The sequence below is a fragment of the Lissotriton vulgaris genome, chromosome 3_2, assembly GCF_964263255.1.
Source record: "Lissotriton vulgaris chromosome 3_2, aLisVul1.2, whole genome shotgun sequence".
Taxonomy (NCBI): Eukaryota; Metazoa; Chordata; class Amphibia; order Caudata; family Salamandridae; genus Lissotriton; species Lissotriton vulgaris.
This window is the reverse complement of record NC_141690.1, coordinates 232,338,963-232,627,320: the sequence shown is the minus strand read 5'-3', so window position 1 is coordinate 232,627,320 and position 288,358 is coordinate 232,338,963. Positions and strand designations below refer to the sequence as shown.

The window sequence follows — 288,358 nt, the reverse complement described above, 5'->3', positions numbered from 1 at the left end:
GTCCTGAGGGAGAATAGAAAAGGTGCATATTCCTGTGACGGAACAGGCTACTTTATTATTTTTTCCCTTCCCCTTTTTCCTGGAAGATTTCGCTACCCATAGTGCGCTACTACACTGTGGAGGGTGGAGTGTTTAGGGGACATTGGGAACTACTCTTCACGACATCGTTCCTGCTGGCTGTCCTGAAGGTTAGTGGCTACGTATTGTTGGCGTTACTGACACCTGACAGATCCACATTCGGTCCATCACCTGTTGTGTTTGCATATTCCGCCCTAAGTGCGCTGGGGATGCCCAGACGTGGGTCCCAGGCACTCCACACCACTGGAGTCAAGCTAGCCGGGCTGATGAGAGGTGTTACCTCGAAACCGGTCCGGTCCTCGGATGCTTGATTCCGTTCTGGGAAGGACATGGCTTTTGTAGTTCGGACTGGACTGTTCCCATGGGGCACAGGGTCAGAGCTGATTTGCATATCGCCATTGTCTAACCCAGGGTGGTGTGGAGTGCAAAAAAACGATGGATTTGGGCCCAGATCTTTGGACTGGGTTGAGTGTGTGACATTGATCCACATTCGGTCCATCACCTGTTGTGTTTGCATATTCCGCCCTAAGTGCGCTGGGGATGCCCAGACGTGGGTTCCAGGCACTCCACACCACTGGAGTCAAGCTAGCCGGGCTGATGAGAGGTGTTACCTTGAAACCGGTCCGGTCCTCGGATGCTTGATTCCGTTCTGGGAAGGACATGGCTTTTGTAGTTCGGACTGGACTGTTCCCATGGGGCACAGGGTCAGAGCTGATTTGCATATCGCCATTGTCTAACCCAGGGTGGTGTGGAGTGCATAAAAACAATGGATTTGGGCCCAGATCTTTGGACTGGGTTGAGTGTGTGACATTGATCCACATTCGGTCCATCACCTGTTGTGTTTGCATATTCCGCCCTAAGTGCGCTGGGGATGCCCAGACGTGGGTCCCAGGCACTCCACACCACTGGAGTCAAGCTAGCCGGGCTGATGAGAGGTGTTACCTCGAAACCGGTCCGGTCCTTGGATGCTTGATTCCGTTCTGGGAAGGACATGGCTTTTGTAGTTCGGACTGGACTGTTCCCATGGGGCACAGGGTCAGAGTTGATTTGCATATCGCCATTGTCTAACCCAGGGTGGTGTGGAGTGCAAAAAAACGATGGATTTGGGCCCAGATCTTTGGACTGGGTTGAGTGTGTGACATTGATCCACATTCGGTCCATCACATGTTGTGTTTGCATATTCCGCCCTAAGTGCGCTAGGGATGCCCAGACGTGGGTCCCAGGCACTCCACACCACTGGAGTCAAGCTAGCCGGGCTGATGAGAGGTGTTACCTCGAAACCGGTCCGGTCCTCGGATGCTTGATTCCGTTCTGGGAAGGACATGGCTTTTGTAGTTCGGACTGGACTGTTCCCATGGGGCACAGGGTCAGAGCTGATTTGCATATCGCCATTGCCAAATCCAGGGTGGTGTGGAGTGCAAAAAAACAATGGATTTGGGCCCAGATCTTTGGACTGGGTTGAGTGTGTGACATTGATCCACATTCGGTCCATCACATGTTGTGTTTGCATATTCCGCCCTAAGTGTGCTAGGGATGCCCAGACGTGGGTCCCAGGCACTCCACACCACTGGAGTCAAGCTAGCCGGGCTGATGAGAGGTGTTACCTCGAAACCGGTCCGGTCCTCGGATGCTTGATTCCGTTCTGGGAAGGACATGGCTTTTGTAGTTCGGACTGGACTGTTCCCATGGGGCACAGGGTCAGAGCTGATTTGCATATCGCCATTGCCTAACCCAGGGTGGTGTGGAGTGCAAAAAAACGATGGATTTGGGCCCAGATCTTTGGACTGGGTTGAGTGTGTGACATTGATCCACATTCGGTCCATCACCTGTTGTGTTTGCATATTCCGCACTAAGTGCGCTGGGGATGCCCAGACATGGGTCCCAGGCACTCCACACCACTGGAGTCAAGCTAGCCGGGCTGATGAGAGGTGTTACCTCGAAACCGGTCCGGTCCTTGGATGCTTGATTCCGTTCTGGGAAGGACATGGCTTTTGTAGTTCGGACTGGACTGTTCCCATGGGGCACAGGGTCAGAGCTGATTTGCATATCGCCATTGTCTAACCCAGGGTGGTGTGGAGTGCAAAAAAACGATGGATTTGGGCCCAGATCTTTGGACTGGGTTGAGTGTGTGACATTGATCCACATTCGGTCCATCACATGTTGTGTTTGCATATTCCGCCCTAAGTGCGCTAGGGATGCCCAGACGTGGGTCCCAGGCACTCCACACCACTGGAGTCAAGCTAGCCGGGCTGATGAGAGGTGTTACCTCGAAACCGGTCCGGTCCTCGGATGCTTGATTCCGTTCTGGGAAGGACATGGCTTTTGTAGTTCGGACTGGACTGTTCCCATGGGGCACAGGGTCAGAGCTGATTTGCATATCGCCATTGCCAAATCCAGGGTGGTGTGGAGTGCAAAAAAACAATGGATTTGGGCCCAGATCTTTGGACTGGGTTGAGTGTGTGACATTGATCCACATTCGGTCCATCACATGTTGTGTTTGCATATTCCGCCCTAAGTGCGCTAGGGATGCCCAGACGTGGGTCCCAGGCACTCCACACCACTGGAGTCAAGCTAGCCGGGCTGATGAGAGGTGTTACCTCGAAACCGGTCCGGTCCTCGGATGCTTGATTCCGTTCTGGGAAGGACATGGCTTTTGTAGTTCGGACTGGACTGTTCCCATGGGGCACAGGGTCAGAGCTGATTTGCATATCGCCATTGCCTAACCCAGGGTGGTGTGGAGTGCAAAAAAACGATGGATTTGGGCCCAGATCTTTGGACTGGGTTGAGTGTGTGACATTGATCCATGTTAGACCCGGGACCCTGGCCGGCCCAGACTCGCGTCGAGGTCAGTCAGGGATCGCCAGTTCTAAGTGTCAGGGCAAGGGAGTTACACACCAAGGCAACCCCCACTCGCCCTCTAGGTAACGTGGCGCGAGCAGTCAAGGCTAAACTTGGAGGCGATGTAAGTTAAGTATTTGCGCATGCACCCCAGCAACAACACCCAAGGCCCACCACAAAGAAACACTCCACACAAGGTTATGTAAAAATAGCCTTTGTATTATAAAAATATACATCAGATAAAACACACATCTTATTACACTGTGCCCATCAGGCACGGGCGGAATTTACAAGGGATATTTGTACAGGACAGGGTCACTTGAACCACTGTCAAGGGTATCAACACTTTTAGCAGCAATACTTTCAGCACTTTAGCAATACCTTCAGTAATAAAGCAATGCATTCAGTAATAGCCCTTTAGCCATACCTTCAGTAATAAAGCAATACTTTCAGTAATAGCACTTTAGCAATACCTTCAGTAATAAAGCAATACATTCAGTAATAGCACTTTAGCAATACCTTCAGTAATAAAGCAATACATTCAGTAATTACTGGTAACAGGGCCTCCCTAGCACCACCTGTACCTAGGGAGAAAACAACCACCTACACGTCACACTACCTGTAGGGGTGCAAAAGCAACACACATGATGTCGTAACATTCAGAGGTGTAAAAGGACAAAGAGAACACATGATGAATAATCTACCCATTCAGAGGTGTAAGCAAAACACATGATGCCGTAACATTCAGAGGTGTAAAAGTCACTAACTCTCTCCCCAAACTCACCAGTCACCACCTGTGACTTGTCCCGGTGTCCCAATGTCAGGGCCTAAACGTGGCAGTTGTCCACTAAGTGCTGGACAACTGGAGCAGGGAAAGTTAGCACAAAGTTGGAGCCTCTCTGGGCTCAAGGAACCACCACTGTGGCACTGGTGGGCCTCTCTTAGGCTCTCTCACCAGTAAGGGGGGCTGCTGAGCCTCTCAGGGCCTCAGCGCTGGACAGATGCAGCCTCGCTGGGCTGGGGGGTCCCCCTCTCTGGGGACCCAAAGCAATAATGCTGGCCAAGAGCCACGCTGGGCTCTAATTCAATCGGTGCCCCCGGGGCACGGACAAACTGCTCCTCGAGAGCCTCTCTTAGGCTCGGGACGCGGGGCTGGCAACCGAGCCTCACAAGGCTCGACAATGGAGAATGCCCCCAGAGCCTCTCTGGCTCTTCACTGCTACCGGCGCGAGGTCGCGCTACAGAGAGGGGGCGGGGCGGCAACCGAGCCTCGCAAGGCTCGACAATGGAGAATGCCCCCAGAGCCTCTCTGGCTCTTCACTGCTACCGGCGCGAGGTCGCGCTACAGAGAGGGGGCGGGGCGGACACCGGCAATGTGTCCCGACGCGCCCCCCCCCTCCCCTGCAGGCAGGCACTCACCGATCTCGCGCTGGTCTCTCCAGCGGCGGCGGGTCTCTCCCGCTGGTCTCGGGGCTCTCCTCTCCCCTCGGGGAGCCTCGGGGATCCGGCCGGCCGCTTCTCTCTTCCCGGCTCGGTGAAGAAGGCGGGACTTCCGGGTCGACTCTCCCGGGCCGCGCGGTGATTGGCCGGTAATTCCTTTGCTTCCGGGTCGCCGCGGGCAGCGCGGCGGCTCGCTTTAGTCAGGCAGGCGGCTTCCCAGGATCCGAGGAGTGGGCTCCCTCGCAGATCCCTCGAAAACCGGGCAAATAACGCGGCAATGAGCGGGGTGGCACCCGCGCCGCTAAATCCTCCCACGAAGCGGGCAAGATACAGCGCTCACCGCGCTCGAACAAAAGTACAGCGTTTTCCAGCGCTTAGGCAGGCGATCTCAGCGCTCCTAGCGCTGAAGGCAGAGAGCAGCGCTCTCAGGCTGTAGCCAACGAAGTCCTCAGTGCTCCCCAGCACTGGGGGACAGGACAGGGCTCCAGCAGGGCTGGAGGCAGGCAGGGGGGCAAGGCTGGGCCAGAGCCAGCACACTGGGTCTCCAGGCAGGGAGACTCCCCAAGTGGCGGTCCTTCTGGCCCCAGCAGCGGCACAAGCCCCCTCTGGCAGGATTCCAAAAGAAGAACAATTTCAGTGGGGACACAGCCCCTTCTTATACCAACAAATCCTTTGTCACAATGTGCAGGGTGGGGGGAAAACCAGTTGCAGCTGGTTCTGGAGCACTCTTGATGGCCCAACCACCCATTCCTTTCACTGGGGAGGCTAGGGTCATTAGACACACCACAGGGGGGCGGAGCCAGCATTGTGTGGGGAAAACCCAGCCCATCCAGGACCCAGGTGCACTCCTCCCACACATCACTCATGCTAATCTCCCACTCACCACCGGGCAGACCCATCCAGACTTCCTGGAGCCTGGCATGCCAGCCAGCTCCAGCCAATCACGCTCCAGCACCCTCACAGCACATGCACACATATCCCAATGTCCAGAAGTAGCACTTCCCAACTAGACACACACATGCCGCAGACACCATCTTGCAGCATTCACTCTCACGAGTTCAGGCATACCAAACTCGAGCCTGCACTCCCCACGCATCAGGAACTACCAGGGACACACACATTCCCCATGCATTCCTATGGGAGGGCAGGCCAGCCATACTACACGCACGCACTTTCACTCTGGGACCCAGGGAAAAGTGCGCAGAGACCCAAAAATCACTAACACAGGGTCACAAATAAGGCAAAAAGTCTAGGGGTGAACCTGCCCTGCGGGCCAAGTCCAACACAACCCCCTTCCAGCCAAAACGCAGGGGAGAACAATCACCACCGTGATGTACTTCCCTGCTTGGGGCGATAGAACACGGACGCAGGCCCGCCACTGCCGGGACACTCTCCTGTTCTATGCCACGGTGAACCCCTAGGGTTCTTTCTAAAACTACTGTAAGGACCAACTGGGCTACCCCACTGGTACTCCTCAGCTGTCCGCGGCCAGGACCCGGCCCTGGGCCACCCAGGGGCCACCGGTCCTTGCCAATTCGCAGAGCGGGGGGTCGTAACCCCTGGCACATAGTGTCCATTTTCCACTCTCCCTGTCTGCAAGACAGGACTAGACTGCCACTGGTTCACCAGCCTTTGGTCTACAACCTCAGGCGGACCAGGAGTCTCAGAGAAGGCTTTCCTCCCCTTACCTCTTCTTCCAGGGTTCCTCCTCCTCCTGCGAGGGGGACACCCCGAACGCCATTCCAACCTAGGGTTTAACCCCTCAGGTTGCACCGGGGTCAGAGGTGGGCTTTCCCACCCTCTGCACCCCCTTCCAGAGGTCTGCCCTCTCCCAACTGGAGAAGTTTCTCTGGAAGAACCGGTCAGGACACTGCTTACAGTCGTCCTACCCTTCAGGTCAGGCCGAACCTGCACCTGGCCTCCCAACCTCCGGTCTAAACCCTTTGGTGGAATAATTGCCTGGCACTCCAGGACTTCTGGGGACTCACACGCAATCCCCCTGAGGCTGACACATGACCCATGTGTCGTGTGACGGTCTGTCTGGTGCCGATCTCCCGCCTCCTGTCCACCTGACAGGGCGCAAAGATCCCCCAGACCAGAAGTGGCGCCACCCGGGTCCACCCAAGACCTAGCCCAACTGGCTAGTCTCTGGTCCACTGGTGCATCCACTGGGAAACTCGTCCCCCAATCACTCCTCGCTTCGGACTTCTGTGCCCTCCCAACTGGAGCGACACTGCCGGACACTGGAACCCCTGGAGTTCTGGTTACAGACACTCCAGGTTCCCTAGACACTAGGAGATCCTCCTCAAGTGTACTCACAGGACAGCCTAGGTCCCCAACCTGGTGTTCCCTCAAGAAACCACCCAAGTTCTGAGACAGGGCTTCGGGCCTCTGGGTGCTCTCAGCCACCCCCTGACTCCTGCTCCACTGAGCCAGGCAGTCAGCCCCTTCACCCTTCTCACTATACTGGGACCTAGCTGGGCTACACTGAGCCTCTTCCACCACGCTGGGCTGGAAGCTCCCTGTACCACTACTGTTGGACTCACTTTCTAGCGACTCTGCAGAACCTCTGGCACTCTCCCAGCGCTCTGCTTCCCTTGCAAGGGTCCAAGGACTAAAACTCTTCAACTTCAGCAGGTGCTGACGCAACTCTGGACAGACAACACTGAGCAACTGCTCCTTGAGGAACATATTTACCACATTGTCCACCTCATCATCCACCTCATCGGTCAAGCTATCCTTCAGCCAGTCCCACATTGCATCTGAACAGTCATCCACAAAATACTTCCATTCCTGGTGAGGTGGTTTTCTAAGGTTCCTAAACCTCAACCTATTCTCCTCCTCTGGAGAAACAGGAACCATACCCTGGGAACTGGGAGTGGGACTGTCACCACCAACATTTAAAAAGCTGCCACCACTGGACTCCACCCTCCCTGGGGGATCCAGAAAATTCGGACTGCGGTCAGGGGATAACCTACACTCTAGGGCTATCTTCTCCCTGGCCAAGGCCCTCTCAGCCTCTGCATTCCGCTCATTCACACCCAGCTGCGCCATCTTCCAGGCATACTCTAACCTGAGCTTCTCCATGGCCAGCTGGTGCTCCCTCTCTTCTCTCCTATCCACCCACTCCTCTGGGGACAGGGAAAGGGATGGGGTGCTACATCTGACATTGGACCCAGCAAGGGACTCCCTATCTAGGGGGTACTCGCTCTCTGCTGGCGCCCATCCACTGTCAAACTCACTCTCCACATCAGACTCTTCAGGGCTCCCCTCAGACCCACCACCCTCATGGTGTGCGGTCCGGGCCCTCTCCCTCTCACTGTGCTCACGCTCCCAGTCAATCTTCTGCCACAGGATCATGTTATCCCTAAGCTTGGACTGGGTGTCTGACTCACTCACTGGGATGTCTCTCTCCTTACATAACCGTACCAACTCATGCACACTGTACTTAAACAGGCTACACAGGTTAAAAGGAGATTCCATCTTGACAGGATGCTCACAGACACGTGCAACACAAGGGAACTAGCAATCTGAAGTAGAGTACACAATTCCAAAACTTCCACTCTCCTTAAAAAAAAGAACTCACTCATGCGTTCAGGAAAACACACCATTCATCCACACACACCCTCCCCTCGGATCGGTAAGGCAGTTTCTACCACCCCTGACTTCTCAACCTGACCACAAGTGACACAGGTACCAAACTCTGGAAGCAGGGCGGGGGACAAATGTTCTGAACACAATTATCAAATGACACTCTTCAGGAGAAGCAATAATGGAACTTCACCAAAAACACAATAATCCCCAAAATGTGGTTATCTAAAATGCAGAGCTTTGTAGTGGCCAGTTGCCACTGTGGTACAACGCAAACACAAATCCTTATCCCACCGCTTGCCGCCAATGTTAGACCCGGGACCCTGGCCGGCCCAGACTCGCGTCGAGGTCAGTCAGGGATCGCCAGTTCTAAGTGTCAGGGCAAGGGAGTTACACACCAAGGCAACCCCCACTCGCCCTCTAGGTAACGTGGCGCGAGCAGTCAAGGCTAAACTTGGAGGCGATGTAAGTTAAGTATTTGCGCATGCACCCCAGCAACAACACCCAAGGCCCACCACAAAGAAACACTCCACACAAGGTTATGTAAAAATAGCCTTTGTATTATAAAAATATACATCAGATAAAACACACATCTTATTACACTGTGCCCATCAGGCACGGGCGGAATTTACAAGGGATATTTGTACAGGACAGGGTCACTTGAACCACTGTCAAGGGTATCAACACTTTTAGCAGCAATACTTTCAGCACTTTAGCAATACCTTCAGTAATAAAGCAATGCATTCAGTAATAGCCCTTTAGCCATACCTTCAGTAATAAAGCAATACTTTCAGTAATAGCACTTTAGCAATACCTTCAGTAATAAAGCAATACATTCAGTAATAGCACTTTAGCAATACCTTCAGTAATAAAGCAATACATTCAGTAATTACTGGTAACAGGGCCTCCCTAGCACCACCTGTACCTAGGGAGAAAACAACCACCTACACGTCACACTACCTGTAGGGGTGCAAAAGCAACACACATGATGTCGTAACATTCAGAGGTGTAAAAGGACAAAGAGAACACATGATGAATAATCTACCCATTCAGAGGTGTAAGCAAAACACATGATGCCGTAACATTCAGAGGTGTAAAAGTCACTAACTCTCTCCCCAAACTCACCAGTCACCACCTGTGACTTGTCCCGGTGTCCCAATGTCAGGGCCTAAACGTGGCAGTTGTCCACTAAGTGCTGGACAACTGGAGCAGGGAAAGTTAGCACAAAGTTGGAGCCTCTCTGGGCTCAAGGAACCACCACTGTGGCACTGGTGGGCCTCTCTTAGGCTCTCTCACCAGTAAGGGGGGCTGCTGAGCCTCTCAGGGCCTCAGCGCTGGACAGATGCAGCCTCGCTGGGCTGGGGGGTCCCCCTCTCTGGGGACCCAAAGCAATAATGCTGGCCAAGAGCCACGCTGGGCTCTAATTCAATCGGTGCCCCCGGGGCACGGACAAACTGCTCCTCGAGAGCCTCTCTTAGGCTCGGGACGCGGGGCTGGCAACCGAGCCTCACAAGGCTCGACAATGGAGAATGCCCCCAGAGCCTCTCTGGCTCTTCACTGCTACCGGCGCGAGGTCGCGCTACAGAGAGGGGGCGGGGCGGCAACCGAGCCTCGCAAGGCTCGACAATGGAGAATGCCCCCAGAGCCTCTCTGGCTCTTCACTGCTACCGGCGCGAGGTCGCGCTACAGAGAGGGGGCGGGGCGGACACCGGCAATGTGTCCCGACGCGCCCCCCCCCTCCCCTGCAGGCAGGCACTCACCGATCTCGCGCTGGTCTCTCCAGCGGCGGCGGGTCTCTCCCGCTGGTCTCGGGGCTCTCCTCTCCCCTCGGGGAGCCTCGGGGATCCGGCCGGCCGCTTCTCTCTTCCCGGCTCGGTGAAGAAGGCGGGACTTCCGGGTCGACTCTCCCGGGCCGCGCGGTGATTGGCCGGTAATTCCTTTGCTTCCGGGTCGCCGCGGGCAGCGCGGCGGCTCGCTTTAGTCAGGCAGGCGGCTTCCCAGGATCCGAGGAGTGGGCTCCCTCGCAGATCCCTCGAAAACCGGGCAAATAACGCGGCAATGAGCGGGGTGGCACCCGCGCCGCTAAATCCTCCCACGAAGCGGGCAAGATACAGCGCTCACCGCGCTCGAACAAAAGTACAGCGTTTTCCAGCGCTTAGGCAGGCGATCTCAGCGCTCCTAGCGCTGAAGGCAGAGAGCAGCGCTCTCAGGCTGTAGCCAACGAAGTCCTCAGTGCTCCCCAGCACTGGGGGACAGGACAGGGCTCCAGCAGGGCTGGAGGCAGGCAGGGGGGCAAGGCTGGGCCAGAGCCAGCACACTGGGTCTCCAGGCAGGGAGACTCCCCAAGTGGCGGTCCTTCTGGCCCCAGCAGCGGCACAAGCCCCCTCTGGCAGGATTCCAAAAGAAGAACAATTTCAGTGGGGACACAGCCCCTTCTTATACCAACAAATCCTTTGTCACAATGTGCAGGGTGGGGGGAAAACCAGTTGCAGCTGGTTCTGGAGCACTCTTGATGGCCCAACCACCCATTCCTTTCACTGGGGAGGCTAGGGTCATTAGACACACCACAGGGGGGCGGAGCCAGCATTGTGTGGGGAAAACCCAGCCCATCCAGGACCCAGGTGCACTCCTCCCACACATCACTCATGCTAATCTCCCACTCACCACCGGGCAGACCCATCCAGACTTCCTGGAGCCTGGCATGCCAGCCAGCTCCAGCCAATCACGCTCCAGCACCCTCACAGCACATGCACACATATCCCAATGTCCAGAAGTAGCACTTCCCAACTAGACACACACATGCCGCAGACACCATCTTGCAGCATTCACTCTCACGAGTTCAGGCATACCAAACTCGAGCCTGCACTCCCCACGCATCAGGAACTACCAGGGACACACACATTCCCCATGCATTCCTATGGGAGGGCAGGCCAGCCATACTACACGCACGCACTTTCACTCTGGGACCCAGGGAAAAGTGCGCAGAGACCCAAAAATCACTAACACAGGGTCACAAATAAGGCAAAAAGTCTAGGGGTGAACCTGCCCTGCGGGCCAAGTCCAACAATCCACATTCGGTCCATCACCTGTTGTGTTTGCATATTCCGCACTAAGTGCGCTGGGGATGCCCAGACGTGGGTCCCAGGCACTCCACACCACTGGAGTCAAGCTAGCCGGGCTGATGAGAGGTGTTACCTCGAAACCGGTCCGGTCCTTGGATGCTTGATTCCGTTCTGGGAAGGACATGGCTTTTGTAGTTCGGACTGGACTGTTCCCATGGGGCACAGGGTCAGAGCTGATTTGCATATCGCCGTTGTCTAACCCAGGGTGGTGTGGAGTGCAAAAAAACGATGGATTTGGGCCCAGATCTTTGGACTGGGTTGAGTGTGTGACATTGATCCACATTCGGTCCATCACCTGTTGTGTTTGCATATTCCGCCCTAAGTGCGCTGGGGATGCCCAGACGTGGGTCCCAGGCAGTCCACACCACTGGAGTCAAGCTAGCCGGGCTGATGAGAGGTGTTACCTCGAAACCGGTCCGGTCCTCGGATGCTTGATTCCGTTCTGGGAAGGACATGGCTTTTGTAGTTCGGACTGGACTGTTCCCATGGGGCACAGGGTCAGAGCTGATTTGCATATTGCCGTTGTCTAACCCAGGGTGGTGTGGAGTGCAAAAAAACGATGGATTTGAGTCCAGATCTTTGGACTGGGTTGAGTGTGTGACATTGATCCTGTCATGATCACGGGTCAGCATACAGCCCCCAACCCTCACATTTCTCAGTGGCGAATGACACGTACGAATGTGATGGGGACTACAAATCCCATAAGGCCAAGGGGCGCAGAGCAAGCCGACAGGGAGGAGCATACTCCTATTTAAGCCCCGCCTCCAAGAGAGACGGCGCTTGACAAACTGCCTACGGAGCTGCTTGCAGATTGCCGTTATCGGATTGCTGCCGTTTCTGGAGTGTTTCCTCTCGCTCACCTGACGGAATCAGGAGGAACTTTTGTCCTGCAGAGCAATCGCGCTTGCCGAGTTGGCCTGCTTTGTTCGTGGAACTCCGCGGAAAAAAGAAAGAGCCGCGTCTCTGTTCCCAGGAGTGGAACGGGAGACGCCTATGCCTTCGCGCTTGTTGGGAGAGTGAAGTTTAACCTCCCAGCAAGCAGAACTGTGTTTCCACGGAAACGCCTCCTTCCTTAGTCCTGGTTCTGGAACCGAACCGAAGGACCTCCTTGCACTTTGTTTTAGGGTGATAATTATTTTAGACATTTCACGTCGGGTTGGCCTGTGACCCCCAAGGACAAGGTGAGCCCCCTGTCTGGTGATTCAGCTCCGGCTTGAGGAGCACAACTGGAGAGGCGGAGCCCACGCTGTTCATGTTTCTTGCTTGCCTCACGCAGGGACCAGCGCTCCACGGAACCTTCCTCACAAAGCTCTCTGCATTCCCACGAGCCTTCTTGGACGAGAGATCCTTGACCTATTCAAGTGAGTGGAACGGAGTGTGCTTTCCATAGCTAAGAGGGGGAGTGATTGCGGAATTCTCATTACTGTTCTTGTTGTCTTCTTTATGCAGGGAGTCCTGAGGGAGAATAGAAAAGGTGCATATTCCTGTGACGGAACAGGCTACTTTATTATTTTTTCCCTTCCCCTTTTTCCTGGAAGATTTCGCTACCCATAGTGCGCTACTACACTGTGGAGGGTGGAGTGTTTAGGGGACATTGGGAACTACTCTTCACGACATCGTTCCTGCTGGCTGTCCTGAAGGTTAGTGGCTACGTATTGTTGGCGTTACTGACACCTGACAGATCCACATTCGGTCCATCACCTGTTGTGTTTGCATATTCCGCCCTAAGTGCGCTGGGGATGCCCAGACGTGGGTCCCAGGCACTCCACACCACTGGAGTCAAGCTAGCCGGGCTGATGAGAGGTGTTACCTCGAAACCGGTCCGGTCCTCGGATGCTTGATTCCGTTCTGGGAAGGACATGGCTTTTGTAGTTCGGACTGGACTGTTCCCATGGGGCACAGGGTCAGAGCTGATTTGCATATCGCCATTGTCTAACCCAAGGTGGTGTGGAGTGCAAAAAAACAATGGATTTGGGCCCAGATCTTTGGACTGGGTTGAGTGTGTGACATTGATCCACATTCGGTCCATCACCTGTTGTGTTTGCATATTCCGCCCTAAGTGCGCTGGGGATGCCCAGACGTGGGTCCCAGGCACTCCACACCACTGGAGTCAAGCTAGCCGGGCTGATGAGAGGTGTTACCTTGAAACCGGTCCGGTCCTCGGATGCTTGATTCCGTTCTGGGAAGGACATGGCTTTTGTAGTTCGGACTGGACTGTTCCCATGGGGCACAGGGTCAGAGCTGATTTGCATATCGCCATTGTCTAACCCAGGGTGGTGTGGAGTGCAAAAAAACAATGGATTTGGGCCCAGATCTTTGGACTGAGTTGAGTGTGTGACATTGATCCACATTCGGTCCATCACCTGTTGTGTTTGCATATTCCGCCCTAAGTGCGCTGGGGATGCCCAGACGTGGGTCCCAGGCACTCCACACCACTGGAGTCAAGCTAGCCGGGCTGATGAGAGGTGTTACCTCGAAACCGGTCCGGTCCTCGGATGCTTGATTCCGTTCTGGGAAGGACATGGCTTTTGTAGTTCGGACTGGACTGTTCCCATGGGCCACAGGGTCAGAGCTGATTTGCATATCGCCATTGTCTAACCCAGGGTGGTGTGGAGTGCAAAAAAACGATGGATTTGGGCCCAGATCTTTGGACTGGGTTGAGTGTGTGACATTGATCCACATTCGGTCCATCACCTGTTGTGTTTGCATATTCCGCCCTAAGTGCGCTGGGGATGCCCAGACGTGGGTCCCAGGCACTCCACACCACTGGAGTCAAGCTAGCCGGGCTGATGAGAGGTGTTACCTTGAAACCGGTCCGGTCCTCGGATGCTTGATTCCGTTCTGGGAAGGACATGGCTTTTGTAGTTCGGACTGGACTGTTCTCATGGGGCACAGGGTCAGAGCTGATTTGCATATCGCCATTGTCTAACCCAGGGTGGTGTGGAGTGCAAAAAAACAATGGATTTGGGCCCAGATCTTTGGACTGGGTTGAGTGTGTGACATTGATCCACATTCGGTCCATCACCTGTTGTGTTTGCATATTCCGCCCTAAGTGCGCTGGGGATGCCCAGACGTGGGTCCCAGGCACTCCACACCACTGGAGTCAAGCTAGCCGGGCTGATGAGAGGTGTTACCTCGAAACCGGTCCGGTCCTCGGATGCTTGATTCCGTTCTGGGAAGGACATGGCTTTTGTAGTTCGGACTGGACTGTTCCCATGGGGCACAGGGTCAGAGTTGATTTGCATATCGCCATTGTCTAACCCAGGGTGGTGTGGAGTGCAAAAAAACGATGGATTTGGGCCCAGATCTTTGGACTGGGTTGAGTGTCTGACATTGATCCACATTCGGTCCATCACATGTTGTGTTTGCATATTCCGCCCTAAGTGCGCTAGGGATGCCCAGACGTGGGTCCCAGGCACTCCACACCACTAGAGTCAAGCTAGCCGGGCTGATGAGAGGTGTTACCTCGAAACCGGTCCGGTCCTCGGATGCTTGATTCCGTTCTGGGAAGGACATGGCTTTTGTAGTTCGGACTGGACTGTTCCCATGGGGCACAGGGTCAGAGCTGATTTGCATATCGCCATTGCCTAACCCAGGGTGGTGTGGAGTGCAAAAAAACGATGGATTTGGGCCCAGATCTTTGGACTGGGTTGAGTGTGTGACATTGATCCACATTCGGTCCATCACCTGTTGTGTTTGCATATTCCGCCCTAAGTGCGCTGGGGATGCCCAGACGTGGGTCCCAGGCACTCCACACCACTGGAGTCAAGCTAGCCGGGCTGATGAGAGGTGTTACCTCGAAACCGGTCCGGTCCTCGGATGCTTGATTCCGTTCTGGGAAGGACATGGCTTTTGTAGTTCGGACTGGACTGTTCCCATGGGGCACAGGGTCAGAGCTGATTTGCATATTGCCATTGTCTAACCCAGGGTGGTGTGGAGTGCAAAAAAACGATGGATTTGGGCCCAGATCTTTGGACTGGGTTGAGTGTGTGACATTGATCCACATTCGGTCTATCACCTGTTGTGTTTGCATATTCCGCCCTAAGTGCGCTGGGGATGCCCAGACGTGGGTCCCAGGCACTCCACACCACTGGAGTCAAGCTAGCCGGGCTGATGAGAGGTGTTACCTCGAAACCGGTCCGGTCCTCGGATGCTTGATTCCGTTCTGGGAAGGACATGGCTTTTGTAGTTCGGACTGGACTGTTCCCATGGGGCACAGGGTCAGAGCTGATTTGCATATCGCCATTGTCTAACCCAGGGTGGTGTGGAGTGCAAAAAAACGATGGATTTGGGCCCAGATCTTTGGACTGGGTTGAGTTTGTGACATTGATCCACATTCGGTCCATCACCTGTTGTGTTTGCATATTCCGCCCTAAGTGCGCTGGGGATGCCCAGACGTGGGTCCCAGGCACTCCACACCACTGGAGTCAAGCTAGCCGGAATGATGAGAGGTGTTACCTCGAAACCGGTCCGGTCCTCGGATGCTTGATTCCGTTCTGGGAAGGACATGGCTTTTGTAGTTCGGACTGGACTGTTCCCATGGGGCACAGGGTCAGAGCTGATTTGCATATCGCCATTGTCTAACCCAGGGTGGTGTGGAGTGCAAAAAAACGATGGATTTGGGCCCAGATCTTTGGACTGGGTTGAGTGTGTGACATTGATCCACATTCGGTCCATCACCTGTTGTGTTTGCATATTCCGCCCTAAGTGCGCTGGGGATGCCCAGACGTGGGTCCCAGGCACTCCACACCACTGGAGTCAAGCTAGCCGGGCTGATGAGAGGTGTTACCTCGAAACCGGTCCGGTCCTCGGATGCTTGATTCCGTTCTGGGAAGGACATGGCTTTTGTAGTTCGGACTGGACTGTTCCCATGGGGCACAGGGTCAGAGCTGATTTGCATATCGCCATTGTCTAACCCAGGGTGGTGTGGAGTGCAAAAAAACGATGGATTTGGGCCCAGATCTTTGGACTGGGTTGAGTGTGTGACATTGATCCACATTCGGTCCATCACCTGTTGTGTTTGCATATTCCGCCCTAAGTGCGCTGGGGATGCCCAGACGTGGGTCCCAGGCACTCCACACCACTGGAGTCAAGCTAGCCGGGCTGATGAGAGGTGTTACCTCGAAACCGGTCCGGTCCTCGGATGCTTGATTCCGTTCTGGGAAGGACATGGCTTTTGTAGTTCGGACTGGACTGTTCCCATGGGGCACAGGGTCAGAGCTGATTTGCATATCGCCATTGTCTAACCCAGGGTGGTGTGGAGTGCAAAAAAACGATGGATTTGGGCCCAGAGCTTTGGACTGGGTTGAGTGTGTGACATTGATCCACTTTCGGTCCATCACCTGTTGTGTTTCCATATTCCGCCCTAAGTGCGCTGGGGATGCCCAGACGTGGGTTCCAGGCACTCCACACCACTGGAGTCAAGCTAGCCGGAATGATGAGAGGTGTTACCTCGAAACCGGTCCGGTCCTCGGATGCTTGATTCCGTTCTGGGAAGGACATGGCTTTTGTAGTTCGGACTGGACTGTTCCCATGGGGCACAGGGTCAGAGCTGATTTGCATATTGCCGTTGTCTAACCCAGGGTGGTGTGGAGTGCAAAAAAACGATGGATTTGAGCCCAGATCTTTGGACTGGGTTGAGTGTGTGACATTGATCCTGTCATGATCACGGGTCAGCATACAGCCCCCAACCCTCACCTTTCTCAGTGGCGAATGCCACGTACAAATGTGATGGGGACTACAAATCCCATAAGGCCAAGGGGCGCAGAGCAAGCTGACAGGAAGGAGCATACTCCTATTTAAGCCCCGCCTCCAAGAGAGAAGGCGCTTGACAAACTGCCTACGGAGCTGCTTGCAGATTGCCGTTATCGGATTGCTGCCGTTTCTGGAGTGTTTCCTCTCGCTCACCTGACGGAATCAGGAGGAACTTTTGTCCTGCAGAGCAATCGCGCTTGCCGAGTTGGCCTGCTTTGTTCGCGGAACTCCGCGGAAAAAAGAAAGAGCCGCGTCTCTGTTCCCAGGAGTGGAACGGGAGCCGCCTATGCCTTCGCGCTTGTTGGGAGAGTGAAGTTTAACCTCCCAGCAAGCAGAACTGTGTTTCCACGGAAACGCCTCCTTCCTTAGTCCTGGTTCTGGAACCGAACCGAAGGACCTCCTTGCACTTTGTTTTAGGGTGATTATTATTTTAGACATTTCACGTCGGGTTGGCCTGTGACCCCCAAGGACAAGGTGAGCCCCCTGTCTGGTGATTCAGCTCCGGCTTGAGGAGCACAACTGGAGAGGCGGAGCCCACGCTGTTCATGTTTCTTGCTTGCCTCACGCAGGGACCAGCGCTCCACGGAACCTTCCTCACAAAGCTCTCTGCATTCCCACGAGCCTTCTTGGACGAGAGATCCTTGACCTATTCAAGTGAGTGGAACGGAGTGTGCTTTCCATAGCTAAGAGGGGGAGTGATTGCGGAATTCTCATTACTGTTCTTGTTGTCTTCTTTATGCAGGGAGTCCTGAGGGAGAATAGAAAAGGTGCATATTCCTGTGACGGAACAGGCTACTTTATTATTTTTTCCCTTCCCCTTTTTCCTGGAAGATTTCGCTACCCATAGTGCGCTACTACACTGTGGAGGGTGGAGTGTTTAGGGGACATTGGGAACTACTCTTCACGACATCGTTCCTGCTGGCTGTCCTGAAGGTTAGTGGCTACGTATTGTTGGCGCTACTGACACCTGACAGATCCACATTCGGTCCATCACCTGTTGTGTTTGCATATTCCGCCCTAAGTGCGCTGGGGATGCCCAGACGTGGGTCCCAGGCACTCCACACCACTGGAGTCAAGCTAGCCGGGCTGATGAGAGGTGTTACCACGAAACCGGTCCGGTCCTCGGATGCTTGATTCCGTTCTGGGAAGGACATGGCTTTTGTAGTTCAGACTGGACTGTTCCCATGGGGCACAGGGTCAGAGCTGATTTGCATATCGGCATTGTCTAACCCAGGGTGGTGTGGAGTGCAAAAAAACGATGGATTTGGGCCCAGATCTTTGGACTGGGTTGAGTGTGTGACATTGATCCACATTCGGTCCATCACCTGTTGTGTTTGCATATTCCGCCCTAAGTGCGCTGGGGATGCCCAGACGTGGGTCCCAGGCACTCCACACCACTGGAGTCAAGCTAGCCGGGCTGATGAGAGGTGTTACCTTGAAACCGGTCCGGTCCTCGGATGCTTGATTCCGTTCTGGGAAGGACATGGCTTTTGTAGTTCGGACTGGACTGTTCCCATGGGGCACAGGGTCAGAGCTGATTTGCATATCGCCATTGTCTAACCCAGGGTGGTGTGGAGTGCAAAAAAACAATGGATTTGGGCCCAGATCTTTGGACTGGGTTGAGTGTGTGACATTGATCCACATTCGGTCCATCACCTGTTGTGTTTGCATATTCCGCCCTAAGTGCGCTGGGGATGCCCAGACGTGGGTCCCAGGCACTCCACACCACTGGAGTCAAGCTAGCCGGGCTGATGAGAGGTGTTACCTCGAAACCGGTCCGGTCCTCGGATGCTTGATTCCGTTCTGGGAAGGACATGGCTTTTGTAGTTCGGACTGGACTGTTCCCATGGGGCACAGGGTCAGAGTTGATTTGCATATCGCCATTGTCTAACCCAGGGTGGTGTGGAGTGCAAAAAAACGATGGATTTGGGCCCAGATCTTTGGACTGGGTTGAGTGTGTGACATTGATCCACATTCGGTCTATCACCTGTTGTGTTTGCATATTCCGCCCTAAGTGCGCTAGGGATGCCCAGACGTGGGTCCCAGGCACTCCACACCACTGGAGTCAAGCTAGCCGGGCTGATGAGAGGTGTTACCTCGAAACCGGTCCGGTCCTCGGATGCTTGATTCCGTTCTGGGAAGGACATGGCTTTTGTAGTTCGGACTGGACTGTTCCCATGGGGCACAGGGTCAGAGCTGATTTGCATATCGCCATTGCCAAATCCAGGGTGGTGTGTAGTACAAAAAAACGATGGATTTGGGCCCAGATCTTTGGACTGGGTTGAGTGTGTGACATTGATCCACATTCGGTCCATCACCTGTTGTGTTTGCATATTCCGCCCTAAGTGCGCTGGGGATGCCCAGACGTGGGTCCCAGGCACTCCACACCACTGGAGTCAAGCTAGCCGGGCTGATGAGAGGTGTTACCTCGAAACCGGTCCGGTCCTTGGATGCTTGATTCCGTTCTGGGAAGGACATGGCTTTTGTAGTTCGGACTGGACTGTTCCCATGGGGCACAGGGTGAGAGCTGATTTGCATATCGCCATTGTCTAACCCAGGGTGGTGTGGAGTGCAAAAAAACGATGGATTTGGGCCCAGATCTTTGGACTGGGTTGAGTGTGTGACATTGATCCACATTCGGTCCATCACCTGTTGTGTTTGCATATTCCGCCCTAAGTGCGCTGGGGATGCCCAGACGTGGATCCCAGGCACTCCACACCACTGGAGTCAAGCTAGCCGGGCTGATGAGAGGTGTTACCTCGAAACCGGTCCGGTCCTCTGATGCTTGATTCCGTTCTGGGAAGAACATGGCTTTTGTAGTTCGGACTGGACTGTTCCCATGGGGCACAGGGTCAGAGCTGATTTGCATATCGCCATTGTCTAACCCAGGGTGGTGTGGAGTGCAAAAAAACGATGGATTTGGGCCCAGATCTTTGGACTGGGTTGAGTGTGTGACATTGATCCACATTCGGTCTATCACCTGTTGTGTTTGCATATTCCGCCCTAAGTGCGCTGGGGATGCCCAGACGTGGGTCCCAGGCACTCCACACCACTGGAGTCAAGCTAGCCGGGCTGATGAGAGGTGTTACCTCGAAACCGGTCCGGTCCTCGGATGCTTGATTCCGTTCTGGGAAGGACATGGCTTTTGTAGTTCGGACTGGACTGTTCCCATGGGGCACAGGGTCAGAGCTGATTTGCATATCGCCATTGTCTAACCCAGGGTGGTGTGGAGTGCAAAAAAACGATGGATTTGGGCCCAGATCTTTGGACTGGGTTGAGTGTGTGACATTGATCCACTTTCGGTCCATCACCTGTTGTGTTTGCATATTCCGCCCTAAGTGCGCTGGGGATGCCCAGACGTGGGTCCCAGGCACTCCACACCACTGGAGTCAAGCTAGCCGGGCTGATGAGAGGTGTTACCTCGAAACCGGTCCGGTCCTCGGATGCTTGATTCCGTTCTGGGAAGGACATGGCTTTTGTAGTTCGGACTGGACTGTTCCCATGGGGCACAGGGTCAGAGCTGATTTGCATATCGCCGTTGTCTAACCCAGGGTGGTGTGGAGTGCAAAAAAACGATGGATTTGGGCCCAGATCTTTGGACTGGGTTGAGTGTGTGACATTGATCCACATTCGGTCCATCACCTGTTGTGTTTGCATATTCCGCCCTAAGTGCGCTGGGGATGCCCAGACGTGGGTCCCAGGCAGTCCACACCACTGGAGTCAAGCTAGCCGGGCTGATGAGAGGTGTTACCTCGAAACCGGTCCGGTCCTCGGATGCTTGATTCCGTTCTGGGAAGGACATGGCTTTTGTAGTTCGGACTGGACTGTTCCCATGGGGCACAGGGTCAGAGCTGATTTGCATATTGCTGTTGTCTAACCCAGGGTGGTGTGGAGTGCAAAAAAACGATGGATTTGAGCCCAGATCTTTGGACTGGGTTGAGTGTCTGACATTGATCCTGTCATGATCACGGGTCAGCATACAGCCCCCAACCCTCACCTTTCTCAGTGGCGAATGACACGTACGAATGTGATGGGGACTACAAATCCCATAAGGCCAAGGGGCGCAGAGCAAGCCGACAGGAAGGAGCATACTCCTATTTAAGCCCCGCCTCCAAGAGAGACGGCGCTTGACAAACTGCCTACGGAGCTGCTTGCAGATTGCCGTTATCGGATTGCTGCCGTTTCTGGAGTGTTTCCTCTCGCTCACCTGACGGAATCAGGAGGAACTTTTGTCCTGCAGAGCAATCGCGCTTGCCGAGTTGGCCTGCTTTGTTCGCGGAACTCCGCGGAAAAAAGAAAGAGCCGCGTCTCTGTTCCCAGGAGTGGAACGGGAGACGCCTATGCCTTCGCGCTTGTTGGGAGAGTGAAGTTTAACCTCCCAGCAAGCAGAACTGTGTTTCCACGGAAACGCCTCCTTCCTTAGTCCTGGTTCTGGAACCGAACCGAAGGACCTCCTTGCACTTTGTTTTAGGGTGATAATTATTTTAGACATTTCACGTCGGGTTGGCCTGTGACCCCCAAGGACAAGGTGAGCCCCCTGTCTGGTGATTCAGCTCCGGCTTGAGGAGCACAACTGGAGAGGCGGAGCCCACGCTGTTCATGTTTCTTGCTTGCCTCACGCAGGGACCAGCGCTCCACGGAACCTTCCTCACAAAGCTCTCTGCATTCCCACGAGCCTTCTTGGACGAAAGATCCTTGACCTATTCAAGTGAGTGGAACGGAGTGTGCTTTCCATAGCTAAGAGGGGGAGTGATTGCGGAATTCTCATTACTGTTCTTGTTGTCTTCTTTATGCAGGGAGTCCTGAGGGAGATTAGAAAAGGTGCATATTCCTGTGACGGAACAGGCTACTTTATTATTTTTTCCCTTCCCCTTTTTCCTGGAAGATTTCGCTACCCATAGTGCGCTACTACACTGTGGAGGGTGGAGTGTTTAGGGGACATTGGGAACTACTCTTCACGACATCGTTCCTGCTGGCTGTCCTGAAGGTTAGTGGCTACGTATTGTTGGCGCTACTGACACCTGACAGATCCACATTCGGTCCATCACCTGTTGTGTTTGCATATTCCGCCCTAAGTGCGCTGGGGATGCCCAGACGTGGGTCCCAGGCACTCCACACCACTGGAGTCAAGCTAGCCGGACTGATGAGAGGTGTTACCTCGAAACCGGTCCGGTCCTCGGATGCTTGATTCCGTTCTGGGAAGGATATGGCTTTTGTAGTTCGGACTGGACTGTTCCCATGGGGCACAGGGTCAGAGCTGATTTGCATATCGCCATTGTCTAACCCAGGGTGGTGTGGAGTGCAAAAAAACAATGGATTTGGGCCCAGATCTTTGGACTGGGTTGAGTGTGTGACATTGATCCACATTCGGTCCATCACCTGTTGTGTTTGCATATTCCGCCCTAAGTGCGCTGGGGGGATGCCCAGACGTGGGTCCCAGGCACTCCACACCACTGGAGTCAAGCTAGCCGGGCTGATGAGAGGTGTTACCTCGAAACCGGTCCGGTCCTCGGATGCTTGATTCCGTTCTGGGAAGGACATGGCTTTTGTAGTTCGGACTGGACTGTTCCCATGGGGCACAGGGTCAGAGCTGATTTGCATATCGCCATTGTCTAACCCAGGGTGGTGTGGAGTGCAAAAAACGATGGATTTGGGCCCAGATCTTTGGACTGGGTTGAGTGTGTGACATTGATCCACATTCGGTCCATCACCTGTTGTGTTTGCATATTCCGCCCTAAGTGCGCTGGGGATGCCCAGACGTGGGTCCCAGCCCCAGGCACTCCACACCACTGGAGTCAAGCTAGCCGGGCTGATGAGAGGTGTTACCTCGAAACCGGTCCGGTCCTCGGATGCTTGATTCCGTTCTGGGAAGGACTTGGCTTTTATAGTTCGGACTGGACTGTTCCCATGGGGCACAGGGTCAGAGCTGATTTGCATATCGCCATTGTCTAACCCAGGGGGGTGTGGAGTGCAAAAAAACGATGGATTTGGGCCCAGATCTTTGGACTGGGTTGAGTGTGTGACATTGATCCACATTCGGTCCATCACCTGTTGTGTTTGCATATTCCGCCCTAAGTGCGCTGGGGATGCCCAGACGTGGGTCCCAGGCACTCCACACCACTGGAGTCAAGCTAGCCGGGCTGATGAGAGGTGTTACCTCGAAACCGGTCCGGTCCTCGGATGCTTGATTCCGTTCTGGGAAGGACATGGCTTTTGTAGTTCGGACTGGACTGTTCCCATGGGGCACAGGGTCAGAGCTGATTTGCATATCGCCATTGTCTAACCCAGGGTGGTGTGGAGTGCAAAAAAACGATGGATTTGGGCCCAGATCTTTGGACTGGGTTGAGTGTGTGACATTGATCCACATTCGGTCCATCACCTGTTGTGTTTGCATATTCCGCCCTAAGTGCGCTGGGGATGCCCAGACGTGGGTCCCAGGCACTCCACACCACTGGAGTCAAGCTAGCCGGGCTGATGAGAGGTGTTACCTCGAAACCGGTCCGGTCCTCGAATGCTTGATTCCGTTCTGGGAAGGACATGGCTTTTGTAGTTCGGACTGGACTGTTCCCATGGGGCACAGGGTCAGAGCTGATTTGCATATCGCCATTGTCTAACCCAGGGTGGTGTGGAGTGCAAAAAAACGATGGATTTGGGCCCAGATCTTTGGACTGGGTTGAGTGTGTGACATTGATCCACATTCGGTCCATCACCTGTTGTGTTTGCATATTCTGCCCTAAGTGCGCTGGGGATGCCCAGACGTGGGTCCCAGGCACTCCACCCCACTGGAGTCAAGCTAGCCGGGCTGATGAGAGGTGTTACCTCGAAACCGGTCCGGTCCTCGGATGCTTGATTCCGTTCTGGGAAGGACATGGCTTTTGTAGTTCGGACTGGACTGTTCCCATGGGGCACAGGGTCAGAGCTGATTTGCATATCGCCATTGTCTAACCCAGGGTGGTGTGGAGTGCAAAAAAACGATGGATTTGGGCCCAGATCTTTGGACTGGGTTGAGTGTGTGACATTGATCCACATTCGGTCCATCACCTGTTGTGTTTGCATATTCCGCCCTAAGTGCGCTGGGGATGCCCAGACGTGGATCCCAGGCACTCCACACCACTTGAGTCAAGCTAGCCGGGCTGATGAGAGGTGTTACCTCGAAACCGGTCCGGTCCTCGGATGCTTGATTCCGTTCTGGGAAGGACATGGCTTTTGTAGTTCGGACTGGACTGTTCCCATGGGGCACAGGGTCAGAGCTGATTTGCATATCGCCATTGTCTAACCCAGGGTGGTGTGGAGTGCAAAAAAACGATGGATTTGGGCCCAGATCTTTGGACTGGGTTGAGTGTGTGACATTGATCCACATTCGGTCCATCACCTGTTGTGTTTGCATATTCCGCCCTAAGTGCGCTGGGGATGCTCAGACGTGGGTCCCAGGCACTCCACACCACTGGAGTCAAGCTAGCCGGGCTGATGAGAGGTGTTACCTCGAAACCGGCCCGGTCCTCGGATGCTTGATTCCGTTCTGGGAAGGACATGGCTTTTGTAGTTCGGACTGGACTGTTCCCATGGGGCACAGGGTCAGAGCTGATTTGCATATCGCCATTGTCTAACCCAGGGTGGTGTGGAGTGCAAAAAAACGATGGATTTGGGCCCAGATCTTTGGACTGGGTTGAGTGTGTGACATTGATCCACATTCGGTAAATCACCTGTTGTGTTTGCATATTCCGCCCTAAGTGCGCTGGGGATGCCCAGACGTGGGTCCCAGGCACTCCACACCACTGGAGTCAAGCTAGCCGGGCTGATGAGAGGTGTTACCTCGAAACCGGTCCGGTCCTCGGATGCTTGATTCCGTTCTGGGAAGGACATGGCTTTTGTAGTTCGGACTGGACTGTTCCCATGGGGCACAGGGTCAGAGCTGATTTGCATATCGCCATTGTCTAACCCAGGGTGGTGTGGAGTGCAAAAAAACAATGGATTTGGGCCCAGATCTTTGGACTGGGTTGAGTGTGTGACATTGATCCACATTCGGTCCATCACCTGTTGTGTTTGCATATTCCGCCCTAAGTGCGCTGGGGATGCCCAGACGTGGGTCCCAGGCACTCCACACCACTGGAGTCAAGCTAGCCGGGCTGATGAGAGGTGTTACCTCGAAACCGGTCCGGTCCTCGGATGCTTGATTCCGTTCTGGGAAGGACATGGCTTTTGTAGTTCGGACTGGACTGTTCCCATGGGGCAAAGGGTCAGAGCTGATTTGCATATCGCCATTGTCTAACCCAGGGTGGTGTGGAGTGCAAAAAAACGATGGATTTGGGCCCAGATCTTTGGACTGGGTTGAGTGTGTGACATTGATCCACATTCGGTCCATCACCTGTTGTGTTTGCATATTTGGCCCTAAGTGCGCTGGGGATGCCCAGACGTGGGTCCCAGGCACTCCACACCACTGGAGTCAAGCTAGCCGGGCTGATGAGAGGTGTTACCTCGAAACCGGTCCGGTCCTCGGATGCTTGATTCCGTTCTGGGAAGGACATGGCTTTTGTAGTTCGGACTGGACTGTTCCCATGGGGCACAGGGTCAGAGCTGATTTGCATATCGCCATTGTCTAACCCAGGGTGGTGTGGAGTGCAAAAAAACGATGGATTTGGGCCCAGATCTTTGGACTGGGTTGAGTGTGTGACATTGATCCACATTCGGTCCATCACCTGTTGTGTTTGCATATTCCGCCCTAAGTGCGCTGGGGATGCCCAGACGTGGGTCCCAGGCACTCCACACCACTGGAGTCAAGCTAGCCGGGCTGATGAGAGGTGTTACCTCGAAACCGGTCCGGTCCTCGGATGCTTGATTCCGTTCTGGGAAGGACATGGCTTTTGTAGTTCGGACTGGACTGTTCCCATGGGGCACAGGGTCAGAGCTGATTTGCATATCGCCATAGTCTAACCCAGGGTGGTGTGGAGTGCAAAAAAACGATGGATTTGGGCCCAGATCTTTGGACTGGGTTGAGTGTGTGACATTGATCCACATTCGGTCCATCACCTGTTGTGCTTTCATATTCCGCCCTAAGTGCGCTGGGAATGCCCAGACGTGGGTCCCAGGCACTCCACACCACTGGAGTCAAGCTAGCCGGGCTGATGAGAGGTGTTACCTCGAAACCGGTCCGGTCCTCGGATGCTTGATTCCGTTCTGGGAAGGACATGGCTTTTGTAGTTCGGACTGGACTGTTCCCATGGGGCACAGGGTCAGAGCTGATTTGCATATCACCATTGTCTAACCCAGGGTGGTGTGGAGTGCAAAAAAACAATGGATTTGGGCCCAGATCTTTGGACTGGGTTGAGTGTGTGACATTAATCCACATTCGGTCCATCACCTGTTGTGTTTGCATATTCCGCCCTAAGTGCGCTGGGGATGCCCAGACGTTGGTCCCAGGCACTCCACACCACTGGAGTCAAGCTAGCCGGGCTGATGAGAGGTGTTACCTCGAAACCGGTCCGGTCCTCGGATGCTTGATTCCGTTCTGGGAAGGACATGGCTTTTGTAGTTCGGACTGGACTGTTCCCATGGGGCACAGGGTCAGAGCTGATTTGCATATCGCCATTGTCTAACCCAGGGTGGTGTGGAGTGCAAAAAAACGATGGATTTGGGCCCAGATCTTTGGACTGGGTTGAGTGTGTGACATTGATCCACATTCGGTCCATCACCTGTTGTGTTTGCATATTCCGCCCTAAGTGCGCTGGGGATGCCCAGACGTGGGTCCCAGGCACTCCACACCACTGGAGTCAAGCTAGCCGGGCTGATGAGAGGTGTTACCTCGAAACCGGTCCGGTCCTCGGATGCTTGATTCCGTTCTGGGAAGGACATGGCTTTTGTAGTTCGGACTGGACTGTTCCCATGGGGCACAGGGTCAGAGCTGATTTGCATATCGACATTGTCTAACCCAGGGTGGTGTGGAGTGCAAAGAAACGATGGATTTGGGCCCAGATCTTTGGACTGGGTTGAGTGCGTGACATTGATCCACATTCAGTCCATCACCTGTTGTGTTTGCATACCTGAACAGCAGACTCAGCTTCCACACCCCTCGCCGCCAGCTCCGCTCTGGCAGTCTCGCCCTCGCCGCCGTCCCCCGCATCCAACGAACAACCTCAGGCGGCAGATCCTTCTCCTACCTCGCCGCCAAGGCCTGGAACACCCTTCCTACCCACCTACGGCAGACCGAAGACCTACTAGCCTTCAGAAGACTTCTCAAGACCTGGCTCTTCGAACAGTAGCGAAGCTTCCACCCCCCACCCCACCTTCAGCGCCTTGGGACCCTCACGGGTGAATAGCGCGCTCTAGAAATAGATTGATTGATTGATTGAAACCTAGAGTCCCCTGAAGGTCAAGTGCGTTCATTTTTCTTTATTGTTAACTCTTCCAAGTTAGTTGCTTCTTCTGTAAGCTATACAAAATCTCCTACCCCCTACCTGTCCTGGCAGCTCTTGTTTGCTAAACTCCCACCTCTTTAGATCTCTCATACACCGGTTCCTCATACAAACACCTACTGTTGCAACTGTGAATAGCAAAAAGGCCCAACATTGACCCTTATTTACTTTACCTTCTGGAAAATATAAAACCTACTATTCCTGTGCAAGGCTTCAGAGAATGTGTACTGCTACACAGATATTTCCATCAGCTATTGATGGAGGTAATTGTATTTTAATGGGTGTAGCTTAACAAACAATAGCATGTTCAACAAATTAAAGGCTCTTTCGTTTATGCCTAGGCAAAGGGCCTTGAAAATTGCAACATACAGGAACATCTGGGACATGGTTTCCTCGAATGACCACACATTAACACATTTGTAAATACAGTAAACAACACCATGGACAAGGCTTCTATTTTGTTGACTTTCTAAATTGGAAAAGTACTCAGAGGAACACATACACGTGGAGAATGCTCGTTCAAATAAAATAAAAGTGCACTTTTTTTGGAAATGTGAAATGGTGTCACAGCAAACTGTTTGAGGCCAAGCTATTTCAGGTTCATTTAAAGCTATCTAAATAAGCATTATGCTCTAATTACTGAAAATGCTTTCACACCCCAATAATTCTCAGCAGCTTCGATCAGTCAGAATTCATCAGGGGAAAACTGCAAGGGTGTGATCATTTTCACACAACTCATAATTCAGATCTCAGTGCAAACACGTGTTTGCACGGGGATCAGAATTTAACCCTTAAAACGTATTCAGAGTCTCAAAGGTGTAAATATGCTGCATAATACACAATGTGCTATACCCTGGCCAATCATTTTAATTGAAAAGAATGACCATTGCCCTAGTATTCCATGTTATCATTAGCAAAGTCTACCACAATCTAAAAATTCTGAATTTTGCTAAAATTCTCAATTAAGTTTTCTCTTGTGCTAACTTAAGTAAATCGATCCAGCTCCTTAAGAATATGAACTTGGTCCACACTCAACCTCTCTGAGAGGTAGTTATGACCCATCAACTTCCCACTTGTTTCCCGGGTCCCTAAAGTGTACCCTCAGGACGAGCAGAAGCACTTTATCTCTCATTAATGTAATGTTGGTAATGCTGATCTCCTATAATTGTTCTGGGTTAACCACATGCATGCTCATGACGAGCTCAGCTCGTCATGAGGCACGGTAGCCGTGTGCTCATGACGAGCTAAGCTCGTCATAACGGCCGCAACGCTCGCACGCAGGGCTAATTCCCCCGCTGTGCTGAGCGTTCCACAGAAACGAGTGTGGCCTTGACGAGCTCAGCTCATCATGAGCCCAGCGCCACTGTGCTGGGTGATGAGCTGAGCTCGTCACGAGCACCGGGGCACTGTGCGCGCCCCACCTCCCCCAGCACAGCAGGGGAATTACCCACGCTGCGAAGGGGTTAAATACTATAGAATTGAAACAAATAAATAGACATCAACTCTTGTGCACCTTTGAACAGTGCTTGCATTGTTGTACTGTGCCAGTGTCAGATTCCTGGTGTGCTGACCCGCTGTCCCTAAACTACTGGGCGAACAAGCAGGGAGTGAAGTACTGGCTCAGAGTAGTGATACAGGGACGGATGGGAAAGGGAGGGCGAGAAACAAAGGACTGGAGTTAACTCTTGGATGGGACTCTTCATGGGTTTGGAGGGGTATCTAAGGCCTCTACTAGGACGTTTGGCAGTGCCGTATTAAACCCTGTGGAGGTCCATAGGTAGGCGATATTTCGGGCCCCCCCTCCCAAATTATCTCCTAATACCCAAATGCACCAGATTTGTTTACTAACTGACAGCTGCCTGAAGATGAGCTTTTAAGAGGCAAATTGTTATGTGAATCTGGTGTCTCTGGTTTACGTACTTTAAGACGTCAATGGGTACATTAAACAAATACAGTATTTTCTCTATAGAGTCATTAATGTGAAGTTTTCGTTTCTTTGAGTTGATTAATTTTTTATGATCTTTTGGAAACAATATTCAGGAAAGCGTGATTGTAATTTTCTTATCAATATTATTTTAATCCATTGTCGCACACCCCTAAAAGAAGTGGGGCCCATAGGCCTATTTGGTAATCGGGCAATGACTTTTGGCATCCACTGTACTGCCTGAAATGACACAGAAGACCATAGGTGGGTATGGAATAAAGAATTGTAGAATTTAGCAGTAGTACAATCAAAACTCAAGCTTATTGACTTCCTGGCTGATGTTGCTGTGATGAACCCTTTATGGGTTAGGACACCAGGAGAGAGCCCCTGGAGGCAATCGTAAACCAGACTGGACAGGAGCTGAGGAAGCAAGCATGAGAGAGAGGATACGGAAGAGTATTGCAGACAAACATACAGACAACAATAAGGAGGCAGGAAAGGGCTAAGAATTTGAGGGAACTGAAAAGGGAAGAAAATTACAAATGTGGGGGATGCAATAACCGGGGGCAAACAAGAAAGACACAGAATAGAAAGCCACAGCAACTAACGATGTAGCCTTTCTGAGCCTTTCTCTCATACTCAAAAGCTTCCCAACACATCGCTGGAGCCGACTCTCCCCAGGCTGAAACAACAGGGTATTTCTGCAGCTCTATAGTTACCAGGGCAAAAGATTTTAAAAACAAAGGACTATTCTCAGGCCACTGAATGAATGAATGAATGAATGAATGAAAAAGCTTTATTCGATTTTAAAAATACATAAAATCGGGGCGTGGCTTGCGCGCCGCTGTAGCATGGCGTGTCGCGCTTGAGCTCCGGGGAGAGTTGGTCCCGTAGAGCGTTTCTTTCCGCTTCCTCGTGCCCTTTCGACCTGCAACCTCACTCACCAGCGGCGGAACATGCAGTGACCTTCACGACACTGTTTTTACCGCGTTCGCAGCCACCGAAGAGATGTTTCCTGCATTATCCCTCACAGGCGCTCGCATTCCTGAAGTGCGACCGCCATTTTGTCGCGCATGACGTTCCTGTCATCGGACTTCTGAGGCGCCGCCGCGGATACAAACTTGCGGTATTCAGCGCTCGGCTGAGGGTTTCTACACGCGACGGCTGAAATGGTAACATTTATGCTTTTCCTTTAATGTTACTTTCTTGCTTCTTGGCTGGTTTTTTGAGCTGCTCGCTTCTATTTTTTCTCTCGCATTCTTCATGGAGGTGTCCGCTTTATTTTATTGAGGAGATTTCCTGCGCAACTTTGCCCATACTTTACAGCTACTCTTCCTTTGCGTGTTTTGAACGTAAACTGCCACTGTTTGACACTGAGTCTACATATTTTGCGCACCTGTGGTGTTCCAGCCTATTCCAGTGTTTTCTCTTAGGCTCTTACTACGTCACCTGTCAGTATGAATCGCTCATTGAACAGCAAAGACTCCAAGGACCTGGGCGCATCCTTAAAAAGACTTAAGTCAGTCTCTCCGACGCCTGAATCTCCTCAGGCAGACAATGCTTCCACATTGGACACCATTTTGGCGCGCCTGAATGAAGTTCATGACATTGCGCAGTCAACAAAAACTAACACTGACTTATTGCAAGTTGAAGTATCTGCTATCCGAAATGACTTTAAAGCCCTTTCTCTTCGTGTGTCAGCGACAGAAACACGAATAAGTTCTGCAGAGGATGGGATGCAAAAGCAATCTAGGTCCCTCTCTCAACTGGAGCGTTCTATGGTGGCGTTGCGCAGAGACCTCACGGAGCAGGAAGACCGTAACAGGAGATCCAATCTTCGTATTTTTGGCCTGCCGGAGGATTCAGAGAAATCTTCCTCCTCTATGATTGAGTTCCTGTCTCATTGGATTCCGGATACACTCCAGCTATCTTTTCACAGAGATTTTGAGATTGAAAGAGCACACCGTGTTCCAACGTTTCGTTCCAAGGCAGCCACCCAGCCAAGAGCAATCATTTTTAAGCCCTTACGACATCAACACACTGAGCTGATTCTGTCTCATATGCGCAAGATTAAACAACTCATCTGGGAGGGTCATCGCATTTCCATTTCTCAGGACTTTGCCAGAGACACAGTCATAAGACGGAAAGGCTTCTTGAACCTTCGGAAACGTCTCACCGAGTTGGGCATTCCTTTTTCCTTTTCAGGTCCATCCAAGTTTCGCATCACTTATAAAGGACGTCCCAGGATCTTCGATGAACCGGCAGACTTGACAACGTTCTTAGACAACCAAGAGGAGATAGAGATGGAGATTCAAAGAGCAACGACACAGGCTCCGGGGGCCTCAGGGACCTGATTTGTTTATCTCTCTACTTGTGGTTGTGCTGTTTTTCAAGATGAATTCCTCTTCTTTCTTTCTAGTGGTGTTTACACGCTAATTTACTCCTCTGCTATTGTATGTTCTTTCTTTTCTTTCTCTTCTTCATACTACTCTTGATTCTCTTCTTACTTCTCAATTTCGTCCTCTGAGCCTCTTTTTCTGGTCTATCCTTTACATGGTACTTGCCTTGTTGTAGTTCTTGGGTACAGATTTCTTGGTTGTAATTAATATACTATTTCTTTTTTCGCTGGCACTTTTCTTTTTCTCATCTTCACCTTATGCTTGATATCGTTCTAGTTTGGCGGTGTAGAATTCTCCTTACGGGTTCTGCTCCTTTTCCTCTTCCATCTCTGTCTCTGCCTTGTCTCTACATGCTCCTCTCTGACACTTATCTTTTTTCCTTCTACGATTCCACTTTATAGTATAGTTATGTAATTGTTGTTATTATTGATATGTGATTTCGCTGCATATTCGTTACTATATTTAGAAATGTTACATATTGTTTAGGCTCTTTATTGCATAATTAAGTTTCTTTTTGCATTTTTTATTCAATTGTTCTTCATTATATGATCTTGTTCATGTTATGATATTGCTAATCTACCCTGAAGTGTATTATTCCTCTTATAGCGTCTCAGCTCCTCATTTTCAAATGATATGTGTACTGAGTTCTGCTGTTTCTCATATTGTATTATTTATTTTCATGAGATTTTTTCTTTTCTAATATTGGGCTGTTTCTCCTTCCCAATTTTTGCTCTAATACGGGCCCCCTACTCGCCCTTTCCACGTTCTCCCTTGCATGATATGGGTCTCTTTTAGACCTCCCCCTCTGCCTCCTCTCTTTTTCTCTTCTTGTCTTTCTTCTCTTCTGCCCTTTCTTCTTTCCTGGTTTTCCCACATGGTCGCTCCCGTAACATCGATTTTGCTTAATAACTGGTCCACTGTTTGTGTGTACTCCGTTCTTTCTCTGTCTTCAATGCTGTCTCCGTTTGTATCCCCCTTTGTTCCATGCCAGGTTTAAATGTATTATCCCTTAATGTTAAGGGATTAAATCATCCAGTGAAACGATCTAAAATCCTGGATTACTGTAAGTCGCTCTCGGCAGACTTAGTCCTCTTTCAAGAATCTAAAATTACCAGTAGAGAAGCCTTATTTTTAAAGAAAGACTGGGTGTCGGATGTGTCTTGTTCTGATGCTTCTGGTAAACGCAATGGTGTGCTTATGTTAGTTTCGAGGAATTCAGGATTATCAATCATTTCTTCTGAGCATGATTCTGAGGGTCGCTGGCTTCTATCTAAATTGTCAGATGGACAACATGACTTGTTTGTTATGAATATATATGCCCCGAATGTTGATAATCCAGCCTTTTGGAAATCCATTTCCAAAAAATTGCATGACACCCCTCATGCTGGCAATCTCATTGTTGGTGGAGATTTTAACTTACCAATGGATCCTTTATTGGATAGGAACTCTGCATTCCAGTTTCGTCCGCCTAAAGCACATAAACAGATGATTAACATGTGTTCCACTGCTCAATTGCATGATATTTGGCGTCTCCATAATCCCACTGGCAGTGACTTTTCTTTCTTTTCTTCCCCTCATTCCTCATTCTCTCGTATTGATTATCTCCTGGTTCACTCCTCTCTTGTCTCTGCTTCTGCCTCTCCGCTGATTCATCCCATTGTCATTTCTGATCATGCCGCGGTCACTTTTACGCTTACGTCCTTTGCGCCGAAACCGCGTGGTCGTTCTTGGAGACTTAATACGGAAGTGTTACATGACTCTGCCCAGGTAGATAAATTCTCCACGGAAATAAACACTTTTTTCCGTGAAAATGAGGACTCTGTATCTTCTCCAATAACTTTATGGGACTCTTTTAAGTGTACTTTTCGGGGCCAAGTTATAGCGTGCATGTCCAAACGTAACTTGGCGATTAAGGGGGAACTTACTGACTTATCCTCTACCATCAAAACTCTGGAGGCCTCCTTTAGACATACCAAAGATCCGACTATTCTACAACAAATTAAGCTCCTAAAATACAAATATAACACTATTGTCACTAAAAGAGCTCATATTGGTTTCCAGGCGCAAAAGTCCAAGAAGTTACTTTTAAAGAATCGCGCTGGGAAACTCTTGGCTGCCACATTAAAATTCCAAGATTCTTCCTATAAGTCCTCCCAGATCTCTTCTATCAAAGATCACACTGGTTCTACTAAATTCCAAACTGAGGAAATTCTTGAAGTCTTTCGCGATTTCTATAACAAATTATACACCCCCTCTAACCAGGCTTCTTTTGACAAGTGCCAAGACTTTTTAAAATCAATGCCGATTCAATCAATCTCAGAAGGAGATCGATCTACTTTGAATGCTCCTATCTCACCGGAGGAAATAGCGGCTGCTATCAAGGCCACCCGCTCGGGGAAAGCTCCTGGTCCAGACGGATACCCGATCTTATTTTATAAAACCTTTCTTCCGCTACTTGTTCCTAAGCTACAAGCTGTCTTTGACACCTTTGTTCGGAATGGTTCTGTTTCTGGTACAGCTGCCGATGCCACGATAGTAGTGATCCCGAAAGAAGGTAAGGATCATTCAGATCCTAAGAACTTCCGCCCTATTTCGCTTCTTAATATGGAAGCGAAGATCTTTGCTAAAATCTTGGCTAAACGTCTAGAATCTTTTATTCCTAATTTAGTCCATCCCTCCCAAACTGGATTTGTTAAGGGTAGACTGGCAAGAGACAATATCCGCACTTTCTGTCATATTATTGGAGCGGCTAAGCGATCCCAACTACCTGCCGCGGCCTTGGCCCTCGATGCGGAAAAGGCCTTCGATAAGGTCTCTTGGCCTTTCCTTCGAGCTGTCTTATGTGCACATAACCTCGGAGACTCTTTTATTAACATGGTAATGTCTTTATACTCCCAACCTAAAGCTAATATTAGGGTTAATGGTGCTACATCCTCTTCCTTTAATCTCTGCCAGGGTACGAGGCAAGGATGTCCCTTATCCCCTCTCTTGTTTTTGTTATCTATTGATCCTCTCCTTCGGCTGATTGATTTGCATCCTGATATCAAAGGATTTTCTTTTGGTACTCATTGTCTTAAAACCGCTGCCTACGCTGACGATGTTCTCATCTTCTCTGACGATATAGCGTTGGCCATCCCTGCTATCTCTGATACCATTTCTTTGTTCTCTAAAGTATCCGGATACACTCTAAACAGAGATAAGACAGAAATGTTCCCTTTAAATGCCTACTGTTTTCCTGCTCATATGGGTTCGGCTGGCTTTAAGTGGCAATCTACCCATCTCAAATATCTAGGCATCTATTTCTGTTCCACGCTACATACCACGGTTGCCTACAATGAATCTCAAACTCTTACTAAGGTTCGTCGTCTTCTGGATACATGGTCTCCGAAACATATTTCGTGGTGGGGTCGACTACAAACCTTAAAAATGATGATCACGCCGATTATTAATTTTGTCTCATCTATGATTCCGATGAAATTATCCGACTCTTTTTTTCGGGAAATCGATGGTATCACCGCCAAATTTCTTTGGAATGGCAAACGCGCTCGATTAGCATATAAATATTTACGTAGACCCTGTGATATGGGAGGTTGTAATTTCCCAGACTGGGAAAAATACCAGACGGCTTTCTTGGCCTCTCAGGGGGCCTTATGGTTTTCTCCCCCATCCCATCATATTCCTTTATGGCTACTCATAGAACAGGACTTAGTTGCACCTCTACCACTTGCCTCTCTCTGTACTACTTCCACTTTGCACATTCTGTTTTCCCGCTCTATAATTATTGATACAATTACCGCAATTAAGAAAGTGGACAGGAAGCTAGCATTTCCTCTGCACAAAACTAGATGGTCTTCCATTTGGCGTAATTCCAAAATCAAAATTAATATCACTCCCACCCTCATGTCATATTGGGCTACGAAAGGTGTCTCTCTTGTACAACATCTGTATAGTGACTCTGGGGAACCCCTACCTTTTTCTACCCTAGCGCTCAAACACTCTCTAACTAATCTAGACTTCTATACCTTTCTTAAAATCAAGGTTGCCATCTCAAAAACTCGTCTTCACCCCTCCTCCCCTACCATTTCGCTATTTTGTATTTGGCTCAAAGCTGGTCATGTTGCCTCCCACATATATAAGTTTCTATCTTCTACTTCGCTTCCTGACCAGACAGTTGCACAACAAAAATGGATGCGTCATTTCGATCACAATATCACGGATCATTTATCATCTGAAGCTTGGCAATCCATCAGCAAATTTGCGCTTCGTAACAAAATAGCTCCTTCCCTAATACAGTCCAAGTTTTTCTCGATTAACTTACTCCACTGGACACCTGTACGTCTTCATTCTCTCAACCTTAAAGAAGATGATCTCTGTTGGAGTTGTGGCATGGAGGCGGGGGATTTCCCTCATATGTTCTATAATTGTTCCTTACTTAAACCTTTCTGGGCCCTTATTCAGCAACATTTATCTCTTATTTTTGACATTCAGCTCCAGCTCTCTTTCCCTCTAGTCCTATTAGGTCCCTGGGCTGCCCCTACGCCCCTTCCCCTTGATTTGTTACAATTACAGCTGTTAGATCTTCTTTTATCTATTGCGGTCAAGGTTATCCTTATGGATTGGAAATCTTTCTCGTCAGTCTCTTACCATACGTGGTGGGCATGGGTTTCCTTCTTACGTAGTGCTCACACCTCAGTAGATCTAGCACACCTATCGCCCTCCATTTCGAGTGGGGTTTGGGAATCCCTGGATAAATACATGGAACTCTCCTCGCAAGGTGTAGTCCCTCGTTTTCCTGTTGGTTTGTCTACGTAATGTTTGGTCTGCTAATTACGTTGCATTGGGCTATTCATGTGGGATTCCTTCTCTCTTTCTCCCTCTTTCCTGTCCTCTTGTCCCGCTTCTTTCTTTCTACTGCTATTTTTTCCTTTCTTTACTTCCTTCCTCCTTTTGCTCTTGTTTCTTCCCCTGCCCCTACCCTCATCTCAGTGGCTGATATGTTCCATGTTCTACACGATATACCCATTATTGACTTATATTGGTAACTCCGCATTGATTCCCCTCTTTCTAATTTTATTTACATATAATTGAGTTGCTGATCGAATGATATCCATGTTTGTTTTTTCACGTTCTACTCATATTGGAATGTATCACCTCTTTGTATTTTGACTGCTATTATTTGGATCCTTATTTCTTTTAATAAAATCTTGTTGAACTAAAAAAAAAAAAAAAATACATAAAATCATAAAAGCAGCAGAATCAATTTGGTACATACAATAATTCATATAATGCGTTAAAAAGATTAAAAGAACAATTAAATGTAGAGAATAATTAAGCTTTTCGTTTTTTTTAGTACACTTTTTTAGAAAGCCTGTCATTACAGCCACAGTGTATACATCATTGAGTGATAAAAGAAACAGTAGGGCCGGCCTGCAATGTCTCCATGTTCCATACTTTTTAAAAAGTGGTTTGATCCACCTCAACCATAAAATTTACAGAAAAAAGGTAGCATGATTGATTGAATTGACGTGCTGTCACACGGACAGCTGCATAGCTTTCTATCACAGTTATTCATATTTGGGAATGTTATTAGGCGAAAAAAGATATTAAACCTAAACCTTGTCAGTAAATATAAATCAAAACCATTTACACACCAATTTAAATAAGGTTGCATAGAGTATGTCACTAGCATGAGTTGATGATGAGACACAGATTTCTTAACCAGTTCTACACCAGCTCTAAAGGTTTCCAGATGGTTCCAGCAAAGCAGCTTCTAATCCTTCCTAGTAATGTTACACTGTGATTCAGGTGTGTAGTAAAACTCAGGTCTCCCTAAATCGTTAGCGAACTTACAGATATAAGTCAACCAGGGGATTCTAGTTGCCCAGTCTAGACTCATACAATCAATAAAAATATCCCTATTCAGGCCAAGGTCGGGTGAGGTCCATACTTGGTGCCACAGCAATAGCGGTTGCATGCTGATAAGGTCACTAATGTACCGAATGCCCAGCTCAGCGTGACAGTTGAAATTAGGTGTTCTTTGGGGAACAGCCAGAATGAATTTTAAAAATGCATTTTTTATCTTCTGCATAAGTATTGAATCGGCTATGCCCCAAACTCCGGCCCCATAAATTTCTGTACTAATACACTTTGCCTGATAGATTTTCAGTAAGATGTCTGCAGGTCTTTTCCCCATTTTTTTGGAGAATAACATCAGGGCCGATGTTGCTCGTTTGAACATCAGAGACCTAGATCTAATTGCAGGGGTCCAGCTACCTGTGTCATCTAAAACAATGCCCAGATAGGAAAAAGTTTTGGTAGGGGCGATCTTCTCTTTCCCTGCGAACAGACGACACTCTCCATTCTTGCGTCTGCCACAGGTCATTACAAATGTCTTTTTTACGTTAAGTTTCAACCCCCTTATGTCCATGAAGTTCATATATGTATTTAGGGCAGTTTGTAGACCTCTTTGAGTGCTGGCCATGATCACAGCATCATCGGCATACTGGAGGGAAACAATTTTATTGTGTTTGACCTGGGGGGAGTCCTGCACCTTTTCCTTCAACTCTTTCTCTAAATCATTTGTGTATAAGTTAAAAAGGAAAGGGGCGAGAACGCAACCTTGTCTGACACCCCGCCGGACGTAGAATGGCTTGGTGCATTCGCCGTTAGTGCCAAATCTGACTTTTGCCCTTGCACCCACATAGAGCTGTCTGAGGAAGGAAATTAGGGCCTTGTCCACCTTCATCTCCTCAAGGATTTTCCATAAATGGCTGTGGTTAACGCAGTCAAAGGCTGCACTTAGATCTGCAAATACAGCATAGATTTTACCATCCTTTGCCTGGGTATATTTTCCTTGGAGTAATGAGAAATTAACCCCTTCGCTGCTGATGACGAGCTCAGCTCGTCATCAGCCACGGGTGGCGTGTGCTGATGAGGAGCTGAGCTCGTCATGTAACGCGGAAAACGGAAAACAGCCGCACCGCGCAAAAATCACCGCAGCAGCGATGCGGTTAAGGACTTGTTCGACTGTGCCCTGACCTTCCCTAAATCCGTATTGAGCAGGTGACAAAATTTCTACTTCTTCAGCCCATTCCTGCAGTCTGTTCAAAATTACTCATCCAGTTATTTTCATACAAGAGTCCAAGAGCGATATGGGGCGATAGCAGGAAGGATTATTTTGGTCACCCTTTTTGAAGATAGGGATAATTATTGAGTCTGACCATGTATCGATGAAACCCAGGTTGCAACTAGCCTCAAGCACACGTACAAGGAGCGGGGACCATAACTCGTTCTTATACTTGAACAGATCGATCAGGATGCCATCCGCTCCCGGCGCTTTGCCTCCCTTGCTTTGATTTATGGCCTCTGAGATTTCTTTAACAGTGATAGATAAGGACAAGGGGGCAAAACTATCCTGACTCTCCCCTGTTGATGCTCTGGTGTTCACGATATGGTTTACCACCCCCGGATTGTAGACTTCTGAGAAGAAGGTGATCCAGGACTTTTCAGGTATTGCCACTTCAATTTTTGCCAGGTCTCCGGGGTTGAAGAATGGCGCTCGAACTGCGGCCCAAAACGAAGAACTGTCCCCATTTTTGTGAGGCTTCGTGTAGGTTCACCCATGCTTCATTTTTGATTTTTTGTTTGCGTGCCTTCCTTGCTAGATTATACTCCTTCCTGCACCTTATTATATCTGCCTTGTTTCTTGGAGTTTTATGCAGTGCTTTTAACAATTGTGAATTAGTCTTTGTGGAGGATGCATCAAGCCACCTGATATCTCCATGATTCTTTTTGCTAGTTGGTCGCTGGAGGTTTGTTTGTATTATCCTTGTTATCTCAGCAAAGGAGTCTAATGTATCCAAATAAGAGCTCTCATCCTGTAGGCATTTAGTAATGGGTATTATAGCTTGCTCAATGATTTTTGAGTTAGTTACCTCAGGATTGCATTGTGTCCATCTCAGTGTGTAACCATTTTGACTAGCCAATGTGCAGCGAGAGGTCCAGACCTGCCTTTCCACCAATGAGCAATCTTTATCCTTAGGGAGTAAGATTCTAAGACTTAGCGGGAGATGGTCACTAATTCCTATGATGTTGGTTGCAAAATCTGCAAACCAAGTTGCATAGGAGTTAGAAATTTTTATAAAGTCAATCAGGGTACTGTAACCTCTTCCCACAAAAGTTGGGCTAAACTCCACTGGAGGTAGACAAAGTAAGTTTGCAAAGCCCAGGTTGTGGGTGGCCATCATCTCATTGAACGCATCGCCCCCATTTTGGTGTGGGAAATGTGGTTGGAACTCAGTTTCATCTTCAGCGTAATCGCCGCATCAGCTCTGGAAGTGTTGGCACAAATTATGGTTAAAATCGCCACCCCAGATAAGGATCGAATCCATCCCTGGTTTTACCACCATACTCCTAATTGCCGTATCAATGGATTGTGCCATATCGATTACTTTACCCTTTTCTATACTATTATACATGTTAACAATTGTTATCTGCACCTTGGAGGAGACTTGGATTACCATAATTTGGTATTGGCTACACGATCTCACCGTGCCAATTGATACCATTTCAAGGAGATTGGACACATATACACAGAGCCCCCCTTTGGACCTCCCATGGCTGGAAGTATCTGCAGGGACGTGGTAGGGTATAAAGCCTTCTAGATGAATTTCCTCTAAGGACCAAGTCTCTTGGAGACACAGTATGTCTATATCTTTAAGAAAATTTTCCCAGATGCAATTATTGATCTTTCCACGAAGGCCAGCTATATTCCGGAAGGAAATCCTTAAACCTATCCCTGTCTGTTTACCCATTGTGATCCGTGGAACCAGTAACTTATCCTGTGATCCTTTACTATTTACCGGAACATAACCAGTGTGATGTACCTCATTATTTCGCCCCTCCTTCGCAATAGACTTTGTTAAAATCTGCACACAAGATGGATTCTGTGCAGTAGTAGGGGAAACAACCAGAGATGACCGTGTATCCCCGGGACAATTCTCCAGCTGGTCAGTAGCTGCAACTTCTGACAGGGAGTTATTAGGAGAAGGCTCCAAACTATTGTGGATTGCATTCTTGACAGAGTTTGAATAGAATATGTCGATCGCACTCTCACCACTGGCTAGTTCAGTGCCCTTACGGTAGAGTCAATCCACGCCTTCCAAGCCTGACAGGGCCTCATAGCGATTTCTAAGAGCAACGGGACGATAGTCCCAATTACCCATTAGAGGTCTGGAATTGACTACAGGAAGCATGGAGGGTCTTGGATAAAAGTAGGTCAGCTCACAGGCTGTTATAGGGCTGGTACCATATTCAGAGGGCCAGTCTAGGATGTGTGTGACTTCTCTGGGATCACTAAAATTAGTTATAACGATATCCCCCTTAGTATCCTTTTTACGCTTACCCATCCAGGGGGCTCGTCGCACATGAAGGATTTTACCGTTAATGTTATGGGGTAAGGGACGATTGTGGTGAAGCCAATATGCAACTTTATTTTTTAGTTGAAAATATCCTTCTTTCTTTCCCTCTTCTAAACTGGGGACTCCCCTTAGAACCACCACCAACGGGACAGCTTCAGGAGGTAAATCTGGGCACCTTGTGGGTTTTGCTACCCTGTCTGGGCTTTTATTCCCTAGATTAGTTGGACCCTTTGCTGAGAGTGGTTGTTTCACCACCTCCTGCATCTTACTGATCTTACTTTTAGTTAGATGGTGTATATTATTGGAAGATGACTGCTTCTGGGGTTTGGCTATAGTTAAATTGTTATCTGTTGTAGCTTTTTGAGCTGTACCCTTGGGTAATGGTACTACAGCAGGTAAAGCAATTCGGGGTGCAAGGGCGGACTTAGCCATACTCTCAATTAGCCCTGTATTTTTGCCTATGGCCTGTTCTAAAATCCCCAACCAGGTTTCAATTCTCTTTAATCTCTCGATCAGTGGTAATGTAAAGGATCTAAGCAACTGTTAGGGTTCCCGCTATCTCGGTACTGGGTATCTCTGGGGTAGTGCCCTGTTCCAAGTTAAACGGTCCTAGAGTTTTAACTGAGGGTGGCAGATTGTTATCAGAAGATTTGCCAGAGTCAACATGGCTGTCCTTATTATTTAATGGGACTTTCCCCTTCCTTCTCCTTTTTCTGGGTAGTGAGCATTTTGCTCGAGATCTAGTAGCACTTGTGGCCTTATTTCGTGTGACCTCTACTACAGGAACCTGTGATTCAGATAGGTCTTCCACTACTATACTCGCAAGCCGAGGAGTGGGGGGCGTAATTATGTGCGTTTCCTCTTTAGTTAGGTAACGCTAGGTGGAGCAAGACTAGATCTAGCCCTTCCAGCCCATGGTATGATGAATCCCTTAGACTGCTCAAATCTACCTGTAAAAAAGCTGAACGTGCATGGCGTAAAACTTACGACGCGGACCTTAAGTCCGCCTATAGGGCCTGCACGATCATCGGGCCATCTGCTCTGCCAGAGCAGCCTTTTATTCTCGGGAGATAAAAAATAGTTCCAATCCCACGAAAGTAATTTTTAAGGTCTGCAAAGACCTTACAAGTAAACAAAATCAATCTGCCACTCTGGCAGCCTCCCTAGAGCACTGTGAGGATCTGGCGTCATTCTTCATTGAAAAAGTCGAGGCCATTTATAGGTCATTCTCCCAGTCTACCATCCAGGAGAATAACATAACACCTAAGGCTTCCTTACCACTGCTGACTATTCCCAGCCCTACGCTAGAGGAATTTAAAGCCTTGACATTAAAGGTCAAATCCGGCTCTCCTGATGACCCCATGAGACCCATTCAATTCCAGGAAATTGCTGAGTGCTGCTACCCGGCCATGCACAGTCTCATTGAGCTGTCTTTTAACACCGGCTGTGTGCCTAGTGCTTGGAAGCAGGCTACCATCATTCCTATTTTAAAAAAACCGGCCCTCGACCCCACTAAATCGGAACATTATCGGCCGATTTCCCTGCTTCCTTGGCTAGCGAAATTAGCAGAATCTCATGTAACCGCATCCTGTCACTCCATCTGCAAAAAGCGAAAATACTGGATAAATCGCAGAATGGGTTCCGCGCGGGTCACAGTACCGAAACGGCTCTTCTAGCAGTGGTGGAGAACATCAGGAAAATGTTGGACCTAGGTCAAACGGCGGCACTGATCCTATTGGATCTTAGTGCCGCGTTTGACACAGTGTCCCATCAGATCCTCCTCCATCGCCTTGAGGAGGCCGGAGTTGGTGAGAGAGCACTCGAGTGGTTTCGATCTTTCCTTACTGATCGAACTTTTAAAGTATCCACTCCCCCTTTTGTTTCTGCTCCTCGTCCGATCCTGCAGGGTGTCCCACAGGGGTCGGCCCTAAGCCCTACCTTATTTAATTTGTATGTCCAACCGTTGGCTCAGGTCGCCCATAGTTTTGGTCTCTCCATGGTGTCATACGCCGATGATACGCAGCTGGCGGTGGCACTTAATGGAGAGACCAACATGGATGCTGCCTCTTTTCAGACCGCGCTAAAAGCTGTGGCGGGCTGGATGGCGAACAACCGCCTCCAACTGAATGCCTCTAAAACCGAGGTTATTATTTTTGGTAGGGAAAGTGAGCTTTGGGGCGATCAGTGGTGGCCATCTGAATTAGGCCCTGCTCCCACCCCAGTGGCTGAAGTTAGGAACCTTGGGGTGTGGTTGGATGATAAACTTTCATTCACCGCCCACACTAAACGGGTTGCCGGAACTTGTTTTGGTGCCCTGAGGTGTTTGCGACCCATTTTTAAGTTTTTTGATGCTGACACGAGACAGATCATTGTCCAGGCCACGATCTTGGCTAGATTAGATTACGCCAGCTCTTTATTCTTAGGCGTTAATCAAGCAGAACTAGTGCGCCTCCAGCGGGTGCAAAATGCGGCCGCCAGGATGTTGGTTGGTCTTCCGAAGTTTGTTTCTGTGCGTCGCACTATTCAGGATCTTCACTGGCTGCCTGTGGGGCAAAGAATTAAATTTAAAACTCTTTGCCTAACTTTTAAAATCTTGAAGTTGGCTTCTCCCCCTATTCTGTCCCAATTAATCTGTCATTATGAGCCATCCAGAGCCCTCCAATCTTCAGGGACTAACCTTGCTGTAGTGCCACGTTTTAAAAAAGCAAGGATGGGCGGACGCTCTTTTGCTGTGATGGCAGCAGCTCTCTGGAATTCCCTGCCTGCCTCTCTTCGCTCCATTCCTGATCTGCTCCCGTTCAGAAAAGCCTTGAAGACCTTTTTATTTTCTACTGCTTAGTCTTTTCTAGCCACTAGCTTCCGTGTTGTGTTTTTTACCTTCTCCTAAGCGCCGGGACGCCTCTTGGCTGCGGCATCCGTGCGCTTTACAAAATAAAATAACATAACATAACATAACATTTAGACCTTTCGAAGAGTGGAGAGGCGACAGTATCTCTCAAAAGCAGTGGGATGCTGTCGCTGCGTGCTGTATCCAGAATCTCTATCTCGGAATGGTGACTCGAGGACAGTATGCTAGCAGACTGTATTAAACTCAAGGATGAACATTTATTTTTAATAGACTCCACTGAGCGTCGCCGCTCTGCTCGACGTTCTGCCAGCATAGACTCTTTTTCAATGGCTGCATCTTTAGCTGCCCTCATGAAATTACTGTTTAGTGTTTTCCTGCACCCTCCTTTTTTCGAGGTCACTGCTCCTTCAATGGGACTCAAAGACATTTTGTATAGCAGGGGTACTTACTCACAGTTTATAGAGTCTCATGCAGAACGATCTTTAAGTGGGTGTTAGGGAGTGGGTCCGTCCCGTCCCTTGTCGTCCCCGGACGGCCACAGACGGCCCCCCCTTTGCCCGGGCTTAGCCCGGCGCTCCTGCGCGCTCCCGCGACGCGGGGATGTATGACGTTTATATCGCGCCTGGAGCTGTGGGCGTGGTGGAGGTCCGGCCCAGGTGTGCTTGGCCAGAGGGGAGTCTTGGGATTTGCAGTCCCCCTCAGGTATGCTGGTAAAACTTCCACGCGCCGCTCGCAATCAGGGCGCTGTGCTGGAAGAGAGTTTTCACCCGGTCAAATCCTACTGAAGCTCCGTGCAGTAAAGATGAATGCCCCACGTTTTCCTGCTGCCTCAATACACTTTCCACATCCAACTCTGCGCAGCGGCACCCTCAGGCTACTGGGAATCTTTCTAGTTCCCTGCACAAGTCCTGGGATTCACACTGTGGTAACTTCTTGTTAGAGTCCTGCAGCCAGCTTATTGCTCCCATTGACGCCCTGACTCTAAGCTGAGTAGGGCTGTAAATATTTGACATTTGGTCTCCCATTCGTCTTGGATATATATATATTTGTACTGTAGTTGACCTTTGATTCCCTCTGGGTATTCTGAGCAGGGTGTTCCTTCCCCTTTGTGAAGATGTCTGATTATGAGACCTTTGACCAGGGTCTGGCAGCCTAAGGCCCTGATGAAGACAAATATTACTGTTATGATGATGGCATGGAGGCCATTATTGACAAGTCAATTCAGAAATCTCTAGACAAGGTCCTCAGCTCAGCATTTCTACCCATTTCTCAATGCTTAGATGAGCTTGCAGGGTGCTTGTCCACTGCCCACCTGCCTCTGGGGTACCCCCCATCTTCCTCCCCATCTGCCCCGTCATGGCCACATGTGAAGGTGATTGCTAAAGTGACTGAAGGGACCTTACCTGATCAAGATTACAGTGCAGGTGCCCTTCCAACCTTCCCTCTGCCCCTGCCCCAGCCACTGACACGGATACCGATACCTCTTCTTCTCAAGGGTCCCAAGCTTGGAAATGCTCTAAAAAGCACATCCACTTTATTTCTTCTTCCTTGGTTTCCTGCTTCACCTTCAACCCTTCTGACATTGTGCACCTCAGGTCTTCCTGGACTTGAGCCTCTTCGGTCTGGTATCCTACCTTTAGCTATTACCGACACATTATCAACTTCCTCGTCTCTGTCCCGCCCCACTCTATCTTTTACACTGAGCTCTTGAGTTTTGGGTTTGCTGTAACAATGTCCCGAGAAAAATTGGCCACCAACAATTCTAAATTGGATAACTGTAATAATTCAAGTAAAAAGTATAATCCAAAGAGATTTATTCCTCAGCAGAGCATAGGGTCTAAGTACAACAGCATCAGGATACCACCGACAATTCAGAGCAGAATGTTACATGAAGAAAGCTCTGTTAAGAACATGGAATACATTATGAAACACAACTAGTCGCATGCACTTAAAGGAGAAGGGGAGAAAGAAAGAAAGATTGGAATGTAACACATCTCCCTTATATGAAAAAATAAGAAAATGAAAAGGAAAGATTAAACATAGTCTTGCAAAGAATTAAGTCTTCTTCTGATACGTACATCATCTTTAACTCTTGAAGCCACAGTGTCAGAAGACTGTTCAGGACCAATGCTAACATTAGAATAGTCATTTTGACATTGGTTGTTTCTTAATTGAGCATCTTGAAAAGAAGGACATTTAGCTACTTTACTCACATTCCAAGTTTTGCCATCCTGGGTGACAACAGTATTATTAAAAACTTTAACAATCTGAATGGGCCTTCCATACTTACTCATTCCCTTGCTTACCATAATATGTTTCACAATCCTGACCCAATCACCAATCTCAAATTCATGTACCCTTGTTTTCCATGTGTTGTTGTACCACAAAGCTGATTTATTCTGCTTGTCACAAATCTTATTGGCAACACTCTGAATGTCAACTCTATTATCAATCAAGTCCCCACACTTCTCCTTAAACCACCAAGGACAGATCGAAGAAGCAGGGTCTCTACCTTTGAACAATCTAAAAGGGCTAATCTCAGTAATAGTGTGAGGTGTGATACGATAACACCAAAGCTTTTCCCTGAGTATATTTAACCAATTACCTTTCTCCTTTCTCCTTTCTCCCGACATCGCCATCGCCATCCCAGAGGGCTACAAGATCACCCGGAGGGATCGCACCGCCAACCAGATGGGAGGAGGCATCGCCATCATCCACAGGAACACCATCCGTCTCACGACCAGCACCGACAACACCCTGACCACCGCCGAACACCTGCATTTCCAGATCCACACCGACCCGAACACCACCCTCAGAGGCACCCTGATCTACCGACCTCCGGGACCGCGCACACAATTCAGCGAGGACATCGCTGACTTCGTCAGCCCGCATGCCCTCCCCTCCGCTGACTACATCCTCCTGGGCGACCTCAACTTCCACCTGGAGAACAACAACGACCGCAACACCAGCACCCTGCTCGACAACCTCGCCAATCTTGGACTCAAGCAGCTGGTGTCCACCCCCACCCACCTCGACGGACACACACTCGACGCAGTCTTCTCATCCAGCACAGACATCGACTTCAGCCACGCCACAGAGCTTCAATGGACGGACCACAGCTGCGTCCACTTCACCTTCAAGAGAACGACGACCCACCACCACCAGCAACAGGCTGCCCGCAGAAGCTGGAACAAGATCACAGCAGACCAGCTCACCACCTCCCTGAGCCAGCACCCTCCTGCCAGCTCAGCGAACCCCAGCCAGTCCGCCGACAACCTCACGAAGTGGATCAGCAACTGCGCGGACGAGCTCGCCCCGCTGAGGACCCCGCCCAGCAGACCCGGCAGCAAGAAAGCCCAGTGGTTCACCGACGAACTCAAGAGCTCCAAGAAGAACTGCCGAGCCCTCGAGAAAGCCTGGAGAAGGGAACCTACACCGGACAACAGGACCACCTTCAAGCTGGCCACCCGGAAGCACCACCAGCTGATCCGCGCCGCCAAGAAAACTGCATTCAAGGACCGGCTGGACAACAACGCACACAACTGCAAGGAACTCTTCAACATCGTGAAAGAGCTATCCAACCCCAGCGCAGGAAACAACGACATCACCCCATCGCAAGACCTTTGCAACGCCCTTGCCTCATACTTCCACAACAAGATCGCGGACATACACAACAGCTTCAACAACCAACCAACGCACACCAAGACCGAACAACCACCCCCCACCACCACCCTCCACGCCTGGAACCCGATCAGCACCGAAGACACCATCCGCACGATGAACTCCATCCACTCCGGATCACCAACCGACCCCTGCCCTCACCACGTCTTCAACAAGGCCGACGCTGTCATCGCACCCCACCTGCGAGACATCATCAACACATCCTTTGACACCGCCACCTTCCCTGAGAGCTGGAAGCACGCCGAACTCAGCGCTCTACTCAAGAAACCCACAGCGGACCCCACCGAACTCAAGAATTACCGCCCCATCTCGCTCCTCCCGTTTCCAGCCAAAGTCATCGAGAAGACCGTCAACAAGCAGATGGCCTCGAGACGAATGGATCCCTCGACCCCTCACAGTCTGGCTTCCGAGCCAACCACAGCACCGAGACCGCCCTCATCGCCGCCACCGACGACATCCGAGCCCTGATGGACAACGGAGAAACAGCGGCCCTCATCCTCCTAGACCTCTCCGCGGCCTTCGACACTGTCTGCCACCGCACCCTAGTGCAACGTCTCAGCAACGTCGGAATCCGGGACAAGGCGCTGGAATGGATCATCTCCTTCCTCGACGGAAGAACACAGAGAGTCCGCCTACCACCGTACAAGTCAGAGGCCACCGAAGTCATCTGTGGCGTCCCTCAAGGTTCCTCATTGAGCCCCACCCTCTTCAACGTCTACATGAGCCCCCTCGCGGCCATCGCACGCCAACACAACCTCAGCATAATCTCCTACGCCGACGACACCCAGCTGATCCTCTCCCTGACCAACGACCCCGCCGCCGCCAGAGCCAACCTGCACGAAGGGATGAAAGAGGTAGCCGAGTGGATGACGACCAGCCGCCTGAAACTGAACTCAGACAAGACGGAGGTCCTCATCCTGGGCTCTTCACCCTCCGCCTGGGACGACTCTTGGTGGCCTCCCGCCCTGGGCACCGCACCCAAACCGACAGACCATGCACGCAACCTGGGCTTCATCCTGGACTCCTCCCTCTCCATGACCAGGCAAGTCAACAACGTCTCCTCGGCGTGCTTCAACATCCTACGCATGCTATGGAAGATCTTCTAGTGGATCCCCACCGAGACCAGGAAGACCGTCACCCAGGCCCTCGTCATTAGCCGACTGGACTACGGCAACGCCCTCTACGCCGGTACCACCGCCAAGCTCCAGAAGAGACTACAGCGGATCCAGAACGCCTCAGCCAGACTCATCCTCGACATCCCACGAACCAGCCACATCTCCGGACATCTGAGAGACCTACACTGGCTCCCCGTCAACAAAAGAATCACCTTCCGCCTCCTCACCCACGCACACAAAGCCCTACACGACCAAGGCCCGAGCTACCTCAACAGCCGAATCAACTTCTACGCTCCCAAACGCCACCTCCGATCAGCCAACCACGCCCTCGCCGCCGTCCCCCGCATCCGAAGAGCGACTACAGGAGGAAGGTCTTTCTCCTACCTGGCCGCCAAGACCTGGAACTCCCTCCCGACCGACCTGCGCCTGACCCAAGACCACCTCTCCTTCAGGAAGAAGCTGAAGACCTGGCTGTTCGAGCAGTAGCGGCACCCCCCCACCCCAGCGCCTTGAGACCCTACGGGTATGTAGTGCGCTCTATAAATGCCATTTCACAGTTCTAAGGGGAGGAACATGTACTCTAAGCATTTTATCATTAGAACAACACGCAGTACACTCCCTGACAGTACGATCCACATATCTGTCCATGCCTGGCCACCAAAAATGCAGTCTAATTAAACGCTTCATAGCTGATATACCTAGATGAGTTTTATGTGCCAGTTTCAAAATCAATTCTTGTACTCCACTAGGTGGGACACACTTACCCGCCTTGAAAATCAGATCCCCTTCACAACCTAACTCCTCCATAACTTTATAAAAAGGAAGTAACTCATCCTTGACACAGTGTTTATCAGGCCAACCTTCTAGAATGAATCTTTTCAGTAAAACAAATTTTTCGTCCTCATCCTGACACTTCAACCAAAATTCTTCAGAAATCTCCTGATAATGGGGAGAAACAACATCAGAAAGACTTAACACACAATCAGCCTCAACAAGTCCATTTACACTATTCTGGCTATCCACACAAGGAAGACGTGAAAGGCAATCTGCAGTTACATTTTTTTTTTCCAGGAATGTATTCCACTGTAAAATTGTATTCTTGTAACCTAGATGCAAGACGTGCAATTCTTGCTGTGGAATTCCAACCACCTCCAGCAGAAAGAATGTTCAAAAGGGGTTTATGATCTGTACGCAGAATAAATTTACTACCCCAAATGTAAATTCTGTAGTGTTCAATCGCCCAAACACATGAAAGCAATTCACGCTCAATGACTGCATATCTGCGCTCAGTCTCATTCAGCGTTCTAGAGGAAAACGCAACATTCCATTCTAATCTACCATCTGTTTGTGACAACACACAACCCAGACCATACAAGCTTGCATCCGTGGTGATAATACATGTCCTATCCATTCTAAAAGGCTTTAACGTTGGAGAATTTACAATGTCTTTTTTAATTGCCATGAAAGCCTTCTCCTGTTCATCTTCCCATTTAAATGCATTATTTTGCCTCAATAATTTCCTCAACGGCTCCATTTTAGTGGCAAAATTCACCACAAACTTACTGTAGTACTCGCACATTCTTAAAAATGAAAGGAGTTGATCCTTATTTACCGGAGATGGAGCATTAAGGATGGCCTCAACATTGGATTTTTTTGGAATAAGGCCTTCACCGGATAATGTATGGCCCAAATATTCTACAGATTTCTGAAATAATTTGCACTTATGCCCTTTAAGAGTAAGACCATATTGTTCAAGTCTCTTACAAACTGATCTAAATGTACAACATGGTCACTGTCATTTTTAGAGAAAATTAATATGTCGTCTTGAAAACATTTGACGAACGAATCAAGATCCCTGAAAATTTGGAACATAACTCTTTGGAATACAGAAGCAGCAGAAGCTAATCCAAAAGGCATCCTTCTGTACTGAAATAAACCCAAGGGAGTGATGAAAGCTGTATACTTTTTAGATTCTTCTGCAAGCTCAATTTGATGATACGCAGACCTAAGGTCTAAAGTAGAAAAAATCTGCGCACCATCAAAGAGAGAGACAAGCTCATTAATGTTAGGTAAAGGGTGGCAGTCAATAATAATATTGGCATTTAGAGCTCTTAAATCAATGCAGACCCTCAATTTTTGGTCCGGTTTACGCACGAGAACAATGGGGGAAACCCATTCTGAGGATTCAATAGCTTCAATAATGTTCTCATTTAACAACTCATTCAACATTTCTTTCAATTCATCCCTAACATTAAGGGGAACACCTCTTAATTTCTGTTTGACTGGGAGCGCTCCATCCTTAAGTACAATTTTATGTGTGAAATTCTTCAATTTGCCTAACTGATCACAAAACACATTGTTGAATTTCTTGCTCCAAAAAGACATATTTTTCTTCTCTTCAAAGCAAGGAGAGATAAAATTAATCATCTCTTGTTCACTACTTAACATATCTTGATCGCTGCATAATGATACAGGATCTTTGGCACGTGGATTTAGTGTGATGCCAAGCTCCCACTGATCATGCCATCCAAGCACATTTACGCCTTTGGCAGCAATATACAATTTGATATGAGCCATTCTACCTCTGAAAGTTAAAGGTACTCTAAAGTAACCTTCCACATCAATTTTAGCACCATTAAAATCATCAGCAAGAATATCAGGTACTTCTATATTAGCAATATCACACACACCTAGTAATTTTTCTTTAAAATATTCCATGGTAATAATGGTCCAGGGCGAACCTGAATCCACCATGAGTTCTACTTGAACAGTAAAAATATTAAAAATGCATTTAGGTGATTTTTTACAAGTAAACAATACACGACCTGAGTGTACAATAGAAGCAACATAACCTCTATCTAAAACTTGTACATCTTCTTCAGTATTTGTGATAGAAGAAACTTTTGCAGGAGTAAAGTTACTAGAAGATGGTCGTGATTGTAACATTTGGGATTGATTGTTGAAACGTTTTTCCCTGCAAACATTATCAAAATGTCCAATCTTACCACAAACATTACATTCCTTGTTTAAAGCAGGACAGCCTTGAAATGAAGCAATATGGGATTTGCTCCCACACCTATAACAAACTAAATTATTATTAAACTCAGTTTTTCTATTGCTTCCCATGTATGAGCTTTTATTCCCTTTTTGGGCAGAAGAAAAATTTTTGTAGTCTCCTTTTGGCTTGACAATGCATACTTCCTCTTCTGTTGTAGTTTTATTGGAAGAAGAGCTTTGTTTAACAACAATATCCATCCATTTTTCAGATAATTCCGTAGATTTGGCAATGGCAATTGTTTCATCTAAATTGGGATCACCCAAACACCATAGTTTATCTTGGGTCTTTTTGTTTTTGACATGCACAATTATTTGGTCTCGAATCATTTCATCAGTCATTGCCCCAAAATTACAATGTATGGACAAAGCTCTCAATGCAGTCAAAAAGTCATCAAAAGATTCATCTTGTTTTTGTGCCCTAGTATAGAATTTAAAACGATTTAGGGCAATATTAGCAGTCGGTTTGAATCTTTTTTCTAACCTATTTAAGGCTTCAACATAGACATTTAAAGTATCTCCACTTCCAGTAGGAACAGTTAATTGCGGTAAATTTCTGAAAATTTCTTGTCCTTCAGATCCAATGCAATGTAAAAGAATACTTTTCTTTCTCTCAGAACCCATGCGTTCTCCATCAATAGCACGCATGTAATTAAAAAATTCTTCCTTCCATCTAGACCAAGGTATTGGTGGATCACCTTTGGTTTGCAGAAATTTAGATGGAGGATCAAATTGCATTGTGAAACAATAGTAAAGGCAAAATTCAAAAAAAAAAATGAAGTAAATGAAATATGTAAACACTTAAGGAGTATTTACTTTGTAGATGCAGAGAAAATTTAACATGTAAATAATAAATTTTCCAATGTAAATAAATACTTGCAACAGAGTCTGCAACACTGCTGTGAAATCGCTGTAAGTCGCTTTGAGATCGTAGAGAAATCCGTTTTAGAAAGCTTCACTCGAGTACATATTGCCGCTTTGTTATAGATGCCGCTTTCCGTTGCGTTGTTAGCGCGTAATGGAGCCTGTGACTTCGGTTGCCAGGAAACAAAAGACGCGCTTACGTAAAGGCACTTGTGACCTCCGTTGTTAGGGAAACACAGACGCGCATGCGTAGTCTAGGAAAGGCTCCGTCGGCAAACACGTCGAAGGAGTTTGTGACGTGAACGGAATCTTCAAAGAGCGGCTCCGTAGACGAAGATTCGAAGCAGCGCGGCTTCGTGAAGGTAAAGTGAATTTGAAAGATGCAAAGCAGTAAAAATGGTGACAAAAATGACGAAAAAGAAATAAAATCCAGGTTTACCTCCAGAGCATGTAGTAATGAAGCAGGAAAAACGGTTCCAATTTCGGAAAAATGATGAGCAGTGAACAAATCCAGATGGTTTTAAGAAAGTGGAAGAAAAATGAATAAAAAGGAAAAAATGGGTCCAAACTCCGCTCCTCTGCTGGTAATGGCAGGAGTGAATAAGCCTCGTCGCCAAAAATTGTAATAATTCAAGTAAAAAGTATAATCCAAAGAGATTTATTCCTCAGCAGAGCATAGGGTCTAAGTACAACAGCATCAGGATACAACTGACAATTCAGAGCAGAATGTTACATGAAGAAAGCTCTGTTAAGAACATGGAATACATTATGAAACACAACTAGTCGCATGCACTTAAAGGAGAAGGGGAGAAAGAAAGAAAGATTGGAATGTAACAATAACCTTGTTTCTACCTGACATATTTTTTTAACAATAGGATCTAAAAGGGTATTCAACATGGTTTCTAGTCTTCCCAAAAAAAAAACCTCCGAAGAACCGGCAGATAGTGCCCCAACATTGATCTGATCATGGTCAGATATGTTTCTCTCCACAGGATCACCCGTGGCATGTATTTCTACCACGGTCACCCCCTGGTTGCCTGACACTGGTTGCACAGGTTGCCTAGATCCCCGATTTTTCCTTGATGTAACATTGGCTTTCTTGGAGCAGGTAGTTTTTACTTTTGATTTCAGTGCCCTTGCCCGTAATTTATGATTGGCGGGGCTAAGTTCCTGCTCTTGGATCGCTGAAGGCCTGGTTTCATTTAATTGTGAGATATCGGCCTCCGGCGATAGACTCCGCTGTTCGGAGGGGGGCGTAACGTGATTGGGAACGGTGCGGACATGTGGGAAGGCAGGGGTAATGGAAAGCCTGCCATGTGAGGGAAAGGCCTCCAATGATAACCTGCGCTCCGTTAATATAATTTCTTTGTTGAGGACAGATTAAGCCCTAGATAAGGCATCTAGGGTTCCAACCACACCTGTCCCCGCAGTTACTTTCCGTCTGCTCATTTTAAACTATAATCTATAAGAATGGGTGGTATGGAAAACACAAAATCTATACCACAAGATAAGTACAAATATGCGCTCAAAGACTAATGCGAAAAGTCATCCTAAAAACAAGATAAATTGAATAAAATACCTCAGTGCATAGCTCTATCAAAGTCAAGAATATATAAAACTTGTACATAAACTGATTCGCTATTCAGCAAATGCATATATGACCTGAAAAAGTAATGAATTCACAGATGTGTAATATAGTTAACAATAAGTGACAATTGAAATTAAAAAATGTAACATGGGAGCGGTGCCTTTAAACTTGCTGTGGGCCAAGCAAACACATACAAGAAAGTCCAGGTAAAGCACAAATGTGGGGTATCTGTTAGTTCCAAAATAATTTGGAAAACTAAGCCCGACCGTCCTTTTGAGGGCCTCCTGGCGCTATCTGGCAGCGTCAGCGCAGGGGATGCTGGGAGGCGTCTGTCCTCCTGGGAATGGCGCTGGTGACTCTCTGCCGTGGCGGCTCCTCCAACAATGCCCCAGCAAAGGTAAGAGTGACTTTCAGCGGTGGCGGCTCCCAGATCGATACCCCAGGTAAGGCTTGCAGCTTTAAAACGAGCTCCTTTATACAATTCTTCTTACATTCCATGCATAATCAAAACTGGAAAACTGACATTGAGAAAGCCGTACGGTGAAATGCGTCTGTCAGTGCAGGGGGGTCTGCACAATAAAGCACTGTGTTTAAACTGAACTTCTGTGTGTGTACCTCATTGTCGCATTGGAAGGGTTCGCCGTGTGGTTACATATATATATATATATATACTCCTCACTTTGGCAAGGTACTTCAGCGTGCACCAAGCAAGATCCCCGTATTTGCACTTTCCACGCAGGTGCATGATGGGAGCTGTAGTGCACAATCTGGAAAACTGCAGCTGCTGGTGACCGAACAGGGTCAGCTGACCTTCTCTGCAGAGGGGAGGACCTTAGAAGGACTAAAGGAGGGGCTTGGCAGCATACCAGTGTTTGCAATGGCATCCGACGAAGGCTCTACATGCCGAAATGCATCACGCTGCGCAAATGGTCTAATAAAATGCTTTCTCCAAAGCTCCCCACTGGGCCTCTGACTTCTTGAGTGAAGGGGGTCATTGTGGCATATTTCGCGCTTGTTGGCGGCGTGAAGGGGCCCTCACTCACCAATTGCTCTGTGGTCTGGCTAACATAGTGGCAACACTTCTTTTGAACTTTCCCGAGGGATCGGGCACCACAGAGCAGCTTGGAACATTGGTTCGGGTGAGAGGCTCTGCCTGGAGCAGCGCGACATTGATGGAGCGTGGGATCACTAAAATCCATGCGTTCAGCCCTACCGAGGATAGACGTTTCCAGGTGGAGTGTTGGGAAGCGAAGGGGAAACAGGACAGTAATTTTGGAGGCCACCAAGAGACATTACATCTCCTCACTTTTTGCAAGGTACTTCAGCGCGCACCAAGCAAGATCCCGTATTTGCACTTTCCATGCAGGTGCATGATGGGAGCTGTAGTGCACAATATGGAAAACTGCAGCTGCTGGTGACCGAACGGGGTCAGCTGACCTTCTCTGCAGAGGGGAGGACCTTAGAAAGACTAAAGGAGGGGCTTGGCGGCATACCAGTGTTTGCAATGGAGTCCGACGAAGGCTCTACATGCCGAAATGAATCACGCTGCGCAAATGGTCTAATAAAATGCTTTCTCCAAAGCTCCCCACTGGGCCTCTGACTTCTTGAGTGAAAGGGGTCATTGTGATTATATATATATATATATATATATATATATATATATATATATATATATATATATATATATATATATATATATATATATATATATTACCTACTGGCGGTCGCCAGTAGGTATATATAGTTAGGATTTTTTCCCTATGGGATTTCTGAAAATTCTATGTCTAATAACTTTGGCGTTTGTGGACGGAATCGGCTGACATTTTCAGGAAAATGGCACATTTTGTTTCTGAGCAGCTCCTGGAAATTTGGGGGGGGTTCGTCAAGGGGGGGCCGAGAAAAAAGGGGGGTCCCAAAACGCGTTTTTCCCATGTTAATTTCCATAGGGTGGTTGGACTCACTTTTAGCCCGAACGGCTGAATGGATTTCCACGAAACTTGGCAAAATTGTAGGGACTGTTAGCCCGATGTGCCTTTGCTAGGTCTCAATATATGTGCTTCAGTGGATTTTGAGAAATTAACGTTTAAATCAAGATATATATCTGTAACAGCGCTCCGGGCAGCGATCCGGTTAGCGAACTTTTCGCGTATCGGAACTTTGCGATGCGAAGCTTATTGGCCCTCCGGTGTCTGTCAACATTCTAAACAGTCCGGAGCGGCCGCCATCTTGTCTCTCGGTAGGATCGAGAGACAAGAGGAGGCCAAAACAAAGGGGGAAATGAAGGAAAGGGGGCAAGGTAGACCCCTTCTGACCCCCTAGGATTGATGAGGGGAATATTATAGAGCCACGCGGGGCCCCCCAAAAAAAAAAGAAAAAAATCCGATTTTTTCGCCGTAGAGACGCGTCTTGGTAAGCGAACCGGGCAGCTAACCGGGCAGCTAACCGGGAAGCTAACCGGCAGTGTAACGGGAGTCTGAGGAGTAGCTGATTGGCTGTCAACATTGTAAACAGTCCGGAGCGGCCGCCATCTTGTCTCTCGGTAGGATCAAGAGACAAGAGGAGACCAAAACAAAGGGGGAAATGAAGGAAAGAGGGCAAGGTAGACCCCTTCTGACCCCATAGGATTGATGAGGGGGATATTATAAAACCACGCGGGGCCCAAAAAAAAAAAAAAATCCTGAGGAGTAGCTGATTGGCTGTCGACATTGTAAACAGTCCAGAGCGGCCGCCATCTTGTCTCTCGGTAGGATCGAGAGACAAGAGGTGGAAAAAAAAAAGGTGTAAATGAATGAAAGGGGTAAGGCAGACCCCTCCTGAACCCCTAGGATTGATGAGGGGGCTATTAAAGTTCCCTGCGGGGCAAAACAAGAAAAAAATTGCGATTTTTCGCGGTAAAGGTGCTTCCTGGTACGTTAACCGGGCAGCTAACCGGCAGCGTAACGGGAGTCCGACATATTGTGTTTTTTGAACGTTTGTGATATGTGCACGTGTGGATTTTGTCTAATTAAGGTTAAAAAAATATATATATATCTTTAAGCGTGTTCTGGCGCGCTTACGTTTTGGGTTTGGTTTGCGCTGCAGAGACGATACGTCACGGTTATGCGATGCATCATGAGGCGTCTCACGGGCTACGTGATACGTCACTTAATAAAGAATATATTTTACAGCTATAGATATTAGCTTTTAAAAAACCAATGAAATTCACAGAAAAAACCATAGGTTATAGACCATATATAGTTAGGAATTTGCATTTACAAAACCTTGAAAATTCACTGAAAAAACCATAGGTTATAGACCATATATAGTTAGGGATTAGCATTTAAAAAACATTATTTTATTTGCACAAAACCATTGAAATTCCATATATAGTTAGTTGCACTAACTATATATCGCGGACCCGCAATCCACTGCTAATGATGTCACATATTACATCATTCATGACATGGTCAGTGACATCACTGATGACATCACTGATGACATCTCAAATGACATCACTGATGACATCACTGATGACATCTCAAATGACATCACTGATGACATCACTGACATCTCATTTGACATTACTGATTACATCACTGATGATATAATTTATGTGATAATACATCTTCAGACTCTAATATAACCTTAGATACACTCAGTGTAAACAGGCACTCACAGACTGTCACACATCCATGGAGTTACTCACACACCTAGTCAGTCATGCAAAGAATCAATCACATCTCCATTTCCTCAACTATACAGTTATACACACCTTACTTATTCAAACATATAGTAACACATATTTACTCTCTTATACAATCCTTGATACAAGTTCACAATGATTCATACAGCCACTCACACATTCACTGGCTCTTATGTTCAGTTATTTATATATGTCAACTCTCACATGGAGTGTGTTTTACATATGTACTTACTTTGACATGTAGCACTGAGATATCCATTCACTCACCAATATACTCATGCACACAGTCAACTGTCCATACAGCTATTTCTACATGCACTTTTGAACCCATACACCTAGGGAATCAACTGCTCACACATCTATGCACAGAGTTATACACCTCCCAGCCACCCACACACATACTCAGTCTCCCATACAAATACTTGGGCAACCATTCAATAACCCATATAGTTACTGATATAGCTACTGATTTAAACATGCAGCAGTTTACAGAACAACATAAATAATGATTGCCAAATTAAGACACTTTAATCACTAACCCATACACTCAGTGAGACACATTTAATCATTCTCTCATACAGTCAGTCATGCACCTACTAAATCCTTCATCCAGACACTTATACATCCACTCATTCTTCAATATGTAAGACATATTTTAACTTTACAGAAACATACAGTCACTGGGTGTTGTCATCAGTGATGTCATCAGTGATGTCATTTGAGATGTCATCAGTGATGTCATCAGTGATGTCACTGACCATGTCATGAATGATGTAATATGTGACATCATTAGCAGTGGATTGCGGGTCCGCGATATATAGTTAGTGCAACTAACTATATATGGAATTTCAATAGTTTTGTGCAAATAAAATAAGGTTTTTTAAATGCTAATCCCTAACTATATATGGTCTATAACCTATGGTTTTTTCAGTGAATTTTCAAGGTTTTGTAAATGCAAATTCCTAACTATATATGGTCTATAACCTATGGTTTATATTCTGTGAATATATATATATATATATATATATATATATATATATATATATATATACATATATATATATATATATATATATATATATATATATATATATATATATATATTCACTGAAAAAACCATAGGTTATAGACCATATATAGTTAGGAATTTGCATTTACAAAACCTTGAAAATTCACTGAAAAAACCATAGGTTATAGACCATATATAGTTAGGGATTAGCATTTAAAAAACCTTATTTTATTTGCACAAAACCATTGAAATTCCATATATAGTTAGTTGCACTTAATATATATCGAGCACCCGCAATCCACTGCTGATGATGTCACATATTACATCATTCATGACATGGTCAGTGACATCACTGATGACATCACTGATGACATCTCAAATGACATCACTGATGACATCTCAAATGACATCACTGATGACATCACTGATGACATCTCATTTGACATTACTGATCACATCACTGATGATATCATTCATGTGATACTACGATGAACCTCTTCAGACTCTAATATAACCTTAGATACAATCAGTGTAAACAGACACTCACAGACTGTCACTCATCCATGGAGTTACTCACACACCTAGTCAGTCATGCAAAGAATCAATCACACCTCCATTTCCTCAACTATACAGTTATACTGTGGTAAATAAAGATTTACCGTATACTGAATTTCTATGCGGTATAAGTTCAATAAAATAGCTCAATCAAATGAGAGGCAGAGTCCGTGGAGTCTGAGTTTATAAGGGTTTTATTCCATGTAATGGAATGGTTCGAACCATGGTATCGTGTTCCTTTACCACGAAGGTTCAGGAAGGGATAGACAATGCTTTATTAACAGTGCACAATATATATAGTAAATGCATACAATGGTAAAGGATACAGAAGGCGTAACAGCTGAAAGAAACGAGATAAGAACACAGGTGCGTAACAGAAGGCGTGCACGAGGGCGTACACGGAGGTGTGTGCTAGAAACGTCACATGAAAGTGTCACAAGTGGGTGGATTCATAGAGGAATCCTGCAGTGTCAGCAGAAATATATGGCTGGATGCGCGCGCAGGCAACATGACGTGTGCTTGACGTGGAACTGGAGGGTGAAGGGGACTTGACATTTAGCACTATAAGGGGAGACAGAAGTCTGGCGTGTCAGAACAACCTAAACCCAAATCATATCTGATATCTTGTGTTTGGAGAACTGTTTTATCTAGAAGGAAAGGTCTGTCGGGTAGAGGCTATTCTATACTGACTGCTAGTGCGTGCATATGTGTCTACGTGTAATGCGAGGGGCCATGGGCCTACCATGGTAACGGGAGCAATGAATTTCTCGCACGGAGACAGAAAGGCCGGGCCCTTTGCTCTGCAGCTGGGGAGATGTTTACCTAAATCACTAGACAGGAATGTATTTTCGAGGAGCGGAGCAGATAACTTGAAGGCTAACTTGTCTTGGCAGGCAAGCAGGCCGAGCCGGGCACCGCTCGCCGCGCAGGGAGTAAGTTAAGGGTCATGGATGCAGATCCAGGCTGTAGCTTTCTGAGGCAGAAGGCAGAAAGGGCTCGATGGCAGAAATCAGGGCCTAACTCAACAGAGCCAGGAAAACGTGAAAGTGCACCATGTAAAGACGGTGGCACGGCATACTTAGGAACGGAATTATCGACCCATTCATGGTGGATCTGAAAGAGGACATGTTAACGTTGGACGCAAATGTATTTGCGTCTTCATATCTGGTCATGGAGGGAAATTACATGTACTTGAAGCACGTACATGGAGCCGTTGGGGTCTACGTTAGGGGACACAATTGACCATAAAAATTCCAATTACCTCAATACAAACTTTACTTATTCAAACATATACTAACACATATTTACTCTCTTATACAATCCCTGATACAAGTTCACAATGATCCATACAGCCACTCACAAATTCACTGGCTCTTATGCACAGTTATTTATATATGTCAACTCTCACATGTACTGTGTTTTACATATGTACTTACTTTGACATGTAGCACTGAGATATCCATTCACTCACCAATACACTCATGCACACAGTCAACCGCCCATACAGCTGTTTCCACATGCACTTTTGAAACCATACATCTAGTGAATCAACTGCTCACACATCTATGCACAGAGTCATACACCTCCCAGCCACCCACACACACACTCAGTCTCCCATACAAATACTTGGGCAACCAATCAATAACCCATATAGTTACTCATATACCTACTTATCAACACATGCAACAGTTTACAGAACAACAGACATAATGATGCACAAATTAAGACAGTTTAGTCACTAACCCATGCACTCAGTGAGACACATTTAATCACTCACTCATACAGTCAGTCATGCACCTACTAAATCCTTCATCCAGACACTTATACATCCACTTATTCTTCAATATGTAAGACATATTTTAACTTTACAGAAACATACAGTCACTGGATGTTGTCATCAGTGATGTCATCAGTGATGTCATTTGAGATGTCATCAGTGATGTCATCAGTGATGTCACTGACCATGTCATGAATGATGTAATATGTGACATCATCAGCAGTGGATTGTGGGTGCGCGATATATAGTTAGTGCAATTAACTATATATGGAATTTCAATGGTTTTGTGTGAGTAAAATAAGGTTTTGTAAATGCGAATTCCTAACTATATATGGTCTATAACCTATGGTTTTTTCAGTGAATTTTCAAGGTTTTGTAAATGCTAATTCCTAACTATATATGGTCTATAACCTATGTTTTTTTCAGTGAATTTTCAAGGTTTTGTAAATGCTAATTCCTAACTATATATGGTCTATAACCTATGGTTTTTTCAGTGAATATATATATATATACATACATATATAAACATATATCATCTGTATATCTATATAAATACAAACATAAATGCATGCATACATATACATATATGCATACAGATGCATGTTATTTACATGAAAGTCGAAAAAACACTAATAAAAGCAAAGCTAAAAAGCCACCTCATTACAAACAGAATGGCTTTAACTTAAACGAGGGCGAGATCTATTGCATTTTCAATGCTTGTTTACTTTGGTTCCATCAAGAAGGCATTCAGATGTGTCACACATTTGCCATAAATTCTGAATGTTAGCACTCTAGTTGCACATTAGATCACTGTAGTAAAGCTACTGCTCACCAGGGACGTCTGCTGCTGGTATTCAAAGTGCATGTTTCAGTCTGCATGTCAGAATTTTTTTAATGAAATAGAAGAGGATTTGAGAAGTCACTCAAAATGATCCCTAATTTTTCTTTCTGAAGCACTAATCATACTTTCTATGGCAACATTAACCCCCTCATGTTGTTCCTTTTTAAATTGAGTGTTTTCAGACTTACCACTTCATTCCAATCAAGATGGCTTCTGGTGTGCCATACTTTTGTCATAAGTAAGACTGTTAGCGCTCTAGTTGTTCTTTAGAACACTCTGGGACATTCTGTCATTGGGGTATACTTGGGGTACATCTGGGTGATATTTGGGCTACATTTAGGCTCTTTTGTCTCTGGTGGCCATCTTGGGAGACTGTATGTCAGAATTTTTTAATGAAATTGAAGAGGGTTTGAGAAGTCACTCAAAATGTGCCCTAATTTTTCTTTCTGCAGCACTAATCATTATTCATATGGCAAAATATACCCCCTCATTTTGTTCCTTTTTAAATTAAATGTTTTAAGAGTTACCACTTTCTTCCAATCAAGATGGCTTCAGGTGTGCCATACCTTTGTAATAAGTAGGACTGTTAGCGCTCTAGTTGTTCTTTAGAACACTCTGGGACATTCTGTCATTGGGCTATACTTGGGCTACATCTGGGTGATATTTGGGCTACATTTGGGCTCTTTTGTCTCTGGTGGCCATCTTGGGAGACTGCATGTCAGAATTTTTTAATGAAATAGAAGAGGATTTGAGAAGTCACTCAAAATGTGCCCTAATTTTTCTTTCTGCAGCACTAATAATACCTTCTATTGCATAATATACCCCCTCATTTTGTTCCTTTTTGAATTAAATGTTTTAAGAGTTACCACTTTATTCCCATCACAATGGCTCCAGGTGTGCTATACCTTTGTAATACGTAGGACTGTTAGCGCTCTAGTTGTTCTTTAGAACACTTTAGGAGGCTGCAGTAGAGCACAAAGGAATCAACTGACAGTCTCTGTCCTTGTTGGATGTACATGTTTTACTGAGAATGTCAGACTTCATTTTCACATGACTGAGAAAGACAATGTGAATTTACAGAAAATATGCTTTCAGTTTAGCTTATAGATCCCCTTCCAAACCACTGTGGGAAAATCATGAGATATTAGTTTTCTTTCAAACAATATTCATGATATCACAGCAGAAGGCTTTTTCACATGGTAAAATCACCTTAGAACACACCACAATTCCTAAAACGAGTATGGTACCATCAACAAATGATTTATAATGTAACTGAAGTCCTAAAACCCTCTATTAACTACAATGCTTTTTAATGAGGTGCTATCATGTATATTGGTCCCAAGATGGCTGCCAACACTTCTTGGATGAAGTGCTGACAGCCAATCAGATCAGATGTGTGGTTGGGCTCCGCCCAGATATATATATATTTTTTTAACCTAAATTACTCAAAATCCACTGGAGCACATATATTGAGACCTAGCAAAGGCACATCGGGCTAACAGTCCCTACAATTTTGCCAAGTTTCATGCAAATCCATTCAGCCGTTCGAGCTAAAAGTGAGGCCAACCGCCCTATGGAAATTAACATGGGAAAAACGTGTTTTGGGACCCCCCCTTTTTTCTCGGCCCCCCCTTGATGAAACCCCCCCAAATTTCCAAATTTTCAGGGGCTGCTCAGAAACAAAATGTTCCATTTTCCTGAAAATTTCAGCTAATTCCGTCCACAAACGCCAAAGTTATTAGACATAGAATTTTCAAAAATCCCATAGAGAAAAAATCCTATATATATATATATATATATATATATATATATATTACCTACTGGCGATAGCCAGTAGGTATATATAGTTAGGATTTTTTCTCTATGGAACTTTTGAAAATTCTATGTCTAAAAACTTTGGTGTTTGTGGACGGAATCGGCTGAAATTTTCAGGAAAATGGCACATTTTGTTTCTGAGCAGCCCCTGAAAATTTGGGGGGGTTCCGTCAAGGGGGGGCCGAGAAAAAAGGGGGGTCCCAAAACGCGTTTTTCCAATTCATTTTTCCATAGGGCCTTTGGCCTCACTTTTAGCTCGAACGGCTGAATGGATTTACACGAAACTTGGCAAAATTATAGGGACTGTTAGCCCGATGTGCCTTTGCTGGGTCTCAATATATGTGCTCCAGTGGATTTTGAGAAATTAACGTTTAAAAAAACAGATATATCTGTGACAGCATCCCAGATAGCGCACCAGATCGCGTACTTTTCGCGTAACGGAGCTTTGCGTAGCGAAGATGATTGGCTCTCCGGTGTCTGTCAACATTCTAAACAGTCCGGTGCGGCCGCCATCTTGTCTCTCGGTAGGATAGAGAGACAAGAGGAGGAGAAAAACGAAGGGGGAATTTAATGAAAGGGGGCAAGGTAGATCCCTCTTGACCCCCTAGGAATGATGTTGGGGTTATTAAAGGGTCCCGTGGGGCAAATAATAAAAATTTGATTTTTCGCGGTAGAAGCGCTTCTCGGTTCGCGAACCGGGTCGCAAACTGGTAGCGAAACGTGAATTCGCCATTTTGTGTTTCGATTTAATTAAATTACTAGGTATAAGGGGGTACGGGAGACGTATCCTGACCCCTTATGTTTTCTGAGGGTGGCTGAGGAGGCTCATATATGTTGATACATGTCTTCCAGCGGCTGTGCGTGAGCGTTTTTTTTTTTTTGCTGCGTGACGTCTGTTAACGTTCGATTCGATGGAAATCAGGAACTGTTGACCGCCATTTTGTCACTGCGAGTAAATATTTTGTTAAAAATAATTGTTATAAATTAATCCTTATTGATAAACATTGTCTGCGCCATCTTGCCTTTTTTGCAATGCCACACTTTTGTTGAGCACGGCAGCCATTTTAGATGCCTTGACCAGACCCACTCTCTGCACGCCGCCGATCCTCAGCATGGCTCCCCACCCTCGCAAGCATCTCCCCCACGCACTGGTCACCCCCGCTCTCTCTCATGCATGGGCCAGAAACCTCCTCCCATCTGCGCTGTTCGTGAGCGTTTTTTTTTTTTTGCTGCGTGACGTCTGTTAACGTTCGATTCGATGGAAATCAGGAACTGTTGACCGCCATTTTGTCACTGCGAGTAAATATTTTGTTAAAAATAATTGTTATAAATTAATCCTTATTGATAAACATTGTCTGCGCCATCTTGCCTTTTTTGCAATGCCACACTTTTGTTGAGCACGGCAGCCATTTTAGATGCCTTGACCAGACCCACTCTCTGCACGCCGCCGATCCTCAGCATGGCTCCCCACCCTCGCAAGCATCTCCCCCACGCACTGGTCACCCCCGCTCTCTCTCATGCATGGGCCAGAAACCTCCTCCCATCTGCGCTGTTCGTGAGCGTTTTTTTTTTTTTGCTGCGTGACGTCTGTTAACGTTCGATTCGATGGAAATCAGGAACTGTTGACCGCCATTTTGTCACTGCGAGTAAATATTTTGTTAAAAATAATTGTTATAAATTAATCCTTATTGATAAACATTGTCTGCGCCATCTTGCCTTTTTTGCAATGCCACACTTTTGTTGAGCACGGCAGCCATTTTAGATGCCTTGACCAGACCCACTCTCTGCACGCCGCCGATCCTCAGCATGGCTCCCCACCCTCGCAAGCATCTCCCCCACGCACTGGTCACCCCCGCTCTCTCTCTCATGCATGGGCCAGAAAGCTCCTCCCATCTGCGCTGTTCTTCTCTGAGAATCACACCCTGTGCCCGCCCGACACCTCCCTTTCACCCTATTCACTACCGCACCCTCTGACACTCCTCTTCCTCTGTGTCCGATTGTCCAGGCCGGTCCCAGGCTATCACCTAGCCCTGCAGATGTAGTTTATGGCCCCAGCTGTAGAGAATCACCCCTCTTCAAAGGAGTTACAGTAGATCAAGGCCCCCACCCGATGAGATCCGTCACACCACACGCGTTCCTACTATCTGATAACCATCCTGTATTGTGCTTGGGGAGGGGATTCTCACTGTGAGGGTGTGTGGGTCCGAGCCTGAAGCGGAAGATTCCAGGGATGCCTCTTTGTACATCAAAGTTTTTACAATTATGTGTCACATTAAAAATATATAGCACTCCAACAAAGTAGTAGGATTATAACACTTTAATAACTTATAAATATATACAACACAACAAAAACAGTAAATACATTTAAACATTTTTTTAAAAAAGAAGCAACAATGGTCAGTAGCTGTGTTTTGTGCGAATAGTCCCAAGGCAGCACAACGTGCTGAGTTCTGGACGGCACCCAGGTGATGTTACCTGGGTGCCGCACTGGTTTTTGGTATCCTACAATGCAGCTCCGAAAAAAACGGCGTGGGGCGTCCCGGGGGGTGCGGGGGGAGGCCTCGTCAGTAGCGGTCTGTTGTGCGAATAGTCCCAAGGCAGCAGAACGCGCTGAGATGTGGATGGCACCCAGGTGATGTCCAGTAAGTTGCCGCACTGGTTTTGGCATCCTACAATGCTGCTCCGAAAAACGGCGTGGGGCGCCTTGGGGGGGGGGGGGGAGGCGGCGTGAACGGGCCTCCCCAGGTGGAGGCTCGTCTGCTGTACTGGGGCGCCCCTTTACCGTTTCAGTTGCCATTCCGCCCGCTTTTGCTACACTGTGCCTCATCCTCCATTCAGCTGTTTATCGCCCGCTCTTGCGGCTACAGCGTCTCGCTCACCATGTAGTTGAGTTGCGCCCACTCTTGCGGTGCAGCGATAGGCGGCTGCCACACGACTCTTAAAATGGCGGACGGCTCTTCGGATTTGGGCCTGGTCCACTAAAATGGCCCTGGAATTGGAATTGGAATTGGAATTGGAATTGGAATTGGAATTGGAAATCGATTTATTAAGCGCGATTGCTGCCCGAGGGCGTCCAAGCGCTGGGTGTAAGGATCGCGGGACAGGTGACGTGACACATTAGAGCTCTGAGGCTTGGGTGAATAGTAGGGTTTTCAGCTTTTTACGGAATGACAGCAGGTCCTGGTTGGATCGGAGTGAGAGGGGGAGGGCGTTCCAAAGTTTTGCGGCATTCACTGAGAACGACCTACCCCCGGATCTAGCTCTCTTTGCGCGGGGAACCACTGCCAGAAGGGCATCAGAGGAGCGGAGATTCCTGTTTGGGAGGTAGGGGATGACAAGCTTGCTGTTAATAGCGGGGCCTGTTTTCCAGAATGCCCGGTGTGCGATGCACAGCGCCTTGAATGACACTCTGTGTTTTACTGGCAGCCAGTGAAGACATTTCAGTGCAGCTCTAGCTGACTGGGCTCGGGGAATTTTTAACAGGGTGCGTGCTGCACAGTTTTGCACTATCTGGAGTTTCCGGAGAGTCATCTCGGGAGCTCCCACGTATAGAGCATTGTTTGAATCAAGGCGGGACTGGATGAGGCCTTGAACTGCCACTTTCTTGGCTTCTGGAGGCAGCAATGGAAGGACCTTCCTTAGGGTTTTGAGGATACCGAAGCAGGTGGCGGATAGTTTGGTAGCCTGGGTGGAAAAGGACATCTTGCTATCCAGCCACACTCCTAGGCTCTTGACGCTTTCCTTGGGGGTGGGAGGAGGGCCCAGGGCTTGGGGCCACAAGGAGATAAAAGATGTTGGCGATGCTGGACCTAAAAGCAAGAGCTCCGTTTTATCTCCATTTAATTTGAGGGAGGAGCTAGTCATCCACTCCTTGATGTCCTCCAGGCAACTCAGCAGGCCTCCCTGAGGGTTGCTGATGTTCTTTTGAGCCAATGATACCACTAGCTGAGTGTCGTCGGCGTACGACACAATTTTGATGCCGTACGGATCGACGATTCCCGCCAGCGGTCTCATATAGACATTGAACAACACAGGGCTCAGAGAGGAGCCCTGTGGTACTCCGCAGCTGAGGGGCCTGCTGGATGATATTGTGTCGCCGTCGAAGATCTGAAATGATCTGTCGGACAGGAAGGAGCCGAACCACCTTAGGGCATCGCCAGCGACTCCGATGTCCCGGAGACGGTTCAGCAGGGTGGCATAGCTGACCGTATCGAAAGCAGCGCTGAGATCGAGGAGGATCACTGCCACTGATCCTCCCTGATCCAGAGCCCTTCGAGCTTCCTCGGCAACTGCTACTAAGGCGGTTTCTGTGCCATGTTTTGGCCTGAAACCTGTCTGGGATGTGTCCAGTAGAGAATGATTTTCAATATACTGGACCAGTTGGACATTTATATATTTTTCCAACACCTTGCCGACCCAAGGGAGGAGAGAGATGGGGCGATAGTTTGAGTAATCGTCGGGGTTCAGATTTGGTTTTTTTAGCAGCGCCCGTACCATTGCTTGTTTCCATGCTGTAGGAACAATACCTGTGGCTATAGATGTATTGAGGAGTTCCAGGATGACAGGCAAGGTGGCTTCGTGTGCTTGCATCAGAACTTCTGGTGGGGCTGGATCGTGTGGGGAACCCGATTTGACTTGCCGTGCCATTTTACCGAGGGTGTCAAGGTCCAGGGGAGGGAAGTGCTCCAGGGTTGGCTGGACGAGGGAAGGAGGTGATCCAGGGGGGGGCAGGGCAGTTGTCTCTGGGCCTGTGACTCCTGTTTGAAAGGTGGCGTAAATTTTCAGGACTTTATTGTGAAAAAAGTCCGCAAGCTCGTTGCATTGAACTTGGGATTTTGTCGGAGGGGGGGCAGTGGTGACATTTGAGCAGTATTTTATTATTTGGAAAATTTCCCTGGGTTTTGATTTGGCCTCTAAGATTTTGTTAGAGTAGAAGGATGCTTTTGCCGTCTTGATTCCCTCTCTGTAAGTTTTTATTGCCTCTTTATATGCGTCCTTTTTTTCCGGTAGAAAGTCCATGCGCCAGGCTCTCTCTCGTTGCCTGCAACGGCGTTTAAGTTCTCTTAAGGAGTCAGAGAACCAGGGCGCTGATCTCTGCATCTTTTTGGACGAGGATCTCTGGAGAGGGAGGATCGTGTCTAGTGCGTTCGTGATCCAGCTGACATAGTTTCCGTTTGCTGCATTAGGGTCTGAGCAAGGGGGCGGATGAGTGGCATCTAGGCTAAGCAGCCAGGATTCCAACTGGAGTTTTGACCAGTTTCTCCTAAGTGTTGTCCGTGGGGGTAACTGAGGGGCCTTGTGGGTCGTCCAGGAAAATGGTATCAGGAGGTGGTCCGTCCATGGGAGGGGGAAAGGAGAGTCGACAGTCAGCTCGCTGCAGCTGCTAAAAATTGGATCAAGCAGGTTGCCCTTCTCGTGAGTTGGAGCTGTGACCAGCTGGGACAGCTGCAAAGCTCCCAGGTCGTCTATTAGCTCTTTGGCAATATTATCTGAGGGGGAGTTGAAGTGGAGATTCAAGTCTCCCAGGACTGTGTAGTTAGCCACAGCCATAGCTCTTTTAGCGATGATCTCTCGGAGCGACCTATGAAACAGTTTTGAAGGGTCAGGAGGACGATAGATCAGGGTGCCAGAAAAGGAGGTGTTGGCATTGAACTCTATGCAAAATTCTATGCTTTCGCATTCGGGAATGCTTTCCGTTGTAGTGCGGCAAAAGTACTGGTTTTTGAGTATAATAGCCAGACCGCCGCCTCTCCCTACTGGTCTGTCCGATCTGACGATGTGGTATCCACTTGGTAGAGCTGCGACTATGTCAGGGTCAGAATGAGTGGTGAGCCAGGTTTCTGTTAGGAAAATAACATCTGGCTCGCGCTCCTCTATCAGTATGGACATTTGGGTGCTATGCTTCGGTAGTGATCGGCAATTTAGTGCTAGCATGCAGTATTTTAATATCGGGGGGCCTGCTGGGGCTTTTCGGAATAAGTGTTTGCAATCAGGGCAGCAGGACGGGAGGGATATGGCTGCGAAGGTACGGGTACATGAGGCAGTAAATCTGCTTCCAATGGACCGTATCGCCGTGGGGCTATAGGTCCTGACCGGAAGAGCGGGAGAGGCAGGGGGGGTGGCCCCTGGTCCCGGCTGGTCGCGGACGGGCGCAGACGGGCTTGCCTTAGGTGCGCCTTCGGCGCGCAAACGGCGCTCCCGCTGCGCTCGTCCGCTGCGCTTCCGGTAGCAGCACATGTTGTAACCGGAATCGGGGCGTGGCTTAAAAGGGGGCGTGGCCTGCGTCCTCGGCGGACTGGCGAGAATGGTGACGATGCAGCCGGCGCTAGGAACGCTGCCCGGGCTGTTTAGGATGGTAAGTAGTATTTCACTACACAGATATCAGAATAACACAAGTAAATACAATTTTTTAAAAGTTTTAAAACAAAGGTGCTCCCGGCCTTCGCCTGGGGAGTTTAGCGCGATCTGGGGCGGCGCACTGCAAGCCTGCGCTTTTAAAGGGCGTCAAGGGGGCGTGGCTTAAAAGGGGGCGTGGTCTGCGTCCTCGGCGGACTGGCGAGAATGGTGACGATGCAGCCGGCGCTAGGAACGCTGCCCGGGCTGTTTAGGATGGTAAGTAGTATTTCACTACACAGATATCAGAATAACACAAGTAAATACAATTTTTTAAAAGTTTTAAAACAAAGGTGCTCCCGGCCTTCGCCTGGGGAGTTTAGCGCGATCTGGGACACCTGGACACCTGGACCCTGGGACACCTTGGAACTCGGATGTCCCCTGAGCCTTGAAGATTTTACAAAAGTCTTGGGGGCCCCCGACTCCTGCAGGCTTCCGGTGGGGAGCGGCTGCCATGATTGCTCGCGGAATGACCACGACGGAGCCACGAGATGGTGGTGCTCTCATGCTGACGCCAGCTTCAGTCTGAAACATCCAGAAACAAGGTGGGGCTTTCATCGTTTGGGAAAAAAAAACATGTTTTAATCCAATGAAAAGTGTTATTTTTAGGTCATATGATCAAGCCTTCCATCATTAGGAAACCAAAAGTAAAATGAACCAATGAAAAGTTTTATAAACAAGTCACATGACCTGTTATGCTTACGTTACGCGCTGCTATAAAAAGCGTAGAAAATCCGTTGGCACGTGAGGCGGCGTCAGTTGCGGACCGATGTGCGAATAGGCCGAAGGCAGCACAACGCGCCAAGATCCGGATGGCACCGAGGTGGTGTTCAGCAAGTTGCCGCACTGGTGTGGCCATCCTACAATGCTGCGCCGAAAGTCGGCGTGGGGCGCCCCGTTGGCCTGTGAGGTCGCGTCAGTCAGTGGGGGCTGTTTGAGGATCTGACTGCATTGGAAAGCAATGTGATGCTGTGCGTCGCCCCCAAGATGGAGGCTCCTCGGCTGCAGTGGGGCGCCCCTTGGTGTTTCACTCGCTATCCAGCTGAGTTGCGTCCGCACTTGCGGCTACAGTAGGCCGAAGGCAGCACAACGCGCCGAGATCTGGATGGCACCGAGGTGGTGTCTAGCAAGTTGCCGCACTGGTGTGGCCATCCTACAATGCTGCGCCGAAAGTCGGCGTGGGGTGCCCCGTTGGCCTATGAGGTGGTGTCAGTAGCGGACCGATGTGTGAATAGGCCGGAACCAGCACAAGGCGCCAAGATCCGGATGGCACGGAGGTGGTGTCATAGTTGAGAGTTCTGAGCAGCGCTTTTAACACTGTCTGAAGATTATTTGCACCTGCTGCAGCTTCACTATTGCCCTGGTGTGGCCAAAGATCGCCCATGGCATAGGCGGCCGGCTCCCGGGGTCCGGCGGAACTTTTTTCCTTTTCCTTTCTGCATCTTGTCCCACAATCCGTTTGACCTGAAGACACGACCAGGTCCCTGAATGTGTGCAGGGGGACGCTATTGATTGAATCAAAATGGCGGCTTCACACAAAGCTGACTCAAGCGTTGCTGCTGATGCTATACAGACAAAAACTGGTTTTCAGTTTGTACATTCTTCAGGATTTTTCCATCCAAAGCTGGTTGAGAGTTTGTAGAACAATGGCTTCAGATCTTGCCCTCCCCTCTTTTGACTGATGGTTCTTGTTGCCTATCTCTTCTGTTGTCATTTAACTGAACCTTTTTTGACTGCCGAAAGGGGTTCTGGTCCGACCGCTGGTTGGTGGAGACATTTTGACTATATCCTGGACCTGCCCGGCCTCGCCCAAAATGGCACCGGTATAAATGGGACTCGTAACTCCTTGTTGTGTACTGGTTGCTCAACCTTGATATCACGAGATACGTATGCAGTTTTGAAGCACATGGCGGGCGGGACGAGAATTGATTGAATATTTCGACATCCTTATTGATATTAAGTTCTGATGTGTTATTGATTACTGTACTATTGAAAGTTCGAATTAACGCCACCCATGGTACTTGCCCGCAAATGTATATCTAGAAAATTTTATTGTAAGTGGCCCTGTCGTATTTTAATTACAAAATGTACGTCCACCGATTCCGCAACTGTTAGACACCTTAGTTCTTGCAACCTAATGGCCCGCTCGTTACGTTCCTCTACAGTGTAAATGTCTCCTCATCATATACGATTCCAGTTTGCTCCGTGGCCGGCCCACGTGGTTATAGGCCCGTATTTGTATACTGACATTTTCACAATAAAGGTTTTTAAAACAAAACATGGTAGTAGTATTTACATTGGTAAAGTTTTTAATTTTAGTCACTGTTTTCGAATCAGTAAAAGGCAAATGAAATAAAGCAGTCCAATTACATGACGGATAAAAGGTATAATACGCAGGAACGCAGTAAAGATAAATGGTCAAGGGCTGTTGTGTTTTCTACTCCTGCAACATAAAGTGATCGATAAGAATCTGATATTCAGGCGTATCGGCGACTAAGACAGCAGGCCGAGCATCTTTTGCTCAACGGCTCCGTCATGGGACGAAGAAACGCCCTTTTGCTAGAAAAAGGAATATATTTTACTTGCAGGACAGTTGTAAATTTTCCGGGAAAGTACATTAGCCTGGAACATTATAACATATATGTTTAAGAAAAAATAATGTTCGAAAGCAATAAAAAGCGTAATTTTTATGTCATATGACCAAGCCTTTCATCATTAGAATAACAAAAGTAAAATGAACCAATGAAAAGTTTTATTAACAAGTCACATGACCTGTTATGCTTACGTTACGCGCTGCGCGCCGCGCCCCGGATCGCTTCCGGGAAGCTGCGCTTCGCGCACCGGAGCACTTCCGGGTGCGCTAACGCGGCGTGTCATATAACGCATTACGCGACAACGTAGGTCCAGAATATAGTCAAAATGTCTCCACCAACCAGCGGTCGGAACACAACCCCTTTCAGCAGTCTAAAAAGTTCTGTTAAATGACAACAGAAGGGACAGGCAACAAGAACCATCAGTCAAAGAAGGGAGGGCAAGTTCTTCCCTACCGGGTCACGTTGGGGCGCTACCGGAACTGATCGAATTGGTAGTCTACAGTGTTTCTGGATGTTTCAGACTGAAGCTGGCGTCAGCATGTTGTAACTGTTATAATTGCTATTATGCACAGCATGAGAGCACCACCATCTCGTAGCTCAGTCGTGGCCATTCCACGAGCAATCATGGCAGCCGCTCCCCACCAGAAGCCTGCGGGAGTCGGGGGCCCCCAAGACTTTTGTAGAATCTTCAAGGCTCAGTGGACGCTTTCGAGAATGGGGCCCAAGCCCTAGCAGACAAGCGTCCGAGTTCCAAGGTGTCCCAGGGCCATTTTAGTGGACCACGCCCAAATCTGAAGAGCCGGCCGCCATTTTGAGAGTCCTGTGGCAGCCGCCTATCGCTGCATCGTAAGAGCGGGAGCAACTCAACTACATGGTGAGCGAGACGCTGTAGTCGCAAGAGCGGGCGGTAAACAGCTGAATGGCGGAAGAGGCACAGTGTAGCAAAAGCGGGCGGAATGGCAACTGAAACGGTAAAGGGGCGCCCTACTACAGCGTGTCTTCAGGTCAAACGGATTGTGGGACAAGGTCCAGAATGGAAGAGTCATCAAAAGGCAAAAAGTTCCGCCGGACCCCGGGAGTCGGCCGCCTATGTCGGGGGCGATCTTAGGCCACACCAGGGCAACACGACTTGGGGAGGGGGCAGGAGCCAAGCGCCCCCTCCCAGTCCGCGCCACCACACGGTATGTTGAAATCTGAAGCCATCGTTCTACAAACTCTCAACCAGCCTTGGATGGAAAAATCTTGAAGAATGTACAAACTGAAAACCAGTTTTTGTCTGCATAGCATCAGCAGCAACGCTTGCTATCAGAGTGCATGAGTTTCATGCTCGATCCATTGAGCTAGCCGGATCAGGCAACAAAAAGTATAAAATAGTTATGTAAATAGTTATTTAATAAAATGTTTTACCCTGTTACTTTGCTGGTGTGTTGTATATATTTATAATATTTGCATAGAGTTTATCGTTATTTTGGGCGGGGTGGGTGGCGGAGCCGAGCTGTCTTGCAGCCATCATGGTGTGGAGCTCAGTTCATCTCACTAGTTTCGTATTTCTCATGAAGGGTTGTTCCTAATGTTTCTATTTTAGCGAGGTCAAAAAGAGATCCCATTAGTGGCCTACTGATTTTGCTCGATTACTTTTGTTTTTTTACACGATTTTTCACTATCTGCAAAGACTAAACAGAGTATTGCGACTTTGTGCTTGTTTGTAAATAGAGAATGAACCAAAGAAAATCAATTCTAAAACAGTAAATGCTTGGATAACAATCAATCAAATGGAGAGACAAGCAGGCACGACGGATTACAACGGGGACAAAGGCCTGCGTTAACTACCCTTCACTATCTGCAAAGAGAGAGTACTACTAAGAGAAAAGGGGGGGGGCAGCGTTCAAAGCACATCAGCGTGCATAAACACGAAAATGTTTTTACCTATCACGTACTTGACATTTGACAGCTTTTGATATTTGCTATTAAAAAACCATTGAAATTCACTGAAAAAACCATAGGTTTTAGCCCATATATAGTTAGGGATTAGCATTTACAAAACCTTAATTTACTCGCACAAAACCATAGAAATTCGCATATATAGTTAGATGCAATAACTATATATCGCGCACCCGCAACCCACTGCTGATGATGTCACATATTACATCATTCATGACATGGTCAGTGACATCACTGATGACATCACTGATGACATCTCAAATGACATCACTGATGACATCTCAAATGACATCACTGATGACATCTCAAATGACAACATCCAGTGACTGTATGTTTCTGTAAAGTTAAAATATGTCTTACATATTGAAGAATGAGTGGATGTATAAGTGTTTGGATGAAGGATTTAGTAGGTGCATGACTGACTGTATGAGAGAATGATTAAATGTGTCTCACTGAGTGTATGGGTTAGTGACTAAACTGTCTTAATTTGTGCATCATTATTACTGTAGTTCTGTAAACTGCTGCATGTGTTGATCAGTAGCTATATGAGTAACTATATGGGTTATTGATTGGTTGCCCAAATATTTGTATGGGAGAGTGAGTGTGTGTGTGGGGGTGGCTGGGAGGTGTGTGACTCTGTGCATAGATGTGTGAGCAGTTGATTCAGTAGATGTATGGGTTCAAAAGTGCATGTGGAAACAGCTGTATGGGCGGTTGACTATCTGCATGAGTGCATTGGTGAGTAATTGGATTTCTCAGTGCTACATGTCAAAGTAAGTACATATGTAAAACACAGTACATGTAAGAGTTGACATATATAAATAACTGTGCATAAGAGCCAGTGAATGCGTGAGTGGCTGTATGGATCATTGTGAACTTGTATCAGTGCTTGTATAAGAGAGTAAATATGTGTTAGTATATGTTTGATTAAGTAAGGTGTGAAAAACAGTACAGTTGAGGAAATGGAGGTGTGATTGATTCTTTGCATGACTGACTAGGTGTGTGAGTAACTCCATGGATGAGTGACAGTCTGTGAGAGTCTGTTTACACTGATTGTATCTAAGGTTATATTAGAGTCTGAAGAGGTTGATCGTATTATCACATGAATGATATCATCAGTGATGTGATCAGTAATGTCAAATGAGATGTTATCAGTGATTTTATCAGTGATGTCATTTGAGATGTCATCAGTGATGTCATCAGTGATGTCATTTGAGATGCCATCAGTGATGTCATTTGAGATGTCATCAGTGATATCATCAGTGATGTCACTGACCATGTCATGAATGATGTAATATGTGACATCATCAGCAGTGGGTTGTGGGTGCGTGATATATAGTTATTGCATCTAACTATATATGCGAATTTCTATGGTTTTGTGCGAGTAAATTAAGGTTTTGCAAATGCTAATCCCTAACTATATATGGGCTAAAACCTATGGTTTTTTCAGTGAATATATATATATATACATATATATATAGGTATATATATCTATATATATATAGGTGTATATATATATATATATATATATATATATATATATATATATATATATATATATATATATATATATATATATATATATATATATATATATATATATATATATAACCTACTGGCGGTCGCCAGTAAGTAGTTATAGTTAGGACCTAGTTTCCATAGGAAATCCGCAACATTCTATTGGGAATAACTTTGGGGTCGGTTGATGAATCTTCGTGAATTTCTCAAAGGAGATGGCCCGCTCCGCTTCTTCCCTGAAAGTTTTGGGGTGATTCGTGAAGTGGGGGTTGAGAAAAAAGGGGGGTCTTAAAACGTGTTTTCCCCATGTTATTTTCCATAGGACAATTAGACACGGCTACAGCCCGAATGGCTGAACGGAATTACATGAAATTTGGCAAAATGGTAGAGTCTGTTTCGCAGATCGGCCTTTTGCTTAAATGGTGTAAATACTTTCAGTAGTTTTTGAGAAAATGAAGTTTAAAAAAATGTATAAATCTATAGGCGCGCACCGTGCGTGCACCAATGTGTGCGCGAGCTGAATTCTGATTTGCTGTTGGACGTCTGTCAACATTCGAATCGGTCGAAATCAGGAAGTGTTGGGCGCAATCTTGTCTTCGAGGCAGAAGGGAGCTCCCAAAAAAAGGGAGAAACATAAGAAGGGGCCAGGGTGGAGACTCACTGACCCCCTAGGCCTTCGGAGGGTGTCCTGATAGGACCCCAAAGGCCCCCAAATGTATTTATTTTTTTCAAAAAATCAGGAGGTGTGCGCAGGGTGCACGCTCCCCACGAGATAGAAGAGTTTTGAAAACTAAATTGGAGAACGTGAAAAGGAGGCAGGGTAGAGTCTCCCTGACCCCCTAGGCCTTCTCAGGGGGTCCCTGAAGGACCCAGAAGGGCAAAAAGATTATTATTTTTTTTAAAATAGTCGCGAGGTGCGCGCATGTTGCGCGCACCCTACAGCCGCCATTTTGTGTAGTTTCAGAAGGAGTGAAAAATGAAAGCGAAGAATGTGGTGAAGGAAGCAGTGAAGATACTCCCTGACCCCATAGGCCTTCTGAGGGTGTCCCTGAAGGACCCCAAAGGGCACCAAAAACTTTTTTTTTTTAAAGTCGCGAGGTGCGCGCAGGCCTGGCGCACCCAGCAGACGCCATTTTGTGTAGTTTCAGAAGGGAGTGAAAAATGAAAGCGGAGAACATGGTGAAAGAGGCGGTGAAGAGACTCCCTGATCCCCTAGGCCTTCTGAGGGTGTCCCTGAAGGACTCCGAAGGACACAAAAAAACATTTTTTTTTTAAATTGCGAAGTGCGCGCACCCAATAGCCACCATTTTGTGTAGTTTCAGAAGAGAGTGAAAAATGAAAGCAGAGAACGTGGTGATGGAGGCAGTAAAGAGATTTCCAAACCCTCTAGGCCTTCTCAGAGTGTCCCTGAAGGACCACTAAAGGGTAAAAAAAAAAGTATTTTTGTTTTTTAAAAGATCGCGAGGTGCGCGCACGGTGCAAGCACCCCAAGGCAAAAGTCAGTAAAAAACAATAGTGGAGAACGTGGTAAAAGAGGCAGCGAAGAGAGTCCATGACCCCCTATGCCTTCTCAGGGGGGTCCCTGAAGGACCCCTAAAGGCCAAAAAAAATTATTTTTTAAGAAAAAAAATCGGGAGGTGTGCGCACGGTGCAAGCACCCCAAGGCAAAAGTGAGTAAAAAACAATAGTGGAGATCGTGGTAAAGGAGGTAGTGAAGACACTCCCTGACCCCATAGGCCTTCTTAGGGGGTCCCTGAAGGACCCCTGAAGACCCAATTTTTTTTTATTTTATAAAAGAAAATTGAGGGTGCGCGCATGGAGCGCGCACACTGAAAAAATGACAAAAAAATATTAATAACAAATATGACTGCTATTTATTGATTCAAGTTGTAGACTACACTGTTCAACTTTAGGCAAATCATAAAAAGTTGTTGTGCCACTGCATATTAATGGATACAGTCAATCCATTATAATATACAAAGGCAGTTTGTGAAAAATAAATATATATGAAATAAAATAAATAATACAATAATGAGCATGTTAAAAACTTTTCAAATTCACTGAAAAAACCATATGTTTCAGACCAGATATAGATAGAAATTAGCGTTTAAAAAACCTTGCAAATTAACTGAAAAAACCATAGGTTTCACACACGTTATAGTTAGGAATTAGCATTTAAAAAACCTTGCAAATTCACTGAAAAAACCATAGGTTCACACACGTTATAGTTAGGAATTAGCATTTAAAAAACCTTGCAAATTCACTGAAAAAACCATAGGTTTCACACACGTTATAGTTAGGAATTAGCGTTTAAATTAGCATTTAAAAAACCTTGCAAATTCACTGAAAAAAACATAGGTTTCACACATGTTATAGCTAGGAATTAGCATTTAAAAAACCTTGCAAATTCACTAAAAAAACATAGGTTTCACATATGTTATCGTTATCTGGACATTTCACTCATACAAAACCTTTGAAATTCCCCTGTTATAGTTAGTTCAGCTAACTATAATTTGCGCGACCGCAATGCACTGCTGATGACGTCACATATTACATCACTCATGACATGGTCACTGACATCACTCATGACATCACTGATGACATCACTGATAACATCATCCTGTGAATGTGTATCTTTATGAAAAATACATATTTTTTATATATGTATATCTAAAGGTTGATGGAACAATAAATGGGTAAATAAGTGTCTATATGGATGTTTTTTTTGTAAAATTGATTAGTTAACTGACTTATTAAATGTATCTTAGTGAATACATATAATGTCCAGCTAACTATAACATATGTGAAACCTATGTTTTTTTCAGTGAAAATAAATAAATATATATATATATATATATGTATGTAACCACACGGCGAACCCTTCCATTTATATATGGAGCAAATTTTATGATATGCGGGAGGCACGCGCCCCCCCACAGCCCCAGGGACCACGACCTCTTCAGGGCTTTTCATAAATAAAATGCGTGATGGGCTCCTGCCCGCCCCCACGCTGCCCCAGGGGCCGCCACCTCCCCGGGACTTTAAACTTTAAATGCAGGGGGGGTGTCGCTCCCCCCGCAGCCACGGGGACTGGCACCTGCCCGGGGCTTTTTCTAAATAAAACATGTGGGGGTGTTCCTGCCACCCCCACACTGCCCCAGACACCACCACCTTCCCGGGCATTGATTAATTAACATACAGTGGTCTGTAGCAGACCCCTGGGGACCACCACCTCCTCAAGGCTATACATAAGATGGGTGGGGGGCCCCAAGGCCCCCTCCAGGAGCCCTCAATGGGCCTCGGGACCGCCAAACCCCAGGGCCTGCTCCAGCAATGTCCCGGCGTGACCTCCAGCAGCGAAGGGGACTTCATATCCCAACCATGAGCATGCCAGGAAGCGCGTTTGCAGAGTGATGGACAAAGGGGGCATGGCCTGCTATCAGAACTCAGTAATCCTGCTGTGTGGGACTCACTAGACGTAATAGGAGGGGTAGGTGGCCCCAAGTACTTCCTTCGGAGCTAACTACCCCTCCTGTTACCTCCAGTAAGTCCCACACAGTGGGATTGCTAAGAGGTCTTCGGAGGCCAGGTTCCCTTTGTCCATCACTCTGCAAATGCGCATCCTGGTGAACTACTGGTTGGGGGTTGAAGTGCACTTTGCTGACTGATGGCATTGTTGACACAGGACTCATGCCTGGCAACGCTTTACAGCTTTGAATTCCCCATCGCTTCTCCAAGAAACAACTTCAGATTCATCACACCAGCGGTAATTTGATGTGAATTCCCACGCCTGGGCTACGATCGCACATGATCAAACCATTTGGTACTAATGATGACTGACTAACAAGGATTAACTCTGGTTTTCTGTAGGCTGTCATCCCCTATCCCCATATTTGTCCTGATGAAGACCTGCCTTGACTACTCAATTGAGCATAGATTGGGTTGAAACGTTGACGACCTCACATGATCCAGATTGACCAAGCCTCTGCATGCAAAAGATTAATTTGCATAAAGCAACAGTCCTGGTGTTCTCCATAATATTCTGGCCTCTATTCCCTTGAACATATTCGAATCACCTTGTATATAATACGCACCAAACTCTATCACTGAGCACAAATGTCACTTGACCATGTATCACCTTACAATTTACCTTGTGTTGACAGCCCTGTTTTTCAAATGTGTGGGCATATATAAATGATTCAATTTATATAAAAAAAACATAATACCCATCAATTTGGGTTACATTTGCTTTTTGTTATGTGTTCCATGTATCAAAACAGCTCAGATATGAATGTTTGAGGATTGTAGAAAATAACATATAGATATTAATTGTTTGCATAAGAAATAGTTTGCACACCCGACAGAACCATTGTCGTTGCTTATATACCCATACCCAGGTTCTGAGGGACACAGGGTCGTCCCATTGTTGCTTCACTTTACTGCAGAGTGTACTTGGGGGCCAAGAAGCCCTCCTGGTACCTCCGGTAAGTCCTACACATCGGAATTCCTGAGAGCTGGTCGGAGGCCCAGTCCCCTTCCTCCACCACTCTGAAAACAGGACTGCTAGTTAAAAAAAACCTTAGAAATTCACTGGAAAAACCACAGGTTTCAGAGATGTTATAGTTAGACATTAGCATTTTAAAAACCTTAGACATTCACGGAAAAAAACAAAGGTTAGAGCAGGGGTATTCAAACTGTGGGGCGCTACCCCCAGGGGGCCGTGGAGCAATACAAAGGGGTCGCGCCTTCACAGTTACACTTCTGCCCTGGCACAAGGGCTTCAGCCCCCCTCCTCCATCATCATGTGTCTCAGCCCGGGCTGCTGCAGTGAAACTCGAGCTGCTGTGGGCTTGGCTGGGCAGTGTCTGGAGTCATCTCCGGCACACCCGAGTTTTTCACAGGTCTTTAAAGACCATTTACATATTTACATGCCTTTGTAAACTGGCTACAGATGCTTAGTTTTTTTCCTGGTTCCAGTACCTGGGCCCCTACTCTGCCTGTTCCTTACATTTGTATTTTACATTTACTGTTGTACTGTGAGAATGCATTTAATGAAAAGGAATATAAATTAGGGTTGCCAAAAGAAAAATGCCTGCCTGTTTTGTTTAAAGAGCCTGGAAAGACCTCCTCTTGACACCTAACAGACGTTTAAATACAAAAGTATATATGCATACCTTATGTGACTTTTCTGTCTTTTTTCTCTTTGTCAGTCATGGATCATTGAGGCAGCACTGGAACACAATTAAAAGTGTTTTCTATTTATATTTGCTGTTTGAAGTATGCACAGATAAATGCTGAAAATACAGCTTTAGGTGACTGCCTATGTTTGTATCGACTGGGCCATCAAAATAATCTGCTGGCAACCCTAACCATAGGACTGTAAGTTTGTTGCAGGATCAGCACATTATTTATTTCCTCCACCCTCGATCCCTGATTAATGCCGCAATAGTTTAACTTAGATCTTAAACCCTACGCGCCGTCAATAACATGCTGAGTTACTTCAAGTGTCTGGGAATGCACCCTGAATTTAGACAACTCTCTCTTCATTCTCGCCCTTCACTTTCACGCTCACCCTGCACTCACACTGATCACCATGCACTCTCACCATTCACCCACTCACCCTGCACTCACAGTGATCACTCTGCACTCACAATGCACCTGCGCTGTCTACCCTGTACCTCACCCTGCATCACATGAGTACACTACTCATCCTGCACTCATGTGACACTTCACTCACCTGTCCCCCTCACTGCTCAATATGCAACTCACTCAAACAAGCCCATCAGTAATCATACATTCGTTCGTCCCATTCTGAACTTGCATTCGCACATAAATTCATAAATTCATAAATTCATAAATTCATACGCCACCTCACTCACCCTGCAGTCACTCCTCTTACCCTACTCTTGCACTGTTGCAGAGCTCACCATGCACTCACATTGGCACTCTTGTCACCCACACAGTGTGCAGAGGGTGAATGTGCCTGCTACAAAGAATGTGTACCATGCAGATCACAGAACTGAGTGTGAGTAAACTATGAGTAGCGCTATAAAAAAATTAAATGTTTGTCAGAAAGGTACTATAGAGAGATGAGGTGCATTGTTGGTGAGTGGCAGTGAAAGAATTCATGGAGAAGGAGAAAACAGGGGTGGGGCACTAAAAAATACTGTTGCACCGTGTGCGACCAGTGTTAGGACCAGCTCTGGCTGGCAGTGTTAGTCCCCTCCGAATTTCTGGTCTAGTGACTCCCCTGCTTCTCGCTATTATTATTATTTACATTTGTAATGCGCTACTGTTACCAAAAGATGTTCTGGGGCTAATAACCATCTGCTGCCTGTAGGCAAATGAGAAACACATAGAAGGAGAAGGAGAACCAGCCAAAATGGGGTAACCTACAGAGCATAGAGAAAGGTTTTTTATCTTCCTAAAGGATAATAGATTCTTGGTGGAGCGAAGCAAAGGAGCGTGCAAGTTCCATAACTGCGCGGCCTGCACCAAAACAGTGAGACGGACAACTCATGCCTTCTTGAATTAGGGAACAGTAAGCATAGTGACACAGGCCGAGAGGAGCATACAGGTCTGACCCGTATGCTTGGTGAGGAGAGATGAGGATGAGAGAGGACAGCAAGGGAGTGAGAGAATTTGATTAAAGAGGTCAGGGATGAGGAGAAATGTGAATTGCCGAAGAGAAGTGTGGACACGCAAGAAGTGAGTGTGAGCTTGGGGGGACTGGAGAGATGGAAGATACAAATAGACAAAACTTTGAATGGAGAGACGAGGTGAATGAGAAGTGCTGAGGGGCACAGGAGGTGACGGGCCAGAGAGGCCATGAGATAAATGCAAGAGACTGTTAGAGATTAGGGCAGTGAAAAGACAGAATGGCAAGAGGTGATTAAAGGTGGAGTGAGAGGTTGAATGGGGCGAGTTCAGAAGTTGTAAAAATGGGTGAAAGAAAATAGCCTGCAAAGTGAGAGAGGGATCTGGGATTGGGAGAGGAGAGAGGGGTCGAAGGGAGGGTGTGAGAGAAAAGCTGCATTGGTAAACTGCTTAACTCTGCACAAAACCACCAGGTTTTTAAGGGACCCCTGCTTCTCCCGGCCAGGGCCAGGTGAGCTTCTAATGTGACAGCACGTATTCCTGTGGAGTGGAAGGCCCTTCACAAAAGTTGACTAGAAATCTTTCTGATGTTAATTGCTGTATTTTGGTTATAAACAGGTACTGATGGGGTGAAATCTTTCCTCAGTGTTATAGTGTGTAAAAAATGTCAAAATAAAGAAGCAATGCTATCCCAAAATACGGGGCATCACATACCATCACTTACATTTTCTTCCCACACAATTTAGTCAAGCCTGTCGCGTAATTTGATCCTCACCTGCCTCATAATTCTAATAGCCCTGCCTACAGGTTTAGACATTTTTGTCAGGAGGGGGGTCCTTACGCCTCAAAATGTTTACAGGGGGGGGTCTCGGCATCCAAAAGTTTGATGACCTCTGGATTAGAGGGACATTATAGTTAGCCTGGCATTTCACTCAGACAAAACCAAAGAAACTCAGCCCTTATAGCTAGCTGAGCTAACTATAACTCGCGCCCCCGCAATGCACTGCTCATGACATGGTTAGTGACATCATCCACAGCATCTCTGATGCACCCACTCACACCCCTATAGAATCTTTATTACACTCACAGAGCCATACCAGTACTTACACACCCACTCACTGATTCTTTGATCTATACACACATCCACTCGCTCACCCATACTGTCACTCATAGACTCACTCTCTAATACAGCCATTGACATATCCACTCATGCAGCCATACAGGCACTCACACTGAGTGAGTCACCCATAGAACTACTCACACACCTAGACTCACACCCATACAGTTAATCATACAGCCACTTACTCATCCAAAGTTACACAACCACCCACTTACTTACTCATACAAATTGTAACACATTCTTATTCAGCTATACAGTCACTGATAGAAGCATGCACTCACCTATATAGCCACTCTCCCATTCATTCACTCATGCATACAGTCACTCAGGTACCCCGTCACTCATGTATACTGCCTTTCACATATGCAGTTACTCACCCATACTGACACATGCAGTCAATCACTGACACAGCTATACAGACACTCACACACCAATACAACTTCTCACACACTCAACAGCATCCCATACAGCCACTGACTCAACCACTCACTGATCCATAAAGGCAGTCACACACCTATTCATCCACAAACACAGACACCCAGACAATCATAGATGTATTGTAATTGCATTTATATAGCGCTTACTACCCCTGATGAGGCATTGAAGTGCTTTTTCAGTGAGTAGCGCGCTACTCTGGTACCCATAAAGAATTAGTGGTGAATTAATATAGTGAAATCTGAAAGTAATTTGAGTTGTGGATATGTTAGTCAAAACCAGTGGCGGCTCCTCGAGGGAGTGCTGCAGCCCGGTGGTTCGGGCGAGAGGCAGGGTGGGGGTAGTAAACTCCGGCATACGGCCGAACTGAGTTAAGTAAATAAATACATAAAACGAATTACATTGTGAGGAACGCTGCAACGCCAAATGGCAATGCAGCGCATGCAATGTAATTTGTTGTATTTATTTATTTACTTAACTCTGTTCTGCCGTATGCCGGAGTTTAGTGACCCCCACCCTGCCCCTGCCCCGCCCCACTCCCTCGAGGAACCGCCACTGGTCACAGCAATCAATCAATCACCCATATAGCCATTCACGTACCCACTAACACAGTTGTACACCCAACTGCCAGACAGATACACACATCCACAGAACCAGGCACTTACCCATACATTAGCTGACACACCTAATAACTCACTTATACAGTCCGTCACGCATCCACTGAGTCATCCATATACTAGTCACTCATACACCCACTGATTCACCAATACACCTTGGTATATTTAATTAACATTCATAAACTTTAAAAAAACACTCAGTCACTGGAAGATGTCATCAGTGATGTCATCAGTGATGTCACTGGCCATGTCATGAGTGATGTAATAAGTGAGGTCATAAGCAGTGCATTACAGGGGCACGAGTTAAAGTTAGCTCAGCTAACTATAAGGGCTGAGTTTCTGTAGTTTTGTAGGAGTGAAATTTCAGACTGATTATAACGTCTCTCTAACCTTTGTTTTTTTCTGTGAATTTCTAAGGCTTTTAAAATGCTAATTTCTAACTATAATGACCTTGAATCCTGTTTTTTCCCCCACGAAAAAAAAATATATATATCTATATAGATATCTATCTATCGATCTATCTATCTATCTATCTATATATATATATATATATTTCACAACACCAGTTCACCGGCAGTCGAACGCAGCAGCGGGTGCCTCCGTAAGGTAGGTGACTCCTTTTCGCCTCGCCAGCAACTTTAAACACACGGAGCACAGGCGGGATTGTTCAACAAAATACAGGCTTCATGTGGCAAATACATTTCGGTAATTGTACCTTCCTCAGTGCCAAACCAATTGTCAATGCCCTGTTCGGCCTCCAATATTTCAAATCCTCTCTGCATCCTGATTGGATCGGGCTTCTCCATCTGTAACGGCACCTCCTTCAATGGATGACGAGAACGGAAATGGCAGGGACTCAATGTTCCATGATGCACCTTAATTCTTTTCCGTTGTCATTGATTGTAGATAGTTAGGCTTTCTCATTGTTATGCCAATTTGTGTCGTTAACAGCGCGATGTCCATTGACGTTATTTTGAGGTTGAACAGGCTCCCCTCGCTTCCCGCTGATAGTAATGGCACGGACGCCTGCAGGCGGCCCTCCTATGAGCAGGTCACCTCAGACTCGACTAGTCCGCGTCTTATTCAGGCAACAGGCGCTGGCCAGCGGGGGTTCAAGCACGCCAACTTAATTTCACAACACCAGTTCACCGGCAGCCGAACGCAGCAGCGGGTGCCTCCGTAAGGTAGGTGACTCCTTTTCGCCTCGCCAGCAACTTTAAACACACGGAGCACAGGCGGGATTGTTCAACAAAATACAGGTTTCATGTGGCAAATGCATTTCGGTAATTGTACCTTCCTCAGTGCCAAACCAATTGTCAATGCCCTGTTCGGCCTCCAATATTTCAAATCCTCTCTGCATCCTGATTGGATCGGGCTTCTCCATCTGTAACGGCACCTCCTTCAATGGATGACGAGAACGGAAATGGCGGGGACTCAATGTTCCATGATGCACTTGAATTCTTTTCCGTTGTCGCTGATTGTAGATAGTTAGGCTTTCTCATTGTTATGCCAATTTGTGTCGTTAACAGCGCGATGTCCATTGATGTTATTTTGAGGTTGAACAGGCTCCCCTCGCTTCCCGCTGATAGTAATGGCACGGACGCCTGCAGGCGGCCCTCCTATGAGCAGGTCACCTCAGACTCGACTAGTCCGCGTCTTATTCAGGCAACAGGCGCTGGCCAGCGGGGGTTCAAGCACGCCAACTTAATTTCACAACACCAGTTCACCGGCAGCCGAACGCAGCAGCGGGTGCCTCCGTAAGGTAGGTGACTCCTTTTCGCCTCGCCAGCAACTTTAAAGACACGGAGCACAGGCGGGATTGTTCAACAAAATACAGGTTTCATGTGGCAAATGCATTTCGGTAATTGTACCTTCCTCAGTGCCATACCAACTGTCAATGCCCTGTTCGGCCTCCAATATTTCAAATCCTCTCTGCATCCTGATTGGATCGGGCTTCTCCATCTGTAACGGCACCTCCTTCAATGGATGACGAGAACGGAAATGGCGGGGACTCAATGTTCCATGATGCACCTTAATTCTTTTCCGTTGTCGTTGATTGTAGATAGTTAGGCTTTCTCATTGTTATGCCAATTTGTGACCTTGAATCCTGTTTTTTCCCCCACGAAAAAAAAATATATATATCTATATAGATATCTATCTATCTATCTATCTATCTATCTATCTATCTATCTATCTATCTATATATATATATATTATATTGTTTTTTTGTTTGTTTTTTGTTCTGGCTCAAAACTACTTTGGACAGCAAACTATTGCGACTCTTGAATTTTAAAAGGGAAAGGACCGGGAGCTTCACGCACTTAACAAACTCATAATATTGTTCTATTGTTTGTAAAATATCGTTTCTCGTTGGTTGTACATAAAACTGCTAATGAAACTTGAACTCTGTGCAGTTTTAGTGCAGGCCGGGGGCATCCGTTGCCTTAGTTCACACGTCTACGTGCAGCTGGCTGGCCCTGGCCTGAACTTGCTGATGCTGGCAGGCGTGAGGTGGCACAGGAACACACAAATGCCACAGTGGCACTTGCGAGCCCACCCACCCGGGCCCGCCGCTGGGAGGAGCCGCGCAGCGGCGCGTCACAGAGGCCGTGACCGCCCTCGGCCCGCCCGGCCCGGCTCTCCCTCTTTCAGCTGCGCCTCCACGGCCTGCTGCCTTTGGGGGAGTGGGGAGGGAACCGAGAAGTGGGTGGGAAGAAAGGAAGGGGGACAGAAGAGGGGAAAAGAAAGTAAGCGGAAGGGTTAGAGAAGGAAACGTGCAGAAGCGAGGGGGAAGAAAAGAAAGACAAGACCGCAGGAAGGAAGGACGGACACAATGACAGAGCGGAGGGTAATGTTATTGAAGAAGGGGAAGAGGGCTGTAAGGAAGGGGGAGGAGTCAGGCAGGGAAGGGGCGGGGAGGGGCAAGGCGTGGAGATCAGGGGCGAGGGGGCATTGAAGGGGCGAGAGGAGGGATTGGGGAAGGGTGGGAGGCATTGGAGTAAGAGGGGAGGTTCCGGGGAGGAGAGCGCAGCCAATACCCGGCAGCTCCAGACCGGCTCCGGCTTACAACGCGGCAGCGGCGGCTGTGGGGCTGAGCAGGCAGGAGTAGCAGAAGAAGCAGCACAGGCAGGGAGCAGGCAGGCGGCTGCGCACCGACACCGCGGCCACAACCAGCGGCAGGGCAGGGGGAGGCAGCACCGTCCGCACCGAGCTCAAGATTGGAGAAAGGTACTGCGAGAGCGCGGCCTGCTATAGCGCCGTGCCCGCACCCCATCCCCTTATAGCGCCGTGCCCGCACCCCATCCTCTTACAGCGCTATGCCCGCACCCCATCCCCTTACAGCGCTATGCCCGCACTCCATCCCCTTCCAGCGCTACGCCCGCACCCCTTCCAGCGCTTCACCCTCTCTCCCGCCCCTTACAGCGCTACGCCCGCTCTCCCTTCTCCTTACAGCGCTACACCCGCTCTCCCGTCCATTCAAGTGTTCCCGTGTATCTTACAGCGTTGTACCAGCTGTCCTCCTGTCTTACAAGGATGCACCGGGACTCCCACCTTTTGCAGCGCTGTACTGGTTCCAGTGTCTCTTATACGGCCCATACAGCGCAATACCCGGAGCCCTGTCTCCTCCCAGAGCTGTCACTCTACCCCCACCTTTGTGTGGCGCTACCCCCGCACACTATGGAATTGTCATTGTACCTTTTACAGCTTCTCTGATATCCCGCCTTCTCATCTTACACATGCCTGCGCTTTACGTAGTATTTGTTTTTGTTTACACGTCCCTGGGTGACCCGTGTGCCTGCTGCACTCTCACAGCCAGACCCGTCTAGACGTGCAGGGCTCTGGTGCTTTGCACCGCTCTACTTGCCCCGTTGCTAAGGGTACTCCTCCCCAGAGCCTGCTGCGGTGAGTTTTACTCCTCTCTACAACACGTCCCCTTGCACACTCCTCTCAACACGTCCCCTTGCACACTCCTCTCTACAACACGTCCCCTTGCACACTCCTCTCTACAACACGTCCCCTTGCACACTCCCCTCTACAACACGTCCCCTTGCACACTCCTCTCTACAACACGTCCCCTTGCACACTCCCCTCTACAACACGTCCCCTTCCTTACACCTCTGTACAACACTTCCCCTGGTACACTCCTCTCAACACGCCCCTTGCTTACACCTCTGTACAACACGTCCCCTTCCTTACACCTCTGTACAACACGTCCCCTGGTACACTCCTCTCTACAACACGCCCCCTTGCTTACTCCTCTGTACAACACGTCCCCTTGCACACTCCCCTCTACAACACGTCCCCTTGCACACTCCTCTCTACAACACGCCCCCTTGCTTACTCCTCTGTACAACACGTCCCCTTCCTTACACCTCTGTACAACACGTCCCCTGGTACACTCCTCTCTACAACACGCCCCCTTGCTTACTCCTCTCTACAGCACGTCCCCTGGCACACTCCTCTCTACAGCACGTCCCCTGGCACACTCCTCTGTACAGCACGTCCCCTGGCACACTCCTCTGTACAACACGTCCCCTTGCACGCTCCTCTGTGCAACACGTCCCCTTGCACGCTCCTCTGTGCAACACGTCCCCTTGCACGCTCCTCTGTGCAACACGCCCCCTTGCTTACTCCTCTGTACAACACGTCCCCTTGCACACTCCACTCTACAACACGTCCCCTTGCTTACACCTCTGTACAACACGTCCCCTTGCTTACTCCTCTGTACAACACGTCCCCTGGTACACTCCTCTACAACACGTCCTCTTGCACACTCCTCTCAACACGTCCCCTGACACACTCCCATGCACACTCCTCTCTACAGCACGTTCCCTTGCACACTCCTCTCTACAGCACGTTCCCTTGCACGCTCCTCTCTACAGCACGTCCCCTGGCACACTCCCCTCTACAGCACGTCCCCTTGCACACCCCCCTCTACAGCACGTCCCCTGACACACTCCCATGCACACTCCTCTCTACAGCACGTCCCCTTGCACACCCCCCTCTACAGCACGTCCCCTTGCACATTACCCTCTACAGCACGTCCCCTGGCACACTCCTCTCTACAGCACGTCCCCTGGCACACTCCTCTCTACAGCACGTCCCCTGGCACACTCCTCTCTACAGCACGTCCCCTGGCACACTACAGCACGTCCCCTGGCACACTCCTCTCTACAGCACGTCCCCTGGCACACTCCTCTCTACAGCACGTCCCCTGGCACACTACAGCACGTCCCCTGGCACACTCCTCTCTACAGCACGTCCCCTGGCACACTCCTCTCTACAGCACGTCCCCTGGCACACTCCTCTTTACAGCACGTCCCCTTGCACACTCCTCTCTACAGCACGTCCCCTTGCACGTCCCCTTGCACACTCCTCTCTACAGCACGTCCCCTTGCACACTCCCCTCTACAGCACGTCCCCTTGCACACTCCCCTCTACAGCACGTCCCCTCTACAGCACGTCCCCTTGCACACTCCCCTCTACAGCACGTCCCCTGGCACACTCCCCTCTACAGCACGTCCCCTGGTACACTCCCCTCTACAGCACGTCCCCTGGTACACTCCCCTCTACAGCACGTCCCCAGGCACACTCCCCTCTACAGCACGTCCCCTGGCACACTCCTCTCTACAGCACGTCCCCTCATGTCCACCTTGTTCACTCCCTCCCACACGCAGCCGTGCATGCAGGGCTCTGGCCTTGACCTAGCTGCTTACCATGACTCACCCCACCCCCACCTGCCGCAGACCCACGTCTGTACAACCTGTTCCTACCCCCCGCGCAGCCGCCATAGCGCCCAGAGGAAGGAGCCGTGTTTACCTCCCCTCTCCCTGGCACTGCCACCACACACGGGCCGCTACTGTACCAGGAAAGGTAAACAAGGCGCTCAGCTGCCGTCTGTATCCGGACGGGCGGAGGGAAGGGGGGGGGGGAGGGGCACAGGGCCTCTCGAGTCACACCACCGCTGCCCAAGGGGTCCCCGGAGCAGGCGTGGGCCAGTTCTGGGGTTCCTCACAATTCGCCTGCCCCCCCTCCGTGTGTAATGTTACCCCCACCCCCAAACAACCCACGTGCTGGTGGATAAGCTATTCAGACACAAAGCCTGCTGTCCTCCGCGCCACACCGCCGCTAAGGCGCTTAGGCTGCCGAGGGGCGCAGGCGTGCTCGTCTGTTGGTGCAGTGGTGTTGTCGTGTGTGTGTGAGCACGCTGCCTGGCCGGGGTCACGACGTGCGTGTCACGCGCAGCGCACTGGTGCCGCGGTCGAGGCTCCCACGCTGGGTCCAATCACCCATCACGTTTGGTTGGCTCGTGGGTTCCGCTTCAGGTGCCTCGAGCCCGCGCGCGCGCGTGAGTGGCTCGCGGCAGCGATGAATAATGTACACCTGTCCATCTGATCCGAGTTTGACGTTTGGTGAATCTGGAGCACAGGCCTGGAGCCCACCCGTGGCAGGCCTCTGCGTGAGGGGACCGTGGGCAGGAAGGGTTTGTCAGCCATCCTCACGGGAGGGCTATTGTTGTATATATGTAACTTTATTGCAGTTAATATAGCACGAACTTGACCCGAATGTCTCGGAACGCTTTACATGAGCACCGGTGATGTTACACAATGATCTATTCATTTCTTGGTAGGCATACGACATTGAAAGATGTGCCCAGGTTCACAGGCTGTTGAGCCTACGCCGAGACTGGAACCTGGTTCCCCAGTTACACGGCAGCTCTGACCCTCACGCCACATCCTCTGCGCACCTGCCGGGTCTCTTGAGTTTGCTAATGTGTTTCTACAGAGACCGAGAGAGGCCAATAATTGGATATCCATGTATTCTGAACACCTTTATGGCCCACTGACAGGTGGCACAGTTAGAAACCTGGTGGCGTGTAATAAACACCTGGAGGCGACTCCGTTCAAAGAATGCCCTATACAAGCGCAATGTGCTGCACACAGTTTTTTGTTTTTTTAAACGCAACTCTGGAAATATCTAACCCTTTTATGGGGTGCAAGTTTAAGTAAAGCACGTGAGCTAAATCACTGGCAGGAATTACCTTAACATGTTAGGCCTTCAATGTTCACATTGTGATTTGTGTATTTTCTTATAAAGTCCAGGACACGAATATAGGGCCCGACACGGACCCCTTTCAATGTCCATTTTAAATTACTCCCGGGTCTGAGACCTGGACGGACCCATCTCACTTAAAGCTATGAGTAGGACTTGACAGGTGGAACCAGAGATTGCATTCACCAAAACGTAAATGCAAAGCAGCCATTTGATTGGGCGTTCAGTTAAAACTACTTACTGAAAGCCCACACCCTTTAGAAACACCCTCAAATGATTTTCCGTGCCATGAATGTCCGACGTAACTAAGGTTAGAGGATGTCCAGCCAGGGGCCTGACCCCCATAGGGGTGGCCTTGATTTCTGGTACACTTGCAGCAGGCAGCCAGAAGTGGTGGTTCTTGCTCAAGATGTCCCCCACACTTGTAGACCATCTTCGTATTTAAGGCTATATTTGGAAGGGACCTATATTGTCTATATTGCGCATGGGTGGCCGATGCTTCTCTCTACAGGCCACAAAACTTTGGAATAATCTCCCAGACTACATCAGAATGGAAGAAAACCATTTTAAATTAAGGAAGATGCTGAAAACCCTCCTGTTTACCTAGACTCTGAGAATGAACGTGGTCTAAAGCACTGGGATGCCTCCGGGTAGCCATGCGCTATACAAATACGTCATCATTCATTCATTCATTCTATGGAGTGACTTCTCCCATGAGGCCATGGCCACAAATGATAACCAAATATCACCTTCTGTATTTGTTATGCTAACTGTACTTGTATAGCCAACATTTAATACCCAGAGGCATATCCCAGCACTTACGCTACAGTCCTGGAGAATGACAACAAACACCGTGTAGGTGCAGTTGAAAATATTCCACACCTTTTTTTTGTCTGTCCGGCTTATATTGAACCCAGAGTGAAATGGTTAAAACCTGTGTGCCGGCAGCTTGAGACTAGGAATCATTCTATGCTCCTCGAACCCTCCGAGCAGATGCCAATACGACCTTAGACTGTGTGGCAAAATTCTTACGTTGGGCCTGGCTCATAAGATCGAAAGCTTTACGATGAATATGCACGATTATCAATTTTCAAGCCTTTATCAAAGCTGTCATAGTTTAATGTATTTTTACTTTTTTATTGTAACCATGATTATTAATGTATTTCTCTTTTTTAACTATATTTATCATGAAATGTGTTTTTAAATGTATAAATGATTTTAAGATATTTCATATCGAAATAAAGCTTTGTTGACTTGACTTGACAACAAACACATTTTAAAATGTCCCCCTTGCGCTGGAACAAGCTGCCATTTCGTATATGTCAATGCGTGGACCACTGCATATATAGAAAAATTCTTAAAACACTGCTATTTTTGGCTTCATTAGTCTGATAATCTGGTTATGATTTGAGCCGAGATTCCTCTCCCAGAGCGATTCACGCACAATATAAATTAAATTGACATAACAAAAAATAGCGAGGTTTTCTGCAATTTCTTAGGTATTCCAAAATCCTGGCAGAAACGACTTTGAAATGGCAGCCTGTTCCAATGATGAGGGTCTTGGTAGGAAAACAATAGATCACCGTTTCGTGTTGTATGGGTACACCATGAGGTTAGCAATGCCTTGTCCTAAGTTCTCAAGAACCGTGAGTTTCTCATGCAGAGGTAAATGGGACCATTCCCAAATGGTGCTCTGTACGTGCCCCAAAGGAGTTTAAATAAACTGCGCTTCTTAACTGGTACCCAACGGAAGGTGTTTTGTGCCACCTGAAATTTAGACCAGAGGGCCTAGTTTTTCCGGTACCAGAAGTGTGTGTTCGTAGACAATTTTTTTCGGCTTTATAAACAGGGATTTTGGAATTATGTGGTAGGGGAGTACCAAACTATGTGGCAGCGTACATTAAATTATGCCGAAAAAAGGCAAAATATGTGGCACATTTTGTGATAGTATTACTTACTTATTTTGTCATTTTTATTACACTTTAATACTGTCCGGGCAAAGGTTTAATCTCATTAGTATCAATTTAACATCCAAATACAGCAAAAAGCAACAGATAGGTGACAGCCAATGTTTGCAACGGGCCTTCCGCGTACTGTTTTTAGTAACTTTTGATCCATTTGACAAGAAACAATTTTTTTTTAAAATCTACAGATTATGTAGCCAGTGATTGAATGTGGCACATCCCTAAATATGCGGAAAATGCAGTAGCCACACAATCTCTTATTTCCAGTGCGCATGTTTATAACCTGCCCATAGGTGCAGGTTAGTCACTGAGCGGTTTACCATTAAGTATCCACAGAATGAAATTGAATCTAGGTCAGCTTTCATAAAAAATCTAATTATGCATTTCATGTGTCATATTGCGGTATTTTTACCCTTTCCGTGTTAAGTGGGCGGAGGGCCTCTAGTGAACTCAGTACTTTCACGTCTGCCCATTCACCAGGTTTACTGTCACAAGACCGCTTGGCTGCCTGAATTTTGGGAGAGGCTGACCAGTTACAGAGAAGAAAGGTATAACTTACCCCATCTGGAGGACACACCTGCAAATAAACTGCCCTTGTCTGTTGGTAGAAGGGAGCACCACACCTTAAGCACTTCTCAATTATTTTGCTCTGAGAATTTGGGGAATTCACTTTCCACTTTCCACTGATATATGTACATAATGTTCCCAAAGAATATATGACCTTATAGACCTCAGAGGTACGAGCCCACTATGAAAGCATTAATCAAATGAATATATTGCACTCTGCTCGATGCACCTCTCTGGCATATACACTGCCTCTAACTGATTTATGCACATCATTCAGTTCAATATGGACATCTAAAACCTCTGATTGTATGCATACATTTGGTCTCCAAAATGTGCATACATCATAGGCTTATGTAAAATGCAATGTTGCAGCTATCCCTATAGTATACATTGCACACCTCTTGTATATGCACATTATGTAATGCTGTGGTCTGGTATCTAAAAATTACATTCTTCAGAAGTGTAGATGACTTAAGCATTACCGCGCATGTAACAAATGTCTGCAAAGTGCACATACCGAGTCTAAAATGTCCACTTGTGCAGGTTTTTGTTTGTTTTGCCTATTATATATGTCAAGTTGTGAAAGCCTCTGTCATATTCACACCAAGTGGGCAGCTGATATTTGCCCAGTATTATAAGCCTCTGGCATATTCATATTATATGGCCACCTGTTAGTCCAGTGCTTCAAACCTTTGGCAAACGCATATTCTGTGGACAATGAGGGCCCAGTGGTGCAGGCTTCATTCATATGCACGTTCTGTGATCAAGGCACACCCGCCCACATTTTAAATGTGTTTACATCTAATATTCAGGGATAATGACTTGTGTTTTCAATATTTAACACAGCAGCAGCGCACTAATATTGCTGCAAATAATCTCTCCGACACCCTCTCATTTCTCATTTGAAAGGTGCTGTTTTGATCTAAAAGAAACTTTTTTTATGGATGTTGCTTGAAACATAAGCACAGCATGTCTCTGCAAAATGTCCTTAGCCGCGGTGCAGATTCCGCCGCGGTGCGGCGGTTTAAACGAGTGGGTGGGGCTACGTCCGCCAAAGGACGTGCGCAGCTCTACCGAGGTAGTGGTCGCGACGGCCGTTGGCCGGCGCGCGCAGCGAAGAGGTTGTTAGTCTCACATATTAGCCACATTGAAAAGGAAAACTGTCTTTACAACAATCTATTTAAGAATTAGTCATGGTAATCAGGGGCAAGACTCTATGCAAAACAGAGCAGGCTCTAAAAGCCCCCCCCCCCTGAAAGGCCTGGGCCGGAGCCCCCTTTACCGATGCCTTAAAAGGTCTCTGCTGCTGGTAGGCCAAGGGTTTCGGACTCTGTAGGTGCAGCATTGCTGAAAGATCTTCAATAGCATGTGCACCAGAAAGGGTAATTGAAAGTATAAGTAATGTAAGGGGATACACAGATGTGTACTGGAAAACAGGTAGCCGAATGGAGGGGGAAACTGAATTAAAGGGATTAAGAAAAGGATAGAATGGGAAAAAAAGAAACAAAATGAGTGGGGGCAAACGAGGTGGAAGTATGGACTGCAAATAGAGAGAGAGAACGAGAGAGAGAAGACAGAACCTGAAAGAGAGACAAACATGAAGAAGAGAAAGTAATCGAGGGAATGAGCTGGATGAAGAGAGAGAGTGCTATCGAAGGATGCAAGCAAAAGAAAGAGGAATTGGATCTGAAAAGAGGGAAATGGAGTACATCTGTTGGAGAAAAAAAATGGAAGTTGGGAAAGCTGAGCCAGCAAAGAAAGACATATAGACAAGAGTGGATGGACAGGCAGAGTAAAGAATGCGCGGATACACAGTAACAGAGCCAGAAAGATCTTTATATTTTTGCTTATTACAACATTTTTGTAAAGAGTGGTGACTTCCTCTTTGCTCCAGTGGAATGCGGTTACAAGTAAACAATTATGTTCATGATGTGGTGTGCTCTGGTTTAGTATGGAGCAAAAGTTGATGGCCAGGTCATTTATTTGATGGTTTGCCTTAATCGCAGGGAAAAACCACCCCCACGTTACCCATGGAAACTAAGGTACTTTACTGGTGTTGCTAAAAATCCATCTAACAGGTCTTAGTTGTGTATTTACTTGAGGGCTCTACGTCGTTAGGGAAATGCTAATCCAGTCATGTGCGTTTTAGTAAACTGTGTCATCTCGTTTAAGTACAAGGGGTGTAATTAAAGCAAACCAAAACTACAGATCCCAGAATGTAACGGGATGTTATAGAAAATAAAAGGCGTGGGTCCTGTCTCGCAAGTTAGTCATCCAAATCCTCTATAAATGGACCACGTATTAAACTGTATGAAGGCCTCGGCCATGCCTCTCAGCATGGTGGAAGAACGCAGGTTCATTCGATCAGATGTTAGGGGTCAGCCCAGCTGCCCACCTTTCCAAAAATCAGAACTGGTGAATGAGCCATGAGAACATTTGAGGAACATTTTTAACGTGGTTGCCGTTGCTGGGAAACCACTATACTACACCTGACACTGTAAAACCAAGCTTTTTTTTTTATTCTGAAGTCTGTTTCCTGACCACAACATGGACGTTATTGTGCGTAGCATTGATTGAATCTGCCTTGTAATGAGCCGCAATTTCATTAAACCGATTCAAAGACACATTTTTGACATACTCCATTGCACTCATATCTAGCAAATGTGTGTATTGTTTAATACAGTGTAATATCATTCTTTTGTGGACTAAGTTCAAACATTAACTGCAGTTATGACGGGGTTTATCGATTAGTAATTTACATGCTTATGTCACAAACACTGCAATCTCCAGCATCCACGTTTCAAGCAAACTCCTCCTCCGTCACTGTTGGTTTCACTTTCTCTTCATATTTTCATAAAGCACTACCACCAATGCCCCCTCCACCACCAATGCCACCACCAATGCCACCACCATTACCAGTACTACCGCCAATACCACCACCACTACCAATATACTACCACCAATAATGCCGCCAATACCACCAGTACTAATACCATCACCAATGCCAGTACCACCACCTCCAGTACCAGTACTGCCACCTCCAGTACCGCCACCACCACCAATGCCACCACCTCAGTGCCTCTCGCTCACTAGTAATAGCAGGGCCACTGTACGAGGCCGGAAATGCAGCCGAAAACATCCCTCTCTCCCTCCATGCCTGCCATAAAGCACAGCCCACCCTGCACCAGAATGTGAAGCCAGTGCCCTACCACAGCTGGAGTGTTTTTTATTAGGTCAAAGATCGCAATAACATTAAGCAATGCCACACTACACACTCCAATCACAGAGACGGCAGGAGCTAGCCCCCCCCCCCCCCCCGCTCTTCCTCCTGAGCCACAACAGTGTAATCAGAGTGAAAGGTGTTGGAGCGTTTTGTTAGTGTTTGAAGCTCGGATCATATGTAGGTAACTTTCACTTCACACTTTGTGTCTGTGTAATTTACAACACTTGCACGTCTTCTTCACTGCACTATTTATCACTACTTTCAGGACGTCGAGGCTGGTCTCTTCCTCTGATCAATCGGCTGAGAAGGCCCTTTATTGCAATGCTATAGGTCTCGCATTTGTGAGAGTTTAATCTATTAGTATTGTAAATGACAATACCTTTTATCCATGTTTTAAAACCCAAAAAATAAATAAAAGGCATTATCATTCACAATGGCAATAGCTAAAACTCAGATGAATGCGAGACCTGTTATATTGCAAATGCTTATTTCAGATGTCTTCAAAATACAGTAAAAGAACACATAACGGTGCAGATCAAGTAATGGCAGAGGGCAGGCAGCTGGAAACCTGGTTGCTGTAGTAACAACACTCGGACACATTATTTATTTTCACTCGGGTAGCCCGGCAGGCAGGATTGTACGGCAGGTCGTCTGCAGTTGAATTGGCAAACGTACCTACACTAATTTTACTGAAAAAGAAGCGCAAGAAATGAGAGGTTGCACTCTTCCTGGCACGTTCCCCAACCATTAAACAAGACCTACTTACTTCACACTGCTAGTGCATGTTATATTACTTACTGCCTTTTTTGGTTTTAAAACTTTGAATTATAAGCCTGCTGCTGTGCGACACGCTGCATGCGCCGACTGACTAGCGCTGCAGCTGCGCAGTACGCTGGTGGCGGGCGAAAAGTCAGGACCCTAATCTGCATTGGTTCGACTTGGGAGAAAACACTTGACGGTTCAACGACTAGGAGGGACGGGCCGAGCTAATAATCCATTTTCAAGCAGTCATTGGTAGCGCACTAAAGCTTTGCTTGCTGTTAGTTAGGCTGAGTCAGGGACCTCACCCAGGCAGGCTTTGGCCGTGTGTGCATCTGAGCGGCCACGGCCTCCAAATATTAAATATTTTATGCACTAATTCAACCCAATCGGGCAACACTGAAACCCAGGCAGCCATGGAGTTACCGTGCCAAATCAGCTCTTCACCGTGGAGACCATGTGAACTGATATTGCGTGTAGACCTGGCCCCCCCTATGCTTCGTCCAGAGTGTGGCTACAGCTGGACGTATTGTAAGCAGACCTGATGATGAAGCTTGTCACACACTTCGGTGTGTGAGTGAGGGGAGTTTTTCAAAACAGTTAATTTTTTGTTTTGTGGGATGTGTTGGGGTTGTTTATGTCCACTTCTCTCCACCCCTCTATGTGTGTACAATTACTATTTAGGGGGTTCGGGTGGGAAATTTACTATTGACCCCCTCCCCTTACTTGTGTGAAATAACCTGAGAAATAAGTGCCAGTGCTAATCCCCGGAAACCATGGTCACAAATTAAGTACTGGTTATAGAACCTTGTCAGTTGGTGGCAAAATGCCATATTGAGAAGAACTGGTTAAAAAAATCCACACTGACCGTGAAAGAATTGACGAGGATTTGTCCAATTGGTTCAGCTTCCATAAACCTACATCCCGAGTCTCCTACAGATGTCTAGACCATGAGACATCACTGCTTCCTTTTGGACCTACCTGCACAACCAAGAACAGTACCAGTGACGTGGTACGAATAATGTCAATGTATGCAAGTCTAAGTAATATCAGAGCTGGGTAACTGTAGCATGGAGGGTCAGCATTGTTAATTGTTTTGTTGAAAGTACATGCCGCACTTATGCATCCTACCTCTTGCTATTGTTTCAATCCTAATGCCTAGTCAATTTTGGGGCGGGGGAGCTTGTGGGAGATTTGATTTTCATAAAATGCTGACCTTGCATGCTCACCAGCTCCTCGCCGCAGATGGTTGTAGGCGATGGTATGTGTACCTTGAAAATTAATTAAAAAAACAGTTAAACCCTTAAAAAAAACATAAGTGTGCCAAGCCATATTGTTATGTGCACAACGGTTTGCTGATACTGGGTGAAGCCCAGTCGCCGCCTTTGTGGTATTGTTTGATAGTCTGTAACTGAGTGTTCTGAGCAGCATTGACTCTTCTATATAGTAGTGATCAATCAGATCCCAGCAGTGCTTTGCTGGCACCAGCCAGTGGCTGAAAGTCTAAGACTTGAATAGTTTACCTGGTGGATTGTGAATTATGGAATTGTGTTTGTGATATTTTCTGAGTAAATTGAATGCAAGTCATCCTTCAACTGCGGCCGCCTGCTCCATTCATACTTCTCTTTTCAGATTATACCCAGACTACATTGTGCCTTCTCTGGCATTCGTGAATTTCCACCAATATTATAAGGGTAGTATGAAATGTAAGATTTTTTTCAATATTTTGACAATCTTCAAAGGATTGGATACCCATTAGTGCAAGCCTTAAAGAGAGACTAATTTGCAAAAATATGATCTTCCAACCTCTCCAGGATCTTCTTTAATTCCCAAAGACCATGAATGGATGAGAAGCATTGACCTGTCTGCAAAGAGCACAGCCACCTGCAAACCTTCTTTCTACAGTAGGAATAATCCCTCGCTTATTGATCACCTGCCGGAGAAGCTTAAACTCCAGAGTCAAGAACAGTGCTTTAAAAGCTACAGAGGTGGGACTCGGGACCATTCGTGTAGTGGCAACAATAGCTCCTCCCGCATGCTCGTGAATGCATTTAGGCTCTGCTGAAGTGGCTGCCGACGTTAGACTGCTCTCTTTAGACCTCTTGCATTTTTGATCATTCAAGCAACCCATTCCAGGGATTTTTGGTAATTGTCATTATTTTTTTATGGTCTCTTATATACTTTCTTGTGATCCTAGGGACTTGGGCCCAGAAATCACCAACATGATCAATCTTGACATTAGTGTGGTTCAACATGTTAGGTTGGTTGCGGGTCTGGCGCTTGTATCAAAGTTTAGATGTAATGGCTTATGGAGGGAATGGCGGCACTTGGCGGAGTATAGCTACTCCGACTCTGAATTTACATTTGGTAGCTTTTGTTCGGTTTCTGGTATGTATGGCTGATATTCAGGAGTTCCATGTTTACAATATTCATGTAGCTCCCACCTTTTTATTGTTTTTGCTATTTATTATTTTTTTTTAAATGTTTTTTTTTTTTTTTACCCGGGTCTTGAGAATTGGAAAGTTACTTCCTCATTACCGGGCTTTCCCAATGCTGTGCGGGTAAAGATTATTCCACACGAACACGGTTCCAGATTTAAGGATATTACCGTGTTGTCCTAATAAAGCGAGTACTTTTTAACATTGGTTTGCTAGAAAGGTAGGCAGAGTGTTGTCTGTAATGTTAGGACAAGAGCATTTCACTCTGGTCCTGTATGGGGGAAGAGGTAAAGTTGTGAGTGGAGTTGGAGGCCTGGTCTTTGAGTGTGGAAGGTTAGTTTGGATGCTTTGCATCTTGGGTGGAAGCAGGTTATTAATGACCAAGCAGAAAGACCAAGCACGGTATTTGGAGTAGGGAAATACTTTAAGATGTGGGATTTAATGTCTTTATGTATTCTCTCGATTGAAGAAGGCTTGTTCTTCAAAGCCTAGAAGTAATACGAGGTTGAATAAAAAATAAGTGTGGTTTAACGACTGGACAATAGGCCTGGTAAATGGGGTAGTTGATCCTTGTCTGATTTAAATTAACACTCGATGGGCACGTTTGGTGCTTGTTTTAATGATTAGTGTAAATTTGATCGGAACTGGTTTCGGTTAATACAATGCATGCCAATTCCACAGTGCAGTTTGTGCTCTGTAATGTGATTTTGCTCATAAACTTGATTTGTGCTCCAACACATTAGCGGTGGTGTTGCATAGGGTTGATTTTTGTACCTGTATGCTGTCAGCCAAATGTGAAGTTCTACCAGTGCCATGTTTTACACCTCTTGCATTTAAAACTACATTTTCTTTGCATGCTGAGAGGCTTTACACCTAATGTAATATATCTCAGCTGTGCTTATTTCATGTAACTGTTTCTACACTCCTGCTGATTTTGAGCCGAGGTGTGATCGCTGCACCTACATTGGTGTTGCTATTACACCAATTTCCTAATGCCTGTTGGTGTTGCTCTTAAGTCTGATTGTTACTCTTAAATTTGCTTGTTGCACCTCCCAGTGGTTTCACTTTTCTGCTAATATTGCACCTAAATTTGGTTAAAAAAAAAAAAACTACTCCCCTCAAGCTGAACCTGTATGAGCTCTGTGACATGCTAATCTGTGAACACGCTGTCCATCTCTCTCGTGGTCTGACCGTCGCTCTCTTCTCGAGGACTGAGTTATCCCCAAAGCCTGTTAAACATCACTGGACACATGCTACTGGAGTGCCCACACACACACACACGCATTGCTTTGTAGATGCCGGTTACATTGGTCTCTGCTACAATGAAAATGGAAATTGAGTGATATGTTTACTGTTCTCCATGTGTGCATGCCAGCATGTTTGAAACACCAATGTCTTCAGGCAATGTCTAATAAACCACTATATTCAGTTGCAAATCTAGTTCGAAACATGTTCCAAGTGGCAGAATGACTCTTTTGTGCAGTAGTTGTATGTTTCACCGTGCGGTAGAGGAGTGTGGGGTAAGTTTGGGATAGACATCCTAAACATGACATTCATATTGTTAGGACTTTACCTTGGAAATGAACAAAGATGGGCCAACAGTTCTAGAAGAAACATTTCAGGCAATAAGGGAATGCCCAAATTGGTTGCCGGTCTGCTGTTAGAGCCCCATTTGCCAGGTCTCCTTGTTGCTGCGGAATCCAAAAACAGAGCACCCTTTGTCCCTCAATGAACACTTGTGGTAGCTTAGGAACCAAATGCACTGAGCATTGTGCCTGAATGTTCTCTCCTCATTTACAGGACCCAAGTCTGCATAACCTCAAATGTAGGAGTCTGCTGTTCAGTGTGAACTATTGTGCAGCAGAATACCTTTACTGCTAAATAAAAGTCTCCAACTATTTGAATCTCTTGGAAAAGTTATACCATGGTGCCTCAATTGGCCCAAAAATATTACTTCCCAGAGTTGCAAAGAACTTGCTGGTTGTGCTCGTGGAGGAGTACTCTTCCGTCGACTCTGGACGGAATACGGAACAGCTACTTGTATTTTGGACTGCTAACACAAGTGAGGTGAAATTCTGTCAAACTAACCTGGATAATGGTACATTGATGTCAAAATTAGTCACGCTGACACAGGACTACAATTAGTGTTGTGGTATTATGTAGAGCCCTGATGAAGTCTGTGGTTGATACTCTGAATGACGAAACGTCCTGGCTATAAATCTTTGCTGAGGATGTATGAATATATGTGAAGAAAGAATAAAAAGAAAAGTAGGAAAAACTTACCTTGAATTGACTTTTGAATAACATTTTGCTATATATAAAGAGTTGTTTAGGAGACTCTGCGTTTTTTAACTTGTGGACATCTCTCTCCGATATCTGGAAGTGACAGTGTCTGCTTTTTCTCCTTGGAGCAACGCAAGATTAGTCTGAAGACTACTATGGAAACATACAGTTTACGCAATCTATAACCTTGCCACTTGAATTTTTCTTATTTACTTCCCAGAGTTGACCAGTTCCTTATCCTTGCTGGCCACAGTAAATATCCTTTGTAACACAAAAAAAAGCAAGTGGGACCAGTATATCTGGCAATGGTGCTTCACAATGCCTGATACTCCACTAGTGCAATCATCAGTCTGCAGAATGCTGTTTCCATGTTTACCGCGATGATCCAACCTGTGTTTCCCATCTCCTGGAGGCCTCTGCAGATGCAGCATGGAGCATGTTGCCTAAGCTGAAGTGGAGCTCCATAAAATGACCAATTCCTAAGGAACCTTTGAACCAGCTAAACCTTTACACTGTATCAGAATCTCTGCACTTAACTCTGCTTCCCACCGAAAAGATCTTAGCGACACCTTTTATTCTAATTTTCTTTAATTAAATTTTTCTAACTTTTCCTACAAATTCTTTATCCTAACTGTGATGCTAACTTGAATTGAAGACCCTGTCACTAGCCCTTGCTGATGCAAGGATATTTTGTGCAGACCTCTGGGAAATCTCTAGATCAGGGTTTTTGAAAGTTCCGCGTGAGCACTTGTTAAAGTCTCCAGTTACCCGCTTGCTCCTACACAGCCAGTAGTATTGCTACATCCTAGTCCTCAGAGGAAAGGAGCAAATTGATGTTGAGTAACTCGTAAGTGATTCCAGAACCGTCTCTCCCTGCTTTCATAATTTAATAATCTTTCTAGGAATGTGCCTTTTATTGTTAAGGCTTGCCTTTTTCAAAACCTGTTCAACCAGGAGAAAGGTTTAATGTTCTGCAAGCAAACAAAGTTTAGTTTTACATGGCACATTGTGAAATGGCAGAACCCAATACTGTGTGTTGTTCAATTCCAAAGGTGGATAATCTCAAATCAGAACATCACCTGCCTAAGGGGGTGAAGAAGAGCTTGTGCGTACTTGTTTGTGCGTGAGTCATCCTGTGACTACGTGTGACACTGTCCTTGTTTGAGACTTGCAGGCGTAATATCTTAAAAGGTGTGCGCTGATGATTGTCTTAAAGCTGTTGTGGCATCATAAAGGCCCATCCTTGTGACTTTATGGGTTCTCTTTACCTACTTGTGATTACCTGTTGCATTGTGGTGGCATAGACATGTCTACTTTATTGTGGTTTATTCTTAACATACTCCTGGCTGTTCCTGGTACAGTGGGAGTGAAAATCTTGTCCTGGCTGTTCCTGATACACTGGGAGTCAAAATTTTGTCCTGGCTGTTCCTGGTACAGTGGGAGTGAAAATCTTGTCCTATTTCGTGGCCATTCTTGTATCTGATGATTACGGGTACAATGTGTCCATGTGGGACATTAATGCTTGTCAGGGCTCAGTGGAAATAAGCTGATGTTTGGGAACAAAAGCATTTGTTGAAAATACTGACACTTTGGTCCTGTGTGTTTTTCTTGGTGCTGACTAGGGGTGGGTGGAATTTGCGTTATCGCGTTACGCAAATCTCTGCAAAACGGTAAAAAAACTCCCCTAACACGCAGAAATTCCGCAAACACACGGAATTGCTTGTTCGCGATGCTTTTTTCCTGTTCGCAATTGCTGTTTGCGTGCTCTGGGGGGAAATATCTCGCGAACAAGCAAAAAATTTCGCAAATTCGCGGAACGCAGAATTTTGAGCAATTTTGCTTTCTCTGCGGAACGCAAAATTACCCAAATTCCGCGAGCGGAATGGAATTTACAGCCCAGGCCTAGTGCTCACAAGGTTCTGTTTGTGGAAACCAAAGTTGTATGACAAAAATAAAGATTTGTATCTGGCTTTTTAGAAACCACAAGCTGTCGTTTCAGTCAAAATGAATACATTTAATTCTGATAGAGGGTGGGTGATTAATGGTGAGTTTAAAGCAGGGTTCTTCAATCTGTGGGGCGCGCCCCCCTGGGGGGGCGCGGCGCCATCCCAGGGGGGGCGCGGGCTCCACTTCCATCTTCACTTTGTGCCCTGTTCTTTGTCTGGGTGATTCTCCCAGGAGGGGGCCAATTCACAGTCGACAGCTTCGGCTGCGGTGCGAGGCAGGGGTCTCCTCTGCTGAAAACGAAAGCAAACAAACAGACACGCTTTCAGTTTTAGCAGAGGAGACCCCTTACCTCCCACTGCAGCTGAAGCTGTCAGCTCTGTGAATTAACCCCCTCCTGGGAGAGTTAGCTCTTCCCAGAAGGGAGAGAAGGTTTCGCAGAGGTTTTGAGGCACGGGCAGGGTGGGCTCTGGTCCAGGGCCCCAGCCTTTCAAGGGGGGTGGGAGGGAGGGGGAGTTGGGGGAGGGGGGCGGGAGTCCTTTAGTTATTTTGGGAAGGAAGGGAGAGATTGCAATCCGGGCCATGAATCGGGACAGTGGGCTCTGGTCTGCGGTCCTCCACTCATGAGGATCTTTGTGTGGGCACCCGGTGTTCAGGGATGTTGGTCTGCAGATTTGAATTTGAATCATAAAAGGTGTGAGGGTGGAGTGGTGGATGTATGGGTGGGGGGTGGATGGATGAGTGAGGGGATGGATGGTGAGTGAAGGGGTGAATGGATGGTGGGAGAGAGGATGGATGCATGAGTGGAGGGATGGATGGGAGTGGATGATGTGTGTATGGTTGGAAGGGTAGATGGATGGGTGGAGGGGTGGATGGATCAGTAAAATGGTGGACGGATCGATGGGGGGGTGGATGGTGGACGAGTCGGTGGGTGGATGGATGAGAGAGGTGATGGATTGATGTATTGATGGGTGAAGGAATGAATGGATGGATGAATGAGTGAAGGGGTGGATGTGGGGATGGATGGGTGATTGAGGAGGGTGGATGGACGGGGGGATGGATGGAGGAGTGAAGGGTGGATGAGTGGTCAATGGATGGATTCATGAGTGGATGAGTGGATGGATGAGTGGGTGGATGGGTGAAGGGTGGATGGAGGGATGGGTGGCTGGGTGAGGGGGGAATGGAGAGAGAGGGGGAGGATGGATGGATGGATGAGTGATGACATGGATGAATGATTGGCAGAGTGGATGGGCAGGTGTGTGCATGGATGGGTGAGGAGAGGAGCATGGAGATGGATGGGTCAGAGAGTGAATGCATGAGTGGGGTGGAGAGCGGGATGGATGAGTGGGGGGTTGAGTGGGTGGACGGATGAGTGACTGGGTGGATGGATGGATGAGTGGGTGGGGGGATGGCTGGATGGGTGAGAGGTTGGATGGATGAGTGGATGGATGGATGGGTGGAGGAGTGGATGGATGGGTGGAGGAGTGGATGGATGAGTGGAGGAGTGGATGGATGAGTGGAGGAGTGGATGGATGAGTGGGAGGATAGCTTGGGTGAATGGTTAGATGGATGAGTGGGTGGATGGATGGGTGGAAGAGTGGATGGATTGGTGAGGGGATAGATTGGGTGAAGGGATGGATGGATGGATGATGGATGGATGGGTGAGGGGGTGGATGGAGGCATGGAGAGGTGAGATGATGGATGGAGGGATGGAAGGTGGATGGGTTTGCAAGTGGTTGAAGGGGTTTGGATGTGGATGGGGCTCAGATGGAGGGACGGAATGAATGGTGGGGAGTTGGTGGATGACAAGGTGTACATGATGGATGGGGAGGGTTGTGATGACTTCCTTTGCTTTCTTGGTGCCCTGAGAGCTGTGGTTCAGAGTGGAAGGCATTTGAATTGTTTGGCTGCTCCCTTGCCTATGTGTTACTGTTCTGTATTCTATGTGTGCTCATGTGTGGGATCTATGCATCATGCGTGTGACATTTTGCGTGACGTCCAGCTGCTACTTGAATGCGGGGCCCCCATGGGCAAGGTCGGGTTCCATGTTTTGGGTTCCGCTTGGTGAAGCACCCATGGTGTGTTCCCTATAGTGGGTTCATCACGGCGGTCCTCCCTTTGGTTCACTTGTGCATGGTGCTTTACATCCTACAATGTATTTGTTTATTTGTTGGAGAGTTTGTGAGATTGGGGTCTCAGCACTTGCGGTGTTGAAGACTAGGTACCGTTCGGGACTGGATGTGGAGCACAGCCGGAGGATGGCAGTGGCAGGGATTCACCCACAGATTGAGAGTCTAGGTGTGGCTGGGCACCGGCACACCCGTCACATTCATGTTGGTGGTGTTGTTGATCTGTGTCCTGTGTAAGGCAGGGCATCCCAGTGGGGAGAATTTGCGCACATTTTGTCTTGGAGGATTGTGTTTTGAGCTGTCTGGTACGCCTCTGTCGTTTCGTCACACCCACTCACAGGCCTGCAGTTTGCTAGGCACTTTTGTTGTGTTGAGCATTGTTTGCCGGATATGGCCCGTGGTGTGCGCGTGGGAGTCGATCATGTGGTGTGCCGGATTCCCGAGGTTTCTGTCGGGTGGTGGGGGGGCCCAACATCTGGGGGAATTCAGCTGGGGGGGCTCAACCTGGAAAAGTTTGAAGACCTCTGGTTTAAAGGGAGGTTTGGTTTCTTGATTTCAAAGGACACGTGACCGCTATGCCTATTATCTTGTGATTGGTATGGAGGCATCTCGCCCTCCTTTCATTAAACGTTTGAATAGGTCACTGATCCTCTCTGGGATGGATGTACCAATTCTGGTGTCTGAGCCACTAAGCGCTGTGTAATTGAGCAGGATCATTTTGTGTTCTAATGTAAGGTTTGGTTAATTCCGCTGTCTGTGGCCAGTAATTGTTTGGTTTGTTCTATACCTTTCTGATATTTTTTCCCGCCTCTTAAAATAGGTCCTCACTGTTAAAATATGTCAAACTCTTCAGAGAAGGAGAGAATAGAAGCATCCGAAGAAGACAGATGCGGCATGCTTTCTGAATAAAGATGGCCAATGTGGCATTTTACGAAGGGCATTCATTTCTTGTATTAGGTCAAGATAAAAGGTCTTTAACCAGTTAAGAGATCCATCATTTAGTCACCATTTATCAAGGTTTTCAGGTGGGTCAGCCTAATCTGTCCTAAGGAACTTTAAGCTCTCGTGGGAAAAGTATTTGAATGTTACATTCAGTCAACTGCAGGGTCTCTGGGTCTGTAGTCCATGCATGTGAAAAGAATGGTATAAAAGGCTCTCATTTGGCACTTTTATAAGAAGAAAAAGTCTCCTGACCTTCCTGTATGTGGGTCCAAAAATTCCAGGTCATGCAAGATTTCCAGGGTATCCATATAAGATAAATGTATACACTCACCAAATCTAACTTTTCCATCTCTATGACTATACTTAGAATGGGCATGGACCGGGATCCCCTGGATATACGATCAACACCGCGTTTGACTCTTGGATTCATTCCTGGTAGCGTTGACATTGCCTTTAGATTGGGATCTTGTTCTGACCTCTCGATTAACGTCTCTGATCTGACCAAAGAGGGACACAGGTGTGTTGCCAGGTGCGGAGGCACTTGTGTTTTGTTTCCTATTCTCTGTCTGATACAACGGGGAAACACTCTAGGCAGCTGGTTGCTTATGAAATGCTTTCCTGACCGACCAGTTTGTGCTTTGTCGCTGTATCTCCTTTTTGCAACCTCTTCGGTCCTGCTGTACAGATGTCCTGTTTCTTTGGAAAGCTGCCCTCCTTGGCAATGGAACAAGAACCAGGGCTTGGCACACAGTTTTAATTCTGAACAAATTCCCCATTTCAAAATCTGTTTCGCGGATACTGTACAAAGAATAGCAGGTGTAGTATTTTTAGAGCAGCGTGTGGTGGCTTCGTGGAGTAATGCATCCACTGTAGGGGCCTGTGTTCAACCTCCTGGTCGCAGGTTCAAAGCCAGTGGGCCCACTCATCCTTTCATACTTCTGAGGTAGATAAAATGAGTTCCATTGAGTTGGGTAACAATAAACCTCTGTTATTCAGCGCCAAGATATCCTTCTGGGTGAACGTGCGCTTTGCAAATACACTTTGTTGTAGAACAATGCAAACATGTCAACCAATCACATGCTCCATCTCAATATACATTTTAATAAATTGCGCCTAAAGTGTAGAATATCTAGGTGGTCAGAAGATTCTTTCCCAATGGAATCTTGCAAGGACTAGACTGTACCTAAATTGTTTGGGAGATGCGCAGAACTTGTTAGCTACAACCTTCATTGAAGGGAAAGGATTGTGGAATAAGGAATGCGTGTAGCGTGGTTATCCTGCAGAATTCTCAGGTTGGACACTCCCTCAAACCTCTCTGGTTCTTAATCTCATTTGAAGCATGGATGTATCCATTGCTAATTCCCCCCTCCCCCCGTGTGCTTATACCGTCAGCCATTTTATTTCGAAGCCAAGCATGGCAAATGTTTTTTTTTCCTGGATCTACTGCAGGGATCAGCAGTGACGTGCTGTAATGTGCCTCCACTTCACAAGTGTGCTTGAGGCTCAAGCACACCTCACCTGTCTCATTTAGGGGAACAAGCTACTGCTCGTCATGGATTGTCGCTTACGCATGAAGCAAGAGGACGCGGAAATCGCCCACAACAACAATGGCAAACCTCCTCGCCACGACTGACGCGGAGCAAGGGCAAGAAACCGCTATAAACAGCATTGTAGTGAATCTATCTAACTACCACTTGACAGTTGCCGAAGAGAGGATGCTGAATAAAGGGCTGGGCTTCGTGCCCACACCTAATCACGATGCTTTTAGGTGCCGCACTGAGTTCTATGAAACTATGCGTAGAATAAAACTCAAAAAATTCTTTGCGAAACAAATATCTGAGGAACCAACTGGTTTTCATTCAAACTTGAGAAAACCCTCGACGTTTTGCCCCACCTATGCATCTATTGGCCCTGAGACCGCAGTGTTCGAAGCCAAAGTCCTGGAAGAGATCGCAGAAATCGAAAACAAAAGCAATTCCCGCTGCTTCAAAAACATGACAAAAGATGACTGGGAATCAATCAAGTCCCTTCAGAACAACGATGAAATTATCATAAAAAGCGCCGATAAGGGCGGCGCTATTGTGATTTTAAATATGGCTGATTACGAAGCAGAAGTTCGAAGACTTTTGGATGTTAGAGCCAATTACCAACCTCTAGTTAGAGATCCAACACCTGAACTAAAAGAAATTATCACCCAACTAGTGGCGAATGCAAAAGAGAACAAATGGATAAATGCTAAAGAGGCGGAGTTCCTCATCAACACCAACCCGAGGACTCCGGCCTTTTATATTCTCCCGAAGATACACAAGCCTGCCAGGCCCCCCCCTTCCATATTGGAACCTTTGTCTCAATTTGCAGACTACTACTTGCGCGAATCAGTCATAACCCAAAACTCTTTTGTAAAGGACACCACAGATATTCTGAACACCTTGGATTCCATGTCATTCAATCCAACAACAGAATATATTGTAACCATAGACATTGAGTCTTTATACTCCTGTATCCCTCAGGAGGCAGCACTTATGGCAATATCAAGAGCCTTGAATAAACAGGAATGGTTCTATGACGCACCACAGAGCTTCATATTACAGTGTGTTGAACTAGCACTAACAAGGAATTATTTCTGCTACAAAAACGACCTCTTTTTACAGGTTACCGGAACTTCTATGGGTGCGACGATGGCACCCAGTGTGGCCTGTATCTATGTAGGTCAGTTTGAGGAGCACGTCATCGAATCTGACAACAATCCTTATAAAGATCATCTACGCCTATGGAAACGTTATATCGATGACGTGCTCCTCATTTGGTCGGGTGAAGAAGACTCACTTATACAGTTCTTAAACTGGCTAAACACCCAGGACATGAGCCTCCGTTTCACATGGAAATACCATCACACAAGCGCTGTCTACCTCGACCTTGACATCGAAGCCTGTGAAGGGAAATTCGCTACCAGGGTACATCAAAAACCCACTGACAGAAACTCGCTACTAGCCTACCACTCATACCACCCAAGGGCACTAAGGGATAACCTCCCAGTAGGCCAATTTATGCGATACAGAAGAAACTGTTCCTCAACGGAGGTATATACAGAACAGGCTAAAGAACTTAGCAGCAGACTCCAGGCAAGGAATTACCCCAACAAAGTAATCCGACAAGCGAACAAGAGAGCCTTGAACACACCACGAGCAGCCCTCTTGGAATCACATGCGAAAGAAAAATCAGAATGCCTCCCAGTTGTCATGACTTTCGATCCAGTGGCATCCAAAATCCGTCAAGCCATCAGGAAACACTGGCACATTTTGTCAACACAAGAACACAAGATGCCACCACCTCGTTTTGCTTTTCGCAGGGCCCAGAATCTAAAGGACAAATTAGTCCACACAAGGATGATGAAAACCCCCACTGAGAATACCACCGTACCAAACGGGCATTACCCGTGTGGAAGTTGTTCAGTCTGCCACCTTACGGGAAAAAGCATAACAGTTGTACTAAAATCTGGCAAGATTTGGACACTGAACCACTTCAGCAACTGTAACACCACAAATGTGGTATATAGACTCACTTGTGAATGCGGCCTTGAATATATCGGATTAACTACGCGTAAGATCAAACTCCGTATACAAGAGCATCTAAGTACCATACGCCAAGGCAAACTGACCACAAAGCTTGTGCAACACTGCCATCGAAATAAACATTCATTCACCTGGGTGGTACTGGAGAGAGTTGTGGGGGAGACCCAGACCATGGAAAAACGTTTACTGACAAAAGAAGCACGTTGGATATTCCAAGAGCAGAGTGAACAACGGGGTCTCAACGAACTGTTGGAATGGAACAGGCTACACTAAAACCAATTTTTAGGTGTTCCTTGGCACAGTATTCTGAGTTCCTAGATGATATCTGATGTGTTTTTCCCGCTGGGCTCCACTCTTCTCGCTGAAGGTTTGACCTGGTAAATAGATTTCCTCTTGCCTTATCTAACACACTGCTCCACTGAGAAAGGGCGTTTAAGAATGATTAATGACAAAAAGTTAAAATATCAATTCTGTCAAAACTCTTTGCCCAGGGTCTGTATTGGTTTTCCTGTCCATTTAATTTACCACCATAATATGACTGACCTTTTGTGCCTACATGGGTTATCTCCTGCCACTGTGTTGATGGAATCATTGTTCTAAGTAGCGCAGGATGAATACAGTAAGATCGCGTTTTTTATACCATACTGGACAGCAGCTCCAAACGGGGTAGCGGAATATTAATTTTGATCATAGTTAATCCGTGTTATGCATTTCCCTCGTACACGATTTCAGTGTGTTTACAATTGAGGGAGGCACTACCTGAACATATTGACATCATAATACATTGGCCCAATCATGCATAAGGGTCCTTCCACCTAGCGATTCAATGACCAATAGAAATGGGTCTAACATGAGCCCTAGGACGCGTCACCCACGTGACGCTAAGAACCAATGGGTAGCAGAGAACAAAAAATAAATAGTTCGTCCCCCAAACACTCGGCGATCCGGTGTTGAGAAGACGCCGCCCGTGCCTTCTCCACAGGTAACCGCCGCGTGGTGTGAACTCCGTTCTGACAACAGGAAACCCGGTAAGATTAGATAGGCAAACTCTAATGTCGGCGCTCGCTGGTTTTTTGTCTCTCCCTGTAACAGATACAAGTTAAGGGAGCACGAGACCACACTTACCTTCTGGAAGTGGGTTTTTCTGACGTCCAAAGATGCGATCATAAGCGGTATGATAGCACAAGTCCAAACCAGGTATTGATCAGTTTCCCCCCGTGGTTGTGTTATAGCAGTACATGGCATACTCAAAGGCAGCCCCTTACACATGCCTTTCTTGATTTACAGCACGTCCACCATAGTACTGCTGGCAGTGGCTTTCTTTAAAATCATTCGCCCTGAAGAAATTGCCTGAAAATCTACCATGGCAATGAAACATGTCGGCAATGAGGTGAAAGCGAATCGATAGGTAGTATTCGTCTTTCTCCTCTTTTATGTTTATATGTGTACTGTTGCAGACAAGAAGATACAAATAAAAAGGTCTATATGTCTTGCATGCACAGTATATGGTCTTGTTATATGTTGAATGTTGTTAGTTTTTGTCACATATAAGTTTGTGTACACTGCACCATTCACTGTCTCTTTACTTTTGGGAGTCGGACACGTTTGCGTTAAGCTAGTGGACACCGATGATGAGAACAGGGCTAACCTGGTGAGTACCAACCAGGAGCCCCATTGGTGGTTCGCCCGTGAGGTGTCCGCTAGCTATTCACACCTTTTTTTCAAATGTTGTCTTTTTAGTGAATGTTAGTACTGTGTTGTCTAATGTTTAGATGTATCAGAGAGTGGCTACTTTTATTAACTATTTTTGGCAAGTTACTTGAGCATGACAACTATTTCTAGCTTTAGATGAGTAATTGGAATGATTTATTGACAAATCCAATCATGCCCATAGTTCTACATAAAGTATTGCCTTTGGGACTAGGTGTTTTGTGTTTTGTGACTGCATGAGTGGAGGGCTACCTAGTCCCTGAAATCCCTCTTAACTCCTATTTTTGGTACGCTTACGCATGAAGACCTGCCACAGGCCTTTATGATTTTTTGAAGTGCCAGTGCCCTGTAATTATGGCTTGTTTTGCTTCTGGGACCCACATTTGGGTACCCTCTTCAGGATATTCTATCGTTATTTACTTTTAAAGCCCTCTTGCATTTAAAAGTACTACTTCCTAACATCCGGTTATCTTATTTGTGGCATAAGTAGGACCCAGCCTCATTCAGTGAAATTTCATTTATCGTATGACTTCAATAGGAATTCGCTAAAAGATATATATCTATATATTTTCATCCTAAAAGCAAACTTTCACAAAGCCAGTAGGTCTGCCATTGTCCGCTTTTTAGCTTTGTCCGTGCTTGTTTTGTCATAGATTTTTATTTTTAATTTAATTGTTTTCTTTTACAAAAATCTGATTTGCAGTCCAGTATGTCATTGGCGGAAGCTCGTTGGCTCGTTGTTCAATGGTGGATGCTTAGTGGATGAAAATTGTGAATGACACAGAAACAGACCAGTGGGCAAAGAGGGCTGGCCGAAAGCCCCTATAAGTAAATATATTATGTATATAATTTAGTAAAATCGAATGTCTTGGCTAACGACAAGCATAATGAACTGACGCATTGCCCTCCATCTAGCACTGACTGCGTAGGCTTTACGTATGTGCGTGAAAGTTCTTTCAGGTACAGTCAACATTACATTGTGTGCCCTACTTAACCTTTTATTGAGTAAACAATGGAAAACCAATCCCTCTTCACGTTCGTCACGAATGCGTATTTCTTTACTTCCGAGGTAACTCATTAAAACATCTTCTGCGGAAGGGATGGGCGCTTTCCCTCTGTGCCTCTGAGTGACGCATCTTTCTCACTGATGCCTGAAAGCATGACTCGCCTCTTCCTTGAAATAGGTCACAGTTCTAATGACTGACGAATTCTTTGTCTCCTGAGATAACTACATTCTCACTATCTTATGCATGTTTTTCCGGACTGTTCACGTTTAGAAGTGCTTGTTTTAGGTTGCAAAGGGACCCTCTCATTGACCAATGCTAGTTCATTGTCCTACAATAGTCCTGTATTTCAGTGGAAATTCTGTTTTGTACCCCACACTTGCCCCAAGAAATAAGTCGGGGGTCTACTTCTCACAGGTGCTGCTGTTTTGAAAGAGTAGCACTTTTTAGGTCTGGACAGCACAGCCGTAGATGTAGTTGACCATACCGTAACTCCTGCGTAGAGCGGTCTCTGGTACCTCCTCCGTCGAGCACTACGCTCTCCCCTCATTCTGTTGGCTGTTTGGTGTATCCTTCCCAGAGACCTCATGTCTTGCGCTTGGGAATAAGACATTGGTGTAAGAATTGGGTCTCTCACAGAGACAGCCGGCTCTCTCTATCTTCCTAAGGCGCTGCTCAGATAGAAAAAGTAAACCAATGTATGTATTTTCCCCATAAACCAAGCTTTCCTAAAGTTATTGAATATACCAAGGAGGAGAAGCATTGAAGCAATGTGCTCTAAGAAGTGTGTTATTTGTGAGCAGTTGAGCCCTCAGGAAGATTTAAACGAAAAATACACTGTACATAACCCACTGTAGTTTGTAGTAGATCGATTTTTGGGTAGTTCATTATACATATTAATCTTACAAATGTAGAAACTTGAACAGATGTTGGAAAACAGTTGTTTCTTGCCAACAGCAGGATAACCCGTCTTTGACTAGTGCTGCTGATCTCTGCATTAACCAGTGGCTAGATAAATTTGCAGTGATAATTTCCAGTTCTTTACAAGCATGGGTTTGGAAAGCATTGAAGTATTAATTCATTAGTGGCTCTTGAAGTCTAACAGATGAAACGCGATTGAAAGCGATAATGAGTTGTTACGAAATTATTTTTCAACACTAGCTCTAAACATCTAATACACACTCTGGGCCCAATTCAAAGAACTAACTTAAGACAAAATCCTAAACTTACTACCATTTTGGTATTCACAGAAGGCACTTACTCATTTCGGTATTCACAGAAGTTAGGAATCCTAACTTTAGGACTCCTAAATGCCTTCTGTGAATACCAAAAGTCTTAAAGTTAGGTTTTTTCTAAGTTTTGGAGGCCCAAAGGTAGGAGTCCTAACTTCACTACTCCTAAACTGCGAAAAATCCTAAATCCAAAGTCACCAGCACAACTCAAACTTTTTCTAAAAAACTTCACCCCCAAACTGAGCTACGAGATTGACCACTCACATTGTGATAGACTATCCTTGTATAAGATCTATGCAGACTCCCAGGAATATAAGCAAAATCAGTCCTATTTAGACTATACTCTTATACATGGTGCAAGGCGTGCAATTATGATGTTGCGCCTGGGAATCCTTCCTGTACTAACCTTTACTTCTCCCTGGAGATCGGACAGCTCTGCTCTTTGTACCCTTTGTCAAGGGGGCAATCAGAATTTGGAACACCTTTTTATATGTCCAAATACAGAAATAGTAAATGCAAGGTTAACATGTCTTAAGCCCATTTATCGTTCCTGTAGGATTGTTAGTTCAAAGGATTTTTTATCAGTATGTAAAAACCCCCCTAATGAATACGTGTGTTACAGAAGTTTTTGAAAATTTCATTGACAATGTATTAAATGGAATGTATAATGTATATATTTTATTTTGTGGTCCTCAAAAGAGTACCGTAACAAAAATAAAACTTTTTGACCCTGAATGCCCATGTACAATATCCTCTCTGTATTGCTTCGGTGAATTTATACCAATTGACTTTTGACTGCGCCTGTCTGGTTGCCTGCTGTTCTGCACATGGAGTACCTGCCCCAGCAGATTGAGCATGGCTCCTCCCTCTGGGGGTGTCTAGGATAGGATCTCCTCATGTACGGTGAGGATTGCTCTCCTTGTACATTGCGTGGATTTATGAGCAGTTTGGATGCGGATGCTCTGTCTGAGCAGGAGGTTTGATATTTGCCGCCTCCTGCACATTGCTTACATGGCCCATCTCTTTGAGCAGGGGCTGCTTCTGCTGGAGGTGGGCGAGACCAGTCACATGGCTGGTCCTTTCATACAGCAGCTGAGGAAAATTGAAGTGGAAACCCTAGCAGTTCAGAGTTCTGTTCTCCTGCATTTCATCTGAACTTGTGCCAGGGACGGATCATGCATTCATTTATATTTGTCTGCTAAATGAGGCTTCTTCACTGAGACAAACTGAACCTTCAAAGGAGCGACCAAGACTCCTCTGTGGAGAGGTGGCTTCAGGCATTTATTCTACCACCTTCATATTATGTGCTGGGACACTCCTCTTAGCATCTGTGCGCTTTATAAGATCATGTTCATTCATTCATTCATTCATTCTTTAGACTGAATTTCACCGGCTTTTATAAATGACTTCTATTGGACCCTTACAAAAGATTGTATTTCATAATCCACAGAAACTCACTATGCCTCGCATCAGTTAGTGAAGTGGAAATATTTAATATCGACATTTCTGTCCGGTTACTATAAACAGAACGAAAGGCTTGTCTGGAATCGGTCAGCCTTGAAATCTGCAAGTCTTGTGCAAACTCCAGTTTTTTGTCACTAGAATGGGCTGCTTTGAAACAGAGCTGCCTTGTTGACTAGGATGTGTTCAGAAATGTTTCCTCCCTGTTTCTAGGAAGTTGGATGGTTAACATGACCTAAGAATCTAAAGAGCCAGTGTAATCATTTACAAGCTTCTCTGCAGATGAGTAATAATCACCTTAGCCTACGTGGTACCACTGTAGATTCGGTCCCAAACCATTTAGTAAATAGCAATGCAGGTGTTGACGAGCCTCTGTTTTCAACATTTTATACAGGCAGCAATTTAAGAATTGTGGAGATTTGAAATGCGTTCTCAAGAACTAGCAGATTTGTTTCTTGTAACCAATTCATAATATTTCTAATATCGTTTTAGATTTACGCAATATTAAAATCTCATCACTTGTACTGGTTGCAAACTATTCATTATCTATATTTTCGTGGGGGGAGGGTTTGTCAAGAGCCAGTTTGCAGCATTTAGCATCGTACCTTAGTCTATGGTGTCGGCAGGATTGTCCATCCCAGTGTTTTATTTGAGAACCTAACATTTTGTGAGATTCTGTTGTCGCTTTCAGCGTAGTGGATTGACACACTCGACAACCAGCATTTGTACTGGAAGTAACACTCCTGGAAACATCGTGACCCGATGGCCTGAATCAAGGTGTCACAACCCTACTTGCAGACAAGCAAACTGTCTCTAAAACTGTTTTACTAGCAAATTCTTCAGACCATCTGCTTTACTGCTGCAGTGCAATATGGGAATCCTAGCTTTCAGCAGGGTGGTGTTATGTATTTTGGGAACAGCACACCCGCCCCTGTGTGTCAGTAGAAAGAACAAGGGTATGCAGTTCCTAATGGCGGCAACAGGGTGGGATTTGAGGGTTGTTGGGAAGGTTATATTCCAGGTTCCAAAAAGAGAGGAAGACAGATTGGTAGTAGCTCCTTTAGGAGCAAGGACCCTCACACAACACTAGGGGTGTCATGCTTCATCACCTGGCAGCTCTTTGTTGGGCTGGCGCTGCAATGCCCAGCGGGCCTGCGAGCGGGCTCTTTGCCGGAGGTATTTTCTTCTTGCAGATGTGAGATAGACGAGGTGGTGGAGTGTGTGTTAAGGAGTGGTATGAGTAGAGGTGGAAAAGGGTGTGTGCACGTAAGATAAAAATGGCCACAGGAATCCCACAGGGTTCTTTACTGGCTGGGCTCCTATGCTATAGTAAAAACCAGAGACTAAAAAGTATTCGTTAGAGAAGGATGTTCTAGGCCTCTCAAGCTCAAATTAGTGGATGTGAAGTAAGCGGGGTCACATGTTTCATGCCTTTTATAGTCCGAGGGATCTTGGCATTTCGTCAGGACCAGGAGTTCCTTGTCTACTCATGTAGGGACAGTGTAGGTGTGTCAGTGTGGGACAGTACCCTAAAATTTGAACTTGTGGTGTTGTATAATTTATGTAAACATGCAATGTACCTCTGGTTTACATCCAGTGGAGAGGGCTTCTTGCCCCTGTCATTATGGCTAGGACGCTCGCACATTGGCATGAATGGGAGCATCAGTTAGTGGTCCGGCTGGACGCAGGGAATAGGGAGCCTACCCTGCATCCAGCGGTCACGGAATGCACAAAGCTCCCTACCATACGGAGCACTATCTGATGCTCCTATTCACGCCAATGTGCGCGTGCCCTAGCCATAACGAGAGGAGCAAGTAGCCCTGTCCCCAGGGTGTTTCCAGAAGGTACATTGTATGTCTATTTACATTATACAACACCACAAGTTCAAATTTGAGTACACATGGAATATAACCCCCTCCCTCCGCCACCCCCAATCCCACCCTGTTGGCGCTATTAGGAACCGCATACCCTTGTTCTTTCTGTTGACACACAGGGGCGCGTATGCTGGACCTATAAAGCCCCAGTTCCTCTCCTTGTGATATGTATTTTGGGACCTCATCCTGATGGGGGAGGGGCGTCCATGCAGGGGATAACGGCAAATCTCCCATTCTATCCCAATACGCGTACAGGTTGGCTAAGACATTCTACCCTATTTTGGGAGATTATATCTTGGGTCCCTGATTATTCTTAACTGCACCCCCTCCCTGCCACCCCGCCCCCCATGAAAAATGAGCAATTGCGTTTACCTTGAGGGATTTTTGTGCTTGAATTTCAAGCGGAGATTGTGCTACAGTTCATGCAGTACAGTGGTGGATTGTTGAGTTCATTTGTTCAATTCTCATTCATTGAGAGAGACAGAGTATATTTCTTAACATCCTAAAAAGGAAGTACACCAAGGAAAGCCAAAGAAATGACCAAAACTGAGCATGAACACTACTGTGTTGTTGGGCGCAATGCCCAACCAGCGAAATCACACTGCCCACCCCGGAAAAGGTCCGCCCCCCCATCCCATTCATTCATTAGTCTGGATATTCCATACCCTTTAGGTACTGGGAACAAAACGTGGCAGCGTGCCCAGTAGTCACTATGCATGCCCATAGGCCACACCCTGCTGTTGGAGGCACAGGGCACAAGGCCTGACTTTTTGTGTAGCGCCGACATATCTGCCGCTGACTGTGCCATGTGTGGAGCACATGCAGGTTCTATTGGCAGTGGGACCCGGATGCTGCTCACTGGCACATCTTGTGCTCAGGATACCCACGCAGGGGATGCTGCCCTGTACAAATGCACACAACTTAGCAGTAAGTGTGGCTCATGGCTCCAGACAGTGTGTTGTTGCTCCTTGGAGCACACTCAGGTCACGGGTCAGGCTGTGCCTTATGTGGACTATGAGTAGGGCCAGGAGAAGTGTGGCTCAATGATTAGAGCAGCAGACCCTGATGCAGAGGTCTAGCCCGGGACCAGGGTTCAATTCCCCGCCTCGGCGGGTCTTGGGCTCAAAATTCCACGGACCTGATAATTCTCGCCTCGTGCCTATTCCAATCATGGAGTCCCACTCTGCAACTCTGGGCAATAGCTTGCTTAATCTCCACAACGGCCCCCACAACGCTAAGGGTGCCTGGCCTCCACCTTGGGGGTGCCCAGGAGTGGACGCCTCACAGGGAAAGCCAGGATGGGTTCCTCAGCGGTATTCGTACAAGCGCCTTGAGACCCTTGCGGGCGAGTAGTGCGCTATACAAGTATCAATTTTTTAACGGTCATTCTGTAAGGTTCACAGGCTGCCCCATGGGCTTGTATGCAACAGATAAAGAAATAGGGTGGCAATCTCGGTTACTCATTAATATATGAACTAGTAGCGGAGATGATTTAGCAATTCCAGATCAGTTCGCCTCTGGTGAAGACGACTTAATGATCGAATTGTTTTAGGCAGCCTGATTAATCTGCCAATGAGGCTTACCATTGGCTGATGTAGGTTTGCTCCATTTGGAATATTGTGAAATCTAATTGCTAGCACGCTTGCCCTGTCTCCTTCCAGGTTTATTCAAGCCTCGGTGTACTCCTCTTGACTCTTCACTTCACTGTCCAACTGTGTTCCATCATTGTTTTTTTCACATTGCAGAAACAATGTTTGCGCTACTTGTCTAGGACAAAGTCTCTCACCTAATAATTGCTGTGCCGCATGGCTACTTAGTATTTTCATAACTAAATGAATTTTATTTTACATGTACCCTCACATGTACACATTGTAGGGTTGGCCGGTTTGCGTGCTGCGTCCATGGATGTTATAATAGTGTGAGACGTGTGTGAGATTGGTTAAATCTATTTGAGACTTGGTGGTTCTCTTCAATTGTAGTGACAATTTTAGTTTATTAGCCCCTCTCGTACTGTGTACCATCTCTGTTTTCCATATATTAATTTTCATTGCATTATGTGGAACCCTCCACATGCTAAATTGTGATTACAAAAAGTCCAAACCGGCTCAAAAGTGATACTGTTTCGCATATCACTTGTATGTAGAATGCACAAGCCGTGTGTGGACCACCTACTGGGCTTGGTTGCATGCTCTGCCTAGATTGCCATATACCACGGATTATTACAGCCACAGGGCCCAGCCGTGAGCCCCCACATAGAGATGTGTTCTGTGCAAGAAGCACCTGGCATAGGTGAATGCCATGTCCTGTGTGTGGTACATACAGCAGAAACTACTGTGCTCCATGTGCCCCCTGCCCTGTGTTCCCTGAGCAGCATGCCCTCTTCCTGCCATGGCCTGTTGCCATTTCTCATGCCCTTCTGTGCAGAGGGCATTGATTTTTGCCCCGGCTCTGCCCATGCTGCACAAAGGGCCTGGGTGCCGGCCATCCACTGTGTGCCCTGTACCAGTTACAAATCACCATTGTCAACAATTGAGCCATCGATGAAGTAATTCCTTACATCATCCGGGTTGTGTTAAGTCCTGAGTAATAAGGGATATGGTTGTGTAAGAAGCTATAAGTGGCTGAATTCAGTGTTTTGATGTTTTTCAGGTTTGCAGTAATAATCCCAACCTCCATCCTTATAAAGGATTTCTGAAGAATTGTAGCCTAACTTAGTATGTGATGTTGATATGGCCCACACTCTCACGTACACATCTTTGTATCATTTATGTACGTAATCCTGTTTAGCTCTCTTTGATGTAGCATCGAATAAACCGTTATATGGGACAATGCAAGGGTCAAAAAACATCTTTTGACCCCCATTCTTTAAGCTGTCCATCCATCCATCCCCCTCGGCCCGAAGTAGCCACTGCAGCCGATTGTCGCCAGGTCATGCGCTTATTCGTCAAACTGTACAAAAATACTCCTTTTCAGTGTAATGTGGTTTCTAACCATGCAGTGTCTGTGTCGCCGACTGTAAATGCGCTCATTGCACAAGACCTGTTGTTCCTCTACGCTTGCTGTTTCACCATACTGAGTGTGAATGACTCAGAGGCACGTGCCCGGGCCAGCTCAGGTATTTACCATGCAAAAGGCACTCTGTGGACCTGTGACGTGCTCCTTGTTCGAGATTACAAACATTATATGCACATCGGGCTGTATTAGAGGAAGCTTTGCCCGGAGACCCTGTTAGAAGAAGTAAGTAAGAGAGTTACCTTGAATTTAGAAATGGAGGATGTTTCTGCCTCTTTCTCCTGGGTACACCACAGGACCTCCAGTGCCAGCCTTGTGCTCCATGCATCATCACACCACAGTGTGAGGTTCTGCTGCGAAGCCACTTCATCCTACAGTGTAGGGTTCTGCTGTGACCCCACTTTAGCCTGCAGTGTAGGGTTCTGCTGTGACCCCACTTTAGCCTGCAGTGTAGGGTTCTGCTGTGACCCCACTTAAGCCTGCAGTGTAGGGTTCTGCTGTTATCTCACTTCAGCCTACAATGTAGGGTTCTGCTGTTATCTCACTTCAGCCTACAGTGTAGGGTTCTGCTGTTATCTCACTTCATCCTACAGTGTAAGGTTCTGCTGTTATCCCACTTCATCCTACAGTGTAGGCTTCTGCTGTTATCCAACTTCATTCTACAGTGTAAGGTTCTGCTGTTATCCCACTTCATCCTACAGTGTAGGCTTCTGCTGTTATCTCACATCATCCTACAGTGTAAGGTTCTGTTCTGATCCCCCTTCTGCCTGCAGTGTAAGGTTCTGCTGTTAGCTCACTCCAGCCTACAGTGTAAGGTTCTGCTGTTATCCCACTTCATCCTACAGTGTAGGGTTCTGCTGTTATCTCACTTCATCCTACAGTGTAGGGTTCTGCTGTGACCCCACTTCATCCTACAGTGTAGGGTTCTGCTGTGACCCCACTTCATCCTGCAGTGTAAGGTTCTGCTGTTATCTCACTTCATCCTACAATGTAAGGTTCTGCTGTTATCCCACTTCAACCTACAGTGTAGGGTTCTGCTGTTATCTCACTTCATCCTACAGTGTAATGTTCTGCTGTTATCTCACTTCATCCTACAGTGTAAGGTTCTCCTGTGATGCCACTTTGGCCTACAGTGTAAGGTTCTCCTGTGATGCCACTTTGGCCTACAGTGTAGGGTTCTGCTGTTATCCTACTTCATCCTACAGTGTAGGGTTCTGCTATTATCCCACTCCAGCCTGCAGTGTAAGGTTCTCATGTGATGCCACTTTGGCCTACAGTGTAAGGTTCTCCTGTGATGCCACTTTGGCCTACAGTGTAAGGTTCTCCTGTGATGCCACTTTGGCCTACAGTGTAGGGTTCTGCTGTTATCCCACTTCATCCTACAGTGTAGGGTTCTGCTGTTATCCCACTTCATCCTACAGTGTAGGTTTCTGCTGTGATCGCACTTCATCCTACAGTGTAGGGTTCTGCTGTTATCCTACTTCATCCTACAGTGTAGGGTTCTGCTATTATCCCACTCCAGCCTGCAGTGTAAGGTTCTCATGTGATGCCACTTTGGCCTACAGTGTAAGGTTCTCCTGTGATGCCACTTTGGCCTACAGTGTAAGGTTCTCCTGTGATGCCACTTTGGCCTACAGTGTAGGGTTCTGCTGTTATCCCACTTCATCCTACAGTGTAGGGTTCTGCTGTTATCCCACTTCATCCTACAGTGTAGGGTTCTGCTGTTATCCCACTTCATCCTACAGTGTAGGGTTCTGCTGTTATCTCACTTCATTCTACAGTGTAAGGTTCTGCTGACATCCCACTTCATCCTACAGTGTAAGGTTCTGCTGGCATCCCACTTCATCCTACAGTGTAAGGTTCTGCTGGCATCCCACTTCATCCTACAGTGTAAGGCTCTGCTGCGACCCCACTTCAGCCTGCAGTGTAAGGTTCTCCTGTGATGCCACTTTGCTTTACAGTGTAAGGTTCTGCGGTTATGCCACTTTGGCCTACAGTGTAAGGTTCTGCGGTTATGCCACTTCATCCTACAGTGTAATGTTCTGATCCCTCTTCATCCTACAGTGTAAGGCTCTGCTGGCATCCCACTTCATCCTACAGTGTAAGGTTCTGCTGTTATCCCACTTCATCCTACAGTGTAAGGTTCTGCTGTTATCCCACTTCATCGAACAGTGTAAGGTTCTGCTGGCATCCCACTTCATTCTACAGTGTAAGGTTCTGCTGTTATCCCACTTCATCCTACAGTGTAAGGTTCTGCTGTTATCCCACTTCATCCTACAGTGTAAGGTTCTGCTGTTATCCCACTTCATCCTACAGTGTAAGGTTCTGCTGTTATCCCACTTCATCCTACAGTGTAATGTTCTGATCCCACTTCATCCTACAGTGTAATGTTCTGATCCCTCTTCATCCTACAGTGTAAGTTTCTGCTGGCATCCCACTTCATCCTACAGTGTAATGTTCTGATCCCACTTCATCCTACAGTGTAAGGTTCTGCTGTTATCCCACTTCATCCTACAGTGTAAGGTTCTGCTGTTATCCCACTTCATCCTACAGTGTAAGGTTCTGCTGTTATCCCACTTCATCCTACAGTGTAAGGTTCTGCTGTTATCTCACTTCATCCTACAGTGTAAGGTTCTGCTGTTATCCCACTTCATCCTACAGTGTAAGGTTCTGCTGTTATCCCACTTCATCCTACAGTGTAAGGTTCTGCTGGCATCCCACTTCATTCTACAGTGTAAGGTTCTGCTGTTATCCCACTTCATCCTACAGTGTAAGGTTCTCCTGTGATGCCACTTTGGCCTACAGTGTAAGGTTCTCCTGTGATGCCACTTTGGCCTACAGTGTAGGGTTCTGCTGTTATCCTAATTCATCCTACAGTGTAGGGTTCTGATCCCACTTCATCCTACAGTGTAATGTTCTGATCCCACTTCATCCTACAGTGTAAGGTTCTGCTGTTATCCCACTTCATCCTACAGTGTAAGGTTCTGCTGGCATCCCACTTCATCCTACAGTGTAAGGTTCTGCTGTTATCCCACTTCATCCTACAGTGTAAGGTTCTGCTGGCATCCCACTTCATCCTACAGTGTAAGGTTCTGATCCCACTTCATCCTACAGTGTAAGGTTCTGCTGTTATCCCACTTGATCCTACAGTGTAAGGTTCTGCTGTTATCCCACTTCATCCTACAGTGTAAGGTTCTGCTGGCATCCCACTTCATTCTACAGTGTAAGGTTCTGCTGTTATCCCACTTCATCCTACAGTGTAATGTTCTGATCCCACTTCATCCTACAGTGTAATGTTCTGATCCCACTTCATCCTACAGTGTAATGTTCTGATCCCACTTCATCCTACAGTGTAAGGTTCTGCTGTTATCCCACTTCAGCCTATAGTGTAAGGTTCTGCTGTTATCCCACTTCATCCTACAGTGTAAGGTTCTGCTGGCATCCCACTTCATCCTACAGTGTAAGGTTCTGCTGTTATCCCACTTCATCCTACAGTGTAAGGTTCTGCTGTTATCTCACTTCATCCTACAGTGTAAGGTTCTGCTGTTATCCCACTTCAGCCTATAGTGTAAGGTTCTGCTGTTATCCCACTTCATCCTACAGTGTAAGGCTCTGCTGTTATCCCACTTCATCCTACAGTGTAATGTTCTGATCCCACTTCATCCTACAGTGTAAGGTTCTGCTGTTATCCCACTTCATCCTACAGTGTAAGGTTCTGCTGTTATCCCACTTCATCGTACAGTGTAAGGCTCTGCTGTTATCCCACTTCATCCTACAGTGTAATGTTCTGATCCCACTTCATCCTACAGTGTAAGGTTCTGCTGTTATCCCACTTCATCCTACAGTGTAATGTTCTGATCCCACTTCATCCTACAGTGTAATGTTCTGATCCCACTTCATCCTACAGTGTAAGGTTCTGCTGTTATCTCACTTCATCCTACAGTGTAAGGTTCTGCTGGCATCCCACTTCATCCTACAGTGTAAGGTTCTGCTGTTATCCCACTTCATCCTACAGTGTAAGGTTCTGCTGTTATCCCACTTCATCCTACAGTGTAAGGTTCTGCTGTTATCCCACTTCATCCTACAGTGTAAGGTTCTGCTGTTATCCCACTTCATCCTACAGTGTAAGGCTCTGCTGTTATCCCACTTCATCCTACAGTGTAATGTTCTGATCCCACTTCATCCTACAGTGTAAGGTTCTGCTGTTATCCCACTTCATCCTACAGTGTAAGGTTCTGCTGGCATCCCACTTCATCCTACAGTGTAATGTTCTGATCCCACTTCATCCTACAGTGTAATGTTCTGATCCCACTTCATTCTACAGTGTAAGGTTCTGATCCCACTTCATCCTACAGTGTAATGTTCTGATCCCTCTTCATCCTACAGTGTAAGGTTCTTCTGGCATCCCACTCCATCCTACAGTGTAATGTTCTGATCCCACTTCATCCTACAGTGTAATGTTCTGATCCCACTTCATCCTACAGTGTAAGGTTCTGCTGTTATCCCACTTCATCCTACAGTGTAAGGTTCTGCTGGCATCCCACTTCATCTTACAGTGTAAGGTTCTGCTGTTATCCCACTTCATCCTACAGTGTAAGGTTCTGATCCCACTTCATCCTACAGTGTAATGTTCTGATCCCACTTCATCCTACAGTGTAAGGTTCTGCTGTTATCCCACTTCATCCTACAGTGTAAGGTTCTGCTGTTATCCCACTTCATCCTACAGTGTAAGGTTCTGCTGTTATCCCACTTCATCCTACAGTGTAAGGTTCTGCTGGCATCCCACTTCATCCTACAGTGTAAGGTTCTGCTGTTATCCCACTTCATCCTACAGTGTAAGGTTCTGCTGTTATCCCACTTCATCCTACAGTGTAAGGTTCTGCTGGCATCCCACTTCATTCTACAGTGTAAGGTTCTGCTGTTATCCCACTTCATAAGTGTAATGTTCTGATCCCACTTCATCCTACAGTGTAATGCTCTGATCCCACTTCATCCTACAGTGTAAGGTTCTGCTGTTATCCCACTTCATCCTACAGTGTAAGGTTCTGCTGGCATCCCACTTCATCCTACAGTGTAAGGTTCTGCTGGCATCCCACTTCATCCTACAGTGTAAGGTTCTGCTGTTATCCCACTTCATCCTACAGTGTAAGGTTCTGCTGTTATCCCACTTCATCCTACAGTGTAAGGCTCTGCTGTTATCCCACTTCATCCTACAGTGTAATGTTCTGATCCCACTTCATCCTACAGTGTAAGGTTCTGCTGTTATCCCACTTCATCCTACAGTGTAATGTTCTGATCCCACTTCATCCTACAGTGTAATGTTCTGATCCCACTTCATCCTACAGTGTAAGGTTCTGCTGTTATCCCACTTCATCCTACAGTGTAAGGTTCTGCTGGCATCCCACTTCATCCTACAGTGTAAGGTTCTGCTGTTATCCCACTTCATCCTACAGTGTAAGGTTCTGCTGTTATCCCACTTCATCCTACAGTGTCAGGTCCTGCTGTTATCCCACTTCATCCTACAGTGTAGGGTTCTGCTGTTATCCCACTTCATCCTACAGTGTAAGGTTCTGCTGTTATCCCACTTCATCCTACAGTGTAAGGTTCTGCTGTTATCCCACTTCATCGAACAGTGTAAGGTTCTGCTGTTATCCCACTTCATCCTACAGTGTAAGGTTCTGCTGTTATCCCACTTCATCCTACAGTGTAAGGCTCTGCTGTTATCCCACTTCATCCTACAGTGTAAGGTTCTGCTGGCATCCCGCTTCATTCTACAGTGTAAGGTTCTGCTGTTATCCCACTTCATCCTACAGTGTAAGGTTCTGCTGTTATCCCACTTCATCCTACAGTGTAATGTTCTGATCCCACTTCATCCTACAGTGTAAGTAGGCTGTTCGGAATTCGGTTTAAACCGACTCTAAACGACAATACTCTACAGGATGAAAATCAGCTGACCTGGTTTAAACCGAGTGTCACTGATTTTCATCATTGTTGCAGGTTTTGTCCACTTGAGGGAGCCAACGCATAATAAACTGTGGTGCCTGGTGCGGAGGTGTCAGGCGAAAACACTGCTTCTGGGCTGGTCCGCACATGGGGAGCCATGGTGTTTATGGCCCCAGGGCAGAGCAACACCAGACCCCCTCCCCTGTCTGGCTCACCTGGGGGGAGATGAGCTGTTGTGCTTAATCGTCCTACTGCGGCCAGCCGCACCCGAGCACTCAGCACTCACTGTATGTTGGAATGATTATCTGCCGAAATATTCAGCAATTGCCAGACCAGTGAACTTAAGCCCCCCCCCCCCCTCCCCATTGCATTTATACGAAAATCGAAGAAACATTTGCAAGACAAAGGAAATGCAAGCACTTCCCCTTTAGCTCTGAGGCCTTGCATCAGTCATCGCCCTGCCTGCATTTCGCGGGTGAGCCAGCCTGTAATTGACTCATTTGGCAGGTTTAACACTTCCTGGCAGGGGGCTATTAAGGCGAAGTATTTGCGCATAACTATCAGAGGCAGGAACAAAAGCGCGCCCATTTCGAAGTGTGGCACTGCTATCCGACCGGACCTTCACTCCCTTTCACGCACTCCCACTCCTTTAGGTTAAACTGCAGCAGTGTTAGGGGTCACGGAGAGCACCGAGGTGTCATAAAGCAGACCCAGAATATGTTTTTGTGAAGGCAAATTTGTGTCCGACCTGAAAACCATTGTGATTTCGAAGGAAAATGCTTATTAACAGCTGTGGCCGCTTTGAGGAGACTTGAGGCTGATGTCACGTCGAGGACTGCTTTGAACTTAACAAGCACAGAGCATCGTTGTTTGCTGGTAATTTATGTCACCTTTTCCTAGTCTGTGTAAGCTCTTTCTTTTATTGCGTGTCATTTCTGTTTTACTTCTTGATCATTTTCCCACTCTAGCAACTTCTATTGAAGCTATCACATTGCTATAATATCTTTCTTGTCCATGGTTGCTGTGATTTTTCTGCCGCCCAATCATACACCAGAACATTTCTATTGCATTATTGACCTTTATCAAAGCAGCTCCCTAAATAGAAAAAACTTTTCATTTTTGTGCCTTTTTTATTTGTTGCCATAGTGTAGCACATTTCAGCTCACCATTGCCTTTTGGGGGGGATGGAGGGGTGGTGGCAGCGTTTATGTGTATTGATAGAACAATGCATTGTCAGAAAAGATGTGTGTTCAGTACCTGTTCCTTTTCCATGGTTCAGTTCCAGAAGTACCTCAGGGCTCTCTGTCAGCTAGAATTGCACTTCTGTGAATATGCACTTAGTCAAGGCCGCTTATCTTCCCTTATGGCTCAAACCTCCAGGCATGGCCTTTTCCTTTGTCATTTTCTTGATATGGAAAAGCCAAACAGTTGATTATTTTTAATCTCATTTCACAGTTTCAGCCAATCCCTGCCTGCATTTTCTTGTCCCTAGGGGTTGAAGTGGTATTAAGTCCACGCCTGGTTTGTGTGAAATCAAGATACTCTGTGCTCCAATGTTGAGAACTCCGTTTTCATAGAGAGGAGCTTTGGATACTGAGGGGCAGATTTATGAGTTCTGGCGCTTCTGTGCAAATCAGCAGGGATGCGCCAGAACTGATGCGTCACGCAATTCCCTCCTTGCGGCACCACAGATGCGCCGCATTTACAATGCGGCGCACCATGGTGCAAGGAAGGGCAGATGCGCGACGCATCTTGTGGTGTACGGGCGGCGCATTGCTGGAGTAGCGTCGCAAGTGCGACGCAACTCCTGCAATGTACAGAGGCCACCCATACATAACGTGGTGCATCACTCCCTACGCCTGCTTCAAGCAGGCGTAAGGATATGACGCAGCAGCCTCGTAAAACTGACTCAGTGAAATCTTGTAGATTTCACTGCGTCAGTTTTACGGGGCTTTCCTACGAGGGAACGCCCACCCTGCGACAGAACGCCCACATGAAACCTGACGCAGGTTTCATGTGGCTCAGGGCTTTACAACGTGACGCATCTGCCTAGATGCGTCACGTTGTAAATAGGACGCAGGGATGCGTCACGTTTCCGCGCCGTTGCATCACGCAACGGCGGCGTAAACGTGGCGCAAGTCCGTCATAAATCTGCCCCTAAATTTCTGGAGTGCAATGGTCAGTCTGCCTCCAAAACAACTACACAGCACAACCAGAGCAAAAAGAAGTTAACAACTGCAATATCTATAGTTTTCAGCAAAATTCCCAATTTCTGCAGCTAATGTGTTGGCAGTGAGAACATTTGAGTATCTGTGATAGAGAGCCAGCAGTAGCATACTAGAGCAGGGTCATGGCAGCAGCCTTGACCATACTTTGTGGTTTCCACATTTTGCTCTACACTGAAAATCCTGTGACACTGTGCAAATCACTTAATCTCCCCATGCCTAACAAAATAATGAATATGTCCTCATGTAACGCAACTGGTGCTATGTAAAGCGCTCTGATAACCGATACCAGGTTCAAGTGTTCGCGCTGTATAAAACTCCGGAAAAAAAGCACAGATCAACTTCCCTTGCTCCTTCCCGTCTTGGGATCGTGGGCAGAGGGCTTAAAAATAAAGAGGGTTTGCTTTATGATTGAACAGAAATGGTCACATTTGGAATTAAATGAACAGTGCTCCTGCAACTCTAAGTGTGAGTGTTTAAATGTAACTAACATTTTAAGGGATTGTAATTGTTACTGATAGGAATGCAAACTGCCACACAGGCAATAAAGAAAGCTCAGTTAAACAGGCAATAAAGAAAGCTCAGTTAAACGCTCCCAAGCGGGTTCCGGAGTTAGCCTACAGGCCACAGCAGCAACCACCACAAGGCAGATTCCACCCTTCATCCTTCTAAAGTCGATAAAATGAGCACTGTTGAGTTGGGCCGATGTGATTACATTGGCTACTTTCCGCTTTAAAAAAATGGCTAATTACACAAACCGGTACAAAAGAGGGTGGTGATGGACGGAGCATCTGAACCAATCAAACACTCACACCCAGTCAAAAGATCTGGGTTTAATCCATCACAGTTCTTTAGCCCGCTCTGCCACCCCAGTTCAGACATGACCATATGCAAATCAGTCTGACCCTGTGCCTCATGGGAACAGTCCAGCTCGAACTGCCAAGCCATGCCTTCCCTGGACCGGAAACAAGCTTCCTAGGACTGGTTTCTGGCATTTCAGACGTTAATTACATAAACAAGCACCACATAGATTGCAATGTGTTGTTGCTTTTTTAAAATTCAAGTCGTTTTATTTGTGTACAATTATAAATTATTTTGTTTTTTTCTTTCTTAGATTCACAAACTAATGTGCTATTGATAGATTAGTGCTGGGAGCAAATAAGGTAGGCAGCGGGATTTTATACGTATGTTGTGTTACATCCCATTAGACTTTGGCTCAAAAATAATATCTCTATGTATAACACTCAGCGTATATCGGCAGCCAGAAAACGACTGGGCAAGCAACAGTTAATGTTGTTGACCAAGGTTCCATGGAGGTGGGACTTACAGGGTTGTCCACTCACTGTTCGATCTTTCCACTAGCAGAGGTACTAGAAGCGAGGCTTGGGATCAGACCCCCTTCAGGGCCCCTGTGCTACCAATGGGTGGGTCAATATTGGATTGAGGAGCTGGGAGCAGACATGGTCATGGCAGAGCTGGCTAGGCTAGAGGGAGCGAGGTACACTGGTAGGGCTATAGGCAAGGTTAGGGGGGATGTTGTCTTGAGGGAGTTTAGGGACTGTTGAGAAGGGCGAAAATTGAAAAACGCACAGAAAGGCGGGCAGCCGCCCACTTGTACAACCTGTATTACACAATGGACCTCGGATGTACCTATGCGTCGCCGGACCCCCGGGTTGTCGGCCACAAGGCTGTGTATTGTGTGTGAAGAACTTGAGACAAATAACTGGGTTGCGGCCGGCCCTGGCGGGGTTGTCGGCCAGAAGCTGTGTAAACTGAAATCCCTTACTCTGTGCAATAAAAAAAAAAAAATCAAAAATCAAAAAAGTTGTTGATCAAGGATATTGTGCTGCACAACTAAATACTAATAAGGTCCCAAAGGCGAGACTTATTGTCATGGTGCACCTAACAGTACCTTATTGCATTTCAGCACTTGCTACACAATTCTGTTGGAGAGCAGTCAAAAAAGCAAAAGCTACTATCACTGTCGGACAAAAAAAATCAAGTGCAAAAAACAAAGCCCCAAATACTTATTATTTTTTTTTTGCTACAGAAAGTCTTTTTCTTAACCCCATTTTTTGACTTGAATATGCCTTTTCGGCCACACTGCAATTTCATTATAGCATTAAAAAAAATTCTCTACGTATATTTATTGACAAACTCTGAATCACCAATTCAAGCTTACATTTGAAACAAGTATTTGCAATGCAATAGGTCTCGCATTTATGCAAGTTTGAGCTGTTGACATTGCAAATAACAATGCCTTTTATTTTTGTTTTTGTTTTTAAAACATAAATAAAAGGCTTTGTCATTTACAATGCCAATAGTTTAAAATCGCATAAGTGCGAGACCTATTGCATTGCAAATGCATGTTAAATCTGAGCTGCAGAATCAAAGGACAATGGAAAGTATTTCATGACTGTATTAACTTCTAAAATGTAGAGCAGTATACCATTTCTGAAGAAAACGGAAAAGGCAATAATAAAAGCGAAGCGTTCCACAAACACCGGTAAAACACTGTTTCAGTTGATTTTTTTGGCGCGAAAATGAGTAACCACTGGAAAGCACTGTTTTTTTAAGGTATGGAAATCACTGGAAAACACTGAAAAAACACCACCAGAATTTACCAAAAATAGAAACTGAAAACAGGAAAGCCTAAGTGTAAGGTTCTGCTGTTATCCCACTTCATCCTACAGTGTAAGGTTCTGCTGTTATCCCACTTCATCCTACAGTGTAAGGTTCTGCTGTTATCCCACTTCATCCTACAGTGTAAGGTTCTGCTGTTATCTCACTTCATCCTACAGTGTAAGGTTCTGCTGTTATCCCACTTCATCCTACAGTGTAAGGTTCTGCTGGCATCCCACTTCATTCTACAGTGTAAGGTTCTGCTGTTATCCCACTTCATCCTACAGTGTAATGTTCTGATCCCAATTCATCCTACAGTGTAATGTTCTGATCCCACTTCATCCTACAGTGTAAGGTTCTGCTGTTATCCCACTTCATCCTACAGTGTAATGTTCTGATCCCACTTCATCCTACAGTGTAATGTTCTGATCCCACTTCATCCTACAGTGTAATGTTCTGATCCCACTTCATCCTACAGTGTAAGGTTCTGCTGTTATCCCACTTCATCCTACAGTGTAAGGTTCTGCTGTTATCCCACTTCATCCTACAGTGTAAGGTTCTGCTGTTATCCCACTTCATCCTACAGTGTAAGGTTCTGCTGGCATCCCACTTCATCCTACAGTTTAAGGTTCTGCTGGCATCCCACTTCATCCTACAGTGTAAGGTTCTGCTGTTATCCCACTTCATCCTACAGTGTAAGGTTCTGCTGTTATCCCACTTCATCCTACAGTGTAAGGTTCTGCTGTTATCCCACTTCATCCTACAGTGTAAGGTTCTGCTGTTATCCCACTTCATCCTACAGTGTAAGGTTCTGCTGTTATCTCACTTCATCCTACAGTGTAAGGTTCTGCTGTTATCCCACTTCATCCTACAGTGTAATGTTCCTATCCCACTTCATCCTACAGTGTAAGGTTTTGCTGTTATCTCACTTCATCCTACAGTGTAAGGTTCTGCTGGCATCCCACTTCATTCTACAGTGTAAGGTTCTGCTGTTATCCCACTTCATCCTACAGTGTAATGTTCTGATCCCACTTCATCCTACAGTGTAATGTTCTGATCCCACTTCATCCTACAGTGTAATGTTCTGCTGTGATCCCACTTCATCCTACAGTGTAAGGTTCTGCTGTTATCCCACTTCATCCTACAGTGTAAGGTTCTGCTGGCATCCCACTTCATCCTACAGTGTAAGGTTCTGCTGTTATCCCACTTCATCCTACAGTGTAAGGTTCTGCTGTTATCTCACTTCATCCTACAGTGTAAGGTTCTGCTGTTATCCCACTTCAGCCTTTAGTGTAAGGTTCTGCTGTTATCCCACTTCATCCTACAGTGTAAGGTTCTGCTGTTATCCCACTTCATCCTACAGTGTAATGTTCTGATCCTACTTCATCCTACAGTGTAAGGTTCTGCTGGCATCCCACTTCATCCTACAGTGTAATGTTCTGATCCCACTTCATCCTACAGTGTAATGTTCTGATCCCACTTCATCCTACAGTGTAAGGTTCTGATCCCACTTCATCCTACAGTGTAATGTTCTGATCCCTCTTCATCCTACAGTGTAAGGTTCTGCTGGCATCCCACTTCATCCTACAGTGTAATGTTCTGATCCCACTTCATCCTACAGTGTAATGTTCTGATCCCACTTCATCCTACAGTGTAAGGTTCTGCTGTTATCCCACTTCATCCTACAGTGTAAGGTTCTGCTGGCATCCCACTTCATCCTACAGTGTAAGGTTCTGCTGTTATCCCACTTCATCCTACAGTGTAAGGTTCTGCTGTTATCCCACTTCATCCTACAGTGTAAGGTTCTGCTGGCATCCCACTTCATCCTACAGTGTAAGGTTCTGCTGTTATCCCACTTCACCCTACAGTGTAAGGTTCTGCTGTTATCCCACTTCATCCTACAGTGTAAGGTTCTGCTGGCATCCCACTTCATTCTACAGTGTAAGGTTCTGCTGTTATCCCACTTCATCCTACAGTGTAATGTTCTGATCCCACTTCATCCTACAGTGTAATGCTCTGATCCGACTTCATCCTACAGTGTAAGGTTCTGCTGTTATCCCACTTCATCCTACAGTGTAAGGTTCTGCTGGCATCCCACTTCATCCTACAGTGTAAGGTTCTGCTGTTATCCCACTTCATCCTACAGTGTAAGGTTCTGCTGTTATCTCACTTCATCCTACAGTGTAAGGTTCTGCTGTTATCCCACTCCAGCCTATAGTGTAAGGTTCTGCTGTTATCCCACTTCATCCTACAGTGTAAGGTTCTGCTGTTATCCCACTTCATCCTACAGTGTAAGGTTCTGCTGTTATCCCACTTCATCCTACAGTGTAAGGCTCTGCTGTTATCCCACTTCATCCTACGGTGTAATGTTCTGATCCCACTTCATCCTACAGTGTAAGGTTCTGCTGTTATCCCACTTCATCCTACAGTGTAAGGTTCTGCTGTTATCCCACTTCATCCTACAGTGTAATGTTCTGATCCCACTTCATCCTACAGTGTAAGGTTCTGCTGTTATCCCACTTCATCCTACAGTGTAATGTTCTGATCCCACTTCATCCTACAGTGTAATGTTCTGATCCCACTTCATCCTACAGTGTAAGGTTCTGCTGTTATCTCACTTCATCCTACAGTGTAAGGTTCTGCTGTTATCCCACTTCATCCTACAGTGTAAGGTTCTGCTGTTCTCCCACTTCATCCTACAGTGTAATGTTCTGATCCCTCTTCATCCTACAGTGTAAGGTTCTGCTGGCATCCCACTTCATCCTACAGTGTAATGTTCTGATCCCACTTCATCCTACAGTGTAAGGTTCTGCTGGCATCCCACTTCATCCTACAGTGTAATGTTCTGATCCCACTTCATCCTACAGTGTAAGGTTCTGATCCCACTTCACCCTACAGTGTAAGGTTCTGATCCCACTTCATCCTACAGTGTAATGTTCTGATCCCTCTTCATCCTACAGTGTACGGTTCTGCTGGCATCCCACTTCATCCTACAGTGTAAGGTTCTGCTGTTATCCCACTTCATCCTACAGTGTAATGTTCTGCTGTTATCCCACTTCATCCTACAGTGTAAGGTTCTGCTGTTATCTCACTTCATCCTACAGTGTAAGGTTCTGATCCCACTTCATCCTACAGTGTAATGTTCTGATCCCTCTTCATCCTACAGTGTAAGGTTCTGCTGGCATCCCACTTCATCCTACAGTGTAAGGTTCTGCTGTTATCCCACTTCATCCTACAGTGTAAGGTTCTGCTGTTATCTCACTTCATCCTACAGTGTAAGGTTCTGCTGTTATCCCACTTCATCCTACAGTGTAAGGTTCTGATCCCACTTCATCCTACAGTGTAATGTTCTGATCCCTCTTCATCCTACAGTGTAAGGTTCTGCTGGCATCCCACTTCATCCTACAGTGTAATGTTCTGCTGTTATCTCACTTCATCCTACAGTGTAAGGTTCTGATCCCACTTCATCCTACAGTGTAATGTTCTGATCCCTCTTCATCCTACAGTGTAAGGTTCTGCTGGCATCCCACTTCATCCTACAGTGTAAGGTTCTGCTGTTATCTCACTTCATCCTACAGTGTAAGGTTCTGATCCCACTTCATCCTACAGTGTAATGTTCTGATCCCACTTCATCCTACAGTGTAAGGTTCTGCTGTTATCCCACTTCATCCTACAGTGTAAGGTTCTGCTGTTATCCCACTTCATCCTACAGTGTAAGGTTCTGCTGGCATCCCACTTCATCCTACAGTGTAATGTTCTGATCCCTCTTCATCCTACAGTGTAAGGTTCTGCTGTTATCTCACTTCATCCTACAGTGTAAGGTTCTGCTGTTATCTCACTTCATCCTACAGTGTAAGGTTCTGATCCCACTTCATCCTACAGTGTAAGGTTCTGCTGGCATCCCACTTCATCCTACAGTGTAATGTTCTGATCCCTCTTCATCCTACAGTGTAAGGTTCTGCTGTTATCTCACTTCATCCTACAGTGTAAGGTTCTGCTGTTATCTCACTTCATCCTACAGTGTAAGGTTCTGATCCCACTTCATCCTACAGTGTAAGGTTCTGCTGTTCTCTCACTTCATCCTACAGTGTAATGTTCTGATCCCTCTTCATCCTACAGTGTAAGGTTCTGCTGTTATCTCACTTCATCCTACAGTGTAAGGTTCTGCTGTTATCCCACTTCATCCTACAGTGTAAGGTTCTGCTGTTATCCCACTTCATCCTACAGTGTAAGGTTCTGCTGTTATCCCACTTCATCCTACAGTGTAAGGTTCTGCTGTTATCCCACTTCATCCTACAGTGTAATGTTCTGATCCCACTTCATCCTACAGTGTAAGGTTCTGCTGTTATCCCACTTCCTCCTGCAGTGTAAGGTTCTGCTGTTATCCCACTTCATCCTACAGTGTAAGGTTCTGCTGTTATCCCACTTCAGCCTATAGTGTAAGGTTCTGTTCTGATCCCACTTCAACCTGCAGTGTAAGGTTCACTTCTGTCCCACTTCAGCTGCACACAGTCGAGCCAGTAAGGGCCGCGTCCAGACCAGAAGACAACCATCAGAGCCTCAGGAAAGGGTACAACCTCCGGCAGTGTTAGGTCGCGCAAACTTCAAACAAAATTCTGATAGTACTTGAATAATGTTACCCAAACCAAGTAGAACACTTTTCATCCACCAGGAGAGAGCGAGATTGTCCATATTCCACCTGCGAGTTCAAATTGCACATGGCCCGCGGCCTTGGGTCTGCGGATTTCAGCCGTGTTTGCATTGTGATGTGATGTATATGGCGTGTACATACACCGCCAGGACTCTGCACTCTCTTGCAGGAACATATGTTCTAGCGTTTAATTTGTGCTATAAATTCTTGCATGTGTTTTACACTCTAGACTGATCACTCAGCGCTTCGTGGTTGAATTCAGTAATTTGGCGCTCTTTCAGCCGTGATCTGTGCATCCGAATGAGTGCACTCTCACAGCAGTGCCAATGGCCAATTTCCATTTTACAAGTTGTTCTTCGTGTGTAGAGGTGATCAGACCGAATGCTGCTATAAATACCACCGTGTTTGTTTCTTGACATGATGGATGGCCCCAGTGCTGTCAGCTTGACAATTTTACCTTTTATATGAGTGAACAGAGACGTGGATGGAACTAACAGAATGTGACGTGGAGGGACTGGAAACAAAAGCAAAAAGGAAAAAAACACTGCAGCCTTTACAAAACCAGTGGAAAGGTTATGTAAGATGAGAGTGGTGGTTATGAATAATACAGGCTGATTTTGACAGATGGCGCCCTAATGGAAAGGAGCGGGCAGCAGGTTAAGGAAGGTTGGGTTAAACACAATAAACTGATGCTCCATTAAGACTCATTCAAACTCTCTTCTGATTTTTGCCTGCAAACCATTCTGCCACGTTAGTGAAAGCAGCATCTAGCCTGCCCTTCCTAGCAGCCTCCTGCTAGCACTAGCTGACAGGCTGGAAGCTCCTTTTCCAAATCGGAATGTGCTTTTTTCCACTTTTTCTCTATTTCTAGCAGTAGATCTGTATCTTGCTCATTCCGCTTGCTTCTAGGCGCTTGAGAGGGTCGCCATCTATGGCCAGAGTGTTGGGCCTAAAGGGTCAGAAGGAACCAGTAGATAAAATTGCACTTACGCCATCGAGGGCGATTTTTTTTTTTTTTTTTTTTTTTTTTTTTTTAGAAATCGCTATCTGAGAATTGCAAAAAGGATGTATGTAAAAAATTGCAATTTTTTAGTGATTTCCTAATATTCCTTAATTTCCTTAATTGCGATTAGCAAATTGCTAATCGCAATTAAGGAATACTTTCCCATTCATTTCTATGGGCAAGGAGGTCCATAGGAATGAATGGAAAGTTATTCTCAATTTGCGTTTCGCAATTTGAGAATCGCAAATTGAGAATAATTTCAAGGGTGTCATAAGGACACCCTAATGCACCCCTGAAATTTACATGTGTACGCATATGGCGCACATACATGCCCTAAGGGCATGTATGTGCGCCACATGGCACCTTTATAAATGCCAAAAAGTGCTTTTGTGAAAAATCGCAAATTACCACCAACTTCAAGTTGCGATTCCTTAAATGCTCACGCAAAATTAAGGAATTGCAAAATTTGTGATTCCTTAATTTTGTGATGCAATTTTGATCATACATCGCATTTTCCGAATTTTTAGTCGCAAATGCTGCGTTTGCGACAAAAAAAAACCGGATGATACACATACGCCCCAGAGTCCCTCTTCTGGTATAGGAGGCCAGATCAACGGAGCAAGGATGACATTTTCATCATCTCTAATGGTGGAGGTCCACTTTCACACTAAAACAGAAAAAAGGGGGTGAAAGATTGTTGCTACAATTTAAAAGACCAACCAAATTCTCAAAAGTGAACTTTAGCAGAAGAGGATTTCAAACTTACTGTGGCCTAGACTGACACTTGCCTACTTTCTTTTAAATTATATTTATTAATATTTATTTTCTAAATAAAGCGTCCTTTTTCTGGGAAGTGATTGTTATAGTTCTCCTTATTGACTCATTTTGTCCTGGGCATTCTTATTACGTCGGATGGAAAGACATCTAAAAAAGTCTATTTTGAAAGCCGTGGGGGACACGTACTTTCTCTCCTAATTATCCTTCCTTCTCTCGTTCTACCCCTTTGAGGTTCTTACTCGTGCATCTCTATGGTCATTTGTTTACCTTCCACACTATTGCAGCATCCAGTCTCTTCTACCAGAGAGATTCCATAGGCATGCATGTATATTCAGAACATTTTGCAGACTCTCTCTATTTTAATCAGTGGTTTCATTATTTTTGCAGGATAGTCTAGGTGAGTTTAATAAATATCGCCTTTAAGGTGGGCTGTTTCCTGCGTGTGTAAAATGGTTTTGAACCTAAGGTTCTCTAGCTGCAAGAGTTACTTGGTGAGGACAAGCTCACCCACATGTTTTTTTAATCCCTATAACTTGTTTGGACTGCGCTGCTCGCCAGCAGGCTTTCCGCCTTGCAAATTATCTCTAACTTGTCAGCACACTCCTGTGTTACCAACTCTACATGTGTTGTCGTTGTACCACTTCTAAGTACAAAGGGCTCTGGTAAACTCACATGTCTTTATCTGGATTGAGTCTCATCAGGCGTAAGCGAGTTTCTTAGCTGTGTAGCAGATATTCACTAATTTAGAGGATTTCGAATCTGTGCTGAAAAAACTCACTAGTGACAAAGTCTCAAAAAATTAAAACTTTGAAGTGCAATTATCATTTTTTTAAGTTCCTTGATTTGATTTTCGTTAAATGGGATTTCTTTTACTTGCCTTTCTGTTGATATACCAGATTGAGCATGTCCAGTAACGCCGGGTAATTAGCAGATTTGCAGGAAAATTACTGATTTACAAATTTAATTGATTAATTATGGCTTCTATTGTTCACGTCTGTCGTGAACAGCCAGATCGAAATCCGGGTACTCGCTGCTGCGACTGACGTAACTGTGTAACCACAGTGGTTACCCATTGTTGAGACGTCACCAAGGATGTGCTCAGTTCCCCTTTGATCCGCTGCCTCGCCTGTGTCTAAAGAGTCCAGTGCTCAGCGGCTCAAAGGCCTTTAGTGGCTTCCACTGTCCTCTTCGGATCTCCCTGTGGAGGTCTGTACCTGAGAGGAATGGGAGAAACCGCGCAAGACTGTGCCATACGCCTTCTCTCCAGTAATTGCTGAGCCTTGCAGACTGCACTGATGGGAGAAAACAACTCCCGCTGACCTGCAACTCCCATAAAGACACTGTCAACGTGGAGCTGCCTCCTTTAAAGAAATGGGTAGGACGAAACTGAGAATTTTGTGGTGGGTGGGTGGAGGGAGGCCAGGTATTACTTTTTATATTTGGGTTTGGTTGGGAGATTTTATTTTTCCAGCTGTAAAGAGTAGGGAAAAACTCAGGTCAATCCACTGGGAACCTAACAGACTAGAGCTTGAATTTTATAGGGGCTACATGCGTTATTGTTCAAGTCAATGGGAGACGTTAGAGGAGCAGACGCTTTTCTTCAGTCACAGTGGCGTCGCTCTGCTGCTGGTGGAGCAGTGCAAAAGAAATATAAAACGATGATAACCAAGTTATTATCATTTTGTTTGCGGGGCTCCAGCCATGTCGGGCGGGGCTGCGCTCGCCGCAATCAGAGGGAAGAGGTGTGGTTTGCACTACCTCCCTAAGTGCGCATGATGGCTTGTCCCTCTGGGGCCAGCCAAACAGTCGTATATTGGAAAACAACCGCTCCAGTGGTTCAGTTTAGACAAACAATTTAGGCAATATGCATGCACAATGGCAATACGTTTGTAAAGGACTTAGTAATGTCGAAGGGCAAAAATGATTCTCTGCACAATTTGGTCATTTAGCATTTTTATAGATACTCAAAGAAATGGTATAAAACACTTTCTTAAATTCAAAAAGCGGTATACTTTGTGCGTGGTGTCCCCAAGTGTAACATGCAACCATAAGTGACTATATACAGTGTGCAATTTAAAACTGGAGGTTTCCATAAGTACAAGAAGCGACCATTCTATTATACAAGATCAAGAGCCTCAGTGTATGATGACACATGCTGTGTGATGGTCCTTTCTGTAAACTTGTCGACGACGTTTCAACCCTCCTATGGATGTGGGGTCTCCTCAGGACTGTTAATGTGGGGACATCTAAAAGGGATAGGGAGAGCATTGGGCCCTATTTACTGGCACATATGCGAGTGGGTGTTAACTGCTGACCTTCTAACAGGGATAAGCTATGTGAGAGTTGACAAACACTTAGCAGAACAAAGGACGGCTTTAGCACTCCCTCTTTCGACTTGGGGATGCCAAGAACGGCTTATCTTATTCACCCCAGGACTCATAACCAGTTGGGCTCCAGCCGCAGTAGTAGGGAAAATCAGTTATTGATTCTGTCGAGTAGGGGAGTGGCCACGTAGCTGAAGACCGGCCAGCTTGATAGCAGCTGTTTCTCTCAAATCTTGAAAAATGGTTCCTGAGTAATTTTGCAAGAAGGCAAAGAGGCAGTGCTGCAAAAGGGGGTTGGGGGGCAATAAGAGAATTGTTAGAATTGGGCTGTAGAATTTCTCCAATCACTGGCTAGTGCACAGAATACTCTTTTCTATCCGAATTATGCTTTCGGGGAGAAGAAGTCCGACATCAGATTTATGCTGGAAGAGACAGACTCCCACAAGGACTCAAGGGTGCCTGGTTCCTCCACCCATGGACTAGATCGGCTCTCTGAGGGTCAAGTGGGTGATTTCCTGCTTGAAGGACACAAAACGCAGGAGCGCCCCTCTGATTCCAGATCACTTGAGCATGTAGGAGACCTGACTGGAGAGAGAAATAGTGCAGTGGCATGACCTAAGGAGTTTGGCTGAATGGACTGACTTGAAGAAGCTTCCCAGCAGCCGAAGTCTGAAGGTAAGAACCAGAAAAACATGCTTGGTGTAGCCGACCTCTGTTCCACCGTGGTTGGCCGGAAATTGTGCAGAAGTACTCGTCCACCTTAAACTCTTGAGTTTATCTAATATTGCCTTCTCGAAGTGCATTTTGCCAAAAAACTGGAGAAACCCATATATCTCTGGTCCCCTTTAAGCTATTTTGATCATGGCAACTTTAAAAAAATATATATATATTTTCATTTTTGCTTTACTGGTTGACAAGTTTTATTATGTTGTGTTCTCTACTTAATATCCGGTCTGGAAGTTTCACTTGCTGTGCCATTTATCAATGATTTTGGTTTTTATAACCTTGGCCCTGAGCCCCTCTTAGTAACTGCAGGATGTTCATCAGATCATTTAAGTCCCACTTTGATTGGGACCAATCTTGTCCCATATACGTGGCATATAATTTGGCTGCCTCCTGAGAGTATATCATTTGCAGCACACAAACCCGACTTCAAATTAGTAAAATTATGTGGAATCTTCACCTGAATGGGGTCCTCATTTATGACCCGCACATACGCCAATCACCTAGTAGAAAAGCTGGTAAGACACACAGATGGACAGCAATTCATTCACTCCTTGGGTTTTCCTTAACACTGACTATATGGAGTGTATTAAAGATGTTAAAGGAAGGATTGTGAGCAATTTTCTCCAATCACGCCAATGGCGAGTGCTCTCTTACCACATTTTGAGGCAATAATTGTTTGATTTCCTTGGCCGCAAAAATTCTGCAATGCGTTTAACGATTGAGGAAAAGTCAATTAAAAAAAAAAAGAGATGCAGTTTAGATAAGTGTGTATATATAAAAACCAGCTGCCGCGTCCTTGAGGTTCCAAAGTACTCTCTCAGTAATGCAAATATTTTACCAAAAGAGACCGTGCTTAATGGGAAGTAAAGCATAGGCAACTGGCACATACTATTCTAATTCTAAAGTTGTACTTTTATCAGATTATTAATCTTTAATTAAAGATTAATTGATCTTCTTCTAAAAGTGAGAAATCATGCACTACTCAGTTCAGGTGTGTTCGGCCCACTGTCTCAAGAAACATACAAGGATTACCTCAACACACACTTCCTATGATAAAAGAATACACCGCTCTTGCATATTAAATCATACTAGGCCAACACCTTCTCAGCTGTTATCTTCTCAGAATAACTTCTACCACTTACCTGCGAAGAAAGGAAACCAATTTAGTAGAGGTTTAGGGATCCGTCAACTTCAGCAAAGACAATATTCATAACTTTTCTTGTGTAAAATACTCTGCTTTTTTTTCTATGTTATTTGCAAATCTCCCTCCCAGTGCACCACCACCACAAGCAAGAGAACCTTTATGTCCAACAGGGTTCTAGGATGAATTCTGGTGACATCACACCATGTCACAGTAGCTAGAACCTAGGAAGATTCCCCCCATTCTAGCCAAAGTCTTGGAGGCTAGTGTTTCTTTTCATACGTGAAACAAGATGGCTAGAGGACATTCAGGAAACTACTGTTGTGAATTCAGAGACCGAGAAATGACTATACGAGCAACGCTACTTTATGAAAGACTGTGTTCTAAACCTACACCGTCCATAGAGGAGGTAGGAAGAACTGCTTGCGGTTTTTGAATGACACTGAACTTTTCAAGAGGTTGTGTTGAGGATTCTTTTCTTGGTGCTCCATGTGTTACACACTAAATCCTTTAGTAACCTGTTAACAAATGGAACACCTAACCAGAAACCATCAGAAAGTACATGTGTACTTTATTCCTGTCCGCTTATTGCTCCTGTCTCCTGTCTAGTAAGACTAATCACAGAATGTTTTCTCAACGGAGTAATTTACAAAGTCAGCAGTAGAATTAACATCAAAGCAGATTACTTTTGGAGAATTTCTTGAGTGTTTCAATATATATTCATGGTTTTTAACCTGACTGGGAATTGAAAGCAAAAGACAGATCAGTATCAGTAATGATGGCTAAAAAAACAAAGGTTAAATAACGTAACAGTTGGGTGAATGTCAGTGAGTGCCGACATTAACGTTTTTGAACTGAAAAAACTGTAATTCAGCAGTTCTAGTTTTAGTAGAACTAACTATATCCCCAACTATATCTTGTGCCCCGCCATGCACTGCTTATGACCTCACATATTACATCGCTCATGACATGTTCTATGACATCACTGATGACCTCATCCAATGAGTGTGTTAGTTTATTTTATAGTTTACATAGTGGCAAGTAGCTACCATGTTACTTTTCTACCTAATGTTGTACAGCCCGTGTCCAGCTATTGGCAGTCAGTGTTTACAAAACACACATACTCTTAATGCATCACAGGTGTGTAGAAGTATCGAACATGTTATGAATCTTTACATGGGAGAGTAACTCTGCAGGTGAAAGTTGACGTCTTGTGTTCAGCATGTTACACACACGTATACGTACAACACAGTAAGTGTTGTATGCAGCTGTGAGTTATTAGACAGCATGACATTTCTACATCGTTAGAGAAGACTGTGTGCACCAGGTACTGACCTATGTACATGTGCTTCTTTTGCTTCAGAAGATGGACTGTCTGGAATGTTTTGACCACCGTATGAAGGCTGCAGGTTGTATAATCTGTATCACTTTCAGATCTGGGTGTTTTTAAGTGAATAGTGTCTTTTTTCACAAGTGTTGGATAAAGTGTACGCTGTTCTTAGTAGATAATTTGTAATTCTCTATGGTGTAGTTCTCATGAGAGTTTCACTCTACAGTGTGGGCACAGAGTAAACTCTCCATAGATTAAACACCGTTTATAGTACAGGGTTTGATACAGAAATAGTAGTGTTTGATACAGATAAAAGCTGTCCGTAGTAGGGCTTTTATTTTGGTACAGACGTTGAGTATCTTGAATAACACCGTGTGCAGTGAGGGTTTCCCATATGTTCGCGATTGATTGCTCTTGTGAACTAGGCTACTCGTAAAATGTATGGTATATGGTCAATGTTGTACATAGCACTTGCTTGCTACACCTAAGGGAGTTGTAGCTATGATGACATTTAAAGTTGCTTCCTATTATTCTGAGCTATTTTGTACTTACTTGCAGGTCTCTAATGCTATTCTAGTTTATAGAGTAATGTGCACAAAATAGGCTTGCATGATGTCATCAGTGATGTCATAGAATGTCATTAGTGATGTAACATGTGAGATCATACCAGTGCGAGGCAGGGGAGCAAATTATAGTTCGCTCTGCTAACTAAAACTGGTAAATTTCTGTTTTTTTTTTTACTTTTCTTTTTCAAAACGTTATTGTTGCCATTAATCTATTCACCTAACTATAATGTAACGTTACTTTAACCTTTTGGTTTTTCTTCAGTAAATTTCTAGTGTTTTTTTTTTTTTTTTTTTTTTTAACGGAGGGTTTTCTTGCAGACTTCTGTGATTTTCAGTAAATTGTTGTGTAGTTGATCTGCCTAGAGCTTTCAGATGTTTTTGCTGTTAAGCATCTGAGGAATAGGATACTTCTTTGGCATGAAAAGTGAGGATGCAATGACTTGTAAACAAGCATTGGCACAGCTGCCCATAGGTTTCATCTCTGGACCTATTTGTTTTGTCAATGGTCCTTAGCATTGCTGTACAACATTTCTTAAAAGTTTTTTTTTGGTAATGATTTGGATCAATAAACAAAAATAAGTAAAGCAAAAGCCATTTTCTTTATGTTTGTGAGGTGAAGCGGCATGAAGTATTATAGTAGATGGGGGGGGGGAAACAAAATGCAGGGCTGCTGGAAGAGACTTTTAGATGCACACGTGAACAGACAGCAACATAGAGTGCTGGGAGAAGTAAACGATGAAGACTGCTGGAAAACACACGCACTTCCAAGAAGTGCTTTAGTCATGAGAAACAAAAGTAGTGTTAGAATAGCAAGCAGTGGAAGCACAGAAACTTCCCAAGCCAAACCTGTAGTAGAGACTGTGCTCCATGGTAGTGACGAAGACAAGCTTTACAAACTGATATACAAATAAGAAGCGGGTAAATTTGAGTGAGCGGAAAGCCAAACATGGTAAGCAATGGGCGGCCTCCAAGTCCCTGTATGGTCTTGTTAAGCCCACATAATGTCTTTCAACAGATCGCCCATGTGTTGTCTAGTAGGCTCAACCTAAACTGACCCGCTGTCCGTTTGGCCATGCCAGTTCCTGAGCATTGACAAAAATGAAAAGAATCCGCTCAGACAGCAAGTTGTCTTCTTTTGCGCAATCATTTTGTACCACGTTGTGAAGGATGCCGGATTATATTTTTATTCATGAGAATGGATTGTTGCAAAGGTGAATGATTTATTAGCAGTCCTACAGCACAGCCTAGAAAGAGCGGAAGGTGTGGTCTAGACACATTAAACTGTTAATAGACCAAGAGAACGTGTACCCCACTTCAGATTGTAGATGTGTTTCGCTGGGGAAATGTAGCATTAGATGTGGTTAATGGGGGGATGTGGGAGGAGAGTGGGTTTGGAGGGGGGTGGGGTTGTCCATTTCGGAGACCTCCAAATGAAGTGGAGCAATTTTAAACTGAGAATATCAACATGCGTCGCCTAGATTGCCTGTGTTTTTCGAATTTGTTCAACTGCGCATTCTTTCTCGATGTTCATCTACACTGACACCAAAGCGGGTTTAGTTGGTCATCTGTAATTACTACACTGTGTGTTATAATGAAGTTCATTGGATGGGTGGGTGGCTGCTTGGATGGATGAATGGATGGATGGATGGATGGATGGATGGATGGAGTTGCAGATTCTACTGACCTCCATAAATTGGATGTCTTAATGGTTTTGTGTTGACGGTGTCTGTATTTTTCTTCCCCCTGTAGTTAGGACATTGACAGATTCATTTTATCTGTTTGACTAATTGTCTTTTCATATATTATCGCAACTTTCAATGTATTGTTGATATTATTGGTTTTTGGTATAGTACCGGTTCATTCTTCGGTCGCGCTATACCTACACAATGTATTTTTATCAACATTATCAGAGTTCTCAATGCTGCCATGGAAAGTTGCGATAATGTAAGGAAAGACAATTAGTCAAACAGATGAAATGACTCTGTCAATGTCATAACTACAGCCTTACTCAAGCGCAAGTGTCTTTTGTTTTAATTGTATAACGTTTTGTGAAATATATGTAAACACTTCAAATCCCACAATGCCCCTTTAAGGTTACTGTGGGTGTAAATAGTGTAACAAAAGAAGGACTCCCTAACCGTTAGAAAAGCCGTGTGTGGGCTGAAACGTGTTGGTTGGAGTGTTGTGTTAAGATTCAACTAAACATCTAGCTCTGAAGAGCTGCGTCATTTGATATATATTGCCCATTCTTCCTGCTTTTTTGCAGTTTATAAGTTTTTCATGCTCCAAACCGGTGTCTTTTGGTGAAAGCAGAGTTTGCAAAGAGTCTGATTGAGAATAGGCTGGGGACGAGCAAACGAAAACTGTCCAGGGCGGTTTACTGTGCTCCAGATAGACACACACACATTACAGCCCTGACCCAGGCCGAATGTTGACTTCTATCTTTTTGATGGCACACAAAGTTGTAAATGTGTACTCCTGCCTGGGTGCACGTTCACACTCGTGTGATTCCAGCACAGGAAACTGTGCCAGTGGAGCCGGATCCAGCCAAGCGCTGAGGCATCGAAAGCGCTCCCTATCTGAAGGTGGCGGCTTCCTCAATTAACTCGATTGTGTGGGAGTTGGTGATTGCTTCATGTGCTGCGCTCATAACAGCAGGTCATCTGAGGAGACAGCGAGACAAAACGTGTATTAAGGTTACTCAGACATCAAACTACCATGCTCCTCTTTCCATAATCCATTGCATGTCTCCTATGCTGCCCCAGGCCATTACTCTGGCTTTTTTTGTTTTCGCTTTGCATCATACCCACAATGCATCACCAACATTTTTCATGCCGGTGTGTCACCTCGAGTAAGTAGACTAGCTCTCTTTCCTTTAGCAGGTTTTTTTTAGTGATGGGAGGATTTGCCATACTTTAATACATGCCTAGACTCAGCTGCACCCCTACAGGTATTGGTAGGTATTGAATCGTCTAAGAATAGGTTTTTGAAGTGTTCAGAAATTTTTTGGCGCTCAACTTATCACGGTAAAATATTTGATTGATTTGGTATCAAAGTAGGTGCTTCTTGGACAGAGGAAAACCTTAACCTCTGTGAAGAAAGAGGTACACAAACCTCTATCTTATTCTGACTGGGCAAGGATCCAGAGCACACTATACACAATTAGATATCGTTCATATGTTCAACTCTTCTCTCCTTTAGGATAGATCAACCAAATGTGTTTTTTTCAAAAAGTTTTTTATTGTCATCAGCGTTCCCCACTTGGGAGTCACTGTGTTTTTCACTTAGCCTACACGTGTTTCATCACAGCATGTGGCTGTGAATCTTCAGGGCTGATCTAAATGATCGAGGCGCGTGGTCGGGGAACCGGTGATAGTTCCAACCCGGGAACCCGCACTTGGTGACCGATACCGAAGCTGGAGTAAGCTTCTACACGGGCTGAACACGGCCTGATTACCGCTAATTTGAAACTTGCAACTGTGATATTTATCAGTAAAGCATTTCGCTGACGGCAACCGGACATACCGACTGGTGCCGCATATCTTTTGAACATTAATATACCACCCGATAAGGACCGGGTTGGAACTATCACCGGTTCCCCGATCACGCGCCTCGATCATTTAGATCAGCCCTGAAGATTCACAGCCACATGCTGTGATGAAACACGTGTAGGCTAAGTGAAAAACACAGTGACTCCCAAGTGGGGAACGCTGATGACAATAAAAAAACTTTTTGAAAAAAACACATTTGGTTGATCTATCCTAAAGGAGAGAAGAGTTGAACATATGAACGATATCTAATTGTGTATAGTGTGCTCTGGATCCTTGCCCAGGTATTGGTGGGTATTGCCTGCAGCTGTTCCCCGCAGGCACGGGGCACTGGGTGTTACTTTTTTACCACACCAGGTGCCCATTGCTACAGCGCTTGTATCCTCTTAGCTAAAGCATGTGGCCTAAAGCTGCACTCCCACATGACCCCTTCTGCCCCCCAAGACCTGCCACAGCCTTCAGTTATGCTCTGCAGGTTCAATCTGTGGTCCTTGAACATTCCCTTTGCCCACCTTCTGTGCCCTCTTGGTCTTCTGGGCACAGCCCCCCATGGCCACGCGTTGCAGATTTGTGACCGAAGGTGCGCGTGGCCTTACTGCCCTTTGAGCACTGCCTTCTGCTGTGCGTGTTCAGGATCATCTTGAGCCCCGCTGGCCCTGTGCTGTGCAGGCGCCCGCTGCACTTCCGCATTAACCAGTGAGCTTTTCAACTCCTAACTCCAAGAGGGATGAGTTCCTCAATTACTGTTAGAAAAGACCTAGCCGGTAACCTGTCCAACGGGTACATTTCTGCCCTATAGTTGACCAGTGCTCAGCAATTCTAATGGGGAGAAGTGGTATCCAAAACTACCAGCACAGGTCAAGGGATAGCCATCATGTCTTGTTCTGCCATTGCAGGCCGCTAAAATTGTTCAGTGCATTGCCTCTGTTTCTTCTATCCAATGGGCCCTTGATTGGTCTGTGGCAGTGCCCTTCGACTCTGGTTTGCTGGTGTAGCTCCAGGTTATTCGTATAGCGGATGCGTACTTGAAAGCTAGAGTGTGTAACCTCATTTGTTACAAAAAAAGTGTCTACCTCGGTTAATGGGCTCTGTGTACTGGGCAAGTCATGGCCATGCATGTCAGATTAACTCTTCATCTTGAACAAACATGCCCTAAAAAAACCCAAAAAAATATATATACATACATACATACATGCATGCACATCTTCTTTCTCAGGAAGAGTCTCGTAACCCCATACAGGTTCATGCTTGAACGCTGAGCCCTGTTATATTGGCATGCGGTTTATGGCTTTGTTGTCCAGTCTGGAGTCTGGGCGGTCATGTTTCCCACATTCTTCTCTGCATAAGTCCATATTGTGCTTAGCAGAGTTGCTCTTTCTTCTTCTCACAGTGTATCTCAAGAACCACCAATCTCTCTGATCCTGTGCGCATTATGTAAGGTTGCTCATGGAGCTATTTAAGACCAAAGCCTTTATTCCGATGCCTGCAGCACTGTACCAGTGATCAGAAAAATATTTTAATTGTGAAGTTGACCCAGACCGAAGTTTGGCTTTTAGATGAAGCGTCACTAGATGCTCTACAACAGTGGTCTTAACCTGTGGTCCGATGACCCCTGGGGGTTCACAAAGCCTACTCAGGATGTCCGCAACAGTTATTACAAATTTAAATAATAATGAAATTAACAAATCGTGTTCAATTAAAAAGCAAAATTGAAAATTTGAAAACGTTTTCTATACTTGATTGTGAATTTAACAACATATTTGGGCATTTGTTTGGTGTATACTTGTTTTTGTTAATTGTTTTAAGTTTCAGATCATAGACAGTACTTAGGCCGGGGGTCCTGACTACCAATAATGACTCCCTGAGGGTCCCTGGATTCAAATAATGATTTAATGAGGGGCTGCTCTAATACATTTAACTGTCTTAATTTCATTTATTCATATTCAAGTGCTTCATATGTTGGTTGGCGTAAAGACTAAAAATGTAATGTATTCATCTTTAGTTTTACCCTGCTCTTGACTATAACTGTTTCCAAGATCCCTATGCTGTGTACGCGGCATCCTTGCCTGACTGATACTACAGCTGTAGAAGGGGCACTATGTTCTTTCTTATTAGGCTCTTGGTTGGCGTTGAGGATTTCATTCCAGCCTAATTTGTTTAGTTCCTTCCCTGCTGTGATGCACACCATCCATAAACTCCATCGTACCACAGTTTCCTGGCAGGCGCTCCGTGTTTGGCAGAAAAAAGCGAACAGCTTGAGTGCCGTGCATGTCTTTGGCAGACTCAACATTTACGTCGCGAACAGCTAACCTAGTTATTTGATCACACTTCTGGCGACACGCTTCCAGGATCACTGCTTCATTAGCATTTTGATACAGGATTCTGTAGTTGTAAACATTTCCTCGATTTTTTTTGTTGTTTTTTTTGTTTCTCAAGTCAATTTGAGTTTTATATTAACAAGTGCCTGTGGTGATAGTGCTTAAAGAGAACTAGCTTAGGCCTGGTCTGTACGTTGATCTGCTAAATGGATAGGATCTCCTGGAGATATTGCAAGGTGAGCATAGGGTTTACCAGTTTTACACTATGCAGGATTCATGTAACAGAGCTGTGGTACAATTTGTCCATGTATTTCTATTGCTAAAATGGTAACACAGAAACTTTGTCAATCTTTCGTCTCTTGCACAATTCTGCATTGCTTTGAGATTTCAACCGGCCCAGGTTCACCGGCACAAAGACGACAAAAATAATCCAGTTACACACATCAACATCCAGGAAGGCACTTAATAGAACCACCAAAAACCAAAATGATCAACCTCGCCCGGTCAGCCTTGCCATTCATTAACTGTACTGGATGATCACTGTGCCGTCCCCTTATCCATCCAAGAACTACTCAAACCTGTCAACCGGCCTCCTGCTCCTCTCCGATGTGAATACACTCAAGTGTCTATCATGGTCCTCCGAAAATCAGTGTTCTTTATATATTTTTTTATGTTTGAGGCACTTTGCGTTTCATAACTATATCCACAAGATGTACAGGCCACATATGCATTCTTTTTCCCCCACTTGTTCGTGATTCTACAGGTACCAATGGTTAGTGGATTCTCCTGGATAGAACCTGGACAACGGACAAAATGTAGCAGCATTTCTTTGGGGGGGGGGGAAGAAATGTGGAAATGTCCTGTGCAAGACAGCATATCATCTTCCAAGATAGAAACTAGCTGATGTTTTTTTTTTTGGACCTATTTCTTTTTTAGCACACTTTTTGTATTTTTCGAAGTGGTAAGTCCATTCTTGTTATTTTCATTGTAGTTTTTATGTACGTGCAATACATAGTTGAAACGGGCGTAAGACTCATGGGTGAAGCTACAACGCTATACGTTTCCGAAGTAGAACTTGATGAATGGTTGGTTTGTGACCTACACAAAAAAAACGAATCGGTGACATGTTTGTCCCAATTGCAGATTTACAGAAGTACTATACTTGTACGTCTGTCAGATCCTCCTTCTGGCGCACAAATATACTCAATTTGTAGGTTGTCTAAAAACATGTGATACCCAGGGCCAACAACTGAGCTGCAGTTTATGGGATTTCATAGTTTACCAACCATACAGCAATTCTCTAAAATCTAGTAAATAGAAAAACCGGTATGAAGGAAACCTGTTTATTTTTGTAATATTTCTAAATTGCTGAGGTACGGTTATTTTCACTACCTTGAATTTGGGTGTTCTACTCTGAGTCCTATGATAGAATGGGTATTATACAAAATGAGTTTTCTTTCCCTCTGACTTACATTTAGATGCCAAAAATGAAGAAAAATTCAATTGATAAATGTTTTTCTAGTCTGTGTTCTCACGCTTTTCCCAAATAAAAATGAAACCCCACCTGTTTGGCTGGGCCTTCTCCCGCCTCAATAAGTAAGCAACTAAAATGCAACCATGACCCCTCAAACTTCAGCCTTGAAAATTGCATTGGTCATGTGGTTAGCTGCAGCGTTTCGGACTGGACTCTAGCACCATCCAAGAGACCTACTAAACCCAGCTGTTTCTGACAGCTACACCCTGAGTAGTGCTGGTTTGTATGACTGGAGTGAATCCCACTACTTTTTCTTATCCAGAATGCCCTTCAAACATCAAATGTTGGCTAAAATAAGTCCTTTCTGTGAGGGAAATGTCTCGAATCTGTGGTGGATCTGCAAAATTCTTACCACCCACCAGAGTTCCCACACTTCTACCTGTAGAAACGGTACAGCAGGCTTATATGTTTAGTGTGTTAGACAAATCGTTCAGCCCACTACAGTAGTAATGCCCCGGTTACTTACTGGTAATCTTCATTACTCCGAGTATAGTCTTCCTCGCCACATGAGTTCTCTCCCTCCCTCCCTGACTGGCTATCTGCTTCATGTTTGCTTGGTAGTTCAGGCTGATGGTTGGGCCAGCCCGCCTCCTATAGAGGTCAAGGGTGACCTGGGTCGGCCATATTGGGAGGGGATGGGAGACTCTTTTGCTGTGAAGGGTTCTGGTGTGGAGCTGAAGCTCACTTTGTAAATCATGTGGCAAGGAAGACTAACGAGGAGGTAATGAGGCAGACATGAATGGTTTGTCTACCTCATGAAAGTTTTTTTGAAAGCCCACTCATCTAATCCCCAGTAACTCTCGGATCAAACACACCATATGCAGACAACCATGCCCAACTCAATATTTTCATCTCTGCAAGCAGAGCCCTCCTCAGCACAACTTATCGACCTTGAATATATAATTTCTATGTTCAGACTGACCATGGGAATGTCATCAAGTAAATAGAACGTAAGTGACACAATTAGACATCCACTCACTCCTTCCCTAACTGTCAGTACGACATGGCGACATTACATATCGATGGCGGTTTTTTTTTTGGTATGTAAATTTGTAAGTTTCGAAATTGTAAAACATCTTAAACTCTGCACAGCTACTCTATGATTTTATTAATTGTTAATTCCCACATCCCCTTAAACAGGGGGGTTCAGGATTACATTAGAAGTTGACTCATCCTGATCTGAAGATTACACGCGTACATATAGTGTTTTCACTTTACTAATTAAATTGGCAGAAGATGAAGGGAGAGTCTGTCTGGGATTGCACTACCCTGGTCTGTCAAAGAGGTCCTCATTACCCAGCGCACATTTCTGAATTTCTTTACCTGTCACTATAATTGTGGTGGACTATCCAGAAGGGGTTGCCATTGTCGCTTCGCGTAGTTTGTAATTTGTAATCTAGGTTCGATTCAGTTGATGCAACGTGAATTAGCACACCTGAAAATAAAGATGTGCAAATGAATAGCTTGTGAAAGGAGCAGAGCATTTCGATTTAGTGGGGCCGGTTGGTAGCCTTACCATTCAGTGATTAAAACTATCAACAAAAGGGTATTTGTACAGACCTTTATTTCTTTAGCCAGCATCATTGTGATGCTCTGGCCACAATAGTTAAAGTAATGTAAGCGCCCAAGAGAGTAAATGTTGGAAACCAAGAGGCTACCATTGAATGAACATGAACTCTGGCTTGGATGTCATTCTAAGTAATACAAGTGGACCATGTGGAGATATCTATATTATTGATTAATAGCAATCAAAATATTTAAATAAAGGATATCAACTTTTGGTGTTGCTTTTAGCTTTGGACTCTTGCTTGAGTGGTCAAAAATAGAAGACTTCTGGGGCCATATTAATCGCAAGACACACTTTCCCTGTTTGCGCCGTGGTGCACCTTTCAGAAGGTGTGCCATGCAAAAACAGGGAAAGTGCGCCCTGTTATGGTGAGTGCGCTGCCCTAGGGCGGCCGCAAACTCGAGCTGCCCTGGCGGCAGCGCTTTCAAGTGAATTACAGAGCAGATGTTTACAAACCGCTCTGTGTTTGTTTCACTGTGCATGCACAAACCCACCTGCACTTTCTGGGGATGCACTTTTTAACTGCCTCTTTGCGCCCGCATCCATAATATGGCGTGGGTGCAGAGGTAAAGAGATTCCCTCATTTGTATGGGGCAACGTCCCCATACAAATGAGAAGGCGCTTTCTCACAAAAGCGCTGGCACACATGCACTATCCGTATTAAAGGAGGGGTCTCACAAGCATCTGCGGCCCCTTCTGTAATACCAAAGTGCCCAAAGGGAGGGGGGCTCATAAAGTGGACGCACACGCCTGTTGCGTCCCCAGGGCACTTTGTGTAATACGGCCGCTTATGCCTGCTCTTGTATACTTTGAGTAGATCATGTAAATTACATTTGAGGTTCTTGCTTTGACCTCCTTTTTTGTTTTCTTGCACTTCACAGATCCCTTAAAGAAAGAGCTTGGACGGCATGCAAAGTTGTGAAATATCTTCAGACAGCACTGATGATCCTCTTAGTAGTGGCCTACGTAGAAAGCGGCAGCCTCGAATAGTAGTGATTGGTGCTGGGCTCGCGGGCCTTTCGGCGACGAAAACCCTCCTGGAGAACGGTTTCACGGATGTAACCATCCTCGAGGCTTCTGACCGAATTGGAGGCAGAGTCCAAAGCGTGAAACTTGGTAAGTGATACTGTTGTGCTAACCTTCCTTCTATTATTGTTTTGAATTTAGTTTTAACAGGTGACCATTTTTAGGCTACAACCATTACAAGCTGATCTCGCCTGACATGGATATTTGGAAGTTGTCTCACTCTCTAAATCAAATTTTGGAAATCAGGCCACTTCTGTGCATTATTATTAAACATTTTAACTTTAAAACACTTCGATCCTCATGAATCTTTGACTTAAAAAAAAAAAGACCTTTATCAGTATTGGTCAAATAAATTTAATTCACGTACTCTTTCTGAACTTTCCTCTACCATTCCACTTGTCTCTATTGCTTTTACTTCAGTGCCCCCTCATATTTCTTTTCCAATCATGAACTACTATTTTCTGTTCTCTTGTAAATTATGCTAAAAAGTATATATCTTTACATTTCATGCTGACAGCACACAGATCAAATTAGCCAGTTTCCCAGTCTATACATGTTATGCTTAATGGTATTCGGAGTCCTGCTGCACAGAAAGGGAGAAACCTGCGGTGATCACTCATCCACAAAACTGAAGGAAGGACAGGTAAAAACACACTAGTGACCAGACAAGCATGCAGTATTGTTAGTTGCCTGGGTGCTGATGCTGCAACTAAATTCCAATCGAATCACGAAGAGCGCCTCATATACAAAGGCTTGGAGTAAAGAACCTTTTGTCTAAGAGTCGAAAGTCCAATCCACTCTGGATGTTTTTGATCAGCAAAGATCTATGAGAACTATGGAGCTACATAGTTTGGTGAATTCTTAGCTCAAAGACCCTTTTTATGGAACGCGCATCCTTTCACCATAACCACCTCATTTGAATAATCTTTTATCTTGAATCATCTTTTATGAACCCCAAACAAAATGTCCCCAACATGGAAGCACCTAGAGGTCATTTTAATTTGTAGTTCCACCTACAGAGCAGTTTCTTCAGTCAAATCACTTGCGCAACCTAGCTCCCTTCCTGATTCTGGCGTCTCAAAGCGCTGCCTTTTAAATATGGATTCTCTTGCAAAACAGATATGTGGGCTAAACAACCATGCTGAGGTCCTCAGATCAAATCTACAATTGCTGCCAGGGTTAATAACAAATCAGACGACCACTATTGAATAGGATAAGACTTATCAGAGTGCCTGGAGATAAGTTTGTGATGTTGTGTGACATTGAACTTTGGGTTAGAAGACTGATGTGCTGCTTCCAAGACAGTGGGAGTCTAAAACAGCCTCTGGAAGAACTATTGGTCCTCATTGCACAGTACACTGAGCTGCCATTTGTAAGGAGCTAAAATCCCAGCCCTTCGTTAATAATTCACTTGGGTTTTGAGCAATTACAGTTTGGTTTCATGGCCCGCAGTACCACACACGTTTGACTGCGCGATCTGATGACGCATAGTTGAGTAGTTTTCTTCGGAAGGCGCTTCCGCGACCTAGTTTTCCACGGTTCTTAATTGGAGTAGTAAAGGTGGGCTTGAGGGTGTACGTGATCTAATTGGGTTGACATGTTCCACACCAGTGCTGTGGTGAGCACAGCTGACATGTTTCCCAAGAAGGGTCTGTCATTTGGGACTTTGTTTAAAAAAGGATATAGTATAAAATATTAGCTTTCTGAAAACTGATCAGTTAATAGATTTACTGTTGTCGCAGATAACGCGGTTAACTCCGTATGTAAAATTCAGAACATTACACATGTCCCCAGAAACCACTGCCATGACTTGTAGATATGGAGCAGAAGGGGCTTGACCGATGTTTACTGTGAGTTGTGCTTCAGAGTTGGAACTACTCTCAAATGAGATGGAGTTAAATGTGCAATGCTTAGTAGTTATTTGTGCAGCAAAGCCAGCCAGTTGGCTGTGTCTACTCATTGAAAACCTTGCCGTTTCATTATGATGCCATTTCAGCTGCATAAATACCCATTACCAAAAGGTTCTTGCTTTAGTGTGCGCCCTACCAGTATTCATAAATGAAACAAACAACAAAGTTCTTGGACATGCACACATACGTACGCTTCACGTATATCCATAAAAAAATCTGTGGCAACTATCCAGTATAATCTATTACTACACACTGTGTCTGTCACGATTCAGTATGATTCACTTACAAAGCACAGCCAAGTACAATGTCCACAGACCACTTTACCTCCAGCCAGTGAGAATCTTTGAACCATAAAGGGAGTCAAGTTTTTAAAAATACTTTGGGCCCAAACAGCCTCTATAAATATGCTCTACCCATGTGTATGGTAATAATGTAAAACAATTTCTGTTTAACACACACTGAAAATAATTGTGCTTGAACAGACTTTTAATGCCAATAAGCAAATACTTTATTAGTATTTATCTATTTTATATCTTTGTAACCCACTGCTAAACAAGAATGGTGTCCTCAAACCACTTTAGGGTGAGCACACATGAAGATATAGGTCACCGGATAGTGTTATGTGAAACCCAGTGATTGAGAACCAGGTTTTTAAGAATATGGTATTCCATCCGGTAAGAGGAGCATACTGGGAATGACCAACATAGATTCTATCCCAAGAGGCAACAAAACCTTAAAAAAAGACAAGCTTCTGAGAGCCAGTGGGGTGAAGGCGTGCAAATCTGAAGTCACAGCTAGGTTGGCCAATAGGTGCATGAAAGGAAGAGATTTGAATTAACCAAATGCCAGGTGGAAGAGGCAAGTCTTTAAGCACTTTCTGAGCTTGGCAACATGTAGCAAGGCGACGGGAAAGAGTTCCACAAGGACTAGCCCGAACATGAAAAGATCATGTTCCACATCTTTTATATAGCAGATCTGGTAGTCGGGAAACATCTGCTTGGTAGACATGACGCTTCTGGTTGATACGGTATAGGACACACAGCTTAGCGAGTTAGTTTGTTGATAAAAATGGGTCATCTTATGTAGTTGTGGTCTGATGTGGTTTTGTTGTTCTCAACCAAAAAAGTGGGCTCTCTGGAGTTTTAGGAGGGATGCATGTTTAGAAGTTATTGCAATAAGTCGGTCCGGACATGGCCAAGGCAAAGATCAGCACAATTTTCTCTGAGCAGTGGAGCAACAACTGGGCCTATTTTAGAAGACAAATATGATGGAGACTGCACTTTTTTGGGAGGTTGTAGATAATAGATCACTGTCTAAGAGCACTCCCAATTATGCTTTGTATCCAGGTGGATCAAGGAACAGCTTTATTTCCTCAGGCAAAGATAAACGGAAGGTCTGGTAGTGCGACGGGGCTTAAGAGTATGATTGCAGTAATGCTCCTTTTGAGGTAGTTGTTCTGTATTCATTAGTGGATCTGTAACGGGCGATTGACGTTTCTGGCCACACCAACAATCTTAAAGTGGAGCATTGTGTCATATCATTACATATCTCTTAGGAGTCTAAGATGACAGTGAGGGCTGTCCATGTAGATATTGAACTCTTTTGGTCAAAGTGGGAAATCTTCCTATTAGTACGTGGCGGTTGATGGTTTTGAAGGCAGCTGAGCGCTCCAACATGATCAATTCACAGGATTGATCCTTTTCATTCAAGCCAACTAGTATTTCCTTGATTTTTCTAGAGAGTGATCTTTGTAGCTTGATGGAGTTTGAAGCCTGATTGAAAGTCATTGAGGTGACCACTTGTCTCTAGGTAGACAAACAGTAGGCGGATGGCTCATGTTTTGAGTGCCTTAACTGCACAATGACAACTTGGAAGGATTGTCTGGATCCAATGTGTGGTTTTTCAGGATACGGAGATGATTGCATGTTTGAGGACCTACCGAATGATTTCACCAATGGGGAAGGAATTTACTACGCTGATGATATGTCTGGTATAATGTATGGTTTCTCATTATTTAGAGATATGTATTGACTGCATTACAATTAGTTTTAGTAGTGGTACAAGTATTGCGTGAATGATTTCCTTTCTTACAATGAATTGAGTGAAATGCTTCAACCGGGCTACCCCTCAGAACATGTTCGTCGGCATACGTGGAGAGACCAGCAAGAGTAGCTCATGCATGGCCTGTGATTTTATGTTTGCTTAAGGCACCCCTGAAAATGCCAATCTTCTATGAAAATGCTTGACCTCTTCTTCTTTTCTGATGGCTTTCTAAAGTGGAAGTCAGTCACAGCATAGAAGCTAAGAAGTGCATTCCAAAGAAATAACCTAATTCGATTATCAAAAGGCAGCCCCTGCCCAACAGTTAGGATGATGAATCTTATTTCGTAATTATAATTAAGGTGATATGTGGCGATGTCAACTTCACATGTTGGTTTGGCGACAAAGCAGATGTGGGCATCTATCATTGAAGTGGATAATAACTTTTATTGACCGTTTAGAAACGACAGATGTAACTCTCTATAACAAGTTATTTTCCTTGATAATTGATTGGTGACTTATTAAATGTTCCTTTGTGTGATCCGTTTGTAAGTAGACCAACCACAATATACAATCTCCGGAATCAAAGTGGTCACAGCATCAATGCTAGACCAATGACTGCAAAAAGAATAGAACACCCTGTTCCACATTCAGGTCTATCTACTCCCAGTCATGAATGCTTTGAACAATCCTGTGCACATGAAGTGCTGTCCAACAATGCTGCCCAATAAGATCCCCCTCCCCCAAATACCTCTGCAGCAATTTACAATACTCCATCGCTGACCACTACATGTGCTAATTTTTAGCTACGAGTCTATCAAGGTATTTACAGATTGTTCTCGAGGTTTGGTGTGCGTCCCTGTGGCATGAGCAACGTCACTTTGTCTTTGTGGAAGTTGTCAACTCGGTCTTGAATGATTGTTAAAAATTCCTGAACTTTTTGATAATTCTCATAGGTAAAACATGTCTGTTTTCATCACTTGTATTCATGTACCAGAAGTCCATTCATGACAATTGGAAATGCTAAAAAATGCAAAAAAATAAAATAGAAATAAAATCATCTCTGGTATTTTGTTACCCCTGACTGGATGGAGATTGCTGACGCTGTGCTCTCAGTCTATATGCTTTGCTTGGTTTACATTAACATGGAGATGTAATTGCGATTCTCCTTTTAACATGACCAGAGAATCTGGATTTCATTAAAGACCCAGAGGCTAACATTATGCATTAATCTTTTGATGCAGTCACAAGCAGCCTCACTTTATCATAAAGTAAACAATTCTAGAATGCAGTGAACACATGGTATAAAAGGCATGAGGAGCAAACAGACTGCCTCTTTTAAATGAATGGAGGCAAAAAAAGTTCAACCAAGGTGAGATCCAACTTGATCTTGAGAGTGAAGAAAACGGGAGTCCGAAGGAAGGAAACGAAGAGAGGCGGATCAGAACATAAGAAGAATCCATCAGGTGGAGTTAAAAATGAAAAGAATGAGGAAAATGTAAAAAATGTGGTAAATTTGAGCGGTGAGGCAGTAAAATCGAATGCATAGAATAATTAACCTAGCAAAAAGTACTCCGTCCAAAGGAGGGATGGCCGGGATAATGTTAGCCTCCGTGTCTTTAATGAAATCCAGATTCTTTGGTCATGTTAATAGGAGTATCCAATCATCTCAAAATTAAGAAGGATTATCTGAAAGGGGGAGGAAAACGTTAATTTGGAAAAAAAACAAATAAATAAAAGAAATAAAATTTGTATCACAATAAATATAAATCAATATGTTCGAACTGTAAGCAAGATAGTAAAAAAGTAATACAGATTATTGAGCCAAAGCTGTAAATATAGTAAGCAAATATAAAGGAACATATCCCAAGGAGGGATGCGTGGGATAATGTGAGCCTCTGTGTCTTTAATGAAATCCAGATTCTCTAGTCATGGTAATAGGAGAATTGTAATTTCATTACAAGAACGGAGGCTACCTTATGCATGTTGGTAGCTTTGTAAGACTTTGTAAGACTACGTCAGACATATGTTCTATAGGCTTACAGTAATGTCGAGCAAATGTGTTAGCATTTGACCAATCAGCAGCTTTAAGAATATCTTCCAACTAACCACCAGACCAGAGGGATTTGCTGGCCATGGCACCTCTAAGAGTGGGCCTGATATTTACGTGAATCGATACCTGCTAAACTCATGGCTGTTTTAACCCATCTAGCAATGGAAGTAGAAGAAATAGCTTTATGTGGTCTAACAAAGGAAATAAGTAACTGTTTGACATCAGGGGGTCGAAGAAGAGACATTCTGTGATCGTACTCTCTTAAACAATCAACCACACAAAGTTTAGGGCAGGAGTCAAAGCGAGGATTGAAAATAGTTTTAGTTCTTGTATAAATTTCAAACTTCACACCAAACATGTTATAGGACCTATTGCAAATCTCTAAAGTTTTGACGTCTGAGACTCTTTGACAGGAAATAAGACATAATAGAGTAGCAAGTTTGATTGAGAGGAATTTTCTGTTAAGGAAAGTGTTATCGGGCCAACTATTGAAAAGGTCTAAGATTAATTAAACATTCCAAAGAGAATCATACTTTGGTTTAGGGGGTCTTCTTAGACGGATGCTCTTCATAACTCTGCAAATGATAACATTTTTACCAACCGTCTTACCATTCACAAGAGTATGACCAGCAGATATAGCTGATCTATAGCACTTGATGGTTCTATAGCTAAGACCCCTATCAAATTGTTCACAGAGGAAATTAACTATGTCAACAATAGGTGCCTTAAGGGAATCCAGGTTCCTTTCCACCAGCGCCTTGCAAACGCGGTGCGGCACGCGTAAGCGAATGCGGGCCCACCAAGGAAAAACAAGCTACTTCGGTGAGGAAGGGGAGGGAAAAGGTGGGTAAAACTCGACAACCATAGATTGGAAGTCGAAGGGGTGGGGTTGGGTGGGGGTAAGGGGCTGGGGGCAAACCCAGGGATAGGCACAAACTCTAAATAAGAGTTGGTTAAACAGTCCACCAGATAGATAGTGAATACAGTGTATGTTATTGTTATGTTATTATGCACTTGTAGACCGTGTTATCACCCAGGGGTATCTAAGCGCTATCTGCGGACATACACCACCAGCAGAGCACGGAGCCACCGACTCACAGAGGCCCCCATGCCTCTAAGAAAAGGCACAGTCTTTAGTTTCCTCCTAAAAGGAAGTAGATTATCTTCCTTCCGAAGCTCAGCTGGTAGGCGGTTCCACGCCTGGGGAATGGTACTAGAAAAGGCTCTACCGCCCAAAGACACAAGAATGAACCTAGAACAGACTAAATTACAAGCCCCAGCTGACCGAAGGGCCCTGCTTGGCATGTAATTGACCAGGCGGTCTTTGATGTAACTAGGGGCAGAGCCATATATGGCCTTATGTGCTACACAAAGGCTTTTGAATTTCATTCTCTGAGCAATTGGAAGCCAATGCAAGTCCTGCAGCAGAGGGCGTTGCTCGGGTCTGCCTAGGGTTTTCAAAAATTAATCTGGCCACATCGTTCATCACAACCTGGAGCCTTCCCAGAAGATTTTTCCGTAGCCCAAAATACAAGGAGTTACCGTAGTCAAGACGTGCCAGGATCAAGGCGGATACCGCCAGACTCAGGGTGGAGAAGGACAGCAAGGAAGATAGTTTCCGAAGCTGGCGCAGCAGGCCAACACATGTGCCCACCACGGCCGACACCTGCTGTGTCATAGATAGCCGAGCATCAATTTTGCTTATTACTGCCACTGCAGGTTCTGGAAACGGCCCTAATTCGGCTGGCTAGAACAGGTCATTCCATGGATTTGAGGCTGTGGCGACTGCCAGAAATTCAGTTTTATCCAGGTTTATTTTTAATGAGTTAACCGACATCCAGTTGATGGTAAACTTGAGAATGTCTTGCATTCTCAGGTAAGCCGTCGCTGAACGGTCGATCTGGATCAGAATTTGAGTGTCGTCGGCGTAATTACAAAATGTATAAGCAACACAATCGAAAAATATATTAGACAATAATGGCATAATACAGCAAAAGTAGAGCAAACAATGAGAGTAAGAAAGTGTAAGCAACTTATCTGCTTTAGAGCTGCATTTAAAAGAGGCAGTCTGTTTGCTCCTCATGCCTTTTATACCACGTGATCACTGCATTCTAGAATTGTTTTCTTTATGATGTAGTGCGGCTGCTTGTGACTGCATTACAAGATTAATGCATAGTGTAGCCTCCTGTCTTGTAATGAAATCTATTGACTTGCTATAGCCTGGGTCATGAGCCCACAATAGACGTGTGACCAAAACCTGTCCCAATCTCCAAATCTAGCAGCATCTTTAAACAGAAGGTTCAAAGTGCTAAACGTAACTGCATGATAATCATAAGTGTAAAAAAAGTAACTTGATGTACATTATCTCATAGACTCCTATCCTCCTGTGATGTTTGCTTTCAGCAACATAAATACCAAGTTCAAGTGTACACTGTGTTTTGTATTGAACCTTATGACTGTTTCATTGATTTCTTTCGTTAGATCACGCTACTTTTGAACTGGGAGCTACGTGGATCCATGGTTCGAATGGCAACCCCATCTATCATCTAGCAGAAGACAATGGCTTACTTGAAGAGACAACTGATGGAGAGAGAAGTACTGGTCGCATCAGCCTTTACTCCAAGAATGGAGTTGCTCACTATCTTACCAATGGTGGCCAGAGGATCCCAAAAGATCTGGTTGAAGAATTTAGTGATCTCTACAACGAGGTGGGCCTGATTTCTAAACCTCTGGTATATCCATCCATCGTGTGTTTTTTCCTTGTTTTGTGGGAGGGAAAAGTTGTGAAAAACTGAGTGGAAACTAATATGTTCGTAATCTGGGGCTTTGTTCTTAATGGTATTAGCTACTACACAGCATGATTCTTATTAATGCTGGTATAAGGTTCAACAAAATTGTGCGGAATTGGACGTAACTTATTATCCCATAAACCACTGGCAGAAGGTCACAGGCAAAATAAATCCTCCTGCTGATCTTTCCAATAGGTACCAATGCATTCAATAACTTGAGTTTATGTGATGCCCTTGGAAATCTTCGCAATATAGCTATGAAACATTCTGCTGGAGTGACAGGAGAAGGATCATATCATGAACTTTGTTTCAAAAACAAATTACTCAATTCATCTGCTGGTTAACTTAGCATTGTTCAAATATTAGACGAAAAACAGTTGATCTTACTCCTTCTGTGATAGAGGCACCTGTTAATGTGCATGAACCGAGTTGGAAACATTAGAGATACAATTATTTAGGTATTTTCAAGTATTTTGAGCTGAGCAGATTTTTCAATAATGTGTGTTTCCCCACTAGATGGAAGGAGCCTTTCACAAGTGAAAGGACTAATGGAGACATGATTTGTCTTTCAGGAGAACTAGATTTGTCATGGCATCTGCTTGTTTTCCAGGGGTTAATGAGCAGGGCAAGCCTGTTGAAGTTTGTGATGTGGGCTGAAATGGTAGTCCTGATCCATCATAGGAAAGCATTGTTCAATGTTGTTGGAGCTGTGTGTCTGAGGGAACTTAATGCAACCAAAGGATTATCCACTGGCAGAAATGAGGATAAAGATGTCTACTCTTCAAAACAGCATGTACTTAAAGAAGCAGGACACTGAGGGAGCTGGGTGGCACTTGTGATGCTCTGAGCAGTGACATATACCACAGTATCTTCGGAGAGTTGGAATCTTTAGTAGCTTGCTTGTGCTTGCAAGTGCTAATGTCACAAAATCCTTCTTCAAAAAGGTGGAAATCGTCTCCCCTAAGTTTTCTCCAATATTTGGCAACACAACCACAGTCAAATCCGTTCAGTAAGAAACAATGTTTGAAATAATTTTGACGAGGTAATCAATAGCTTCTAGTTTTGCTTGAACGTCCTTTTTTAATTCCTTGAATTTTTCAGTTCTTTCCTTTTCTTTGCGAACTTGAAAGTTTCAATACATACAGATGCAACCAACGCGTTTCGCCCCAGACCAGGGCTTCTTCAGGGCACTATAATTATTATGCAAATGATGGTCAAAGTAAAGGTATCCAAAATTCTGCATGAGCCCCAAGTTCTTCATCGCCTTCTACAGATTCTTCTGATAACTGCAATACTGACTTTACAAATAGTGGATTCCCATCTGTTCGGTCAAATCGTGTGTCTTGTGAATACAACTATCCACATATATATAGACATCCGTAGTCCCAAAAAGAGGCGTCGCCGAAATAAGTACTCGTCTTGTTGTCTATACTAGGTGACTTTGCCTTAAGGCTGGTGCACTACTGAATTTCATTGACCTTTGCTGGAACCCTCATTGCCTTTTTCTTTACTTGGTGGATGTGCAAGTGTGCATACACTTTGCCAGAATAATGGGGGTGTCTGGTGTATTCATCTCGTTTTCATACGTCCCAGGACTGCCCTGGGTGAGTTATGGAACGGCTCCATTTTTGATTTTACGAATAAGCCTGGACTAATGAAAGAACTCCTAACAAGATTAATTGTGTGTAATTGAAAATGAATGTCATAGTCCTGAAAATGTGGAATGGATCTGGCCCTCTATCTGTTGGTCACCTCGATGTATCTGGATTAGGATGATATAACTACCGTTGAGATTGATGTAGGCCTAGGTGAGGCTGGGTGCCAGCAGGTGAAGAAGTGTTCTGTACTTTTTGAAGAGCTCATTTTGCTGGATTAGGGACGAAGAGGCAACCGACAGAGCAGCAAAGTCGTGAACGGGGAAATTTACTCTCCAGTGGCAGAGCAGCCGCTCAGATAACCTTAAGACTCGCCTAAAGCACCCTCAAAGGATCACAATGCCAGCAAATTCCCTGTGGTTTTTGTCTTCTGTCTGCTCAATCTGATGATCTTATCCTTATAACACTTGGTTACCTGATGAGATTGTCCTGTTAGTCTCAAATATTGAGGTTCCAAGTTCCCCAAGTCCTGTGATGTGATCGCTTAAATGCTTTCAACTCAAACAGTTGGGCAAGGGCAGCACATGTGTCGTCCTGGGCCGTTTACTTAAATGTAGGGTGTTGTATATAGGAATGGATTGCTCGTGTCCACAGCCTACAAACCAGAGGTGAATTGTAAAATGATCAATGATCAAAGAACAGTGTCAAACCTTAGAATTTGTGTAAAAATAAGCAATACAACCGCAACACCTCTTTTAAACTCTCACTAAGCACATATCAATACCAGAAACTTGAGGCCACCCTTTAAAGTGGTTCTACACTAGTGGCCCAATTTTATAAGTGAAAGACAGAGTAGGATGTCAGAGGACATAGAGTCCACCGTGCATATATCGAATGTACTTGACCGCTGACCGAACAGTCATTTACGTACCTTGAAAGAAAATGCCATCATTGTGGTTCTTTTCAAGGCACAAAATGTTTGGTGAACGACTGCTGTCTGTTTTGATGACCAAACTTTGAACTTTATTCTTTTTCAGATACTAACTCCTGCTTTGAAAATGTGTTTCTGAAAAATAAACTCTTGACCTCAGTGTGTGCGGGTCCTTGTTGTTTCTTTTCGGTCCCCTAGCAGTACTGAACAGTACAAAGAAACCCCCATCAAATCAAGTGTGCAGTGTGATGGCTTCCATCTAACGACCCCAACTCTGTTGTGCAGTTTGAGTTCGGTTTTCGTAGATTGAGCCAATGAGAAACCGTCTCTAATTGAGGTGGACAGACTGAGTTTGGTGGACAGGTTACTCTGATCAAAGACTTCTGTTTGCCAAACTCTAAACCAGCCCCTACCTTGCAAAACGACGTTAGACATTTTAGGTATTAATTATTGAAGTACGACTTTCAGAACATTTCTTCTGTCTAGAAACTGGTACATTTTAAGATCTCTTCAGCCTTTTTAGGTTCAACATCAGAGAATTGGATTGGGGGTTTATTTGTCTAAGGCTTGCTTTCAGTTGGTTTAGAAAGCGGTGTGCGAGCTCTGGAAAGGCGTTTACACGCACCCTCCCTGGTACTTCTATTGGTGGTTCACCTGGAGCTTTTCGAAGAAAGTGTGTTTGTACAGACAACGCTTTGGGGCAGTTCTTGTTTTTGTTTCTACGTACTGTTGAAATCTGGTTTCCATTGGCATGCTAGTACTAGTGAACCTGGCACACCCGTGTGAACCCCTGAATGCCCGTGAACCTCACGTGGGAAGAACCTCATTGCAGTCCAAGAAGAGAAACGCTGCCACGTGTAGCACATTTTAACACTTTTTCACGGTAGAAATGTATGGGTGCAACTCGTAATATTGCAGCTTGGCTCTCCATAAGTTGCTCTGGAGGAATTTAACCTTCGTTATTTGAAACATTAGACCGGTCCTTCAAAAGTAGCTCAGTAAAGCACAGCCATTTCCGTTTAATGCAGTTCAGTGGCACGAGAAGGCTCTGTTGTTGGATTCAAGCCTGTGACATGTAATTTAGTAATTCCCAATTCAAGATAAATTTCTGAAATTCAGAATATTGGAAGGCGGATTTATTGGTGCACTTTATACCAAAGAAAATTTGACCGTGCGCGATCCATTCATAAGAAATGTTGAAACTCCTAAATAACTGCTATAACCTTAAAACAAAGGTTAGTATTTGTTACACAGTTGTACTTTTTAAGCTATCTGATTCCAAGACTGGCTATTGATGACCTTTAGCAGCTGTCTCAGCTTTTTGGACACTTTGAAGGAACTTTGGCATGGCAAAGCTGCTGGTCAACCTACAGAACTGAAGGCTACATTTTGCTGAAAATTAGATATTAAATTCTGTGACAAGATAGCAGCTGCACTGGTCTCAAACTGCTCTATTAGTTCTGCATTGGCAAGCACTTTTTCCAGCACAAATTCTGCCTTTTTCCTTTTAGCAAAAGAGGTGACAAAGTGAGCTTTTTCATTAGGAATTGCCCTGGTTCTCGTGCAATCTTACCAAATTTGTGGAACCGTAGAGTGAAGCGCGTTCGGCCATCCCGACCTTTAATTGAGTTCCATAGACGTGTGGTACTGCTTGGGGTCCCCTTCACTTTGCTCTTTGTCGGAATGGGGTATTCAAGGATCATCGCGCAAACTACTCTTTAAATCCTAGGTTTTAAATATAGTGCATTACAGATGAAACAATATCTCTTCAGACCAATTTATATTGTTTTCTCCAATTCTTGGAGAGTTGGTCTACTCTGTCGCCAAATATCTGATTTGCTACATCTTCCGCCTCTTCTTGCATTCCAGTGCACTGCACTGTGGACACGTCTGCTCAAATATAACTAACAAAAAAAGCCACCAGAGTGTTTTAAACACTCCCACTCGCCTTCCTGCCCACTTACTGCAAGGTTAGAATTTTAGTTTCTGCCTGCAATCTCCCACTCCTTTAGAAAGATAGTAGAACATGATGTGAATGCCAAGGCATGCCAGCGCCAGTTCTTGGAGTCATGCCAATGCAGTTTCTTGCTGGCACTTCCTGCATTACTGGCTCTGTCTTGTTTCCTGCTTTGCTGTTATGAGTTTGCAAATCACTCTAATGCCCTAACAATACATTTGCCTCAATTTGGACTCTAATCTGCAGGCCTTTGAAAAGATCCCTGTATTGTACAAACTTTGTGTGGATTTAAAAAGTGTATGATTAATACAAAAGAGCAGGATTGCAGTGGTATAGGATGTCGCACATACAAAGTAAAGTGTTTGTTATGATCTATATTGACGGAAATCAAGTTTTTTTTTAACTGAACAAAGTAACAATGATTTCAGTTTTGCTGCTTAGCCCTTAGGGGAGAGAATGTGGCCTTACCGCTAGAGCGGTCAACATTAAAGCTGGGGAACTGGGCTCGAGTCTCGGCTGGGACGCTCAACATCCTGTGATTCTGGGAAAATCACTTAATCTCCCCGTGCCTGAAAAATGTATGTGGCTGTCTACCTCAACTTGTGCTCCTGTAAAGCTCTCTGATACCTTTGTCAAGTTTGTGCTATATATACACCACCTCAAAAAAACCTTGGGCCTCCCTGTCTATATAATGTGTTTACTGTATGCAATTCACTGACCCCTTCCACACAGTGCCTGAAATGGACCATTGCAATGCGCATTTCTTTGTTTCCTAGCGTGATCGAGATGGGGCTCTGAATGAGCCCCATGCCTACTGGACCTCTTTCAGTAGATACTGCTCTCCAGATCACCTGGATTTGCTCTTTGGAACAGTTCATAAACATTGCATGCTCCATCCCTTTTTGGCTCTCCTCTGGTTCCCATTTCTCTTAAATTATGGAAAGTGGTCAGCTTGAAGTTTGCTAAAACCTGTTGGATTTGTGCAATAGCTCCTGCATTCTAGAGAAACGGTTAAAGGCCTTGATGCCTCTCTGCTTAAAAAAGAAGAAAAAAATGCCACCCAAACTGTTCTTTCCAACTTTCACTGCCACCTGCGGGGGACGCCTGCGTGGTGCGTGTCTGCCCCATGGCGCCCTACTCTATAGGCATTTTCTGGCTGTCCTTACACTTAGCCTTTCACCTTCCACCACTGCTGCCTGTCCACTGGCGCTGGGACGCCCCGTTGCTGGGGTAGCCATGCGCTATACAAGCTCCGTTAACATAACATAACATAACCTTTCCCGCTTAAAATTTTGTAACCACCTGATAGCTGGTTTCGTCTAGCAATTTGAGATTTTAGACACCTTATAGTCTAAATTTAGACTGGCATGGTGCTGCTGGTGGTTCTCGACGATCTCCAAAATCGAGTAGATTAAGGATAGCCTGTAGCCTTCGTGCTACTGGATTTGCCGGCCACATCCCCGCTGGTCAGCATTATAGTGGTGGGAATCTTAATTGAAGAAAAGATGTCGGGAGGAATTTAAGGCAATCTTTGTCCGTCTATTGCTCAAATTAGTCAGATGTTTCGGCCTCCGCTCTGTGAATTAAACATATGGTACTCACCGAATCACAGCCATGGATCAGTTGGAGACTGAATTTCACCCATTCGCCCCACCCCCGCCCCAAGAGTTTCCATCAATGCCTGTTGGGATTTGCTGTCTGGCTGAAGCATGATGCACCCAAATGTAATTCTGACAAAACTGAGGTGTTGTGAATTAATATCACCCAATTTATTTGATTCTTGCCCCCTGACTTGGACTAATCCTCCATGCCTGATCAATATGATGAAGATTATAGGCTTCTATCTGAGTCTGACCTATGTCTCAAATGGGTAAGTCCTCTATTTTCCACCTGTTTCTGCTCCTCCAGGTGTTGAGGAAAATCCTCCCACTTCTACCACTTGCTGTACGTCTGGTCGAACCCCAGACCACCTGGATTATTGTAACTCTCTGTTTCTGGAAGCCTGTTCAGGGCTGCTGAAACGGCTTCGATGCACTCAGAAGGGAACAGCTAAGTTAGCCCTTGGATTATCTCGACACACTTTTGCTTCGACTTAACTGGATTCTCTACATTGGCTTCCAGTGGTGCTTAAAGGATTATTTTCGAGTCTTTGTCATGTTCCGAGAGCATTTTATAAGACTGGATCTATTAATCTTAGGATGAATTACTTGTTATGTTCCTAGTCGCAATCTTCGTTCTACTGATGAGTTTCAATTGGTGATACCAAGGTTGCATCGTGTGTATCTGATGCAGGTCTTTCTCAGAATTAGCTGCTAAATGATGGAACAAGTCCCTGATTACATTGTTCAAAGCATGCAATCTGTTACCAACCGGGCTGTATTACAGTACCCCAGCGCTACCATCAGGGGGCGTTTTCTCATTTGCATAGGGGCATGCCCTAAGCAAATGAGGGAATTGCTTTCCCTCTGCGCCCGCACCATATTGCAGGCGCACAGGCAAAGAAGCTCTCGGAGAGCGCACTCACAGTGCGCCGCCTAGAAAGTGTCCCACGGTGAGTGCTCCCCCTGAGAGCAGTCCTCTGGAGGGGAGAAAGGGGGTCCCATGGACCCTGGAGAAATCCTCTTGCATAAGGTGCAGTCACAGACTGCAAGGGGATCTCTAATCCCCTATAAAGGTGCAGGCAGGTTGCCGCCTGCACTGTGAAAACACGGAGCAGCTGCAGGCAGCCCATCCGCGTTTTCACCTGAATGCGGTGCCCCCGGGGTAACGTGGGTTCGCTGCGGCCCTGGGGGCAGCGCATTCACCATAAAGGGGCGCATTGTCATTGTTTGTGCATGGCGCACCTTTGAAAGGGTGCAAACAATCACCATGCATAATACGCCCCTGGTTGAGTACACAGTAGAGTTTACTGTGCTCCTATCCCTTTAATCTGATGTATACTTCATTTTAGCCCTAGGACTCTTGCAAAGGTATTTGAGCACTTTATTAATATATAAACATAATATCATGCCTTCCACAAATCTGTTCGGAGGAAGCACTCCAAAATATAATATAGAGCAAAAGTTTTTAAGTTTCTCAAATGTAAAGAGAGAGAATGTTACTTTAATCCAGATCTTGGGGTACAATAATTACGTTAAACCAACCTTCTGTCATTGATAAATTGCTTATTTTGTTGTTGCATCAGTCATAAAAATGAAATTAGCCCAGCCTGGTAGATCCGAGCAGGCTGCCTCTTCATCTGCATCAATTGCTTTTGGAAATTTCTCACCTTAGCCTAGAAGTACAACAGTCCTTTAGACTGCACGCCTCTTGTTACACCTCAAGCCCCCTCTCTGATCCCATGCATTTCATCATCACACAAGTACTTATCACTTGTCACGCTTACTTTGAATCCGGCTCTTACGTAAATCCCAAGGCCTGAAATGAGCCTTCTTTTCACATTCGAGCTGTGAAAAGTGATTTGTCTATCAAAGCAATTACAACCTTTTCAGTGTTTTGCTTCAGATAACCGGACTCATCTTGTGCCCAATTATTGTTCTTTACTGCCGTGAAACCCTTCAAGGTGAACAGTCACTCTTTGGTGATTTGGGTAATAAATCCAACCCAATGTCCCCCATCCTCCATCCTTCCTGCATCTTAGTTGACATAATGTTTACCCCTTTCTCGGAGCTACTGATTTTTGTTTTCTCACCAGCTGGTGCTCAGTTAGTGGTGCCTTCAGAGTTTAAGGCTCTTCCCTTTTCTCCTCCAACTTGAAGGGATGTTTGCTACAATCACCCCCCCACCTTACTCGACCGAAAACTAGAATAACCTGACCAAGCCCCTCAGTGTCAAAAGGATCGACACTTCTGTTTTCTAGGCTGTGATTGTGTTTTCTTCGTCCCTCCTCCACCTGCACCCTTACATGATGTTCTCAATCATTGACTTGTTCTCAAGTGCTCTACAAAATTTTCTTTCTTATTGAAATGCATTATCGGAATAAAATAAATGCACATTTTCATTTAACAACGTATGGCCCCACCATGTCCCTGAGTTTCCGTGCTGGTATCTGGGTGGTTGCTGCATTCCAATATATATTTTCCCTGTTCTGTCTTCCAGGTCTATTCCCTGACACAGGAATTCTTCCAGAATGGTAAACCAGTTAATGCTGAGAGCCAGAATAGCGTGGGTGTATTCACGCGAGATGTTGTGCGCAAACGCATCAAAGATGACCAGGACGAATCGGAGACGACAAAGAGGCTGAAACTGGCCATGATCCAGCAATACCTGAAGGTATGTGGTCCTTTTTAGGCATCGTGAAATGTAGAGAGCAGTCATCCATTGGTACTACAATTCTGGGTTGATGCTAATCCCCCACAGAATGCAAAAGATAAACTTACACTGTATTAATAACTGTCCTACTTTCTGATAAGGACTGTTTGGTCTAACTGCAACTTGTACCTGTTTTGCTCACTGCGTTCATCCACTAAATTCTGTTCATAAGTTGACTGTGATACACCTGCTCCTCCCCTCTAAATACAAATTTTGTAGCATGGTATTAACTAAGTATTACAAGATCATTAATACTTAAATCTGAAGTGTTGCATAAAGAGGAACGTATGTGGTATCATACTTTGATTAACTGAACGGGTTCAACTGGCTTTGTTTCCATTGGAAGATGGTCTTAATGTTCAATTTTTGCATAATACGATCCCAAATGAGCCATGATTTGTCCGCAGTGGTAGTATTAACATTTTTAAAAAAAATCACAAATAACCATTGCTTTTTTAAGTCCATACACAGCAGAGAGCATCTGGCTAGGAATTCGTAAGATCTGCATGCCGCATCAGTAGTGCTCATAGCCTAGTGTCTCACTTCAGGCTGTAACTGTCCCTTAAAGCATGGTACTATCAAAGTTCGCGCAGGGCTGGTTATTGTGCCCTGCTCAGTAGAGCCTTGTCGCCAGTGCATTTGTTTCTGCAGCCTCTCCTCCCCATGTCCTGACATCTCCTGTATCCACTTTTCCTGGCCTGCGCCTTCTGCCACTTCCCATAAATTTCTTTCTGCTTTTCTCTAATAAATCATGTTAGGCTAACTAGGAGTACAGGCAGGCTGGCAAGCGCTCATTGCTATTTAATATAGGGCAGGCAATGCTCCATTAAGCACACACGGCCGCTGCCTTTGATTGGCTACAACATTTGGAGCACTTGCGCTGAAACCATTACTCCCATAATGTGATCTGGTTCCAATGCTTTTTGGAACGGGCTCCTCATTCGGAATGAAAACATTAAACGTGAATGAGTTCTACTTTAGAGCTGCAATGTCCTGCGGTGCTCTGTCGGGTGTGTAGCGTCCAGCTACAATGAAGACAGACACTTGGGATACTTGCCAACAGAGCTTTATTTGCTGTGTCTTCTTCGTCCTCTGTCCCTGCTCTAACTGCCCATATCCTGCCTCTACTCCTCCTCTTCCTCTCGCCCCCTCGCTCCTCCCACGCCCAACTACTAGTGTGCAAACAATATAACATCTCCCCCTTTTGTAACAGAACAAAACAGAATATACTGACTTCTTAGTCCATCTCCGCGATCAGTCTCTTGGGTGGACGTATGTCCCGATGAGGTCGAGGCGACCGGACTCTCGGACCATCAGTGCTCACTGCATCAGGGATTGGAGCAATGTTCTCTTGATCATTTGATTGTGTTTCCTCAACTTGGGGATTGGTTAGATCACTCGTCATGGTTCTCGAGGTGTCTATTGGCAGTTTCTTGAAGTGCGAGATATTTCTCGTAACTCGCCGCTGCTCAGACTCCGCAGTTACCATAGTCCCTTTTCTTCGGGTGACAACCAGCGGTTCATCCTTGAATGGACAGTCGGTCTTTTTCTGCATCTCCTGCTTGACGATGACATTGTCCCCTTCACTTAATGATAATGACCGTGCTCTCCTCCTGTTGTCGGCATAGGTCTTCATTTTCCTTTTGTTGCGCTCATCAGTGGCTCTCATCTCCCGCGAGTCCATCTCAGATGATGACGCTCCCAGGGCTCCATCCCATGTGGGAATGCGATTCCTCATTGGACGTCCCAGCATGAGGGTCGCTGGGCATTGGCCAGTCGTGGCATGAGGAGTTGTGCGATAAGCTCGAAGAACCTCATTGAGTGCTGTTTGTAAGTCTTTCCCTTCCACGGTGGCATGTTGGAAGGTCTTTTTAAGAGTGGCCATGAACCTCTCAATTGTCCCATTTGCCTGTGGCCAGAGAGGCGTGATCCTGCGATGATGAAAGTCAAGGTGTTTCGCAAAGGCAGCAAAGTCGCTTCCGTTGAAAGGGGGGCCGTTGTCTGATTTGACGACCTTGGGAACTCCCCATGCTGCAAAGACTTCATCAAGAACTTTGAGAGTACTGGCAGTGTTCGTGGACGATACAAAACAGGCAATGGGGTACCTGGAATACTCATCAATGATGGCCAGCACATATTTGCCGGACGACAAAGGTCCATAAAAGTCTATGGCGATTTCTTGCCACACGCCAGCAGGCAGGTTGGTCATGTGTAGGGGAGCGGGAGGATCACTCTTGCTGGTGAGTTGGCAGGGATGACAATCTTTCAGGGTGGCTTCCACTAGTTGATCAAGGAACGGAAACCACACTCGCTCCCTTAGTGCTCGTTTGGTCGATACTATACCTCGATGTCCCTCATGTGCAAGAGCGACCACTCCCTGCCTCAGTTGAGTAGGAATCACGACCCTCTGATCACGCAGCACTATACCATCAGTCGTGACAGAGAGCTCACCACTCACATGTCTGAAGGCTTGTAGTTCACGTTGAGTTGATGAATCGGTTACACTGTCTTGAGGATCATGTTTCCATCGATTGTTGCGGATTTTGTGAAGGACTCTCTGCAATATGACGTCCTTAGCTGTCATCTCCCGAATGGTCTCCATGGGGATAGCTGGAGGGAGGGCTTGATCCGTTACAAAGTGAATGTACTCTTCCGCAATGGAGGATTTGGAAGCTGATGATGGGAGAGGATGCCGGGACATATAATCCGCTGGATTTTCCGACTTCCCTGGTTTGTGAAGTATGGTGAAGGTATATTCCTGCAACCGAAGACCCCACCTTTCAATCCTTGGGGGCATTTTGGATCTTGGATTTCCATAGATTGAGATGAGGGCTTGATGATCGGTGATTAAGGTGAAATGCTTCCCATAGATAAAGACATGAAAATGTTCACATGCCCATACCACGGCTAGGCTTTCCTTTTCAGGTTGGGAGTAGGCTCGTTCCGGCTCAGTCAGACTACGACTCGCGTAGGCAATGATGCGGCGTTGATCCGAGTCATTTTCATATTGTGCCAGGATTGCTCCTAGTCCCACCGGACTCGCATCGACAGTTATCTCCGTTTTCCGTTTTGGGTTGAAATATGACAAGTGATTTGCCGATTCAACTGCTTTCTTGATTTCTTTGAATGCCAGCTCACATTGGGGAGTCCATTCAAACGATTGACCCTGCTTGGTTAGCAAGCGGAGGGGGTGGCTGATAGTAGCGTAGTCCTTAATGTAGCGAGCACAATAGCTGGCCATTCCCAGGAACGATCTGAGATCGCTGAGGTCTTGGGGACTCTTAGTGTTGTTAAGAGTCATTATTTTGTCGGGGTCAGGTTTCATGCCAGCACCCGAGAAGATGTGACCAAAAAATTTCAGCGTAGCCTGGTGGAACTCACATTTCTCTTTGTTCAGAGTTAAGTTTGCTGCTACTAAGGCATGGCAGACACGATTGAGTGCAATGTCATGTTCTCTGACATCAGAACCATAGACAAGAATGTCATCGCTATAGTTGAACGTGTTTGGAATATTTTGAATGACTTGCCGGATCATTTCCTGAAAGATCTCAGCTGCCGAGGACACACCGAAGCTCAGTCTTTTGTATCTGAACAACCCCATGTGGGTTGCAAAAGTAGTGATGTACCTGGACCCTACTTCCAATTCCAGTTGATGATAACCTTTGTTTAAATCCAATTTGGAAAACACAGTGGCTCCGTTCAATGCTGCGATCATGTCGCTCAAGTGAGGCCCCGGGTGCCGCTCTCGTTCTATTGCAGTGTTGGGCAACCGCATGTCCACGCAGAGCCTGACTTTGTTGGCCGTGCCCTTTTTGGGAACAATGACGACCGGCGAAACCCATGGAGTCGGGCCATCAGTGCGTTCGATGATGTCCGCAGCCAATAGATCTTGTAGTTCTTCCTCCACAGCGGCCTGTAGGTGAAATGGAACTCGTCGAGGGTGTTGGGCTACAGGCCTGACTTGTTCGTTGATATGAAGCCGTACTTGACAGTCTCTCAGCTTGCCCAAACCTTGAAACAACCTGGGAAATAGGCGGGTCACGTCTCGGATGTCGCTGACTTTAAAGAGAATTTCCACCAGGTGAAGTCGTTCAGCAGTTGGTAGACTCAGAAGGCAGTCTGCTTCAGGGCCCTTGATGACATGGATGACTGCTGATATGGTTGTGCCGTCGTGTGTAAGTGTCGTAGAAAATTTCCCTAGACAAGGAAGGGGCTTCTTAGCCATCCACGTGTAGACTCTCACAGGTGCGAATGTCAAGGGGGGTCGTGGGTTCATTCTCTCGTATTCAGTAACTGGAATGTAATTTAGAGAGGCACCAGAGTCTAGTACAAACTTTGAGTCGTGATTTCCGACTTTGATGTCCAGCCGAGGGTATCTCTTAAGTTGGTCCGGGTCTGCTGCTAAGTTCAAGTATTCAATGGTATAAACAGAGTCTCGGGATGAGGGTCTGGATTCTCTGGACGGCGACCTCCTCTCCCACCGAGACCGGCGTGACTCCCTGCTGGAGTGTGACGATTCAGGGGACCACTCCGTCTGATCTTGGACAGCTCGCGCATGATGTCTTCGGGTGTCAGACCGCGACACTCTTGGAGCTCTGCTTCGGGTGTCGGATTGTGTAGCACCTGAATGGCTACTTCGTTGCTCCTTGTGGTACTCCCCGCACATTGCTTCGAAATGATTAGTGCGACCACATTTTCGACATCTCTGGCCCGAGGCCGGGCAACTGCCCGCATGAGGGAAATCATACCCACATCGGTAGCATTTTCTCACTCTTTCCTGTCGTCTCTCCTTCCTCCATGGTTCTTGACGTTGATAGCTTGATTGCTCTTGACGTGACGATGCGTGCGACCTCCATTGTTTGTCTCTGGAGTGTCTTCGACTGTCATTCCGGGCGTGAACACGCCGTGCCTGTTCATGACTCCCTTTGTTTTCCGTTTCCATGACAGCGGCGTACTTCTCTGCCTGGTCATAGGCTCGTGTCATCTCCTCTATGTCGTCCAATCCGTGTGGTTTTCTCAGTAGTCGTCTCCTAAGTTGATCCGAATGGCATCCGTCTATTATTTGAGATTTGATAGCATCGTCAGTGGAGAAAGAATCGAATTCACAGTACTTGGCTAGCCTCCGCAGACGCACCATGAAGGCACTCATGGGCTCGTCCTTTCCTTGCCTGGCGGAGTGAAAGGTGTGTCGCTCATAGTCTACGTTTCTCTTGTGAAGAAACTTTTTGTTCAGGACCCCACACGCTTTGGCATAGGTGTCTACGTCAGTCGCAGGCAGGTCTTTGAGTATCTTGACTACCTCTCGCCCCGCCAAATTGCGCAGGATAACCAGTTTCTTTGCTTCATCAGTGACGTCTGACCCTACAATATAGTCCTCAAACCCTTCCAGCCACTCTTGCCATTTGGGGCCCATGCTTCCTTCCGTTGTTACCTTGAGAGGGGCGGGTGCTCTCAAGAGCGATCCACTGGGTGGGAGGGGAGCGTCTTCGTCTCCCATTCTGCAGCGATCTCACTTGTTGTATTGCCAAAGCTGGGTCTCGGTGGTCACCAATGCTCGTTTGCTTTATCACTGCTAGGTTCTTGTAGTCGCCAATGTTTGTATGCTTTGCCAATGCTCGCTTCTTGCAGTCGCTAATGCTTGTTTGTTTTGCTAATGCTTGTTTCTTGTAGTCGCCAGTGCTTGTTTGTTTTGCCAATGCTTGTTGCTTGCAGTCGCCAGTGCTTGTTTTCTTTGCCAATGCTTGTTGCTTGTAGTCGCCAGTGCTTGTTTTCTTTGCTAATGCTTGTTTCTTGTAGTCGCCAGTGCTTGTTTGTTTTGCCAATGCTTGTTGCTTGTAGTCGCCAGTGCTTGTTTGTTTTGCCAATGCTTGTTGCTTGTAGTCGCCAGTGCTTGTTTGTTTTGCCAATGCTTGTTTCTTGTAGTCGCTAGTGCTTGTTTGTTTTGCCAATGCTTGTTGCTTGTAGTCGCCAGTGCTTGTTTTCTTTGCCAATGCTTGTTGCTTGTAGTCGCCAGTGCTTGTTTTCTTTGCCAATGCTTGTTGCTTGTAGTCGCCAGTGCTTGTTTTCTTTGCCAATGCTTGTTTTCTCACCAGCGCCTGACTTCAAAATGGCCGCCGTTGATTTGCACAGAGTTGTCCTTATTGGGCGCCTGACTTCAAGATGGCCGCCGTTCTTGCAGGCACACACGAGGTTGGCTCTCCGGACTCAATCACTCCAGGTCACACAGCACTCACCGGCGGTCGGCTTCTGGGGCAGCTCACGCTAGGATTCTTTCTTCCACCATCACCACGGACATCAGGTGAGATCGGGGTGGGCTCTCGACTTGCCTCAGCAGTTCCGCGTTTTTCCCGCCGATGGTCTCCTGAACTCGGCGACAGCGCGCCAAAGCTTCCCCTGTGCAGCGCTCTTCTCCAGGGCTATTCTCGCCACGACAGGGCTCTAGGCAGAGTCGGAGTAGGCTCCCGACTTCTGTTCCTTCAGGGCACGCCGATTCCCACGCATTACGCGTGATGCGCGTTTTGGCGCCAACGAGCGCTTTACTTCTTAAGCGCTCCGGAGCTTGTTGCTTTGGTTTCTCTTGGGGCTTCGACAGTCTCCAGTAGATCCCCTTGCCGCTGGCCTCTCACTTCAGCCGGCGGCTTTACTCCTTGCAGCAGCACCTTTCTTTCTTGCTGCTGCTCGGGACAGGACGCTCCTGCAGGCTTGCAGGATTCAGTGGGTGGCAGGCATGCCAATCCCACCCTCGTCGCCAGTTGTAGCGTCCAGCTACAATGAAGACAGACACTTGGGATACTTGCCAACAGAGCTTTATTTGCTGTGTCTTCTTCGTCCTCTGTCCCTGCTCTAACTGCCCATATCCTGCCTCTACTCCTCCTCTTCCTCTCGCCCCCTCGCTCCTCCCACGCCCAACTACTAGTGTGCAAACAATATAACATCTCCCCCTTTTGTAACAGAACAAAACAGAATATACTGACTTCTTAGTCCATCTCCGCGATCAGTCTCTTGGGTGGACGTATGTCCCGATGAGGTCGAGGCGACCGGACTCTCGGACCATCAGTGCTCACTGCATCAGGGATTGGAGCAATGTTCTCTTGATCATTTGATTGTGTTTCCTCAACTTGGGGATTGGTTAGATCACTCGTCATGGTTCTCGAGGTGTCTATTGGCAGTTTCTTGAAGTGCGAGATATTTCTCGTAACTCGCCGCTGCTCAGACTCCGCAGTTACCATAGTCCCTTTTCTTCGGGTGACAACCAGCGGTTCATCCTTGAATGGACAGTCGGTCTTTTTCTGCATCTCCTGCTTGACGATGACATTGTCCCCTTCACTTAATGATAATGACCGTGCTCTCCTCCTGTTGTCGGCATAGGTCTTCATTTTCCTTTTGTTGCGCTCATCAGTGGCTCTCATCTCCCGCGAGTCCATCTCAGATGATGACGCTCCCAGGGCTCCATCCCATGTGGGAATGCGATTCCTCATTGGACGTCCCAGCATGAGGGTCGCTGGGCATTGGCCAGTCGTGGCATGAGGAGTTGTGCGATAAGCTCGAAGAACCTCATTGAGTGCTGTTTGTAAGTCTTTCCCTTCCACGGTGGCATGTTGGAAGGTCTTTTTAAGAGTGGCCATGAACCTCTCAATTGTCCCATTTGCCTGTGGCCAGAGAGGCGTGATCCTGCGATGATGAAAGTCAAGGTGTTTCGCAAAGGCAGCAAAGTCGCTTCCGTTGAAAGGGGGGCCGTTGTCTGATTTGACGACCTTGGGAACTCCCCATGCTGCAAAGACTTCATCAAGAACTTTGAGAGTACTGGCAGTGTTCGTGGACGATACAAAACAGGCAATGGGGTACCTGGAATACTCATCAATGATGGCCAGCACATATTTGCCGGACGACAAAGGTCCATAAAAGTCTATGGCGATTTCTTGCCACACGCCAGCAGGCAGGTTGGTCATGTGTAGGGGAGCGGGAGGATCACTCTTGCTGGTGAGTTGGCAGAGATGACAATCTTTCAGGGTGGCTTCCACTAGTTGATCAAGGAACGGAAACCACACTCGCTCCCTTAGTGCTCGTTTGGTCGATACTATACCTCGATGTCCCTCATGTGCAAGAGCGACCACTCCCTGCCTCAGTTGAGTAGGAATCACGACCCTCTGATCACGCAGCACTATACCATCAGTCGTGACAGAGAGCTCACCACTCACATGTCTGAAGGCTTGTAGTTCACGTTGAGTTGATGAATCGGTTACACTGTCTTGAGGATCATGTTTCCATCGATTGTTGCGGATTTTGTGAAGGACTCTCTGCAATATGACGTCCTTAGCTGTCATCTCCCGAATGGTCTCCATGGGGATAGCTGGATGGAGGGCTTGATCCGTTACAAAGTGAATGTACTCTTCCGCAATGGAGGATTTGGAAGCTGATGATGGGAGAGGATGCCGGGACATATAATCCGCTGGATTTTCCGACTTCCCTGGTTTGTGAAGTATGGTGAAGGTATATTCCTGCAACCGAAGACCCCACCTTTCAATCCTTGGGGGCATTTTGGATCTTGGATTTCCATAGATTGAGATGAGGGCTTGATGATCGGTGATTAAGGTGAAATGCTTCCCATAGATAAAGACATGAAAATGTTCACATGCCCATACCACGGCTAGGCTTTCCTTTTCAGGTTGGGAGTAGGCTCGTTCCGGCTCAGTCAGACTACGACTCGCGTAGGCAATGATGCGGCGTTGATCCGAGTCATTTTCATATTGTGCCAGGATTGCTCCTAGTCCCACCGGACTCGCATCGACAGTTATCTCCGTTTTCCGTTTTGGGTTGAAATATGACAAGTGATTTGCCGATTCAACTGCTTTCTTGATTTCTTTGAATGCCAGCTCACATTGGGGAGTCCATTCAAACGATTGACCCTGCTTGGTTAGCAAGCGGAGGGGGTGGCTGATAGTAGCGTAGTCCTTAATGTAGCGAGCACAATAGCTGGCCATTCCCAGGAACGATCTGAGATCGCTGAGGTCTTGGGGACTCTTAGTGTTGTTAAGAGTCATTATTTTGTCGGGGTCAGGTTTCATGCCAGCACCCGAGAAGATGTGACCAAAAAATTTCAGCGTAGCCTGGTGGAACTCACATTTCTCTTTGTTCAGAGTTAAGTTTGCTGCTACTAAGGCATGGCAGACACGATTGAGTGCAATGTCATGTTCTCTGACATCAGAACCATAGACAAGAATGTCATCGCTATAGTTGAACGTGTTTGGAATATTTTGAATGACTTGCCGGATCATTTCCTGAAAGATCTCAGCTGCCGAGGACACACCGAAGCTCAGTCTTTTGTATCTGAACAACCCCATGTGGGTTGCAAAAGTAGTGATGTACCTGGACCCTACTTCCAATTCCAGTTGATGATAACCTTTGTTTAAATCCAATTTGGAAAACACAGTGGCTCCGTTCAATGCTGCGATCATGTCGCTCAAGTGAGGCCCCGGGTGCCGCTCTCGTTCTATTGCAGTGTTGGGCAACCGCATGTCCACGCAGAGCCTGACTTTGTTGGCCGTGCCCTTTTTGGGAACAATGACGACCGGCGAAACCCATGGAGTCGGGCCATCAGTGCGTTCGATGATGTCCGCAGCCAATAGATCTTGTAGTTCTTCCTCCACAGCGGCCTGTAGGTGAAATGGAACTCGTCGAGGGTGTTGGGCTACAGGCCTGACTTGTTCGTTGATATGAAGCCGTACTTGACAGTCTCTCAGCTTGCCCAAACCTTGAAACAACCTGGGAAATAGGCGGGTCACGTCTCGGATGTCGCTGACTTTAAAGAGAATTTCCACCAGGTGAAGTCGTTCAGCAGTTGGTAGACTCAGAAGGCAGTCTGCTTCAGGGCCCTTGATGACATGGATGACTGCTGATATGGTTGTGCCGTCGTGTGTAAGTGTCGTAGAAAATTTCCCTAGACAAGGAAGGGGCTTCTTAGCCATCCACGTGTAGACTCTCACAGGTGCGAATGTCAAGGGGGGTCGTGGGTTCATTCTCTCGTATTCAGTAACTGGAATGTAATTTAGAGAGGCACCAGAGTCTAGTACAAACTTTGAGTCGTGATTTCCGACTTTGATGTCCAGCCGAGGGTATCTCTTAAGTTGGTCCGGGTCTGCTGCTAAGTTCAAGTATTCAATGGTATAAACAGAGTCTCGGGATGAGGGTCTGGATTCTCTGGACGGCGACCTCCTCTCCCACCGAGACCGGCGTGACTCCCTGCTGGAGTGTGACGATTCAGGGGACCACTCCGTCTGATCTTGGACAGCTCGCGCATGATGTCTTCGGGTGTCAGACCGCGACACTCTTGGAGCTCTGCTTCGGGTGTCGGATCGTGTAGCACCTGAATGGCTACTTCGTTGCTCCTTGTGGTACTCCCCGCACATTGCTTCGAAATGATTAGTGCGACCACATTTTCGACATCTCTGGCCCGAGGCCGGGCAACTGCCCGCATGAGGGAAATCATACCCACATCGGTAGCATTTTCTCACTCTTTCCTGTCGTCTCTCCTTCCTCCATGGTTCTTGACGTTGATAGCTTGATTGCTCTTGACGTGACGATGCGTGCGACCTCCATTGTTTGTCTCTGGAGTGTCTTCGACTGTCATTCCGGGCGTGAACACGCCGTGCCTGTTCATGACTCCCTTTGTTTTCCGTTTCCATGACAGCGGCGTACTTCTCTGCCTGGTCATAGGCTCGTGTCATCTCCTCTATGTCGTCCAATCCGTGTGGTTTTCTCAGTAGTCGTCTCCTAAGTTGATCCGAATGGCATCCGTCTATTATTTGAGATTTGATAGCATCGTCAGTGGAGAAAGAATCGAATTCACAGTACTTGGCTAGCCTCCGCAGACGCACCATGAAGGCACTCATGGGCTCGTCCTTTCCTTGCCTGGCGGAGTGAAAGGTGTGTCGCTCATAGTCTACGTTTCTCTTGTGAAGAAACTTTTTGTTCAGGACCCCACACGCTTTGGCATAGGTGTCTACGTCAGTCGCAGGCAGGTCTTTGAGTATCTTGACTACCTCTCGCCCCGCCAAATTGCGCAGGATAACCAGTTTCTTTGCTTCATCAGTGACGTCTGACCCTACAATATAGTCCTCAAACCCTTCCAGCCACTCTTGCCATTTGGGGCCCATGCTTCCTTCCGTTGTTACCTTGAGAGGGGCGGGTGCTCTCAAGAGCGATCCACTGGGTGGGAGGGGAGCGTCTTCGTCTCCCATTCTGCAGCGATCTCACTTGTTGTATTGCCAAAGCTGGGTCTCGGTGGTCACCAATGCTCGTTTGCTTTATCACTGCTAGGTTCTTGTAGTCGCCAATGTTTGTATGCTTTGCCAATGCTCGCTTCTTGCAGTCGCTAATGCTTGTTTGTTTTGCTAATGCTTGTTTCTTGTAGTCGCCAGTGCTTGTTTGTTTTGCCAATGCTTGTTGCTTGCAGTCGCCAGTGCTTGTTTTCTTTGCCAATGCTTGTTGCTTGTAGTCGCCAGTGCTTGTTTTCTTTGCTAATGCTTGTTTCTTGTAGTCGCCAGTGCTTGTTTGTTTTGCCAATGCTTGTTGCTTGTAGTCGCCAGTGCTTGTTTGTTTTGCCAATGCTTGTTGCTTGTAGTCGCCAGTGCTTGTTTGTTTTGCCAATGCTTGTTGCTTGTAGTCGCTAGTGCTTGTTTGTTTTGCCAATGCTTGTTGCTTGTAGTCGCCAGTGCTTGTTTTCTTTGCCAATGCTTGTTGCTTGTAGTCGCCAGTGCTTGTTTTCTTTGCCAATGCTTGTTTTCTCACCAGCGCCTGACTTCAAAATGGCCGCCGTTGATTTGCACAGAGTTGTCCTTATTGGGCGCCTGACTTCAAGATGGCCGCCGTTCTTGCAGGCACACACGAGGTTGGCTCTCCGGACTCAATCACTCCAGGTCACACAGCACTCACCGGCGGTCGGCTTCTGGGGCAGCTCACGCTAGGATTCTTTCTTCCACCATCACCACGGACATCAGGTGAGATCGGGGTGGGCTCTCGACTTGCCTCAGCAGTTCCGCGTTTTTCCCGCCGATGGTCTCCTGAACTCGGCGACAGCGCGCCAAAGCTTCCCCTGTGCAGCGCTCTTCTCCAGGGCTATTCTCGCCACGACAGGGCTCTAGGCAGAGTCGGAGTAGGCTCCCGACTTCTGTTCCTTCAGGGCACGCCGATTCCCACGCATTACGCGTGATGCGCGTTTTGGCGCCAACGAGCGCTTTACTTCTTAAGCGCTCCGGAGCTTGTTGCTTTGGTTTCTCTTGGGGCTTCGACAGTCTCCAGTAGATCCCCTTGCCGCTGGCCTCTCACTTCAGGCGGCGGCTTTACTCCTTGCAGCAGCACCTTTCTTTCTTGCTGCTGCTCGGGACAGGACGCTCCTGCAGGCTTGCAGGATTCAGTGGGTGGCAGGCATGCCAATCCCACCCTCGTCGCCAGTTGTAGCGTCCAGCTACAATGAAGACAGACACTTGGGATACTTGCCAACAGAGCTTTATTTGCTGTGTCTTCTTCGTCCTCTGTCCCTGCTCTAACTGCCCATATCCTGCCTCTACTCCTCCTCTTCCTCTCGCCCCCTCGCTCCTCCCACGCCCAACTACTAGTGTGCAAACAATATAACAGGGTGCACGTGGCAGTCACTCTTGACTACTGCCTTGGGGATGTACCTGGGCAAGCGTGGCACTTGCGAACCGTAGCCGCACTCCAGACAGTATAGGCCTTAGGAGTCTTGTGCATCAAAGGTGATTTTTTTATTCTCCATTGAGACTCATTCTCAGCACAGTATATATTAAAAGAGGTTGTTACTGCTTGCCTATTTGTGCAGGAGAAAGTTACTGCATCTGGCATCTGCATTGGCTGTATTTATTAATTTGTTTAGAGCATATTTAGAGAAAGATAGTGGAGAACCTTCAAAGTTCTGCTGCCAATCTCCAGTCCTATGAGAACCAATTAAAGGATTATAAATGTCCTTCTGATTTTGAGGCACAGAATGAATGCTAGCATTAATTTGCTTTCTCCTTCACTGAACAAATAGTCTTTTATATCAAATAAATGGCAGTCTTCACTAAGGACCCAGTGGGGAGGGTCTCTTTTCTTTTCCAATCTCCATTGAATGTAGTTCCTTCGTATTAAAGTGCATCATGCAAGACCACACCGCCCCAAGTTAAACTGCTCCCGAAGTGAGTGAGTGTGTGTTCTCAAGACAAGGCGCCCGAATGTCCGTGCGAACATGCGTATTAACACAAAGTTTAAACAGGCGTTCACATGGAACTCCTACATGAAATATACAGTAAGACCGCAAAATAGCTGTCAAGATTCAATCTGCAAAGGAATCTGAAGAAAACCAGCCTGAAAGGAATATTTTCAGTTAATTTGAACTGAATTTATTTTTAACAAGAGAATGCAATTTGGTGAACAGATTTGCAAGAATGTGTGGCAAGTGTGCAATACCCCAAGTGAAAAAACCATAACCAGACAGAAAATATTGAGAAAATGCGTGTGTTACAGGAACACTGGTGTTTGCAGAGATCCATATACAGTATTTGCTTCTGGAAAATACAGTAACACTAGGGAATATTCACAGTGTTATTTCAGGCAGTGTTCTGTCTGTAAAGATGTCGACTGCGTTTCGACCCTATAGGAGAATAACGTGTATTTGTAAGGCACGCGTTAACCCGTAGGAATTTTAGCGCTGGATTACGGATGTTTATTGTTACCCAACTCCGTGGTTCTCATTTCATCGACCTCAGATGGATGTAAGGCTGAGTGGACCCGCAGGAATTAGAACCTGTAACCATGAGGTCGAACACAGGCCCCTGCAGTGGACACATTAGTCCACTTAGCCACCAGACCAGGCAATATTAGGGTCTCATCAGGACTGGGGATGACCTGGGGAATGGTTAGCTTGCGAAAAAGTGGAATAATGGGGAACTGAGTCCCTGTGTTGATTTAAATTTATGCCACTGGAGGAAATGTGCGCTGCATAATAAAACCATACTCGCGGGGCGGAGCGCATGAGTTAATGGAGGGATGGCGGGGAGCAAGGCGCTTGATGATGAAAGTAAATAACACTACGCCCAAAGGTGCATGAATAAAGCAATACTCATCGGGCTGTGCCCATAAATAGTGGAACCGCATGGGATATGCGCGAGTCCCCAAAGGGTAACTCTAAAAAGAGTCAATTGCGGGCTGGAAACAACGTCTCAAGTGAATTGTGCGACCGGGGAATCGCCAGCAACAATCCGAGGACAGTCAGTGTGTCCGTGCCAAGGTAAGAGCAGGGGATGGGCCATTGCATCTTGTCTAGACCTTCACTTTGAAGTTTACGCCCCTGTCCTCGGCAGAGGGAGACCATTTCGTAGCAATGGAAGTCTTTACTTCGGTCTCATCAGATTGCTGCTCCTATGCCTTGCGTCTCTGGGCTGGCACAATTGTGCATAGAGGTGCAGATGTCCGTGCAAATGGAGCTGAGCCTTCCTGTACCTGACCGGTAAGCTGCATAGTTGCTTGATGGTGAAGATGTGTGAGAGGCAGGGAGAGCAAGTATCTGATCTGATGTTCTATATGGGAATCTGAATTGCAAAAACATGAATTTTCAACTGCTTTTCATGCAAGAAATCAGTGGACAATAGGCTGAGAGTTTTCAGTGCAGAGAAAAGCCCCTCGAATTGGACAAACATCAAAGTTGATGGAACTTTAAAAAGTAGATCTAACTTTTTCACTTAAGCAGTTTCTTTTTCCATAATTTGTCATAGAACTTTAGAACACAATAGTAGCTGCAGGATTCTAAAAACCAGATTAGCATAGACTCTATGTGCTTCTTTCAAGCCAGCAGTTCATCTTTTCCACCGCAATTTCGGGTTTCCTGTAGGGATAACCTGGGAATCAAATGCTCTGCGGCCCCAAGCCATCTCCCATCTCAAGCCTTCATTATTAGCCGCATGATAAATCACTCTCCGCTAGCCCTACAGTTCTGACGTGGAAATCAACCTTTTAGCTGTAATACACTATATCTTTTCACTTTCTGCTCATTTCCAGTTTATTGTTTCTAGAAGGTTGTTGGACTTAAAGAATGCTTTGTATAGTGTTGAAAATCTTAACTACATTCTAAATAAAAAAGATTTATAGATATATAGACGGAGTTAAGTATGTCGTATTCATTCTGAATGAATTGATATAGTTAAATATTTGCTTTTGCAAACATGTCAATTCGTCTACCTTTACCATATATAGTAGTTTGGGAAAACTTCTGTATCTAAAAGACATTGTTTTAAATGCTGTCATTTTTACCTTTAGAAAATTGTATTTTGTCAGTTACAATTCGATTTAAAAAAAAAAATGTTTTTACTTGTTAGCTTTATTCTTTATATTTTTGTTTTTTCCAGGTCGAGAGCTGCGAGAGTAGCTCACACAGTATGGATGAAGTGTCCCTCAGTGAGTTCGGAGAGTGGACTGAAATTCCTGGTGCCCATCATGTCATTCCTTGTGGCTTTATCAAGATTGTGGAGATACTCGCCCGTTCAGTCCCGGAATCTGTTGTCCAGTTCTGCAAACCTGTGAAATGCATTCACTGGAATCGGTCCATCAGCAAGGAAATTGAGAGGGTGGCTGACCATAACAGCGACCAGGCAGAAGATGGCTACCCGGTGTTTGTTGAGTGTGAGGACTACGAGTTTATACCCGCTGACCATGTCATTGTGACGGTTTCCCTTGGGGTTCTTAAAAAGTATCATGAAAGTTTGTTCCATCCTGATCTCCCGGAGGACAAAGTAGTCGCAATCCAAAAACTAGGAATCAGTACCACCGACAAGATATTTCTGGAGTTCGAAGAGCCGTTTTGGAGTCCCGAGTGTAATAGCATTCAGTTTGTCTGGGAGGATGAGGCTGAAGTTGAAAGCCTGACTTATCCAGAAGAGATGTGGTATAGGAAGATTTGCAGCTTTGATGTCCTGTATCCACCACAGCGGTACGGCTATGTGCTGAGTGGATGGATATGTGGTGAAGAAGCTCTGATCATGGAGAAGTATGATGACGAAACTGTTGCGGAGACCTGCACTGAACTTCTGCGTAGATTTACAGGTTGGTATTCGCCATGTGTGCAATTTGCAGCATGGAAAAGTGTAATGAGTTAACACTCTGTTCCAAGTCTAAAATGAGATCCTATTCTCCACCATTTTTTTTCTCTCTGGTTTGATGTATCTTGAAGAGGCGCACTTCATCAGCCCATTGTCTTTTTGACGAAGAACTCTAGAAATCTGCTTCACCTTGAAAAAGGGGTGCCATGTTAATTTTGCATTCTCGCTCAAGCTTCTTTTTCCATTGTGGTTAAGCGGAGTTGATTTTATGCTAGTTAAGCGGGATTACATTTCTTCGGTATATTTCACACAGACTGTAAGTCTTTTCTCCAGTTCAAAAGTGATATTCTTTTGTCATCCACAGCGGAGTCAAGGGGTTGGTGGAAAGTGACATTACACACCATTTCTCTACAGGAATTGGCATTAAATAAGTTCTGATCCGTGTGGCTTCACAGGAAATGTCTTGCAGCTTTTGACCCCAGTGTCATTGGATGACCAGTGGCCCGGGAGTTCACTTGAAATGATATAAAATGACTCTTAACATACCAGGAAGTGACATCAAGATTATAGTAAATCTTAGATCAATTGTACAGGTAAAACGACTTTTGTATCACCCTGCAGTAGTGGCACCTAACTCAAAGTATATAAAAGCACAGGTACTGCCATATATATGGCTATGTACCTTGTCTCCAGAGGTAATATGACATAAATATGCACTTTAATATTAATATAGCAAATACCCTTGAAATGTACTGGACAAGTTAATGTAGCAATACAATGCAAATGTGATCGTTCTAAACATAATAGGAGTTAAAATTAGCATACTGGAGGCAAGGTTGAACGGGTCACATGGTGCATGTTCATGGAACCATATATTGTTTGTACTATCACTTAACATGTTAATTGGACTTTGTGCGTTTGTGGTATTTGTGTAGTCTGAACCTAGCTGAAATGCAGAGTAGTGCTCTACGGAGTCAACGGCAAAGACTCCGTCGTCATGTTATAAGCGGGGTAGCTGTTGTGTTACTGCATCTTTACCTAGTGTTGTTTGAAGAGTTGAGTCTTCAGCACTTTTCTGAATTGGAGCAGAGTTGGAGCAGGCCTAGATGGAGAAGACCTGGGGACTTGTTTTTAGTTTGTGGTGCTCGTAATCTCCACACTGACTGGTGTCCTGGCTGTAGATGTATTGAGAGTCAATGTTTCCTTGGCATGTATTTTCTCCTGCACCAACATTTCTCTCAATAAACTAATGAAGGTCCTGCCTTTTCCCCACTGAAAGTGTTATCCTGGTGTCCTGCCCAGTTGTCTTACTCACAGATCCACATGTCTAGTTCTTGTTTTTGACATTGTCCTGTTTCACGGCCGTGTTTCTGAGTTAGCCTGTAGTCCGTTTCCATATTTCTTCCTGTTGTTCTTAAAGCAAACTATGTCTATTGAGCACTATTCCTATGTCTCTCCATTCGACTACTGTTTCACCCATGGTCCTCACTACTTTCACATTTTCCTTGGTATTTGTAAGGTAACGCTCGTGTCCAATCATCTGCCTCATGCCTTCCGCCGTGACTTACCCACGTCTTCCATTGTTTACCAGCCCATTTTCTCTGATTGCCCCCAAAATTGCCTCCTCTGCCACCTACTTTCCCAATGACCGCCTTATGATGATCTAGACGTTACGTCCGCAGTGCCCGACAACGGGATAGCAGTCATCAGATGGCTTTTAATGGCATAGGATTTGGAAGCGTTCCCCTAGTAGGGATTGAGAAATAAATCCATTGTACTTCTGTCAAACCTGCATACACGTGTGCTGCAAACACGGGAAGAAGATGCAGAGGAACAAGTTTCAGTGACTTCAGCACGGTTTCTAGACTTCTAAACATTAAGGGTTTCCTAGTCATAGGACTTTGAGTAGAGACTTTGGGGTGTCATTTAGAGTTTGCGTTGCCGCGCTGTGAGTTAGCAATGCTTTCATCCTACCAGTCATATTGTCACCTCTGTTCTCAGCTAGCTCAGCCATTGGAAACAAGTGGGTGGGACTTCTGACATACATTTTTCCTGTTTAGAACCTCCAAGACTTACATTGCAGCGCTTGGAAGAAAAAGGATTCAGTGGCCTACTCGGCAGAGGGTGAAAAGTCCCTGTGCGGCAGGCCTTCCATGTCTTTTTCTCAGAGGCAGGTCTCCTTATTGGGTAGGGGTATCTAAAACACACATGATGTCGAGCAGCTGTCATGACATAATGGCCTATCCTGCATTGCTTTTCTGTCAAAACGGCGCCCCCTATTTTGGCTGAAGCACATGTATCTAAAATGCCCTGGCTGTACGTCGGGGAACTTAAAATATGACGTGCCACCTGTTGTATCTAATGGATCTTTTTTTTTCTCTGTGCTTTGCTAATATTTCTTCAGTCTTGAACATCAACAGAAAACCATTGAGGGTCTTCCCATCGTGTTGGGACAGGTCCTCTGGGCGGATTGCACATAGTTTGTAATTTGTATCTTCCACAGGTTAATGATGACTCTCTTTGCCAGACTTGTATCCTACTCAAACTGAAAACCTTTAGGACCGAGAAAGAAAAGGCCTGGGGTATTCGGCTTTGGCCCAAGTCCAATTAAGTACAAACCTCTAAGACCCACATTTTATTGTTGGCAACCTTGGAGGTTGCCAACAATAAAAGCTTTGATGAACAGAGTGCACAGAATTAGAGCAGGGTGAGCTATTGTCCACCTCTGAGCGGCCAGAGAAGGAAGGAGCACACCTCCAAGATAGGTTCTGAACATTTATTTTGAGTTTCTTTACATGCAACATGCAAAGATTTGGAGAGGAAAGTCTGTAGGGTATAAACACCGAGATATCCATTCAAAGCAAGTGCTGCGGTCCAGCGGCAACAACCTTCTTCCACGTTTTAACAGGCCAAGAATCCCAGTATTTTGGTGCTAAAAGACACCAAAACAGGTGGCACTGAAATGGATAAAACGACCCCCTGACCTCACACCATTGGAGCTGTATAACGTCGCACCTAATATTAGTTGTCGACATCAACGTTTCCATAACATTTTTCATCAGAAAAAAATTGCGGCTTCGAAGCATTATCTTTGACTTGAAAAAATACTTTCTATTGCTGATGCTTAGGTATTTCTATTTGTTACTCGTTTGTCCCTCCGTGGAAGCACTAGAGTTTGTAATATTATGTAGAAGGAGAAAATGTCTTGTGATACATTTTCTTCTTGAACCAGACCTTGCAGCTAAAGTGTGAAATTTTACACTACCATAATTTAAGAGATTTCTTGTAATTTGCCTAACTCGAAATTGCATGAATAATGCAAACTATTCCAGTGTGATCGAAAATAGAAAAATTCTCAGAGGCCTAATCCTGACCTCCGGTTTTAAAAGAACATTCTATAGATCTTGCTTCTTAATTGGCATGGTCTTAATGGATATGTAGATGGTTATATATGCCAGCATTGTGGCTTCTGCAGAAAGCTACATGGAGCATACAGGTCACAGATTACAAGTCCAGCAAAGTCATGTCAGCATTATATTCTTCTCAGGTTGTCAAAATGGGTATCAATGTGCTGGTTAATAGAAACTGTTGGAAATTGGGTTACTGGTTGAGGGTGGAAGAAAAGCTACTCTAGCGAAAACCACAATCTCTGTCCGGGTGTAACACAAGCAACCCCCAAATTAACTTGTGCTTAACACTCTGGTAATAAATTGAAAACACAACAAATGGCAAAATCCAGTCAGTAGAACCAGAGATATGCATTTTTTAAAGGTTTTAAGTAATAATAGTTCCTAGAAGTACAAAGTGCCAACTGTGGTTATGTAGCTTCCTTCACTGGACTGGGACAAAGTCACAAGTTCCGAAGCAGAGCTGTGAGGAGATGCATCTTGCTGCGTCAGTTCTGCCCACAGATCCACCGCTGGACTGGCAGAACACCTTGAAACCCACTTCCTAGGGTCCAGGACTTGTGTGGCACCACTTGGGGGGGACAGCACTCTCACGTGGCTGAGTTCAGGTGCTGGAGTCTAAGATGTTGGAGTCTGTTCTATCCTGAGGCTCTGATCAGGAAGCCCGCCAACTGGTCCTGGGAGCCACTCTGGTGGAGCTAGGCTCAAGATGCAGTTCCAGCCCTTCACTCGGGCAGCAAAGTAGCAGTCCTTCTTGCAGGGAAAAGCACATCAGTCCTTCTGAGTCTTCCACAGTCTAGAAGTGTACTAAAGAGTTTGGTCTGAGGGTCCAGTATGTCTACCTGGTGCCCACTTTGAAGTAGAAGAAGGTTCTGGAGATTTCCTCGCCCAGCTGTGCTTGGACTTCTCTACCTCCCTGCCCTGGCCCCAGATTGTCTGGGATCACAAAATACCAGCGTCCAACCCTTTCTGAATGTGCCCGGGTCGAGCCTTTGTGACGGGCAAATGTGATAGGTGGCAGCTCCTCCCCCTTATCAAGTTAGAGCTGACCCATCCTGCCAACATTTATGGCCTTTTGTTTCAGTGTCTGGTAACAGAATACAAAGAGCAACTGCCCTCTACAACTAGTCATGTGACCCAGTAAACAGGCTGCAGACACCAAATGGTTGGGACAAGAAATGCCAACTTTCTAAAAGTCCATATTTCTCCTAAATTGTAACTTGCATGTGTCCGTTCATAGAGGCCCGTCCCAGGTCTCTCGTTCAAGCTTGAAGATCACAGAGGAGCGTGGATACGTTCCAAACTTCCGCACTGCTGAATTGGGACCTTTTCCCTTTCAAATGCTTTATTTTCTTCCATATTTCGACAACAGTTTAACCTTTTCACCAAAATGTTTCCTTCCATATCTTGCTTGTAGATATCACGGAGACAGCGAAATTCCGTTTGAATGTTTATTAACCCCTTGCATGCTGATGACGGAACCGTTCCGTCATGACTCCGCCCGCGCAAGGCGGAGTCAGCACAGGCGGAAAATACGCCCCGCACGCAAGGGGTTAAGCATTTTCATATGCGGCTGCATAACATTCCAGGCCTTTAAACAACAGCATGTGTAATTTCATAAACGCCCACGGTGCCCCTGTATTATATCACCCAATGAGTTTCGAGCCGTAGGCTCTTCCTCAGGGGTTTCTGCAAAATACAATGAGGAGCTGTACCAATAGCATCAAATAAATGTACTATTGTAACATTAAAAAACCAAATATACATTATCAAAAATCCTGCTGTGCTATAATCCTATATTAATGTGCTAAAACATACTGTCCTCAAACTTTCCCTTGTCATTACCAAACAAATGTTGCCTCCCACAAGTTAAATCAAACCTCTCCCTAAGTGAAATGCCAAACGAATAGCGCATAATCTAAAAAAGCTACTGAAAATATCATCATGTCTGTATTTATTTCTAAAAGCGGAAAAATACTGAAAATTGTGCTTTTAACGTGTAACTTTCCATGCGGTCTGCTGTGAATTCCAAGGCAACAGATGAGCCGATAGACCGCATCAGGAGTTGAAAAAACAAGCTGTGATATCTTTAAATACAGGCATATGTTAAAATATATTTGTAGTAAATTGCTAATATTTACCTGTACTTGCATCAAAGTGAATGCATGTGTACCAGTTAAATAAATGTGAAAATATACAATTTTTTTACCCCATTTATTTGCAAACCACAAAATACATATGGATACATACTAATAAGATGATCAGAAAGTAAATATGGTTAAATAGGCGGAAATGTTAAAAAAATTAAATACCATAAAACCGAGAGCCCTACTTATAGATATTAAAAATGAAGATGCCAGGTATAAATGCCAGTTTAATAACTGCAAACACACGTTGCAATGGCAGGCCGGAGGCATAATAAGGCTTCATAAGTGGGTGGCACAATCAATGCTTCAGGCCCACAAGTAGTATTTAATTTCAAGGCCCTGGATACATGTGGTACCAGTTTACGTGGGACTTGTAAGTAAATTAAATATACCAATTGGTTGTAAGCCTTGTTTAAAGGAGAGAGCACAAGCACTCTTGCACTGGTTAACTGCGTTAAAGTGCGCAGTCCTAAATCAAGTAAAAAGGAAGTCCGTAAAAACAGGAGGCTGGAAGGCAAAAAGTTGGAGGAGAACCACGCCAAGGATGTCTGCTCCAACAGAAATATTTTTAACTCCCATCTAACGACACATGATAATACATTTGTTTAATGTAAGTAAAAAAAATTGACATTTAAGTTACATCAGGTGTGTACTACAACAAATATGAAAATAATTATCAAAAGTGATGTCAAACATCAGTTAAAGGAGGTTTTTAGAAAGAAAACAAAGCATAGTGCTATACAAATGCTATAAGAAACTCCAACGCATCCAAAACGCATCAGCCAGACTCCTATTGGACATCCCTCGCCAAGCTCACATTACCGGTCACCTGAAAGACCTCCACTGGCTTCCCGTCAACAAGAGAATAACGTTCCGTCTCCTCACCCACGCACACAAGGCCCTCTACAAACTAGGACCCGAATGCCTCATCACACGACTGTCCTTCTACACACCCACCCGCCAACTACGATCCTCCAATCAAGCCCTCGCCGCAATTCCGCGCATCCACAGATCCACCATGGGAGGAAGATCCTTCTCCTACTTAGCGGCCAAAACCTGGAATTCTCTTCCCACTCACCTCCGCCTTACACAGAACCACCTCTCCTTCAGAAAGCAACTTAAAACCTGGCTATTCGATAAATAATGCACCCACCCTCCCTCAAGCGCCTTGAGACCCTCTGGGTGAGTAGTGCGCTATACAAATTCCTGAACTTGAACTTAAATAATACAAGTAGTCATTTCTTGTATTGCTGGTTATCACTCACTATTCTGCGTTTGTTTCCTTCTTTTTTAGTGGTCAACTTGCATTTCAGTTCCATGTTCCAATTGTTTTAGTCTGCACTCCTAGTAGTCCTAAAACCTGTTGAAAACAGTGTATTAAATGCATTACAATGAACAAGTTGTGGTTTGCGAGTTTTCCAGTCTGAATCATAATTTTTCCATATCTGTTTCGTAGCCGCACCATATGTGCAATACTATTTCTGTGAACAAACAAGATATTTTTTATTGCTGATTCATTTGGCTCATGTTAAGTTGAGCCCTATAAATGGATTGTTTTGCGGATACTGCCTCAGTATGCATTTGTTTTTGTGGATGTTCGTCCATTGTTCTATCTGTACCCTGTGATTGCACCTTGGCTGGCTCAGGGGCGTTTATTTGGTTTCAATGAACATTTATTGCAGCCTGTGATTGTACTCTAGTTTGTCTGAATCTACATACATTGCAGAGATTGTACATTTGATGTTAAGTTTCTGGTGCTCACCTGGTTAGTGAAACTGACTTGGTACCCACTCCAGGGAATGTCAGTTTCATTTTCACCTGAAAGGAACTGAAATTGCTCTGGAGAATTTTTCACATAATGTTTATATACATAAATACATTCTTTCTGTGCACATCCATCCTATACACAAGACTAGAACACATTGAACATGTTTTTTCCTAAATGGGAGAGGAAGTTGTTACCATTTAGTAAGGTGCACGTTGGACAAGTAGTTTCTAGCCCTGTGGCTCTCTTTAATTCTGTTGGAGTCGAAAGCGCAGGCGGGTGGCAGCATGTTCAGTAACGACGAAGCATATGCATACTGTTGACTGAAATGCCAGACTGACAGAAGGTGTTACTCATGGGATCAGTTGGCATCTAAGTGTTTTCTGTTTGTGCATCAAAACATATCGCACAAGGCATGGCCATTTATCATAAAGAACACCAGCCGTGGCCCGTGCAGGTAAGAGCGGTGCAGCAGTGACGCTGGGTTGGGGGATTCGATAGACCAGGGAAAATTAAATCATTACATTCACCTGGTTATCATGTGTAGGAATCCGCCCCACCACCTTACCGCTCTTACCTCCACGGGCCGCGGCTGAAGAACACACACATGTCAATGTCAATGGTACTTATAGAGCGCAAACAATCATCCTAAATAGGATATCACGGCGCTGTTATGACAGAAGTGGGTAGTGGCAATTAACAGGGTCATCATTGTAATTTAATCAGATTTGGGGAAAAGGAATGTTTTTAATTGCCTTCTAAAGGACAAATGGCAGTCAATTAATCTAAGTTCCATAGGCAGTTCATTCCAGCTATTTGCCGCCAGGTGGGAAAACGCCCGTCCACCCATCCTGGCTGTTTTCGCACGAGTATTTCTTGCTCTGGCTGCCGTACGGGATCTCAGATTCCTGGAGGGAACGTAAAATCTGATTTTGTTTTTTAGGATGTGAGGGCCCGTTTTGTGCAAAGCTCTGTGCGTTATGCACATCAGCTTAAACGTGGCTCTCTGCCTCATTGGTCGCCAGGCAACTTTTAGCTGGATCATACTTTTTTTTTATTACAGATCGCCTTTGCCGCAGCGTTCTGTACAATTTGTAGTTTTGAGAAGAGATAGTCAGCCATTCCCACGAACAGAGAGTTCCCACATATCTAGTGCTGGTGAGACCCATTGGCTTTGCCATTGCTTATTTCTAGTGCCTTCTCAGAGGATGCAAGATGGTGTAGGATGTCAGTTGTTCATTTATGTGGTCTGATTGTGGGGTGTGTCATCCTTTAGCATGTACTACATGCCCAAGTCCACATGTTGGCAAGATATTGTCTGTTCCTGGTAGAATGAATAGTTCAGAATGTTGTCAAGAGCTAAGTACAGTTGGATAGATGGGAAATATTAATGCTCCCACAAAACCTAATTCTTTCCAGGACTTTGATAAGTGGTCTGATTAATATTTTGGTGGGTAGTGCGTTGCTGATAGAGTGGCACTACTGGGGCTCTACAATTTGCCTAACATAACAGTGACCAGCAGTGGGAATCTACATAGCCTTATGTGAATGCAACAGATTCCTTTTCATGCCAAAAATCATTTTGGAACTTATTGTGGCAAATATCTGAGAACTGGCACACCTTCTTTTTTTTTTTTTTTTTTTTTTCTCACCCACACAGTTCTGAACGTGTGTATCTATCAGACTGGTGATTTCCATGTGAAATCAAGTTTGTGTACTTTGTACTTCGCCATTTGTTTTTTCCTTGGGATAAAACATACTTTTGAAAGCGACCTTTCTAATGATTTTGTTTGAACTGCTGAAGCAACAAGCAGCTGGACAAGCTAATGGGCAGGGCCACTGGCATTATGCAGCAGCGGAAGGCCAAATTATGCTGCAGGTTTGAGTAAATTATGTGGCAAGAAAAGGCAAGTTATGTGGCATAATGTGGTACTTTTTATGATGCTGTTTCTTCATTATTTTGTTTACTTATTAACACCGTCTGGCATTGATTGCACATCTTTAGTACCAATATAACACCCAAATATAGGAATTAACAAACAAAGGTGACCAGTCAACTTTTTGCAAAGGGCCATCCACTACGCAGAACAAGCATTGCTGCATTTTTGGTTCCTTTTGAACTGTTTGCAGGTAACACATGAATTGTTTCTAGCTCAAATTATGCAGCAGATGATGGATTATGTGGCAAGTGCAACAAATCTATAATTATGCGAAAAACAGTGGCCATACAATCGCATAATAGTTCTGACTTTAAAATGGCAATGCATACAAACATGAGCATGCACAAATGCGTTTTACATGTGTGCATGCACAAATCTTGTTTATCGCTTTAAAGCTGCTCCAATTGGCTTTGCCAATACTAAAGAATTTTTGCAAAAAGGGTTGCTTTCTGTCTTGGATGACTGTAGGAGATCAAGAATTGAATGTGACAAGCAGCGTGGTTATGGCGTGTGCTTTTCAGATGTAAAATTGTCTCTTATGAATTCCAGTGGTAGCATTTCTAAAAGAGGGAGTGATATGGTAAATCTCCATCAGCATGAGGCAAGCGGATAATACTCCTTGCAGTGGAACCAAGGCCTACTGTATGCATGGTTTAAAGAATTAGTAACAATATATCTTGTGTCGATAAATGCGCTGTCATGCTAGACCTCACAAGCATTTGCAAAGCCAATAGGTCGCACATTTAAGACCTGTTGGCGTTGCAAATATTGTATAGCCATGTGGTACAGTATCGCCGCCGCTGAGCAGCATGGTGAACATTTTTTTTTTTTATTGCAGTGATGTTGCTACGTCATTTTGTGAGCATTTGCATGGGTTCAACATGCATACTCATGCCTACAAATCAAAACTTTTTTTAATTTACCAATCCCATATGAATTGGTAAATAAAAGTAACGTGAAAGCGCCATTTTAAAACATAGTACAAAAATGCTTAAAGAAATAAAATAAATAATATGGGAAGAGTGTCTTGGGGGTGAACCAATACAGTAGAGAGAAAGAACAAAACACCAGCAAAAGAGAGCAACATGGGGCATGGAAGGAAGCACGTGGCCAAAGGTGAGCAACGCGCTGTGTGGGGATGGGCAGGAAGAATGGGGAGAGAAAAACACACGAGGGATACAGCGGAAAACAAATGCACTTTCATGGAATGCTTAAACAAAAAGTAAAAAGGGAGCACTTAAAGTGCACAGAAGAAGCCGGCCAATGAAAGGAATGGGAAGAGAGGCTGTGCTCAGTAGGTCGGACAAACACCGGATTGGCAAAAAAGCCATCAAATAAGAAGCGGACAAATGAGAGAAACAGTAAAGCCAGCGAATGGTAAGCAGTGGGCTGGCTTTAAGCCCCTGTATGTTCTTTGTAGCCCAAAACCGGGCCGGTTCTAGGTTTTGCAGGGCCCTTGCCAAAAGGGAATGTGTGAAGCCCCTCTAATTTACGTAAGTGACCCCCTGCAAGGAGACATTTGAGACACTGTGGGAGGCCAATAGTCCAGCATTTTAGCGCCCCCACAGTTTTAACTTTCAGGCCACAAGCAATTCTCACACCTTCAACCTGATAGGTGTGAAAATTGCTCGTAGGCTACAAGTTAAAACTGTGGGGGCGCTAAAATGCTGGACAATGGGCGTCCCGCAGTGTCTCTGAATGGGTCTTCCTGCATTTGGGACAAGAGAAAGCGTCTTCCTCCCCTAGGCCTCCAGGTTCCAGTGTTTCGACAAGGAAACAGGATATGCTTTAGTGCGGGGCCCCATGCTGGTGGGCGTAGTGCGAGGCCCTGGGCAGCTGCCCATGCCTAGCGCCGGCCCAGGTCTTTCTCAACCAGTCAGAGCGGTTTTGCATCTGGTAGACTCGAGAAAGAGACCCCCCCCTTGGTGACCGTCTTTGTGCTTGTATTTTTTCTTACATTTTCCTGCGCCTAGGGTTATATATATATGCAGCACTGTGACCCACGACCCTGACTCCTTCCTACTGGAGATTGTTGAGGTCGATTCGTGCTTTTGAGAGCGACTTCCGTCTCTCCTACGCCCTTTGACTATCTCTGCTTCTTCAGTCATGCGGCGCTGATCCCATCAGTCTGTGGCTTGCAAGGGTTCCGCTTCAGCGCGATCATTTCTAGTTCATCTGCTTAAAGCGGACTCTGCCGGTTTTATGCTTATGAAATGTTGTCTACCATTGGCTGCGGCTTTATTTTTTTTGTTTCTGCAATATTTAACCCTTTCACGTGTGCACCTTTCTTGTGTAAATATCTTGACCTAGTTATTTACGCCTATGTGATCGGAAACCGTGTTGATTTTTTTAAATAAACCGCATCTGCAGACCCTGTGCTGGATTCACTGATGTGTGTGTGTGTGTGTGTGTGTATATATATATATATATATATATATAAGGTAATAATCGTTTGTGGTAGATTTTCCTGCTGAATCACTCTAGTGCAGTGTTCCCAGGTGAACAGTCCTCGCGAGTGAACACACAAAATGTTCCCTTTTATATGTAATCTTAGTTTTTCTTTCTTCTTTCTTATCCAGAGCTAAAATATTTCCCCCAACATCTCCCCCCCCCAAATAACTGGATGTTCCCGTATTTTTCCACTCCGTAAGCTCACTTGCTCATACGCCCATTTCCCAGGAGTAGACTTCTTTGTGCTTCCATTGGTGGAAAACACCACTAAAACTTGAGTGCAGCCCCCCCAAAGTTCTGCAGTCCTGCACTGGAGTTTGCCAGGCTACCCGGTGTTATTAAAAACCCGACGTCCGTCTCTTTTCCTTACCGGGTTATGCAAAACAAGTCGGTATTTTATCTGCACGAGGAAGTAGATTTGCGTTTGTAAAAATATTACTTTATTTACGTAATCGAACTTCACATTGTAGAATATCAAATCCACTTTTTTCGATGCCCCCGTAACGGCTTGACCCCAGTGCCCTGATTGCGTCACATCCTGACTTCCACACGGACGGTAAATGTAAACTAGGCCAATTAAAGCTGTCATTGGCTGGAAGCGGCCGGCAGGTGTCCTCATTACCAGTGACGTCACTGCTTGGGCTGTGTACCTGCTGCAGGGTTCTCCAGTCCGGTAATCAGATTATTGTATTAATATAAACTACAGAAGACAGATGGCGCAGGATGTGTGCTTTTAGCAATAAGAGTCATCCTTTTCAGCATATCTGGAAGAGCAAAGACGAGGATGCTAAGTAGAGCTTTAAAGGCACCTGTTCGCTGTTTACTGGATTTCCATGCTTTTATCATATCTGGTGAATCGAAAATGGATCGGTTAAAATGCGGAGCAGGGCTCTCATTGCCAGAACAGTGCTGATAAGAGGGCAGAATGACGGGTAATCTAACACTACAAGAAACAAATACATGTGTTTGGACCATGTGTGCTCTGACGCGATTGTGACAGGCAATCCTCCAGGCCATATGCCATGTCGGTGTGCTAGAAGTAAATGTGAGTGACTCTGTCCAGGCTGAAAGTGAGAACATTCGTCACAGTGGAGAAGTGTGGCTCACTGGTTAGAGCAGGCAGACCCTGAAGCAGAGGTCAGACCCGGGACCAGGGTTCAATTCCCAACGCGGCAGGGTCTTGAGCTCAAATGTCCACGGACTCGATAATTCTCGCTTCGGTGCCTGACCTAATCATGGGTTCACACTCTGCAACTCTGGGCATTAAGCTTGCTTAATCTCCACAACGGCCCCCCGCGGCGGGATGCCTGGCTTTCACCTTGGGGATGCCCTGTAGGGGCTATCTCACAGGGAAAAACCAGGACGGGTTCCCAAAAACCAGGACGGGTTCCCAAGGCAAGTGCTTAGAGACCCCTGGGTGATAAGCGCTATATAAATCCAATATACAATACAATACAGTGTTCACGAGTGTATGTGACATCTCAGAATGTTATGTTATGTTATAGATTATTTGTATAGCGCCTATCACCGCCGGTCTCTAAGCGCTTAACAGAAGAACATAGCATAACTGTTACCCCGAGTGTCGCTGCCCCATTCCGGATGATTGCTCGTATGCCTCTCTCTTCACACCACGTGTGTCCATATCTGCAAAGGAAATCTTCTGGGAGGAGAAATGCTGGTTTCAGTCAAAAAGCCTGGGCTACTTGATAGCACTGCAGAGTTAAATATCTTTCCAATCTAAAGAATGTTCTGTAACCGTTTCCTCACTCACGTGATCTCTCCTGATAAGGCAGCATCTCTTTCACTAAGAGGTAGAACGTTGGTTTTGATGCTCTATACCACCAGCTTTTTAAAATCGATTGTTGCTCCTATTTTACAGGAAAGCGGTTTAAGCCACTTCGTTCTACTGCGGAAATTTTTGTTCTTCGGGTTTTAATAAAAATTCTGAGATTTTATGTCTGGCGCAACAGTAGTTTTAGGCGTTCGCCAGACATTTGTAATCAAGAAAAATCATGCCGAATAAAAAAAGAAAACAATGGCAAAGTCATTGAGTCTGGTGTGATAACAATATGTACACAATTTTTCAATCACATACTAAAATGTAAAGCAGAAGGTTTCTGTAGACGCCCCCCCCCCCCATGATGTTTCTGTAGTTGCCCCACCAATGATGTTTTTTGTAGCTGAATATAAACCTCTGCAATTTGTGCGTTTTTGTATCTGCACTAGCAAACTAATCTGCGTGCCCACAAAGAGTCAAAGGTGTCTGTTGCAAGATGCAAAAAAAAAATCCATGGTGAGGGGCTTTGTGTCACTCTCCCTGCCCCGTCAGCAATTGCTTTGTTCACGTTGTAGCTCTACCCACAGTAAGAGTTTACAGGGTGTGCATTGGGGCAACCCGCTTCAGCCATTGACCCACTTGTTGGTGGTGTTCACGGTTTGAAGCAACCTACTGGCCAACTATTCATCCGACAGGCTTTGGGATACTGGTATCGTTCCAGTATGTCCTCTCAGACCGTATATTAGAGGGGCTTCTACAGGGAGGCAAAGGAGTCTGCCTCTGGAGGTGGTGTATTTTGTAAGGTGGGGCGAGGATGTGAATTGGGGCTCGGCAGCATCCCTAAAGAGTGAAAGAAGCTTAAGCTATGTAGTTACCACGATTTCTGTGGTTGCACCCAGCTGTCTGTAAGAACCAGTGGCAAGATGAAAAGATTCCTGCACAACATTGCCTACTTATCAATGGTGAAGGGCACTCAAATGGAATGCCCATACTTCATCTGTTTGTGAAGCTCGGAATGCCTTTGTGATGTAGTTATACTAGCAAATCTCCCCAGGTTTAACTTTGAGGCAATGTTAAAAGTATTTGTGAAGCACTTCAAACAGTGAACACACACCACAAAAGGAGCTCACAACAGTTTTAGAAAAAAATGTGCTGTTTAATAAATAAAAAAGACTAAAACGCCAAAAATCCAATCGGAGATATTCTGAAGATATTTGGCTTTAAAGATTCCGGTGAAAATAGTGCCAGAAAGCTCAAAGGGCCAACTGTGGATATCTGGTCACGCCATGCTGGGAAAAAGTCACAAGCTCATACTGACTGCAATGTAGTACTGACCAGCTACAGGGACCCAGTTAGGCCTGCTTTACAAAGTTCCTTAAATCCTGGTTTGGGGAGCATTGCTTGGATCCGCATTAAACATGTCATGCAGCCGAAGCGATGCATCTGTTTCGAGATGCGTGAAGCTGCGGTCAAGTTCACATTGCGTCGTCTTAGAGTATCTCGTTGACTGGGCTTGCGATGCAAATTCCGACGTGGAGGATGCGGCATGCAACAGCGGAGATGCGTCGGTTCCGCTGAATCCACAGTGGCTGTCAAAGCACCTTAAGCCCACTTCCAAGGGTCTAGGATTGGGGTGGCATGACTTGGCAGAGTAGACTCACAAATGAGAGCACAGGTGTAGATGCAAGGCTGTTGGATGCCTATTATGTCCCAGAGGTTTCAGATCAGGAGGCCAGCCACTAGCCCTTCCAGTCGTTCTGGGTTCAAGAGATGAAGGTCCAGTCCTTCTCACCTAGGCAGGAGGATATCAAGTCAGCAAAGCAGGAGACCAGCAGGGTGCAGTCCAGCAGAGCGGCAGTCCTTCAGGAGCACTATAGTCCTCCTTCCTGGCAGAGTATCCATGGGTCCAGAAGTGTACTGAAGAGTTTGTCTGTGGTCCAGTATTTAAACCCAGTTGTGCCTTCGAAATGGAGTGGGGGGGAGCTTCTAGAGATTTCCCTTTAGAAGTTTCTAGGCATCGAGCCTTTCCTACCCGGCCTCCAGTCTAGTTACAGAGGGTATGCAGCCTTTTGTGTGGAGGCAGGACACCGCCTATTTAGGTGTAAATCGGGCTGTGCCCTGCTCTTCCCACCCATCCTGCCAGTGATGGCCCATTCAGGTACACCTAGGCTCCCTATTGTTTGTGGCTTTCTAGGAGGAATACACAAAGCGTAACTCACAGCAACACCCAGTCATGTGACCAGAGACCGGTCGAAACAGCACTTTAAAACTGCATACACAATGGCAAGTCTGAGCATGTTTAGAATATTTTTTTATTGTGTGGGGATCAAAAGGGCTACTTTAAGTGGGTGGCACAACCAGTGCTGCAGGCCCAGTAGTAGCATCTGATTTACAAGCCATGGGTACATGTAGTAGTACCACTTTACTAGGGGCGTTTGTAAATTAAATATGCCAATTGGGTACAAGCCAGTGTTACCTTGTTTTAAGCACACTTTGTGCACTTTAACAATGCTAACCAGTGCTAGATTCCTAAAGCCAACAAACTAATCCAGCAAAAAATCGAGGGCAAAGGCAAAAAGTCCTAAGAGGACCCTGCAGAAAGGGCCACCTCAAACACCTCTTATCCAATTCTCTTTTTTTTTTTAAGTGACCAAAAAATTATCCCTTTTACTGAAACAAAGTTTAACAGCATGAAGCTTTCCTACCATAAATTTCTCTGAACTCCTATCATTGAGTTTGACCACCTGGTCAAATGTCTATTCTTTTTTTCCATTTTGTCTTGGTAATAAAGTTGATTTCCAATACTGTCCACAATGCTATAACCTTTAGAGGATGTGGCTTAATGGCTAGAACGGACGACCTTGAAGCTGGGGAACCGGGTTCGAGTCTGGCGGGAGGCTCAAACATCCTGTAATTCTGGGTATATCACTTAATCTCCCCGTGCTTAAAAACAAATGTCTCCATCTGTAATGCTACTGGTGCTCATGTAAAGCACTCTGATACTTCGGGTCGAGATTGCGCTTTATAAAACTGCAAAAAAATAAATAATATGAGCCTTGTAATGTTTCTGCGGCTACTCACCCATCCTCCGAACATCCTTAGGGTTACCATGACAATTCACTAATTGTAGCACTATTTCATTGAATTTATCCTTTATTTATTTCTCTTTTCTCTTGTATTTCCCACTTCTGCAGTTCTTGGCTAAATGGCCACTTTTTCACAGTTCTTGAATACCCATTTGATTGGTATCTTCTTGTCTTGTCATTCCACCTATGAAACCATGTTTTGACGTTTACCTCCCTGCACTCTCACTCCTGTTTTCACTCTTCTTACGGTTAACAACTTCCATCTTACTACACCGCTCTACATACGTCTTGGTCATATCCAAACATGCCAAAGCCTGTTCCACACTTCCTGCTAAAGTAAATACATCTGCAAGGGGGATTTAGAGGTTAATCCTTCAACCACAGTTCTTTAATTCTCCAAAGTGTAACCTAAACTGATCTCATGTTTTTTTCCCTCTCTTTCCTTCAGATTTTCATGATGATACCATAGTAAGTTCGGTCACATAGCTCCTTTCTTTAGTTCTAATGCTTAAACCATACCTCGTCGTTATTATACAAATTTTAGGAAGGTAATGCTGACCTACATTCTTTTCACATATTTCATAGATCACTTGCTTCTTCCCCTGCTAGAGCAGGGACATTTTGTAAATATTTGTGGACATTTTCCACCTAGACTGTGCAATAGCAAAGAAGTTTTCCTTTTTTAGCCATTTTACCCATATCATATGTAGTTCTTGCTGGCGTGTCCGAGTTGGTGCAGTTACTGTTTGGTATAGTAAAACGGATGCACACACGGTAAACATAGTTTACCACGATATTTTAACAACGCAGTACCTTTAGCACGCATCCCTTACAACGCAAGTCATTACCACGACTTGCGCTGGAGGGCGCTAAAGGATTAAAAATAGTACGTTTACTATCCCAACACCTTCCCTAGGGTCCACGGGGACTGGTGTTAGAATAGTAAATTATACTTTTCGAAATCCGCACCCCCAACGCAAGTCGTGGTAACGACTTGCGTTGTAAGGGATGCGTGGTAAAGGGATGCGTTGTGACGGTACGCGTTGTACCGTCATACATCCGCACACACACAAACTACAATATCTACAACAAATTGTACACTCCGGAATTTAATCCGATAAACACATCTGTTTTAGGAAAAATATTAACCCAAACATTCCAAAACTTTCTCCAAAAAAATGTGAAGAACGTCATCCATACAAAAATGTTGAGTCGTCTTGATTGGGGAAAGAACAGTTCTTTGAATTTTCCTTATTTTTCCAGGAAATCTCTTTCCAGTTTCTGACTGAATACTTGTCCTTTTTCTGATGGCTATTTCTAACTGCAGATTACTCCCCTTAAGGTGTCGGACTGGATCCGGAAGCATATCATAGCAGTGCATCTCGTATCGAAGAAGGATGCATGGTGTTGGCCTTTCCTATATCTTGACCCTTTGAATGCCTTCCTATGGAAGGTCAGCAAATTCAAAATGCTAAAACTGGCCCAGGTGCTGTCTGACCTGGACCATGGCGATTTTGTGGTGGTCTTGGGCCTTAAGGACACGCATATTCATATACCTGTCTTGCTGTTCCCTAGATGTTACTGCAGTTCAAGGTAGACCAGGAGCATGTTCAGTTTTCCATGCTCCCCTTAAGTCTCACCAGTGCCCTTCGGGTGTTCACGGAAGTGATGGCAATATTCGGCACCCATCTTTGGAAGTTTGGAATAACAGTTTTGCCCTACCTCAATGTCTGGCTGTTGAAGGAGGACTTCTAAGAGTCCGTCTAAGAACACCTCCAAACAGCGGCGAACCTCTATACATCATTTGGGCTCAATGAGTTGAAGTCACACCTGACTCCTTTGCGTTGACTACCTATTAAAGAAACTGTCTTGAACGTGGTGCAGGTCACGGACTTCCCTCTGTTGGAACGAGTCCAATAGATACAGGCTGTGATCCCAGTATTTCAACCTTTGTCCTGGATCTCAGTGAGATCAACTTGTGGTTTCTTGCCATTTAACTTCACTCTGCTGGTTGACTGCACTTGGGCAACCTGTTGTTGCTGTCCATGTTTCGGAGGTGACTGGATGCGGCCCTGGGCTGACGATGGTGACGCACTCTTCACTATTGGGTTGAGGAGGTTATCTGGGATAGATGGATAGTAGAGGTCTCGGTTGGAAATCCAGCTCGATATCCGTATGTTGAAGTTGTGGGCCATTCTTCTAGTGCTATAGACCTTCCTGCTAACTATCTTCAAGACGAGGTTGGAGCAGGAACTCACAGACCACACCACTGCCATATGGTACTGCAAGAAGCAGGATGGAGTGGGGTCCTGGGTCCTGTGACCAGAGGCTGTTTACCTCTAGAGTTGCTGGAGTGTAATGCCATTTCCCTGACATGAACCATCTAGTGAGATCCTTGAACAACAGGGGAGATGAACTCAGCCGGCAGTAACTGGCAGATCACAAATAGCATCTGCATCCCAGGGTGGCACAGGGCATCTTCCGCAGTGGGGAACTCTGGCTAGATCTTTTTGCTACAGCCAAGAACAAGCTGTGTCAAAACATGTGCACGTTTAAATGTCTGCTAAACTCCCGCTAGGAGATGCATTCCAGCTGAAGTGGAACATGGGACTCCTGTACGCCTTCCCAACTCTGCGTCTTGTGTCCTGAGTTCTGAAGCAGAGCAGGAGGATCTGGGCACAAGTCATCCTAGTGACGCTGGATTCGGCCAGGAGAGTGTCCTACCTAGAATGTCTTGGCATGATTGTCTGCTCCCTGATCAGGTTATCAATCTGGGAGATCTTCTGTCACAGTAGCAAGGCAGGGTTCTGCACCTGAACCTATGCAATTCACACCTCTATACTTGGAGATTGAGTGGTGGAAGTTGACTGCGTTTGATATGCTACCCGAGATTATGGATGTCTCCCTTGCTGCTAAATGTCCATCCGTGAAGTCTGTTTATGCTAATTGTGAGGACACATTTGTGGCCTGGTGTGGAATCTAGAGGACAGTCAAATTGTTTTTTTTAATGGTTTTATTTTTTTACTTTGACCCAGCAAACCCTTGCAATGGGCACTTTTACAGGTTATTTGTTGGCCTTTCAACCTTTGTATGTTCTTGTTTAATTCACCTGTTGTGATGCAGTTTCTTAAACCTACAGGTGTTCCCTCTGAAACCATTTGAGATGCCACTTTGACAGCTTAACTTGTTGAAGCAGATTTACAGCTGCACTTTGCATCTTCTGGCCCTAAAGATAGTCTTCCTCTTTACGATTGCTTCAGCTAGTTGCGCTCCAGGCCCTATCAATACCACCACCCTGCACCAACTTTTATCCGAACAAACTAGTGCTGACGGCGTGGACAACTTTCTTGCCATAAGTCATGATTAATTTCCAAGTTGGGGAATCCATCACTCTCCCAGTGTTCTGTGGTCCACCTCACCCCTCGAAAGAGGAGAGAATCCATTGGTTGAACCCCAAAAGAGCTTTAAGCATTTACATAGATCCCACCAAGGACCATTGGGTGAACAATCCACTTTTTGGGGGGTTCTCTGGGATGAAGAAAGAAAGTAGAAAATGATTCTGTCAAGGTGGAGCGTCCTCCTCATTAAAATCTGTTATACACTGGGTGGAACGCTGCCCTCAAAGTCTGAGAGCCCTTTGCACCAGGGCCAATGCTACCACCACTGCTTAGGCATGTGATGTGCCGATCCTTGACATCTGACCGGTTGCAACGTGGGCATCTTTGCGCACATTCACAAAGCACTACTGCCTTGACTGCCAGGTCTGACGGGAAGGGCATTTAACCCATTTGCAAGATTTCCTGGTCTGAGCCCACTGAACAGAACCTCTACTTACGGGAGGTACTGCTTTGGTTTCTGTTGTACTGGTTAGAAACCTGCAGCTAGAAGTACCCTTCAGAAAGCCAATTGACTTACCTTCTATAATGATCCTTCTTGTGGACTTTAACTGCAGATTCCTCACTGCCCTCCAACCTAGTGGACCACTGTTGTGAAACGCTTCCTAATTCATTCTGGTGCTTGGGGAATATTCTAAAGGTGAGGAATCTGTGGTTGGATAGACTATCTACCAGAAAGAGCGTTACTGAAGGGTCTGTAACTAGTTCTTCTGTGTCTAAGGCCTCTGATGATAAACCACATCTCCATTTCAGTATTTATTTCGTGTACATTGGTTTAAATCCAACGTTTTTACATACAACCCTTCAAGAGAACTCTAGAGGAAGAACTGCTTTCCAGATTGTCCCACGACTTGCAGGCATGCTCTTCTCTTCCCTCTTGAACTGGAGCGTGAATCACACGTAGGGTAAGATTGTAAATAGACATTCACGCATTGGCTTGGTCAGCCCAATGGGCCTCATTAAAATGTGCCTGTTATTTGGTGCAATCCTAGGAATACCCGCTACTATTCAGCAGGTCATTCCCCCTTCTGCCAGAAACCGGTCCCCGGAAGCCTGTTTCCTTCCCAGTACAAGAATTGGCTTGGTAGTTTGGTTTGCCCTGTTCCCATCATGCACTGGGACAGGAACAGACTAATTTGCATGTAGCCAGGCTCTGAGCTGGGATGGTGCAGTGAGCTAAAAAAACGGTGATGGATCAAGCCCTGATCTCTTGACTGGGTAGGAGTATTCTGCATCATTCAGAAACTCTGTCCATCACCACCCCCTTTTCCAAAATCCATTCCCCCTTCTGGGCCACATAATAAGCCTTTTGCTCCATTACTTCTGGCATCTGCCACCTGCTTTGAGCAGATGATGATTGGCAGTGGCAGTGTGCAGTGGTTTTAAAGGACCATGTGCATTAAGGCAGGCCTCGAAAAATCCACTCGCAATGGTGAGTGGGATTTTATCAGGTCAAGCTATTTTTATCATTTACACTGGGGAGTTAACTTAAGCTGGGAGGAACAGGTGTTCTGTACATCCAGAAAGTAAATGAGCAATAAAGACACCTTTCAATCTTGTTTTTGTCTTGACACATTTGCTGTTTGTTCAAGGACTGAGTTCAAATGTCAGTGTGTCTTTTTTCTAACTGTTGGTTATCTGTTCCTGGAAAATGGCGTTTATTTTTCTTTCTCTTATTATAGTTGGTGCTTTTTGTCAAGTGAGTTATCTGACAATAATTGTGAAACAAAAGGCTGTAAAATGTCAAGTTTTTTTCTAAGACAACATTTAAACAGCTTGTAAATGAATAGTACAAGTATTTTAAAATCTATCCGGAATTATGAAAGAACCTTTTTTTTGAAAATTCAGAAGTGACTCAAACAAAGATTTAAATGGGAGCAAAACAAATCAGAACACTTTACTTGGTGATGTGTAAATGATAAATATTTGAAGAAACTAGATTTCCAGACATTGGACGCTATATAGTTTTAAAACTGCATGTCGGTGGGAAAGTCTGTCACCATTTCAATGTAAAATCTGCTGATTCCAACTGACAGTTGGCTGCTACTTTATTCTTTAGGTATGTATTAAAAGTGACCGGTTTTAAGCACGATTTGAGAAACATTCCCTCCACCGCACTGATGACAATGCGGTTAATGAACTGAGGCAAGTCAGTGGTCATGTGTAGCCTATATGTGGCTGGATGTGTATTCTATATGACACAAAAGTTTAGTCTATTAAGTCAAACACGTGAGTTTTCTGCACAGAAGACCGGCTGAACTTGTGTATTCGAAGGTGCTCTCATATGTGATAAAGAAAAAAATGGTAAATAAAATACTTGCAAATGTTGAGGTTAGGGACACTAGCCTCTGGACTGGGCTCTCCAATAATAACGAAAACAGAGTTTTCTCTTTAGATTCTTCAAGATTTATTCCATTTCTAACATTTCAAATCTGTTCATTTAAACGTAGTATTTATTGCTCTTGTCAACATAATAGCAATCTTATGCTGTGTAGTACATCCTTATGTTAATCCATGTTTTCAAAATACCCAATGCATTTCGGGTCCAACAACAGCCATGACCCTTCGTCAGGGGTCTAAAGAAAGGGAATCAAACAGGACCAAATAAGTCACCCGACATAATGGTCAACAGTTTAAAAAATATCATGTCACATTTCTGTTAATCTCACTGCGTGAGGAGGAAGAGTGAAAACAACGGAAAACATCGTGATGAAATGAGAACCCAAATGTACCAGATCGAAAATACATAGCGCTGGATTTAAGAATGCATAAACGAGCAGAAAAGTGCTCCACCTTCATACTGTGGACAAATTCAAAGCGCTAGTCACTGCCACTCAATCAAAAACACCAGCGTTACAAAACGAGTCACAATGGTCCAAAAACTTACATGCTTACAGTCGCGTTCGCGCTTCCATGGATATCGGCAAGTTTACAACTACCCAACTACACTCGTTCTCATAGGGTAATACGTGTATCACGTGATCGCGGTTGCAACCAATAGCGTTGCGGAGCCGCGGTCACGTGAGAGGAGTATACTGGCTTCAAAATAAGGAAGCAATGCCACGTAGATATCGGAGCTTGACCACAACAATGCATCTGTAACCACGCGATTGACGCTGGGCATAAATAGTGACAAATGGTGTGATACACATGGGGGACTCAGATACACTGAAATAAAATGAAATAAACAAATATGAATGAAACATAACGGATAATCAACCTTACTGCATGCAAAAATCATCCCATTGCATATTGGCACATTTTAAGGGAAACAGGACCTGGGCACAAGTCAATGACAGTGATAAGTGAGTCATAAGGCCCACGCATACTCAATGCGATCGTTCAAACCCATAGGCTGGGAAGAGTTCAGTTTTTTGATCCATTGGAACTCTGCTTTTAGTCTTTGTTTCATGGGGTCCATGTCTGGGCGCTGATGGATGACCTCGATTACCATGAATTTTAGCTGTGATATTTGGTGATTCATTTCTTTCCAATGGCACGCTATGGCTGACTTGAGATTGCTGAGTCTAATGTTACTTTTGTGTTCCGTGATGCGGATTTTCACTTTACGTTCAGTTTGCCCGACGTATACCTTTCCACATGGGCACTTTATCAAATATATACAATTTGCAGTGTCGCAATCACCAGAATGCTCCAATTTGATGGGAAAGCCTTTGGTTGGATGCATCATAATGTTTCCACAGATGACGTTATTGCAATGAATGCAATTAAAACATTTGGACATTCCTTTCCAAACTTTTCTCTCTTTACTTGAAGTGTTCAAAACTTCTTTCAAATTTTTTGATCTTTGGTATGCGAAGGTCACATGATCATTATAAATGTCTTTCAAGTCTGGTTCATTTTTTACCAAGTGCCAATGTTTATTGATGATTCTTTTAATTTTATCTGAATCTGACGAGTATTTGAGTACACATACAGTTTTTTGGGTGGTTGATTTAATCTTGGGTCTCAATAAATCAATCCTCTTGATTTTATCGACTTTAGCTATGGCTTGTATAAGAATGTCATCCGGATACCCTCTTTGTTTGTACTTTACAGTTTGTTGCAGGATTGATTTTAGTAGCTTGTTCTTCATCCGATGTTATTCTTTTCAGTCGTGTGTATTGCGAAAAAGGCAAATGTTTTTTCAAAGGCTCCGGATGGAAACTTTGAAAGAGCAGACTTGCGTTTCTATCCGTGGGTTTCTGGAACACTTTAGTGCTGATCTCGTGATTGGCAATATTGATTTGGACATCAAGGAAAGATATTGAATCTTTGGATACAGTATGTGTGAATTTGATCCTTTCATTTTGACCATTGAGTGTCTTAATATTGTCTTCCAATTTTTCTCTGGAACCACACCAAATCAAAAAAATGTCATCAATGTATCTCTTAAACATGGTGAGACCTTCAATCCATGTTCGGTTGCCAAGTATATGATCTATTTCGAATTTCTGCATGAAAATATTCGCGTATGAGGGGGCCCCCCCCAAAGCCCATTGATGTTCCGTTGGATTGATTATAAAATTCTCCTTTCCATTCAAAATAGCTGTGATACAGTGCATACTGCATAAGTTCCAAAACAAAAATCCTCTGATGTTCTTCTAGATCACTATGCATTAAACTCCATTCAAGAGCCTCAATGCCCTCCTTATGTGGGATAGAAGTGTACAATGCCACGACGTCAATCGTGCATAACCAATATGTTTCATTGTGTAACAGTTTCACACTGTTTAGCATATTCAAGAAGGATGAGGTATCCTTAATGTATGTGTCACTTTTCTGAACAAGCGGTTGTAGGAATTTATCGACAAACTTGCCAATGGGTTCCGAGATGAATCCACAGGCCAAGACGATGGGTCTGAATGGTGGTCTGATAGGGTCCTTATGTATCTTGGGCAACATGTAAAGTTGCGATCTCCTTGGATATTTGAGATGAAAGAAAGCGTGTGTTTTCTGGCTTATCCATTTCATGTTCAAAGCGTGATCTACAATCTGATACAAGATTTTTTGATACTCTACTGTCGGATCTGCAGTGAGTGGTAAATAGATATCATGGTTTTGAACGTGATTGTTAACGCTGGATGTGTAGAATTCTGTGTCCATTACTATTAAGGCGCCACCTTTGTCAGCTTTTTGGAAGGTTAGGTCTTTATCTTTGCTGAGGTTTTGTAGAGTGTTCCGTTCTGTGATGCTTAAATTGGGTCTCTTGGGTTTGCTGTAAGCGATTTTTTGAATTTCAGACATGACAGATCTTTCAAACGCTTCTATGGTTTTGTGCGTAGTTGGAGCACAGAACGTGCTCGGTGGTTTGAATTCTTGATCCCAAGTCGGGATGAGGTTGGTATGGCTTATGTCCTTAAAGAAATACTTCAATTTCAAATTCCTGAAAAACTTAAATAGTGAAATTTCAGTCTCTCCAATGTTAGACCTGTACGTAGGTACAAACGTGGTTCCTTTGTTAAGTACTGTCAGCTGCATAGGAGTTAATGGTTTCTCCGAGATATTAATCACTAAGTTGTTTTCTGCACTTGGCTCCGTGTTCGCTTTGCGATTTCTTCTGCTGTTTCTTTTCCTTTTTGCCCTTCTTGTTGCGATATGATAGGCGGAGCGTTTGCTGCTGGACTTATATCTAAAAAAGTCGGTTGTTGAACGTTTAATTGACTGGTTGATGGTACCTCTGTTTGTTTGGTGGTTTTTGTTAACGGTGGTCTGTTCTGCGCAATATCTGAATCGGATACCACGCTTTCTTGTGAGGATGTGGTTGCTGATTGTTTTTGTTGAGGTCGGTTGCCATTTCCTTTTGTTGTATCCCCCATGTGTATCACACCATTTGTCACTATTTATGCCCAGCGTCAATCACGTGGTTACAGATGCATTGTTGTGGTCAAGCTCCGATATCTACATTGCATTGCTTCCTTATTTTGAAGCCAGTATACTCCTCTCACGTGACCGCGGCTCCGCAACGCTATTGGTTGCAACCGCGATCACGTGATACACGTATTACCCTATGAGAACGAGTGTAGTTGGGTAGTTGTAAACTTGCCGATATCCATGGAAGCGCGAACGCGACTGTAAGCATGTAAGTTTTTGGACCATTGTGACTCGTTTTGTAACGCTGATGTTTTTGATTGAGTGGCAGTGACTAGCGCTTTGAATTTGTCCACAGTATGAAGGTGGAGCACTTTTCTGCTCGTTTATGCATTCTTAAATCCAGCGCTATGTATTTTCGATCTGGTACATTTGGGTTCTCATTTCATCACGATGTTTTCCGTTGTTTTCACTCTTCCTCCTCACGCAGTGAGATTAACAGAAATGTGACATTATATTTTTTAAACTGTTGACCATTATGTCGGGTGACTTATTTGGTCCTGTTTGATTCCCTTTCTTTAGACCCCTGACGAAGGGTCATGGCTGTTGTTGGACCCGAAATGCATTGGGTATTTTGAAAACATGGATTAACATAAGGATGTACTACACAGCATAAGATTGCTATTATGTTGACAAGAGCAATAAATACTACGTTTAAATGAACAGATTTGAAATGTTAGAAATGGAATAAATCTTGAAGAATCTAAAGAGAAAACTCTGTTTTCGTTATTATTGGAGAGCCCAGTCCAGAGGCTAGTGTCCCTAACCTCAACATTTGCTTGATTTTCTAAGGCACGTTCAGGCTACGTGCGACGACGAGGGCACCCACCAGGAACTTTAAAGTTAATTTTGTTGAAAAAGTGCACAGAGTGCTCAGGATAACATTATTTGTTGTTACAGTATTACGCCTCACATATCCTTGAGCACCAATTTTGAAAAATGCAATTGGATGATATAGCACTCTCTACTACTAATAGAGCGGAAACGTTAGTATATACGACAGAAGCCGCGAAAGAAATATATGGGCTCATCCAGGAGACCAGACGCATCACCCCCCAAAAAACCACCACTGCGCAAATTCTCAGGCAATTTGAATACATAAGTAAAAAGGAAATAAATCAACGGTTGCATGCAACCACTCTAATACACTATCACAGAAACCAAAGGATCCCCAGGGGACTCAGGATAGCGCTCAAGCCAATGCTTTGCTCCAACAACAAAAAATTCTTGGAAAAGTGGTATCAAATTCTGAACAAGTGTTCCCTTGACCTGATACTGCTGATAGTCGAGGAACTGTCAAAGGTGTTGGTAGAAATAGAAGAAGAGATCAAAACTGTGAAAGAAGAATTGAATAAAATTCCTGATTTAGACAAACTATTGGAGGAGGTCAATTTGAAACTAGATAGATACGCGAAGGAGGTGAACGAAAGGAAAATCCGAAAGTATCGTCGTGATACGTTAGATTATAAATTGGAAGAGGTTTACTCTTGGGCCGAAATATACAACAAAAGGAAATGGCAACCGCAACCTCAACAAAAACAATCAGCAACCACATCCTCACAAGAAAGCGTGGTATCCGATTCAGATATTGCGCAGAACAGACCACCGTTAACAAAAACCACCAAACAAACAGAGGTACCATCAACCAGTCAATTAAACGTTCAACAACCGACTTTTTTAGATATAAGTCCAGCAGCAAACGCTCTGCCTATCATATCGCAACAAGAAGGGCAAAAAGGAAAAGAAACAGCAGAAGAAATCGCAAAGCGAACACGGAGCCAAGTGCAGAAAACAACTTAGTGATTAATATCTCGGAGAAACCATTAACTCCTATGCAGCTGACAGTACTTAACAAAGGAACCACGTTTGTACCTACGTACAGGTCTAACATTGGAGAGACTAAAATTTCACTATTTAAGTTTTTCAGGAATTTGAAATTGAAGTATTTCTTTAAGGACATAAGCTATACCAACCTCATCCCGACTTGGGATCAAGAATTCAAACCACCGAGCACGTTCTGTGCTCCAACTACGCACAAAACCATAGAAGCGTTTGAAAGATCTGTCATGTCTGAAATTCAAAAAATCGCTTTCAGCAAACCCAAGAGACCCAATTTAAGCATCACAGAATGGAACACTCTACAAAACCTCAGCAAAGAGAAAGACCTAACCTTCCAAAAAGCTGACAAAGGTGGCGCCTTAATAGTAATGGACACAGAATTCTACACATCCAGTGTTAACAATCACGTTCAAAACCATGATATCTATTTACCACTCACTGCAGATCCGACAGCAGAGTATCAAAAAATCTTGTATCAGATTGTAGATCACGCTTTGAACATGAAATGGATAAGCCAAAAAACACACGCTTTCTTTCATCTCAAATATCCAAGGAGACCGCAACTTTACATGTTGCCCAAGATACATAAGGACCCTATCAGACCACCATTCAGACCCATCGTCTCGGCCTGTGGATCCATCTCGGAACCCATTGGCAAGTTTGTCGATAAATTCCTACAACCGCTTGTTCAGAAAAGTGACACATACATTAAGGATACCTCATCCTTCTTGAATATGCTAAACAGTGTGAAACTGTTACACAATGAAACATATTGGTTATGCACGATTGACGTCGTGGCATTGTACACTTCTATCCCACATAAGGAGGGCATTGAGGCTCTTGAATGGAGTTTAATGCATAGTGATCTAGAAGAACATCAGAGGATTTTTGTTTTGGAACTTATGCAGTATGCACTGTATCACAGCTATTTTGAATGGAAAGGAGAATTTTATAATCAATCCAACGGAACATCAATGGGCTTTGGGGGGGCCCCCTCATACGCAAATATTTTCATGCAGAAATTCGAAATAGATCATATACTTGGCAACCGAACATGGATTGAAGGTCTCACCATGTTTAAGAGATACATTGATGACATTTTTTTGATTTGGTGTGGTTCCAGAGAAAAATTGGAAGACAATATTAAGACACTCAATGGTCAAAATGAAAGGATCAAATTCACACATACTGTATCCAAAGATTCAATATCTTTCCTTGATGTCCAAATCAATATTGCCAATCACGAGATCAGCACTAAAGTGTTCCAGAAACCCACGGATAGAAACGCAAGTCTGCTCTTTCAAAGTTTCCATCCGGAGCCTTTGAAAAAACATTTGCCTTTTTCGCAATACACACGACTGAAAAGAATAACATCGGATGAAGAACAAGCTACTAAATCAATCCTACAACAAACTGTAAAGTACAAACAAAGAGGGTATCCGGATGACATTATTATACAAGCCATAGCTAAAGTCGATAAAATCAAGAGGATTGATTTATTGAGACCCAAGATTAAATCAACCACCCAAAAAACTGTATGTGTACTCAAATACTCGTCAGATTCAGATAAAATTAAAAGAATCATCAATAAACATTGGCACTTGGTAAAAAATGAACCAGACTTGAAAGACATTTATAATGATCATGTGACCTTCGCATACCAAAGATCAAAAAATTTGAAAGAAGTTTTGAACACTTCAAGTAAAGAGAGAAAAGTTTGGAAAGGAATGTCCAAATGTTTTAATTGCATTCATTGCAATAACGTCATCTGTGGAAACATTATGATGCATCCAACCAAAGGCTTTCCCATCAAATTGGAGCATTCTGGTAATTGCGACACTGCAAATTGTATATATTTGATAAAGTGCCCATGTGGAAAGGTATACGTCGGGCAAACTGAACGTAAAGTGAAAATCCGCATCACGGAACACAAAAGTAACATTAGACTCAGCAATCTCAAGTCAGCCATAGCGTGCCATTGGAAAGAAATGAATCACCAAATATCACAGCTAAAATTCATGGTAATCGAGGTCATCCATCAGCGCCCAGACATGGACCCCATGAAACAAAGACTAAAAGCAGAGTTCCAATGGATCAAAAAACTGAACTCTTCCCAGCCTATGGGTTTGAACGATCGCATTGAGTATGCGTGGGCCTTATGACTCACTTATCACTGTCATTGACTTGTGCCCAGGTCCTGTTTCCCTTAAAATGTGCCAATATGCAATGGGATGATTTTTGCATGCAGTAAGGTTGATTATCCGTTATGTTTCATTCATATTTGTTTATTTCATTTTATTTCAGTGTATCTGAGTCCCCCATGTGTATCACACCATTTGTCACTATTTATGCCCAGCGTCAATCGCGTGGTTACAGATGCATTGTTGTGGTCAAGCTCCGATATCTACGTGGCATTGCTTCCTTATTTTGAAGCCAGTATACTCCTCTCACGTGACCGCGGCTCCGCAACGCTATTGGTTGCAACCGCGATCACGTGATACACGTATTACCCTATGAGAACGAGTGTAGTTGGGTAGTTGTAAACTTGCCGATATCCATGGAAGCGCGAACGCGACTGTAAGCATGTAAGTTTTTGGACCATTGTGACTCGTTTTGTAACGCTGATGTTTTTGATTGAGTGGCAGTGACTAGCGCTTTGAATTTGTCCACAGTATGAAGGTGGAGCACTTTTCTGCTCGTTTATGCATTCTTAAATCCAGCGCTATGTATTTTCGATCTGGTACATTTGGGTTCTCATTTCATCACAATGTTTTCCGTTGTTTTCACTCTTCCTCCTCACGCAGTGAGATTAACAGAAATGTGACATGATATTTTTTAAACTGTTGACCATTATGTCGGGTGACTTATTTGGTCCTGTTTGATTCCCTTTCTTTAGACCCCTGACGAAGGGTCATGGCTGTTGTTGGACCCGAAATGCATTGGGTATTTTGAAAACATGGATTAACATAAGGATGTACTACACAGCATAAGATTGCTATTATGTTGACAAGAGCAATAAATACTACGTTTAAATGAACAGATTTGAAATGTTAGAAATGGAATAAATCTTGAAGAATCTAAAGAGAAAACTCTGTTTTCGTTATTATTGGAGAGCCCAGTCCAGAGGCTAGTGTCCCTAACCTCAACATTTGCTTGATTTTCTAAGGCACGTTCAGGCTACGTGCGACGACGAGGGCACCCACCAGGAACTTTAAAGTTAATTTTGTTGAAAAAGTGCACAGAGTGCTCAGGATAACATTATTTGTTGTTAAAATAAAATACTTGCCCAGGATCACATATTTGAAACCAGTTTATGGGTCAAGAGCATTATAATTAAAGTATATCATTTAAGTCACTGGACCTGCAGGTCTAGTAAAATTTGTAGGATTTTTCAAGACCCATCGCACCAGAGCAGGGTGCACCAGAGCAGGGCAATTTCGAGGGCAGCGTTGAAAGTTTTTTTTTTTTTCGAGGGCTGGTTTTGTACTTCTGCCCAATCCCCCTGCCATTTTCCAGACTCCCGAGTCACCAGTTTTAGTATTTTTATACCCAGCAATCCTGGTTCTTTAACCCCTTCCCTGCGGGGGTTTTTCACCTCCTGTGCGGGGGTAGGGGGCCACCCGCGGCGCCGCCGTGCTGGTGACGAGCTTAGCTCGTCATGAGGCACAGTGGAGCTGCACTCATGACGACCGGAGCTCATCGCAACCACACTCGTTTTTCGAACGTTCAGCACAGCGGGGAAATTATCCCCGCGTGCAAACGTTCCAACGGCTGTGTCGAGCTCAGCTCGTCATGAGTGCAGCTCAACTGTGCCTCATGACGAGCTGAGCTCGTCATTAGCACACAATGGGTTAAGTGCCTGGAGTTGTCCCCATAGCAGTGCCACTCTGGGAAACTCTTCAGGAGACCCAGTATATTCCTCTGCAGGATTCTTGCTGCTCAGCCCATGCTCCTGTATACTTGCACTGATGTGAAATTACTAACCAACGGCCTGCACAGGTATCTGGCCTGCTACGTGGCTCAACCAGTAGCTCTCCAGCTTGTGCATACAATTACTGGACTCCCTTGTACATGCGCACACAAATACAACAATAAAAATGGTTAAGCAAAAGCTTGGCCAGAAAGTCTGCATGTCAAAGTTCCATTATTCCTTACTGTCAAATTTTAACGCACTATATTTTTATTCCCATAATGCCCAGTGACCGTTTATCTCTTTTCGTGCGTTAGTGATCTCTTTTTCTGTGACAGTACCTTATGATGAAAGGTCCACTCAGTCATTGTCCTGCTCCCAAACGCTTTTGTGTCTCTGCTCTTTCTGTTGTAGCACTTAGTTGCTTCACTCAACATATAAGGTATTGCTCCACAGGAAAAGATATAAACTCCATTCACCACCATCTTGTCAGCTGCAACTCTCATTCCTATGACTCCTATACTATGACTCCAAAAAGTGGAATCTTCGCTTCAAACCATTCCACACTAAGCACTGGAATCTCCTCGGCTTCTTCTCTGACTGTTAGTCAGTCATTTATGTCTGCTCTAATGACCAGGCCGCTGCGTGAACTCTTGACTGTTTGACACCATTGCCTTCATCCTCTCATGTTCTAGCTTATGGAAAGGTTTTGGTACGTCATCTGATTCTTATAGCTTTGCATCCTGGCTCCATGATGATCACGAGATCTTTGCGTACCCACCCAAACCAAGCTTCATTTCACCTGCCCCATGTTTGTGAGTTGCCCTTGTCATTGTTTAATGTATGTATGGTGGGAGATGTGGCTACAGCATTTTTCTTCATGCATCATCTACTGCCGGGTGGGTCTATGTATTGGATGGAGTCGAGCCTCTGCGTTGGTGTTTAGTCTTTCCCAGGTTGAGGCATGGAGAATCAGCTGGTGCTTCAGCCTACCTGAAACTGAACTTGTGCTGATTGTATCTAGAATCATTGTGTCTGGGATTGAGAATTTGGGAGGAAATTGGCAAAAGAAATTTAAACGAGGTGTGGACTTGGACAAAGAAACTGAAAGAAGAGCACAAATAGAGCGGAATCTGTGAATCACCTTACAAAAAAATACTGTCTTTGAGATTGGGGTTTCAAGGAGACATCGCCGCCAACTCTATAGTGGCTGATAATTCTTAGCCAGTGAAAGCAGTTGCCCCATGGGTACAGTTCATACTGACCTGTCTTGGTAATGCAAAGAACAAACACATCCAGGTTTGCAGTCTTTTATTTTCTCATGGCACCATCAGGTAACCGTTTGTATCCATTTTGTGTACTTTCAACGGTTAGAGACCACATTGTGGTTCAAACATTCAGTGTTCAATACGCAAGCATACGAAAAGAAAAGGCGCAAAATACTACAGCATGGACAATAACCACTGTACTTACTTTACTGGACCGTCATAAGATTCTTGGTTTTCTACCTATTCTACTTAACTTGACCAGCTTGAGCAGTTGTCACCAGAGATGATCGAGGAATATTCGTAGTAGTGTTGAAAAGATTTTGCACTTAACTTGAAGGGGAGTGCTTTGTGGGAGTTACTTGAGGCTCTTTGTGTTTATCTTCGTATACTGAACTAGTTTAAAAAGTGAAATCGCGGCTAGACTCAGATTGAGGGTCTGATTTACGGAGGTCCTCTGTACTCGTGGCGGAGGCCCTGCTGTCGTGGGGGAGACTCCACACTCTGGGTGTAATCTCCGCGATGAAAATTCTCATTGCTGAGATTCCACCCGAGTGTGGAGACTCGATCACTCAATCTACCCCTGCCCCCAACGAGTGTGGGGGCTCTGCCACAAGTGCGGAGGCCCTTAGTCTTTTGTAGAGAATCTAGCTGTGCGTTTTAGAATTCGACAGCGGCGGTTTCTCTGCTATGGCGGGGGAGCGTAGCCCCGCTGCTCTGTGAGCAGTTAAAAATGGAAAAATAAAATGAATACCGCAATATTTTATTTTTCCATGTTGCCTGAGTTCTAGGTGCGGGGCTGAGCTGTGCAGAGCAAAGGGGGTTAGGGGGCTGGATTGGTTGGTACTGTCGAAGTGTGCATGACTGTTTGGCCGGCCCGGGACAGCAGGCTAAACAGTCATGCGCACTTTGCATGTCCTCTACCCGACTGTTTTGCACAGCCTGGGTGGAGAACCTGCACAAGCCTTCGGTCCTCGCCTGAGCACCAAAACTACAGCCATCAGACCAATCACGACCCTGCTTTCATGATTGGCTAGGAGATAGGCGGCTGCCGGCCTGCAGGTAAGTAAAAAAAAATGTTCTCCCCCTTTCCCCCCTCCCCGCCACTCGCATTAAGCAGCAGCCGCCACTAGAATTCATGGAAACTATTCTAAACTGTTTATAGTAGATCTAAGTAATGCAGAAGTAACTCCCTTTGTGTCACTCTTTAAGGCCATGAGGATCAGGGTCAGTCAGAAGCTGGACTCTGTGTCACGGCAGCCCGGGTAGACAAAGAATTGATTAGTGGAGCCGGTAGCAGGTTTACAACCTGGTACTCCACGAGCTTATCAATTTGTGTTAAATACAATGTACCAGGTCATTTTAGACCTGCAGCCTTTCTCCGTGATGCTTTATCTTACTATTTCTCGGAAATGGAGTTTAAAGTTAATAATTTGTTTTCTGCCAGGTGTCTGGGTCAGAACATTTGCTGTCTGGCTGTCTGCTCAGTACAGCTGCTTATTTTTGAGTTTTCACGATCTTCCATTCATCAGCCTCCTCATTAAAATTCAAGTGTCACGGATGACCTGGGTGTTGACTGCTGGCTTAGGTCCTAGATTAATTATATTTTTTAACATTTGTAGAAATGGTGATCTGGTCTTTTTAGAAATCTATTTCACACTAATATTAGAAATCTACAATATGTCTTGAATAATGCATTATTGTAAAATTGCTCTCTACAGAGATGATGAAGGGACATGGGCACCCATTATTTGTTATTTTTAATACTATTATCCTCTTATGTTTTCAGTTCTCTTTTGACTTATTTACTTTGCCAGCCAATCTCCACAGCATGCATGTTATGTTATGTTATGTTAGTGCTATTTGTATTGCGCACGGCTGCTCCAGCGAAGGAGAGCTGGCATCTACCACCACAGCAGACCTCTGGACTAAAGAGTGAGAGCGGGATTGATTTAATTGATATAGCAATGCAGCTTAGTCGGGATAGTAAAGAAGTGAACCTGATCGACAGGAGGGAGGGTTAGGAGTATTGGACATCAACGTGTGTAAGTAAAAACTGTGAGGTGTGACAGAAAAGGCAACAAGCCTGAGATGTTGCAGGTTAATGTATTAAGGTAACATCCAAGTTCTAAATCCGTGAGAAATGTGATACCTCATCCATTGTTTAGTAGTTTCTGTTTAGTGTTGTTTGTAGGTAGTACCTGCCTCTTAGGTTTTAAATACCTGAATGAATAATTGTCAGCATTTTCTTTGGTTAATACCACCTGATGCCCTATGCTTATAGCTGTTTAGTGATTCCCTTTTAGGGCATTACATAAAATCCATATATGTGTGAAACCCCTCCTTGTTTTGGAAGAATTTTCATTAGTAAATGCTGGGTCGCCATGAAAGTATATACATACCTGGTGAAGTAAATGGCAGACTTGTGGTTACCAATATAATAGCCTTATCGATGATAGATGGCCCACCTGTCTCTATAATCATTGTAAAGGGCGTCACATGTTCCTCCTGTAGCGAACTCCCTTTGGTACTCTAGGTTTCTGAATTTGGTGATAGTTGGTTAGCATGCACTGTCGTAAGACTGCTCCACCAGAGTTCCCTTGGTTGTGATTTTTCATAAAGTTTTATTGTTCGTGTAGACATTTAATAAAAAACATCACACTTTAAGAATCATCAAATATCAGGATAAAACCAACGTTAAAACGGCGATTGGGAACATTATAGAGTGATGTGTTTTCATAGTATTTATAAATAGGTAGGTAAGTGAATTATAAATCTAATACATTTCAGAGAAGTACATAAAGTTGTGTTTCACATCCTTTGGTGACTAACAACAAGCTACCTTAATAATAAATTCGCCTTATCTTTTAGATCCTAGTTTAGCTCTGTATAAGAATTCTCTATTGGTGGACTGATGAGCCTTGTTAAGGGTATGGTCCATATAACAGGCAAGTGCCTCTAGTGTGACTGATACCTTACTTAATAAAGGTGGTACCACCCATCCTCTCCATAGATCGGAGTAGAAGGAACAAAACCAAAAAAATGAATTTAACTCTTTTGTTATATACAACTCCTCATTTCCGTGTTGTACCAAGAGCACATCATCCCTCAAAGCTGATATTTTGCTGCTAGGGCTAGTACTATACCTCAACATTACATACAGGCATAAGTGTAAGATCATGATGCACCCCACAGCACCTCCGTATAAATTGCCACAGTGACTGCCTTAGCGTCCTATACTTGAAAGAGGCGAGAGGAGGGCAGACGTTTGGTGTGGGTTTCAGTTCTTTTATCCAACAGTGGTCACAGGTGCTCTCTGCAATAATAATTATGATATGAAATATGGAGTCCAAAAAGTACTGATTGATTGCCTGTTGGCGAGGGATCGGACAACAACAAAATTTGATCAACCGTGTCGGTCTATTTTCCGGTCAATTAATCCCCTAAAAAGTCTCTAAACTGGACTTTATTCTTAATAAGTTTGTCTACCTTTAATCTTTATCTGGGATTTGTAGACAACTTGATAGTTGTTGTTGAACCACTGTCGTACCCTAAAGAAAATTACTGTAGATGAGATCAGTCAATAGATTCAGATCGCAACCGTGGTCTGCATTTTCTTTGGTACTAATACCACCTTCTTGAAAATCTGAATGACTGTAGCACATTTCCGTCTAGACAAAATCTTTCCGTGGCCAAACTACTACTGAAGGATAGAATTTGCAACTATTACCCATAGTTGAAGTTCAGAAAAATACATTTGGAAGGCACACAGTCTGTTCCCGGGGCCTTGTTGGCTTTCTGCTAGACTATGGCTTCATTAACGTCACTCAGAGGTGTCTCTTGTGCACTACTTTCTTCATGGGTTTAATCAAATCTTCTCTAAGGACTGTTGAAATTGGCCACTCTCAACTCCAGTGGCACCTTACATAGTATGTTTCAAGAATGCCTGTTGGTGAACATTATTATTTTTTTTACAGAGTTTTATATAGCGCAAACTTGACCCAGTATCTGGTATCAAAGCGCTTTATATAGCACCAGTTGCATTACATGAGGACACATTCATTTTTGTTAGGCTCGGGGAGATTAAGTGATTTGCCCAGAATCACAGGATGTTCAGCGTCATTGCCGAGACTCAAACGCGGTTCCCCAGATTCGAGGTCGCCCGCCCTAGCCGTTAGGCCAGTTTTGAATCACAAAACCTCAGGTTGAGGCAAAACTTGTTGAGATCAAAGGAGCGTCAATTATAAACTTAAGACAATCTCATTATTATTTTTTACAAAAGGGTTCCACGTTATTCAATTTGGGTAAGTGCCATGTCACAACATGACATGGATTGTGTTTTCGAGATGTGCGAGTAACGCAAAATAGCTCAAGGTACCACCTACCACCCATGTTGTCATCTTCGTTCAAAGGTCCTGCAGGCTAACCCTTCTTTATATGAGGTGGGATTTATAATTAGCCTACAATGCATTCCATGGGAATCTTGTAGGCAAAAGTTAAGATTTGCTTTGTTGTTACCCATATTGAATAGGAAAGCATTGGCAGCACCTATTATGTGAGTACATGCAAGATGACTCTTCAGCAAAATGACACTATTTTAGATAGTACATCAATTAATTTCCGGTTGCTCTTACACTGACATTTGATTGTAAGGTATTTTAGGATTTCTTGAGGCTACCTTGTAAATGTACAGGAATTTATATAGCGCAAATCACCGACCGGTTTCTAAGCGCTTGCTTAGGGAACCCGTCCTGGTATTCCCCTCTGAGATAACCCCGGCAGGGTATCCGCAAGGTGAAAGCCAGGCATCCCGCCGCGAGGGGCCGTAGTGGAGATTAAGCAAGCTATTACCCAGAGTGGCAGAGTGTGAACCCATGAATCGAGTAGGCACCGGAGCGAGAATTGTCGAGTCCATGGACATTTTTAGGACTCAAGACCCCGCCGAGCCGGGAATTGAACCCTGGTCCCGGGCTGACCTCTGCTTCCCGGTCTGCCTCCTCTAACCAGTGAGCCACACTTCTCCACTTAATAATAGACACCTTTAAATCAATATTTACCAATGTTATCCCTCTGCCCTCCTTTTGGGTGAACTGCATTGATGGTGAGGTGGACGTTAACATTGCACATGTTTCTTCCATTTACCTGATGTCCAGCAATGAAGAAATATCGAAACTCCTTAACCTCTTTTTTTGTACCTGCCTTGCAATAATCCATTTTGAGGGACCGATTGAAGCTACATCATGAGGTGCCTTTTCAAGGAAAGGGTTGAGGCTCAGATGCTATGCTTGGGATTTAGGTACTGCTGACACATTCTGCTTTCGTGACTAGTGAACATTAAGGGACGGGTTTACATGTTGGCTCCACCAATGCAAATGGCTGTTATTTGCGCACTGTGTACTGCTGCTGAGGGCTATAACTATTCTTAAGAGTTGGAGGTTGTTAGACATGGCAGCATTGGCATGGTTTTCCCCTAACATTTTGCCTTCAGGCCTCCTATTTCTACTTACCTTGGGACTCTGCACACTTTACCACTGCTAACCCATGCTAAAGAGCGTGTGCTCTCTGCTTTTAACAGGTTAATATTGCCTTCTATCCAAACGGCATATTTAGTTTACTAAATTCCCTAGTAACGTGCACTACATAAGCCCAGGGAGTGTAAATGAAATGCTACTGATGGGCCTGCAGCACTGATTGTTCTACTCACTTAGTAGGCCTTCAAAGATGTCTCAAGTCTGCCATTGCAGCCTGTGTGTGTAGTTTTAAACTGCCATTTTGACTTGGCAAAATAAACCTTTTTGCAGGCCCAAATATTCCTTTTTAATACTTCTAAGGCATAGGACAGCCCCAAGGGCTGGGTGCAGTGTATTTAAACATTTGGGTATGTATTGTTGAGTCTTACATGTCCTGGTAGTGAAAAACTCTTAACTTCCTTTTTCACTACTGTAAGGCCTACCCCTCTCATAGGATAACATTGGAATTGGAATTACCAATTCAGATTTGCGAAGTGTAATTTTCAAATGGTAAAAGGGAATTGGTTTATGTAGAATCCTAATTTAAAATCCTAGCTTGTGGTGAAGTCTGATTTTTTTTTTAATATCAATTCTGAATAGCCCTTCTAGAAAGTTAGCATTGTCTTGCCTCTGTCATTTGGTGCCTGCAACTTGCCTCTGGTCACATGACCGGGTGTGGGTGACAGTTGGGCTTTGTGTATTCTTCTTAGACAGCCACACTCAATGGGAGCACTCGCTAGCGGGGTGGGAGGAAGGTGCTGAGGAAGGTGCTGAGCACAGGCCCACTTAAACTTGAATAGGCTGTGTCCTTGCATACCCCCCAGTAGTTAGTCTGGAAGCCAGGGCCAGGAAGACAGGGAAACAGTGCACTTAGGAAAGGCATACCGCTAGAAGCTTCTCCACACTTCAGAGGCACAACCTGGTATTAATACTGGACCTCATGCACCAATTCTTCAGCAGGATTTTGGATCTGTGGATTCTCTGCCAGGAAGAACTGCTATGCTGCTACAAGGACTGCCACTCGACTGAACTGCTGTTCTAAAGGACCTGCTGTCCTGCTGTGCTGACTGACCTGCCATCGGGCCTCTTGCCAGGGGAAGAACTGGACCTTTATGTTGAACCCAGGACCCAAGAGTGACTCAAAGGGCTAGGCTCGCCAACCAGCTCCTGGACCCAGATGCAGCTAGTTCCTGACCCGCAAGTGGTGCCTTCAGTTCCTAGACCATTGCTGTGGCTCAGTCTCTGAAATCAAGTTTTTGGCCTCTTTGCGACTGCGAACGGGCTTGTTTGCGCCCAGACCACGCTGAATGTACTTGAAATGAGTGCAAGCCACCACCAGCCTGTCTCTATGCACTGCAGCATCGATGGCTCGCGGAGGACTACCAAGGCAAAGCACCAGTCTGCCCGTGCGTAACACCCAGCGTGCTCTTCGCCCCACACCGACAACCAACCGTAAAAGTCTCCTTGCTTCCCACGACCACCTCCAATGGGAACGGACTTTTGGCACAAAACTTGATAAGGTAAAACTTCAGTGGGACTAATCTGGGACTGTATCCAACCTGTGCTCTATCTTGGTCAGGCTGAACCTTTGACTTTAACCCGGTCAGCGTGACCAGATAGCCGTGGGTGGCTCTTCCTGCTTTTGAGTTCTTTTTTGCAGTTTATTCTTTAAGAATTCATAACTCCAATACTCCTGGTTAGAGTTTTGTCATTTTGGTCTGGTTTTATTTATTAATTCAGATCTATTTTTCTAATCTGTTGTGCGATCTTTCTTTGTGGTGTTTTTATAGTTTTACTGTTTGAAATGTTGCACAAATACTTTACACATAGCCTCTAAGTTAGGCCAGACTGCTCTGTGCCAAGATACCAGGGGGTTGAGTACAGGTTAATTTGAGATTTGCTTGTGTCATGACCTGACACAAGCATGTCAGGTCATGGCATGCTTGTGTCAGGTGGTGTGGTGGTTGCTGCTTGACCAAGGCTTACACTCCAGTTCAACTAGTGACCTAATTTCTCAGAGGTTCAAGCCACGGATGGTGGCCTTTAACAAGGGAGAGGGCATTTAACAACTTGTATAGCTTGTATTGCTATTTGAATTGTAGATAGTTCTAAATTAAAAAGGTCGAAACAGAAATACAAACACTGGATTTTTGGAGCAGAAGGCCTGTAGCAGCCGCCATTGTCGCAGAGCCACTCCACTGTCTTCGGTGGGACTCCCAACATTCTGGTCTTTTAAGAACCTAAACATATGATGCACTTTCATACACCATGACCCAATTCTGTAATTTATTGAATCGCTATTTAGTGATCCTCCAGCTGCGCTAAAACCCAGAACTTCCTCAATCCAGGCCCTTGCAATCATATTTCTAGACTCTCCGGTCCATAAGAGTTCTGTAAAGAATGAGCGTTCATGTGGACAATTATTTTCCGTCTTAGCCTTACAAATGAGGTTCTTATCCCATACCTAAAGCTATGATGGCCTATTATAGGCAGGTGCCTGCGAAGCAAATTCCAGATATCAAAAATATATTTAAAACTCAGTTTTTTCATAGGTATGAGCGAATATCATCTTTTCTATGTTCTTTGACCGCGTCCATTGCAATGAAAATCCTGTGCTTCAATGCTATTCACTTTATTTCTGTAACTCTCAAATTCTACATAAATAATACAAATCTGTGCAGTGTGTTTGTGGTATTATACCAGGATTGTGTGTATAAACACACCATACAACGTTATACACAGCATCTTCCGATTGAGTTGCTTCCGCTATATTAAAATGTGCTTTGATAAGCGCTCTGCTGCTTCCTGGTGCTAGGCCTGTGCTGCGTCTAGTAACTTTTAGAAAGTTTGCTCTAGAACGTGAATAGTTTAGTTTGCTCCAGCAGACTTATCTTTTCTGTTTTTCAAACAGGAAATCAAAACATTCCAAAGCCTCGGAGGATCCTGCGGTCTTCATGGGGCAGTAACCCCTATTTTCGTGGGTCTTATTCGTACACTCAAGTTGGGTCAAGTGGGGCGGATGTGGAGACGCTCATGAAGCCACTGCCTTATACCGAAAGCTCCAAAACCGCTGTAAGTACTACTTGATTCAGAATTCTAGTGCTGCTTAGGCCTTCGTTATGAGTGTCCTCTAAATACAGATTTGATGTGGATAAAGCAGTCTCCATGCGAATCGCGGTTACGATTCCTGTGGTGCTGCGGCATATGGAAATACTAGGTTGATTTCTGGAGACTGATCATCCAGGTCAGACCTTTAAGAATCTATCCCAAGAGAAAGGTTTAGACCCACTGATTTACATATGGAGATTAGTTCAATGGCACAAATTTCCCCACTTAAATCCCCATTCCACAGAGATATATCGGGAGATCATTTGTTGTCTTCTGATCACACCAACCAAAATGACCATCCTCCAAATACTGCAGGATTTATTGTAGAGACCCAAGTAATATTTACTCCTCTAACCAGTCCTACTTCTTTAAATACTAGTGACTTATTACGGCAAGAAACATGTTGACCCACCTATACACAAAACATTGAGCTGACCAGGATCATTACAGCCATCACTATTTTTAACTAGGCAGGAGTACCCACGCAATAAAACAGTAAGGGCACCCCTTAGTCTATTTTTAATCACACTATCACTTACACCAATCTACACGAGCAGCCCCACACCTCACAAAAGATCTCCGACAAACAGCCCCTTTGTGGGTGCCCGTCAGACATTGCATCGCAGGCCTGACAAGGAGCATACCTGATGATGAAGCATGACGCCCTTTTGGGAGGGCTGGCATTGAGGGTTCTTGCTCCTGAGCAGTCAGACTTCCAATTAGCTGATTCCTTAGCTTACCACTGACCTGTCACCCCTGTATTGCTCTAAAAGGAACTACATACCCCCATGACGTGGTAGTTAATATATTGCCTAAAATTATCATCTACGATTTACAGCGCTTACACTATGGTTCATGCCGTATGGAGTTCTATAAAATTCTAACCCTTATATGGTCATTAATATTCTCTTCTTTTGATCCTTGAATTTAGAAGCCAGGCCTCTTGAAATATCACACCTTGGAGTTGGTTTAGCAGAGCAGCATAAAACTTCCAAGGACTTTCCAGTGTACCCCCAGTACATTAGTTCCCTGGGATTATCTCTCACTTCACAGGTCTAATCCCTCCTCCGAATTGGTATCCATTTGCCCTGGATATATGCTTTCAGGTCCATAATCCAGATGTGGACAAAGCAGTTACGGAGTAGGGTTTCATGTGCACCATCTAAGCCTACATTCTGTTTTCCACTTTTTTTTTTCTTTTTCTTTTTAGTAAAGGTGAATAAGGCACTAATACATTTAAGCCATTCATTCCTCTTCAACATGAGATAAAATCTGATGCATAGATATGAGATTATGAATATTTTTTTTAAGTCTGCCGGAGTACTTCCTTGGCTGGATTTGCCATTTAGAATCTCTTGGTTTGCCCAATCTGTTGTTGTTACCATCCAAATATAGTTTGGTGATACACTGTTTGCATACCCTGGCTCCAGAAAGACGAAATAATACACTCAAAAATCCTTTGCCTTTGGTTGGAGGTATGCGGAAAAAAAAATAGGTTATTACTGTGATTCTGATGGAATAATTTTCAAAAAGTCTGAAATGTCCGTGAAGGTTTCTACCTAAATCTGAAGTCCATTTCCAACTGTTTTGGAAGTAATGTATTGCTCCACAAGAAGCTGCAACTCTTACAGTTGTCAATGTACTCCTGGAAATCTGTTATGAATTCCATTTTCACCTGACTAAAATAAGCATGGGTTTATTTTTTTCATGGGAACATCTGCAAGCTAATACTCATACTACTGACATTTGTTTTTCTTCCTTTCTCATATTTTAAATAAAACATGTTGGTGTTTTCTCACTTTGCTGCTTCGCTAGGATATTTTTTTATCCCGCATATGCCATTTTATGCTCCGAGGAAAAAATTAGGTATATGCGACTTGTGAACTATGCCATCTTAGTCCGGCAACTTCGAATGAAAGTTCAAATTTCCTGAACATGTCTGAGGCCGGTGCAACTAACTTATCTCAATTGCTGCTGGAGGTTGTCCTAGACAACATGGATAGCACATCAGACTGCAGGGATTTCCTTGGCAACTATCGCCTGTGCGGCAGCGGGATATTGTAATATCCCTCACATGAGCCTGTCATCGCCTTCCCCCCATTTCCAGAGCCGCGCTGCGAAACAGCAGGGCCTGTGCAGTGGGGCAGGGTGCTGCGGGTGTGTGTGTGGGGGAGGGGGGGTGTATGCCACCAGACCATGGAATAGGAGTTATTTATTTATTTAATTTGCCCAAAGCTGTCGTCTGTCGACATCCTCCCACCCCACCACACTTGCCTGCTCTGGCCGCTGCTTACTTGAGAGCATAAGCCACTGAAGCACCTGGATAGAATTGCCATATTTTTCATTAAAAGAAAAAAACACACTGCCCACTTGTTACTGTTTTGACAAAAAATGTGTGCCGGTGATCGTTGTTGTTATGCATTGAAATATTTTGGGGTAATCCGTGAAGCGGGGGCTGAGTAAAAGGTGGGGCAAAATATTTTTGCTTTTCCCTAATTCCCATAGGAGTTGTCAACACACCAACTGCTGGACGGAATTACACCAAATTTGGCAGAAAGGTAGATTCTTATCAGTTAAGTCATCGGAGATATCATGGACCATGTCATGAGTGATATAATATGTGAGGTCATATGCGGGGGCGTAAGCTATAGCTGGCTCAAGTAACTAGAACTGCTGAATTTCACTTGTTTTGTACAAGTGAAATCTGAGCCTAACTATAACGTCCCTGTACGTATATATATATATATATATATATATATATATATATATATATATATATATATATATATATATATAATTACCTACTGGCAGTCGCCAGTAGGTATATATAGTTAGGATTTTTTCTCTATGGGATTTTTGAAAATTCTATGTCTAATAACTTTGGCGTTTGTGGACGGAATTGGCTGAAATTTTCAGGAAAATGGAACATTTTGTTTCTGAGCAGCCCCTGACAATTTGGGGGGGTTTGATTAAGGGGGGGGCGAGAAAAAAGGGGGGTCCCAAAACGCGTTTTTCCCATGTTAATTTCCATAGGGCGGTTGGCCTCACTTTTAGCTCGAACGGCTGAATGGATTTGCACGAAACTTGGCAAAATTGTAGGGACTGTTAGCCCGATGTGCCTTTGCTAGGTCTCAATATATGTGCTCCAGTGGATTTTGAGTAATTTAGGTTCAAAAAAAGATATATATCTGGGCGGAGCCTAACCACACATCTGATCTGATTGGCTGTCAGCATTTCATCCAAGAAGTGTTGGCAGCCATCTTGGGACCAATATACATGATAGCACCTCATTAAAAAGCATTGTAGTTAATAGAGGGTTTTAGGACTTTAGTTACATTATAAATCATTTGTTGATGGTACCATACTCGTTTTAGGAATTGTGGTGGGTTCTAAGGTGATTTTACCATGTGAAAAAACCTTCTGCTGTGATATCATGAATATTGTTTGAAAGAAAACTAATATCTCATGATTTTCCCACAGTGGTTTGGAAGGGGATCTATAAGCTAAACTGAAAGCATATTTTCTGTAAATTCACATTATCTTTCTCAGTCATGTGAAAATGAAGTCTGACATTCTCAGTAAAACATGTACATCCAACAAGGACAGAGACTGTCAGTTGATTCCTTTGTGTTCTACTGCAGCCTCCTAGAGTGTTCTAAAGAACAACTAGAGCGCTAACAGTCCTACTTATTACAAAGGTATGGCACACCTGAAGCCATCTTGATTGGAATAAAGTGGTAACTCTTAAAACATTTAATTTAAAAAGAAACAACATGAGGGGGTATATTTTGCCATAGAAAGTATGATTAGTGCTGCAGAATGAAAAATTAGGGCACATTTTGAGTGACTTCTCAAATCCTTTTCTATTTCATTAAAACATTCTGACATGCAGTCTCCCAAAATGGCCACCAGAGACAAAAGAGCCCAAATGTAGCCCAAATATCACCCAGATGTAGCCCAAGTATAGCCCTATGACAGAATGTCCCAGAGTGTTCTAAAGAACAACTAGAGCGCTAACAGTCCTACTTATTACAAAGGTATAGCACACCTGGAGCCATCGTGATGGGAATAAAGTGGTAACTCTTAAAACATTTAATTTAAAAAGGAACAAAATGAGGGGGTATATTATGCAATAGAAGGTATTATTAGTGCTGCAGAAAGAAAAATGAGGGCAAATTTTGAGTGACTTTTCAAATCCTCTTCTATTTCATTAAAAAATTCTGACATGCAGTCTCCCAAAATGGCCACCAGAGACAAAAGAGCCCAAATGTAGCCCAAATATCACCCAGATGTAGCCCAAGTATAGCCCAATGACAGAATGTCCCAGAGTGTTCTAAAGAACAACTAGAGCGCTAACATTCCTACTTATTACAAAGGTATGGCACACCTGAAGCCATCTTGATTGGAATAAAGTGGTAACTCTTAAAACACTCAATTTAAAAAGGAACAACATGAGGGGGTTAATTTTGCCATAGAAAGTATGATTAGTGCTTCAGAAAGAAAAATTAGGGATCATTTTGAGTGACTTCTCAAATCCTCTTCTATTTCATTAAAAAAATTCTGACATGCAGACTGAAACATGCACTTTGAATACCAGCAGCAGACGTCCCTGGTGAGCAGTAGCTTTACTACAGTGATCTAATGTGCAACTAGAGTGCTAACATTCAGAATTTATGGCAAATGTGTGACACATCTGAATGCCTTCTTGATGGAACCAAAGTAAACAAGCATTGCAAATGCAATAGATCTCGCCCTCGTTTAAGTTAAAGCCATTCTGTTTGTAATGAGGTGGCTTTTTAGCTTTGCTTTTATTAGTGTTTTTTCAACTTTCATGTAAATAACATGCATCTGTATGCATATAAGTATATGTATGCATGCATTTATGTTTGTATTTATATAGATATACAGATGATATATGTTTATATATGTATGTATATATATATATATTCACTGAAAAAACCATAGGCTATAGACCATATATAGTTAGGAATTAGCATTTACAAAACCTTGAAAATTCACTGAAAAAACCATAGGTTATAGACCATATATAGTTAGGAATTAGCATTTACAAAACCTTGAAAATTCACTGAAAAAACCATAGGTTATAGACCATATATAGTTAGGAATTCGCATTTACAAAACCTTATTTTACTCCACACAAAACCATTGAAATTCCATATATAGTTAGTTGCACTAACTATATATTGCGCACCCGCAATCCACTGCTGATGATGTCACATATTACATCATTCATGACATGGTCAGTGACATCACTGATGACATCTCAAATGACATCACTGATGACATCACTGATGACAACATCCAGTGACTGTATGTTTCTGTAAAGTTAAAATATGTCTTGCATATTGAAGAATGAGTGGATGTATAAGTGTCTGGATGAAGGATTTAGTAGGTGCATGACTGACTGTATGAGTGAGTGATTAAATGTGTCTCACTGAGTGCATGGGTTAGTGACTAAACTGTCTTAATTTGTGCATCATTATGTCTGTTGTTCTGTAAACTGTTGCATGTGTTGATAAGTAGCTATATGAGTAACTATATGGGTTATTGATTGGTTGCCCAAGTATTTGTATGGGAGACTGAGTGTGGTTGTGGGTGGCTGGGAGGTGTATGACTCTGTGCATAGATGTGTGAGCAGTTGATTCACTAGATGTATGGTTTCAAAAGTGCATGTGGAAACAGCTGTATGGGCGGTTGACTGTGTGCATGAGTGTATTGGTGAGTGAATAGATATCTCAGTGCTACATATCAAAGTAAGTACATATGTAAAACACAGTACATGTGAGAGTTGACATATATAAATAACTGTGCATAAGAGCCAGTGAATGTGTGAGTGGCTGTATGGATCTTTGTGAACTTGTATCAGGGATTGTATAAGAGAGTAAATATGTGTTAGTATATGTTTGAATAAGTAAAGTTTGTATAACTGTATAGTTGAGGAAATGGAGGTGTGATTGATTCTTTGCATGACTGACTAGGTGTGTGAGTAACTCCATGGATGAGTGACAGTCTGTGAGTGTCTGTCTGTTTACACTGATTGTATCTAAGGTTATATTAGAGTCTGAAGAGGTTCATCGTATTATCACATGAATGATATCATCAGTGATGTGATCAGTAATGTTAAATGAGATGTCATCAGTGATGTCATTTGAGATGTCATCAGTGATGTCATTTGAGATGTCATCAGTGATGTCACTGACCATGTCATGAATGATGTAATATGTGACTTCATCAGCAGAGGATTGCGTGTGCGCGATATATAGTTAGTGCAACTAACTATATATGGAATTTCAATGGTTTTGTGTTGAGTAAAATAAGGTTTTGTAAATGCGAATTCCTAACTATATATGGTCTATAACCTATGGTTTTTTCAGTGAATATATATATATATATATATATATATATATATATATATATATATATATATATATATATATATATATAAAATCTTAGTCCTCACTAATACTGGTGTGAATCCACTCTGGATATTTGGTGAAACTTACCCTATTTACATATGTAATGGATCTATGTGCAATCGAGCGGCATTGGATGGATGTGCAGTGGGTGTGTATATGTATGTGTGTATATATCTATCCCAGTTGTAAGCTTACTGGTTTCAAAGCCTTGCATGAAATTCTTTTTTTGTAACTTGGTATGCATAGTTCCATTGTCTGAAAGGAAAAGATTGGCCTTGAAGGACCTGCACAAAGCCCTTTAACATGCCTCCGATATTTTACTTGGAGACTAACAAGACCGAACATTTGCAGTCCTCTTGAGATGCAGCCTAGCTGGTAAAAGCCCTGCCTTCTGTGGTTCTTTATAGAAGGTACCGCAGCTCAGCTCTGCCCTTTGGGTTACGTGAAGCTTTCGGAGGGCTGTGCATGCACCGCTGAAAGCCTAAATTGACTGCACATTTAGCTCTTGTGAGTGGGAGCCAGGTTCGTTGTGCTTAGCAACGGGTCAAGTACTGCAGATCGAGAGATGTAATGCTATTCCTGGCCTCAGCAGAGGCCCCTGTTTATATTTACTATATCCCGGCATTGAAAAAAGCAAAAATAAGTATATATGAAATGCATAAATGAAATGAAATGAATTTGTACTTGTAAAGCGCACTGCTACCCCAGCAAAGGGGCGTCCTGGCGCTGTACTCATACTGCTGTGGAACCCTTCCTGGCTTTTCCCTAAGAAATGTCCACTCCTGGGCACCCCCAAGGTGAAGCCAGGCATCCCAGCGCTGTTGGGGCCGTAAATTATGTCACATAAACGCACCCAATTTTTTTCAATTGCTGTTCATCTATATAGTGATTTACAGTCTGATGTAGCGCCTTCCCATCCACTCAGAACCTGAAGCATAGTTTTCCCGTATTGTAAAAGTATATATGGTTTCGTGATTATCGGTATTCCAGTGCTCCGATTGATTGCAAGCTGACATTCAGTGATTTATAAAACACAAACAAGTTGATAGTGATAGCCATTTTCTCATTGCTCTCGCACATTTTAGAATTTAAACATCCTTTGCTGAATTGTGCATCTACAGCAATTCGATAGCTCCCTGTATGGATTTCGGTTCTGCTACAAAACAGTAACCTTTTCATAAAAGGTAATGCTTAACCATGGATATAAGTCCTCTTCCTGGCTACAGGAAACACCTGTGAAAACATATACCACCATATAGTTCACGTAAGGCTACACATTTTCGACCTTGCTTAGGAGGTGTTGAATATCATCATCAAACAACTTTATTTCGGTTCGGAGAACCGTAAAAGTACACAATAGCAAATCTCTCTGTGATAAATAAAATACATAATAGATGAATGCACAGTTCATTACAGTACATCTCAGTGGTAAATAAAGTACATGATGAATAAAAAACGCACAGTTCATTACAGTACCAATAAACGGAAAAAATTAAGATCATAAAACATCTTTGTGCGATAGAGAACAAAGTACCTCCACAATGAGACAATTCTAGAACGACAATTAACACTGCATTACAGCACATAATTTAAAATTAATTAAGAGCATATTGCATTTGTGTACCTCACTGCTAAAGCAAATTCCAGAAAGGCAAAAACCTCAAAGAGAGAGGCTAAAAATGAGCTCTAAAAGGATCCAATATGCCAACCGTGATGTCTAGCAGTACACAGGAATTTGGGGATATTCTGACAATGTTACTGTAGGTAAACAAAGAGTATAGTGAATAATGTAAAAAATACATTAAAATCAATAAAAAATTAATATATTTAAAAAACTCCCTTAAGATAAGATATTTCGCCCAACCTTGAATCTAATGTTCCAGATTGAGCGGATAAAGAAATTGCAGACTAAGCATGCAAGGATGTACACAAGTCTGCCTTACAGATTCCCAAGGCTATGTATCCGTTGCCAAGCTCAAGAACCCAGAAGAGTCCAAACATAGAAGAAACCAACAGTCCCAAAGACCTTTTTCACAAGTAACGGATTGAAAATGGGTATCTAGAGAACGCAAAAACAGTAGGTTGATGTGTGCCGGTTTTCAGAATTCTGAGAGCCTCCGAGAAGTGCAATATTCCTAGATTTCTGCAAAGTTGGACTAGCCATTTGGACCTAGATTTCTTTTAAACTGGGCAAAAAAAAGAAAGCACAGGCCTCTGTTTCCTGAGTTGTACCATAAAATGGACATTTTTGCAATGAATCCCATCCCTCACCTCTCCAGCGATTGCTAAATGTGCGGAGGGGAAGTGATCTTGTCTAAACTGGATATAAAGCTTCCTTGCTAAAGCCGGTTGGACTTAGTCTAGAAAATCCTCCAATCTGTAGATATCTTTCTGCCCTAAAAGTCTTGCTGTCATAGCACCCAGGGAAGAGCTCCATCAAAAGAGAAAGCAACTTGAACCCCTTTAAGTATTTCACAAGTTCCTCCTTAGACCCAATCAGGGAAGCCTCAGCGAGATTAATCCACAGGCTCACTTTACCAATGCGTTTTTTATTGTTCCGCTGATGTAATGAAGCCATGGCTGCCTTCCCATCCCCAGTAACACTAGAATCTCCTTCATGGCCAATCTATAAGAGATCAGGTGGCTCAAAGAGTTGTCCAAAAGAGAAGGGGGGGATCACAGTCCAATTTCCTGCGAAATAGGTGTAATACCTAGATCTAACCATAGTGGGGACTAATGTGGTATGGGGGGAGGGGAAGATTCACCATTTGCCTAATGAACCTGTTCTTTGTCTGTGTGATTGTGTGATATCTCTTACAGGCTTATGTCCCCAAAGCTTGGCCCCATACATAGTAGCACCTAGGGCTTGTGATTTATAAATCTCAATAGTAGGGCTAATGGGCTTGAAATAGGATCCCCTGTATCTCCTTGAGAGCCCACCCATATGTTGGGCCAGCTTAAGCCTTTGCTTAGCAGTATGGAACAACCAATCCCTATGGTTGCTAAGGGTTATCCATAGATAGTTAAACGTGGATACCCTCTCTATTCCATTCTAACCGAAATGTAGGCGTGTTGGGTTGTATGGATTGAGGATCATCAGCAAACATTAGTGCGGGCACCTTGATAGAGGCCAGCCTAGGTGCATCATTGTTAATTGTGTTCAATTAATCCATAACGCCAATAATATACAAACTAATTTCAGGGCAAACGCACATCCTTTTCGGACTCCCTTGCTTACAACAAAAGGTTGAGGGTTCCCCCAATTTACCACAGTGGACATGTGTGAGATTCTTCTCATAGAGTCTCTTAATTTATGGCACAGTTAGGAGGGGGAGCCCATATTGTCCAGAACGCACCAAAGCAAATCCCTCTGGACTAAGTCAAAAGCTGACTTTAAATCTACAAATATCAGAGTGAGGCTGCCACTCTCAAAGATACGTTTTCCAATATAAAGGTAGTAATCTGAAAACATTTGATCTCTCATAGATGTAGGCAGCCAAAAACCTGCTTGAAAGGGGCTAAGAACCTTATTTTCCTCCATCCACTCCTGTAGTCTTACTAATATCAGTCGGGAAAATACTTGTTGCATTGTATCGATCAGACTAATAGGTCTGTAGTTATCAGGCAACAGTAGGGAGATTTTCTTATAAATGGGGATAATTTCTGCCCCTGCCCAAGAATAAGAGATAGGCACCCCCTCCATGATGGCGTAAAAGATCACCAATAAGTATGAACCCCAGACTTCATGTTCAGAAAGATAAAGGTCCCCTGGTATTTTATCTCTGCCAGGTGCCTCGCGAGGGCGATCTTGCTAATGGCCCTAAGCGCTTCCGCCAGGGTAATCCTTCTGACCTTGGGAGGACGAATTCCTGCTTGGTAGACCCTTACCAGTTATTCTGGCCACGTGCTCAACTTGTCCCTCCGGGGCACCATACAGGGACCGGGAGTGTTCATTCCATACACATCTGAAATATTATTCTCTCTACTATCTCTACCCTCACATGCCCATACCTAGCTATGTTCCAAAATGGCTTGAACTCCTTACACTTAGTGGCACAAAGAAGGGAATCCCGTTTGCTAATTCCCACCCCTTTTTTTGCCGAGATAATGGCATTTTCATAAGCAACTCTCGCTGTTCGAATCAAATTGCTGTCTTTACTTTTTAATGCCTTTAATAAGGCTAATTTATCAACTCGGCAGTATTTGTTAAACCATGAAGATATATTCTTCCTCAGGGCCCCTAGATCGTGCTTATACATGCAAAACCTTTTAGTTTTCCAACTGGCAATGTGTAAATCTTGGCCACCCTACCAGAGTGGCAGACTTTATCATCAGGTGTAATATCTTTGCTCATATCTGTTAGGGAATTGCCCACAGCCTTATACAAAGCATCAGTTAAGTCTGGGGACTGTTCCAACGCAATCCATTGTATTCTACGTCCTTAGGAAGTCTGTCTGTCTGCCATCCAACCGATCAGTACATGTTGCTGTTTCACTTCTAGTGGGTAGAGCTAGATTAAGGGACAAAGCATTGTGATCGCTATCCTGTCTAGGCAAAATTTCCAGATCTAAAGGGCCATAACCATACGTCTACAAAAATGTAATGAATTAAATAAACACCCCACCCAAGTAAACCTATGGAACCCCTGACTTACTGCGCTCATTGCAAGCTCAAAAAGAGTGGTTCAGAGTACGGGCATTAATTCCAAGGGCCAGGGGCGACTACTTCTCAAAGGGGGGGGTATAAACAACACTGGAAAGGCCCACAACCTATCCCCATCATACCAAGTATCACCATGACTGACGTCAAAGGGCTCAAAATGACACTTGAATACTCCCCTCCCCAACCTTGAAGGCACTTCCCGGTAGTGTGGACAAAAAGATAGTTCAATGCTCCCCAGCCGGAGATTCATGACCATCGCACACTGGTCTAGAATAAACATTGACCAAATAGACTTAAACTTTGGGGGCAAAGGTTAGTAAGACGCACAGAATGTCATCAAAGAGAGTGTCTAGAATTTTGGCCACACATCCCAGTAGCTACTCACGTGGACAACCAACTGATGGTCTGCTTCCCCCCCCCCCTTGGATGGCTGCCTTAGTAAAGGTTGCGTTGACTGGGTGCAGGGCACCCTTAGTTAACCAGGTGTTTTTTTTATATAGCGAAATATGATACTGGTCTGTAAATGGCCCTCAATCACTACAATCCAATTTGCCCTCCAGTCCAGCAACATTCCATGACACCACTTTAATAGACTTTATAACTTCCAACGGGCCCGGTGTTATCGTGAAGTCATCCAAAGCATTAGACTCTCCTGTTAGTATGGGCACTTGACTCAACGTCCCCCTGCCCCCCTAATCTTGAAATTGGTTGCACTACAAGGATGCTCACCAGGTCTAAGTTTGTTATGTTATGTTATGTTATTGAGGGATTTCTATAGCGCTCAGCTACTCCGAGGAGTGTCCCGGCGCTTATGATCCTCACAGGCACAGAATGGGGGGGGGGGGGGGGGGGGGGGCGAGAAAAGGCACTTACTGAACAAAAAGCAGAGTTTTAAGATTTTTCCTAAAAGCCAGCAGATTACCGTTAGTTCTGAGGGACAGAGGTAGAGCATTCCACAGCTGCGGTGCGAGGCGTCCACCTCACAGAGCGCGCCAAATCGCAGGAACAAGTGGAAGATCTAAGTGAAGTTTGCAGTCCTCCCTACTGTTGTTCATGGCTTCAAAATCATCTTCTAAAGAAGGGAACTCTTGTCAAGGAGTGTAGCAATCCAAGGGGTCACCCCCTCATGACCTGACTAACCGCTAAACCTGGGTGAGTTGTCAAGCATACTTCACCCCGCAGATGACCACCCACACTTGGGGGGCCTAGCTAAGCGTGGTGGGTTCTGGCTTAAAGAGTTGTTGGAGTTTCCCTACTCCCATTTCCACCCTCCCACGCAATAATCTAAATCACCCTTATTTCGCCTGGAAACATGGCCAGCCCATATTTTGGAAAGTCAGTCTATCCCCTCCAGCACATTAAATCTGCTGGCGACAAAACGCTGTAGGTCCGGGCACACGGCGCCTGACAATCATAATTCCAAATTTTGAAGTTGGGTTCGAAGATTTGGGGGCCTGCTGGCAGAAATTCACCATTGACCGTGGAATCACTCCTACCAGAATTTACAGACAAAGGGCCTCTCAAGTTTGTATCATTTGGCGCCACAATGCCCCCACAATTGCTCCTCCCCTTTGCACTTGTATCGCTAGACTGGGGCATGGCAGCTGGGGGGGAAGAATCAGTCTGGCAACCTCTCTCCATTGTGCCCTTGGCCCAACACCCCCCAAACCTCCCCGTGCTACACACAGGACATCCCTGGACATTTGACTCTGCATGTCCAAGCAGACTTTTAGGGGTATCAGTTCATCAAGAAGGACTGATTTAACCTGGGCTAAAGTGTCCTTTATTAGAGACATTACCACCTGAGGCCGAGAGATCTTTCTACCGTCTCCATCATCAAGCACAGGAGCTTCATCGTCCTCCTCATCCATGGGGAAAAACCCTGCAAGTTTGTCTGTCTCTTCTAGAGGGCACATGGCTGTGGCGGGCAGTATGCTACTTCTTGCGAGCCACATATGTCCCCACACTCCTTTTCTCTGTCCGGGAACAATTACTTTCCAAACCCCTGCCATGGGCAGTTAACTCTAGCCTGGCCAGAGGCCAGGAAAATGTCATTGGCAGAGTGCTCCGGACTACAAGGTGGAACAAGGAGGGGGTCCATTGTGGGGCAATGCGCATCAATGCTCAGGGAAAGACGTCTCTGCGTTAATTCTTTTTTTGTAGCCCCCCCCCCTTCATGTAGCATCCTATCAATCGAAGTGGGTTTTGTGGAAAATATTGGAGACTGAACCCTCCCATGGCATTTTCTCTTCCCCCATTGCTTGGACAGGTAGATCATATTTGCTCATCACTGGGTTTCACAAAAGGAGGCCGAAGACCAAAATGTAGGGCTCTAAAGGGCTACCCCAGTCTCATACATAACAGTGACCCTTCCAGACCAAACAATTGCCTGGGTAAAACAAACTCTGGCTTTGCAGCCACTCACCCCAACAGAATCTCTCTCTGAACTGTGGCTAAGAAACCAACAAAAGAGATGTGGCCCAGCCTCCTCTGGCTGCAGACTGGCCCATGCTTGGCAAGGTCTTCACCAAGGCACGACCCGTGCGCGTCCCGCACTGCGGTGTCAAGATATGGGCTTTATGCACCTCCAGGCGCCGTGTGAACATTGACAGCCCCTTGCTTTTGCAGGTGGTGCTGGGACTTGTAGTGTTTCCTATTTATTCTGACCTCCTGTCGATGTGATTAAAAAGGGGAGATCGGAAAGAAGGATGTTATGCACCTTTTTTCCTCAAAGGTCGACCTGTTTCAAGCCGTACCCCTATTGGCTTTTGATCAGGATCTAGGGAAACTAACTCCCTGGTACCACTCCTGCTGTATTACACTGAACGCATAAGTAGAGAATTAGATGGTACAGCCCTGTGGCCGTATGCATGGTTCTTCGTTTATATTCAGCAAAATCAATCATGTTGTAGTGAGCACCTCCAAGTGAAAAAAACAAGTTCGACAACATCATACCGAGTGGTCGCATCTAGTGTAGCTCAAATGGAGCTTTATATTCAAACAGCCTGTGGTATGAGAATATAATGCCAAAATCACTTTAGACACACACACACATATTATGATAAAAACACATCACATATGTGAGGGTCTGGGACGGGCCCTAGGCCCTCATGCTAGCAAGCACTCATGCACTGACGCAGGACACACTGGAGATCTGGTGCAACTGGCCCAGAGCACGTGCGCTCAGCCTCTTTTATTGATCCTGTGTCACATGACCAGTGACATCAGTGGTGGGTGGGTGTTCAGTGTGAATACAGGCTTCAGCACTAGACTGCTGGCTTGTGCTGGGCATTACATCCCTTCCCAAATTGGTTAAAAAAAATCAAACCAAACATGAAAAGTCCAAAAACCTGTGGGGGAAAGAAAGCACAGAAAATAACATTGGACTTGCGCTTTCAAAACGAGTCTCTTTGGCTGCTTGCAAGCCGCAGGCAGTATAGTTCTTGCGTTTTGGATTAATAGTTCTTGGTGGCACGGTTCGCAGTTGTTCGGCGGGTTCATTCTTTGTCTGTCTTGTCTGTCTGCTGTTCTCGGCCCTGCATTTTGCTTCTCTCTCTTGGTGACTAATAGTTAAAGAGAGATCGGTGACATGGTTGTTGTTTGTCTTCCGGCTTCTTTTCTCCATGCTGGTTGCGTGATGTTTCGGGGCAGGCTTCAGTGTGTTTCTTGGCAGGTGTAGAGAGTAGGTGCGAACATCCCTCTCACTAGGATGCCCCTCTCGCCGGTTTTCTTCTGCCACAAGATGTCCGGGAGGACCTCTTTGCTAGGTTTCCACTGGACTGGTGTTTTTGGTCGCGTTGCTCTACCATAGCCTACGGGCCGTGAGCAGGGTGCTCCACGAGCCTCACCGTCGTGTCCTAGTTCCACCTGAAGGTTGAGTTGTCGACTCTCTTCATTGCTCGCGAGGCTTGCATCCTCTTGGGTCCTGCAGACGTGCTTCAGTAGGTCTATCTCTCGTGCGGGACTTGCTGCCACCAGAGTCCCTCGAGGCTTCTGATACTGGTTTGCCACGGGCTGGTGTGAGGTAGGTCAGGTCCTCCACTTCCGGAGTCCCGAGTAGTCTCTCCATCCAATCTTCCGCTCAAACCCCAGAAGTAGATGTCGCCAACAGTCTATCTTGCTCTCTTCTGCGATCGCCATGTGGATGGATGGCTCGTAGGTGGTTGTCTCTGTTCTGCGCTGCCGGTGCGCTTGCCAGGTTTGTCTTCCAATGCACTCAGGTGTTCCAGTGCCTGTTCCTTTTCCTTCTTTCCACAGGGGTGGCTTCTTTCTTCTTTTCTTAGTGGCGGCAGCCACACTGTTCTTTCTTCCTTCTTCTTAACCTGACAGTCGTGCCACTCTGATTACTTCTTCCTCCTTTTCTTCGTAGTGGCGATGGCCACTCTGTTCCTTCTCCTTTCTTCTTTTCTTCCTTTCTTGGGTGGCGGCATGCCACTCCGATCTTTCTTCTTCTCTTCCCCTCGCGACGTACCCTGGTCCCCTTTTCTTCATCTTCTCTGGCCAGGCTTCCCCATGCAGCGCGCGGACTCTGCACGTGTCTTCCTGGTCTTGTCCTAGTCCTAGGACACTGTCTTCTTGTCACTCTCTTCCAGGGTTGGCGTCACGACCTTCACATCTTCTTCCTATCGCTTTCGTTAATTTGTGTGGTTGAAGTTCGTGGGTCCAGGTCCTCGGACCGCGCCTTGTCCGAACTTCTTGGACCTCGTGCTGGTCCCTTCTGCCGAGGTCTGGCAGGTAAGCTTCGTGGAGCTGAGCTTCTTGGTGCTTGGTGACCATGCTGAGTGGTCCTGTTGCTGTTGTGTGGATTCTTCAATGCTACGGGTTGACTGCGCAACCATCTTCTTTTCATCTCCGTTTGATTGCTTTGGTGCGCAACTGGGTGCGCTCTTCGTATCTTCTTTGTGACTTGCTACTTTGGGCTTGTGCTGTCCGCACTGCTGCGCATTTGCGTCATGCGCTTTCGCACTTCCTGGTGATGGGTTCTAGAACCATTGTTGGTTCGTGTGGGGTGTTCTTACTTTCGCCATTCTGTTGCATCGATGGCCTGTTGGCCACCAGGCATCGCTGTCTTCTCTTCTGGCGTGGCGTATAGATGCTTCTTGGGTGTTTGCTTCTGGAGGGTTGCGTCACCACTCCATGGATCTTCTTTTGGTCGTGCTTCTTCTGTTTGGTGCTAGTTGCGATTCTTGTGATCTTCTTCTTGTGGGCGCACTTGTCGCGCGTTCTCTTGGATGTCCTGTGAGGAGTCCCTGCAGTCCTGGCGCGCTTCTGGGATTTCTGGTGCTTTCATGGGGTTGTCTTTGCGCTTCTTTGGGCTTCTGGCGCGCTGCTGCGCATTTACCTTTTCACTTCCTCGGCGGTGTGATGACTTGTAGACTTCCTTGGACGTGACGGTGGGCAGGTTGCTGCCCTTCGTATTCTTTTACTGCAAACCTGGTTTGTGGGGCGTTCCTCGTCGAGCTTTATGCTCTCTGGTTCCTGGGGGTGATCAGTTTGCTCTCACCTTTGCTTCCTGTGGCTTTAGGAGTGGTGCATTTCGCAGGCAGTCTCACTGGGCACCCTCCTCTTGCCTTATCCTTGCGTGGGTATCCTTGACTGTTATCTCGCAGTCAAACCTGTTGCTTCTCTGGTGTGGGGCATCATTATGGGTCTTGGGCATTCGTGGTTGTGTTCTCAGTATTGCTGGACTTTATTGTACATCGTGGGTGTAGTTCCGCATTTTGGCCACTAGATGGCGGGAATCTCGTGGGCAGGCACCAGTAGTCTTTCCCTACGTTGCAGCCGGTGCTGGGTTTTGTGCTGCGTGGGGACAAGTGTTGGTGCAGGGTTTCAGTGGTAGTTAGGAGAATGGGGCCCGGGACCACAGTGAGTACTTTCACTGCGTTTTTTCCATTTTGCAGGCCTGGGTGTACTCGCTCTCTTTTGCAGGAAATAGCTCTTGTGGGAAGAGGAGCTGGAGGGCAGCCAGAGGCAGTCGCGGTGGTTAGCCTCATTATCACCGGCTTCTAACTTTCAATGTTGTGTTGCGTGATGGACGGGCGCTGGGGGCTCATTCAAAAGAGTCAATACAGGTTGGATGCCATCCTTATTTCCTTGCGCCCCGCTGCTGCAGCTTCAGTCCTCACATGCTGCGCGGCGGGGAAGGGTGTCGGTGTCGGCTGGTCTCCGCCTTTGGTTACATACACACTGAGCAGTGGTGGGCGATGCAGGCGGTCATCGCTGGACTGCTGCCTTTTGCGGTGAGTTTATGTTTGGCTGGGCCTGCGCTGGGATTGTACGGGTGATGTTACCGGCTGAGGCCGGGTGCTGATTTCACGTTTCTCCACCCCCGCCGCTTTCACAACACACGCGGCGGGGGAAGAAGTTAACGCTTGACGGGTGGGCTCCGATAAAGCTGTAGTTGATCTCCGCTTTAACCCTTCGGCGCCCGGCAGCTCTCCTCACGCTGTGGGCGCTCTAGGCTAAGGTTTTTCACCCCGCCACCGCAGTTCACACACGCGGCGGGGGACTCTGCATGCAGGCCGCGGGTGGGCTCCGCGAGCCTTGCTTCTTTAACGGGGCTATAGCGGCTGATGCCGCGTCGCTGCAGATAAGCCGCGGGTGGGCTCCGTGAGCTTTGTCTTAATTAACGGCGGCATTTGCGGCGTCGCTGCGCGAGCCTTGCTTAATTAAAATGATGGCTGGCGCCGCTCTCATTTCAGGGGGCATAGTCTGTGTTCGTGGCTCATAGTGGGTGGGCTCCGCTTTTGGTGTTTTACAGTTTGTGGCTCACCTTCGGCCGACGGGCCTGTTCTTACGCGGGTGGGCACCGCGATGGCTTCTCTGTATCCTCAGCGCACCGGCAGGGCGGGCCACGGCAGGCTGGAGAGGTGCGGGTTGGCTCCGGTCACCTCCTCCTTCTTCTCCAGGCCCGGGGCTCGACACACGCCTCGTGGGCCTCTCGGCAGCCGGATCTGTTCGACGCAGGGGGTGCTCTCAGGCGAGCAGCATTCTCTTCCCCTTTTTCTCCTTGACAATTTTAATTAGCTGGCACGCATGGGCACAGCTAAACCCTTGTCGCCATTGTGTGGGTCTGGGACGGGCCCTAGGCCCTCATGCTAGCAAGCACTCATGCACTGACGCAGGACACACTGGAGATCTGGTGCAACTGGCCCAGAGCACGTGCCTCTTTTATTGATCCTGTGTCACATGACCAGTGACATCAGTGGTGGGTGGGTGTTCAGTGTGAATACAGGCTTCAGCACTAGACTGCTGACTTTTGCTGGGCATTACAACATACACATAAGAAGCTAAAAATTAGCATCTTGGTTTCTCCGGGGGTGAGATTAGCCTGTAGTCACACTCACTTCAAGGCTCCGCCTCTGCCTTTTCACCTACTCTGTGCACCGCCGGGGACCGCATATTGCTAACGCGAGGTCTGCGGGCCGGTTAAGTCCAGTCTGGAGCGCTTGGACGTTACGTCCCCATTCTCAAGGAAAAACTAGACCTCAGTGGAAAACCAAGATGGCAATTGAAAATGGAACCTCCCACTCTGTTCTATGAAGATATACGGAAGTACACGAAAAAAGAGTAATTTGATTTACTGGTCTTCTTAAATAGAAAAAATAATTTTTTTGTGTGTATGGATGATGGAGGACATGTAGAAGGGCGTTTTGCAACACAATGTAGTTGAAAGGGTGTGTATAAAAATAGACAAATGATGGAAAAATGTGCCTAGAAACACACCAAGATTGAGAGAAAAAGAAGGGAGATGAATTAAGGTTCAGATTCAATGTGCCCTTATCCCCACTTGATATGTTTATTTTGTGGGCTTACACAGAGTATTAGTGAAAGTAAACTGAGTAATCCACTGGGATGAGACAGGTGCATTATGTCAAACTGGTTTCTGTTTATCTAATGAATCAGCTCCACGAGATATTTGCGTTCAGGCCCTCTATATGTGTTTTGAGTTTAAAAACACAGCATTGTTCTCTTTCAAATAATCTCGGTTCAGCGCTCGCGGTGTCATTTATGTGCTCAAGGATGACCACTGTGTGTTTCTTTTCTATATAATGGGTTGACATCTTTGTGGTTGCACGGCCACATCTCAAATTGCTGCAATGTTTGCAGATTCTGGTTTTAATCTTTCTGGTTGTCATCCCTACATAATGTAGTTTACAGGGGCACGTTATTAGATACACCACTCTTTGTGTATTGCGGTTGGTGACATTACTTAGTTGCTAGGTCATTTTATTATTGATGGCACACTACAGCCACCACCTGGCTAGTGGCCCATAACTGGTATTATGGTGCTCTGTACATTTTCAGTAGTACTGCTTTTTTAAGGGACATGAGTGTGCCAACATCTCTTTGAGGCTTTTTCCTCGCTTGTGGAAAACATAGTAAGTGGTATTAACAAGGATCCACTATTTAACACACACCAGTGCTTTGTAATGATTTTCGTCTCCAAGTTAGACACTATATTGAAAGGGGTGATACATATTGGTCTTTCCCATTTGTTGTTGTGTGGTGGAGCCTCCAGGAGGGCTTACCTGTTTTTATTTTGTGCCTGTGCTTTTGCCCTGTACACCATATTTTGGGGATACCTCCTAGCCTACAGTTTGCAAGCTAGGTGGTTGGCTTGTATTCTGTAGTCCTTTAGCTCCGAGCAGGTTCTCCTCAACCTTAAAAACTGCCCAAATAGGGGTTCTTTCTTAGGTTTCTGGGATGAAAACTGTCGCACAATAGAAGGCAGTACAATAGAAGGCAGTTCTTTGTAAATGTAAATGTACATGAATTTATATAGCGCAAATCACCACTGGTTTCTAAGCGCTTGCTTAGGGAACCCGTCCTGGTATTCCCCTGTGAGATAACCCCGGCAGGGTATCCGCAAGGTGAAAGCCAGGCATCCCGCCGCGAGGGGCCGTTGTGGAGATTAAGCAAGCTATTGCCCAGAGTCGCAGAGTGTGAACCCGTGAATCGAGTAGGCACTGGAGCGAGAATTGTCGAGTCCATGGACATTTTAGGACTCAAGACCCCGCCGAGCCGGGAATTGAACCCTGGTCCCGGGCTGACCTCTGCTTCCAGGTCTGCCTCCTCTAACCAGTGAGCCACACTTCTCTTTGCCGTGGATTTCTTGTGAGTTGTGGTTTTTAGAGACCCTGGTCCACTACTATATTTAGGTCTAGAAACACAAATTCCTTCCTTCCTTCCTTATGGTGTGGGTGAATTTCAGAAATTGCTTCTGTACATTTAACCAAATCAAGAAATTTGTCGCTGTGACTTCGTTGCCCTCCCAGATTACGAGAACATCATTGATGTATAACTTTATATTTCAAGAAAGGGTTCTGAGGACCAGGAATTTTGCGTGCTTCCAGATGGTGCACATAGAGGCCGGCTATACTTGGTGCGAAGGTGCTTACCATACTGGTCCCGTGCTGTTGCAAATAGAGGGGTTTCCTTGAATCTGAAGACCTTCTGAGTTAGAGGCCATTTACAACATTCCATCACAGTTTTCAGTGTCTGGAAACCCCATTCTTCTTCAAAGAGTACTTCTTCGATTATGTTTAGGGTTTCTGCTTGTGGGTGGCTTGTGTAGAGGCTTTCAATGTCAAACCCATAAGGATGTGTATGCCTGGGTTATATTGTATGCCTTTCAAAAGTCAGAGTATTGCTTTCATGTCCTCAAAGTATGTGTCAGTCTTTTGGACAATTAATCTAGATAGAGGTTCCAGGATTGATCCTATCCCTGATACTATTGGTTGCCTGGGTTGGTTATCCAAAGTTTTATGGATTTTCGGGATAGTATAAAAGTAGGGGTTGTTGGGTTCTTATAATTCAGATATTCCCCTTCTTTCGGCGTGATACAATCATGTTCTCGGGCCTCTTCAGTCAAACTCGCAGTCTGTACTCTGTGAAATTCTGTTGGGTCTGTGGTTAATGGATTGTAGTTTCTCCTGTCTCCCAGAAGCCTGAGACCATTCTTTCTGTAAGCTTCGGTGAACTGGATGACTGTTGCTCTACCTTTATCAGCTGGCTTAACCATGCTGCTGCCAATAGCCAGTTTGTGTATTGCTGCCTGCTCATCTTTTGTGGTATTATGAAAGAGTCTTATGGTTCTAGTGTCTACGTCTCAGATTTCTTTCAGAACTACCTTCTCGATTGTGAGAATTTCTACAGAAATAGTGGAGGCTGGTGGGGTAAAACAAGATTTTACTAGTTGAATAAGAGAATAAACAGGATGCACCTACTAGCCAGGTAATTTTAAGGTCTCCTCTAGCACTGAACCTCCCCCACCCCTATTTTTAACACCATCTCCTTTATCATTGTGTAGACACTTAAGTGCTCCCGCGTAGTCCATAGGTCACGGTACACCCCGCTCCATAGCGGAACGGGATTGACTCCATGATAAAGCATGCCTCCAAGGGGTAACCCTGGTGAGTGTTTTATTTTTTAAAACACTGTTTTCACCAGCACAGGGTTAGTTTCCTTAACATAGCTGGGCTGCCATTTTGTGATGTAATATTTTGCATGGTTATGTTGTCATTCCAGTTTGAGCGTGGAAATGGAGTGCATTATGTAGTTGTTTAAGGTTAGCTAATTACCGTTACCTGCACATTCACAAGCAGAAATGTATCTTTAACAACGGCTTAAAGTTAAACTGTTTAAGGCTATGTGTTTACAGGACACTAACGTCTGATTAATAATGTATTTACCTTCATAGTAAAGAGTCGACGTGATTATTGTACTCAGTCTCTTTGACTAGAAGGTGCAAGAGACTCAGGTTTTAATGGGAGGAAGGTGATTGAACCATGTATTAATAAAAATAGAATACCCGCAAACCATACTTAAAAAGTGTATTACAAGTCACTTTGGAGTTCTTTGACCTTATAAAGGAGCTCTTCCTTCAGTCTTGTTCCTTTGGGTCATGTAGCATCCCTGTTAAATACAATAGGGCGCACTTTATCACAAAATTAATGTTCAAATATCTGTGATTAAAAAGACTTTTTGCTTTATGCATAATAACTTTTGTTTTTTGTTCCGTACAGCCGCTACAGGTGATGTTTTCTGGGGAGGCCACGCACAGGAAGTACTATTCGACTACCCATGGTGCTTTGCTTTCGGGACAGCGAGAGGCTGCTCACCTCACTGAAGTGTACCAAGACCTATTACAATACAGTAACTGCAAGGCGTAATGTTGATAAAGAACCACTAACTCGTGATTCCTTTTACTAATTTGTGTGTTTTCTTTCTTTCTTTTTTAAAATCAAAAGTAGAGCAATTTCTTTTTTTTATCTTTTATGAGGGAAAAGTCCCAAACTGTTTTTAAGAGAAAGTCGGCTGTAGTTTTTCAAATACTGTACTGTTAACAAATAAGGGTGCTCTTCTCGTCTTGTATCTGTTTGTGTCAATATGAGGGCACTTTGGTGCCTCTTTGCTTTCTGTATTGTAAGTGCCTTCTATGATAAACACTTAAAAATGAAAAAAAAGTTGTAATAATAAAATAGTTGCAAGTTTATGTTGTTTTCTTTACAAATCTTTGATTTTGGTGGGGCCCACCCAATGGTTGGGCCAGGTAGATCCTGTGTATGTTTTTTACTGCAGATGTACACAACTTTCGAATGAGGTGAACAGACTGATGTAATATTTCCATCTGAACTGAGAACAACCTCCAAACTTTAAGACTCACTGACTCCATTAACTACCTAGAAACGTCTTTAAAAATCTCACCGCAAAGTTTAGCCAGAGCAAAACATATCAGTTGAACTTGCCTGCACTCGTGACTTGTTGGGCCCAGTCTGAAAATGTTGAAACTGTGGCTCACGTGTAGCCACCATGTACTCTCTTGTCAAGTTTGCTGGCTGTTTTTGAAGAACCGTAGCTCAAAAATCATGTTGGTCATCTCATATCTGGGAAGGCATATAACTTTGCATTAAGACCCTGGACTCTGATGTTCTCTGTGAATAAACTAGCACTTTTCAAGCTTATCATCTACGTTTGACACCAAGGATGCAGCTACCAACACAGCAGTTACGAACGCTGACAAAAGTAGATTTACAAAACATGCTAAAGAGAGCTGCAACAGCAGCTGAATGGAATGTGTACCTCCCTCAAACAGAAGATGTAGAAGACATGGAGTCCGAGATGAAGTACATTGGTCGGCATTTATATGGCAGATGTTGACTGTTCGCAGCTGTTTGCATTTAGCTTTATTCATGTAGCTTCTTTATTTTTCAAGTGTCCTCCTGCTGCAAACTCTGCACTCCTTCTTTGGACCATTATCAATAAAATTACTAAGAAATAAGCTGATTTGGGGAAGTATGGTGTCATGCACTTCTTATCCAAATGCTCTCACCCTGAACGGCTTTGAGATCAAAGTTCCACCAGTGGTGAGGGCCCCTCTTTGTTGGCCAGCATGGTAGGTCGATCTAGTATGAGAGCTGAAGAAGCACTTCCAGGTGAACCTGGGACTACATGGTACAGGAGGTGCTAAAGTGCTCCTCTGATGTCAATGTGATCAGGGTCCTATTCGCCATCATCTACTAAAACTATGTTTTGCATTTGCTGGACTCTTTCAAAATTGGTTCTGGTCTTCTGGGTCGTATGTTCCTTATGGGAGAGTTACTCTGTGGTGCCACCTTTCATGGACTTTGCGAAACACACAGGGTTGGATGGAGAAGTTGGTGCAGATTTTGCCCAGAGTAACAGTGTAGGAACGGGGGATAGCCTGGCAGGAGCAGGTAGGCACCCGAAAGCTTAGGTGTAAAGTGACCATACTGCACACACATCCACTGAGGCAGGTAACGCACACAATGACTGACACCACACCAGTGAGGTTTGAGTAGAAATCAATACGTTTTATCTTAGTTCAAGGTTCAGGGCAATCAATAATCAAAGCAGCAATGTCTCGGCAGAGCATTTCATCAGAGGGGAATGAGGGGAGTAATTCAATATTCACTGTAGCATATCACCATAACCATTTCATTATAGGATTACACATTTCATTACTCTGTAATAACTATTGCATTAGGTAACTGTAGGCATTCAGGAAATGCGGCATTAGGCAGGAGCAGAAAACACTTCCCTGAGCAGGAGTAAAACATGTCATTGAAGGTGAAACATTTCCTTAAGCAGGGTGAACATCTCATTAGGCAAGAGAACAAACATCACTTCAGGCAAAACCAACATTTCATGAGGCCGGAATAACCATTGGATTAGGCATTAATAAACCACCCATCCGACTAAAAATTAGCATTTCAGTTATCCAGAATGGACCACTCATAAAGCGACCGGGTCTGGTGTTCAACTTTTACCCCAGGCAGGGGTTAACTTATCTAGCCCCGGGTCCAGGGGCCTACCATAGTCTCAGCCCAGTTCAGGGGGGCCTTCTTTGGGCTAGTAAGAGCCAACGGGGCCCAACAACAATTCGCCCCAGGGGAGGGGCGAACTCTGGGCCTTCTTTGGGCCTTCCGCTGGCCTCCCCGGGGGTTACCTGGTCTCTTCGGCTCCTGGGGGAGCACTTGCGCAGGTTTCTGAGGTGTTGTAGGCGGGGTGGGTCTCGGCTCTCCTCTTAGCCCACCCCGCTCGATGATGCAGCCCCCTTTGCAGGGCTGGTGATGGCAGGGGCTACCACGGGGCCTCCGATGCAGCAGTGGAGGCCCGCTCCGGCGAGGGACGGTCCCCGGACCTCCTGATGGCGTCCACAGCCACGAATAGCAGTGCAGCCTGTGGGGGCGGGGCAAGACGCACCCCGTCACGTGATGAAGAGACAGGCTTTAGGGCCTAGCACGGCCCACACCAGAGTCCGGCGGCCCTCACTTGAAGCCGGGGGCTGCCGCGAAGGACGTGAAGCAGTCGGGCCACTTGGGAAGCAGCGCCTAGGTCGCGGCGGCGGGCTGCGACGGTGAGTTTTGTTGTAGCGCCTTGGCGGGGGCACTTGCGTCAGCAGCGCTTCGGGGCCCAGCGCCGGTACGGACTGGCACGGTCGCTTGTAGTGCCACGGGGCTAGCAACAGGCTTGGCAGAGTTAGCGCTCAGCAAAGGCAGCCTGTGGGGGTGGGGCAAGACGCGCCCAGTCACGTGATGAGGAGACCGGCTTCAGGGCCTAGCGCGGCCCACTCCGCAGTCCGGCGGCCCTCTCGTGATGCCGGCGGCCACCGTGAAGGACGTGCAGCAGTCGGGCCACTTCTCAGCAAAGGCAGCGCTTCGTGGACACAGCGCTTCTCAAGGGCAGCAATAATCTCCTGAATCACAGCGCTTCTCAAGGGGGCACAGTAGGAGAGCGCTGGGTAGGTAGGGAAAGCAGCAAAGCCGCACAGGCAGTTTTAACAAAGGGGACGAGGCAGGACAGTGCTGGGGCTCCGGGTGCAGACAGAGGGGGCAGAGATGGCACAGCCCAGTACCTGGTTGATCCCCAGTAGTCCTGATTAGCCAGGTGGGCTTCTTCCTGGCGCTTGGTGGTTCTTGCTCCCTTTGTAGGTAGTTGCTTGAGGGGGAGGGGGTTGAGTTGCCGCCGGGCCAGATCAGTGGGCTAGTTCAGTGTTCCTCACACAACTTGGTGGGCAGCGCCTAAACCCTGTCACCCCCACTGGTATAGGTTCCTGACTAGGCTCTACCGCCTAAGTCTCCTGCGTAGGTTCCCCCTGGTCAGTGATGCCCCAACTGACTAAAAACTTCCCTCCTTTATTTATATATGCCCAGGTCAGGTGACCACACTCTAAGGCGGCAAAAGCAGACCCCGCCCCTATCCTAGAAGGTTCCATGAGCTTCCCTACTAACTATGGGCATGTAAGGCAGGCTGATATGGCAACAATGTTTAAGGGTTCCAGCCAGCTCCTGGCAACTAGAGTGCTACTAAAAAAGACCACGCTGCAGTAGCTGGGGCCACCTTAGCATTGATTAGCAATGGGAAGGCGCTTGCAGACCTAAAGCCAACGAAAAAGAGGGTGGAAAAAAATGAGGCAAGGGCGAACAAACAGGGAAAGACCACCCTAGGACTGACAGGTCTAACATGCGTTCCCCCCCCCAGCTGAAAGTGGGGAGAGCTACCCAACCTCTAGGGAGTTCTCGTCACTTAGGCGGAAGAACTGGGAGAGACCATCAGCATTGGCGTGGTCCACTCCGGGCCGATGTTCCACCCGAAAGTCCATCCCCTGTGGGGAAATGGACCACCTTAGTAACTTGGGATTTTCGCCTCGCATCTGCATGAGCCAGCGAAGGGGTCGATTGTTGGTTTGAATCAGGAAGTGAGAGCCAAAAAGGTATGGCCTCAACTTCTTCTTCAAGGCCCAGACCACAGCGAAGGCTTCTCGCTCGATGGTACTCAATCGTTGTTCCCTGGGGAGGAGCCTTCTAGAGATAAAGGCCACAGGTTGGTCTTGGCCGTCGTTGTTGAGTTGCGAGAGGACAGTGGAGTGGAGAAGTGTGGCTCAATGGTTAGAGCGGCAGACCCTGATGCAGAGGTCTAGCCCGGGACCAGGGTTCAATTCCCCGCCTCGGTGGGTCTTGGGCTCAAAAATTCCACGGACCTTATAATTCTCGCCTCGGTGCCTATTCCAATCCTGGAGTCCCACTCTGCAACTCTGGGCAATAGCTTGCTTAATCTCCACAACGGCCCCCACAACGCTAAGGATGCCTGGCCTCCACCTTGGGAGTGCCGAGGAGTGGACGCCTCACAGGGAAAGCCAGGATGGGTTCCACAGCGGTATTCGTACAAGCGCCTTGAGACCCTTGCGGGTGAGTAGTGCGCTGTACAAGTGTCAATTTACATTTACAGCGCCTATGCCGTGCTCAGAGGCCTCCGTCTGCACGATGAACTCTTTCGTGAAGTCAGGTGTCGCAAGCACCGGAGCAGTGCACATCATGTGCTTCAGTGTCTCGAATGCCTCTTGGCAAGCAGCCGTCTAAATCACTTTTAGTGGCTGCTTCTTGGACGTTAACTCTGTCAAGGGGGCTACGATGGTACCATACCCCTTGACAAACCGGCAGTATTATCCAGTGAGGCCGAGGAATGCTCGGACCTCAGTTTCGGTTTTGGGGCTCCCAGGTCAAGATGGTTTCAATTTTGGCCTGGAGGGGTTGCACCTTACCCCCGCCCACCAGATGTCCCAGTTAGACAACAGATCCCTGCCCAATCCGGCACTTACTAGCCTTGATGGTGAGGCCAGCACGTTGCAGAGCCTGTAGCACCTCCTGGAGATGCTGCGGATGGTCCTCCCAGGTGCTACCGAAGACAGCTATGTCATCCAGATACGCTGCTGAAAAGAACTCCCGGCCAGACAGCACCTGGTTCACCAACTGCTGCAAAGTGGCCGGAGCATTCTTGAGCCCGAAGGGCATCACCCTAAATTGAAAGTGACCCTCGGGGTGGAGAACGCTGTTTTCTCTTTTGCTCCATCGGCCATGGCAATCTGCCAGTACCCTGATGTTAAGTCGATGGTGCTGAGGTACTGGGCTGCTCCCAGCCCTTCAATCAGCTCATCTACCCGTGAGATCGGGTGAGCGTCTGTCTTGGTGACAGAGTTCAATCCCCGATAGTCCACACAGAACTGAAGTTCGGGTGTGGTGCCCAGTGGGGCCGCTTTCGGCACCAACACGACCGGACTAGCCCAAGGGCTGCTGGAAGGTTCAATCACCCCCAGCTCCAGCATTTTGGCCACCTCACCCTGGATGCTGTTCTTAACTTTATCGGACAGCCGGTAAGACTTGTATTTTACAGGCGGACTGTCCCCTGTGCCCACAACATGGGTACACAGATGTGTGATTCCAGGTGTGAGGGAGAACAACTAGGCGTGCTGCTCCAACACCTGGCGGCAGTTCCTCTGGGGTCAAGGATGGGGAGAGGACCACTCCCTCTACTGATCCATCCTTCTCCTGGGCCGACAGAAGGTCAGGAAGAGTCTCACTCTCCTAATCCATGCACCTATCCGTCACCATGAGGAGAGCAAGCTCAGACCGCTCATGGTGAGGCTTCAGGTGGTTGACGTGGAACACCCGATGGGGCTGTCGGGGGGGGTCTTCAAATCAACGACATAGGTGGTCTGGCCTCGTCGCTCCACAATTTGGTACGGACCAGTCCACCGGTCCTGGAGGTCAGTAAGCTCCCCAGGCTCCATGACCCACACCTTCTGTCCAGCGTCCAAATCCACCATCCGAGTGTTGCGGTCATACCACTCCTTCATGACGGCTTGGCTAGCCTCCAGGTTGTCTGAGGCTTCCTTCCACAGCTTGGCCATCTGGCTGCGTAATACCAGCATGTAGCTGACGACATCTCAGGGAAGCTTCTTCGAAGTCTTCTCCCACCCCTCCTTGACGGGGCTGAGGGGCCCCTAACGGGGTGGCCATAGAGCAGCTCGAAAGGGCTGAACCCGACCCCTTCGCTGTATGAAAACAGCAGGCAAGGGAGGAGGACGTCCCACTTCCGCCTCAAGTTCTCTGGCCGGCTCCGGATCATCCCCTTCAAGGTCTTATTAAAGCGCTCTACGAGCCAGTAAGTCTAGGGGTGGTAAGGAGTGGAGAACCGATGGGTCACTCCGCACTCCTTCCACATGGCCTGCATGTAGGTCGACATGAAGTTTATGCCCCTATCTGACACCACGACCTTGGGGAATCCCACTCGGGTAAAAATCCCCATCAGGGCCCGCGCCACCACAGGTGCAGTGATGACCCTCAGAGGAATAACCTCCGGGTACCGAGTGGCGTGGTCCACTAACACCAAAATGAACTGGCGTCCAGCAGTGGTCGGAGGGTCCAACGGCCCAACAATGTCAATTCCGACCCCCTCAAAAGGGTCCCGACCACAGGAAGCGGTTCCAAAGGGACCTTCACCTTAGTTCCAGCCTTGCCACTCGCCTGGCAAGTCTTGCAGGTCTTGCAATCGGTGTCAGAGGCAACTCTCATCCTAGGACAATAAAAATGTGGGACTAGCCACGCAAAGGTCTTGTCCTGGCCCAGGTGTCCAGCCAAAGGTATTTCATGGGCCAATTCCAATAGGAAGGCCCGGTAGCATTGGGGGACCACTAAGGTCCTCGAGGATCAATGCACCGGAACCTTAGGCTCACTGTAGAGGAGGCCATCCCAGTACACATAACTTCCGGTCTCTTGGTTGGTCGCTTGGGCTTCGGCCTGCCGCCGCATGCCTTCAAGCGTGGGGCACTCTCTCTGCGCCCGACAGAATTCCTCCCGGGTAGGCCCTCCTTCCACATGCCACTCGGCAAGGGTCGGCAGGCCTCCCACTGGAACAACATCCACCCTGCGGACTCCGGGGGTACCTCCGCGGGCTCTCCATCCATCACACGGGGTGTGTCCTCCACACCATTCTCCTCTGGACCGGCATTGGGTTGGGCCGTAGTTTCAGGCTCCATCCCTGGTTGAGTTCTTTGCCGGGCAGCCATGGACCTCGTGACCACGCAAGTCCATCCTGGTAACTTCAGCATCTCAGTGTGGGGCTTAAACTCCACTTCCTTCCAAGCGGTATGTTCCAGGTCGTTTCCTAGCAGACAGTCCACTGGCAAGGCAGGGCTTATAGCAACTCTCAACAGGCATTTAACTCCTCCCCACTCAAAGGGAACCTGAGCCACGGGATAGTAACTCAGACTGCATTTAGCCAATACGACCGGATGGAATACGTCAGGGATCACTTGCTCCTGGAACACCAGCCGCCTCACTACGGTGGTCATGCTGGCCCTTGTGTCCCTTAGAGCCTCCACCTCCTCCCCGTTAACCTTCACCCTCTGCTGGTACTTAGCAGTGTTCGGTGGTAAGGGCGTCACTGGGACCATCTCTCTATCCCCGAGTGAAACCAGGGTCAGGCCTGTACACTCCCCTTCCCTATCTAGGGGCAGCTCCATCCCAAGCGCTACACTAGCCACCCCGGGACTCTTGCATCCTGTGGGGGCTGGGGGTCTCTCGCGACACTGGGGATCCCCTTGTAGTGTCCAACCTCCCCGCATTCGTAGCACCGGACAGTTCTTGGCTGCTGACTCTTGTCAGGGTAAGTGGGCTTTGGGGAACTGGACTGAGGTGTGGGGTACCTACTCCTCTCCCAAACTGTCTGTTTTGTGGGCCTCGTGAGAACTCCTTTTTATCTTTCCCCCCCCCTCTTTTTTTTTTTCTGGGGGAAACCCTGTCTGCCTTTCTGGCCATCTCCCCCGGGGCCCTTGTGAGACCCAAGTATCCGCCTCCTCCGCAAGCTCACGGGGATCAGTCAGCTTGCGGTCCACCAGATGTTGGCGCAGCTCCTGAAAACATTTATCCAAGAGGTGCTCTCTCAAAAATAAGTAGTACAGGCCCTCCTGATCTTGAACCTCGCTGCCACGCACTCAACCATCCAGAGCCTTACGTGCATAATCGAAACAGTCTACCCAACTCTGTGTGGACAGCTTATGGCTGCCACGGAACATCTGGTGGTACCTTTCGGGGTTAAGGCCAAACTTTTTAAGTAGCTCCTCCTTCATGGGGTGATATCTGACTTGGTCCGCCTTATCTAGGTACAGGAGGGTGTCCCTGACATTGGGGGGGTATGTATCGGTACAGGCCACATCCCCAGTCGCTCTCAGGCACCCCATGGGCTGTCAAGGCCACTTCATATGCCTCCAATCACCTGGCGATGTCATCCCCCTGAGTGTAACTCGCTATCACCTCTTTGGGTAACCAAAACTTAGGCTCATGTGGAGCCTCTGTTACGCTGCCACCATTAGGACTTCTTGGTGCACCTTACTGCAATGCTTGCAGCTCCAACTCCTTAAGCTGAGGCTTGTGCGCCAGCTTCTTTTCTTCCATTGCGAACCTTTTATCTTCCCTTTCTCTCTGCCTCTCGTGCTCTAGCTTGGCAAGCTCGCATTTCAATTGCCTCTCCTCCCTCCTGTCCTCATATTCCTGTGATGTACTCCTTCTAGATCCACTACTGCCTGCCCTGGAACATCTTCCTGGCAACATATTGTCAGTCACATCAATGTTGAGTAGGTCTAGTTCTCCTGGAACACCCGCCTCCCCTTGTGGGCCCTGCCCCTCCTGTTCCCCATCCCCTCTCCCCTCTGGGTGGGCCCTTACCCATGCCCTCAAGGCTGTACGGAGCTCCTCCTTCGTAGCTCTCTGCCCAACAGGTACCCTCATCCCCTAACAAAATTTCCTTAGCTGCACCACTGTATACTCTTCCAGATCGGCTACCTGGAAATCCATTTTGACAGGTGATGACCCAGATACTCAAAGGGCAAGACACTAGGACGTAGGTAACAGTATTGGGTCAAAACAGGACTCTACACACTCAGGTTAGACAGTGGGGGGTCAATTGAGTAGGCTTGCGTACACAACAGGTGTCTAGTCCAATTGCGGCACACTCTCTCACTGGAGGGTGCTGTATAGCCACAGGTCCTGATCCCACCGCTCTCCACCAGTGTAGGAACTGGGGTCACCAGTTCCTCAGGGGGTAGCCTGGCACGAGCAGGTAGGCACCCGAAAGCTTAGGTGTAAAGTGACCATACAGCACACACATCCACTGAGGCAGGTAACGCTCACAATGACTGACACCACACCAGTGAGGTTTGAGTAGAAATCAATATGTGTTATCTAAGTTCAAGGTTCAGGGCAATCAATAATCAAAGCATCAATGTCTCTCCTAAGCATTTTTCATCAGAGGGATGTGAGGGGAGCAATTCAATATTCACTGTAGCATATCACCATAACCATTTCATAATAGGATTACACATTTCATTACTCTGTAAGAACTATTGCATTAGGTAACTGTAGGCATTCAGGAAATGCGGCATTAGGCAGGAGCAGAAAACAATTTCCTTGAGCAGGAGTAAAACATGTCATTTAAGGTGAAACATTTCCTTAAGCAGGGTGAATATCTCATTAGGCAAGAGAACAAACATCACGTCAGGCAAAGCCAACATTTGATTAGGCCGGAAAAACCATTGCAATAGGCATTAATAAACCACCCATCCGACTAAAAATTAGCATTTCAGTTATCCAGAATGGACCACTCATAAAGCGACCGGGTCTGGTGTTCAACTTTTACCCAGGCAGGGGTTAACTTCTCTAGCCCCGTATCCATGGGCCTACCAGAGTCTTAGCCCAGTTAAGGGGGGCCTTCTTAGGGCTACTAAGAGCCAACGGGGCCCAACAACAATGTGCGCCAGGGGAGGGCGAACTCTGGGCCTCCTTTGAGCTTTCCGCCCGCCTCCCCGGCGGTTGCCTGGTCTCTTTGGCTCCTCGGGGAGCCCTTGTGGAGGTTTCTGAGGTGTTGTAGGTGGGGCGGGGCTCGGCTCTCCTCTAAGCCCACCCCGCGCGATGATGCAGCCCCCTTTGCAGGGCCGGTGATGGCAGGGGCTACCACGGGGCCTCCGATGCAGCAGTGGGGCCCTGCTCCAGCGAGGGACGGTCCCCGGTCCTCCTGATGGCTTCTGGGACCGGGGGCCAATCAGTGTGGGCCGAGGCAAGGGAGCGCCCACAGTTGCGAATAGCAGTGCAGCCTGTGGGGGCGGGGCAAGACGCACCCTGTCACGTGACGAAGAGACAGGCTTCAGGGCCTAGCGCGGCCCACTCCGGAGTCCGGCGGCCCTCTCTTGATGCCGGGGGCTGCCGCGAAGGACGTGCAGCAGTCGGGCCACTTGGGAAGCAGCGCCTAGGTCGTGATGGTGGATCCCCGGGCTCCTCAGAGGCCCCGAGAATGATGACGGCCCTTCGCTGATGCGGCGCCGCGACGGTGAGTTCTGTTGTAGCGCCTTGGCGGGGGCACTCGCGTCAGCAGCGCTTCTGGGCCCAGCGCCGGGGGGGACTGGCGCGGTCGCTTGTAGCGCCTCGGGGCTAGCAACAGGCTTGGCAGAGTTACCCCTTAGCAAAGGCAGCGCTTCGTGGACACAGCGCTTCTCAAGGGCAGCAATAATCTCCCGAATCACAGCGCTTCTCAAGGGGGCACAGTAGGAGAGTGCTGGGTAGGTAGGGAAAGCAGCGAAGCCACACAGGCAGTTTTAACAGAGGGGAGGGGATGAGGCAGGGCAGCGCTGGGGCCCCAGGTGCAGACAGAGGGGGCAGAGATGGCACAGCCCAGTACCTGGTTGATCTAGTTGTCCTGATTAGCGCAGGTGGGTTTCTTCTTGGTGCTTGGTGGTTCTTGCGCCCTTTGTAGGTAGTTTCTTGGGGGGGAGGTGGGGGTTGAATTGAAGGCTGCTGACAGGATTCCTCAGCAGGTCACTGCAGGTGGTCCCTGGGTTCCCCTCCCGCCGGGCCAGATCAGTGGGCTAGTTCAGTGTTCCTCACACAACTTGGTGGGCAGCACCTAAACCCTGTCACCCCCAGTGGTATAGGTTCCTGACTAGGCCCTACCGCCTAAGTCTCCTGCGTGGGTTCCCCCAGGTCAGTGATGCCCCAACTGACTAAAAACTTTCCCTCCTTTATTTATATATGCCCAGGTCAGGTGACCACACTCTAAGGTGGCAAAAGCAGACCCCACCCCTATTCTAGAAGGTTCCATGAGCTTCCCTACTAACTATGGGCATGTAAGGCAGGCTGATATGGCAACAATGTTTAAGGGTTCCAGCCAGCTCATGGCAACTAGAGTGCGACTAAAAAGACCACGCTGCAATAGCAGAGGCCAGTGGCAGCCATGTTGGGGGGAAGAGAGCACCTGCACCGTAGCATTGATTAGCAATGGGAAGGGGCTTGGAGACCTAAGCCAATGAAAAAGAGTGGAAATAAATGAAGCAAGGGCAAAAAAGCAGGGCTGACAGGTCTAACAAACAGTCTTGCATCTTTTGTGTCTGTGACAGAGATTGGGCCCGGACTGGATAAACCTGCAGTTACCTTAGCAATATCCTAGATTGCTCAAGGAAGAAACCTGCTGTAGTCTGTCACCAGTGTCTACTCTACCATGTGCAGACTCCTCCTAAGTCATGGGCTTGCAGTTCACAGGAGAGCTGGGAATTGTTTTGTAAAAAGGGTCTCCCATTGGAGGTCCACAATTTTTCAACACCTTTGTCCCATCATTGAGATTCAGTGAGGCTCCAGCATAATGTGGCCTTGGTATGATCTCTATCCTGTTTCTGATCTAACATCACCAGGAGATTTACATTTTGTAGAAGGTATCACACACTAAAACATCCTATGTTTCTCTTGCGATATCTGCTATCTTCTTTTAATGAAGAAGTGGGTCCATCCTACCACAGTAGCTAAAAGTACCATTAGAACTTTTATTTTCTTGGTTCTAAAGGACTGACGACTGGACAATTTAAATGGGATAGGCAAGTAACACTTGACAACTATCTTCAGTAGAACACCCTATTATAAGAGCAGATTACATGCATTAAGCACAAACATCACATGCGGCTAGCATGGCAAATTGGTTACTGAATTTAACTGCAATCTGCGAGCCTTCTTTTCAAGCGGAGGATGAGCTTTGCAATACTGACGCACATAATATTTATTAGCATGTTAGTGTATTCGGAACTGCCACACTTCATGAACGTGTTGTATGCTTAAAATAATATAATTTGATTGTACAATTTGAGAATATTTTGGCGCACTTATAAAGACTTTGATCTTCTAAATTAAAAGAACTGTCAGAGAAAAGACATATTTCATAAATGTATCTCCAAGTGGGTCTAAATAGTGCCAGTGCAAGCACCTAGTGAATGATCCCTGGCCCGCCCCTCGCCCATAGGTGCCCTGTATTTTTGTCATTTATCATTTAGTAGGTGATCTGTGGCATAGTATTGCTTTGAGTGGCTTAATAGAACAAATTCACCTTCACATTGTAGTTTCTTAAAGGGCATTGTATTTCGGCCCATCAGCAGGGTCCTACTTAGGCCTGGGCGGTAAATTCCATTCTGCTTGCAGAATTTGGGTAATTTTCGCGTTCCGCGGAGAACGCGGAATTGCTAAGAATTCCGCGATCCGCGGCTTCGCAGAATTTTTTGCTTGTTCATGTTTTCAAAATGCGTGTTTGCGAGATATTTCTCCCCAGGGAACGCAAACAGCGTTCGCGATCAGGAAAAAAGCATCATGAATGGGTCGAACAAGCAATTCTGCGTGTTCGCTTAACTTTTGCGTGCTCACAGAGATGTTTTACGGAGTTTTGCGTAGCGCGACTAAGCAAATTCCGCTCACCCCTAGTCCTACTGCAGTCGCCATGCTGATCCTGCCTTGGATGCTTCCGCTCTAGTAGCTGCAGGGTAAGGTTGTCATTATGGCTTATTTGTCCTGCCTCATGTCCTGGGGTTTGAGAATGATCGCTTGCTCCCTATAATAAGTTACTGGATGTAGCACACCCGCTGCACGTGCTCAGGGCTTTAGAGGGCTTCTGACCAAATCTCCTCTTATAGCCTGATGACTTGAGCTTGTGTTATTTGTTTATTATTATTTGAAAGTTTTATAGAGCGCGAACAAGATCCTGGCGGATATCAGAGTGCTATACAGTCAATAAATGTTACATATACATAAAAGAAAAAGAAGAGCAGATCAATACCAAACATATATACAGTGGCGTATTATACAAGGACGACATCTGATTTACTCACTTACCCGCCGTGAGGGCAACGGCTGATGCAGTTCTGTCCGGGGAAGCGCTGTGAGGGGAACGGCTGACTTGCACAACGCCTACTGCCACCGGGGAGACTGAACCACAACCCCCAGGAGCCCCGGCGGCCGAGTCGCGTCCCTGACGCCACCTTCGCGCCCGGAGGCGCCTGATAAGCTAGGAGCGCCGAGTGCTCAGGGGGACATCTGATTTACTCACTTACCCGCCGTGAGGGCAACAGCTGATGCAGTTCTGTCCGGGGAAGCGCCGTGAGGGGAACGGCTGACTCGCACAACGCCTACTGCCACTGGGGAGACTGAACCACAACCCCCAGGTGCCCCGGCGGCCGAGTCGCGTCCCTGACGCCACCTTCGCGCCCGGAGGCGCCTGATAAGCTAGGAGCGCCGAGCGCTCAGGGGGACATCTAATTTACTCACTTACCCGCCGTCAGGGCAACGGCTGATGCAGTTCTGTCCGGGGAAGCGCCGTGAGGGGACCGGCTGACTCGCACAACGCCTTCTGCCACCGGGGAGACTGAACCACAACCCCCAGGTGCCCCGGCGGCCGAGTCGCGCCCCTGACGCCACCTTCGCGCCTGATAAGCGAGGAACGCCTCTGGCCACGCGAGTCGCGCGCGGGAGCACCCGGGGCTAAGCCTGGGCAAAGGGTGGGCCCTCTACGGCCCTCAGAGGCCTGAAGAGGACGGGACGGGCCGCCCCACCTGACTTCTCCAAAGGAGAAGGTATAGAGACGCACTTTACTTACTGACCTGCACTGTACTGCTTATTGCCGCTTTTTTGCATTTTTTTACACAAAACATGTCCATCTGGGAGGAGCTCAATGCCCTGTGTGGCACTAAGTATGTCCCGGATGCATCACCCCCCCTATTATGGGCAGTAATTCTGACAATTCAAACGGCACTCCGCGGGACCTACCCCTACCATTAAATAAAAACAAACCTCAAGCCAATGCACTGCCTCGGGGTCTCAATATTAAAAGGAAGCATGACGGGGAAAATGTCAATGAGAACCAACCAAAAACCCAAAAATTGTGCACCAGCCCTACATCATCCCCCTCTAACCTAGTCACATCAATGGTGGATATGGCTGTGGATAAAATAGATGACCCTGTATCGTCCTCCCAATTGACTTTACTGGCTCAGCTCGAGCAACTGTTACTATCTGTTATATCACCTTTGGTAATAAAAATTAATGACCTGGAGGACAGGCTGACCAGCATTGAGAAAATAATTAAAAGGAATTCTTCACCAACCAATAAGATGGCAATACCCATTTGCCCTAATCCTCCCATTTCCCCAGAAACATTTTAGTCAATTACACGTAAGAATGCCCAAACTCAATTACTGCCTCCTAATAAACCTACTGCAACAGGCCCTAAAGTGGCATTTAAACCTGCATTAATTATTCACACAGTGGCCAGAGCCGAACCAGAATGAATGCCACGTATTAACTTACCTCCTGAAGCCGCCCCATATGTGACTGTCCTCTCTGGGGTTCCTGCACTTAGCCAGGGAAAACACGAAACACATCAGGACCTGCTAAATAAGACTATTTTTTGGTTACAGAACAACAGACTTTAGCCACCTGATCTAGATGGTGGAATCCTGAGCGTCAGGAGGGTGGGGTGGTTAGGTACGCTGCCCAAAGACACCTTGGGGACCTGGTGTTAATTAAATTTAAGAATAGGAACATCGTCCCCTATTTACGATCTTGCCAGCCCAATGAAGGAGATGGCCCCATTTGCATTTTGGACTTGCATGACTTCTACCCGAGCATCCCACATATCCCGTTACTAAGATCAACAGCAAAGAAATACAATTCCTGGGGAAGGGGATCTTGTGCACCTAGCGCCACTAAACTTCTAGCCTCCAACAGATTTGAACCACTGTTTAGAAATTGTATTCTTTGAGAACCATCTACAAAGAGGCCGCTCATGAGTACTAGCTTAATTGACACGGTAGTGTGCAATTAATAAGAAAACTGCTGACATAGGTTTGCCTGATGTTCTTCCCTTGAACCTTATGGTATTTTGTGGCACTGTATCCATGACCCTCTTTGTTTTTAGAGTTGTTCTACTTGATAATGAAATGTTTTATATTGATTAGCCTATCTGTCACACTTATTTAATCCTGTTTTAATAGTTGATTAACTTTGTAACGAAATGTCAAGGTATTTATTTATGTATTGTTGCTGCTTTTATGATTTTTAAACTAAAATCGAATAAAGGTAATCTGATCTGATCTACAAGGACGAACAAAGTAAGAAGCGATATACGGTCTCGTAGTGTGAGACCGAGGGTCAGTATAATGTCACAATTGCTTACTTCTATGTATCATATTCATGTGAATTTGGCCACGAAGATGGCTTTTACTTCCTTTTTAGGTCGAGCAGACGTACTCTCAATGCGTGAGCATTGAGAGTGTCTGCTACAGACCTAATGTGGCCCGTATTTAGGAAAGTGGACACGACTCAGACGCGCGCTTTTGCAGTCTCAGTTTTGACCCCGGGAGCGCGCGTCTGAGCCGCGCTTGCGCAGAGTAACTCACAGCCCCTGCTCTCACACAGACACAGCCAGCCCCCACCCCTCTGCATGCACGCACACACACACAGGCGCGCGCGCACACACACACACACACACACACACACACACACACACACATACACATACACACGCTGCCGCCCCCCACCCCCCTGCATACACACAGACACGCAAGCACGGAGCCCCACTCACCGGGACACAGCCAGCCCCCACCCCTCTGCATGCACGCACACACACACAGGCGCGCGCGCACACACACACACATACACACGCTGCCGCCCCCCCACCCCCCTGCATACACACAGACACGCAAGCACGGAGCCCCACTCACCGGGACTTCTACTCCGCAGGACTCTTCCGACGTCAACGGGCACAGGGACACCGGCACTCCGCTCCTTGGCTTCCCGGGCGGACGCCGGCTGCACGCAAGGCTCTCCTCTCTCTGCACCGGAGCCATGCGCCAGCCACTGCAGCCTGCCTCCTGGGAAGCTCCGGTCGCGTGTCCGGCCCTGCCCCCGTCCCAACAAAGGTTGCCTGGCTTCCTGTTGAAGCCGGGCTGCGGCGGTGAGTTTGCTTGTTTGGTTTTCTTGCTATGTCCGTCCCATGAGACGCTGGAGAGGCGTTCTTTGCCACACCATTGAATTTGATATCGGACATAGTGATATAATAATTGATGGGCAGAGAGGTGATACATCAAAGTGGTGTACGAGAAGTCGAAAACATTATACCATCAATCGTAGGATTTCACCCCGAGGAGCCTATGTTTAGGCGAAACACGTTGTCTGTGCTACCTGAAAAAGGATTGGAATAAAAGAGGGAAAATACGGAGTGACTGATTCAATTTGCTTCTTCTAGTACTGTTCTTAATGTGTTGACTGTTACACTGATGTTTGTTGTTGCCTCTCATCTTGTGTTCTAAAAGTCATTTATGTATGACCAATTGGAATGGGTCAATTTTGAGGAGGGCAACTTCGGCTTGATACATTGATTGCTACTTCAAGTGGTTCGGTAAGAGATCCCCTTGCTGCAATAATCTGTTGTAAAGTAATCATGATTCACACGGTCATTTACATTCAGTTACAGTTCTCATCAGTATGAGCTCATATCTATGTTAACCCGCCGGACGTCATAAATTAACCTTCAATTACTATTTATTGTTCAGGTACAATATTTTTGAAAGACTAGAAGTAAACACACTGAAAAAACTGTCCTCGCCAGAATGTCACCTGTTAAAAGGTTGCAGTCAGATAGTTGCCGAATGCCCTGTGTCATGCGTGACACCTTCACCCGTCAGGTCTTTTTAGCCAATCGCACTCTACATGCCGGGAATTTTCAGACATAACATACTTCAAATGTTAAAAGCATAACTAAAAAACCTGGGATGCGATTTGTTTTTTTTCCGAAAAGCCGGTACTGGATGGAAGTGTCACACATTCCACTAGGCAGTTATACGCACTGTTCTGGAGCCAGACCGAAAGACACTGATTACCCTTCCAACTTTCAAAAAGTTTTCGAAAACAGTGTTCTCTAAAGTGGCATTTTAATAATACTGGACCAACTCGTCACACCCAGGGGCGTCGCTACCGCTGGTGCAGTTGCACCGGCACTTAGAGCCCAGAGGGGCCCATTGAACCCTGATAATTGCTGTATTTTACTACCCTAGCAGCAGTGAAGGGGTAATTTTCCATACTTGCACCAGGGCCTATGGCATCCTTGTTACTCTACTGGCCCCGTCCACATCCCACCTCTCCCACAAAGAAGAGACGAGACCCTGGAGACCCTGTCTGTCCCACTGGCAGCTAGATTAAACTAAACGACATTGCAGTGCTGCAAAGTGCTGCAAACCTTGTAACACATGGAATTTCTTGAAAACAAATAAACAGAGAATGACTTGCATGGCTGCCCCTAAAGGCAGTGCTCTTTGTTTTCCATTCTGTTCACAACATCACTCAGCGCCACCACAGCATCAATCTGTGCAACCATTCAAAAGCACCTGGTTCAAATATGTTCTCTCAATGTTTCAAGCTTTATTACAAATGTAACAAAAAGATGTTAATATTTCACATCTGTTCTTGGATTTTCGCTTTCAATAAAATACACTGAACATAATCTTCACAAAAGTTATTTACAAAACTTTAAGCTATTGCCATTATAAAATACAATGACTTTTATTTAAGTATTAATTATTGAAAAAAAATTAAAAGCCATTGTTATTTGTAATATCAATACATGTAAGTCACGTAAATACAACACATATTGCATTACAAATGCTATAGGTGTCACATTTGCGAAAGTTATAACTATTGGCATTGTAAATGACAAAGCTATTAATTTAGCTATTTAAAAAAAAACATGAATAAAACATTCGTCATTTACAATACCAATAGCTCAAACTTTCCTAATGCGAGACCTATTGCATTGCAAATGCTTGTTGACTGAGGCCGTGGAAGGGTTGAGTCTGGTTTCTGGGGGTAAGGCATTCCAAATTCTAGGTGCCATCGCAGAGAAGGATCGGTTATGTTTTTTTCTTATTGAATTTTTGGGGTTGCAGAAGTAGTTTTTCAGCATTGCTTGAGGGTCTAACCCCCCGCGATTGTCAGCTTCTGAGCCAAGTAGCTGGGCGCCTTGTGATGCATGACTTTGTGCGTCATGCATGCTATCTTCAGAGGAATTCGGGCTTCTAAGGGTAACCAGTTCTGGAGTTGTAGATCGGGGGAAATGCGGGAGCTTCGTTTAGAACCAGTTATGAGTCTTGCTGCTGCATTGATTGAGGCTCGTATTCCACTCCAGGAATAATTAGAGCTACTACTGCTTGCTTGAAGTCATTGGGTTTCAGGAAGGGTTTCATTTTCCGCAGTGTGTGTATCTGGAAGTTTGCTCCCTTTGTAGCACTACTGATATGTTTTTGCATGTTAAGGTTGCTGTCCAATGTTATTCAGAGTGACTTCGCTGAGTCCACAATGGAGGATTGGATGTTGAGCGCCGTAATGTGTTTGAGCCAATCTTGCATTTTGGGGATTTGTGCGGGTGGAGCTATTAGAAGGAATTCAGTCTTTAGGGCATTCAGTTTGAGATGATTTTCTGCTAGCCAGGCTTGGGTATTTCTGAGCATTGTGTATAGCACTTTGATGTCCTCTAGGGTGTAGATCTTAAGGTAAAGTTGTGTGTCGTCTGCGTACATGTGATATTGCACTTTGGAGGCTTGTAGAATTTCAGTGAGTGGTTCCGTGCAGAGGTTAAATAGTGTAGGGGATAGTGAGGAGCCTTGTGGGACTCCCAACGTCACTGGGACTGGTTTGGACAAGGATTTGTTGACTTTTAATTGTTGTGTCCGATTTTGGAGAAATGAGGTAAACCAACTTAGTACTGCCCCCGATAGACCCATTCTGTGTTCTAGAAGGTTTAACAAGTTTTCATGTTTGACCACGTCGAAGGCTGAGGAGAGGTCTAGAAGGATGAGTAAACAGGAGCCATTTTGGTCGAGGATTTGCAATGCGTCGTCAATTGTGTGTGTCATGGCTGATTCAGTGCTGGTGATTGGTGTTTGTTAAGGAGGTCGAAGTGATCAATATGCTTTGTTAGTTGTAGATGCATACATTTTTCCAGGAGCTTGGCTAAGGTTGGAATATTGGAGATAGGGCAGTAGTTGTTTAGGTCTGCAGGATCTGCCATGGGCTTCTTTAGTATGGATGATACTTGGCCTACTTTGAGGCAATCTGGGATGCAACCATGTTGGAATGAACATGCCCATATCATGTATGTCATACTGTAAGATGCTTGTGGATACTGGGCACATTTCTGCGAGCCGTTCTTTTAGATATTTGTTTATAGGGTTATCGTGCTTTTTGGGGATCCTGCAATGTGCTGGCTGCTGCAGAGGAAGGAACTGGGGTTTGGTGATGAGTGAAGGGCTGTACTGCTATGAGTGTTGGCTGATGTTGGTGATGCCCCTTCCGGCATGTCTCTACTGGCTAACTAATTTTTGTTTGTTCTTGCGGAACCAGTAAGACTTTTTAGCCTGTGCTTTATGGTTTGCCCACATCTTTCCACAGGTCCTTCAGTTCTTTCCTGGCCTTGCTCATGATGTACTCGCCACACTCTTGTTCGTGCTGGTAGGGCTTAGTATATAGGGAGTATGATCTGAAAGAGGGCATGCCTCAATGTGGGGACTTCTTGAAGGGTGTTGGGTTATGTGCTGTGTCAGTAGAGTGAACTGATTATTAGCAACTTCGGAGTCCTCTTCTGGACTGCCAAGTCCCTGTTCTACAACAAGGTAATAAATGGAATGCTTGAATTATTCTCACTCGGACCACGTCCCAGTCCATCAGTATATTGTAAACCAGGCCTTCTCAGTTTGGATCCAGCCATATGCAGATCAGTCTTGACCCTGGGCCAATAGGATTAGTCCATCCTGAATTGGAATGCCAGTTTTTTCCCTAACTGGAACAAAAGCAACCCAAGACCAGGTTTGCCCTGATTGAAGCTCCTGGCCTGGCCTGGCCTGGCCTGGCCTGGCCTGGCCTGGCCTTTGGGCTCTCCTTCATGAACAACCCATGACAATAGTTTCTGCCTGGTCTTGACACGGATGTGCTCCCTCTTGTCCCTGTACCACTGGCTGCTGTTTTTAGTAGCTGCCTTTGCAGGCTCTTTCATTCCACACCATGGCTGGGATTTGTTGTTCTTTTGTACAGCTTTAGTATGCTTCTCTTGTTCCTGCCCACCACCCTCACCCATTATCTACCTCTGTGACACTGTCTGGGTGTCTTTTTCTTCAGTCTTTTGTTTTGTTCTGTGTGTGGCCCCTTACTGTCCTAGTTTGCCCCTGTATCCATGGACATTTCACTGTACTCTAATTTCATGCCCTGTCATTGTCTCTTGTCTGTCTTTTTGAAGCTCATTTTCTGCTGATAATCTGGTAATGTGGGTAGTATTTAAAGAAAAAGGGCACTTTGAACCTGATGAGTGCAATTTGAGGGGAGTGCTGAACCCATAAAACCAGAAGTATCCCTCAGCCCAAGCTTAGGTCTTTATACATTCAGGGCCAGATGTAGGAGCCCTAATACCGGTCGGTAACGGCCGAATTCGGCCGTTACCGACCGGTATTTGGGTTTTCAGATGTAGGGGGCCTATATTTTACCGATTCTGTAAAGTTACCGAATCGGTAAATTTACAGAATCGGTAAAATACCGAATCAGTATATTTACCGATTCGTAAAAACCATATGTAGGTGGCACTCCTAAGAGTGCCACAGGCCCTTAAAAATCGGTATTTCACCACCCAATCCTATTGGGTGGTAAAATACCGAATTTAGGTGTGCATGCACATCTGTGCATGCACACCTGTGCACTGTGACACACAGACATGCCCTAAGGGCATGTCTGTGTGCCACATTGCACACAAGTCCAGAATTGGGGTGCTAGAGGGTGTCAAAGTGACACCCCCTGCACCCTTGCAGGATTCGGTATTTACCGATTCTGTAAATACTGAATCTGTATTTCACATTGATTCCTATGGGCTTCAAGGCCCATAGGAATCAATGTGAAATACAGAATCGGTATTTACAGAATCTGTAAATACCGACTCTGACAGATTCGGTAATTTTTTACCTACATCTGCCCCCTTCCAATTTACCGACTTTTAAATACCGAATCGGTATGACTCGGTATTTAAAAGTCGGTAAATCGGATTTACCTACATCTGGCCCTTAGTGTCTAAAGGGAAATGCAGTGCTACTCAAGGGCCTCAGTCTCCCTATGTGATACAAGAAGGCCAACCATAAAGTGTGCCGACAGGTTCAGAAGAATCAAGATGCAACACAGACTTTTGAACCCTGACAAAGAGGATGTCCTCACTAATGTACATCTGTTTTAGTACTGGGGAAGCTGGGATTCTCATCTAGATTTTCCTACCAATCTCTAGAATCCCAGGTCTGGTCGACTGAACCTTTCTCCCTGTCATAGAAGCGTAAAGGGAAGATTTTCTAAATCATAGCTCAAACAACTTTACGATCCAAATCCTATTTAGACTCGAAGGACCACTGACTACGAACTAAAGTTCTGAAGATTTATTACAAAGTTAAACAAGCATTTACAATGCAACGGATTCGCCTTTGGAAAAGTTAGCGCTATTGGCATTGTAAATGACAACATTTGTATTTATGTGTTGGTTTTGAAAACCGATAAATAAATGGCATTGTCATTTACACTGCCAATAGCTTAATCTCTCGCAAATGTGAGACCTATTGTACCCTACGGACGAGCTCAGCAGACAGCAATTACTACCACACACACACACACACACACACACACACACACACACCCAGAGCCAGCCACACACCCCCAGAGCCAGCCACACCCAGAGCCACACACACACTGGAGCAGTCACACACACACACACACACACACACTCTGGAGCAGTCACACACACACACTCTGGAGCAGTCATACACACACTCTGGAGCAGTCACATACACACACACTCTGGAGTAGTCACATACACACACACCCTGGAGCAGTCGCACACACACACACACACACACACTCTGGAGCAGTCACATGCGCGCACACACACACACACTGGAGCAGTGACTCACGCACACACTCTGGAGCAGTGACGCACGCACACACTCTGGAGCAGTCACATACACACACACACTGGAGCAGTCACACACACACACTCACACTCGGGATCAGTCACATACACACACACACTGGAGCAGTCACACACGCACACATTCTGGAGCAGTCACATACACACACACATACACACACTGGAGCAGTCACACATACACTCTGGAGCAGTCACATACACACACACACACTGGAGCAGTCATACACACACATACTGGAGCAGTCACATACACACACACTGGAGCAGTCACATACACGCCCACTGCTCCCTTTAATCACTACTGTGCATATATACAATCATGTCCACAACTGATTAACAAATCAGGCATCAACTTCTAGATACTACATCTTACAGGCCAACAAAACTTTATAAATAACTAGACCAAAGAACTCTTCGTAATCTACAAAGAGTTCTTCCTCTCCCTCCACCATTCTTCGTGTGGTTTAAACTATACTACGTTGTACCTACCTACCTTCATTTTGTTTTGTGGCATAATCAACACTTGGCACAAATACCTTCCCTACTGAATTCACCAGTTTAAAACTGACATATGCAAGCCCTCATGCACATCTTCATCAACACTATTGCGACCATGTGTTCCCTAAACATTTTCAAGCTGCAGAGGTCCGTATCAGAAAGAGTCTCTGCCCAACTGAATACCAATATCAGGCCTGGCCTGGGTGTGAAGTTATTGAAAATGTGTCAAAAGCACCTTTCCCTGCTCACTTAACACAGAACCTTTTCAAATGCGACTTTCTGTCGCTTGACTGGAAAGATCTTCTTTTCTTATCTAGCCACAAAACACTCAAACGTTATTTCACCCCAATTGCACTAAATCTCTAAACAGGTGTCTTTTTTGTTAACAACAACATGTTTCGTCTATCCATTTTTAAAAAGATTTCAGCAGATGTATTGTCTATAAAACCAGTGAGTGCTAGGGTACTCCACGGTAAAGGTGTAGCTCCAGAAAAATACAAATAAATAAAGACATCGCCTTACTTAAAACCAATTCAGAATTGCCTAAACTGTCGTGCAAAGTGGCAGTCATTTTAGGGACTGTGACTTACTTTTCATTGACGGCCTTGAACGATAGAAAGAAACAGACATCAAAGAAACATAGAAGGGGGCGGGGGGGGTCAGAGAAAAACGGAAAATGGTGATAAAAAGGAGAAAGCAGTGATGAAGAGGCAGAACCTGCAAAAGTGAGATGAAGGAATTGCAAGGTGTTAGAATGGGGTCGAATGGAGTTTGCACAGCCTTGTTTTTCGAAAATCACAGCATTTGGAAGTTGGGCACACGGACAGCGGGAGGGGGGCGGGAACGGACAGCGGGAGGGTGGGGATCGGGAACGGGATAAAAACAAAAGGAAACAGAAATTAGAGCGAAAACATCAAAATACGTAAACATACAAAGTGAAAACACATTTATAAAGAAAATGCTCCTTACCTGATCGCTTCGTGGGAACTCAAATCTTGCAGCCAACTCCAACAACAAACACTTGTAGAAAGAAGAAAACAGGCCGACTCGAAAAAAAAAAATAACACACACCCACCGCCGCGATGACGATCAGAAGTGGGTGGAGAGGGAAAAAATCGCGGGAACGCCCACGAATCTGGTCCGGCCTTGACGGACAGATCCGGCTCCCAATGGCTAGCCTCCATTTATGGAGCTAGCCAATGGGAGCCGGGTCATCGATCCCACATAAAACTCATAAGGTTTTTTAGCACATGCGCACTACGTGCGCACTTGCAGGCAAAACCTAAAAATGAATATACACACATCTCAGCTAAAGATTCAAGAAATAGACTGGCACTAATACAAAAGGAATTCTACGCAAGAGTCTCAATCGACTCAGAATAAAAACCAAAGTTAGTTCAAGCAACATTAGACATACCATTACTGACAATGTCGAAAGTCTAGACTGCATTTACAAAAAGAAAAGAAATCTGGTTAGACTGTCCCTATACTAACTCTAAGGTGACATCCCTACTTAACATACCTCCCGGGCGAGAGAAAAGGTGTCAGCCGTGAACTTCCCAGGAAGTTCACTCACTTTCTAACTAGTAGTCTCAACTACTGAGCTCGTTCTAAGATGCTCCTTTCTACACCTTACTCTGCCTCAAGTTCACAACTATCTACATCATGCCTTTCCCAAGCCCACTTTCTCACTCCTAGACTGCTGTCTGCTCTCTACTCCGGACTGACTCTCCACCCTCGGGTGCGGTCCCTAATACAAAACCCCAAAAACAATTGACACGCCCAGAGGTACGCCCATCTGGCAGGTGTGGATCTCTGGATTTTTCCAATATGGCACCTCTCCATCGATCGTCCGTTGGTGTGTCCTTGGGTCCCAGGCACCTTCTCCGTTGAATGTTGCACTCCCAAATTCTTTGGCACCTCCTCTGCGCTCGTGCCTATCATGCTAACTTCTAAACAATTGACTTTTCCACCTAACAAACCTTGTGGCTTGGCACCTGCAAGTTAGAATACATAAGACCTTCCTTGCAGACATTCGAAGTTACAATTTAATATTCGCTGAGGACAAACTTTCCCAGGCGAGATAAATCATTTCTTTTTTCGACTAAGGCTAACCAAGGAAAAAATACAGTTAGGCCTCTACTGGCTTCAGCATGTCCCAGGCCTTTGCACTTTTTTTTTTTGAAAACCTTTATTGTGCGAATAGAAGCATACAAATAAGGGCCTACAACCAATCAGGCCGGCCACGACACATTATGGACGCACAAGAGTCCACATTTAAGTTCCCCAGCAGTCATCCAGTGGTATATAGGCAAGCAATTCAAGATGAGGAGGCCGAGTGTAACCGCTAGAAGCAGGATTAAATAAGGTTACGTTTTTTTTAATATAATAGGAAGTATAGTAGGATCAGTTGCAACTTTCGACGTCTAAAGTCCCATGGCGGACTATAGGTAAATCATCAATACAAAGGGGCCTTGATAAACGGAAATACTAGCAGCAATTGACAGAAATCAACTTATGATCGCCCCATTTCAGATTAGTTCCCACCACGGCCCGCCACACACCCGCTACCGCCTGAATACGAGCTGGCACGGATCAGAAGAGTCAGAGCAGCAACGTAAGAACCATCCACTATACTAACCCAAATAAAGAATAAAGAGGGGAGGGGAGGGGTAGAGAAGAGAATGTCAGAAAGAGGGAAAGAAAGAACGCAGCGCCATTGCACTCGCCCCACGGCGAGCAAAGCACGCAGAGCTGGAGGACCCGCTATCGAGCAAGTCATGTAAAACATGTTGTATGTGCAGTCAATATCGTAGAAGCGGGAAAGCGACTCCTTACTACTCGCCAACGCTCCATGGAAGACGCGCGCTGACACAGCGCCCCGATAAAGGGATACAAAAGAGCCATAGAACTAAAGAAATAGGAAAACCAACATCAGAAAGATCCCATCCCTCCCACACCACCCTGCACCCCTGCAGAAGGCTACGGCCAACCCCCCCAGCAGCGTGCCTGTCGCTCTAATTAGAACCCGAAATATAGAAGAATCAGAAAGTAAGAAAAAGAACACACCAGACCAAAAGGAGAAGGGAAAGGGGAAAGGAATCTAGTGGGAGAGGAGATCTGCAGTCGAACATTCAGCTCCTACCCCCGCCTTAACACAGCTGAAACCCACAGCAAAGCGAGAGAGACACAACCTCAAAAATCAGGAACAGGAAAAGGAGTCGGCCACATTGTCCCAACTACGGGTAGTCCTCGTCCACGTACAATAACCAGTAGTTAGCCGAAGCAATTCCGTCTCACCCCTGTCCTTTCCTGAGCATAGCTTTCGTGCGCAATAAGGTGGTAGGTAGCAAGCAGTTCGGCATAGAGTACACACAGGATCGAAACAAGGCAGGCCAAGGGTGCAGTCTAGAGGGACCCAGTCTCAAACAGCGAAGCAAGTAGTGGCTGCGATGAACTAGACCGTCAAGTAGCAATATCAGGAGCAGCAAACAGACTGGGTGCGGCCCTGCCGTCCAAAACAGCGAGGTAACCCCTGTAAGGCAGCCACGGGACCTCACTAAAGCAGTTCAATTCAAACATCCGCCGGGCTCCCCAGCCCGACCGGCATGGACGGGTCTCAACGTGCGGCCCCCGCTCCTGGTCGCCACAGCCAAAGCTTCCTGGAGATTCGGGGCCGCTGACATACAGTCTCGTGGGTGCACGACGGCATCGCTCTTCGCAGCGGCTGAGGGGAGCGAATCAGCACTCACCATCAGTCGAGCCATACTCATGGGGGACCGGCCAGCAGGCATGGCAGCAGAACCGCTGTCTAGCAGAACAGCGTTGAGGGCCATGGCCACACGTAAAGAACATAAGGCGGCCAAGACATCACCGATCGTGGGCTCACGCCCACAAGCCTCAGCCATCGTGTGGTTCGACAAACTAGGTTCGCCGCCCCAAGCCGGTCCGGGACCCGGGGCGCCGGCGGCCATCTTGTCAGTGCAGCAGGGACTCTCCGCTCCTTGACTTCTGGACCGGGCGTTCGAATGAGGCCCACCGGAGTCTCCTCGAACCCCAGCAATGGCAATCTTGGTGCAGAAAGATGGGCCACCAGAAAACAGGGGTCGCCGGCGCCACCGTCTCACGGGCGCCGCCCGCCGAGTCCGGGCGGAGGGCTTCAAGATGGCCGGACAAGGCAACAAAGGGGGGACCATCCTCCAATACGGTCAACCCCCGTCCGAGGCGGGCCGCGCCCCGCCACAGAGCCCTCGGGCCACCAGACCGGGCCCGGCCAGTTGCCACCGGAACAACCTCACAACGGCCTCTTCAGCCGACCCCTCTCCACCACCGGGGGCCGGCGTCGACACACCACTCAGGCCGGCCGTCACAGGCGAGTCCCCGGCCTGCACGCCACGGAGGCTCCGGAACAAACAACGGCACAACTCCAGATCCACAGCAGCCAGGAGTCCCCGGGACGGACGGTAAGTGCCAGCAATGTTTCACCTTCCCATATTTAGTCAATTGTGTCTCCTCGGGGGAGGATGAGGTGCAGGATATGTGCTTCAGGCAAGAAGGTTGACGGAGCCGAGCTACAGTGCGGCCATCACGGTCGCGAGATTGGCTCCTCCCCCGGCCTTTGCACTTTTAAACGCATTTTTAACACAACATGACATTACATTTCATCACCTATACGTTAATTCTGCAAGCAATATCTTTTCACGTTAAACTCTGTTAATCCACATATTAATAAACACATGTTTATTTCATTAAGGCACATCATTGTTAACATGACATTTAACATATGATTATTTCTCTACGTTATGCAGTATCACACTTTCTAATTAAGGCACTACATCAATTCTATGATTAATAAACACACCACTTCATATTGCACTGATCCCCGGCCTACTGTTAAATTTCTAAACTACATTAGTAAAGGTCCTCTAAATATGTGGGTGCTGACTTCTCGAGATTTTTAATGCACCCTTACAATTTTCAAAATAACATGGCGTTCTCTCAGTCCTTCCCTAGGGTCTAAAGCCTGATTGAAAGTCACTTAAAAGGTTAGTGGAGGAAGGTATTGGTAATCACACCGAGTGGTTCCAGAGTAGTATATCTGCAGAGGTCCACAATAGTTACCATTAGTCTGTTTTACATCATTCTCCTATCAAACTGTTTAGAATGCAGTCTTAATTTGGTTTGGTTAAAAAAAAACTTCTTTAATAGACCGAGAATACAAAAAGGACTTGAATCGGACTGTGGACATTTATAGTATTTCTAATGCTTTTTGTATAGTTGATTGTTTTACTCCATAAAGGAGACTCCTGGACTGTGGATAGAATGGCAGTGTACATTTGTGATTTGAGTGACCTGTTGACCTATATATCAGTATTAGGAAAACAATGCTAATAATTAAAACCAACTCATCAGCTCAGGTGTGTGTTAAAAAAAAAATCCCGCCTACATCACAAAAGAAAATTCTGAAACTACTATTGTTTCTTATCAATTTATGGTGAAACTCCATTGTAATTTCTTATGTTATGTTCATTATTTCTTCCTTCTCTACTGAGACCGAACTGCATCCTCAGCACAACTGCTTTTCATTCACCCACTGGGGGGAGGGAGGGAGGGCTGGTCCTCCCCTTCCACTGCTTGGGAACGTATGACTAGACTTTAGCAAACAATACAGGTACTGCACTGCATTTGCTCTTAAAAATTATATCACTCTTTAGGGTTTTTTTTAAATGAAGTATACCTCTAACCTCAGAGTCCTCACCTTCTTAATTATTCTAGGTGCCAGACTGGATCCGAAAATGTTTCCCAGCAACTGCTCCTGCGACAATGTATACAATCTAACTCCGAACCTTATTAGCACCAAGAAGCACAGTCGGCAGAATGACCCAGGAGTTTCTCTGATGCATATTGTAACCGCAGATTCCTCACCTTTTTAATAGATACCAAATTAGTACCACCTAAAAGGTGGAGGGTCTGAGGAGTGGACTTAAAACCAGGAAATTCTGTAAAAATGTGCAGGCAAAATGGCCTCCCTGGGGATCTGAGAGTCCAGACACTCATGCTTAGGGTCTTTAATTTCCTTTAGACCGGGCATCTCATATGAAGCATCTCATGGAGCCCACTAGGGTTCTTCGTCTTCACCCCAATTCTTTGATTTTTACATCGATCCTCTCTCCTCTCCCACTGGGCTTCCAGTTTACAACTATGATGCTGGTATTCTTACTGGCAGTCCTCTGAGGATTCCTTTCTTCTAAGCTGTAGAAGTGGAGAAGGACCCGGCTCAAACTTAACTCGCTGTTGCGTCACGGCTCGTGCTGGCTGTAGCTCGCGACGTGACACTGATTCCATGACAGTGCGATTCCATGGTGGTGGACTTTCCATTTGGTATGGCTTGCCTCATTGCTTGCCCTCTGTGGGATCTATGATTGATCTAAATTAATTACGTGTTAACCTACACCCGCTTCGAGAGATTACTACATCTTGTAATGGGTTGATATCTTTAGTAGCTGATGCTGTTCGCACTGAAGTACGCTTATCTTTCTTCTATCAAGTTAGATCCACTCTCGAAATGTAAAATTGCAGCTGAAATGGCATTGAATTGTTCTACGGGAGATTTATTTCTGTGTCTTGTTATTTTTTGGCTCTGTTCATTACAATAATCAAAGTCCTGTATGTAACTCCTAGGGCGAGAATTGTAATGATAGATTGGATTGGAATGTTGGGAGCTGGACCAGCCAATCGAAATGCTCCCTTTGTGAGCTACACATAGTGTCCTAGACTGGCTGATGGAGTATCAAGCTCCCTGTCCCTCTAATATGGTCAATATAGAGGGGGGGGTGGAAGGGGCCCTCTTCCTACACCCTTCTGCCTGGCGCCAGGCGCACAGGGAGCATAGCAGGAGTTGGAGCTATAACGCAATAGGAGCTCTTGAGAAATTTGCTTCTAGGCCTCTCCCTATGGAACCCCACTGTGTCCATAAGCTCTTGTGACCTCATCAACTCCTCACCTTGCCTCCCTATGGAACAAGAGATCATATGATTTAAGAAAGGCAGGCCAAGGCACATAGCGGTGGCACATACCGTGAGAGAGGTATGACTGGGCTGAGGAGCTCCCAATGAGTTCCATTTCCTGCTCCACCACTCATTTTGGTTGGGAGTTAATAATGTCCTTATTGCCCTTGCTTGCTGTGTAATAACAGATGTTATTTGCCTCTTAACTATACGCCTTCGCCGGCATTGGGTCCATAATTGAAGGGAGGATAAAGGCCATTACTGCCAGCAGATATGGTCAATAAATCTTGATCAGAGCTCCAATATGTTGGGAGCTCCATTAAATACAATGGAGCAGTGGAGGGCAGGAAGTGGCTGGTATGCCTGCACTGGCATTCCAGTCTTTGTGATTAATTTCCTGCCTGTTTCATGAGAACTCTCTACCCTCAGTAGGCGGGGTGTTCTAATAGCTTTAGAGCTCTTACTCCTCATGTTACGTGGGTCAGTAAAGGCCTTCTCCCGTGTGGAAGACCCTTTTCTGTCGGCTTCTGTCATTCACCGAACCGCATGACTGGTATTATCCTAATCAGAGATCCTTGTGTTGGAGTAATTACAGATATGTTATGAAATCTCCCCTTACAGAGTTTTGTTTTTTATCTTGTCCCTGTAGGTTTTTAACAAATTGAAGCCTCCATTTAGTCTCTTGGTAAGCGCCTCAAGGGTATTTAAACTGTGGCGGGCAAGTGACTAATAACCCTTAGTAAAGTATGTAACACACTGTATAATAAACAATACACTACATTATTTCCAATGTTACAAAAGGCCATTAAATAACCCGAAACTTAACTGCGAATTGCGATTTATAAATACAAGGACTGCATCAAGCCTCTATTGTGCAACTGAACAGCCCTATGCATTGTCCCCTTACAGGTTTTTTGTTTATTTCCCAAGTTGCATGGAGAAGAGGGTAATATGCATTTCCTTTGTCTTGTCTCTGTGGGCTTTTAGTATCTGCCCATGGCCATTTCAGGGCGGAGCCTGCATGTGTTGTCCAGGTGCGTCTGACAACACATGCAGGTGATGGGCATCCCATCTAATCTCCTTTAGTTATGTCTTCTCCTCCCCATCACCTTTCTGTTTGCGGCTTCTCCTGATGTGCCCTCAAGGCACTGAGCGTGCCAGAAAAAGGTTTCAGATTTATGAAATTGTGATCCATTATTATGACAGCAGTTGTTTTTGATGATCATGAGAAATGAAATGTGCAAAAAGAATTGAGCAATCCAGGACAGGCCTGGCTGTCATTAGCGCAGTAGGTGTAGTAGCACCACAGACAGAGCCATTAGATGGCCAAGTGTGAATTTATAATTAACGCAACACCTTCAATTATTATAGTTTGTGCACCCACATACAGTCTATTAAACTCTGTAGCAAGACTACATTAACTGTAACTCGTGGCTTCTGACCTCGCCAATCACATTATTTGTGACAACACAGTGCGTGGTGGAGTGCAAAGTTATATTTATTGTAGTGTGACTACTGAGTTTAATAGACTGTGCATGGAGGTGTGCAAGTTATAATAATTGGAAAGTGTTGTGTAAATACGAAGTCTAAAGATACATTTAGAATGTCTAATGTTTGTGTATTTTAAGTTAGGGTTGTATAGAAATAATAAAGTTATAGTAATTTAAAAGTGGTGCATAAATTATAAATTTTAATATAGCCAGAACTTAAGAATTTTTAATATTTGTGTAGGTTGTATAGAAAGAATACATTTTTACTAACTGTAAGTAATCTTTTTTTATTCACTTTTTGTTTAAAACTTTTTTTGTCAGATTGTAGAGTCAAGTGGAGTGTCGTACAGTAGTGTGGAGGAGAGCGTCCTACCTATAGGGTAGTGTCGCAGAGTGGAGTAGCGTAGAGCAGACTAAAGTTTCCTAGAGTTTAATGGTGTGTTGTATAGTGATGTGGAGTGAACTGTCATAAATTGGAGTGATGTCTTGTATAGTGGTGTCATACCTTGTTTTAAAGAGTCGTGTAGTGTTATACAGTGGTGTGAATGGGCATAGAGCGGAGTAGAGGATTATGTAGTGTAGGTGCATAGAGTGTAGTGCAGTGTGGAATAGTGGCATATAGTGTAGTAGTCTTCGACAGTGGACTTACATTAAGTGGAATAGAGTGTGGTATAGTGGAACGGTGTAGAGTGGAGTGTCATACAGTGCATTAGAGTGGGGTACAGTGTCAGGCAGTGGAGCAGAGTGGAGTGGTGTAGCGTCTTGGAAAGTAGAGTGGACTGGCATAACGTACAGTGGAGTAAAGTGTTGGAGGGTGGAATGGTGTGCCATACAGTGGAATGGAATGGCTTGTTGTGAAATGTTGAAAAGCGACATAGGAGTAAAGTGGAGTGCCAAATAGTGGATTACAGTGCTGTACAGTGTAGTGCCTTAGAGTGGAGGGCGGTACAGTAGGGTATAGTGGATTAGCATAGACTTCAATAGTGAAGTATAGTAAAGTGGGTGGAGCAGCGTAGAGGAAGTTGCGTAGATTGTCGTAGAAAGGAGTTGAATGTCATACAGTGGAATGGAGTAGAGTGCAGGAGTGCATTGTTGTACAGTGGAGTGCTATCGAGTGGGGGTATAGTGTGGTAGAGTGGAGGCGTGGGCCTACAGAGATTGTTAGGCCTGCTGAACAAAGTACCTTCAGTCATGGTTAGGGCGCATTGCTGGGATCTGCGTCTACATATGTTGTGCAACCGGAGCAATGCAGCAGTTCTGAGGTGCAGTGATGCTGCAGTGCAAGGTCCTGTTGTGTCGTTGAAAATCCCGTCGACTAGGACATGCGATGCAGAGTCAGGGTTGGGTCTTTAAGCTGGGGTGATACATTTGTACAGAAGAGTTGTGATGCAGAGTCGTACCAAAGGGGAGGATGGACGGAGCAAATCAAACACTCACCCCCAGTCAACTGATCTGGGTTTAATTTATCATCGTTCTTTACCTCACTCCACAACCCCAGTTCAGACTTGGCCATAAGCAAATCAGACTGACCCTGTGCCTCATGGGAACAATCCAGCCCGAACTGCCAAGCCATTTGCTCAAACGCTCCGTCCATCATCCCCTTTGGTATCGCTTTGTTTGCCCTAAGTTGGCAGGGTATGCCCAGACGAGGGTCCCTTGCTCACTCTGCCACTGTATTCAAGATAGCCTGGCTGATGAGGGTTATGAACCCGAAACCGGTTCCAGGATGCTTGTTTCCGGTCCAGGGAAGACATGGCTTGGCAGTTCGGGCTGGACTGTTCCCATGAGGCAAATATCGGACTGATTTGCATATGACCATGTCTGAACTGGGGTGGTGGAGTGAGCTAAAGAATGGGGATGGATTAAACCCAGATCTGTTGACTGGGGGTGAGTGTTCGATTTGCTCAAACGCTCCATCCATCATCCCCTTTGATATCGCTTTGTTCGCCCTAAGTTGGCAGGGTATACCCAGATGTGGGTCCCTTGCTCACTCTGCCACTGGATTCAAGATTGCCTGGCTGATGAGCGTTATGAACCCGAAACCGGTCACAGGATGCTTGTTTCAGCTCCAGGGAAGACATGGCTTGGCAGTTCGGGCTGGACTGTTGCCATGAGGCACAGGGTAGGTACCACCAAGTCGCTGGCGCTTGAACTTCGGAATCTGCATCAGCCATTGGGCAGAGGACCGAAGCACTCTGCCAGGCACATAAAAGGCAAATCTCCTCTGTAGGTATGTCGTGTGTACTGCTTAACAAGTGTATGAATTCTTTTTTTTAAAACCTATGAAGTGCAATAAATGTATGTTCAATTTTACTTTAAAAAGTATTTGTTGTAGTAGTTTAACAGGCTGTCACAAATCCAAATAACACAATCTCCTAGTGAGTGTTAAAACTTGTATGCTGTTACTCAATCCAGGGTCCTTATACACATGAAATGCTCTTTATTTAGATGACACTTTAGATGTATGTGGTGGTTGTGTCGACAAACCAGTGCAGTGGGTACCAAAGTCCTTCTGACCCCTCTTACGGGAGTATTTGACTTTAGGGACACTCTCAGTTCTTTAAAGAGACATACATAACACTTCCTCTCTTCCCTGTCCACAAAATAATAATAATAATAATAATAATAATACATACATGGACTCCTGCCACCCACCACTCTATGCTTTTGCTCTCCTCCAGAATCTGTGCTACCCACTCTCCAGCCTGGTGTGACAGGCTCTCAGCGAGCCCTGAAAGGGCAGGCTGGAATTCTTTATGACCTAGCTACAGTGACTAAGCTATAGCACCGAATTACTGGGGTTAGAATCCAGTCTTTCGCACTAATGGTTCTCAAGGAGAGCCATGCAGAAAATTCTGAATAAGTGCTTTTCCTTTTCGTGACGCTCATAACTTGGACTGTGAAAAAGTCTTCTGTTTTATTTTTTTCAGTTTTATGTAGCTGAACTTGACTCAAAGGTAGTGGAGTGCTTTACATTAGCACCAGTTGCATTTTACACAAGGACACATTCATTTTTTGTAGGCACGGGGAGATTAAGTGATTTGCCCAGAATCCCAGGATGTTGTGCAGGTGCCGACGATACTCGAACCCTGTTCCCCAATTCCAAAGTGGGCAGCACTGGTTGTTAAGCCACATCCCTCTCCCATTGATCTCATCAATTCATGGTCTAAAATATTGTTGTTCTGTTAATGAATCAGGCCCTGGTATATTGACATTGCATTTTGCAATGTGTATAAACAAACAGTGGCAGCCTAAACCTCTATCAGGGAGAGTGACCACACACATGCACACTTACTCACACACATGCACGCACACATACACATCCATTAACAACACTCACTCTCAAATATTCATGCACACACACACATGCACCAAACATGTTTTTTTTTCTTTTTTCTTTTTGTCCTCATTAGCCACTTTATCGTTCCAAGAACTAACCGACCACCAAAAAAAAGTTCCTGAAAAGGTAGGGAACTAGAAAATAGCTCCATTCTTCCCAGGGGCAGACCAGATATCTTGGCGGGAGGAAACCTCTGGACTGTCTTACTCCATCAGAGTCTAAGACAGGCTATCGGCCCGCTATTTTTGTGGCATGGGGAGCCTCCCGTTAGACCTGGAGTACTGGGCCTAATCATCGGACCCGGGGGAAAAAAAAAAAACGGGTTCTCTGACAGTTTTATCTCCACTCAAGTTGAAAATTCCAGAAGCCCAGACTACGGGGACTACAAGCACTTGCCATATCTACTTTAGATGTTTCATAAAGTGATGTCAGACACTCTGCATGAGTCGGCGGATTTATATTGACCCAGTTTTTACAGATTTATCTTCTTGCTATCAATATGGCATAGTACAAAAATGACCTCTCTAACCCCCCAATGTTATCGCTTAGCCCAAAAATTACTAGGAATCAAGAAAAAGAAATCGAGGTTTTAAGAATTGATTCAAGAGATGCCTTAACTTCGTGCCAGAAACTACT

The 288,358-nt window shown here is 45.8% G+C and overlaps 1 protein-coding gene across 3 annotated transcripts; it reads left to right on the top strand.

Annotated features, from left to right (window-relative positions):
• Nucleotides 1-87,642: 87,642 nt before the first annotated feature.
• On the top strand, nt 87,643-254,010 carry SMOX (spermine oxidase). 3 transcript variants are annotated; one of them, XM_086964277.1, is made up of 7 exons: nt 87,643-87,866; nt 155,342-155,576; nt 163,971-164,197; nt 172,860-173,033; nt 188,468-189,161; nt 230,432-230,592; nt 252,755-254,010. In XM_086964277.1, exons 2-7 carry the CDS (start codon nt 155,369-155,371, stop codon nt 252,899-252,901), a joined length of 1,611 nt encoding a protein of 536 aa, XP_086820403.1. In that variant the 5' UTR covers nt 87,643-87,866; nt 155,342-155,368; the 3' UTR covers nt 252,902-254,010. The 3 variants fall into 3 exon arrangements, with proteins under 3 accessions (XP_086820403.1, XP_086820402.1, XP_086820404.1); XM_086964276.1 differs by lacking the exon at nt 87,643-87,866 and adding an exon at nt 87,976-88,246; XM_086964278.1 differs by lacking the exon at nt 87,643-87,866 and adding an exon at nt 90,873-90,892.
• The last annotated feature ends 34,348 nt before the right edge of the window (nt 254,011-288,358 follow it).

What these genes read in the sequence shown, in the direction of transcription:
- SMOX (XM_086964277.1), top strand. Translation starts at nt 155,369, where the DNA reads ATGCAAAGTTGTGAAATATCTTCAGACAGCACTGATGATCCTCTTAGT. An exon ending in TTAGTGATCTCTACAACGAG is followed by an intron (nt 164,198 to 172,859) that starts GTGGGCCTGATT and finishes TCTGTCTTCCAG; the next exon opens with GTCTATTCCCTGACACAGGA. An exon ending in ACTTCTGCGTAGATTTACAG is followed by an intron (nt 189,162 to 230,431) that starts GTTGGTATTCGC and finishes TTTTTCAAACAG; the next exon opens with GAAATCAAAACATTCCAAAG.